The 228,008-nt window shown below is 45.6% G+C and overlaps 2 protein-coding genes and 1 long non-coding RNA gene across 6 annotated transcripts; 2 read left to right on the top strand and 1 right to left on the bottom strand.

Annotated features, from left to right (window-relative positions):
- Positions 1 to 5,255: 5,255 nt before the first annotated feature.
- Positions 5,256 to 172,219, bottom strand: NRG2 (neuregulin 2). Of its 4 annotated transcripts, XM_088522682.1 has the most exons (12): positions 171,767 to 172,219; positions 68,992 to 69,163; positions 57,059 to 57,177; positions 52,934 to 52,999; positions 41,547 to 41,667; positions 29,999 to 30,057; positions 18,407 to 18,430; positions 13,240 to 13,342; positions 12,271 to 12,394; positions 10,645 to 10,772; positions 8,371 to 8,595; positions 5,256 to 6,751 (listed from the first exon to the last, which is right to left on the bottom strand). In XM_088522682.1, exons 1-12 carry the CDS (start codon positions 172,194 to 172,196, stop codon positions 6,094 to 6,096), a joined length of 2,229 nt encoding a protein of 742 aa, XP_088378808.1. In that variant the 5' UTR covers positions 172,197 to 172,219; the 3' UTR covers positions 5,256 to 6,093. The 4 variants fall into 4 exon arrangements, with proteins under 4 accessions (XP_088378808.1, XP_088378810.1, XP_088378811.1 ...); XM_088522684.1 differs by lacking the exon at positions 52,934 to 52,999; XM_088522685.1 differs by lacking the exons at positions 18,407 to 18,430; positions 29,999 to 30,057; positions 52,934 to 52,999 and adding an exon at positions 30,310 to 30,386.
- A 253-nt stretch (positions 172,220 to 172,472) lies between these two features.
- Positions 172,473 to 173,573, top strand: LOC148595087 (uncharacterized). Its single transcript, XR_015913264.1, has 2 exons — positions 172,473 to 172,556; positions 173,329 to 173,573. It is a non-coding gene; the product is annotated as an uncharacterized LOC148595087 (long non-coding RNA).
- Positions 173,574 to 199,790: 26,217 nt separating this feature from the next.
- Positions 199,791 to 200,820, top strand: PURA (purine rich element binding protein A). Its single transcript, XM_010220257.2, has one exon. It carries the CDS (start codon positions 199,791 to 199,793, stop codon positions 200,736 to 200,738), a length of 948 nt encoding a protein of 315 aa, XP_010218559.2. The 3' UTR covers positions 200,739 to 200,820.
- The last annotated feature ends 27,188 nt before the right edge of the window (positions 200,821 to 228,008 follow it).

The following is a 228,008-nucleotide window of genomic DNA, read 5'->3' as shown; positions in this document are numbered from 1 at the left end:
AAACATTGCTCTCCTGTTCCTGCTGATTCAACAAACTGGCCAGCCTGCTGCTTATTTAGCATCCATGGCTTCTTCCATTTTGGGTTCAAGATGCATTTGGAGACGTGCTTGAGATTCAACCTCACCTGTGTGTGCAGGAGTAATTCTAACTGTCCATGGATGAACTTCCTCCATTCTGCGATTCACATACTGTACTCTTAAATGGGGAGCTGTGTTGGTCTTCCTTTCTGTTTTCAGTGATCTGATGATTTACTGTTGTACCAGAAGTGATTCCATTGCATTTCAATGCCATGACCGTCCTCCTGCACTTTATTTATTTATTTCATTGTTTGGCTTGGTTCTTTATCTTTGATTGCTTTTCTTTCTCCTAGGTATGTTCACAGTGATCAAGTTCCAGTTTTAAGGGATCTTGTAGCTGCTAATTACACTGTCATTTGCTTTTTATATTTTTGCAGCATTTTTTAAACAAGCAAAACAGATTCTCTTTGGACTATCAAGATTTGAGAGCCTATGGACTACTGTTTTCCATGACAGTTCATGCCACTAAAAAACTCCACCCAACTTTGTCACCTCTTCTTTTGATCTCCCTGTTTCTTTGTACAGTTTGATAGTTTATTTGAAATGATGCACTAAGAACCGTGTAAAAAGAATAACAATAAAGCTGAATCTGTTGGTAAAGAGAACTGGTCTCAGATACGGTTCCACCAAGGCCTGTTGGCTGGAGTGTTCACAGATTTTACAGCAAGAGATGGTTGTGCTCAAACTGGTGCCCAGAACTCCTCCTGAGTTGCCTGTTGACAATCCCAGAAATCTCTCGTTGCTCTCCTGTGAGTGGGGTGCCAGCGTGCCCGTCCTCCTGGGTGCTGCTGGTCTGATGTGCCGTGGACCTGATGTACAGGTGCAGACAAACTGGAATGTATTCAGGTAGCTCATTCGCCATCCAGCACATGCTAGTCCTACCTTTCCACCTTCAGCCTTGAGGTGTGTGAGCGGATAAGGATACCAATGTCTGCACTGTTGGTTGGAGGTGTCCTGGGAACGTGCATTAGGTGTTGCGGCTACTTCTGTAGCACATGTGGTGCTTCCCTGTGGCAGGTGCTGTACAGACAGCCCTTGCACGGAGAACCTTGCAGATGCTACTGCTCACAGGAAACATCAGGTGTCTGAAAAGGTACTGGCTCACACCGTGGAAGGCATGGGGAAAGTCAGGCCTGACTCTCTGAACTCTCAGGTATCTCATATATCAGCCTGTCTCTTGTTTCCATCCCTTCCAGTAGGCAGCAACATCTCCAATGTGTTTGTAGAAGCAACCAAGAGCATCTCAGTCCCGGATGTCCAGGGTGCTACTCTGCCGCCCTCCACCAAGAGGGAAGTGCAAGGAAAGCAAGTGTCTTGCAAAGTCTTCTCTGAGCACCAGGAAGCTCCTTAGAGCGGAGGACTCTCTGCATAATGGATGCAGAAAGGGGCAGCAGTCTGTGCTGAACTCCTTGGTAAGGCAGCTGAGAGAGTTAAACTTAACACCAACCAGCAGAGTTGTTCCTGATGCACAAGGGCTGATCAGGACGGTTATGCATGCAGAGGCCTGGTGGGTCACCTTGCTTAAAAGACGACATTAAGAACACCTCAAAATGTCTTGTTTGACCTCGAGTCAGAAGTGAGAATGGAGACTGTGTAACATGTCCCGTTGCTCCCATCAGCACCTATTAGCAACATATAGAACATAAGTACTGCAGTGCAGGCAGTATCCATTTGACAGACTGCAGGCATAAAAAAGAGGGGGGCTTTGCATTCCCAAAGCCTGGATCCGCTGCTGCTTTTCTGCTTGCATCATTCAGCCCACGTCTGCAAAGCAGTTCCCTCCCCTCCAGAAGGGCAACCAAGGCTCTCTGTACACACAGAGCAGAGTGAGCAGGAGGCTTCAGTGGCTTCCCCCAACCTGTGAAAACTGCTGTCAAATATTTATGCCCAAACCCTAGCAATACACATGGCTGGAGATGAGGGCTCTAAAAATAAACCAGTGATGGGAAGAGGAGACCCAGGCTTCCTTCAGAGGCAATTGCAAAGGGAATTAAAGTAATATAATTGCCTCCAAATATAGAACACAATTATGGGAAACAGGGGACACGTTAAACAAGAAATCACTATGAGAATTCATGAGGCTGGCATGGCTCAGAGTTAGAAATGTCTCAGAAGCTGCAGCACATTGTAGATTCCTGTGACTCTTGGGGCAATAAAACATCTTTCTGCCCAGGGGAGCACAGAAGCAGCAAACCCTCAACTCCCTCATGAAGGAAGCCAAACAGCAAACAGCAACAGCAGCGTTCGGAACCGAGCAGGCACCCTGGGCAGCCCTGAGATTGTGCTGTGCTGCAGCTTTGTACCTCCAGGCTGGAGCACAGCTGCAGAAGGCCTGAGGGCTGCAGCGTGCCGCTAACATGGATGTGGCTGTGGTGCCAACCCTAGGTGGGATATCTCTGAGAACAGAGCATTGGAGAAGGGGCTACCCCACTTCTCCCTTCTAAATGATGAATCTTCAAAGCAAATCTTCACACTGGGTACCTCCCATGTATGTTTTTTCCCAGCAAATTGCATACACTGCTCATTCCTCTCCATCTTGCCATACCCCAAGAGGAACTGAGTTGGGAGAATCACCTCCATCCTCGGAAATGTAGTTGGACAACTCATCCTGGATGTCATCTCTAGCCATGCGGAGGGCAAGAAAGTGATCAGGAGTAGTCAGCATGAATTCACCAAGGGAAAATAATGCTAAACGAATCTGAGAGCCTTCTATGAGAGAATGACTTGTTGGGTAGATGAGGGGAGACCAGAGGGTGTTATCTACCTTGACATCCGCAAGGCTTTTGATGCTCTCTCCCATAGCATCTGCATAGGCAAGCTCAGGAACTGTGCATTAGATGGGTGAACAGTGAGACGGATTGACAACTAAACCTCAGAGGGTTGTGATAAATCTAGGCCTGTGGCTAGTGATGTCTCCCAGTGGTCAGTATTGGGTCCAATCTTGTTCAACTTATTTATTAATGATCTGGATGAAGGTACAGAGGGCACCCTCAGCAGGGTTGCTGATGATACACAACTGGGAGGAGTGGCTGATAGCCCAGAGGTGTTGGGCTTCCAGTGGACAGGCTGCAGACATCAGCAGAAAGCAACCTCAGGAAGCTCAACAAAGGCAAGTGCAGGTCCTGCACCTGGCGAGGAATCACCCCATGTACTAATACAGGCTGGGGTGACCTGCTGAAGAGCGGTTCTGCAGAGAAGGACCTGGGCATCCTGGTGGACAAGTTGACCATGAGCCAGCAATGTGCCGTTGTGGCCAAGGAGGCCAATGGTCTCCAGCGGGTACATTGGGAAGAGTGTTGCCAGCAGGTTGAGGGATGTGATTCTTCCTCTCTACTCAGCTCTGGTGAGGCCACACCTGGAGTGCTGTGTCCAGTTCTGGGCTTCCCACCACAACAGGGACTACTGGAGAGAGCCCAGTGCAGAACTGCGAAGACGATGAGGGGACCCGAGCATCTATTCTATGAAGGGAGGCTGAGAGAGCTGGGCCTGTTTAGCCCAGAGAAGATTGAGATGGGATCTTATCAGTGCATGCAAATATCTGAAGGGAGACCCCCACAGTATGTGTGATGAAGGTTCAGGGTGACAGAAAGGCTAGCTTTGAGGTGGCAGCATTCTGGATGTATCAAGGCCGGCAGCTCAGCTATCAGTATGGCCATCAACTCGCTGTGGCTTTCAGTCTCACTGTGTTCCAAGACTGGAGGGACCAACTTCAGCTTAGAGGCACAGAGAGAATGATGTGTCACAGAGATGGCACAGCCCTGATGAACTCTTTCCTGTGTTCTTGCTTTGCAGCCTGGTGACTGTTGCTTGGTGCCACAGGACATGCAGAATTGAACCCTATGTGCCTTCACTGCTGCGAACATTGCTGAAATCAGTGCCAGCATGTGGCCATGCATCTCCAGCTTTTCTGGGCACAACAGAAAGCTTCTGTAAGCGGGGCTCTCCCTTTTCTGCAAGTGGAGCATCCATGGCTTTCCCATGGGAGACATGGGGTGACATCCACTCACCTCACCTCATCACTCAGTGCACCTCAACTCTCAGGCCCTGCAGTGAAGTGACCATGCCAAGCAAAATACATGCCACTCTGGGAAGTTTTCCTCCCTTCAGCAAGGTAGTAAATGCCTGTAGGACTGCATCTACAGTATATGCCACAGCTCCCCCTTTGCGCCCAACTTGCCTATGAGATTAATGCTGGCCACAGTTTGTTATTCTTATTTTATTTATAATATAAAAAATGTTCAAGTGTTAAACAGTCAAGAGTTCTGACATTCAGACAATCCAGAGCAAACTTTGACAATCATCTTATGACAAATTAGCAGAGTTTTCTATCTGACCCCATCATGGGTGAGGAAGAGGGGTTTTAGTTACTTTATTGCTAAAAGTTAAATGAAATACACTGTCAATTGTTGTATTATCTTCTCAGTCACAGCTTCACCATGCATCCAATCTACAGTATCTGAAATGCAAAGGACATGCAGAAGTAAAAATATAAAAAGAAAAAAGTCAGGCTACAATGTAAACAGGTTTGCTGCAGAAAACTGAGGAGAGAGGGGCGCTTCCACGGGGGATGCTCTGCTACCTGGACACGCAGGACTGTCTCTGCACCACGGACCCAGTGGCTAGAGATGTCTGAGCTCAGAAACACGACGTCCATCACCGATGGAAAGTTTTTACGGGACACAGGGACATTACAATAACAACTGTCTTTACAATATACAGCACAGTGATACAGAAGAATCCACTCACTGGGTTCCCTCGTGTAGGCTCTGCTGCCCTTCCTGCCCAATGCAGTGACTTCTAGGGGCCAAAAGTTCTCATGCCAAAAGCCAAGGAGCAGCAGTGCTTGGGGTGGCTGGGCAACTGCATCCCCAGCTGCCTGAGCCCCACAGAGCCTGCTGTCCTGGTGCCCTCCCAAGACACGTGGTCCTGTGGTGCACACCAACACAGCACCAGGGCACCGGGGACACGAGAGCCCCACAGTCCCCCCAGCACCACGGCCATGAGGACAGCACAGCCCGTGTGGCACCACGGCCCGTGTGGCGATGCAGCCCACATGATACCGCAGACGTCTGAGAACACCTTGCCAGGAGGCCACCGCGCGGCGCCGTCTCCTCCATCTAGCAATGTTGGCTTCAATGAACTGGATTCAGCCATACGTAACCAGATAGTATTTCACAACATTCATTTAAATGTTTTATTTATTTGACTACAAACCCGTGCCAAACTGAACCACCCCAACTTCAGTCCCGGGAGTGAAATGGCTGAAGGTTGAGAGCTATATTGTAAGGGCTGCTGCTACTGTATGTTTTTATTTTCTGCTCCTACCTGTGTGGCAAAAGAAACAATATTTCTGCATTCCAGTATGACGCGGTTGTGTTTCTTTTTCTCCTGATATAAGCATATATGCAAGTATATTACAGGAAAAGACAGACCCCCATCAGAGATGATAATGGAAACGCTCCCACTCATGTCCTCAGTGTGTGCTTAAATGATACCATAAAGAATAAGATCATTAAGAGCAAGGTACGGGGCAAAGTGGAGAGGCTGTTTTCTTTGAATGGAAAAGCGCCTTTATGACAGGTCATCTCCTCCAAAAAATCTATGATCTTAAAAATGCTACTGAAACAGAATCCTCAGCATGAATCCCAGCACTAGCATACAGCAAAAGGCACCACGATAGTTTTATTTTCTATTTTTAAGTAGTCAAAAATTGGCCCACTTTTTTAATTTTATTGTTCGTTTTCGTTCCTTTTTTTTTTTTTTTTTTTTTTTACTTTTTTTTTCTCGGAAGCTGTAAATCAAGACATTACATATAAATAGAGATTCCCTATAAAAAAGTCTTTGCCAGTAGCTATTATAAGACAACTTTGCTAAAATGAAAATAAAACATTTTATTTGTTATATTTTTTCCTCTTTTATATAAAATAAAAATATTTATTTATTTGTTTTGTTTTGACTCCCTCCTCCGCCTTTTCCATACAGGTGTGTTTGTGGGTGTGTGAGTTTGTGAGACTTCTAGAGAGGATCCGGGTCTTGTTTGGGTGTCGTGTGTGTCAAGCTGCTCTGCCCGCTTTCCCCGTGAGTGCTGTGTCTGCTGTAGGAATAGTAAGTCCGGCTGTCGCCCGGCCGATAGAGCGGGGGTGAATCTGTGTTCATTGCATCATTGTTCTGAATGCTTAGGAAGGGGGTGCTCTCGGCCACAAGCTCCTCGTCAGACTCGCTGTAAGAGGCGCTGCTCAAGGAGAACGAGTCCCGGACCGCTCTGGCTCTGTGAGAGACGTGCCCGTTCAGTTTGGATTTTTTCCACCGCCTGTTGCTGCTGGCTGTTTTCTTTGGCTGCTCTAGCGCTGTGACGTACTCCTGCGTTGTCTCGTACTCGTCATCCTCTGTGATGCGGAAGGGGCTGGAAGGCAGGCTCCCCATGCTGTCATTTAGGTAGGTCTTCCTTTGGTAGTAGCTGTCGTATCTCTGCATGTCCTGGAAGGGAACCTGGTACCGCCGCAGGAGGGGCTGTTGTTCCTCCACGCGGAAGCTGATGGGGGCTGCGGGCGGCAGGGACACGGCATGTGCGGAGTTGGGGGAGGTGATCTCAAAAGTGGGCACCTGTGAAGCCACCGAGTACTGGAAGTCAACGGGCGAAAGGCGTGCTGGTGTGGTCAAGGCCGACACATACCTGAAAGAAGCAACACCTCCGTTTGGACCTCAGACAGCCAAAACTCCCTCCACCTACAGCTCCGCTCTGCTGGATATGCAGTATCAGGGCGCATGGGGCCTCCACTACACCTTTGCTCTCAGAGCTTAGCATCATCCAGGGGAACCGCGAGGGACCTCTCATCTCAGCACCCAAGGGAGTTCACGACACCGGATATTTAGGGAGCTGTGCACAGTTCTCCCTAGGGATGGCCCTCCCACAGGATCCTCCCATTCCCACTGCTTCCCAGCTCCTTTGTGCTATAAGAAGCAGTGTGAACAGGGCTTTCTTATCTGAGCTCACTCTGGCACCCAGCACATCACAGCTTCCCAAAGCGATCACCGCCCGCCATCCACAGAAACAACAGCAAGGCAGTTCTCAAGGAACCTTCACCAGCTGAACTGGAGTGCACTTTCCTTGCTAGAGGACAAGGCTCAGGGCCCAGTCCTGCAGGACAATCAGCTCTTTCCCTCTCACCCTTTGGGGGCAGGTGCACCACCTTGCTGAATCAGACCCATATTCATGAGTGCGGGCAGATTCTTCATTTAGCCACAGTTTGATCCACTGTCTCCAGTATGACTTGAAATCACCTACTTCAAGAATGTTCTTGAAATCCTTGCAGGAGTCCCACAGATGTCCAGGGCCTTGTATTCTCCACCTTGCCTCCTATTTCCTACATGAGCTAGGGCAATTCTCAAACTGCATCTGTACAAATCCTGCAGCATCTCCCAGCTGCCCAAGTCAAAACTTCCTTGCCTTTTGCCTGCCTTCCAGGGGTTCTCTGGAAGCCCTCTAGAGCTGCCAGGCTTACCTGTGAAGAAGAGTCCCCAGATGTCCCCCTCTGCTCAGGCTGCAGCTGCGTATTGCTTCCTCTGACTTAGCAAAATTATTTTGTCTAAAAAGGCATCTACCAGCTTTCTTTTACTTTAGCAACTGCGGAAGTGTGGCATCTCAGACCTGGTGTAGCCCCTCTCCAAACAGCCTTTCCTTTGGTGCCACCTCTGACTAAGGAGTAGCTTTCAATTCTACTCAATACTGCTAATTTTCCTTTTTCCTGTTCATTTGAGGTGGGCCAGGTTCCCTGGCTGTTCAGATGTCCATGTCTCCCCATCTTCACTCAGTATCTCATGTTGTATGAGATGTCTGTGTGAGCAGGATCAGCAAGTCTGAATGGCCTAGGAACAAAAAGGAGCAGGATATGTCATCCTTCCCCTCTGTCCCAGCTGCAAGTCATACTGCCCTGAGGGGTTTCCACCTGAAAGCTGCCACATGGCCACGCATAGTGTGTGAAAGGCAGAAGCAAGTGTGGCGAGGGGCCTGCACCATCAAGAAGGAAGTAGACCTGAAAAACAGGCTGCCAGCTGCTGTCTCTCACTAGCTGAGGGAGTCACATCTCCACAGTGGTTTCCACATAGATCATAGTGGACTCTTGGGGCAGTGGTTTCTTGTGGGCAGTAGCAGAGCTGGAGTTCTGCCTGCGCTATCATGGGATGGCTGCTCTAGCGCCTGGCCTTCCTGGAGGCCAATACTTTTGTATTCAGAATAGACAGGCATTGTACAAATCTGCTGCACCTGGGCAGCACAAAGCAGTCAAACCTGACCTCTCGCTGTGTGGTGAGTCCCGCAGAGAATCCACGGAATCCCGATACTGCGTCATGGGCCTCCTCGAGTCCTCAATGCAGTACGCGGCCCCACGGCGGGCCCGAGCTTCCACACATGCAGGGCTGTTGCATTTACTGGTTCCCACTGAGGACAGCATTATCCCCGACTGCGAATCTGAAGTCAGGCTCTCTGTCCGCTCCAAGCTCCATGTGTGGCTTTCGTGTCTGTGGATCAAACCGTAGGTGGACAAACAATGAGTGAGGAATCCCTGCCAAGGTCTGCTACCTGTAGGCCACATGTAGGCACAGGTTGTACTCTGCTCTGCTTTCATGTTCCTTTTCTCTGTCTCACTGGACTATATCTGACTAGGAAAGCCTGATTTCCCAAATTGACCTGTCTTTGGAGTTTCTTGGAGGTATAATTAGAGAATACAGGAAAGCAAACAGGCGCAGATCATGTCTTTAACATCACCTCCTGATAGTCAGAGACAGAATGGAAGTCTGGAGGGAGCTCTGAGGAATTCTGCTTTGTGCTTGCAAAGCTCTTTAGGTGTGCAGTCTGCAAAGAATTCCAGGCGCGCCACCTGCACGCATTGCCAAGAGACAGCCTCCTTCAGAAACACTGCCCCAAAGCAGCCAGATGATAGAAGGACTCCTAACTCCTGCCTAACAAATGTGGAAAGCCACATCAAAGTTAGACCTATCTACCCACTTTTCATAGGCTTGTAAAATATTTTTAGGAGAAAACCACTTTCAGATAATTAGGCAAAGACTACAATATGTTGGATAGTCCTTACTTAGCCCTTGGAAATTCCCCTGTCCCAGGCGTGGCCTGAACAAGATATGTCACAAGCACACACCAGGGAAGCATGGGCTTCATGCACACAACACCAGTGGTTCACACACCACTGCCACCAAGCTGACCATTCTCCATAGCCCATATAGGTGATCCCTGAAAGCAACAGTTCTGCACTCTCAGTTTGCACTAAAAGCAGTTGTGCCAGTGGAGGATTTTGGGTGAGGGCTTGCAGGTCTTATTAAAGTTTCCTAAGAACTTGTTAATTATTGATGGCTCTAGGCACATGCTTGACTGCAACCACCACCTTCATTTATAACTTCAAACAGCATCCTCATTAGAGATGCTGATGAAGTAAAATGGAACCTGATTATGCCAGTAGTTTGCCTCTGGCATGACTTCAAGAAACACCTGCTTAGTGCACTTGGCTCAGAAAAATTAGGTGGCAGGTAGCCAGGACCGGAGGCTATGCAAGGTAGGAGCCTCCTCACAGATGTTATGCGGTAACACTGCCCTCCAGACACAACTTTGCATCTTTAGGAGGTGCCCAAAGATGGTCCTGGGGATCCGGGACTTTGAAGTGAGTGTGGAAGGCCAGAAAGGTGCAGCCCAGCAGGCGTGAGAGCCTCTGTGCCCCTGGCTTAAGCTTGCACAAACCTAGCCAGGGCTGGGCTGCAATACACAAGTTCAAAAGCAAACAAACAAACAAACAAAAATGGAAAAAATGCTGCCTAACTCACAGTGGCTGGACTGACTAAGGACAACCATTTCCACCCAAGCAAGCCATTCTCAGCTCCCTCCCTACTTAGTGGGGTTTAGTTCCCAGAGTCTTACCTGAAAAACCTATGTTTGATATCTGAAATTGGTCAAATACCTTCTACCCTGACAGTACTTGCTTCTTGGGGCACTAGCTCCATGCCACTGTCCCCCAGTGGTTTGGAAGCCTAACAAAATGTTTCAACACTGAAGAAAGATGCCAGGAGGCACTTCTGAGTTTTACCCGAAAGGCCTCATTGTATCTTGAATGAAAGCAGGTGAATAGCTCAAATTGATGAGGTAAATGAGACAGGACATCCTTTGATTTATAAAGTGAATGTATACAATCTACACATCATTAGCAGGATGTAAGTATGGCTCATCTATATCTCACAGTTAAATTTCAAAGGCAAATTGTCTCCTAAGGAAATATCTTCACTTACTGAAAGAAGCATGACAGTCACTTGGAGGCCCATTAAAAAGAAGAATCAGAACAACCAAACTCAGAACAGTGCAGGACTTTTGCTGCAGGTCAAGCATCACATCTTTCCACACCTAACATGTCTGTTGGGCAAGCAAACATCTCCACAATAAACAGGGCAGGTGTGACAGTGTACTGACAAACACGAAGCAAAACCAGAGAGGCGAACGGACAACTTTATACTGGCTTTGGGTCTTCTAATGTCCTAAATAAGAAGTGAGGGGAAAATGGTACACATCACCTCTGGCTGGAAGTTGGAGTGGCTGTGGAGCAGTGATGGGATGGGGAGCAGGAATGACTTCCTGAAAAAGTTGTCTCTGTTTCCCTTCGGATCACATGTTCAGTGGCAGGAACGTTCTTAGAAATGTACTGTAAAATACAGAGAATTGCAGAAGTCAGCCAGTAGGTTGCCACAGCCAAATTCTGCAGCCCAGATTATTTCTCATATATATATGAGAACTGAGTCAAATCCTATGAAATCATATCAATTCATATTCTGGTCAAATCACATGAAAACTGCAGCTCCACACGCTGAGAGAGGGAAGAGGGTTAGAAAACACAAGGCAGTGGCCCTGCTCTTCCTCTGTGCTTTGAACACTGGAAGGGACTATATCATGAACACTATGGAAGGGAATGAAGAGCTCAAGAGACTCCCATGGACAGCAGTACCCTGCCCTCACATGTATCTGATGCTATGGACTGGAAATGCAACTCTGCTTGCAGGTTAAACCCTCCAAAGCACTGTCAGAAGGGTGACCACATGAGATTTTTAAGGGACACAAGGCTTACAGGAACATTAGGTACAACCTCAAAACTAATACTGAGCTACTCCATCTAAAAATGAAGCAAATCTCTTTTCAGGGTCAGCCCTACTTTTTAAAGACACTAGTCTTTGTGCAGGAGTTAGTTTTTCAGGGTTTGGAGCTGTAATTCTTACAAATTTCTTTTGCCTCTGCTTTTGTGGCTGTCTCTCCATCTAGGTAGGCTTAATTCAAAGGGTGACCCATCAGAGCTTGTAACCAATCCATTGTACTCAGTTCCATCAGTAATGGCACACCTGTGCATAGCACACTAACTATTGAGGAGAGAAAATTCTAAGATAATGAAAAAAGGAAATTTCCAAGGCAAATGTTCAGAAGTTGGGAAAGGGCCAACCTTTTGGGCCAGAGTGGGAGTTCATTTTGGTGTGAGTCTGGCTCTCATCCCTCCCTTTTTCTGATTCCTTTTAAGACCTTGGTGCATCAAGGCACTTAAGCATGTTCACAGTCCTATAGAGTTTGCAGAGTTCAGTGGGAGTCACACAACTAAAGTTAAGAGTCACTGAGCTGCTTTTATGAATCGGGTGCTAAATCATTGGATGGTTCCTGTTGGTGTGACACTGGCAGCCCATGGAGATAACCTAGTTTGTAAAAGAAGCTGCTGGTAGTAAGACAGATGGGTGAATGCAATGTTGTCCAGATCACCACAACATCCTTCAGCACTTTATAGTCACCACAGCAGCTCCAGCCCCCAGTGCTTCTGCTCATATTTGTCATACTGCAAAGTAAGGCTTGATGAGTTAGCTTAATAAACAGGAAACATCAAGAATTTCTCACAGGAAGGAAAACAGAATCATACTTGATTCATCAAAATAAGTCTGTCTTGAATGCCTAAAGTCATCCTCAGTTCTTCAGACTAAAATTACATTTCTCTTCATATTTTGACTTGAAAATGTACCTGTATCTCATCTTTCCACTTTCTTCTTGTGTTATTTCTGTAGCAAAGCCTGTGTATATGCAACAGAGGTGTACATATACACATGCATCCCATCCTGGTGGAAAAATGAGCACTCAGCAAGCTTCATTGAAATTGAAATAAAAAGTCTTACATCAGCCATTTGAATTTCCTCAGGATCCAAGCGTGGGTGACTTGGCCCATTTGCAAGACTTCGGTTCTGATGGGCAGGACACATGTTCTGTCGTAAATGATTATGCATTTGCTTTCGCTGTTTCCTTTAGAACAGAGGAAAAACAAATCTATTGTGAAAATTTATTTCATGGAGTACTCAGAGAGATTTGGGGAAAGCTGATCATAAAGGAGACAACAATCATGTTTTCATTTGTGTCTTGACCACACGATTGCTGAAAGCTTCGCATAGAAAGAAATAGAGCATTCAACACAAGTCATCTTCTACTGCTTTTTATAAATAAATAAACAAATAAATAGTGAGTGCTTGTCATCACAGGGAGCTTGGTAAGCTGGGTCCAGGGTCCAAAAGGCCCATCACAATGTCCATCACTAAGAAGAGTGGTGAGATGGGAACAGGAAACAGGCTTTGCCACGGCATCAAGGCAACATCCTTGAATTCATTCATTAAGGATAAAATGAAGAAGTCTCCTCATGCCCCAAGGAGGTGATAGACACGCTGAACCCAGACAAGGCACAGGCTAAGTGGGGAAAAGATACTTGTCAGGCAGGGAGCACTAGCCATACAAGGTCCTTGAGCCTCGTGCTCAATTTTAATTGCTCAGCTGAGCCCAGCTGAGCAGAGGAGCTCCTGGGTCACAGCCCAGAGTGCTTCTGTTGTCAGGAGACAGGCTGTTGGCTTTTTAGCTGACTTTTTCCTGTCATATGATATTGCCTAGCTTGGAGAAGAAATGTTGATTCAAAGTATAGACAAGAAAATGTTCCATCCATGTTTAGCCTGGGAGGTAGCTTCAGTGCCCATGTTCATGAGACTTGATGGGAATAACACAGTGCAGCATCTCCTTGAAATATCGTCTTGGATGAACAACATGAAAGTGTGTGGCACTACCACCCAGAGCCTCTAACTTGCCTGTAAACCACCCATACTCACTTGGTTTTACAGTAAGCTACCACACAGACGATGCCCACAACAAGCAAGGCAACACAGATTCCAGTGATGGTTAAAACTCTCTTCTGGTAAAGCTCTTCAGCTTCTGCAAATGGAGAGAGAAAAAACAGTTATAAATGGGCTCCAATGCCAAGGATGCATGTGGCTCCACAGGAACCAGCACCATGTGAGGGTCAGACACAAAACAGGACACTATCCAATCTCTAACAAATTCACTGACCATGTCTAATAGCTGCCCCAAACCTGAGATCAGCTGGCCTAACCTTACTCACTCCTCAAGAGAATTTTTGCTCCTTTTCTCTTTCTGTACCTCTTTCATCCAGCAGCTTTTCCCTTCCAAGCTCAACAGTACTTTTTGCCTTCCTTTTCCCCTAGAAAAATTCTGCCACTAATCCCAAAAGGCTTTTATTGTCCTTCCAGTAGATCCCTCCCTTCTCAGCAACTCAGTAATCTAACAGGGAAGTACCCATGTACTCCCACACTCACCAGATACATGCACTGCCCCATGATGTTCTCATCACAGGCTCTAGTCTATTGCTGTCTGCTTTGATGGAGCCAGAATACCTTTTTCTTTGCAGCAGCTGCATGCTCTGGAGCTTACAGGTGTTATAGTAACTGCCAAATAACCGGCTCCGAAACATGTAGGTGCTGAAAGGGACATCCTAAAACAGTCAAAAGCAGAATGAGGATGGAGAAGCGATAGGATATTAGACAAAGAGAAGGGAGTGGGGTAATTAAAATACAGTAACGAATTATGTATTTTCAACAAAACTCCAGGAAGCAATTAATTCCTTGTCAAGTCAAACATTCACTATAGTTAATCCCCTGACAAATGCATCCTCAACATTTGTGCTATCTGAGAGACAGGACCATCCCAATTGCACCAGCTAACTCAGATGCACAGAATTCAAACTGCATGCTACTGCTTCTGCCAAACATCACTGTTTATCATGGACTACTTTTCAAACCAGAAAAATCAGTAAGTTGCATCAAAATCCAGACCGTGCTGGAAGGGAGGTAATTCCTCCAAATTCATTAAAATTCCAAAGAAATGCTACGATGTCACTTGCATCCAATCTGCACAAGAAAAAGTGTGCAAAGGCACTTCGATTCTCCAACTGGGAGACTGAGAGAAGGAATGAGTCCTTAAGGACCATGAGCATTTCAGTTCGGTGGCTATGACCAATATCCTTGCACTCCAAAACTTAGTGTTCATCCTAAACTCATTGGGTTTTGTGCTTTCTTTAGCATTCACTGAAACACTTTTTTCCTGCAGATTAGGCAATAAACTTCATGCCATGGTTGCTGTGCTGGGTATGTTTCACCAGGCCACAATAAATACTTCCAATGGACTATCTGATATTCCCTAGTGCTATCAAACAGGAGTAGGCAAAAACAGAAGAGAAATACATCTGTCCTTATGTACCTACATCACACCCAAGGTCTAGACTTAATGAAAAAAAATAAAAAGAGGGGAACATAATAAAACATTTCAGATAACTGAGTGCCTTGGCCAACCTCGGCTGGCCATTTCAGGAAGGTAAATAAGGTGCTAGGAAAAAGTGTATCTCTTTCTCAGTTCTCAAAAAGGAAGTGAAGAAAGGTATGCCAAGCAAGAAGTTAACAAAGACAGCCCTGGCATGAAGATACAAAACACAGTCCCTAGTACTTTGCTTCACAGTGTGCCCCAAAGCTACAGTATAAATACAGTTTGCACACTAGCCCTTAGCTTCATGGGGTTCTTGAAGGGTGGGAGGAGTTGCTTCAAAGCCCACAGTGTTCCCCTCCACTGATCTAAAGGGAGCATTAGAGCACCTGGAGGACAGCCCAACTCATCTTACTTACTCTGTCCTTTCTGTATCTCACTCACTTAACATCAACAGGAAAAAAAAGGCACCTCTTCCTTCCTCTCGAGAGTCAGGTAACTGAGAATCTCCCATCTCCAGCTTCCATGGCCAAAGTGGGCCAGTTCTCCAAGGAAGACAGGTCGCACCTTTTGTTTTGCTGCAAATTATCGCACTGAGCAGTTTTGTCACTAGGCTGCATCTCCTCAACAGCCACAGCACAGAGATAAGTACCTGGGACCTGGTTGTGCAGCGAAGCTGAGCCTCTGCCCTTTGGCTTTTACTCCAAGGAACCAGATGAGGCTACTGTGTGGAAAGAACACATCCTGAGGTGGGAATACCTGCTTCAACTACTTATTTCCCTAGCAGGGATGCCCTAGTCCAGCAACCATGGCAGAGAAGTGTGCTTGCTCCTGCATGCCTTTGGGATCTTGCTTTCAGCTGTGCAGCCCTTTCCTTCAGACAACTCTCACAAGCCTTCTAGTTTATCAGTTTATCTGGTTCTCACTACGGCAACTGCCCAGCCCAGTTTAGGAAGCCATCAAACTGGAGAAATGAGAGAGGGGACATGAGCCTAAGGCCCCCAAGGTTATAAGAGTTTCATTGGGCACTGATGCCCAGGGTGAAGAAAGAGCCAGTGCAACCCTGTCTACCAGGTACACGCAGCAGCAGGCAATTGGGGCTCTATTTTGGCTGATGTGAGCAGAACTCTTCAGGCATTCAGACTCCCTTCTTGGTATTACCAAGGAACGCCTCCTCCTTGAGTTGCTGGGATTAGCTGCTCCATCCTGGCCAGCTCAAAGTGCACATGCATTGGGTGCGTTTTTCCACAAGCTCGTGCTAATCAGTATGAACACATTCGTAAAGAAGCATAATGTAATTCTGGGGGAAAAAAGACCTTTCTTTTGCAGTATGTGTCATATGTTAATTTGGGTTTTAAAGGGAAGGAAAGTTTATCCAGATCATTCTTCAGACCTCACTCTGAAGCCAACCATAATCTGCAGAGTTTTGAGGAGTTCACAGATTTTAATAATGCTACATAGGAGCCCAGAAATCTGCTTCCCATGTAATCACCACCCTGCGCTGGTGTATTTGCAGAGCAGAAGGGTGAGCAGGATTATGCATTCTCATGAAACCCCTTCTGAATTACGCAGGCCAAGGATTTTAAGGCGTTTTTATCTGTTTTGAGAAAATCAGGTAGGATTATTTCCTTGTTATAGATGGCAATGGGCAGAATTTTGCTGCTATCCATCTATACTTGTTTATGGTTTACCAAAAAAAAAGGCTAGGAGATCAATTTTTCACAATGGATTCATCCACGAGACCATTTTTTTTCAAAGATTTTTTCAGAAGTTGCATTCTTTTGTTACAAATTTTTTTGTCCAAGTATAAATTCCCTTCCTTTTGAAACACAGTCAAGGTGGTGTGGGGAAGGGAGCAATGAGGAAGAAAACAAAGCCATCAAAACCATGACTGTTTTTTTCTTTAAACCATTACCTATACGGCAAAATTTTTCACACAAAGCTCAAATCTCAGCCTCAGTTCTGGTGAGCATGTCAGGATGAGACCCTGTTTCTGGCATATCTGGCTATCCTGAACCTCCCACCTGTATTGTATGAGGAATACTGGTAGTATCAGAAACATGGAATCAGGTTCTTCAAACTGACAGCTTTGCTATATGAAGTAATAAAATGTGAGGTTTTGCATCATTGGTGTAAAAATTAAAAATGAAGATAATTTAGTTTGGTTCCTAACATCTTTAAAGTTAAAAAAGTTGATGCTTGATAACACAGTTGCACAAAAACATCTGGACAATGACAAACAGAAAATAAGGGAATGCACACTACAGTGCTGTGCTGGAGAAGGCAGGATTCTGGAGCTGGACGTGTCTATTTGCGCCTGTATGCTCTATAAACACCGCATCTTCATCAGCAGCATTGTCATGCTACAGCAACGAATACTATGAACAAAACATGTTGTGCCACATAATGCAGACAGAACCACAGTCCAGCCACGGGTGTCTCAGCAACACATGGGAGTGAGAGACAGATGGCAGAGAAGAGATGAAGGCAGACTGGGAACAGGATGTGCACAGGTCTGTGATGACATTGAGAATGGATGAGGAAGAGGACAAAGGTCAACCAAAAGGGATGTCAAAAATCCTTAATTTTAGAAGTTATATAAGTGTATTAGTATTAGCAGCACCACTTTCTCTGAAACTCTTGGCATTGAATTCACACACTTTTGGCAGCAGGGAATGATCTGCTGGAAGGATACATATCAGTCCCAGAGGGTCAGGCATGAAAAACTGTCTGGGACAAATTTCTCCAGATTCAGCTAGTGTGTGTCCCTCCACCCCAGGGACCCAGGAAGATAATTTAGCCTACAGAAATGAAAGCTTTCTGCTCTGGCTGGCAATGTTGGACTAATATTTTTAATTTAAATGATAAATAATTTTCTCTGCTTTCATCTGACCATCCTTTTACACTTAGCATGCACTCAGAGCAAAGCCAGGCTCAAGACTTTGATTTCCCAAGTGCTTATTCCAGAGACACTATCTAAAAACTGACAGAGAAGAAGGAAGGAAAAATAATCTGAGAAACGTTACAGAGAAGGTAATGGTCTAGAGAGGACACTTTCCAAAGCATGTCGCAGCATTTCTCCAAACCTCAATTTGCCACCAAGGCGTGAAGCCTTCCATGCTGCTGACTTGCCCAGGTTCACTATTTTCAGGACTGACTTCACTCATTTCACCGTCCGTCAAGTAAACTCTGCCTTGTCCAAAACTTAGAAGAATTAACTAGCTTTGGGAATGAGGAATGGCAACCCCACCCTGACTTTTCCTAGAATCCAGAGGAAATCTGTAGATCCAGAATGGCAATGTTATAAAAGCTTTAATCTACTTCCTAAAACTTGCCTTCCCATTCTTGAAACATGGGCTCATTCCTGCGTTGTGCCTGCTGGCAACTTTTTAGATTGACACAAATTCCTGCCTTGCAGTTAAATACACAAAAACATATTAAATGAGGAAATGTATGGCAGTTGGATCATCCCAGTCACGCCACATACACCAGGCTGCTGCTTGAAACAAAGAAAAAAGTGCTGCTAAAAATACACGTGCATTTGTATAAGTTTACATTTAGATTTTGTGTTTTGCTTTGTTTGTTTTTTCAATCCAAATATCTATCTTGGTGCCAACAAAAACAGCAGAACAGCTGATTTTTTAATCATCCCATTAAAGCCATAAATATAATGTGGGCAGCTCTTAATGGCTTCTGATTAACAAATGAATGGTTGTTCCATACCCTTTAATTCAAATCCAAGATGCTCTGCCAATGCAGAAGAAGACAAGGAAGAGAAAGAGAAAAAGAAAAACAGGTCTGTCAGCGATCTCTATATACAGACACATACACTGTGCAGTTAAAGCAGTTTAGCTTTTCTGTAGGTTCAGCAGCAGTAACACAGAACACAGTGTATGCTTCAGAGCATGCCAAATTACCACCAGAGGTTAACTTATATGTAGAGAAAGATCCAAACAAATTTCAGTGGAAGTTAATTATGAGTTCTTTTAGTTAATTATGATTTTTTTTTTGAGATGAGCCATGTTTGTTAGTACCTGATATGGAATTCAGAGTTTAGGCAGGAAAAAAAAAAAAAAAGGACACACTTGTTCTGCAACAACTCTCGACTCCTGCCAGGACAAAACAGTGTCTGCATGAACCTTGTAAACCATCCACTCACTTTCTACAGGCAGAATATGCCCTGCATGGTTTCACATGACCCTCTGCCTGAGGTTCTGTGCACTGAAGAAGAATATCTGGCAAGCAAATGCACTGTTATTTGTGCAAATACTTGCACGGCTCTTAGGATTACAAGCGCAATTCTTCTCTGCCCATGATCTCAAGTCTGGTCTCAGATGCACAACATCTGGCAGCATGGCCTGTAAATCACCTGATAGCATGTAAATTATGTGGGTTCTCCTCTTAATAGGCCTGCAATTTTATCATTGTTATTGCAAGAAATTAGTTGCCTGGGCAAGGCAATGAATCCCTTGCAGATCTAAGAGTACAAATTGCTCTGAAAGCTTCCCTCGAGTCTGTCATCTTCCAAATTTCACTTCTGCTGTGGTTCTGTTGTCTTTACAGAGAAAAAGCACGCTGAAAAAAGCACAGATTGGAGCATCTGCATTCAGAATCCAGTTCATTAAAATAAGATTGCAATTCATCTCACAGAGACAGTGCTAAGCAAAATGCAGTTTAGCTAATGAATCTATACTTTCACTTTAGAAAAGGTCATTCTCATTCCTGAATCTCAGTAATTTTCCAGGTCCAAGTCTCAGCTAAAAACAATTTTCCCACATAAACATTCAAGGTCTTCACAGTTACCATTGTACAAAACAGTGACCTCTACTATTTCAAGTCCCTATACACAGAAGATTTATTTGTAACCTGGAGATTTATTTGCTATATTTTACACAGGAACTGCTTTTGCTGCACAGAAATACTGGTTTCTCCTGCAATGCTGTTCAAAATCTGGAGATGGGAGGGGGTGTGGGTGGACATTGCCACTAATCTTTATGGGACATGTACAAACATTTCAGCTAAAGCAGGTTCTTCTCTTCAAATCCATGTGTTTTGTGGAGGGAGTCTTTTTTTATCCTTTTTTTTTTTTTAAATCATTTAAAGACTACAAAGCCTGACTGATCTCTGCTGTCTTCTGACATCTGCGCAAAAGGAATTGCAAGCCCTACCATGCATTTCCCAGTCATTTCGTGCAAGTAGCAATGATGTGGACATAATACAGTGGGCAGCAGAGAACTGGACAGAATACATTCTTCCTGAACTTTCTGGTTGTCACATCTGGCATTGCCCTCTTCCTAGGAAAGGCCTGCTCCATTGGCACAACCCGTTTCTCATCATGCTGTGACAAATACATGTAGAGGTGCATTAAATCTCGTCCATAGATTTACGCTATAGATTCTTTTGATATGTACATATTGCCCATACAAGGACATTTGCTCCCCAATCTATGATTTATTGTAACATCTAGACAGCTACAAATGGATGCAATTTAAAACATTTTCACAGTTTTTGCAAACTCAAAAATGTCTATGCAAACAGACATGATGGTCAGGACCTGAGGAACCTTCACCTTCCTTTCGCCCTGCTCACATCAATCCTACAATTTCTTCTTGGCTCCTCAACCCCACAGAATAGACATATCCAGCTGATCCACTAGATCTTAGCTATGGCCTCCAGCAGGAGAAGAAAAAGCACACAACTGTCCAGCAGCCACGATGCATGTGCCTTTCTCTGCCTGCAAGTCCACCTGTGGCTTTGAAGACACAGGGAGCCCTACTCCTGCCTATACTCCTGTGTCTCACATCCATGATTGTTCACTCCTTCCAACATTTCTTTATCATTGTTTCGGGCGATCTCAAACTCCTCATCCTTTCTCTCTCATTGTCAGCTTTGATGTCTCATTTGAGGCACACAGCAAGATTTTAAAAAATCAATCTCTCTTTCGATTTGTAGATTGACAAGCTGTACTTCAAGGCTTCTGGCAGAAAATTCCCCCAGATGACAAGTCTGTTTCCTCCAAACAGCAAAGGAATTATTGGAGCCACACTGGAAGCCACTGTAATTTCCACCATAACCTTTCTTTCTAAGCTGCTCTTCTATTACGAATGATGACCATAAGAGCAAAACAATTACTTAACGGCAAGCAGAAAATTATTCCAGAAAAAAAAGTCTTTGAAAATAAGGCTTGTCATTCAGTCACAGCTACAGGTCTTGTTTTTATAATCACTCATATATGAATGCATGTCCTGGGAAACACGTCCTTTCCTTACTCAGGAATTTCTCTTGGGCATCAGGCAGCTATTGGCTTCCATATTGGGAGAGCCAAGGAGGAAATATTCCAAATGCAGTCTGGGATTTCAAAGTTTTGTCTTTTCTGCAAAGAAACTGCAATATTATTGAATATGTTACAATCCAGCTCTGCAAGAGGGTTTAACAGACAGAGCCTAACCAAGACGACCCCAGCTCTCAAACTGCAATTGCTCCAAAATGTCATTGTGGTTCTGCCATTCAGCAGAGGGGTATCTCCTTAATGGCTATGGTTTACCCATATTGAGCATGACTTTTTAAAACCACAAGACGTCACTTGGTAAAAAACATGGAAGCTCAGGAGAACAAGTTTCACTGGAATCAATATATCCAGATGCTGGCATGCATATCAATTACAGTGAAACAGCACTGAGACCTGATCTTCAGGCTGAAGAAATTGGCATATTACTGTTATTACAGTATCAACCATTTGTCTCAGTTACACACACATGCTCTCTGGTCATGATGAGGAGCTGGGGCTGACAACCCTCTACTGCAGTGGGATTTCCAAGACTGTTCAAATTCTGTTACTTCCACAGAGTCAGCTCTGTCTGGATATAACAAGGATACAATTTTTAGAAAATTTGATTGCATGTGTACCTTCTGAACCTTTCAGAAAATGCTGGACTTAAAGAAGAAGGGATTCTTCTTAGTGCAGGGGTCAGTGCAAAATAAACAGTTTCTACTGACCTCTTAAATGCACTACTGTAGTATTTATGTTATTCTTTGTACATAAAAGCTAGTTCAGACTCTGTTCTGTGCTGATCCAAAAGAAGACTGGGCCAGTAGTTTGGAAATGTTTAAACAGATCTACATATGAGAGAAGGCTATCCAACAGAGAAAAGTTGTGAGCATGGGAGAGGGAGAAAAAGGAAAATATTTTGAAAGATGACAAAAAAACCCCTGAGTACCACTCAGTTATTCAAAGCAGGGCTTGAAGAACAGCCAAGAGGTATTTGCTCTGGATCCCTTCAAGGAATGACCTATGCATCCATTGTCTATTGCTAAATCCCAAACTATAATTTTTTTATGAATGGAAAGGATATTGAAGAGGAGGATATATGATTATGTAAACCACAGTGACTTTGTGACTGTGTTTTGCTCTGTAATGTGTTTCACCAGTTTTAAAATACGAACTGATGAAAACATCTTTCAACTAAAACACTGTTACAGGAGTAAAAACTCAGAATGACTGTCACAGACTGTAGATTTATAGGGTGATTTAGAAGGATGTCGCCTTAATAAATGACTGAGAAGACTGAGTTTGTGCTCATACGGACTTTAGGTTGCCTAAGATCCCGGTTAAGACATGCAGCTATCCCATAAGCTATTCTCCTCAAAACTGCTTGGGTCACTCAGATGGCTACATGAGTCACACAGCATGCTCTAAGGCACACACACACACACACAAAAAGTGAAGACAGAAGCACCCAAGGACCAACAAAATAAATTATGTTCAGGTTTTCCCAGAAAGCATGAAGAGCAATCCAAGATAATGCCATGATGCCTGGGGACAAAGGACACTGAGCAGCAATGAAGGTTTGGGCACTACATGGACTGCCTGGGACACAAACTCTCTGATCTTTTCTTTAACTGGACAGCCATTTAGCTCATCCAGTACCATATCAGTAAAAACAACTGAGCAAGCCTTAGGGATCCAGATATATGACAATATAGCAAGCTCCTGTAGATTGGCATGTAATTAACTTTAGTAGATCCCAATGTGTAACCTCTATTGCAGATCAGGAGACAGCAACCCTGTTATGAAAAACCACAAACCCTTTGTAATTATCCAGCTCAACATGTCATAGTCATTACCCTGTAATTAAGTGGTCAGTAGTCATCATGTCATTAAAAGGAAGTTGCAGAATGTTTGTGGAATTTAAATTGCTATTTAATATTATTTTAAAGTTCAGATGGGTAAGCAATTGAGAAAGAATCAGAAAGGTAAGTGAAAAAGAGAGAAGTAGAAGTTCTTCTGTTTGTCATTTGCATGGTATCACAATCAATAAGTAAGAAATTACTGCTGAATAAATGAAGTGAACATAGAAGCTGTGATTTGGATCTACACCTTCCCTTGGTCCCAGCAAAGCTTAAACTAATGCATATATCTGCTCAAGGGGACATATCACCTCAACATGATAAGGTAATACGAGGAGCAAGTATCCAAAAGACATCTGACAAAAGGCTTATTTATATGATTGGGTAAGCACCAACATCTCTCTAGTTAAATCCTGATGACTTCAAAATCCATAAGAAGAACAAGGAACATGTCATACGATAGAAACCTCCATGGCTCTACTGTCACACATAGTTAGGTGAAAGCTTTGGACCAAGTCTGTGTGCTACCAAGGGAACATGGGATTCCATTTCTCTTCCAGCAATGGTAGTCTATGCTTCCGGGCAACTGCCCAAATCTGAGAAATGTATAAAATAGAAGGTAACATGGATCAAAGAGCCCAAGACAGAAATTGCAAGTAAAAATAGTTCCTGGTTGGACCGGTTCTATGAAAGCAATTTCCTTAAAAAGGAATGACGTTTGGGAAAACCAAGATGTCTGATCAACAAGAAATCCTATGACAGTACAGGAGTTTTACTGTTGAGGTCATTATACAGTCACACCTAGTGACAGGATGGTGGAAGATAAATAACAGATGTTGGTTCTCATCTCAGAAATACCCATTCCTGTCCTTTACTGTTGGAAAGAATCTATAATGCCTACAAAAGGGAAATGACCTGTACACACACTGAGTACCATACAATAAGCATAGCTGTCTCTCTCCATGTAAAAAAGTGTTTTAATGCCTGAATAATGGGTTCTTAGGGGAGTCCAAAGTTCAAGAGAAAGAGCTACCCTGAGATTCCAAAGCAGACTAATGGGAAGTCTTTAACTATGAATTAAAACTAAATTTGTAAGAGGAAAGAATGAAATATAGAGTAGAAATGGAGAATGTGCTAGGTTCCGTTCGATCTGAATATGCCAACTCTATTTCAAGATGTTTACAGACAGCCTACAGACTTCAACTTTAATTAGGTCATAAAGCAGAAAACGAAAATATTTCATTAAAAGCGAAGATTAATGCAATGTCATTTCTCCTCCAGCTCAGTGACATTTATTTTGGAGTTAAATAAATAGAAAAGTTAAGATGAAATTTCATATCCAACAGACAATCTCAAGCAGATAGAATCCAACTGTGGAGACTTAAGCAAGGTACAAATATTGCTATTGGGAATAGCAGTGTTTACATCAGTCTTATTTTCAGTATTGCAGCCCTACCAGGAGTGAAGTAGATGTCCACATGTTTTACAGAATCTTTTCTACTAGAGAACCTGACCTCTGGCAATTCATCAGTGGACTTATGTAGGGTTGTAGAAAGACCTACAGGTATCTTGGAGAAGAGAGAAGAGAGACCTACAGTTCTAGATCTTGACCAGATCTAGAACAGAAAACTCTGCAACATGTAAGACTTCTTGATTTTTTTTAAAAATGAATTAACTAACTGCAAGATCCTCTCACCCAGTTTTCTTAAGGATGGAGAAACTGTGAAATGTACATCAGCTTAAACTGATGGAACCACAGCAGGTTGACAATAATGACTCAGGTGCCTCTGACCAGTTTTCCTTTAGATGTATGTATGAGAGGTCTCTGAGCAGAAGAAAACCTGCCAGTTATCTTGGAGAGGTAAGTTGGTGCTTAAGTCCCTAGCTTCAACCTTCAGAAGATTTTTGGTGTGTCAAAGATGTGTCTTTTCCTTCACCGACATAAGATGAGGTCTAATTTTCACTCCTTTTCTGTGGTATGCCTCACCAGCGTGGCTCCCTGATTCTCAAAGTAAGCTTCTCTTTTCACATAGATGCACAAGCAGAGATGCAGACTTCACAGCAAAGGAAAAGACCACAACCCTAAGAGATTCTCTGGGAAATGACACTGAAGAAAACCAAAAAACAGAAAATCTAAGCAGGGCAAGAAGTTTTGTTAAGTATGGATACTGCAAGCGTGAGAATTCCAAAATATTGTTTAAGATTGGTCTTCAGGGAAGATGTATCCCAAAAGATATAGACAAGAAATAAATGAAAAATATCTGCTTCCAGTTGCTTAAAAAAATGAATCAGGGGCTGATACCACAGACAACATTCTACTACTGGCTGAGACAATTCGCAGTTCACCAGAATTAAAGCCAAGGCTGGAGAAGAGTATACTTAAAGACTGTGTTATTCTTTAAAAAGCCATTTTTACTGGATTTCCCTGTGCAAGGAAATCAGACTTTGGTGTAAATCCAACTACTGCCCACAGGAAGAATCCCCTGACACTAAAAGCCCATTGGCTGCAGGCATTGTTCTGGTGTCTTTAGAAGCCAAATAATCATACCTAAGAGAGCAATTTGGGCTTGAAGGTTAGAGCTTTTAATTTCAGAGCAGAAACTTTAGCCACTTAGGTTGCAAAAGAGTCCCTAGATAGCAGTGCTCTGTTTTCATTCAGACTGTGGGTCAACAGGTCAGTGTATCCAACTTCTGTTCCCATTAGTGGACAGCCTGAGAGAGATACCTGTGACCTGACTCTGTGTGTACCTCCACTGAGGGGCTGAGGGATCTTCAGCAGCTCTAGGAGAGATATCTGATGTCTAAACCTTCAAATCCATTCTCATCGCCCTCAGCATCTCTGAATAGTGAGAAATCTCATCCCGATGCAGCCCTGGAGAAGGATTAGCTGAATTCTCTTGTTGAGGTGCCAGTCCCTACACAGTGACTATGAAGTATGTTCTCAGTAGGCAGAAGGCGGCACAGTAGCTTGAGCCAGGGGACATTCCTGCTTTAAGACCATGTTTCGGAGCTATGATCACACAGCCTTCTGGTTACATTGGCGTTGCAAGATCTAAGCCCTGTAAACTAGCAGAGGATATGACTGTAGCTGCATACATCCCCTTCTCAATGGCCATGTACCATCATATATATACTCTGCTAATAATTAACTACACCTGTGTCGAGACAGAGAAGCGTACTGTGCTTGATATGAAAAAATATATATTTTAGCAAGATGATTTAATGCTTCACAACTCATAGAGATAGTTTCCTATATATTCATCTACCAGTAGAGTCCCTGTTTTATGCAGTATTTGCAGGCAACCACTGTTTTATTCACAGACATTAATTCTCCTTCAGTCTAAATTAAAACTGCTTTAAATGTTTCTTAAATGTTTCTCAGTTATATTTTACAGCCTCTACAGAGTAACCCTTTCATCTCACAGGTTATTTAAAGCCCAGACAACTTTATTTTCCAGTCTTAATCAGACAGGTCTTCTTGGGTGGATAGTGGAATGTACAGAGACTCAGTGTGGTCAGTGGCATTTCATACAGATACAGGGGACCAAGTGAGGCTTAACAGAGTGTCAGGATGGGTTTTACTTTCAGTTAATTTAATCTCAATGGATATGAAGTTCTTTTTCTTTTGGCATCTCTCTCTCCTCCTTCTTTTGGGTTTTCTATTTTTATGAATGTGGGGAAGCCTTCTATCATATGCTAGTAAAACAGACCAGTGATAAACCAAACACCCTTAAGTTCTTCTGTAAGACTCTGCCCATTCTCACTGGACATGTGATTAGCATGGGTCAGTAGCTCAAAGGTTTGTAACTGCATTGCTGCAGCTTAGCATGTTACTGTCTACCAGATGACCAGGGGTAGCCAACTGTGTACGCACAGAGCCACTACAGCAGAAAACAGAACGTGTCCCTAAGACGTCCCTATGCTATGAGTCTTGCTGGGAAACAGACCATCATAGTGGCATAAAGTATTGCAGACTTAGCATTAAAGCAGACTTAAAGAGCTGACACAGTCAGGCATCACAGCTCTAATCAGAAGTTGTACCTTGCTAGGCCAGAGCGATGTTGTCTGTTTGCAGTGTGCATCCATTTCCTCACATAAGTAGGTGTTTTAGCATGCTTCACATTTTTGCTCCAGTATCTCAACACATTTCACATTATATATGCATTATAATACAAGCAAAGTAAAATGTAAACTCTGTATATTCACATAAGAATGAACTACTGAGATTCTTGCTTGAATTTTGCTCATGCAAATTCCTGCCAAAGTGAAGTGCTGTTCATCCAAATAAGGGCTGAGTTGGGACAGACTGCGAGGTCTCCAAGCCAGCACAATAACACAGTTCCCAGTGAGTTCCTCTGTACCAATCTGGGAGAAAATGAAGCAGTAAAAACACAGCTGGAAAAAAAATCCTCTTTAACATTTTGTTTTCTTTTTCAAGCAGTAGGGTATATACCTAAAATATCTGACAGTAGATACCAGCCATATGATTGTAACAGCAACAAAGAGAAAGTTGACAAAAACAATCTAAGCACATCTACTTTTTTGTCCTCATAATCATAGTAGTCTAGCAGGCATCTCTGGCAATAAGAGAAAAACACTTCCCGTGCTCCCTGCCAGATAGACAGCGACATCCTGAACACCCAGAGTTTTAACTGAACAAGATCTGCACAGACTGAGTATCAATTTAAACTATGGAGATATGAGGTTGCTGCTAGAAGGCATACAACATGTGGCACGATGCTGGGAGGAATGCAACTATCTCTGCCACTGGCCAGTGTTCTGCAAAACATCTGCCATATTCTATCAGAACCACATCTTAAATTTAGTTCTCTTTGAAGAGACTCACCATCGGCCCCCGGATATACCTGCTGACAGCCATGATGTGATATTTAACATTTATGTTCCACAACCAAAAAGTGCCAATTTAGGCCCGAACACATAAACTCCCCCAAATGTATTTAATACAACAGCAGGGCACTGTCACTATTCACTTTTCAGGTATTTGTTAGACTGACATTGTTCTTGAAACATGAATCAGGACAGAGCTATTATATTTGCCATAGAACTAACTGATTTAATCTGTTTCAGCTTTTGATTGGTCAGAACCCATATGGGATGAAGCAGACAGAGAATCGCAGAGACAGCACCAACTTCTAATCATCAATTAAAGACACAAACCAGACTCAAGGGAAGTGCCTTTCCTATTTAGAAGACAAGGAAGCCCTGTGCATGTTTTTTCTGCAATGTTGCTGTTACAAATGTTACCCAACTGTGATTTGAAAGTGAAAACAGCTATAAACAGATATGAATCATCTTAAATTATTTTTATCCAAGTTCAGGCAGGTAACCTGGATTGTTAAGATGTGTTACCTTACTATCCTTTGGTTAAAGCAGTAATTGAGGTAAGAAGACACACATACATTTGTTTTAAAGCTGACATTGTTCCACTAACATATGAATATAATTTAAACAAACCTCATTCCACAGAAAGCTGAATTCTGCAGGCTGGAGAAAAAAAAAAAACACATACTATTTATTCTTACCATTAAAGATCTGATAAGCACTCCCTTGACAAAAAAAAAAAATCATTCTTCTTTTGGTTTTGTGGCATGATAGTGATAATGTTTGAGCCTTTTGGAGACTACCTTACAAGACACGCCAAAGTCAACTTCAACTGAGCAGTGCAGTGCATGGTGAGCCTCCCAAAGCTGTGTGGCAGTTGACCTCCTGGGGTACAGAATGGAAAGGAAACCCTTTAGATTAGGCTAAGGGATCAAAACCTACTATATTGTATTGTCACTTTAAAAAGAAGCTCATTTGGAAGTTTTAGTCTGTAAAAACAAATCAATTGAGATTTCGACTTTGGAAGATAATTTGGAACAAAAGCCAACATAAAAACATCCAGCTTTCTCAACGGGCTCACAAAGCCCACTTGCATCTTGTTTGTATATACTGCAGAAGTGGATTTAACAACCCTTGCAACTCATTAGCCCATGATAACAGGACTCCTGCTATTGCCAGTTCTGGATGAGGTACTGTAGGATTTAAAGAGGGGTAGGAGAAGGGGGGCTGGCATCCACATAGATCTCATGGGGTAGGACAGGGGGGGCTTTCTCCTCAGGTTCCCACTAATTAAAGGCTCTTTATGCATTACTGGTGGTAATTCAAGTGACCAGCATAGAGATAGTGTGCACACAGATGATCACTGTGGCTGATCGCCTCTGTTGTAACTGCAGACAGATGGCTGTGCCTTGTTTTGGCTTAGTCCTTACCTGCACAAGGATGTCCCTGATGCTGGGACCCTGCCTGAATATTGACCTGGCAAAAAATATCTCCCTTGGAGGAAGCACCTCCTACAAGCAAAACATCTCTGAAGACCTAAGGCTCCTGGAAACTGAGGACTAGATGCCAGAGAGCACTAAATGCAGGGGCTCTGCATTTACCAAGTCAGGTGTAACCCCATATGGATGACTGTTCTACCTCCCCAGGAGACACAGGAACACTTCTATGCCTGGGAGGGATGCAATCTGAGATGCCCATCCAGGAAATTTTGCCAGTACAGTCCAGGGCAGAGGAGAGGGAGACCGATGCACTGGCAGCCTCCTGAAGCATCTCTGGGACTCTGTACATCTCAGCCCCTAGATGTGCTCCAGGATTTGACTCCAGGCAAACTTTCAAAAACTTCACTTGTACAAAGTGGTTTAGATTCTGCAAGTGGGAACACAATCACACCTCAGAGGAGATTTCAGGACAGCCCTAGCTGCAATTCCGCAGTTGGTACAGAGACACTCACTCATCCCCTGTGCAAGAATCAGAGGAAACTGCAAATCTCTTGCATGGCATAACATTGTCCATCTTGAGACAGCAAAACTAGCAGATACAGCTTATTACACAGGCTGTTCTCACATAGCCCACCACTTAACCTTGTGCCTTATATGTATTTTGCATGAAAAGAGCAAGAAACATTGTGTTCAACTGCAAATGAAAGCAGAACCCATTCTAACAGATGGGGCAATAACAAGAGCCCTAATTCTCATCTTGGCAACTGTCAAAGCTCCCCTTAAGGCCAAGCAGAGCTGAGAGCACACAAGACAGAAACAGGGCTCTTGGAGAACAGAAGAACCTGCTTTAAGGACATCACACAGAGCTACAACAACCAGGGAAAGAGAGAAGTAGAAAGAGACATACTGGAGAAGCTGACCATTGCGAAATGCTGACACCGGTCTCCTGTGAATTCGATCGGACACCTACCGGAAGAAAGAAAACCAGAAAGAGAGAAACAAGATAGCAAAATGACATCCAAACAGACTGAATCGAGGCCCCTTCTGATCCCTTCCATGACGCCTATCCATCTGCTTTCAGCCTATGCCCTTACCTGCGTCCCTAAGCCCTAGCCCAAGGCTGATATCAAAAACCATCCCTGACTAGACCACTCTACATCCAACGTTGTGCCCAGGAGGTTTTAAGTAGTGTGGTGCATTTTTTGTCTTCAAACATACTTTGCTTAGGATCTGGCATGTACAATCGCAAAGGCAGTTTCTCCAAACATCTCTGTCCGAAGAATCCATTTGGACATCTGGAGGGGGAAAAGGGGAGAAATCACAGAACAAGTCTGGCACCATTCTTGAGGCTAAGGTCAGAAATTAAAAGTGCATTGTGATGAATGGAAAAAAAAAGTTAAAGGCTTCACACATATATTTACTCTGTGCTTCGTTTTAACCAGGCACCTGCAATGTTATCATTCTGGCTCTATTTTTTTGTCTGGGTCTTCAAGCAGCCAGTCAAACTCCTTTCCTCCTCTGCCTATTTCCTTCCTTCTCACCTGCTAGAAGCACCAGACAGAAAAGGTTGAGATGGGCTGGCTGCTACTAGCAGAGACTCTCCTAAGAGTCACTATGTAGACAGAATGGCAAGAAGCATTGCAGGGTGGTGAGCAGCTGCTGAGGCGACAGTGAGCAGTTGTGTATGGCAAGCTTCTTAAAGTTATTATCCCTACAATGATCCGCAGGATGTTCCAGGGAAAACTGCTGTACTGTTGTTAGAGGGAAGCATGTGCAGAGAGTGTCAGTGTTGACAGAGAGGGACAGAGAAGAAAGCTGAAATTAAACAAGTCTCCCACACAACACAGCTGCTAGGCTCTCACGGCCTATCCCAATTGAGTTATTTTGGAATTTGGGATGTGCCAGCTCATTGCGTACCAGTTATGCATGAGTGTCATGCTGTTGTGACAGGGACTGTGTCTTGGGGATCAGGACCACAAAGTATTTATTTGTGAGTCTCTCATGAGTGAGAATCACAGACCAGCTCCCAAACTATGCCTGACTCATGGAGCTCAGGGACATAGATAAAAGTACACAGGGCAGATGCTGAATCCCCCAAACCTGTCTCACTGATGCAGCACTAGTCCAGAAGGAGTGTATGGCTTCATCCACATGCTATATATTCTGATTCGTTGCAGAAGCAGATGAACTTCAAAAAGTTTGAGATGGGCATTCAGTTGTAAATGGAGAAATCTTTCTCCACAGAATATTGATGTTTTTCTCTCCCTTTCCATTCTTTCTCCTGGTTTCTCTAGGCAATTCCTCAAAATTATTCCTATCTCTCTTCAAGTCCTGGCTCTACCTGCCTTTCCTGCAATTGAATACCTTACAACAGAGTTTTATCACAACAACCAGAGTTGTGGCTGCCTTCCAGCTTCCCAGGGCAAGCTGGGCTGCAAGCTCTGTACTTCATGTCATGCATGTCACATCTTCCTGGCACCAAAGAGTCAGAGCAGTTTCGGGACAGTGTCACACAACTAATGCCAACCAGCACGTGCAGTTGAGTGATGCAGGGCATGTCCTGGTCCTATGTCTCACTATCAACCTTGTGTGGACAGCCCTTGTGCTATACTCACAGCAGGAAGAGCATGCTGAGGCTAGGGATTTAAGCAGTGGAGCAGCTACCTCCTGAGATAACTTCCCTGACATCTGTTCAAACCCACCAAAAACAACTTCTCTCTTACCCATCAATGGTCCTGTTGCCTTTTAGAGATACTGCATGAATTCTGTGCACTTTAATACCTCCTTCATATGTATTTTTATTTGCTGCATTAGTGCCTGCATTCTTAGTACCAATCTGACACATTCCTGTCTCCCAAAGTGTTTGCTAATGCCTGCTCTCAGTCTATGGACATACGTATAGGAAAAAGAAAGTGATGGTTTTGAACTCAGCAATGTTTAATATGATCAAAGCTATATAGTTCAAAAGCATGCTGGCAGATTAATTCTGTACTGCTGCCCAAGGACTAAGGCAGCATTTGTTGCTCTTGTCAGGTTTATGTTAAGATGGCATTTTATGGATATGCTAGTTCCATGGCAGTATAAGTGGAGAGATGAATTTCTACTTCTATACCTGTAAAAGGGAACACTGGCAGGGTTTCCAGCAACTGGTTAGTGGCTTTGGAGAGGAGAGATAGAAATCAGAGTAGAAATCGTCCCAACTCATTATGGCTGAAACATAAACTGATCTGGGCTACAGATGCACCTCCAAATCTGGCACAATCCCAGAAGAAGTATAGGTATTCAAATAAAGGCTGCAAGATCTCCCTATCCCATCTGCTATACTCTCTCCCTCTACAGCTTCAACACTGTCTCTGTCCATGTTCATCTTTTCCTTAAGGAACACATTTTCCAGCTCTTCAACACAGAGTGCCTCATGTCCAGGGACTTTACCTGGACATGCTCATTGTCACAGGAAAAAGTTTTGAAAAACATGCATGGCAAGCAGTTTTAGCATTAATTTCCTGCTGCTTTGAACTGAGATTTTGGTAGATCTGCACTGAGCAAAGAAGCTGGTGCACAAACACCATCGCTGCATAAAACCAGTCTTGCCTTTTGTGCTAAACTGTTTACTGGCATCTACACTGACCCCTCAATGCGGGAATATGCTGTGTTATTTTCACACCGCAACCAAGCTCAGAGAGAGCTCGATGGCATGGCTCTGCACAATGCTTCACTGCACTTTCTAATATTTCAATTAGGCTCCTCAAGGTCTGAGTCACTTTGAAACTAGAAATTTGACACCCTGATTATGCAAACAGCTTTGAAGAAAAAAATCACTGTCTTTTCTAACTCCTGGATATTCATTCTGGGGCACAACAAACAGACACATACCAGTAATGTCATTTCAGTCCCCAGCCATCCACCAAAGAAAGCCCAACAAAAGGTTTACCATTAGACATGTGGTCTGCAGACCTTCTCTGTGACTAAGCAGAGAAATCTAGGCTTGGAAATGAAGAAAAATGCCTCTGTTGGCAATCAAAGGGAACAAGGTTGAGGCAGCTGGGACAGCCCTGGGGAAGCACAACTTAAAAAAAAAACAAACAAATAAAAGGATTTCACTGATATTTGAACAATTTGAGCAAAACACCCAAAGCAAAAGGTGTCGTTCTAGTCCATTTTGAAGTTCATCTATCACCACCTTTAGAGTTATGACTACTTATAAAGTTATTAATAGCATCTTTAAGGGCATCCAGCTTAGCTTGCAATATGCAGTCCATTTGTCTGGGATTTGGGATTTGAGTTCACATGTGTTTTGTGAGCATACCAAAGGAACTCAAGGGTCTTGCTGGATGAAGCAAACATCCTACCCACCTAAGGAAAGGGATGCTCTGTCTGAAAGGAGATAAATCTGTCACAGGCACACATCTGCAAGATGTGGGCCAAAGCTGGAATGCAAATGCAGCTGCATGCCGTTAAGGAAAGACTGAAAACTTTGAGGTGGTGAAGAGAAACAGAAGTCAGAAAAAGAAATTTTTCAGAAATGAAAAACAAAAACAGAAAAGTGTCAGAAGAAGCTTTGATGCTGTGACAGCTACCATATAGCCCATGCTTAGATCTCTGCAGTCAGCCTAGTGTGTGAAGGAAGAAGAGCTTTCTAGACTGAAGGCAGCAGGTAACAGTCTTTCATGTGTTTAGGACAGCTCAGGCTTTTCATCTTTAGTTACTAGTGAATCAGCCAAACTAGCGTTCCTAGTTACTAGTAACTCAGACTAGTGAATCAGGGAAAAGTGACAATAAAGACCATGAGCACCTTCTGTGACCAACCAAGCAAGCACACAAGCTGACAAGACACCCTTGTTAAGCACTTACATGCAGAAGGTTTGGTTTGTGAGTCCACTGAGAAGCCATATATGCCATCCTGGTCTCCTTAGGCTCTGATTCCTAGCAAGCAAGGCTGCCGGCAGCAATAGCAACCAAGAGGCCTTTGAAAGCATGCAGGGCTCATGGTCATTTTTTAGGGCTCTCATAGCCTTACACTGTTGAAGCTGAAGAGCAGGTGTTATTGCTATGTCTCCAGATGTGACTTCTGGAAAATACATTACCAACATGCTCACCACATAAGTCTCCCATTTTGGACAGGAGGAGTAGAGGAAAAGCCATCCTTCTACACTCAGAATCTGCCACCTGTGGTAAGGGCTTGTGGGCAAGCCTTTTTCAATGGGCAAGCATGTGGCCTGAGAGACACACCTGACATTTAACGCTTGCTAAAGCTATCACCAGTCAGGATGTGGTCTTTGATCATGATGTCCATTTTACTGTAAACCTGATCCTTGCTCAAAAGGCTTTGACTAACTGTCCCAGCCAGAGTCCCTCCCTTTGAAAGCTCTTGTAGGGTCTGCATGGAAGATAGAGTCTTCCCGCAAATATCATCTATTGATTCCCAAGCGCATTTGCTGGTCTCATGGAGGTCCAACATAGTTCTCTTCAAAGACTAAGGGAAGTGGCCAAAGTTGTGTCTGCATGGACAGTCCTATGGAAGCTCCTGACAGCACCAAGCTTATGAAAATTGAACCTTGTCCATTCCCTAGACTGTGAGAAGAATGGCCAAACCTGTCCTTGTTTGACTCCATCTCTCTGTGCCTAACAAGCTAATTGCAAAACTGATCAGTAATTTTTCTATCAATCAAACGTTGTTATTGGAAAACATTCGATTCCTTCACTTTTGACCTTGAGCCCTTTTTCCCACAATTTCAAAAATGCTCTTAGGCTCAGGATGAATTGCAGTTAAATATTATCATGGAAAAATTAAAAAAAATAGCAGTAATATGATAAGCTGAATAAGGCATCTCAAAAACTACTCAAAAACTAAAATGATTTGAATGTCCTATTTCTATGCTGTTTGCAGAGCACCTATTTATAAAAATAGAGAAATTTATAAACTTTGGCTTCTTGCCCTGAACCAGGGCAGAGTAATAATAATTATTAATTATTCTTTGCTACCATTTGATAATAGCATGATTATTGAAGGAAATAATATGAAAAAAATGAAGCTGGAAGGAAAAATTTTCTGTCCAACTCTTGATCTTAATCTTACAAGGGCTGGCAAATTTCCTTTGCTCCCCCACGTCTAAATTAAATTATGCCAAATTTGGTAGCTCTTGTAATGTAATTCATGTTAAAGAAGAACATAGAAAAGCAAGTGCTTCAATATAGCAGGATAAGAACCTTTAGCAGAAAGACACAATGCACTGGAAGAAGCAAATGAAGAAATGTTTGAAGCATGTTGCTTTTTTGTGCAAAGGCTTGAAAAAGAAGACTGTTCTGTCATTGTCCCCTGGCCAGTCCCAGATGTTCAGGCACTGGAGAGCCACAACAGGTTGAACTCCACAAAACTGCTAATGGGAAGAAAAGAAAGTAACTAGAATAAATGCAGAAGCCTTATTCAGGGCAGGTAATCAAGGAACATTTGCTGTATGGTGGAGTCCAAACTGCAGGGAGAACCACTTCTAGCTTCAAATAAGACAACAGCACAGCTCCAACTGAGCTTAACTGTTGCAGGATTATTTTCCACATTCATACAGTTCTCAATGGTCTTCAATACTGATATGCACATTAAACAGGATTTATTGAACAGGATGCATAGAAGGGCCACTTGAACCGCAAAAGGTAGCTGAGCTCATCATCCAAGATAAATGACATGCAAAACCCAATGAACTAGTCCTTGCTGGTTCAGGAGATATGGAAGAGGATGTGGAGATTTTCACCTCTGATTCAACAGTAGCTCTTTAGCCCAGAGTGTCTGCAGATCATCTGAATACCACTAGCAGCTCATTGTAACCAACATCTCCTAAAAGGATCAGTTTGTAAAACTGCTCCCTTGCCTTCCACAATTATATGCCATGGGATACAACAAGTATTGGAGAGCTCTTTGCAAACAGACCTGTGTTCAGGGATGGATCCATGAGGATTTCAAGCCAGGGAAGAAAAAGATACAGAGCTCCACACTATTTTGCTGGAAAGCCTGAGGGAGAGGGCATTTAGTGGTATTATTTCCTGAAGTGTCTAGAAATCTAATGTCAATGGAATCATGTACGTTGGGAGCGTGTATTTGAGGCCCAAGTATTAAATATCTGAGAGCAGAACTCAAGTTGGGAGTGCTGGCAAAATGTCAGCATCAGTCCCATATTCAGCTTAATCTCATGTTCTGAGTATCATGGAATTCAAAACTTGATTGAATATTTTGTCATACTACTGCTTCTATCCAGAAAACTCATTATTACCTTTTTCTGACTTTAGAATATAATTCCTCTGTCTGAATTTCAGCCATATGAAAACTTAGGATACCCAAATGAAATTAAGACATCTCCAGAAAATGTTTCATCTCATATTAAGATGGCCTAAATTGTCATTTAGAAATGTCAGTCTTTCTCTACTGATGATACGTTGACCCTGTACACTTCATTCAGACTAGACCCCTAACTTTCATGTTTCTACATTTTAGGAAAGAGGAATCTACTGTAAGTAATTTTAACCATCAATTCAGGTACTCAGAACTAGGTATTGCAGCTCTCAGGGAGGGTTCTAATTTTCAGAGAATTTTCAACTCCCCTTAACAAAACTACTAATACATCCATGCCAAAGGGACATTTCTGTGGCTGTGCAATGTATGCCTTGTGCTGGTCACACCAGAAAAGTCAGTGAGGATGGCACAGATTCTAGTACCATAGGAGATCTGAGCCATGGGCATGAGCAACTTGTGATGCCATGGGCATGAGCAACTTGTGATGCAGGGAAGATCATGGCTGACATTATCTTGATGCTCACCCTTCAGATAGTACTCTGAGAAAGCACAGGGGAGCTGGAAATGTGACTGGCTCCTCTTTCCTCTTTTCTGTGGAAAATTGAGGGAAATTATATATATTGGGGAAAAAAGTAAGTGGGCTGCTAGGCGTTTTTTGTTTATTTGTTTGTTTATTAATCTTTTCTTGCTTTTCACTTTTTGTCTGAGAGCCTCCAGGCCTCTGGAGACAAAATCCAGGAATCTGGTTTACCTGTTAGCACTTATAAATACTTTAAGAACAACTTATCCTAAATGCTGGGGAACTTGCTCTATAAACCTCTTTGGGTATTCTGAGCCAGTTCAATTAGCAAGATCCTGGCCAGTCCATTAGCTATTTTTGACTATACATCAAGCATCCAAAAGTGTCACAAAGAACTTTTATGTTGACAGAGAAGGACTGCAACAATGACACTTGGCTTTGTTTTTATATTTGGCTAAGAAGATCCCAATCATGGATGATGCTTGCCAGCACCTAACTGGCAAAAAGAGCATTATTGCTGTGACACGCACATTAGCACAACTGTGTGGGGCCTGACATCAGGCAATAACAGATTAGAGCACTTCTCTAAGTGCCGAGAACTCAACAGGATCTAGGATCAAGGACAGGCTCAGATAGAAATCAGATGCTACTAACTATCCTAAGCAGTAGATGCAGCTGGACACAATTCAGTCATATCTCTTCTGCATCCCAGTCCAGTTCAAAGACCTTGCAACTTGGTTGTGTGTGTTCCTCCTGCAAACTTGGAAATTCACCCTACCCAAACTCACAGTTTCCCCATTTGTAAGGCCTCTCTGAGTAAAATGGTCTGGAGAAAGGTCGAGAAAATCTTCCTGTCAAGAGAGCTCTTTAATTTACTAATGCTGTCAATTCTGTATGTGTGTGGTTCATTAGTTTTCCAGATTTCCTGGGTTTATGCTGCAAGTGTGCAATATATCTGAGCAGATCACACTTCTCCCATCAAATTTCCAGGTGGTCTGTTTGTAAAGTCAGGATGACAGGAGAGATTGTATCATATCCAAGTTTCCTTTGCAACTAGCATGTATAAAATTTACTTCAAATTAAAACCAAAATTATGCAAGCACACTCCAAAACAGGACACGCCTTCTGGAACAGTTCCAAGTCTATTTTGAACTCTTCCCTGGTGATGAAACTGCATTGTCCAAAGTCTAGATGAACTGTATTGAGCAGGAATTGAGACAGTGGTTTGCAGGCAAAAGTTAAGCTGTTGTTTATTCTTCAGAATTTAAAAGATCAGAAGGAACAAATTGCTGGGGTATAATAATAAAAGGCCAGCTGCCAATTTAAGCAATATGCTTAGCAAATCAAGTGTGAGCCACTTCAGGAAAACAAATCATCTGAGAGTACAGCTGCCCTTTTTACTCCACAGTGTCAGGGATAACATGCACAGAAAGAACCTCCTATGCTTGTGACAGCTGAAAACAATGAAATACAGTTCAGGAAGGTGATTACAGGATGACAGCAGGTAGGGAATAAGAATCAAGGCCTAAAACTTTGTTTTTCTGATGATTGGTACTCGGAAGAATATAGAAAACACTGGTAGCACCACACTGGTGCCCAGAATGCTAGAATGTGTTTGTACACAGTGAAGGAAGATTGCAAGATGGGAAGCAATGGAAACAGGCCTTCAAGTTTCTGCTGACCCTAACCAGGAATAGTAAAGTAGGAACAATGTGTGGTTTTACACATTGTTCAAGATGTTCTTGTGGCTCTTGTTCATTCTCTGGCTCCAAAGCACTTGAACAGTCTGTGTGCAGAAAGACCTCCCAATGTCCTTCATGATCCGTGTCTCAAAGCCAGGGGTTGCTGGTGGGAGAAGTCTGGCTCCCATGTTATGGGTTTGTGAAATACAAGTCAAACCCTGCACTTCTGCATCCTCTTCTAGATGCTCCTCTGAATTTGTATCATTGCCTTGCACAGACTGCAGCAGCAGATCTCCTGTCTTGGCGAAGTCATGAAGCACTTCAGTATGTTTCTAGTTTGCAGAGACAAATCTAAGGACAGCTTAGCCTTTGTCAGCCTTCACTCCAAGTCTTCCATTTTATTGGGAAACTCATTTTATGGAAAGCGTGATATTCGTATTATCAGCTCATCTTCTTCTACTTTTCTCAACTACTGCCTTCTGAAATCCAGAAACTCTAAAATACACCAATTTAAAATCCAGCACTTCAGTCTTTGATACAGAATCAGGAACAAAAACGATTGCACTTTGTGGAAGTAACTTGTGTCCACTTGGGTTCCTGTTAACATAACCTGTCTATTCTGGGAGATGAATAGTGACAGCATGGATTTTCAAAATACCTTTTTTTTTTTTTTTTAGCACTTTGCTGACTACTCATACACACCTTTGTCTTTGTCATACACACCTTTTTTAATGCTGGTATCTTGAAGCTCAACAGACAAATAATTCATTTTACCATCTGCAAGTGAGGAATTACCACTTTCAAATTGAAACATTTATGTCTGTTTTGCATGGCACATAAAATCTTGAAGGAATTGATCTTTGAGCTGTCCTGCTGTTCATAAGTTATAAGAACAGTCTGGTTTGAAGGTAGACTTTTTCCTAGCAAGATTATCATCGCTCTGGTTTGATCAGTTTATCTGCTAAAGACACTTCATGCACTACCATGTGCATCATTAGGAATAATCATGCCTAACCTTCACACCTCTGTATGGCAGAAGTGTAGGTAATCCTTTTTTAAATTAGAAAACAGTCTGATTTGAAATGTCTTGATCTGGATTCAAGTTTTCCCCAGAAAAAAACAATAGGCTGCAGCACCTAGATCCATACATTGATCCATGTTCTCCATGTACTCCAAGGGCACATAGATGGATGGCTAAGCATTCCCCATGGAGGGAGTAGAACTACTGGTGCTTCATGCATTTGCATTATCCCCAAAACAGTGGCTGTGTGACTGATCAGCTAGAGCTTCCACTATATATCCAATGGATAACACTGGAAGGATATAACAAGATGAAATCACAGTCAGACATCATTATTTTAAAACACAAGTCTCCGGTGTTCTGGGCTGCTCTCACTAGTGATACATGGGAAGTGTGGAGGACAACAGAATCTGGTTTCTTTCCTATTTTATATTTTTCATGTTTGAAGGGGCAAGCCTGGGACCATTGGACCCGGGACCTGTTCATCCCATCCTTGCCACCACATCCGATCCTGCACTGGTAAGTGAGAGTGTGGGAGCTTACCAGAATTCATTCACATTTGACCCTTTTATAGCCAGGTAGTGCTATGAAGGAAACAGCTATTTAGGAGAGTTGCTGCAGTTTGTTTCTGCTCCCTGCTAGAACAAGGAGTGCAAAGTGCAAACAAGGTATTGGGAGAAAGTTGCTAGGCATAACCCAGTCCTCGACCCTCCCAGGAGGGGTGGTGTTTCAGTTCAGCTACATCCTATGAGGCCTGAGGAACCGAAATGTCCAGTGAACATCACACCACACAGCAGCAGTGGGATTAGTTGATATCCATGGCAGTATATCCCTTTGGCAGTACCTCTCCACAGAGATGTTTTTGGGCCAGACAGGAAGCAAACATTCAACTCTAGGCTTACATATTATCAGCATAATGATGCTTGGATCCCTAGGTGACCTCAGGTGACCTAGGTATGAACTGCATTCACTCAGTGACACTTCTGAGCTCACTAGCCTGGCTGGGGACTTCTCACATGGCTTCAGTGACTGGGTTCAAACAGGCCCTTCCATGGGCCAGGGCAGCATCTCGCACGGCTCCAGTGGCTCACTCGGCACAAGCTCAGAGACTGGAACAGATATGTGGGCCTGGGTATGCATGGCTCCAACACTAGCATTCAGACCATGCTTTTCATCCATATCCCACAACAAGTATGGAGAGAGAGCCATGAGAGGCTACTGGACTTTTAGGTTGTGACAGGTTTGAACCAAAGGTGAAAGGTTCTCACATCCTGGCCCACATTCCCCAGACTATGCAGTTCCACTTTAAAATCTCCAAGAAACTGCATTTTAGGGATGACTTAACATGTCTCCATCCTCTTTTTTTTCTTCCCCCCTGGGTTCTAACATTTGAAAGGGGCATTGAACAAACCATTGCCTGCCATGAAGGCAAGCATGGAGTGATGAGCAGCTGTATTCTAAATCCAGTCCTGGGCCTGTGAAGTGGAGAAAGGAGAGGTAAGAAGCGAGTCTCAGCAAAGAACTCCTCAGGGTTATAGAGGATATAGAGGTGGATGTGCACCACAGAAAGCCCCTCTGCTCTGAGGGGATACACGTCCTCTCGAAACACGGAGCTTTGAACCAGCTTGAGGAGAGCAAGAGGAAAATGCAGGTTCACAATCTCCCCTGACACTGCAGAGGAGAAAGAAAAGTGAGGGAAAGGAAACAGCAAGGACAAACATGTTCTCAGAGGAAAGTCAGGAAAAGTCAACTGTGGCATTCACACACAAAAAAAGAAACTACGAATCCTCCCCCTCCTCCACCCCTCTAGATTCCTTCTCTAAACCTGCACAGCTAAAACTGCAAATGCCAAGAGAATTTCAGAGCCACCCTCCTCCTGCAATTGCACAGAGGTATCCTCTCGCCCAGTCAAGCAATTTGCATGCTAATACAAGAACTACACTCACTTACTTGCAAGACAGCTGATTAATCCCTTCGATGTAGTAGCATACCCCACCATTGACACAATAGGACTTGGCTGTTTCGTTGCATTTTCTAGCATGCCCAGACCAGGAGGAGAGAGTTGTAGTTACTGCAGAAAAAAAAAATACACACACATATATACAAAACAGATATATCATTACTTCCTTTGTTGGGTAATTCTGGGTTTTTAGACAAAAAAGTTCATTACCAAAGTAAAAGCCCTCAAGCTACAAATCTCAACCTGTGCTTTTAGATGAGCCTTCAGCTCTTCAGGTCCTGGAAATGGACCTATCTGTGCCCAGCAAAGGTAGATAAGCAAGACAAGAGTTCAGATCGCACTCTCCTCCAAGTAATCAACATGTCAAGTCAAATTTGTCATTTTCGTGTCTGTGTTTGGAGTACCCCTTTCCCTGATCCCCTTGTCCTCCCCTTAGACATCACGCAAACTTTCATTGTCACGCAGGAGATTAGAAAGCCCAGAAGATGTGCTGCAGAATCATGGAGTCACTGTGGCATGCAGCTAAGTGCATCACACTATTACATCATGATCCAGGACATTGAAGGGGACATTTTACTGCTGGGAAGATACTCCATGTCTCTGGAAGAAAAGAGTTTTTCAGAAGCAAATGCCCTCAATTTGTTCCAAGAAAGGTCCAACACAATCAGGAATGGCACCATCTCTCCCTACCATATTTCTGAGTATTTCTCTGTCCTGCTCTAATGGGGTTGCCTGAAAAGACCAAAGAGAAACTCAGCATTAGAAGACAGTCAGCTCTGACCAATACTAAGAAGAACTCAGTCAACATTATTGATGCTTCCTGGGACTCAGATGCTTTTTCAATTTCAGATTTTCTTCCGGAGAAGAACTTTCCAAGTATGTAAAGTAGAAATGAAACTGACAGCACTCTGCAGGATTTCACTGCAATATCTGTCTCTAAGTGACCCAGTCAAACCTACAGCCTGAAACAAAGAGTTTCCATAGGCAAGACTAAGGCTTCTAGGAAGAGAAACATCTTTTGCCAGAGTAATTAATACAGGTTAGAAAAATGGGCCAACTTTCAGGATTGCAAGCCCTTCCGCGCATCACCAAAAGAAGAGATGGGTGCTCTAAAGCACCTGCTTTATTCGTGCTGAATGCTTTATCTCATTGAATATATTCCCCCTTCATGATCTACCCATATTGCTTATATCCTGACACTGACAACATTTACATCACCAACAGTGTTACTGATACATATTTCCAGCACCTTAATTGCTTTACTAGAGGTTTCCAAAGAGGAGATCTTAAATTTCTGTATCATTTTCAAGAAGATGAACAAAGCTCAAGAGAAGTTAGTGACTTCAAACAAGTTCTTGAACATTTGCCAAGCAGTAACAGACCTAGCAGGTCTATCAGACCACGCAGGGAAGGGTGAAGGGCTCCACAGGGACAACCATCATACCCACTGATTAGAACACTAGGAGTAAAACAGGGACCACCTTGGCACAGGTGTCAAGGTAAATAGCCAAGCCAGAATTGACTAGGATACACTCGGAACCATGAAGGAAGAAATGAGGCATGGGGGAGCCTGCTCTGGAGGCAGTTGGGCTGCTCTCCATACCTCAGGCAGCCCCTGTGCCCATCCTGGCACTGCAGCAGTCTTGAAGGCTGTGGCAAATACCTGCTCAGGGCACCCACAGTTTCCCAACAACAGGCACATCCCAGTACCTCGTAAAGCCCCTCATATTAATGAGATGCTTGGCACATGAACAACCAAAAGAGGTGGTTCTGGCTCTCTTCCTTTCAGGACTTGCTCTAACTGCATCAGATCTGTCTCTCTCTGAATAGGCCATTTCTTCATCCTGTGCACAGCAGGAGTAACCCCTGCTTACACACAGTTCAGGGCAGAATCAAGTTTGCTGTTTACTTTACTTGAGCTGATGCATTTTCCAGTCCCAGAAGGAAAACAATGACTTCCCCTGGCCAAGACAAAGCCTAGGTTATATGCTTAGCAGAGCACAGTCTTCAGCACAGACTTAAATACAGACAGTGCTACAATGAAAAATGGCAGCTCTCCTCATAAGGCACATAACACCAGGTAGCTGAGAGCAGTATGTGCAGAGCAGTGCACACCTGCTATAATGAATGCTGCTTTTTAGGATGGGAAGATGTTTTGATTGCACCACCAAAAGAGATCCTTGTGAAAAAAAAAAAAAAGCTCAAAATGAAAAATCCCAAATTTCTGTAGGGAATTTCAGGTTCCCCTTCCAATTAAGATTAAAGGGAAATAGAAGTCAAACCATTATAACCCATCAGCAAGCAGTCTGTACCATTTATACCTCTGCAGCACAGAGACACATTGCCCTTCAGGCTAGCGGAGGGAGGTTGGTTCAGGACAAGAGAGCTGTAAGTGTGTGGTAGCACCTGAGTTTCCCTGCAAGGGGGAAACCTCTCCTATTGCTTGATCCATCCACTTAAACCAAGTCTTAATGACAACTGGCATTTAAAAACAGGGCATGAAAGTAAAATCCAGCTTGATAGCATGCATCTCTAGTCCAGAACTCAGTCAGAGCCAGTGCATGGGCTTAAGGGTGTACTTGAGTGGGAAGCTACAGGTCATGGAGGCTGCCAGGTTAGTACAGGCTGACTGCTTTGCTCTTCAGTTCATTTTGGGCTACGGGGGCAAGTCTGTGGGAAAAGTGCAAAAGGAAAGGTACATGGAAAAAGCAGAATCACAGCCTGCAAACAGGCAATTTATCAGCTGCTAGCAAGCAATGACCTGTGGCTTCCATCTGGAAAATTCTCATGTAAATCATAAATCCTACAGGAAGGGAATGTACTCTGGAGTGAGTCTTCCACAAAAATGGAAGAGGGTGAAGGACGGTGAGAGAGAAATGCAAACAGAGCCAGGAACCTTCCAGCAGAAAGCACCTCACATAAAATTGCATAAAATGCCTGAAAAGATGGGCAAGAAGATGAACTGCTGCATGATGATATGACACCAGACTGGATTACACTGTTGACCAGCCACAGATTCCATGGGATTCTCATCTAATTTAAATGACACTGTTTCATTTAACTAAATAAAAAAAAATGGCTTGAATAAGACTTGGAATGTGAATGTTGTATACTTCTAAAAAGAGATCTGTCAGCAGATCTATTTCTGACAGAAGAAAAAAATGCATGGTTGATCTGTTCTCCTGGAAGCTCATTGTTATATTATATAGTTATATTTTAAATCCTGTTTTCTCCAAGGATAGTGTCTTTTCTTGAATTCCAATGTCTCCTAAAACTGAATCAATATACCTACAGCAACTTGTTAGTATCAGATATGGAGCAAAAGCTGAGAAAAAAGAAAGAGGCAGTTAGCCCAAATCCCTGTTGAGAAAAAGAAATACAAGCCATTATATAAGAACAAAAGCCAAGCTGAACTGGTCAAAGCAAAGTCCTGTCTTCCCTCTGAGAGTGGCCCACAGCGGATGTCCAAGGAAGGATAAATGATCAGGGTGAGCATACAGCGATCATATTCTTACAGCCATCCGGGATGAGCAATTCAGAGACAGCCGTAGTCAGCCGTAGTGTCTTTATATTTAATAACTTCTAATGGATTGCTCTGCCATGGATGTATCTAATTGCTGCATGAATTAACGTAAATCTTCCAACATCCATATCTCTGACAAGAGTTCCAGTGTTATGTACACAGTGTGCAGACATGTTTCCTTTTTGCTTTTTTTAGACCTGTCCTTTCCTAGACCTTACATCATAAAATAAAATAAAATAAAATAAAATAAAATAAAATAAAATAAAATAAATAAAAGCGATCATTCCCCTCTGTGCTTCTTTTTTTGTTTTGCTTTGGTTTGTGTTTTTTTTCTATTGTGGAATTACAGATACCACCTCTCATCTTTTTCCAGGATGGGGAGTGCTGATCTATTTAATAATCTATCATACAGAGACTGATCACTGCTGCAATCTTGCTTGATGCTATCTTTGAGTCTATTTTTAACTCTTGGAGATGGTGAGACAGAACTGTGGGAAGATCTCAACTTCCCACAGGGATCAGGGATGCACACGGTGTCTTTATGTCTCTATTATATCCATAATCATTCCTAAGGTGCAGTTCCTGAGTTTTGACTCTTATTGAAGACAAACCTTCGTCTACTATAACCCTAAGATCTCATTTCTGTGTAGTAACAGTTCAGAGCCTACCAAAATGCCTGGGATGTTCTTACAGCTGGGATTTCATGTTTACAAGGGGCATAGCTGCAACTTTTTGGGGAACAAGGAGGCAGAATGCTACTAGGCTGGAGAGCAGCTGGGAAAGCCCACATGTCTTGCTCTAAGCTTGATAGATTCAGTATACCCACCTCAGAAAATGTAACTATGCTAGGGATGAAAGTTTGACCATATGTGACCATATGTCACAGAGAAACACCGAAAGGAGTGAAGCCTCAGAGGCCAAGGATGATTTCAAGGTGTTTCCGCCATACTGGTAGAAAAATTCAAATCCAATTCAAATTTAAATCCAGTTCAAATTCAAACTGGGCACAAAACTCCTGCAACGTAGAACAAGACCTGGAGCAGCTTGCTCATCAGCAACTCAGATGTCCAGCAGGTCTGAGCGAAGAGCAAAGTAGAAGGAAATGAGGGGACAAGGGCTGGAGGAAGAGGGCTGTCACAGATGGATATAGTTGCAAAAGAGGCTGAAGCCAGGTTCTCTTAATGCTGTTACTCATCTATTCAATAAGGACAGTGTTGAATACACACATGAAAGATTTAGAGCACAGTGATCATTAGGAGCATCTACTCGCCACAGAGCACCTGGATTTCCAGGGGTTAATGGCATTGGTGAGGCATTAGAGAGTAGAGCCACAACTACCAACACTGCTATATTGACTTCCCTTCACTTAATCCATCTACTCAGAAAGGTCATTAATGATCAACAGGAAATTCTCTGCAATTTCTTTCTCACACATCATTTAAGCTTTGCAGAAAACTCACCAGTTTACTCATAGAAAGCTCCCTCTTCAGTTTCCAAAGAGTTAATTAATGCAGCTTGGACTATAAATTATGCTTAATTTTTCACAAACTACAGCTACTGTCGAGCAAAGCATGGAGACAGTGATGGTTTAGAGCTGATTTTTGCTGATCTTTTTTTTTTTCTCCTTTTTTTAATAGAGTTGACTGGTGGGTTCATTGAGTACAGACACTTTGCTCTTTCAATATTTAGACATTCAGTTAGATAAATGAGCTCAGCTACTCAGAGAGTGTATACAAATTGCCTGCTCTGTATATACCTCATGTACTTACTGATAAAACACAGAATTGCTGAGGTTCCTCTCAACCTAGTTATTCCTATCCCTTGTCGGAATGTATGAGAAGGTGTCTGGTCAAGCTTTTCCAAAAGTTGTAATCCTGGAGCAATTCACACTAAATCCGTGATTTACACTGATTAATATACTGAGGACTTGTTGATCCTAACCATTCTCTTCATGGGACATTTTTGTACATCTGGGATGGCACTTTCTTCTCTCAATAAACCCAAATGGAGCCCTGATGCTCGTCATCAGATGCTATCTAAAAGATTGAAAATGCTTTACATAAAATCAGAAATCCTGTCCAGATTGGGGCTCACCTGACAGATGATGGGGACAATCCAGTGTTAAGCATCCTGCTCCTGTATGTTTATTCATTTGGAAATTCCCCAGTATTCACCTCTCCATTCTACTGATAAAGTTCCTGCTGGCTGAGGAGACGTGATCAGCACCTTCCCACTTCCTGAGTGCATCAATAGCTTCAATAGCTGCAATACAAATGCCGTACTGCAGGACACTCAGCTCAGAGCAACATATTGCTGGTCAAAATGATATTCATCTGTCATCTTCACTGGTTGGATGCCTCACAGAGAAGCAAGTTTAAAGGGGACTACTTGTTCCTGTAGAATGTATAGCTTTTGCATGGGTAAATTCCCATTTTAACATAAAGCTTCCAGTCTCATCTCCACGTTGATCTCTCCAGTTGTATGAAGTTGACCTTCCTAACCTTTTTTGCTCCCACCAGGCTGCCAGAAAACATCCAATAGCACTGCAGTATTTTATTTCTTGAATTCTCATAATCATTGTAATAGCAGCAATATGATACTTCAATGAAAGGATTTGTTCAACAATGTAAAAAGCCTTCAGCAGGGCCAGTGCCAGCATGAATGCTTTGCAGGTGGGACAGTCGAAGTCCAAGAAGTGAAACACCATGCCAGAATCAAACAACGGAGGCAGAAAGGCAAATCAGATAAACTGGTAGTTTACAGCCTCTTCTTCAAGAGGATGGTTCCAGCTCCCTCCTACACTATATGCCACACTTATATCTTCTACTTTACACTGCACTGCGAGTGGTAGGAAAATATAACCTTGCTGCAGTGGTTATTTCAAAAATAAGCCATGTGAAAACTAAGTAATGAACTTCACATGACACTAAACAGGCCTGCCACAACTCTCTCTGAAGATGGACAGCAAGATCTACAACACGTCCATCTCGAGGTACCATGCTTGTGTGCAAGCAGACCTCACCCAGTCATCAACCACACCTCCAGCTGTGGATCCTAAATTTAAAGTTTAAAACTACCTGAACAAAGGCCACACCAGGACTTATTTTTAGCCTAACATTAAAAACTAGTCTGTCTGCATATCCCTTGGCAGATTGCCCTGAGTCTGTTCTACCTTTACTCTGGGCAGGCTAGACTCTCTTTAGCTCCAAACCAACAGCACCATGTTCATGTAATATTGTTAGCTCTAGGAGAGCATAGCGCCTTTGGACTGGAGAGACCTGGAGTGTGCAGAGATTGACCTGCAAAATAACATGTTTATCTACCATGGTCAATATAAAAGAGCTTCTGGTAAAGGTACCGTGTGGACTTGAGGGGGATGAAAGGAATTGATTGAACCTTATTCACACAGCACATTTTGCTGTGGTATGTACCAAGACTTTGGTTTGACTACGTGTGACCACTTATAGACCATATCATAGTACAGCCATTGTAACCACAGCCCACCAGGCTCTCATGTGTGAGAGAGAAAGTCCCATGGTGGAGAACATAAATAAAGCATCCCCATCATCAATCATGCTTAACACTGGGGAAGACAGTAAAATGGGAGAGAGAGAGCATAAATGAATCCAAAATGAAAGGTCATGCATGCAGTCCAAGAACAGCACGAAAATAACAGTCAGTAAAGCTGTGGAACCAAACTGGAGGGCTGCACTTATCTGGAGAAAGATGGATTTTCTCATTCACCATCACAGCAATTTTTTAATGTCACTTCAGAGAGGGCTTAGGATCCCCAGTGGTTGGAGTAAAGGCCCAAAATATCAACAAACCAGAGAGCCTAGCTTCCATTCAGGTGCTTCATAAAATATCCCCAAGTCCTCATGTTCCCAGTACGATTCAGCACTCTCTCTCTCTCTCTCCTGTCCTTTCTCTTTCTTTGGTCTTCTCGCTTAATCCCAAACCTAGCTATTCTCCAGAGCACCAGTGGACAGAGATGAGATGGCCCTGCAAGAATTGCCCAATCTATATAGGCTGGTAAAGCAAGAAGACCTGACCAGACTGGCTATATGATGTCCCAGACATAGAACATGAACAGAGTCCAGGTAATCAAATGCAGTGATCTACATGTTGCTTCAGAGTATCTGTCTATGACCGACAATATTTTGTATCTTGACAGTATCAAAAAAACTACTTCCTCCACACAGCTTATATTTTCCTTTATCCTTAAGAATATACACATTTGTCAAAGATGAGGAAATGGACTAGAGGACAACTCACAATTCAAAAACAAGGAAGGAATTACCTGATCTTTTCAGAAATTTCAAGCATTGTTTTACCTTTTAGAAATGAAACGTCAATGAGGTTTCAGTATGTTTGTCCTGCATAAGCTTTCCTTTTTCAAAATGTTCTACAGATTGCTCTGATTCGTCTTACATTTTTGTCTCCATCAAGACATTTATAATCTTGGACACTAAGTTTCCTATTCTGTTTACCAAGTAGATATGTAGGCACAAACTTCTGAACCTTAACTGCTTCAGGCTGCACAGTGACAGGTTCACATTACCATTTTGAGAACTCTGGAGTAATTTCTGATGTTGAAATGTACATAAAGGACCTTTTTCTCTACATCAGGGCACCTGATCAAGTTACCTGCAAGTTCCTGCCTGTGAGCTGAGCTGCTGTAATCACCCAGCTACAGAGTCTTATCCTGTGACATATGTATAGTATGACTTATTTTTAACACTTTTCCACTATGGACCCAACTAACACATTTATCTCACATTTACTGGGCTGAATAGGTGGACCCTTTGCTAAAAGTAGTAGCACAGCTGCTCTTTCAATCCCCAGTGCTTTCTGAGGAGCACGTAGGATCCCCTCTACTCTGGCAATGCTCTGTAGCAAACATATATGTATAAGAATGTAGTACCATTCCAAAATATGCAATATCATGGAAGGATTTGCTCAGACACCAGAGATTTCTTTTCTGAATCTGGCCATCAAAGTCCAGAGATCTATATAGGATATAGATCTGTAAGATCTATACCACATTTCTGTGGCCAGGCTAGCACCCGTCCCCTGCCATGGCCCAGTTTGGTACACCTGCTAGATGGCCTTATCTTATCTGAAGGTACCCACACTACCAAATGAAGTTGAGTGGGATCCCAAGACCATGCACATGCCTTATAGTGGAGGCACCAAGAACCCCAACTCTTTCTCTGGCAGATCCCAAGTTGCATCCACATATATAAAGCAAGGATGAAAGGCAAATTTTGGTCCATGTAGCTCCCAGAATGCTGCACAAACAGATCCCATATCTTCTGAACGTTTTGTCTTTCTTGCAGGTCCAAACTGGTATGGAGACTGTCTCTACCTAGAAATAGAATGGGAGTTTGGGTTTCTTCATACTGTCATGAGGGCTGCCAGAACCATATGAAGCAGGGTCTCCATCAAAAGGAACCTACTTCAGACAACATGTGGGCAGGAGGAGCAGCACTTGCTGAAGAGAACCCCTGAACAGCAGTATGTGTGTGGTATGGCAGTATAGATGCTCACAACAAGCTGTGGTGGAACTCTGCCTCCTCGTCCTTTGGTTACAGATGTCAGGTGCCAGGCAGGCATTCAAAGAGGCTGAGATGGAAAGCAGTGTAACAAAAAATGTTTCCAAAGAGCAGGGAAAAGCCCTTTGGAGACCTGGGTCACATTTTGAGTAGCATCTGGTGTCCAAACTGGATGCATGTTAAAGTCCAGCAAGCCAAAATGAGCAGTGCCTAGATGTCTGTAACTCCTGGAGAAGAGGAGGAAAGCAGGATGTAGTAGCATTTGCTGGAAGCTTCATTTAGAGGTGCTAAAAAGGCTTTAATTGCACTCCAAGAGGGAGATATATCTAATATCCCACTCCTGTTCCCAAGGCAGACATAGAGAGGAAGGCTAGACTATCAAGGAAGGAACTAGGATCTTCAGGGAAAGTGATAGTTAAAACCTCATACGCCAAGCGAGCAACAAGGAAATGGGAAGAGGAGGCACAGGGCAATCCAGAGAGAGAGGGTCCCCCGCTAAAGAGCCAGCTGAGCTGCGAGAGATCACAGCGAGCTTCGTGCCTGCTTCGCACCAGAGCCATGGACCAAACATGAGCGCAGACGAAGTTCCATCAGCAAGCAGCCCTCCTTTCCTGAGCAGCTCCAGCTCTAGTTCCGAACAAGTGTCAGCTCACATAGTGCTTTCTCTACACGATGTTTAAAACCCAGTAGATCATTTAAAGTCTTTCACTGAAACGAGAAGACAGCCTACAGGTGCCAGGCAAACTTTAAAGTATAGGTATTTAAAAGAAGTGCAAGAACTTTAAAAAAAGAAAAAAAAAAAAAAGATACTTGTAGCTTTCCAGATCATCACATCCCACAACAGTTTCTTCAGCTCCTCCATATTTTATACGCATGTGCAATTGATAGCAGTGACTGCATGTAAAAATTAAGGGGGAGCATGATCTATTCAGGTAACATTTGAGAGATATTAGGAAAAAAAAAGGAATATAAAAGAAAAAGACAGCTACAACTCTAACTCTGGAGATTTTACTATCCTTTACATCAGTAAGAAAGAGAAGCACACAATCAAGGACGACAGTCCCACAAAGCAGATGCGAAAGTTTCTCCAAAGGAGAAATTTTCATGCAGGCCACATGGCATTTTTGAAAGTTTCTTCTGTACTGTTAAAATTCTGCTTTCAATGAAATCAGCATGTATCTAAAGCAATAAATACATAGCATGAATCTATGCTAGCGAACACTGTGGTCATTGCATTAACGCTGCTACATCTCAATATATTGTCAGCAGTAGAGTGGATGGCTAAGAAGAACATGAGTAAATTAAGTGCAGCTTTATAATCAGGAAAGCTGCTAAAGGATATCTGGCCAATGCCTTGCTGTGGCTGAAATTAAAGATTTCCTTTAAAATCAGAAAAGATTCAGTCTTCCAAGCAGAAAACATCTGCATTAAATCTCAAAGGCAGAATTGTCAACACACAAGCACAGCCAACTATGTTGTCAATTCTGGGCAGGAGCAACTGGAATGGAAATATAGCACAGATTTTAAAATAACTGCCTTGTCCAAGACTCTCTGGGTGTACGCTCGTTTGGACGGGATCCTGACAGGCTGTCCAGAGTGCTGACTGTGTCTGGGTTGGGAGATGACACTGAAAGTGGGGACACACTCCACTGCAGAAATAATTCCTCTACCAGAAAGAGATGAACACAGGGCCAGATACGTGACTTCTAGATTTGCATTCATATATATCACTCTCTGCTTTGGCTTTTATATTTGTGCATTTTCTATCGTGCACAGGACAATCCAATAGAAAGCAATGCTAAAGCATTTCCACCAAATGCAATCAAATTAATGTTTCAGGAAATCTGTTCCTGACTTCTTTAGGCTTAGGAGAAAATGCGATGGCATGGTTCAGCCATATTTTCTGCATTTTTTTTCTTATGACATACACTCAGAAGACTCATGTCTCTTTCCTTGTCTTTCTTCCTTTGTTTTTCATATCTATATCTTACCAGTATCAAACCCAGGTATTAAAAGATCTGTTAGTGCTTAAAATCTAGCCGCTGTTTCAAGTAGCATGTTCTTCATATAACCACTGCATTAGTTATCATCTTTCTCTCTAGATTAGACACCAGCAACATAAATTGCATTTTTGAAGGATTTAGTGAAAGATCAATGGCTTTGGGAAAAATCAAAGTGAAATAGAAATTAAAGAAGATTCCAGAAGGCAATAAAACATTCACACAAAATGTTTTGTAAGAATAAAACAAATAAAGGGAAAGAAACTATTGGAAGGGAAAGGGAGAGGAGAGGTACTTACACTCTTCTTCCATAACAACTATTTTAGTTTCTGAGGCTGGTAAGACTTGTGGTGCTTTCGTTGTTCCTAGGGAAATTAAGGTAAGAAAGTAGTGAACAAAATATCTAGCTTGACCACAGAAGGGTGGGCTTAGTTATTGCGGGGAGGAGGATGAGAGCAGATACTGCTTGGTGGCACAGGCTGGAGAAGCTGTGGACATGTTAGTACTGGTTAGAGTATATTTATTTGGATAATCAGGTAAAAGAGGCAAATAAATAAGTGCCCCTGTAGAGGATGGCACAGTGCAGGTCAGTTCCCTGCTATAAAAAGATTCATGCCATTAGGATCTCTGTCAGGATAAAAAGGCATAAATGGTTCAAGATACGTAGCTCAGAATTCACCAGGTAAGATGGGGAGTGAAATGGTGGGAAGTTCTCTTAGCCTTCATGGCCATGAGTATGCGAAGATGAGATCATGGAGGATAACGAGTAAAACATGAAGTTGTGTTAAGAAAGATAGGATCATACGATGAACCTCCATCCTGTTCAAATGTCTGCAGTTCTTCAACATAAACTAATGCTTTCATAAGAGATGGAGGAATGTATACTAGATGAAGGTCATGGCCCAAGGTCCGAGGCAACACAGGAGCTAGAACAATAGTTCTTTCCTCCTTATAAGCCACGTTACTAGGAAAATCCAGCATTCACCAGCTCTGTGCAAACTGGCTGGATCAAAGCCTCTCCTATCAAAAGGTAAAAAATTGTCCAAGGAGAGAGCACCAGCAACCCATGCAACAGGGCCATAATTTACCCTTTCAAAGACAAGGAAAAGAGCACCAAGAAATAGTAAATTATAAGACAAGAGAAGAACTTTTTTTAAAAAAAAAAAAAGCTCACACAAAATATTGATTTTTCTTGAGGTGCTTAGCAAAGACAAGGAAAAGGGGGAGGAGAGGTGGGGTTCAACCAAGGGAATGTGTAGAAATTTAAGGAAAAGAGAGGCTAAAGCAAACACATTTCAGATGCTTCCTCATCCCACTTCCAATGACAATACTAGACTGTTCAATAAAAAGAACTAGGATTTTTTCTTTTTTTTCTTAAGAATGCATTTGACTTGCCAAAAAAAAAAAAAGAAAAAACCCTCTGATAATAGCACCAAAGTACAATATGCTTTGGCCAAAACCAGAAGCATGTCCTCATAAAAGTGACACTCTCCCAAAGCTTTTCTAAGCGGAAACTTTTATTTCTGTGCTCAGTACTTTGTGAAAATACCAGAATTACAGAAGAGAGATGAGCTGCCGGGTTTGGAAGATGGGCATTTTTCTGAGTGACAAACAGTTGCTGTATTGTCACCACTCCTTTTTAAAGAAAATCTCTTTTCACTGTAGTGTTCTCATTGATTTGCAACAGATTTGCAGGAGTGAAATAGTCCTCCTTTGAAATAGATATAAACCAAAAACTAATAGTGGAATAAAGCTAAAGCAAAAAGTACTTTGCAAAGGTAATTCTGCCTCACAAGGCTGAAAAATTATTACCAACAGACTGAACCTCAGATAGTAATCACCATGTGCCTGAGTATCTCATGTGTGAACTTTTCCTCTGCTAGCTGGGACTCAAGTGGGCTCAGGAGCCTCCATCTCTGGCCTTTGTACCCCCCCTGAAGGGGAAGAGCACATTAGGCTAAACGGGCTCCTCACTTTCCTCAATGCTCAACTCAATCTTCAAGAGCTTAGGCAGCTTGGACCACTTTTTGCAATGCCATGTTCCTGCAGAGGCATCCAGAGGTTTCCCCAAACTTTGAGTCTCCAAATCACAAGATGTGCTGTTAACTCAGAACCTTTTCCCGGGCCTGGATTCAACCATCTGTAAGTATCAGAGCAAAATTATAGTGTTTCCAATAGTACTGCTAAGTGTCAGGTCACTACATGCATTTACAGCAGAAGGCCCCAGAGCATCAGTCTCAGGCAGTCTGCCCAGTAGAAGCAGATACACCATGTCCAGGGACAGGGCAGTAAGAAGCAGCAGGAGCTGCTCAGGGAAAAGTGGGAAGCCTCCAAAGTGAGGCTAGATCTTGCTACGACTCATCATCACTCTTATGGACTTCTAGTTCTTTACAGAACAATATGTGGGGACTTAGTTCCAATAGGATCAGTGCTATGGAGCCAAGAGAACAATGCAGGCAGGGACAGCAGGATGCATGTTTGTGGATGCAAAGAGAAGTAGGTAGGAGGTTTCTGTTGGAAATATAGAAGAAGTAGGCTTGCAAAACTGAAGTGAGGAAAACTATCTGGCTCACAAGAAGGCCTAGCAGCAAGGATGGCTTGGAAGGAAACAAAGAGGGAGACTCCAGGGGAAGAAGCGCAGAGAGACAGATGAAAGATGCTTGGCTCTGGGAAACTCCAAAAGGAAGCAGTGCAAAGTGAGACAGAGTGGCAGAAACTTACAGAATCACCATCATCTTCCCTTTGCATAGCACTGCAAACAGTATTCAGTTGCAAATGCTTGCTGTGCTGTTAGGTGCCCCTCAAACAGCAGCAAAGGTGTGCATGCAGCTGAGAACCACAAGCCAAAGGCAGATTTATAAGGCAGCTGAGAGAATGGATTAATCAATAGTAGGACAAACCATGTAATCTTCTGTCTATTGCATCTGCAAAGCTTTGCAGCCTGCAGCTCCTTATAGGCAAAAGGGCAGGCCAGATGTTTGGGTCTCTTCATTGATTTACTAGTCTCAACATATTGGTGGGCAGCCCAAACGCTTCCTTGCACTCTGCAAGACCTGAGCGGGAGCAAGCCGCTGCTCCTGTCTTTGCTATCAAACCTCCATGTAGTGGAAGACTTGTACACTGCCAAATGCCGCTGTTACTTGTACATGCAGGAAGATGTAGTACAAAGTTGCAGTGGCCTGACTTGCATTTTCCTGGTACAAAAAGTAGAATGCAAGGTCGAAGCACCGTTCAATCAGATATGCCTCCTCTAGTGAAAAAGTATCGCTAATGACAGGGAAGGGCAAGAGGACGTAGACAGAGTTCTGTTTGCAGAACGTGTACTGCTCATGCATGCTCCATGGGGGATTTTGCACAAGCAGCTCTCCATTGAAACGGGGATAGTGTGCACTGGTGTTGGACAGACAAGAGCATGAGACAGTGAAGAGGAGCAGCATGGCCTCACTTAGCTAACTCTGGACATCTTTTCTATTACAACTGAAAAAAAAATCACAGCAGAGTTTTAGGGCTAGCCTCATAGAAGATTCGACATGGATTCATAGACAGAAGATTCAACATGGATTGCCTTTTACCTCTGGAGTCCTTTGGAACAGGCATGGCACTCGCATTCTACTGGGCAACTAACTGAAGGGGAGGCTATGTGACAATCCAGCCTTACAAAATAAAGATTTGGGACTGCAAACACTGCTGAGGCAGAGGTTAATAGAGAAATAAGATAGCAGGACAAAGCTACCTTCCTTCACATGTGACTAATGCTAAAAAGAGCACAACAGCATAGAAGCTGGGTGGCATCGAAGGGCTGATAACACAGAGCCCAGGCTCCCTCAGTGGCTTGTGAATGGCAGGAGAAAGAGCTTAGAAAATGAGATTTGTACAAAGTCATCCCTCCCTAAGTTGTACCCTTCAAGCTTCTGGTAATCATTTTAGGGACTTTCAGAGCTGAAGGGTACACCCAAACCATCATGTTAAGCAATGCAATTGTAATGCCCAAGATAATAAAACCACCTAACCTCAGGCTCCATCCACTGAGCTCTAAGAGATGGAGCACACACTCTAGGATGAAAAACAGAAGCAACTTCACTCATTACAAAGCTATGGTTTATTTTTTTGTCTTATGGTGAATTTTGCTTCTCAGAAATTCTTTTAAAAAAAGAAAACATCAAGCCCACCAGCTTTCTATCCTCCTTCCCCCCTTTAAAAAACCCATAGTCTGCAAGTTTATTTAAAATGTAAATCAACACATTGCCAGTGACAGATAACAAAGACAAACATTTATGCTAAGTTGCATTTTTCTTATCTCCCAAGATTAATTTACTTGATATACTTAAAGTATGAAACAAAATTCAAGATGAAGCATGTGCAGAACCTCCTGTTATCTGCTTGAATGGCAGACAGCTTGAGACATTTGCTAATTTCTAACTTACCACTTTTCACATTCAGGCTGCCTTTTGCGGTGTCTTTCCCTAAAACGTTCTCTGCTTCGCAGCTGTACTCCCCAGCATCTTCCAGCTTCACCTTGTTGAACTGCAGTCTGGAAATCTTTCTGTTGAAAAGTACAGCAGACATTTCTTATTCAATTGCTAACCATCTTCATGAACTGATAACCATTCCTGACCCTGATAAGTTGCCTAATAGGTCAACCCATCTTGAGCAGATGGATGGTCTGACTTTGCAAGCTGGATAGGCTCAAGCCTAGTCAGGTTCTGGATGAGACCCTTCCCAAAAATGCTACAGTTTGGTCTGATACCTAATCTCATTCTCCAACAGGTCACATGCAGGAAGTCAGAAAGTCTTAGAAGGGTTTTGAAGTTCCAGCACTCCAGCACACAGACTTTCTGCTCTGCACAAAGGTAATTTTAGTGATGAATGGCAGGCTTTACCTGCAAGAAGATGTGGAAATAAGCCACATAAAGCACCATTTTGCAGTACAGAGCACTTGAATGCAAACACATATTATGGCCATGACAGGGATGGGGAACTCATTATTTCCCTGTGTGCAAATCAAAGTCCCATGACTTGACCTAGACAGTGAGCTTGTAGCTTTATCCAGGCCAGTGATTAGGGCACACTGTTTCCCCCAAATACGGAGACTCCAGGGCAGTGCAAACATGTGGGGGCTGAAATCCGCACAGTTATCTTATTAATATTGACCAGAAGTACGTGGAAAAAGCAGAAGACATTGACTGCCCGTGTCACCTTACAACCTATGCTGCATGTTTAATGAGAACAGAGGCTGCTCTGTGACAGAAGAGTACAAGTGCTACAAGGAAAAAGAGCATTGCCTTTCCCACAGGGTAGAATTGATGTCTTATTCTCTGGGATGTCTCTCTGATTAATAGGCAAAAATATTTTGTTAACTAATTCAACAGAGATGCATTGGGAGCCTTCAGCACATAGCAGCAGTCACTCATGAGACCATAGTGAGACTGCTATCTTGTATTCTCTTCTGGGGAGAACATCCTTCTCCACTTTCTACCCCAAGCTGTTTTCTCAGGTCTGTGTCATACAGTCACTGTATTTAGAGTCTTGAGAACACTGACAACTTTAGCAAGAAGTCCCAGGGGCCTACATCACCGAAGGCAAATAAAGTTCCTTTTATGTGGAAAATAATCACTAGCTTTGGAAATATTTCCAGTGCTACATTTGTCATCTTAAAAAGATTTTTCTCTGGGCTGTACAAAGCATCATCCACCAATCCATAGGAAGTCCTTCACAGAGACACACTGACATTTTTTAACATCCTATCATGCTGCCTCTAACGAGAGCCAAGGCGCAAGGACACAGCATGAACATCTCACTAGTCATATTAGTAAATTAAAAGCACTTGGAGAGGACTTGGTACAGCTCCCAGGACACAGGCACTGCCCTGTTTTACAGGATGCGGTCAAGTGCTCAATTGCACGAGTTTAGGCCCCATGTGGAGCAATTTTTAAATGAATGTTGACAGTGTGTGGAGATTTCTTGAATCCTTCTAATCCTAGGTTTCCACTATTCTGCTGTGCAAAACCAGTTATTTTGGCCAACATTTTCAAATGTGGCTGCCTATATAAGCAGGCTGATTCACAGAGGTACAAAGCTTCCTTGATTGCGAACACTCTAAACGTCCCTGCATTTTCTCAAGTTTCAGAGGGTCACCTGCAACGTGGTCCTTGCTGTTGTGATGCCTACAAGTCTAGCAGCACCCAAGAGAATGCAAAGCACCTAAGAGCCTCCGGGGCCTCTTGCTGTCTGGTGACAGTTGGGTGCTGCATCTCAACAGGGAGATGTTAGAGGTACCTGATGAAGGGATTTTGCACTGTTAGTCTACAGCAGTCCTGAACCATGTTCTCCTCTCCTACCGCAAAGATGGGTGTAGTAACACCTGGCAGATGGGCAAGGCAGGCTCCTAGTACTACTGCATATAACCCCAACAAGACTGATCCCAGCAAGGCTTTAGTTTCTCCGAACTATCTTAAACCTTGGTAACAGTATACGCCATTTGGTTTCCAAACCACTAGCTAGTAGCTAAAGCTGTAGCTGCAAAGTGAGTAAGGCAATATGTACAGAAGGCAGCAAGACATGAGTTCCTGGGAAGCTTTGAAAAGTGAGGCTATAACTCAGTCTCCCAGAAAACATCAGTCACCCTTGCATATTGTCATGCTTGGATATCTCTTAGTGCAGAACTGAAAACATTAATGAACATGCTGCTTTCAGCTTTCAGAGGATAGATATTGTAATGATTATTGGCTGCATCACAATCTCATATGCAGGGCACGTTTTGCCATGTGCAGTATCTGGAAAAATCCACTACAGCATTAAAATATCACCTCTGTACATGATCTTTTACAGACAAAGGCTTTTAAGACCCAAAGATACAAATTAGCAAGTTATTACTAACACAAAAGGCTAATGAAGGGGATCACGCTTGACAGTTTCATCTCCAACAACAGAAAAAACATTTGGTCTTTTACCTGGCATTGGAGGAGAATATAACCAGAAAAAAAATGCAATGTTCTTATTTATAGAACATCAATGTCAAGGTGAAACCAAAGAGGCTTATTTTCTTTTAATGCACAAGACTGTCACACTGTCAAAACAGCTTGTTTTTTATCTTCTATCACAGTTTGTGAAAATCCTTTTTTTTTTCTTTTTTAGTAAGAATTCCTTGAAAAATCAAGAGTTTTTTTTCTTACTTTTCATACATCATTCCGAGATCAAGGTAGTCCCTCCTGGTCTCAATACTGTGATGTATAATGTCAGGCCAGAGACTTGGAGAAGGGAGATGAAAGATACAGAGGAAGACAGGTTTTGTTGCAGAGTATAGCCACAGTAATGAGAATCTTCCTGTTCCAGATAGCACTGAAACAGTGAGGCAAATAGCTTGTTATACTACATTCGTTGTACACCTTTTAATTCACAGAGACAATGCCTGTGCACTAAAAGAACTGTGGACAAATCTAACAGAGATCAATCTTTGCCTAATCCATGTATTGTAAAGAGAAAGATGACCGGTCTACCTTCAGTCTTAGCCTAAAGAAGAGAAGACAGAGAGGATCTTATCAGTGTGTGCAAATACCTTAAGGGCTAGGTTCAGGAGGACAGGGCCAGGCTATTTTCAGTGGTGGCAATCAACAGGAAAAAAAGGCAATGGCCACAAACTGAAACAAAGGGAAGTGCATCTGAACATGAGGAAAAACTTCTTGTATGTGAGGGTAAGAGAGTGCTAGAGCAGGTTGCCCAGAGAGGCTGTGAAGTCTCCTTCTCTGGACACATTCAAAGCCCACCTGATGTGATCCTAAGCAATGTGCTCTAGGTGACCCTGCTTGAGCAAGGAAGCTGGACTAAATGATCTCTGGAAATCCCTTGAAACCCCAACCATTTCATATGATTCTGTGAAGTGCATCTGAAATACTTCAGAACTGCTTAGAAAACTGATATTTCAATTTACTCCTCCTGCTGTCCCCAAGGGCAGATGCTATGATCATTGAAGGGTTGAAGTATGCTTTTAAAGTAATATCAAGCATTATGGGGAATTATGCTGAGCACAAGAGTTTGGTATCAGATCCCCTGCCGCTCTTCTGGGCAGCATGTTTCTTTGGGGACACCAAGCTCTGGGAAAGCCCTGCCTGGTGTGTTCGCAAGGGTGCCTGGCTCTCAGACAATGCCATTCTTCTGGGGGAAGGCACTGCCCTAGGCTGTTTGTTCAGTGAAAGGGCCAGGGTCACTGACAGATCCCATCATTTCACTGTAGTGCAACTCTGCTGACATTTCTTTACTCCAGGGGAAAATCTGCCTCATTGTATTTTCTGACCCTCAGCCCATATGATCTAGCCACGCACTAATTATCTCCTGTGGTGTCCGTGGAGAAGTAAGCCATGGCAAATATACTGTCTGCACACTCTGGGGGATAGGACTCACAAGGAGACTGTTGGCCTGGCCAGAAGAGGCTCCCCCAAAATACCTTTCAAGCCAAGAGGAAGAGTTTCTCAGAGGACAATTTGCAGTGGTGAGTCAATAACCCCCTGGAGTGCCAGTCTCTGGACTACAATGGGAAAAGAGGGACAAGACCTACAAAAAGATCCTAGTATATTCTAGCCCAGAAGGGTGGCCTTGACTGCAAAAATTTAGACATCTCAAAGTTAGATATCTAAACATAAGCTCAAGCCCTGAGACCTCCTGTATAGCGAGGGGAAAGAATCAGGCACTTCATCTCAGCCTGGGAGGAACTTTTCATGACAGGAATTATGTTCTCATCAGCACTTTGGTCAAGTCTGAGTCATTTTTCTCCTCTTCCTACTTCCAAATGGAAATGGGACCTTCTGCACAGATCATCTCCTCTCAAAGCCATTCGTCTCAGAGTGGGTGAGCAGAAAAGCAGCTGCCACTTGCTGCCTCACACATAGCTCCATTTCACTTAGTTGTCAGTGATTCCCATACAAGTTCAGGCATCTTTCAAGACAAAAATAACTCTAGGAATATTACTACTGCAATATTTTACTAGTCTTCTAAAAATAGGGTAGCTAACACATAAAGAATAAAAGAATTAAGGTATTAGCTAAAGAAAGGAATTTGAAGACTAGACATATTCCCCCCTTAAAATGGCTATGAAGATCACTGTATGTATTAAACACACCTGAGATCCTAGGAAAAGGAAATTCCCAAACATGACCCTTGCAAAGGACACAATGAATAAACTGCTGTGGTTACATATTAACTCCATTCCTCTGTGACTGAACAGAGAACCAGCACCAGAACTGCAGAGAGCAGAAAGGCCAGCACTGCAGTGTGTAATTTTTACACTTCAATCAGAGATTTAATTGGTGCCTATGTGTTGTTCTGTCACACTGCATGATGAGGAGTCTGTCCTGAGAGGGCAGGTTAAAGATGAAGCTTCAGAACACCTGGTTCTTTAGTTTGCAGTCAAGTATTGTCTGACAACTGCCTGAGATCAAGCAGCTCTGTAACTTGGAGCAGGGGGTCTCAGTGCCTGAGCCTTGGCAAACACATTCCCTTTCCTCAGCAGGCAGCCGGATAAATCAAGCAGAAGAGATCACTGCAATGGGAAGCACAGAGTGGTGATGGCCATGTGAAAGCACCTTTGCTAGGAAGGGGGAAAGTGGCAGTCAGAAGCATCCTCTCCCTGCACAGCGAGACAGGAACGACCTCGGGCTCTTCCCTACTCTTCTGCTACAGAGCAACACAACAGAACTGGGAGAGGTGGCGGTGCCTTGCACTGCTAAAGGACAACACACAGCTGCATGGCCCTGCTTTGGCTTCTACAACCTCTAGGGCATGAGCTAGCTAGCCCTCCATTAGCTACATAAACAGCAAATGGGTAAGAAAGAGAGAGAGAGAGAGAGAGAAAAGGAGAGAGAGAAAGGAGAGAGAGAGAGAGAAAGAAAGAAAGAGAGAAAGAGAAAGAAAGAGAGAAAGAGAGAAAGAGAGAAAGAGAGAAAGAGAGAAAGAGAGAAAGAAAGAGAGAAAGAGAGAAAGAGAGAAAGAGAGAAAGAAAGAGAGAAAGAAAGAAAGAAAGAGAGAAAGAAAGAAAGAAAGAAAGAAAGAAAGAGAGAAAGAAAGAAAGAAAGAAAGAAAGAAAGAAAGAAAGAAAGAAAGAAAGAAAGAAAGAAAGAAAGAAAGAAAGAAAGAAAGACTCTCTACCAAAGTAATCAAATAGCATATGAAAAAAAAATAGAGAAAATAAAAGGTACAAGTATTTCAGCTCAGCCAACATCCCTGCTGCATGGGCAACGTCCGCATTTCTCCTACCCTTACACCACCATCTGCACCACTCAGTGTTTGACCTGCTGGGACACCAGGAGAAGCAGGCATGGGAGAGAGCTAACGTCCTCTGGGTGCCCATGAAAGGATCAAATATCCCCTGACCTCCCTCTGCCTGCTGTCTCCTACCCCTGTCCCCCCACATTAAAGTACTGTTCTAACCTGAAAAGCAGATTTGCTCAGCAGTGCTCTTCTCTCTCTGTGCCCAGTCTTGGGACAGGTTGATTTTAGAAGGAAGACTCGACCAGTCCTCACTCTGTAGAGCTGACACTGGCGCTGGTCTGGGAGCAAGAGCTAGAATCCTGGGTCACACAGCGTCAACAAAAGGGGAAAAGATCGATAAGTACGTTCCAAAGAACAGGGTCACTTGTGCAACCCCCTTCATCCTCAAAGTCTGTCCTTGGCTGCATCTCGGAATTGCCATGGATATTCCTGCGATGAGAAGGTGTGGAGAGACAGAAGCAGTGTCAGGCAACCACACACCATTCCCCAGGGTGGACTTTGTGGACTCTCTGTAGAGAGGCAAACCTTCATGTGCTGCTGACCTCTGTGCTTGAGAAGTCTGTGGCAGCTGCCAGAGTGCAAAATCAATAAATGTGCAACGGCTGAGGTTTGGGTTTCAGGCTGATACACAGACCTGTTATCCGAGCAAGTTCCCTTGTGTTACTTCTGGAATTCAAGGTAATTGATCCACCCCACAAATATTTTGAAAGATTTTGCTCAAATATCAATGTCGGGATTTTAGTACCCCTGGAAAGAAATGAAGATTTTGGAGCAGTTTTCTGCTCCACACAGATTCTGTCCCTGTATATTATATTTCACAGAAACATGTTAGGATCCTTCCCAGACCCAGGGCCTCACAGTACGCAGCATGGAAAGGCTACGTCTCTGTTCCAAAAAGTACAAGATCTAAATATGGATTGAAGGTCTATCATGATATACTCCATACCACATGGCAGCTGATAGGATGGACAAATCACAAGTAGGAACAAAACTTGAGCTGTTGACAGAAGGAGTAAAGAAGGCTGAGGAAGACCTTGAAAGCAAAACAAGTATTTTAAAAAGAATTGGGAAGAATAAAGGGAGATATAATGCTAAAAGCAGTGGGCTGTGTGGAACAGCACTGGAATGCTGAGATGAGCAGAGCCAGGCTGCAAATAAGAATTACCAGATTAGGAAAAAATATTTTTGTGAAAAGATAGATAAGGTCAAAGGCTTGACACCCTCAGGAGGTCAGAGAATTATCCCTCCAAAACTTCTGCAAAAGAGGTCCTCTTACACAGTATTTTGCAAGTGATGCGGTTATAGTTGTGAGGGTCTTTTGTATGTGTGAAGTCTTTGGGATGCAATTCAAGTCACTCTTTTTTCCTGCACCTTTTCTTCTGCAATTAATGAGTGTATGTTACAGATCGTTGCTTGTGCCTGGTCTGTGAAATGCAGGAATACTTGCTAAATACTTGACTGTAGGTATGCAAGGCCCTGTCCCATATGAAGCGTCTGCAAATCTCAGACCTGGTCCCAGCCCTCTTCCCTTAAGTGCTAGGTAAAGCATTTTGAGTTAAACTGTAATGAATGTGATTTTAGTTCATATCTCAACAAGCGTGCTTCAAGCTAATCTGTGACATTTTGCAACTGCAGTGGCCTAAGGTCTATAGAGGGAGGAAATATCTTTTATTTGACCAGCTAACATCACTGAAAAAAACCAGACAACATTTTAAGCATATAAACCTCCCTTCACGGTTAAATTCGCATGCACCATTAGTTAAAGTGGCTTAGTATCTGGCCATAACTTGTTAGCCACTGTAACTTAATTGTGTTTGATCAAATGCCCATTCCCTGAACCTCTAAGCAGCCCCAATTTGCAAGCTTTGTGGGTTGCTCTAGCTCAAGACCCAACTGGTTGCGCTTTCAGTTCTCAAGTTCCCTGGTTCAGTCCCAGATGAGCTGGCCAAACTGATGTCCATCATCTTCTTAAAAACAAACAGACAAACAAAGGAGATGTTGTCTTCCACACACCCCCTCCAAAAAAAACTGCCTTCAGCAGCTAAAACAAACCCCAAATATCGGAGACTTATAATAACATCGTGAGAGTTAGCAAGACAGAAGCTCCCCTGGTGATTATAACAACACCGGTGCTTGAGAAGAGTCTTAGCTTCAAGGCATTTGGAATTGGTCTTGCAAGATCCATTGTCAAATGAGCTTTTTCCTTTGTTTAAAAATGTCAGCCAGAAGACCCCTGTCAGAGTGGTGGTATAGCCTGCTTGGGTTCACTCTGGCTCCCACAAGGCTTCAACAGTTCTCTGCCCCTCCTTGTCTCCAGGCTTAATTAGGAAATCATTTATCTTTATTGGCACTCTCTTTCCCCTGCTGCTTTGGCATTATTATTTTTTGCCTTCATTCCAAAGCAGTGAGCTGTACAAGGAAGACCACAGCCCCATTCATTGTGGGTGGGGTATAATCTACAGCAGGGAGCTCTGCAAGGAAGACCCCAGCAATGAATCTGCCCCAACTGGCATTGCCTAAGGGACTACTGTACAGTAACAGGAGCGGAGGGCATCCCTTGACTCCACTTACAGGCTAACAATAGGGATTCTTGGTGATACTGAAAGTAGGGCAGTACTCTCAAGGGAGATTATATGGTCAGCCTGTCCCAAACTGAACTACCAACCCTCTCCAATCTAATGATACGCCTACTTCATCATCCCAGTGATCTCCCATGGTTAGAAAACATACAAAGAGAAGTGGCTGTAAAGGCAGAACAGCAAGGACACCACCAAGCCTTCAGACCCCCTCTAACTTCAATTGACAACCTACATGACTAAGGGCTGAGCACTGCACAAGTAGTTGCAACTATGTCAGGGTAGGTAACCTACTCTTCAGCAAATGGAAACTCCCTGAATCTCTCCACAGTTGTCATTCAACTATTTGCCAGGACAGTCAGAGATTCAAAATTCAGCTTTGACTTCTTGGGATTCAGCAGCCCAGATCAGGTCTCAGATGCACTCAGCAGAAAATAGTATCTCTCCAGCAGCTGAGAAGGATAGTTGCTTCACTTTGCTTTCACTAAGGTGTATATTTCTTTTTGGGTAATGTCTCCAGGCCTCTAACTGTGTTTTATTTAAATTGAACATGAGATAAAACTCCAGCCAATAATTTCTTCCACTTTAAAGAGAAGTTTCCTTTCTGCGCAAGCCAGGCTTGCCCCAGCCTGTTCCTAATTACAAAGGAGGAATCTGATTTTTTCCCCTCCCTCCAGAAAATGCTTATTGAAAAATTGACTGCCTTGTCTGGTAGAAGAAGCTGTGCAGGTAAGTTTGAAAAAAAGAAGAAATATGACCGATGGAAAAGCTGAAGAGCTGATAAGTACTTAACTGATTCTCTCTTCCTTACAACATACACTTCCCTTATTTTCAAAAGATCTTCAGTTCTAGGAAGACCATGGGATCGGATAAAAATATTGGTCATATCAGGGCGAAAGAGGGCTTCATTCACCCTTTTTAGCCAGAGGTTGTTTTTTTGTTTGTTTGTTTGTTTTAATATACAGGGCAGTATCCATTATTCAAGAAAGAAACTGAGGCACAGAGCATTAGAGTCACAGATGGTAGCTACATGCTTCTTGTCACCCATCCCAATCCTCTGCATTTTGCCTAGGGATTGCAGGGCAGCAAATGAAGAGTTGGACTCAGACCTATGCCCAGTTATTTTGAGGACTGACAGGGCCAAGAGAAACACTATGGACACCTCTACAACCTGGCAGTGCTCATGCTGCCTAGCTCCAGCAAGTAAGTCTAATATGTCTTTGGATCGAACTTTTAAAGAAATGATTGTGTGTACCTAAGCAGGTGCTGTAGAGACTGTGATGTCTTTTTTTCCCAGGGGTGCTTTGCAGTGAGTGTCCCTTGCCAATACTCTGCATTCTAGCCCTTTGGGAAACATCACTATATTCAGAGCAGAGGATTATCTGGAGATCAATGTTATCTCTAAGTGAAGTCAGGTACATAAACCTTGTTATTCTTGAATTAATTATCATTTACTAAGATCTTCTTTCTAAACTTACTAGTTGAGAATTCCTCTCCTTTGCTGGAATCCTCTCCTAACGTGCTGGAGTTCCTCCAGTAACAGACCTGCTAGCTGCTTAACAGAGATGCACAAAGTTGCTCCCTCGACCCTCAGCCTGCATTAGCACAGAGCAATTTTTAACCTGTCTTTGCTTGTGTACAAGAGTCCAGAATGAGCCAGTTCAGATCACAGCAAGCACTCTTCACTCATGGTATTTTCAAGCACTGAAATCTGGCGAACTCTGTGGAGACCCTAAAGTGAAGAATATGGACAGGGTCCATATAGACCAACCAGACCTGCCTGGAGAAGTGGTCCTGCACTACATTCTGCTCAACAGTGGGCAAAGACTCTATCATCTCAAGGCTAGGGGCTGGCCGGAGAACCACATGAGCCCAGCTCCAGTGGTCAAGCATCTGCTCTGTGCAGGAAACCTGCCTGTTTAATGGTATGGTTTACCAGAAGTAGGGAGCACAGGCAAGGATGGGAAGTGATTCTGGAGGGCAGACCAACAGGGGACACTTAGGGGCTAGGCCTTTGCTGCTGGGAGGGCCTCAGACCATGGAGGAAGCAGGTGCTCAGATTTCTTTAAGATGTTTATCCTTGGGCTTATTTTGCCAGCAGGAAGCACTTCTAGCACACAACATGTTTTCGGTCTGTCCCTAGTGGGCCGTGAGCCAACATGTTGCCATAGAAACTAGTAAATGCAAAATTAGGACTTGACAGCAGTGTCCTGAGGAAAGAGGATCAACCTTCTTCCATATGTTTGTGTCCCTGCTCCAGGGATTGTGTGTCCCCTCTCCATCCCAGCCACGCTGTGGGTGGGATGCCATACTGTTACAGCTTAATATTGGACAGGAGGTGCCCCAGAGGCAAGGAAGATCCTGTGAACTCAGAGGAGCTGCTGGCAAGAGTCAGGATCCCAACGCAAAGAGGTAGACACATTTCTGCTCTCCCTCCACTGTCTGTGTCCTGAGCAGACATCATCCACTAGGTACGATTCAGTCACGATGACTGCTGATGCTATTAGCCTAAACTTTCTACTGACAGCTTCTCTGTCTTGTCCCAAAACTGTCACTAATCTTTCTGCACTAATTACAAAGGAGGATAACCATTATGAGGGTATCATTGAAATGAAAACTAACTCCATTCTCCATAAAAAGAGAGTTTTTTTTTTCACACACTCAGCCATAACATATGTTAGCAAAGAATTACTTTTAAGATTGCCAAGGTAACAGACAGTTGCAAGCTGTTTTTTTACTGGCTAGGTGAAGTATACGAATTTAAGCATGGTCACAATTGTGTACTAATTTTAGAAGATAACATATGCAAGTATTTGGTCTTGAAAAATATCAGCATGGATCTATTTAAACAAATTTCCAGTGAGACCCTCTCTTCTCTGGTTCCTGTCTCTGGTAAGATCTCTGCAGCTACACCCCGTTTCCTAGTTGTTTGATTTTACAGCATTATACATAAAGAAAACATAAAGAAAAATATTTTACACTGAATTCTTTTATTTACTAGCTATCTCAGATCAATTGCTATGGCCTGCTGCGGGGTCTAGTCATGGACCTTCCCAAACAGACAACAGTTATCGAAACACCTAACTTTCTCAAACATTTTTCTAAAGCAAACCATTTAATTAAAGAAGGCACAGAAGTTGCCTCTAAAGCACAGCGACTCAAGGGGCTCTCCAGGACATACCATAGCTTACAGGTACATCTAATGGTATCCATTAAATGAGTCCCATCCTACACAGTTGATGTCTGTCTGGGGCCATCCTTGCTCCTCTCTGTTCACCCACTGCAGGCGAAACTGGGTTTGGCAACTATGGAGAAAAAGCACCCAAATCTGTCTCCTGAGCACACTAAATAGCCTGCTTTGATGCTGTGACTGCAAGGAAGCACTTCAGGATAGTTCAGCAGTGACCCAGAAAGCACAGCATCACCTCTAGCAACATGGGAACTTTGGGGCGATGTCCCACAGCACCCAAGCACTCAGCATCAGTTAGCAGCTATCCATGCTCTCTATGTAGCATACTTACTTGCCGTTCCCATATTTGATGCGGATGTCTTTGCTCTTCTTCAGCTCCTTGCCATCTTTAAACCATTTGTAGGAGGGCTGAGGGTTGCCAGCTGTCGCCTCACATTTCAGTGAAATCTTCTCACCCACGTGAACATTTGGGCTCTTCAGTTTCTTCAGTTTTGGAGGGACAGCTACAAAGACAGAAATCAGACAAGGTGAAACCTGCCTCTTTCAGAAGCTGTATGCAGGTGATGTGAGCCCACTGAGCACCTTTCCTTGGAAAACACGTGTGTCTTGTCTCTACTGCCCAGCAAACTCTGGACAGCAGTGAGAAGGGCTCTGCTCAGTGACCCCAGGTCTTATTAGAACAGGCAGGGAAGGAAGGAGCACAGAGTTAGAAACATCTGGACAGGGAAGGGAGGGAGGCTGCAGAGTCTGGTTCACTCAATGGCTTCCCTTGCACAGACAGGCCCCATGCATCTCCTGCTAGAGCAGGGGCTTGCTCTGCCCTCTAGAGCACTCAAGACAGGCTGGAGCAAGGGCTGCTGGAGCTCAGCTTCTCTGGAGATTCATTTTCTCTCCATCTTGCCATTGCTGCCTCTGATTACCAGCATTTCCTTTACCTCTGTCACTGCTGACATGCTGCCAGTCCCAACAGCCCCCACACAGGCAACCGGAGTGTTTCGCTACAGCCAGAGAAGATGGCAATGGGAAGTCGTTCCCTCTCCTTCCAGCTATGCACGCTCTGGATGCTCCTGTGCTCACCTGTATGAGCCAGGCACTCACTCTATACAAGCTCATCTGCCAAGACGATGGAAACATCCCCAGGGAGGCAGAGCTGTTAAAAAGGGGCATTCAGAGTGACAGTGTCAACAGCAAAGCGATGGCTACCCAGAGAGGCTGAAATGAAAACCTACATGTGTAAAGGATGAGAATGGAGCGACAGCAGTTCTTCGAGTCACAATTAGAAATATGAAAGAATAAAGTCCTTAAAAAAGGTCCTAGGAACACCAACGACAGCCAGGTCATCAGTCATTCCAGTCTGAAACATGGTAGGTGACCTTTCCTGGATGTTTCAGGGAGATGATCTTACCATGCCCCTGGAACATCAGGTCGGAGAGAAGAAACTGCTTATCAATCCTTGCCAGGCTTTCTAATACATCAGACATGCAAAGATTATCAGGCTGGCAATTTTTCTTTCAAGTGACAGATATGTATTCCCCTTTTCATTCTCACATCTAACCTTAAAACAGACAATTGCAATTTCCAGGTTTTGCCTTAAGAACATTGGTAATAATGGTTTCTGCTTGTCTAAGATATGTTACAGATAAAGTATTTCCACTGCCTAATATGCACTGGTCGTCTTCTAATTGCTTAGTGCATTCTGATCTTGTGATATGGGACAGCAATAAACGGAGGAGGAACCGGATGGGTTTCATTAGCGCAATCACTACTTTATAGACCTTTGTATTTCTCCTCTCCTTCTTCCTGCCAAGCTAAATAATCACAGGTTGGTTTTATTTAAAGACTGTTTTTACTGAAGGTGATCTTACACAAACGAAGTAAAAAGCACAGCAATCATCAGGCGTATGCTCACTTGGCAAGAAACTCTAACTCCCTCATTCCTTTGTTTTATGTATGAAGAGATCGAAAGCTAGATTGCTCGTAATCGAAAAAGTCTCAACGTGGCCAGAAATGAATCAGTTTGAGGTAGTAGGAATTAGCTAGGCAAAGCTAGCAGTGGCAAACCCAGAGATTTCCGTGATCTTGCAATAGGAAGTACTCAGCAGTACATGAGAGGGTGACATGCCAAAATGAGTGCTCAGCACCCCATGTTCATCTGGCTCTACGCTATTGAGCTGCACTGGCATCAAGGCACAGAAGACAACAAGATCCAGAAGTGCAAAGGAAACATGCTTAGTGCCCTAAGGAAGAGAGAACAAATCACCCCAAATATTTTTCCCTGTCGTAATTTCTGCACACCTATGCCTGCTGCATGCTCACTAGAGACCTGTGTCACTGGTAACAGGATGTGGACACCTGGACATGTGGTAATGGGACCTGGACAGCATGAAAATTAGACACCTATAGACAAGTACTTCACGTTGTACACTGAAGGCTTGTACTGTTTCTCAGGTCACTGTGCCTTAGCATAGCAAGTGACTTCAGAAAAAAAAAATCTTCAGTTTTTCCTAAATTTTAGGAGGTTTGTTAAAATTCAAAGTCTTCGGGGTTTAGCAAAACCAGTATTCCTGATACTTGCTTGGCAATGGGTCAACCAAAAGAGCGGGAAGGCAATGAATGGAGGAGAGCTCGTCTCTTCTCAGAACACCGCGCAAAGAGAGCTTGGAAGGTAAACAGGACCTTGCTTTTATAGCGGTCATTTGGGGGAACAGAAAAATACACTTTGTCAAATATTTATTCTGTGTGAATGTGTGTGGCTTGGCTTCTATTGTACACTAAGGTCATTCTGTACCATTTGAACAGTATACATATCCCTTAAATACCAGGAAGGTCCCAACCTTGGCATTGGCGCATCTGCTTCATATTATTTCTAGGCTTGTGGTCTGTGGCAGTAAGAGGCAGGCCGCATGGCCTGGGAGAAATATCTGCCAATCCTGCCCCTCTCCACAGAAAATGCCGGGAAGAGCAGTCCAAAGCCCAGAAACACTCGGATCGCTGAAGGACAAGGCCAAGGACAAGCAAGAACTCTCCCAAGAGATCTCTCTTCCCCAGTCCCCCTGCCACCTCTGTGAACCATATTTCATCCAACCCCATGCAGGCTTCTCTTCCACTTTGGTGTGTCCTCAACCACCATAACTAATGCCATGTTAACACATAAGCACCCCCAGAGTGACTTACAGCAGGCTTGACAGAGATAGAGCTTAGACTGCTGTAAGAATCACACGGTGCAGAGGACTTCATCACATCCCTCTAGCAAAGAGAATCTCACCTGGAAAAAAGGGAGGAGAACATACTTCCTTCCCACATTGCCTATCTTGGGCTGGCCTACTGCAGCAAGGAAAGGAATCGAGAGTATGCATTCAATTAATGGACTGTAATTCCCCTGCTGAATCACACAAGCCAGTTGAAGGCAAATCCAGTCCAAATATTTTGGAATGTGTCTGCAAAAAGTGCTACCTGCACAGACACGCAGCTGAACTAAGTCCCAGCACATCTGTGTGTGGCTCAGTGTGGCTTGTGCTTGGACATCCACGCAGCAGCATGGGAAAAGGAAGAAGAGCGCTTAAGTCTGGGGATGCAGCCATGCAAGTGCCTCCAGAGCCTTGTACAGGTCACTCCATTCAAAAGAGAAGCAGTGCTGCCAGTATGGAAAGCCAGACATGGGCTTTTGGTGTCCTGGAAGACTTGCTCATGGTCGGAGGCTCTTTCAAAGTAATTTCTGCATCTTTAGGAAGATACTGAAATTCTCATTTAGAGTCATTTAAGTGATGATGTCTGCCACACAGCAGCTAAGGCATTCAGTGATCTTTTTATCCTTTTTCCTTAAACTGCACCCTTATTTCTAGCCTGAATTTCCTCAACTTTGGCTTCCAGCCAGCAGATCTCTGTTTTCTGCTGATAAATTTGAGTCCCATCTAGCAATCAGAAACCTCTTTCCTTTTTAGGTACTTGTAAGCTATGAATGAATCATCTCTCAACCTTTGCCACCAGTAAACTAAAGTAGCTTGAGAGACCAAAGCAGCACACTTAGTACTTCAACTGAAATATGTCAGTCAGTGTTCTACCTTTTGGTTCATTCCTACCTTTAACATCAACCTATTTCCTACCTTTTCCACAGCCAAACCATAGAGTCAATGCCCAGAGAGTCCCGAGCACAGTGCAAGAAGATGTGCAGATTTTAAACGTGCCCTCTTTTCTTAATATCTCAGACATCTGGGGTCATGTTATATCCTCCCAACCTTTTCAAGCACACTGGGAAAGTCCAGTCAATCAGTAGCTTTACATATATCAGAACAATATACTGTCGCTGCAAAAAGTCTCAGCTATCAGATATCTCAGATATCATGGAGGTCCAGATCCAATTGCCCCACCAACTCTTTCCTTTCCAGCCCTTTCCATGCAGTTAATGCTGTCCAAATGCTGTCAATGAAGCTTTTGTCAGGGCTAAAACACTGAACTTGACCCAGCCTCTAAGCCACATTAATAGTACTGCCTTCTTTCAGTCCAAATCACGTCATCCATCTGATCCAGGCACAAATTTCATTCTGACACCTCATTATTTGAGTTTCATGATTCTGGCCTGCCATCTCATGGTCTTCTCCAAATCTAGGTTAGCAACAGAGCCTGCTGAATCACTGCATCTGGGTTCATGAATATCAGGAAGGGTTTTTGACTCTGCCTGTGTGACTGTATCTACACATAGCTTCAGACAATTATTTGGGTCGCATATCTATGGTCATCTTTCAATCTTGGCAATCCCTCTTCTATCAGAATTCAAACCGCCTCTTCATAGGAGTGAAGTCCCACTAGCTTCACAAAGACAAGGTGTCAGAGAGGAGCAATCATGTACGGCGTCAGGCCATCAGCACTAATGCGAGGAGGCACTCCAAACAGTTTTTCTAGCAGTTGACTGCATGAAATGTAAGGAGTACTACAGAAAGCCAAGATCGGTTTTGGCAAAGATGAGAGGAGTTTCTACAGGCTTTGCTCACTCCAGATAACCCAAGCAACTATGACATCCCAGCCTAAGCTGATGTATAGGCCATAAGAATTAAGTCAACCCTCAAATGTACTGGGCCCCAGAACAGCTAATGGATATAATTCCCTTACTCATTTCAAATTTCATATTCCATGAAGAGGTGTTTGCTGTAGAGCAAAAAACAGAGCAAACTGCCTGTTAACAGCAGTCCTGGCATCTACTGCTAAGTTACCACCTTCTTACGGAGAGGAGCAGATTACCAAGTTCTAGAATCTGAGCCTTGAATTACTCCATGAGAGTTGGTTAAATAATCCACCTTACAAGGGCTTACATACACATACTGCTTTAATCAATTCACTCCTGACTACATTTGATATTACACTGAGGTACCTTGATGATAGCAACAGCTCTATTGTTTTCAGTACCTAAAGCATGCCTGAAAACGCCCCTGAGCCTGAACTCAAAACTTAATTTTTCATAAATGGACAGAGCATTCAAATAAAATCTAACAATGGAGCAGTAACAAAAACAGATAGTCACAAAGAACCACAGATAAACAACCCCTCAACAGCATAACACAGAAGCAAGTATTCCCAACAAATTTGCTCAATTAATTCTTTAACATCCAGTAGCACTAACTATAACCATTATTTTAAGAGACATACCTTGTTCACTGTGGGATACCTTAAAGAACAGGCAATCTACAGACATAACTTGGCTCTCTGGACAACAGACATCATGAATAGAAGTGACTGATCTTCCTGACCTCATTCAGAGGAAATAGTGGCAGTCACTGGAAGCCGCCTCCACTGCCTGGCACAAAGGAGGTGGCAGGAGGTTTAGGTAGGTGGATTACATGGGAAATGTTTGGCAGCCTTGATTTGCTCAAATTAAAACAGTGACTCTTTTTTGAAGATGGAATTCCCCCAAACAGAAAATTTTAATTTCTACCATCTCTGGCACAAGGTTAGGAGATATGTGCATGGTACGATGCATCATCATGCAGGTCTATAGACCAGAAGTGCCTTTGGTGGGTCATCATGCTCTCTACTGGGCTAAAGCTTCTTGGTTAACACAAACATATTGCTTCTGGTATGTTTGTTATCTCTGCTGTTCTTATTAGACATGTATTAGCCATGATGCTCCTTCGGCCTGTGTCTGCTTTGACTTTTATGTGTTAAGGAGACAAAACTGAGCCTCAGAAGCAACAACTCCTGCCCACCTTGATTCGTTGACTATTACAATATTGTTGAAAAAAGCTGACTTGTCAAATAGCGCCCAGCTTTAAAAAAAGCTCCTTCCAGCTAGAAGGAATAGAAACATGGGATACTATTCAGGGGGAAAAAAAAAAAAAAAAAAAGGGCAGCAGCAGCTTTGATTAGTACTTCTAATGCCACTAGTGTTCACCCTATGTTTTTTATGCATTTTTTCTTAAAAAGATTTCCTGCATTTTCTTAAAAATGCAGTTACCGTATCTAAGCAGAACATGAAATATAACATGATATATACAATATATCTCATGTGTTAGGCAACTTGTATTTCCAGTTTATGCAAAAATTATGACCGGATTTTCTCACAGCTGGTAATGTGCCTTTGGACACTGCAGCAGTTTACTCAGATCTTGCAGTCATGGGCAGCAGTAATTGCCAGGTAAACCACAATGTGCAATTTTAATTTCCTGGGGCAGCACTTCGTGCCTGTCAGATTGTTTGTGGCTACAATTAGACCTTTTGATTAACACAGAGCCGTGTCTCTCTGCACTAGATCTGTTACGATAAAGACTCCACTGCAGGACCAAGCACAAGATTATGTAGCTCACTTTGGGGACGCACATGTTGCCTCTGCTGTCCATGAGTTTATACGTGTGATCATGGCAAAGATGTGAGCTTCAGCAAGGACTAATAACAACAGCTGAAGTTCTCCAAGGACAGGAGATGTACTCTGCTCCCAGCATGCCCACTGATGCTCTGCCCTTGCCAGCACAAGGCATTCCAGGAAGAATCCCACTCCAGTAGCTGGAGTCCCGAGGTATGACAATGTATCAGTATTTCTTCCAGACCCTAGAGGCTTAGCTGAGGCTATCAGCACAGCTGGCTCTCAAAGTACAGTGATCTGTGATCACTAGAAGGAAAGTGGAAAGATGCTGAAATGACGCTGCAGGAACCCACTTGAGCTCTGAGGAGCTGAACCTGGACTCACACTTGGAGTCCTTGCTCAACCCAGAATGACTGCACTATCCCACCCTATATGTCCCATAGCATTCCTGTTATATAAGCTTTTTTCCTTAAGGAGATTCTTGCAGTCCTCATCATCTCAGGGAGCAGAGAGTTGACTACAGTTAGTTCACCACAGTATATATATTTAAGACTGTAAGTTTCAACAGACCATTGTCAACAGCCCAAAAAAACTGACTGTCAAGTCACAAGTGGGCCTGCTGATTTCTCTATAAATGATCCTTCTGGCCAAACTCAATCAACAGGAAAAAATATTAAGTGCCCAAGATGCTACAAAGCAATCAAGTTCACTTTCCTCTTACAAATGCTGCCTCCACTTACCTAAAAGTGCAACTGATGAATTCTTCCTCCTTCATCTTTTTCTCTCCTACACTCAGTATTTAGTTACTTTTCTTTCATGTGTAAGTTCTGAGACTGCTGTATGTTTTGGCACGGAGACATAAATTGAAATCTCCGCTCCACTGAAATCAATAGGAATTTGGCCACTGAATGTCTTCCCAATACCCAGCCTTTACACTCATATTTTTTAAGGGAGATAGTGAGTGCTCTTGTCAAGAATAGGCAGAATTGTTTGATGTGCCCATGTAAGTACCGACTTAGATGCTTACCTGAATAGTACAACAGCTACAAGAGATTTGTGTGCAAATATGCAATACTAAAAGACAGGGCTGAAGTGCTTGGATTTGCCAAACCTAGTACTCTATGAACACTAGCTGGTTTGGAAACAATGTAATTGGAGTAGAATTGCTATTGTGTTTGTTTGTTTTGAATATTTTTGGCCAGGAAGTTGTCCTGGAGGTATAGTTGAGCATAAGTGGTCTGATGGAAAAATGTCATTCATTCTGTTCTTATTAAAACCAAAAACAATAGCCACACAAAGACAGCAGCAACAATTTTTGCTCTTCATGCCTCTAACAATGTGTTTTCAACCCTAAAGGCAACATCTTGTTTGTACCCAATTGATTCTGGATCATACTTTATATAATCAAATATATCTTTGAACAAAGATATATTTTACGAACTGCTCAATTTCCAGATGACCTTGGACACAGCAATTCATACAATATAGCTTTATCTCTATCTTTGCAATCAACTGAAAAAATGGCCCACCCATATGCTACAGAACGCCAGTCAGGATCCAGTCGATAAATGAATTGCCAAGAGCATTCAAACCTTTAAAATACATTAATTCTTTGTTTCAGTCACTGCATATTAAGCACAAATCATTTGCCTTAGTTCACTGGAAAGTACACTGGAAAGGACCTGGGTGGAATCCATTGTCTTTGAATCACCAGCGTAAAACACAGCACTCAACTAACTCAGGCAACAAAATAATCTAAAACTGAAAATGAAAAATAAAATGAAAAAAATCCCTGTTTTTCATTAAATGGTTATTGTGACATCTGTACCTGAAAGCATACATAGAAGGATTTGCTTATGTAAAAATACTCTCAGTGAAATTACATCAGTATTAAAAACAGATGAAAGAACTATTTGATATTTCACAGCATTATCAGCTGCAGGAGTGTTTATTTAAAAGATGTGAGAGACAGAAAAGTCCTAGTTAAAGGGAAGATGAAATCCTTGTAACACAGCCTATACCGCCTATGCTCTACCGATGACAAGAGGACAGAAAATACAAAGGTAAGGAGCATTATGTGTAAATTTGCAAAAATAAAGGGTAGCTACAGTCCCACAGGTACAAAACACCTCCAAAAGACAGTCACCAAATCCTTCCAATATATCAACAAGGAAGACTATTGCAAATAGACAAATACAATTGAGTCTCTGAGTGAGACACATTGTTTACCAAGAAACTGCATGTTTGTCTCCCTCTCTTTGCCCAACCCTGTCCAGTGCCCATTGAAGTTAAATGTGAAAGTGAGGGACTAAGCTTAGGATCAAGTATGCATTTTTAGTACAGCACTTCCAGATTTTTTTTCCTCCTCGGTCCCTGTTTTACATTAAAATGGAGAGAGCACCTTAGTCTGGAAGTGTTAAACTACTGGGATGTGAGGTCTGAGGTCAGGAAGACCACAAAGCACAGAGCACAATCTGCAGCACCTCACTGTGGAGGAACTGCTGAAATTCAACCTACATAGACAAAATCCCTAAATCTTCCTCCTTTCCCACCCATCCAGACTTAGAGGTGAGAGTCAGCTTTAACAAGACCTTTGAAAGAGGCTTAACCTAGTAGGGCAAATATGCAAGAATTTGGGACCAATTACAGTGATATAATTCAGGTCTGGCAAAGGTCAAGTGAAAGTCATAGGGGACCTCCCAGCTTTTAATCTTTTTTCGATATTTCAAATTCCCACAGATGTTCTGGATCAGAGAATGTCCTGATGTTTCATACAAGGCCAGGTGGACACACTGCATGACACAGGCGTATTTCTGCCCTCTCTGAACAGAGCAAGTACTTTAAGGTCTGCAGATGTTAAATTCAACTAGCAGTTTCTAACATTTGCAGGGGAATTTTTTACTTTTAACCTATAAAATCATGGCAACTACTATTCCGTGACAAAAGTCAACCACTTGCAATCTTACTTACAAATATTTTTTTCCATGTCTCTGCTTACTTTGAAAGTTCACCATTGTCTCTGGTAGGGTTTTGACAAATCCACCAGAGGGTATTTCCAAAACAGAAAGCTGTGTTTTTATCAGGATCTCCCCACAAGAGACTCCAGGGCTTGCATTAAAGACTTGTTTGTTCTCTGTAATGTTATATTTGAAAGATGAAAAGTTTGTCTATTAGTTTAAGAAATGTTTTAAAGCACAAGTACCAAAAGAACCCTCAAACATTAACCGCAGGTCTGTTTTTCATCCAGACACAGGAAAAGGAAAGAAAATAAAGATCATCCATGGGATAGCTTTTTTAGGACAGCCCAAATCCTATCAAATGTAGATAGATTTACCACTCTATATTACTAATATTCCCATAATACTAAGGGCTTCCTGGATCTCAGCCACTCCTGCAACCTGTATCAGGCCAAACTCTACTTTCTTCCCATACATCAGTCATTCCATTGAAGTCAGCGTGACTATTTGCACAACAGAACTTGATCCGCACATAGGGGTCGGCTCCAGTCCATGCCTGCAGCATCCAGTGGGCTAGCTGAACTGAACGAGCAATTGAACCCTACAGAGTAGGAGCCACCCTCCTCAGTGGGTTATAGAGGAGAAGCAAGTTGTAAATTCCATTTGGGACACTGGGCACTGCCCAGCGGAGACACTAACACAGCGTGTCTCCTGCCTTGTCCAGAGTGTGGCTTCCCAGCATTGTTCTGAATAGCTCTGGACCCCCACTGAAGCACAGTGATGGGTGGCTTACACTGAAATGTCCCCCAAACAGGCTGATTTATGGCTGCCAGGAGTCTCAAGGATGTCAGCTCTTCCTGATTAATTTTTTTATCCTTATTTTCCCCCTTTTTATATTTGAATATTGCTTATTGCAATATTCTTCAGAACTATTCTCTGGAAAGCCATACTGGCTAATTTTTGGCTTGTAAATTGTTCATGAGCAGTTTGTGGCTTGTATTAAAAAAAAAAATCAAGCAACTCTGGTTCATTTTGGTTGGATAAAGAGATTTTGTGGCCTCCATCAATTCTAGTCCCTGACAGCAGTGACAGAGCTGTCATAATCACAAACATACAGTTGCAATTTTAAAATTTGTTTCCTGTGACTCTTCGTTAAAGTTTAATCAGCAGTTACTGTTTCCACAAATATTTCCGGCAGAAAGTTCACTTCATGGAATATTCGCAAGCAACAAATAGAATGAAGATAAAGCAAATCTGAGTTTTTGATGTAAGCAAATCTTTGCTAGTGGATCCACTACTTCATTTAAGGATCTGAGGAACAGAAGCAAAATAAGCGGTGACATAGCTCATTTTCTAAGGAGACACTGCAGAGCGTGATCAAGCAAAACCAAGCACCAACCACACAGCCACGAAACGTGAGTCTGCAGAAGATGACATGCAACAAAGTGATGACCTCAGCAGTAAGAGTACTGTATTCTGAATTCCAAGTGGATGGGGTTTATTAGACCTGCTTTTAGTCTAGATGCTGATCACAAAGTGGGATCTTCTGCTGAACTCACCAACAGATCCTGCACAACACAAACAACTTTAAGGTGAAAACAAGAATTCTGAACAAAGATAGTTGTTGAGCAAAGAGCTATTAATAGTGCTGGGTTTTATCCCAGAAATATTGCGTAAAGCAGGACAATTCTCAGCCCTTCACTGTGCTTCCATTCCCTCTCTCAAAGATCCTACTTAACACATTTGGGGCAAGGACTGTATCTTATGACTCTGTGCTGTGAATAGCACAAGGGGAACAATGCAGCTGTCAGGACCTCTGGATGCCACCACAAACACCAATTATAAGCAGCAGTGACAACAAATGGAAGGAGTTTGGGATCCAAAGAAAACCTGAGAAAAGATGGGACACAATGTGGGATTCATCTTGTGTTACAAGCATGGATAGCTCTCATCTCCATGCAAGAGTGACAGGGAAAAGCAAGGAAGCAGTTGAGAGAGCTAGACAAGCGTATAGAGGACTCTGCCACCTACTCCAAGACCAGCTAAAGTGAAATTCCACATTTGATCCTTTATTTCTGCACTGTGATTGCTCCTCCCCTTCACCATCTCTCCAGACAATCTTTGAATGACCATCCTAGCAGCCATGCAAATTAAGGTCACCCAGACACCCAAAAAGGAGATATTCAGGAGACTTTATGCAAAGTAGTATGAAAAACCTACCTGCTATAGAAGCAGTACAAAAAGAATGGTTGAAGGAGTGAGATGTCCTCTGCTGGGGAACATTTGCATAGGAAGCCATCAGTCTAATACCTTGTGCAAATGACATTCTGATCAGTATGTAGGAGGGAAGAGTCCTGGAATAGTGCTGAGGAGCTATCCTGAATAATCCTGACTAGACCTTTGCCATTTTCAGCATCTACAGAATCAATATAGAAAGACAGGGCAAAGACAGGGTTGAGCTGGACATCAAATCACAGAATTACAAAAGAATTTGGAAGATACCCTCATAATCTGAGTAGACCACATCGCTGCACAGGGTTGCATCAACCCATTCACCCATTCAACTCACTAGGATCCTGACAGAAAAACAGTGTGGTACTACACACCTACATTTCTCTGACACGGGGAACCCTGGGATCTAGTCAACCTCAGGGAAGCCCAAGTATCCCAATTCCAATCTCTCAACAACACTGCCTTAGAGATCTGGAGTCGCTGCAAGAAAGGTTGTCAGTACAAAGGCAAAGCAGCTAGCAGGAGGCTGGAGACATATCCACACAGATAGTTATTGCGGTCTGTGAGTTGTTCAAACAGGTTGGTGCTTTGGCCCCCAATTGCACAGACATGTGCACTCCCATGGATACAGACCATTTGTTCTTTGTCCTTTACATTACTCCATCTTTCCGTTTTCTTCTCCTTGCCCATGACAGGTTGCCCCCCAATTGTTTGCAGTATAACCCAAACCACTCATCTTTGTCCTTCCCATCTCACTTCACCTTGGCTGCAAGATGCATACTTTTTTCTTTCCTTTACAAGACAGTGACCTTGAAAACCTTAATCAGTTCTCTAAGCCCCAGCTTCACCTTCCTTTCATTTCAGGAAATGATGATCACCTCTCACATTCAACTGGAGGCAGCCATTTCTTTGTAAACCTGAAAGGGTCTGAATCATCTCTCTAACCTCCCAGCAACCCGAACATTGGTGCTTCTTTGTTCTTCCATCAGTTCAGGGTGGTGCACCAAAAACTCCAGTAATATACACAGCTCTGAAATACTTCATTGATTCTTCAAGGTTCTGTGGTGCTCTCTGATCTTCACTCTCACCCGGTCCAAGGATGTAGAAGCTGAGTTCAGTGAAAGGTGGCTATTCTTTATCCTTAGACAACATGCCCTGTCTGTCCCTGCAGTGAATAGCTCCTCTATCTGATTGCCAAGTCTGAAACACCAAGAGAAGAAAGCCTTACTGCTAACCTAGGTGCTACAGTTTGCAGTTAGAGGACCCTCATGCTCATATAGAGGAAGACTGACAACAACCTCAAACAAGTCCAAATGCCCACCTCCTTGTCCATGGGCACCAGTCTGTGTTCCCTGATGCCATGCCTCCCACTGCCACATCCTTGCTGTGCTGAGCCACAAGCAGAGGAGCATCCTGCATTCAGAAAGGCAGGGGAAATGCTAGTGGTCTTGGTGCAGTTTCAGGGCTTGTGCCCAGCTCAACTGAAAATCACACTTGGTCTAATTTCCTAAGGACAGGCAGGGGACATGAGAAGGGATCACAGCTGGGAGGAATAGGTTAAAAGATACAGGGAACACTAAGAAGGAGATTGGATGAATCTGTAGCACCTAGAGGAAGGAAAAAAGTTTGTTATTCTTTTTTACCTTTTTGCCATAATTATTTTTGGTTCCCCCTTCAGCAGCACTGCCCTAGGTAACGGAGGGCAGCACTGGCCTTGTGCACTGGACACCAGCACAGCGAGAAAAGCACAGCCAAGAGTCACTCATCTCCTTGATATTTTTGTTACAGACCCCCTCCCTCTGAAAACAACTTAAGGTAGCAAGTTGTCATTAAACCACTCCTCCCATTCTGCCTCTCCCATGAAAGTCAAGACAAGGAGGGAAATGAAGACCCTGTGAATAAGCAGGATCCTGTTCTGACACAGCCTCCTAACAGGCTGTTGAGCAAGCAAGTGTAGAGAACAGGACATGAGCCTCAAGTCTGTGGCACATGGGATGAAAGAGAAAGTTTACTGGATTATGGTCTTTACCAAAAGCCTCACAGACTCCTTATGTCTACAACCAGTCAGAACAGTTGACTGTAGGATGTGCACATAACTTTCCTCCAGTCCTCAAAGATGTCACCATATTTAACATCATTCCTTAGAGTCAGCTCAATGGACTCTACTGTTACTATCCAGTGCCAGATACAAGAACACAATGAACACCAACTTTCATGCAACTTCCTCCAGCAAAAGAGGATTCAGTCTCCATCAAGGACCAGCTTTTATGATGGTGTTTCTGGCCAAGGATCCAAGCCTGTGGTTACTTGGATCTGACCTGTAGATGGAGAAGAAAGAACCAGTAAGGCACAGCTTACCCTCTTATGTTTTTCACCTCAAATTTTCCAACCTGCTTCTCTTCCTCTGTAGCATGCTGGTAAATATATTTCTCGTCAAAATATCAGATAATTAACTGGGAGCATCTTTGTCAATGTGAACAAAAGTTGAACACGCATAAGATCCCACATCAGCCTTGCAATATGAAAATGTTCTGCAAAACCTCCCCAGCTAACTAAATATTAACAGATTTAGCCTCTTAAGAACCCCCATACAGTTCTTTTAATTGCTGCAGGAGCAACAACAGAGTTTAACTGCATGCGGCTCACCATGAAGTGCAGCAACTGGCAAGACTTTAACTCCCAACACTGTGCTCTCCTTCAGTCCCCTGATAATTTGACACACTGTTTATCCTAACCCATTGTTCATAGTCCTCCACCCAGTTTTCAGCCCATGTGATACTCTCCTGTCCCTACCAAATGGAATTAATTTGGAGTGCTGGGATTTTATGAACTGCTCTATCAGGAGGTTTTACTACTGTTTAAATACTGGCAAAGTGTTACCTGCTTTCATGTAGATATTTTGACATTTTATCAGATATGCATGCTAAACAAGCACGCCATCATATCTTTTTGTGGGGCGGTTGTCTTGTAATTCCTGAAACCACAGTGATCCTCTGAATAATCATATGTCTTTGCAAGGAAGATGTTCATCAGTTAGGACTGTTTATCAGTACAGACCTTATTGCATATTTTCCCTCTACCTCTAACTTTTTATGTAAAACTGATGCTGCTAAAAAAATTAGCTGAACTTAGGTCAAGAGAAGACAGCTTTTGAAAGACTTCCAATGGTTCATTTGCAATAAACAGCTGAGGAATAAATCATTTCAGCCCTGGTGACTCTCTAAGCAGCCAACTCTGTTAGTAGGGAAGGCTCTGGGCAACTCCAGCAGCGAAGAACAGGAGAAGGCTTCGGTGACGCATGGGAACTCGTGACAGCCACAGAAAGAAGCCAGAAAAGACCACCATGCTGCAGAGAGGACAACTGCCATGTTGGGTTAGACCACGCTCCTCGCTAGACAGGGACCTCCACTTTATGGTAACAAGTATCACTTACTCCTCTTGAATAACTTCCCAGTAGGGAGGTTTTCTGCATTATATCCAGGACAGAGCTGTTGTTTCTGCTCTGATGCCCAGAGGCTTAAAACCCCCTATGTATTTTCACCCTAATTAATCCAGCTGACAGCATGCCTATTTTTCATATAAATCTTGCCTTTTCTGCCAGTCCTTCTATGCTATTGCCCTCAATGACAGCAGTGACAATTTCTGCAGGCTACTAATGCACTGAGTGAAAATGAGCTAACAGTTAGGGATGTCTGGGTTTTCACCTTTAGCCTCAGAAGAGATAGGAAGTAGGAATGCCTCATATATGTGACATTCTGTGCTCATTGTGTCTCTTTTCTTTTCAGGGGTCTTTGTTTTCCATCCTGTGGGGCACAAATTATTCTCAGTGTCTCTTTCCCCAGTCTCCAATACAAAGGACCTTCCCCACCAAAATTGTCCTTGGAAGAGCCATGATAATGCTTGGCATGGAAAAAATAGCACTGTGCCAGTAACAGAGGACATAAGATCTCTGTTCACCAGGGCCATCCCTGGGGATTACCAGCATGGCTCCAACTGCACTTCAGGAGACACAATCTACCCACATATCTCCTTTTCTGGGCTTGCAGTCAGATCTCCTCAGGCTCATTTGACCCCAGCCCTTCTGAGGCCTGACACAGTAGGGCTCAGCCAGTGTTCATAGTGCATGCTTAAACCTCCAGGAGGCTGCAGAGAACAGTCAGGGACAGAAGACTTCTTATTCTTCTATGTGAAGGCCATGGATGTTAGCTAGGATGGCCAACTGATAGCTTAACATTTGTGGTGTAAAACAAAATACCCATATGCTGTCTCTGTAGTATGCTGCTTCCCCATAAGGCAGTAAGCTCTCATGGGCTAAAAGTAACATAGAAAGACTCTTGACTTGGAGTAATTCATTAAGCTTAGTCCCAGGCTGCTCTAACAGGAGTGGACCTAAGCAATGAGTCCATATCCCAACACAAGGAAGGGGGATTTATAAATTGTCGGTTGGCAACCTCTGTGTTCAGGATAGCTTCTCCAGAGAGCATGAAGAAACCCAAAATTAGGCCTGAACTCTTTTCTGGTACATAGGGAGTCTGAGGACACCAGCATCCTCCCTGTTACCCCATCACCTCCTCTATGCAATTAATCAAAGTCACCACAGTGCAGCGTTGAGAGCCCAAAGACAGCTTGGAATGGAGCTGCCACTGAAGTCTTTGGCTTCTCAATTTAAATTTAGCTGTTTAACAAAGTCCAACTGTCAGCACAGTAAACATACTGGTCCTTTTTCTGCAGAGGGTTTAGGGCAGGAACCTGGTACAGAATAATTCTTTCCCTTTAAATTCACACCCTAGGCCCGTCATATTTTGAAAGAGCTTCCATGCGCAGACAAGCCCTGAGGCTTCAATGCAGAAAAACGCCCCTGCTGGGGGAAGCACCCAAGTAATTTTCAGGCCAAGGTTCCTGACTATTACAAGTCAGTGGCTAAGACTGCGCATGGTAGAAAAGAAGGGGCAGAGTCAGAAACATGTGGCAAGAAGGGAAGATTCTCCATTAGGGTGAGAAGTGACCAAATGTATAATAAAGGCACTTAGCATCTCCTCTGACCTACAGAAATGGCCATGAGACCCTAGGAGAAAAGGAAGGAAGGCAGGAGAAGGATGAAAAGTTGGACAGATGTCACGCACTCAGCTGAGCTCACTAGGATCTCTGAAATGATGAGTTTGAAATAAAGATCATGGTCTATGCATCTACAGGTATGTTCAGGGCTTATTACCTTTGATGTTTTCAACGTTTATGTCTCAGAAAAGACCCACTGTCTGGCTTTTCCCTACAATCACAAAGGTTAAGAGAATTTGGAAATTCCCAGAAAATAAGGCAAGTACAACACCCGGGGCTTTACGGGAAATACCAGATTATCACGGTTCTGGCAATAAAACCAAAATTGTTGGCAGCGCTTCAGATTACTACTGCTTTTCTTTTCCTTTCTAACCCCCAAATGAACAAGACACCTACCTAACCCTGCAAGAAAACCCAACCTCTGACTCATGTCTTCTCTCTCAAATAGTGCCTGACTCAAGGTATTGCCAGCATAAAATGTTACAACACATAAAATAAGCAATGGTCCTTCTAACATAAGCCTTGTTCTTAAAACTGTATGTCCTGCCCACATTTTCTAAATATAGAGTAGACAAGGAAATCTTTCCAGAATCACTAATAATTAAAAGAATCAAACAAATATATACTATGGGGATGGGGTTTTGAAAGCTGCTATCAACATATTTCTATTCTACCTTTCTTTGTGACTCCTGCTTTCTCTTCTGCTCATCAACAGCAGGGAGAATGTGTAAGCTCAGCCACAGAAAGAGCGATTCCCTGAAATAAACTTAGGAAAGTCCTAAACAACAACAGAGGCATTGAAGCTGCTTGTTTGCAGATTCAGGAGGACAGTCTTACATCTGTAAGTTTGAGCCAACTAGTTACAACAACTAAAAGCATCATTAAAACAAATAAAGCCTGGGGAGGCTGCAGAAGCTGAGGTCACTTGCCCTGAGGACAGTGTGCAGCACTGCCACCAGCAGTACGGATCAGCAACTGTGAGCAGGCCTTGACATACTGGTTGAGAGGGAAGAGCACTAGTAGCAGCATGCTAGTTGAGAGACAAAAGCATGCACTGTAATCAGCACACAGGGTTAGGCAGTCATGTACATCCAAGACCTGTAGCTGGCCTTTACTGCAGCTTTACCAATGTTCCCAAGCATGTGACAGAAAAATCTATCTCAGGGTGTGTTCATGCAGTGATATCCTTTCCTGACTTCAATGCAGAGATCACGCTGGCTGAGCAAAGACCGTTTGCCCATGGCAATCTCTTTACTTGACAGTTCTTCCTTGGTCATTCAACAAATCCCTCCATTCTCATGCCTGAAAGTGCACAACTAAGAATAAGAAAAGTCAAGTCAGATTCTCAGTTTTGCCATCAAGTTACAGGCTGCTGCAGCCCTACACAGGCATCCACATGCCACCACAGCAGCACAGGATGGGCACTGTCCTTCACTTTCCTTCTCCTGCAGGAAACACAGATTTTTTTTAACTACTACCCAGATCCATTTCTCTAGATTTTGACCTTTTCCTCACGTATTTGTGAGTGTTATTTGTCATGATGTGCCCCTTGCAATCCATTTACTAACTTTTATTTGGGAGGTTCTAAAACAAAACCTAGTAGTTTATGAGGTCCCTCCCTAGAGCTAAATCTGTCCATTTCAGATGGCAGAAAGATCCCCTCATTCCCAAATGGTTTCTCTATCCCTGTTATGCAGAGGGAGGTTATCTGGCACTCAGCAGACTGGGCTGTGGGAAGGATGCCTGGAAAGAGATAAATGGTGCTGTATCACATCTGCCTGAAATCACTTTTTTTGAGGGGAAAGGTTTTGGGGCAAAGAATATTCTGGAGAAAGTAACACCTAAGCCTAAGTGTGAAATAGAAATTCATTTTAGTAGGGCAAAATATTACCATATACACATTGTTTTTGATAGTGAGTCATCATTTTATGTTAGATCCAGGATAAATCTTGTTTTGGGATGAATCTTTTCCTTTTGATCATGTAACTGTCATCTCTGCAATGTTAGAGCTTCTTTTGTGATGCATGTTTTAGCTGTGTTTGTTATCCAACAGCTAGCCAGAGTTTATTTTAGCATTCATTAAAAAATGATTCTCATACAGACTCTCAGCTCAAGTAGAGAAATCTCAACTTACTTATTGACAAATGTGAAGCAAAATACACTTCAGCGCCAGAGTGAAGTTCATCACATTCCTCATCCTTGCCCTTCAGGCAAAAGCTGCAATGAGCAGATGAGACATGCATGATCTCTGGAAGGAAAACAAACTGCTTTTTGGGAACCTATGAGAGAAGCAATCAGGCAGATTCTTGACCTTTGAAGGATAGCTTGCCCACCTCCAGCACCCAGTCCTATGGGTCCAGCAAGACCTTCTGGATCTGAATCAGTCTAACAACACATCAGTCATTTCTTAGGCAGGGGGAATCCAAAAGATTTAGGATTTCACAGAACAAGATCGGCAATTCACTCTGCTTGTGGCAGAAGTAAGTCAAAGCAGCACATGGATGTTGTATGATCTAGAACGGATGCAGCTATATAAGCAGGTGTGTCTGTGTGTTCCCTGGTGACCACATCACAAAGCAGACATAGCAGAGGTACAAGTTAACGCTAAAAAAATTGCAAGCTTAGAAAGCCCTCTTTTGCACTGCCAGCTCTGTAGCCAATAGGGAGCAATGCACAAGCAGCAGTAGCTGCTGGAGCATCTCCCAAGCCTCTCTCTCATCAGTATTCCTCTCATTTGCAAACCCCCGAAGTTAAGTCAGGCACATGATTTTTGTAACTTCATAGTGTGGCTGAGGCTTGGTGCCTGTGGAGAGCAGAGAGTTGGTGTGGGCATGGCTGAAGGTGGGCCACTTGCCACGCTGAACAGCCACGCTAGCAGCTAAAAGATGCTTTCTCCACATGCCCATGTCCAGACTTGGCCCTGCTTCCTGGAACTTGGACAGGGGCAAAGGAGGACATGGGGACTGCTGTCTGAACACCGGCATGGTGCAATCAAGAGGGAGCACAGCTAGTTACAAGGGAACAGACAGAGCCTGTTGACTCAACTCCATGTCCAGATTTCTCCCAAGATCATCACTATCCAGGTCTCCACTGGGAGGTGAGCTCATTTGCTGATCTGACTTCCCATATCACAAAAGAAGGAGCACTGTCAATAAACCGGCCAATATGAAAAGCACTGAGCAGACTCCTAGAGCTCCTGAGCTCCACTCCTAGAGTAAGAGTAGTTTGCCCCCAGAATGAGCACCTGTTTGAGCAGCATGCAAGACAGAAGTGGAACCCCTTTCCCTAAGTGAAAGCTGATCACTTTGTACCTTGGAGCAAACAGAGCCCTTCCTACAGGCATGACAAATGCTACGGAGCCACAAAGCGCTGAATTGTGAAACTCACAGACGATCTGGAAGACTAGTATCCAGGTAAAAACAGAGAGCTTAATTAAGTCGAGACAGTAACACCCAGAAGTACTACCAGCATGGAGCTGCTCTTTGCAATGCAGTCCAAGGGAGGCTTTGGCTTTCATAGCATGCAATTTTGCAGAGTTTGTCATAAGCAGAAGGCAGCACTTTTTGTTCACTGTTTTCTCCTTTTTTTTTTTTTATTGCTGATGGAGTACCTGCTTTGCACTTAGCAAGAAGTGCCCATATAGAGAAAAAGGGCTGGAACCTTAATGGTGAACCCCATGCAAAGCAGCACACTTCAGGGTCTGTACCCGAGACACCTACTTAGGCAGTAGTGAAGCACTCTCCAGAAGGAAAGAGCTTTACCAGGGAGGAAGTGGTGGAGCAGTGGTGAACCAGCTGAGGTGCCATCACCCCAGTATCACTTAGGTCTAGTCAATAGGTGGGAAAAACAGCTGAAATACAAGGGGCTTTTTTTCTGTGTTTTGAACAAGAGAGGCATAGTTGTTGAACCTGGGAGCCTTGTCAATATTTCATGGGGAAAGACATGTGCAAGAGCCAGACAAGAAGCAACAGGATCAGAGAGTTTTCCAGAGCAGGCTGCTAGCAAAGACTGCATTTTGCACTCTCTCCAGGTGCTAGCGCTTACCAGGAACCACAGGATGCTTGCAAACTGCCCTCAACTTCAAAGTGGAATGAAAACTCCATGTGAACACAGACATATGTACCCATGTACACATGTCCAAATGGAAAATGTTGTAGGAAGCAGGGAGTGGGTTCTGAGCAGGTATATACCACAGGTGCACTGCCGAAGTCACAGGAGCTTAGGTTGGAGAAACATCTGTGGAGAACCTCACCAGTATGTTTTTAAACTGATTTTATCCCCAAATTAAGCAAATATGGAAATTCTGACACCAAAAAGAGGTTTCTCTGAAGGGCTTCCAAAGATCAATGAATTATGTAAGAAATCCGCTTGGAGGGTTTGTTTGTTTGTTTTTAACAAAACACCAAATCACCTGATTTTAGTGCAGTTTTTAGCAGAGTTTAACTGCTCTCCTGTAGAACATTTCTCTGTCCATGGCACATATTTGTGTCTGTGTTTCTTTTTCTGAGCTGTCAGCCACTAGGTTTCAAGCTTGGAAGGCAAATGCACCCCCTTTTCCCTCCCACTCACAACCATGGATGAGAATTAAGTAAGTTGGTCTCTGGCTTCCATGTGAAGACAAACATTCAAGGGTATTATGAGGATAAGCCAGGCAGAAGAATTGCTTCAGGATCATTGGCTTCTTTTCATCATTACTGCGTGGAGATAAACTATGCATGGCTTGTTGCTTTTCTCTGCAAAGTAGCCTTCCCTTGTATTGAGAAGCTGTTACTTGCCATATATAACTGAACTAAAATCCTTTATAAGGGCTGATGACTGAGTCTGCAAGCCTAATTACCTGAGTTATTAATTATCTAAATGTTTAATTTTTACTGTTATTATGCATTTGTTGTTACTACTTTTGCACAGTTCAAAAATACAGCAAAAAAACACTGCCCTTGTTGGAGGGGACACCATCCCAGATCGTCTCAGTTCAAACCACAGCTTTGCTCACTGCTAGTCTCCTTTATTCTTTTTCTTTTTTTTTTCTCTGACAGAATATCTGTTTTTCTCTCTTTGAGCAACACACAGGAGGAAGAATCTGTGTCCTAGCTAGTGGGCAAGTAATCTTGCACTGCTGAGAATGTTTTGGGGAGATATTGAGGGAACACAGAGGTTTGCGCTAACCAGTCTCTTGGTTGTTTGGAGAGCTTCCCTCTTAGATAGAGCCTGGCCGGAGAGAAGGTCAGTGTAACAGGTGCCAAATGAGGGAGCTCAAGCCCCAGGGGAAGTCTTCACCCTCCCAAATCATCTCTCTTGCCAACACCTGCCTCCTCTCGCCAAGGCAAATAGATCTGTGGTGGGTGACCTGCTTGAGATGGGACAACATACGCTGACAAAAGCCACGGCAGGCAACTTGATGTGACACCAAGCAAGTTTTTGGTGACCTAGGAGCAGCTTTTTTCCTAGCTTTTCACTTCCCCTGAGCATCATTCTCAGTGACACAAGCTGTAGCCTTCCCAGACAAAAGTTCCAGATTATTTCACAGCTTAACATCCCCTCCAGCACAGAAAGGACATCCAGCCCTTGCTAACACTTAACAATCCTGCAACTTCTCAGCCAAAAGAACACCCTGTGTTTTTAGTTCCAGTCAAAATGTTTAATAGCAACTGAAGTTTTCAGTGGGTCTAAAGGGAAATGAAGAGGGATCAGAGGAACAAGAGGTTCATGTCCCATCTTTCTGCTGCCTCCAGAGTTATGCAACAGAAGTGGGATGTAGGTCCCCAGACCCACTCTGCCCTTGTCTCATCCCATCATCTTCAGACAGTTCTGAGTTCAAGCACATCACAGTTCTATTGCGGCTCTGTGCTGAGCCAAGATTGGAGATGCAGGAGGCTGGCATTCCAGTGCAGGGAGAAGGATAACAGAGACATGCTTTTCACAGCATTATCACTTGCCTTTAGTCTCTCTGCAGCTGCAACCTGTCACTTTAATAAGGGCAGAAGAATAAGCTGGGGGCATGACCTCAAAGGTCTGCAGCCAGGCTGTGTTAGGCCCTACTCCAGATGTTCCTGTTCCAGCCAGAGACTGTCTTTCCTAGGTTAGTTAAATCCACCTCCAAAAAGGAATTGAAAATAGAACACTCAATGCTCCGATTCCCAGCTTTTAGATTCTTAGTGGGGTTACTTAATAATGTACCATTCTGCTCCATCCTGCTCCTCTGCCAGGAGATCCCAGACTTCTAGTCCATCTGAATGGAGAGAAGGTTCACTCCTCAGCCCAGCCTTGTCTCTCTCCCATAACCCTTCTGTTTATTTTAACACTTGGACCATAGGCAGTGGAGATAGAGAACTGCTTGCTCATTTATCAATCCCTTCTGCAGGGCTGACTGCCTCCAGCAAAGAGAACGGAAAGCAGCTGGGAGAAATAACCTCTTCCTTTACCCCAGCATGAATCACGGGTGCCTGTGACTCAGACCCCCTCCGCTCCCAAAGCGCAGCAAGTTACTGCATGTTTGCTGATCCAAAGGAACTGGCCACATGCGTGCTCTCAACCGAGTGGCAATGGGAGCAGCAGTCCATTACTTTAGGCATTGGAAATACTGTTGGTGAAAGCATGCATGCCAGAGCACAGCCAACATATGGTACCTCCTGTGTCTGAATGTTTACAGAAAATAAAATTGCTACTGTAGGATATCCGCTGTGGGTGATCCCTCTTGTAAACAAAGCTTTTGGTTAATCTTTCTGAGTTCCTTTTGAACTGATGTCTTTCCTACAAGCACAAGACTCTCAGAGCAAGTCAAGAGCATGTTCACCCTGCAATGTGGATACAGCTTATATAGAAACTTAATCACTAGTAATATAACTATTGCCTGAGAGCAAGGGCTTCCACCAAAAAGCCTTCACCTTTAAGTCCCCTGCAAGCACCTTCACAGAACCCTGTGTTAACATACCAGCACTCTACAGCACCCCAGGTCGGTAGACCTGGCTTTTGTACATCTGCTTGTGCTGCAAGCAAATCACCAGCTCGTGCCTGGGTATATTCTTCCTCTTTAAGAAACTTGGTGTTTCAGTCATCATACCCTTCTGCAAATCCTGACTCATCAGAGAACTGAGGCAGGCTGATCCTTATTAAACATGAGATGTTCTCTGTAAAGGCTTTTCACCTGCTTTCTGAGTGGTTTTCCAGCATTAACATTTGCCATGGGAAGTTCAAAAGAATGGCGCAAGTCCTGTATCACCTGCACTATTAGCATTGACAAATAACAAAAATCCTAAGCACACCCAGTGTTTTCCTCGCTGCCACATAAAAATAAGAGAGAATGCCTGGAATTGCTGGGGAATTTAACCAACCAAATGCTTTACATTTCTTTATTTTTTTCTTACCATGTGACCTCACAGAAAAACTGATGAAACAGTCTTACAGCCCTTCTTTTTGCAAATTTGCTCTGTGCTTGCAATATTGTCAAGACTTCCTCCAGCTCTTTTCCTTTTCTTCCCGCTCTTCTCCTCAGTGGGGCTGGTGCATTAGCCTCTTACTCCCTCAGGTTTGTATCCCCTTTTCTATTCTGACACTTTTCATTGGTACTGCTCAATTTGGCTCCGTTCTCCTCAGGCTGCCCAAGATCTTTCAGAGTGAGAAATGCCAGCTTCTTTCCCACACATTGTCTTGCTTCACTATCAAGCCCCAAGCCATCCAGTGCCTGATAGAGTACCAATTTCTCTTGTGAGAAGGAAGTTTTTTCTCAAAACATGAATTTAGATAGCAGTGCCCGAGAACTACCTTTGCTGAATTATTGCTATATTCTGGGACTCATGTAGTTCCTTCAGGGTGAGCCCTTCAAATGTCTTGGGTGGAACACTGCCTACCCTTGCATGTAAGTTGAAAACATCTGCTAAAGGAGGGATCTTGATGGTCTTTTTTCATAGGTGGACACTATCTCCTTCTGGAGGCCTCCAAAGTCTATTCTACTGATCAAGATCAAGAGCTAAGGTGCACTCATGTTAGGACAAATGCATCAGTAGAGACTTGTGAGTTTGGGTTAAACATGATCTCCCTCCTCAGGACAAAGCTAGCGCTTCCTTTAATGTCAGGTATCCTCCTGTACTTGTTCACAGAAGTCACCCCTCCCTCAAAAGACGAGAAAGATTTAAAAAACAGTGAACTAATCCTCTCCTATAAAATGCTTGAGATACCCCAAGTGAAGTCTATCACCGCCACCCTCGCTATGGAGCCCCATAGATCATACCCTTATGCTCTTTCCTGAAACTGCTGTTTCAGCTCTCATGCTCTTCCTAGTTTTTCCTGCTGCTGTGTTTCACTGGCAATGCATCTCTCCGTCACATGGGGCAACCTCACCTTGCTACACCTCAGGGCTGAGGGTATCACCTCTGTAACTCCCAGTGAGTGGTTTTCTATGACCAAGCTGTCCTGGGGCTCTTTACAGAGATTACTATCAAGGGTGTAAATAGTGGTAATTTCCTATGAAGACTAATGTGAACACGAAGTTTAGATCAAGACTGTCAGAACATCATAGGCAACAACTCAGTCCCCAGCAACCAGACACTGACACAGAGTAGCAGCATGAAGAAGGAAGGGTTTCCATCCTATTATGATCCCTCCGAGTCCCTCCTACACTGACAATGTTGTAAGTATATTCTAGCTGGCCTCTTCTGAGAATCTATTTAAAATTTTTGGAGGTTCCTCCTCTGCCTCCTGGTTCCAGAGTAGTCAACACACTCCATTTTCATGGAAACACTACACCTGAGGAAGAAATGGAAGACACGCATTCCCCTTCCAGTGCACTGCCAGTTACCTGGGTTAGTGCCAAATCTGGATTTTTACTTCAGCCTACTGAAGAGGTAGATTGATGTCCAGCCACAACCTGAAATAATAGAATTCATGGGATACTCATGGACTCGGAGTGAAGGTCTACATTTTACTGGCTGTCTGCTCAGAAGTTCATTGCGAGAGAAACTTGTCTCTTCTAAAAGTATTTTTTGGTACCATGTGCCAAAGTTGCCCAATGATGAGAAAAAGATGTTCACAGTTTCCACTGAACCAAATCAGCCCTCTGCCAAAGGGATATTTGGGTTTGTTTTTTTTTTCAGAAAGTATCTTCTGATGGGACCACTGTGCAAACAATAGGCAACCTAAGGGTGTTTTCGCACTATCTGAAGTGCCCGGTAGTACGATTTATATGTGAAAAAATCCCCTTGCAGTGTGCTTCAGAAGATGACTAGATCAGTGGCATTGGTAAGTATGGGTAAATAGTCTTTACAGGTTCCTACTGCAGCACTGGGTCACCCGTGGGCTTTTGGTGCAGCACTGGAGAACAGCAAGTGTCTGACCACTCAGCCTGTATCTGGTCCTTTCCCCTGCCATGGCCCAGGTGGCTCAAGGCAAGCAGTTCTTCCCTTGGCAGTGCTCTGTGGCGCCCCAGCTGTGCCCATCCCAATAGATCTTCCCTCTTAGTCCCACCAAACTCAGAGCAGGCCCTCTATTCCGCTCCCCAATAACCCAGATGCCCGTGACAAAGGCATTGTCCTGTCTCACCTGAGGACTTAAGGGGCAAGATCTTCCTTAGAGGATGCCCTCTACATCTCCAAACACCCCAGAGCCCCTTGGACATATCCAGCGTCCTTTGAATCGACTTCTTTCATTGCCTGATGATTCCGAGCCCCCTGTCCTGAGAGTTCTCCTTAAAGTCTCCACTCCAAGCTCACAGCAACAGATGTCTCTCTCTAATGTCATAAGCAGGAGACCAAGCACAAGGACAGACAGCCATGGAATCAGCACCCTTTCCTGTGGTTACGCTGCAGAGCGGGTGAAGAAACCCATGAGGTGGACACAGCAGGGCAACAGAGGAAACTGGATCTTTGCCCTTAAACTGATGAAAAAAGGTAGTGGCATATTCTGCTGGCAGGACACTAGTGTGAAGCCAAAGTAATTCTATCCAGGTCAAGAACATTCACTAACTTCACAGCAGCAGGACCAAAATCTAAATTCAATCTAGACAAGGTTAGATAAACTGTCTGACAGATGTCTCCAGGACGAGGGTCCAGTTTATAACCTCTGTTATCACTGATAAAAAACAAAGTAAGGACAGAGTTGCTGCTCTGTCCAAGTGCATTGACAGATAAACCACAGATAAGAGACAGACAGGGATTATGTCACCCCAATATCATGACAGAGAAAGCAATTCCACTGTGCCATATTATCACCAAACCTTCTGTATCTCTCCAAGACAATTCTCACATTTCCCCAGCTCACATTCTATTTACTCAGGAATCAAACTCGATCACTGAAAGACAACCTAAACATTTTCTTAACTGTTGCCTCATTCATTCAGCAGAGAACAGCAACATCTCTAAGTAACAATACACTTCTCCAAATCAGCACAGCAGCAGAGAGTGAAGGTTTATAGTCCACATGGGTTTAACTGTGAACAGTGATACTCTGACTTAAATCTAAGAAAGCTGGTCAGTCCCAAAGAAAAGTCCTGTGGATCTGGCACATCAGTGGCTTTTGAAATTTACTTCAAGAAGAAGAAAGACGACAACCAAACAGCAAAATATGAAACACCAACCCCACCCCCCCAAGAATTAGCACAAACCCCCTTAATTACTATGTCAGTCAATTACTATACCTCCTCAATTACTATAGCATTATGATGGGAACTGAGTGCTGCTCTTTGAAGAAAGTACATTGCCCTGAATTCCTGGGGCTTTGGGTAGAAAAAAAAAGAAATAAATAGAAAGGATACCTCAAACAGTCAGAAATATGAATGAGATGCAGATATTTGCACACTTGCCTGGCAAATGCTCCCTACCATTTACATTAATTCATGCAACCCACAAGACTTTCCCAATGACTTTCTGGCTTCTTTCTTCTTGCTTTAAGTAAAATTTGTTAAAAAATGGGAAGTACCTTTTCCTGGGTCAGGTTCTTTTTCCCCTTTTTTCCCTTCTTTGTTCTTTTTGCTCTTTCCTTTCCCTTTTTTCTTGCTCTCGGACATTCTGCACAAATGTTTACAGTCTCAGGAAAAGACAGTCCACGCCAGATCTATATGCCCCACGACTGCTACTCCAAATGTTACTTGCCAGCTGCAACTTCCGACTGTTCTTATATTGTTTCTGACACGGACAACACCCACCACTGGGTGGAGAAGCAGAAGTTTAACTGTTTGCTCACTGCTCCCAGTTTACTGAAAAGATGCACTGGGTCACAGTGGGAGGGCCAATGGGACAGTGCAACAGGATGACAGCAGCTCTCCCAGCTCTCCTGAAAGTGTCTCCCACATGTTAAGCTCACAGGCTTGACTTTTCCCACTGCTGATTCTGTTGCTGGCTGCAAATAAGTTGTGAATGGTTCTGCAGCATCACAGAAATAAGTGTTTTGGAGATCTCAGTTTAGATCTCAGTGATAAGTGAGAGCCTATGACGTCTAGTGAAAAAGCGGCCTCTTTGTATCATAGCTCCCACCATAATTCAGAGCAGCTTCGCCTGGCTTTGTACCCATCAGCTCTTTGCTGTCCCAAGAGGTCTTTTCAAAAGCTAGGTATAGCTGAAGAGCCCCTTCCCTTCTTGCATCTTTCCTCCCTCTCTGGGAGTTGCAGGTGGTCAGATAAGCCCACGTATTGTCAGCTGGGGGTTACCAGGGTCATCTTCCCCAAGTCCAATGTGCAATGAGTTACTCAGCCCAATTCCCTTCTGCAGGACAGGCCATCCTGATAGTGCCTCACCTTTCCAAAGCCCTTCAGCATCCCAATCTAGAAAGCCCCAGAGTACTGCCAAACCATTCCGAGATGCATTCAAAGGCCCCAAAGGGCCATTAGCCACAAGGCACAGGGGAGAATATTGGATCCAGGTATCTTTGAATTAAATCCAATTCCCTTGTCCTCCATGCATGTCTTCCAGAGAAGCATTCCCTTCTGATGTAAGGACATGAAATAATGAACAAACCATCAGCCCCCTTGGGATCTTCTCTCAGTAGTTAATAACCTTCATTGTTAAAAATGTCTGCCTGCTCTGAAGTGGAATATCTGGCTTCAGTGTCCAGCCATTGTTTCTTGCTCTGTTTTCTCTGCTAGATTAAAAAGCCCTTCAGCAACTGGTATTTTCTCCCATAGAAGTACTTACATACTGTAATCAAGTTATCCTTAGGTCTTCTTTTTGATAAACTAAATTGATCAAGCCTTTTTTTTTCCCCATTGCTTGCTCTATGGCATTTTCTCCAGCTCAGGCTGGAGAAAACAGCCATATCTGTGGCTATCCCATTTTGCAACATCCTACTTCAGCTAAGAACACAAGAACCAGACACTAATCCTTTGTCTCTTGTGTACAGCGGCAAACGCAAAGGCAGAATTGCTACTGCCCCCCCTTCCAAGGCATTTTAACCTTCAAGAGTCACAGTCATGCACAGGGCTTCACAAGCAAAAATTGTTTTTTTCTCTGTGGCTCCCACTAAGTCCCTGCTCTGCAGGACACAACCCCCTCCTCTGTAACTAGGATGAATTTCTTGTTCCTCCAGCTTCTCTGTTTGTGGTAAAAGTTCTTTTTGTTTGAAAAAGAGCCAGTTTACCAACCCACTCAGAACACTCTCTCTAGCTTCTTTATTCTCACCACTGCTTAAAATTCCATGAGTTTCTGTATCATCTTTCTAATGTTAGTAGTAATTTCATGTTAGTAATGTTAGTAATGTTAGTAGTAATTTCATGTTCACTTCCAGATTACTGATGACAATCTCTGCAGAATCGTAACTAGAAACAATGCACACAGCAATAACTGCTTCCCTGCAATTGCTCTTTGATATCCATTAGTCGATTATTTCTTCACCTATGTGCAGTGTCCATTACAATATTTATAATGCTTATTTTCCAATTCTAATGGAGGACACCATCATATAGAACACCTTATATTCTTTCTTGTGAAAACCTGAGAGCTATATGCCAGAGGACATCTGAACAACTTGCTTTGAACCCTTTGATAAAAGTTACCAAGTCTTCTAATTTGGAGTTTGAGCCTAATACACACCTTGTAACATTCTCCCTGGTTACTTGGTCACAGGACAGGAGCACATCTTACTGCTTTTTTCCAAATGCACAATGATAGCAATTACTGACCATTTAGTGTCTTCTCAATCATTATGAATGGAAAACTCCATATGGTTATTTTACTCTTGATTCATAACCACGTTCCTTGTTGCTAATGTATTTCTAGTGTCTGTTAAATTTCTGTAGGTGTACCTACCAGATTTTCCTCTAGGTATTGCTAGCTCAACTCCAGATGCACATGGATTGCTACCTACTTTTCTCCTTTCAGAATTTGTTAATGTTATTATCACTTCCAGTTGTTTTTTTCATTAGGTAGCAAGCTAGGATGGCTATTCAATATGGTCCTCTCTTATGACTCTGAAATCTCAACTTAGTCTCTGCTCAAAGTATTCCCAGTTTTCATGCACGTTACATATATTTGGCACACACCATTACATATATGGCAGTCTCCTCCTTTGACAGCCCATATGAATGAAAACCCATGATCTTCCCTGGCCCCATGTCAATCCAGTGATTAATTCAGCCATTCAAATCAATAAGCCAGCACTTATGAACATGTTCAGTACTAAACAAGTTCCTTCGCTTGGGTATGATAATTTAGAGCTAGAGTTGAGAGAGGCTTTTCTGTTTTACTGAGAGTTATAGCTATCTTGCCAGCATGTGTCTCTAGAATGGATGTCTCTAATAAAAAACATGTGTTTTTTTGCTCTCCACCATGCACCATTTCTAAGCAATAGCTCTTGTACACCTCCAGCAAATCACTACCTTAATTACCATTAAAGGTATAGAGTCTTTGCAGTCCCTCTTTTTCAGGGTAGTCTTTTCAAAGTGCTTGAGTTTGGACAAGACTTGTTAAAGCTAATAAGTGCAGCAAATTTTCCTTACCCTTCCCCCCCTCCCTTTTTCAAATTAATCAATAATTACAGATTTTCCATCACTGAAGACTGCTCAGAGGATGAAGTCATACACAACAAGGCACAGCACAGCCTCAGTATCAGAAGATGAAAGGGACTGAGTCTAGGAAGCAAAAATGGTACTGTCTGCCTTGGCTTCACTGCCCTAAACAGCCTGGGAATGTGTGATGGGCACTAAGAGCACCAGCACCTGCCCGAATGGATATTTTTGTACCTTGACTGTGATCATAGAATCACAGATGGTTGAGGTTGGAAAGGACCTCTACAGATCATCTAGTCCAACCCTCTGCTCCAGCAGGGACACCCAGAGCACAGGGCACCCAGTCGCATACAGGCGGATTTGGAAGATCTCCAGAGAAGGAGACTCCACAGCCTCTCTGGGCAGCCTGTGCCAGGGCTCTGGCACCATCACGGGAAAGAAGTTCTTCCTCACATGGAGATGGAACTACCTGTATTTCAATTTGTACCCCTTACCCCTTGTCCTGTCACTGGCCACCACCAAGAAGAGTTTGGCCACATCCTCCCTAAATTCTCCCCTCAGGTCCTTACACATGTTGATCAGGTCCCTCTCGGTCTTCTCTTCTCGAGGCTAAACAGGCCCAGCTCGCTTAGTCTTTCCTCATACGATAGATGCTCCAGTCCCTTCATCATCTTTGTTGTTTTACGCTGGACCCTCTCTAGCAGCTCAATGTCCCTCTTGTCCTGGAGAGCCCGGAACTGCCCCCAATACTCCAGGTACCTCCCCAGAGCTGAGCAGAGGGGCAGGATCCCCTCCCGTGCCCTACTGGCAACACTCCTCCTGATGCAGCCAGGAGCCCATTGGCCTTCTTGGTCACAAGGGCACATTGCTGCCTCATGGGTAACTTAGCGTCAACCAGGACTCCCAGATTCCTCTCTGCAGAGCTGCTTTCCAGCAGGTCAACCCCTAATCTGTCCTGGTGCCTGGGGTTATCCCGCCCCAAGTGCAGCACCCTGCACTTGTCCTTGTTGAACCTCATGAGATTCCTCTCTGCCCAACTCTCCATCCTGTCCAGGTCTCTCTGAATGTCAGCACAGCCCTCAGGAGTGTCAGCCACTCCTCCCAGTTTTGTTTCATCTGCAAACTTGCTCAGGGTGCCCTCTGTCCCTCATCCAAGTCACTGATGAACAAATTGAAGAGCACCAGGCCCAGTACTGACCCTTATGGGACACCACTGGCCACAGGCCTCCAGCTAGACTTGGCCCGATTTATCACCACCCTCTCCTCCCTGCCATCCACCCAATCCTCAATCCACTTCACTGTCCACTCATCCAGTCCACACTTCCAGAGCTTTCCTATGAGGATGTTATGGGAGACTGTGTCAAAACCCTTGGTCATAGTCTCACCTGTAAAAGATAAAGAATTTTATGCAGACTAACTTTTTACCGTGGCAGGAGGGATGATGCTGTGGCAGTCGTGTTATCTTACCCAACTTACTTGCCCCTAGTGCAGGGCAGGGCCCTGGGAAGAGGGACCCCCGGCCGTTAGATCCAGTTTCAGCATCATAGGTGCATAAAGCACTTCCTCTCCTGAACAATCCCAATACACACATACATGGGGCTAAATCGAGGAAGCAAATTCATGCTAATAAGGCTATGCTGATATAATAACACATATCAATGAGAAGGGCAATACAATGTTTATACCTCGTCTGACAGGATACATGTACTGTAATGGTTGCGCTCTTACAAGTTATTCAGAATTGCTTTTCAAAACAGCATATATTTATTTAAACAGCCTCATGGACAATTATAACCTGTAACACTATTAGAATGCATTTTTGTAGTCCCTACAATTCATGTAATAACTTTCAGCTTAACAAACAGGAGGTAGGTAATTGTAAAAGACACAGAGCTATACCTAAAATGCAGCCAACTCTTGCAAGAATTCCACCATAGTGGTTTTATAATACACTATTACAATGTAAGCAGGAGGGTGAGTTTACCAGGCAGAATGTCATTGCCCTCGTTAGAATTTGTCTATATGCCAGTCTGGGCAACATAACCATGCAGTTCAGGGCCCTAGGAGGACAGAAGCAAGATCATTTGAAAGATAACCTCCCTACCTCTTCACTCATACAGCATCCACTGTAGTCACTGCCTGTAAAATGATTTCCTCAAACAAAAATTTCAGATCATCTCATAGTGAACAACCAAATCCATGGCTAAGAGTCAACCTGCTGTATTGCCTTCTAGCTTCTCTTCTGAGAGAAAACAAGGCACCATTCCCATGCGGAATAGCAGTATGCTCTCCAGAGGAGAGCAGCCTAGCTTGCAATAGCAAGGTCTGCATTTGGAAGAAAAATAATTAAGATATCCTCTCTACCCCTACCAGATTAAAAAAAAAGGAAGAAGAAAGAAAAAAAAAGAAAAGAAAAATGAAAGTGACGACCCATCACTGTGCTGCTTGGTAGTTGCTGAAACCCAGACAGCAAGCCCAGTACAACTCCTCTGGTCTGCAGGCAAACACAGGCGTACATGCTCCACAAGCTTCTGAGCCTGTATTTATCTTAGGAGCTCAGTATCCCATTTTAAACTGCGGTGTTTTCAAAAACTCTCAATATTGCCTTTGCTCTGCTCTCACTGGCCTCACCAGGCTATCAAATTCACTGGAACCTCCACATCACATGACCCTTCCTAGAGCTCTCAGTTCCCATTTAACCATTGGGATGATCCAAAATTGGTAGTTAGCTATAAGTCCTTACATGACACTTCTAGAGAAGCAGAATAAAAGAAGGTACAGAAAGACTGTACCTGTCAGCATCTCTTTGCCTTATCAGGGCATTCTACCTGGACACCATTTCTCCACCACCCTGCTCCTGCAAGACAGACTTTGCAGAAAGAATACAGCATTTTGAAAGTAACATTTGAAAACTCAGGGATCCTGACCCACCTTGAGCCAGGGGGACAGCAAACTGGAGCCACACGGAATCCTACCAGCAAGATCTCAGAAGCAAAAATACTGAAAAGCAGACCAACCTCCTTGTCACTGCTCTTTGGACAGCATCTGCAGAACCAGGATCAAAACAGACTCCAGTGTTTGTTTCCTCATAACAGTCCCAGGCATCTTATGCTAGAAGGATGTCTGGATCATTAGCTCAATAAAAGCTGTGGTATAGCTTTGTCTGCTGGAACCAACAAGCTGGAAAAGCTATTTTTAAATAAAACATGCCATCTTTGTGTGTGTATGAATCTTTTGCTGTCACATCTTTTGTTGCCATACAAGAAAAAAGAAAAAACACACAACAAGCATGTCTATTTATTTGTTCAATAAGCGCCCGGATAAATTGCTTTGGACCAGCACCTGATGTCTCTCTGTTCAATAATGGTATTTTGCCATGCTCATGTTTCACATCTGCATACTTCCAAGTCCAGCGCTACTCTCTACTGTGCCTGCAAGCACAGCTCTGAACCAGCACAGGTCTTGTGAAGGACTGCTAGAGACTTGACCCCATCAGTCCAAGTGGGATATTTCACATTACATATTCTTTTCCTTTTCATCCTTTCAGAATGAAATCCTCATCTTGACATGACTTATCATAGTAGTTATATATATATATAACCACATAGACTTTTGCTTATAGAATATGTTATCAACTCTTAATAAAACACAGCTGTATTTTTTTTTTCTGAAAGTGGACAGGGTGAAGAGAAAGCCAAGGTGAAAAGAAGCCTTCTGAAAATGGTTCCCCCCAATCCAAACACATTCAACAAATGTGCCTTTTGGAGGCTAATGATAGTAGTCATTGCTAGCTTAGATAAATCCCAGCTCCTTCTTTGGGCTCCTCTGTTTGGAACAGCTCCAAGAGAGTCCTAAGCAGGACTAGACACCATTCCACTGCTGGAGAAGACAGCTTCGGTGTGCCATCTGTGCAGGACGTATTGCACAGGTTATCTTTGAATGCCTCCACAAAACAGCAAGCAATGCCGTCACTTTATTTTACCATGCTGACACTCCTTCTGACTGTGGATGCTGTTGGTCCACTGTAAGCACAACAGATGATCAGTGCTGAACTTGGTTACAGGCTTGTATTTGCTTTGGAAGAAGGAGCACAGAGGGCTTGTATGTGATAGGTAACCAGGCCTCAGATGATGGGTTTAAAAATCACAGGCCTTAAATCACACAGATTTACCCTTTTCTTCCTGCAGATTGAAACTCCAAGACTGCTCAGAGCAACCCCTTTGTGAACAGTGTACAAATTCACTAATAAGTTTGGAGCTAGTCATCATATCCTTTCATATGAGCCAGTCCTGCCATCTTAAAGTACAAATCACTCCTTATCAAGCCAGCCCTCCCAGCCCTCGGAGTCGTAGAATCATAGAATCATTGAATCATTACGGCTGGAAAAGACCTTCAAGACCATCAAGTACACTCGTGGATTTGTGTCAGGTGTCAATGTGATTTCCAGTGCAAACTCACAATAACCACAGCAATGTAACAAAGTACAGATCTGTAAACTGTGTGGTCAGGGTTCCAGCAGGTTCTCTGCTTGGGGGAAGGAGTTGCATATTTTCCCTTTTCTATCCATCCACCAATCCATACATCCATTCCAGGATGCTCCTTTGCTGCTCCCTACAAGAAGTTGACTATTTCACAGGGTTATTCAAGACCTTTTACTTAGGGTAGGTTGACAAGTGAGGGCAAAATCTCATTAAAGATGGAACATGAGTTTCTGGTATTACCATTTTCTTCTCTCATTCCTCATAGTGCCATTCCAAAATCCTTCCAGTCATTTTTCACCCCAATTAGGGAGATCTGCCACATTCTTTAAAACATCCTTTGTGTTTCCACTAAGACTCCTGCTACCACTGCAGTCAACAGCAGTTTCCATGTGAAACCAATAGGCAGAGCCTCCTCCATTCACCTTCCAGCCTTCAGCTTTTCTAAATCTGACCCCAAAATGCCAGGAGGTTTAGGAGAAGGAAATAAATTCCACGCATTCTTATGATCACTTTTTTATCTAGATGCAACTCTGCTGGAGTCCCAGCATGTTATAGCCTCCTACAAAAAATCAGAAAGTTGCTTTTAGGAGTGTTTATATTTAAGTGATAGCAAGAAGCCTCTCCCCCATGCCTGGCCCTTCGCCTGCTCACAGTGTCATTCTGGAATTGGAGGAATGGAAGTAATGGAAGAAGCCTTGCATGGGTAGATACTGCAATGAGAGGCACTGTAAGATCTCAGTCACTTACCTGAAAGGATATAAGAGCGATCCTGCACCAAACTTTGTGTCATGCACAACTTACAAAAGTCTATGGTACATTCTGCTTGCATGCTATCATTCTAGCTTGTGCATCCTTGGCCCCTCAATACCCCAGCCAACTTGATCACAATATCCATATGCCCATTAGTTCTTTAGACCTATATTCAAAGGGCTGCTGCTCAAACCCAGAGGATACTCTGCTAAGGGAAAGCATGTCCAAAGCTTCAGTAACATGGACAAGGACAGAGAATGCACATTTGGTGTGTTAGCTCTCCTCTTCCCAAAGCATTCATTCAAAAGAGGACTTGGAAAGAAGAAAAGTTGGACAGAATAGACTGAGACCGCCTACAGCAAGAATAGGCTACAGGAGGGGACTCTTGTGGCTTGTAGAGTCCTCATCCTGGACAGCATCTGGCAGAGCTTGAAAGAGGCTGCATGCAGAACCTCAGAAGTGCTCACAGGGCTTCAGGAAGCAAGGGGATTTCCAGGCTTAGATTGCCAGGGTCCCACTTACCTCTGGTTCTATGTCAACATCAGGAACTGCAGGTGCAAAGTCCTGCCTGTGACACACTCACCTGCAAGCTCATATGAAGAGGAATTTAGCTTGGTGCAAACAAACATAATGAGACAAAAATATTTCATTGCAGAAAGGCTCTGCAAGGACATTGAAACACCTGAAGTCTGCTTTAAGAACATTGTTAGAAAAAAGCATTTGGAGATTACATCTCTAGCTAAATGAAAGCATTCTTCCTCAGGAACCTCTCCCGGCACCTTATAAGCCCATAAGAAGCAGATATAGATAGCATCACTGACTGCACTGCTGTAGGTAAGGAGCATGATGAGATGGACAAGGACATTACTCAGGGCAGGATACTGTTTTGTGTTATATTTGCCTGATTAAAGTGTGCTTGAAGGGACAAAATAATTGGATCTGCCACATTTGATTCAATGGAGGAGGGAAAAGCAAACCATAAATCAAAAAGTCCATTTACAGAGGGCAATCCTGTTTACATCACCCTCACTCATCTGCAATGCTAGGGAACACTCTCCCCTGTGCTGGGTCTCCTAGCGCTGACATCATGGCCATCTGGGCCATTAAACACATAGGACAGCTAGGGGACAATAACTGAGCAGGACCACAGCTGCCAGCTCTGCTCCTCCTTCTGCAGGGGAGAGCTGGGCGTTTAAAATGTTCAAATGTTCTGTCTGGACAGGGACCTGAGAAACAAGGTGATAGCATACAGAAGAAAAAAAAAAGGGAGGGGGCTGCAAAGAATGCAAAGATCCCTCTAGGATGAGCAAAGGACAGTGTGGAGTTCCTGGTGAGCCCCAGAGGAAAAAAAAAACAGTATGAAAACAGTATGAAAACAGTATGAAAAAACAGTATGAAAAGTCTTGTATTGACTGTACTTCTCTAATCTGGAGTGGGAAGAACCTGGGGAACGGTTTGTGAGTTCGCAGCAGGGAATGAGTGGGCACAAATCCACATTAATTTTCTCCTTCCCAGTAGGCCAGCTCTGGTGCAGGTATGAAGGCTGTAGCACAACGCACAGCAGAAGCCTCCTCCAGCTTCTCCAGCAGAAGCCTGGTTCACTCCCTCATCTTACAGCTGCTCAAGGGTAATGGGCTTCTCCAGGCCACAGTTGTCATCCAGATGCGTCCTGAACACTGAACACAACTCTCAGCCTCCTGGGTTTGACTCTTACGAGTCTGACAACTGCCTTTTTGGATCACCTCCAATTCACCTCTATCTTGTTGGCTAAAATACCCAGTCCAGACTATAGTTGGAGATATTATCTATTGCTTCCTCTAGCAGTAGATGACTGGGAGCAGAGATCTCAGCACCACTTCGTGTTACAGTCCACTATCTAACCTGTTATCTGCTGGCACACCCAACTCTCATAGCATTACTATTTTCAAAACAGTTCCTTCTCATTACATAATTCTATCTATTCTTGCCCAGAGGTAATAACTGTTTCTTGTAGATTTAAAACTGAGCTTATTCTTTTCTGTTCATTGTGAAAACTCCTAGTCTCACTTTTTTTTTTTTTTTTTCCTCCAGTGTCCCTTTCGAGAACCCAAAGTGAGGGTTTTCCATGCCGGTCTCTCCACGTTACTGCCAACACGTTATGTAGTGAGGGGAATGACCAGACGTCTGGGCAGAGTCTGCCAAACAAGCATTCAGCAAGGCTGTTCCTCCCTTCACCATTCCTACCCGGGTACTGCAAGCTATCCCAGCTAATTGGCACTCCAGTCTTCAACAAGGTCTGTGCTGCACCACAGCACACTGCGAAGGGTTATCCACTGCCTTCCCCAGTCCACTAATTGTGTAATTATGCAGAAACAGCCTGTCTGGTACAATCTATTTCTCATACTCCCCTGTGGTGCTTGTTGCTTACAATGCTCATTATTCCTCTAAGTATTTGCAGACCTTCACCCTCCATCATATTTCCACAAATTGCAGTTCTATTAACAAGGGAACAATTCCTGAAGTCCTTTGCAAACACTGTATTCATTTTCTCAACAGCTCCCTCCTCTCTGGTCAGGAGCAGATCTAGCACTGTCTCCAGCCTGGCTCGGACTCCCTTGCTGTCTTTGCTCAGCAAAATTGCCTGCACTCCTGGGTCTCTCCCATGCAATTGGGTTATCTACCAGATTCGGGAGGCTGAGCTGCACATGTGGAGCATGTATACGTGGAGGAAAGGGCGGCCCATGTGGACTGCCCACAGTGTCTGTGCACCTCACCCTCTGTGATGGGTATGTACTGAGAGCTTTTTGCAGCTCAGTCCAGCCCATAAGGAGGAGACAAGAAGGCACTTTGCTCCATTCAGGATTTCTGCTTGGTGCCAGGCTGATCTCTCTGTGCAATCAATTACAGACCAACTAAGGCCCGACTCAGCTCTGTGCCACAGGCATGCACTAGGCCTGAACCTGGAGCATGCCCTGCCAATGAAAAGGAACCTACAAACATTTGGATGCTAACACCATCTCCCGCTTTCACCAAGGCAGCACAGGTTGTAGCAGGCTAGGCCCAGCCATACACTCAATCTCCTCCAGCTAGATCTTCTTACCCACTCAGAGCTAGAGCAAGGCTAACAGGCAGAAACCTGTCAGGAGATCCTGATGTGCTTCAGGGGCGCACAGCAAGGACAAGTGATCCACTGCACTTTGGAGATGGGGCACAGAAACCAGGCTGGGAAGTCTCTGCATTAAGACATTCTTCTGGGGCTCTGCAGTCAGTGTGGAAGAGCCACAGGAGGCCAGGCCAGGCCGATGTAAGCTAACACTGGGGCTGGAGGGAGCTCAGCACAGAGGCTGGCCCATTGCCCCAGCCTCAACGTGTTAGGAGGCCTCTACACATTAAGAAGTGGGATTTTAAGGAATTTCTCTCCTACAAGCAAGAGGAATCAGGAGAACAAGGAAGCAGCCGCCAACTGACTCTAGGCTGTGCCCTTAAAATTTAAGGGACTTATCTTGCACTAACTCCACAACAGGCAGCAGTGGTAGTGAGAGCTCAAGACCCAGCAGCTATTCCCATTTTCTTGACAAGAGCCACTAACAGTAAGGTCCAGAGCGGAGGTCCATGCGTGTCAGCATATCATTCATGTGAGACTTCCTCCCTCAAGCGAGAACACAAGTAAGCCCATGTGGGACCACCAGGAGTGAAGGATAATGGTGGTCTGAACTAATACAGCAGTGCTTAGTGCCAAATACTGCATCGCTCTGGACAGACACGCCAACAAAATTTTCTTCCCAGTAGCAAATGTTTCCACAAGGAGCTATCTCCTTCTCGCTGCAGAAAATGCAAATGCTCCCTCAGTATCACAGGGAGTTGAGGGAGCATTTAGCATGGGCAAGAGGATGCTCCAGCTTGTGGTAAGAGCAGTATGAGTTCTGGTCTTTAGCTTTGGTCCATTTGCTTCATTCAAAATCTGTTGTGGTTTATTCCCACCGTGTTATTCACCCTACCCTTTCCCAGCAACAGATCCCCAGCCCCTTTTCAATTTGCTGGTATTTCTCCCACGTGTTTTCTTTCTCAGCTGCAAGCAGCCATCTTAGTGTTGTAATACCCATGTTCTACATAAGCGCTAAGGCTAAAAGCACAGAGCGGCTCATGTGGCTGAGACATCCCTGTGGCTAGGAATTGATATATCCTTTCAGGAGGGCTGGACAGGAATGGTCAACAGCAGGACTAAACCATGACAGTCAGAAGCATATCCAGACTCTCAGAAGAACTCACAGTGCAAAAGTTGCCTCAGCCTCCGAGTGCTTTAGGTCCCACAACAGCTCAAAAGAAAGCCATGGACAACCAGAGGGGGCCAAGTGACCCCAGACATAGAGATGAAATCCCGTTGCACACATCCTGTGATATGAGCCCTGCAACAGCTCTTCTCCTTCATTTCATGCCCTTCTCCCATCCCACCCCACCTACCACCTTTCATTCCGCACCCTCCCTTCCCACAGAGACCCTGGGAGCAGCCCTGCAGGCACAGTGCTTGCACCTTTTGTGCCACATCTTATGAGTGGGTTACACCTTGTGCATCACACCTTGCAAGCATGTTGGCAGGGCAGAGCACAGCAGTGATGGGCATGCAATGAACAGGCTTGAATCAGGCTAAGGGGTCAATCAGTGTATAATACATCTTTGATCTCTTCTCCTCCACCAGCCACAATGCCTGGACTACTTGCTCACCAACAAAGCGATGCAACAGCCCTTGCAATCCAGAGTCCATGGCAATAGTCTAAAGTTGATCATCTGCCTCTATCAGTAGCTATACAGGGAAGGAGTTGAGAAGGACTTAAGGGACCCTTCTGAAAGAATAAATTGCAGTCACTGCTGCCCTGGCAGATGCCCTGGGCAGTCTGGCTACTGGTGATATTCACAGTAAACATGCTGGGCTTAAGATCTGCTTTGAATTTCCAGTAGAGCTTACAGCTTTTATCTTATTTACCTTGTGCCACAGTCACAGTGCAATATGAGAAGAACTGTTACAATTGTTGATCATGATCATAGACTGATTGTGCAAGCTTCACACAGGGATGACAGCTTCAGCATAGCATTTCAGAAGCAAATTTAAATGTTCCTATAAAATTTAATTCCAATCATGTTTCCCCTGGATATTTCTGAAAGGGGTCTCCCATGAGAGGCCTAGTACTCTTCTCTTTCATTAAGTTTAGAGACTTCATAAACAGTTTCTCCTTTCGCTTTTCTGTCTTCCTCATTGTAAGCCAATGTAGGTAAAATTTCACAAACAGAACAGGAAAAGACACTGAAAAGGACACTTTGAACACTTTGGTTGGCTCAGTTGCAGATCTCCGCAGAGAGTTAATGGAACAGAATGAACATGCTATTCAGTCAGACAAGACTCCTCCATCCTCCTCTAATGACAGACCAACTGCTCTTGCAAATACCCCCTGCAGATATTAGAGCTGAGAGAAATCCTGCTCACAACAAACCACAAAAGGAGTTTCTCTGGAATGCCATGCCAATTAACAGAATGAACTTCTTCAAATCAGTCTGAAAGCTGCCATATCTTCGGGTTCTTGGGATAAAAGAACAGATACACCTGGATGAATACGTTGCAAACAAATTCACTAAAGAACTAGATATTTCTTCCTGTTTGTAAAATGTTTCTTAGCTGATCTTAGTAGCTAAAGATTACAAATACATTTATAAACATCTGCCGAATAGTTTACAGGAAGAAATGTCAAGCTCTGACGCAGATCATGTGTTACTCTCTCCATTATGTCCACACGGCAATCAGATATACAGTTGTTGCAATCACGCAAATAACCCTGTTGACTTTTATCTGACTAGCAGAAGTAAGAGTAACAGTGGAGAGACAGCACAGGAAAGCCAGAAGGTAGCAAAGAGGCCAGCTGGCCCTGTTTAACCTTTGCCTGATAATCTAACATAGATCAAACCTTTGACAGCATGAAGAAGAATGAGCTAGTTGACAAGGCCAGCAGATATCCAGCGGCCTTGCACAGCCCTAAGAGAAGTCCAATTACAGACACCCTTGCCAATACACCTTCCTCAGAACAAGTCAGCTTTGCAGAGAGGGACTTGAGAGGCCAAGGTCTCAAGAGAAAGCCTGCAATGCACTACAGGTGCCGTCCTAGTCTTCAAGAAATGCACAAGCAATGCATGAGGACTGGCAGGGGTCTTACACGGTTGCACTGGAGATTGAGAGGATATCAGCTTATATGATTCCTCTTAAGATAATGCTTACTCCACCCCTTCCTACAGTATTAAGTTTTACTTGTCCTGATGACAGAATCCTTCCTCTGTCCTAGAGATTTCTGATAAACCAGTTCAATGTAGACAGAAATTAATGTTTTCCACTATAAATAAAAAATAAAATAGTAAAATAAAACAAACACAGCAAAATAGAAGTTTTTAATCCCATACATTCCCCATCTCTCATAAATGGGATAAAATACTTTTTCTTTCCATCTCTCCTAATCAAAGTTTCTGTTATAGGCTCTTGTCTGTAATTCTTTGGTCTAGCATAATGAAGTGTTTTTAATGTGTTCTGTGCCATAATGAAATAATAATGACCTCTCTGGCAGTCATTTGACCCCGAATAATTTGATCCATAAGCAATAGAAACACTTTTTCCATCTGCCTCTACTTAGAGCACAGCAAAGATGTTCTGCTTCTCTTTTCAGCTACGGCATAAAGTTTAGTGACTCCAGGGTTCAGTCCTGCCTTTTGAGCTCCCCAAAAGTAAGCTGGTGATTTTAAAAGCAAATTCAATGCAGACAACTAATTTAGTAATACCCATAAATAACCCAAAGTCCCATTCTGCCCTGAGAAATCACACATCGCACACAAAAGAGTGCAGTCCTGTATGTTCCTTCAGTGCCCCAAATAGAACAAAAGATTCCCACAGTTCAGAGGCATAGGGTGACAGATCACAACTCAAAGCAGTCCTCATCTCTCTAGGCTCTTTCACATGCATCAAGGTAGAAGCAATGGAGCCAGACGGACAATTGCCAAAAGGCCTCCCCAAACAAGCTCTACTCATGCCAGCCCTTCAGCATTGTCCCTCAGAACTCCTGGGTTCAGCAATATGTCTCTTGCTTGCTTCGGAGACATCACCAGCTGTTCCCGGCTGTCGTGGCCTGTGCCCCAGCCTCTGCTTCTGCTATTTTTAGGACAGAGTGGCTGGACCTCATGGACTGCCCCCTCCTAGGGTACTGCCCCTCCTAGGTACTATGTCCAGAACTTGTGCTTACCAGGTCAGTTTTGCTCACAGAGGGTCTTTTATGGGAGTGGTTTACACTGCTGCTTCTACACCTTGAATCATTTCAGTCTTTGCCATACATGGCAGTATGACATACCACATCATAGCTGGAGAGAATCAGTGGGAAAAATAAAGGAAAAAGAACCTCCCCAGGATTACACTGGCTCCGAGTCACCCCACCTGACCAAGGTGGTAAGCACAGTCACTGCAACGTCCATCTAGGCTACTGTGGAGGACCAGTCAACCCAGTTAAGATCCAAGTCATCCTATGAATATCCCTGACTCTTTTGTCTGTAGGAAGGGCTTAGGACATTTTTAGACTTTTAGCTGACATGGAAGAAAAAAAAAATGGAAACAGAAAAGGAAAAGCTGTGTGACAGTTGGGGTTAGATATAAACCAGGTCCATGAGCACTGCAGGTGTGAGGAACACAAATTGCCTCGTATTCAGAATGGCTGACTCAAACACATGGACTGGAAATGATAGAAGGAGTAGGAGGGACTCTTGGGCTGGGGAAAGACTCAGGGGTTAATATGTTTGTGATGCAAAGATTAAAGCCATGAGCATGTTGACCCAGATGGAAGTTTTATGCTTGACATGTATGTCTCTGATTAGTATAGTTAATAATATTTAAAAATAATATTTAATAACATTTTAAAAATATTTAAATAATATTTAAATAATATAATATTTAAAAAGCAGGCACCAATTCTGGGCGCCCACAGGTAGGCACCTGATATCCTGCCACCACTGCTGTGTTTTGACACTCAACCAGTGATAGTCCTACGTGAGGATGTACTGGATAATTGTGAAGGATGAATGGGCTTGCATTTAAAAGCCTTTCTGGCCTATCACCCTTCTGCAGTTCCTAGAAGAAGGGCACTAAGAAAAAGCAGAAGAGTATGGATAGCTTTTTCCATTATTTGTTTGCATGCCCAGTGCTCCACTGGGAACTCTCAGGCTCTCTCACACATCCACAAAAAACAGCCACTTGCCAGCCCTTAGTGTGCTTTTCTATCCGTTTCTATAGGATAAGGCAGAGCAGTGAAACTACAGAGTGATTTTTTTGACCTAGTCAATTTCCTTGGTTGCTTGGAAAGAGGGTACTATAATAGGTTAAATTCATGATGAAAAGCCACATTTTTTCAAGAGCTGATAATAACTTCCACCCATGCCCACTCTCCAAGGGTTAGCCGTAAATGATTAAGACCGAGGCTGTATTATTCTTCCAGCTTCTTTCTGAAAAAGCATCTATATTTGATTTCTGAACTGTTGCAGATTGCCCCGAAAGCCAAACTTCATGGCTGAAGAGCTAAGCTAAGGAAAGCAGTCTAATAACCTGCAAGAAACAAAAAAAAGAAAAATAGAGCTCCATAATTGAAAACCACTCTTTCAGGCTCTTATTCTGCTAACAACACTTTCTTCTCTGTAGGTCTTCCCCATATGCTTGGGTGGTGGCACAAGTTAGGCAGAAGAAACAGAGAATCAAACGTTTAAAGGAAGTGAGATGCTCTTGGCAGAGATGAGAGAAGAACGTAGGACTGGCATCCTCAAGCTTTTACCACACAGTTGTGTTTCCTGGATCTTTCCAGAAGAACTAGTAAACTCATGCCCTGGAGAAGGTCTGACAGAAACCATGATCTAGACCTTGGTCTTTGGAGCTTACCAGTATAGGGTGGCCCAGTTTCACCTGGACCACCAGTGCCATTCAGATGGACCATGACTGTTAAATACCATCTGACTGCAGCCTTGCTGTCAGTTTGGAACCTCCTTCTCAAGGACATTACCATGGAGAACCCTCAACACTCCCAGCACTGACTCTGCATGCAAAGCTACCAACAGGGTCCCAGGCATGCCTGTGTGTTCCTCCCTGGTCTAAGTGGTAAAGAAAGAGAAGAAACCTTGGCAATGGCCCAGAGACATCTGAGCTTAGTAGCAGCATTTGACGACAGATGCGTGTCTTGCGACATCGTTACTGAAGTGTCTTTTCCTTTCAAAGGAGAAATCATTTTCCTTCACGTAATAGTCCAGGCAAATATAATCCTATTAACAAGACTATTAAACTAAACAATACTTGGCATGCCATGACCCAAAGAAACAATCCAGCAATGCCAGCAGCTTGTAAACAGCCTGACCCCTAAGGCAAAATGGGCATTTCCTATGTCCAAGTGCCCTTCTAGCCAATACCCTCCCACCCTGCTGCGGCACCCAGCTCTGCAGGACACCAATCCTTGAACATGTGTCAGGGCAATCAAGAAAAAAAGATGATGTCTTCATCACAATTCCCTTCCCTGAGAAAAATAGGGTAGTCTCCATCCTGCTCTTCTACCCTCTAAACCAACTTTGCTTCTAGCCCAATAAGCATTCATCCAAGTCTACACTAAGACAAAAGCTAGATCTTTGCGGGCATCTCTTCAATGTCACTAATGCTTGGGTTTAGCTCTTTTGCTCTCAGCCAGACCAGAGTCGCCAGTCTAGCCATTCCTGACCATAAAGGCCTGGGCCCACATCGCTTTCTGTTAGGGCTGCCAATAAATATTCCTCCAGAACCACCATCATCATCATCTAGTCTCTCTTTGAATAGAGTCTGCATCCACACCCCTAAGGATGTAGCTGGTCATTTGCAGCTGCATCAGAGAGTTAATTCTTGACATCGCTGCCTCAGGAGACAGGATCAGCTAGATCAGCTAGACAGGATCAGCCACTCGATGTGCAGCCTTTATCTTTATGTACTGCCCTTATCTGTGTGAGCCTGAAAAAAAAAAAAAGGTGTTATCTTTTCCCCAGTGCTGCGGCAAGCAGAAAAGCTTGGGCTCATGAGCTATATTGGACTGCATGCTTGTTATAGCAACAGGGAATGATGTGCTTGTCTACAGATGCCACCCATGGGTATTAATCTGCAATCAGTAAAGGAGGAAACTACAAAAAAAAATTGAGCTGTCCACACAATAGGACCTCAGTGCTGCTGTGACCTGTATAAACACCTTGTCTCTGGCCTCCCAACAATGCTGGACTGCCCAAACTATTCCAGGCAGCCTGAACACACCTGTCTACCAAAGCAGTGTTTATCTCCAATAAACTGAAATCAAGGCTGGAGCAATCACCTTTCTTTGCCATTCCAGTGCAGGAGGATCTCATCTGTGTCCTCTTCAGTGCAGCTCATTCCTCTACAGCTCCCATAAGAAGCTGTTCTTTCCATGTGCTGAGCTCAATTGCAGGCAGTTCACTGGCACAGACTATTTACCAAAGGGGTCAGGGATGTTTTATCATCATCCTACCACTTCTGCCAGTCCCATGAAGTGAAGGCATTCATCCAAATGGTATCGTAAGCCATGTTATGTGTTAGGGTTAAGAATCCAAAGAGACCAGCAGCCATTGGATGAGCTACCCTACCACCCCATTTCAGAAAGACATCAGCTCCAGCCTCCTCCCCTTCTGGAAATCAATAACTTCTTTAAATTGCATAAAAATCTCTCAGAGTCACTAATCATTTTTCAAATCTTTTGTTATTGTAAGTATACTACCTTACAAACATTTGCGTAACAAGCAATGTGAACAAACGAGTTCTCAATGAAGTGCATGTACTTCCACAGGATCTCAGCCAGCAAATCTGTTCTAAAGAAAATGATGTATAAAACAGCATGGTTAAAATAGCACATTGTCACTTCACTCTTGCACAGTCCGTTTACTTCTCTTTTTTTTCCTAATAAGTTCGGCTTTCTTTGTTGCTTGGCTTTAATGGGAAGATTTCGATTATTAATATCTCTCTCATCTACTTTTATGAGGAAAATATACTGGAAAACCCCTCTCGCAAAACTGCTCGGAGAGAAACAATGACAAATGGATCTCAACAGATTTCTTGATCAGCTTCTTTCTTGAGGCTCTTGTCTGGTCAGAGTCTGAGATAAGAACTAACAGTCCAGCACTGAAACACTTTAAAGGATTCAATAGGATGAGGGCCTACAAACCCACTCCTATCAGAAAGTGCAATCAAATTACAGGAATTCTTTCAGGTAAACAATCCCAAAACATGCCCAGATATGCATAGAGTGATTCAGTCCAATGACAAATAGACCAGATATGACTCCAGCCACTTAAACTGACCACGGTACTTTTTACCCCCCTCTCCCAAATTCCCGGAATAACAGACATTCTGTGTTGTTCAAATGAACAATATTTATTTTATTCTTACGTAAAATTGTGCAGGCTCTACAGATATAAACATAAGTAAACATTACCTTCTTTCCCCAGCACTACAATGCACGAAAATATCACAGAGAGGGAATGAAGACCGCAGCTCCTGCAATCCCCCAGTTCTCTTGGGCCCTCCCATGCAACCTTGCAGCAGTCAAGCATCTTGAGTTTTGGCCTCCAGATCAGGCACATAAAGCCAATTTCACTTAAGCATTTATCAACACATCCCAGTTTTCAGAGTTGTTGAACTCCAATGGCTGCAAGCAATATTTTCAGCATTTTACAGCCAGGCCACTTCTACTTAGGTAACCAACAACTTTAAAACACTGACAACAAACATTCTGTGTTTAGTCATCTAGAAAGGCCACAAGATGATCTCCCTAATCAAAGTGTGTGGTAGGCACCTGGTGACAGATTTCTGAGAACAGAGGACAGATTGTAAAAGCCCGTCCTTAAATGAAGAGCAGCAAGTGCATCTAATGGATTCAAGAGTTTCTCTTTTGGCAAAAGCATCCAAAACTTACATTCTTGTAAGTTTTTACAGATGATGGTAAAACAGCTTGTCCTCTGGAACCATTATTGAGAGCTCTGCATTCATCCATTAACCTCCATGAGAAAGAATGGGTATTTCTGGAAGACTAGTGCAAGACAAGCTCCAGTGAGGCTCATTTCAAGGCAATAAAGCCAAATAACACCTGTGGTCAAAGTTACTAAAAAGCCCTAGACAGATTTCTGACAGGAAACCTCAAATAACCTGGCTTGACCTTTCAGCCAGCACTTCGGAAAATTCTGAGATTCACTGGGGAGGAGGATCCAACAGGCAACCTCCCACTAACTCATCAACCCAAGGAAAAGCGAAAAGACACAAGAAAAAAGAATAGTTGCAAGTCATACCACATTGCTTTACAGCAACATGAATTTTAGGATGCAAAAGGGACAAGATCGGTGATCTCAGAGAAGGTAATGAGAAAAAGACCAATAGGACCAACAAAGAGCACGTGTGATTGCTCCTCCATGCGGATCAACCCTTAAAGGTAGGGATCTTTTCTAAAGCATTTACCTGGCGGTTATGCTTTTGTACACTTGTTCTCTGTGAATAAGATTGCTTGGGCAGAGGGTTGGAAATGCCCAAGAAGAGCTTGGATATATTAAATAAGCTCCTATTAGAATACTGAGTCCAAGAAGGGAAGGGTCTTTCTGCCATCCTTTCACCACACAGCATGAAGCCAAAGGCTGCAGAGCCCACAGAGCACTCAGCACTAGTAGACAAAGTACAGAAGGAATTTAATGGATGTTTTTTGCCTGGGAATGTGTCCTGCTCAAGCCTGGCTGCAGTCCTTCAGGGTTTGCAGACTGCCAAAAGCTCTGAGAATCAAAGATCCTAGTTTGTCTCACAAGCTTTCAGCATTTTGTCTCTTCTGAAGCACCTAGATCCCAAGGTAATAAGAACAGGAGAGCTCCTAATGCATTTCAGATGCAACCAATCATGACAAAGTTTCCCCTCATCAGCCTTTTCATTATGGCAGAGTGAGCTAATTGTCAGAGATAATTTTAACAATATATTCTGGAAGATACAATAGCATTAGGAAGAGAGAACTATGAACAAATTATGGAAAGCCTGATTTTTTTTTTTTTTTTGCATTTCTATGCAACAAAAACAAGAACAGCAGTCATAGCAAAATGAAATACTGCCACATCGGGTCAGATTTTGAGGGTTGTATCCACTGATAGCAAGACATCTGAAAACACCCTCTTACCTGATCTTGATTTCAGTTCATAGTATGCTTAAATAGCTGCTTAGATCTTAAAGCAACATACATGCCTAACCATTGCATGGGAAAAGTACCTTGCTTGAATCTCTATTTTACTAGATCAAAAGATAAATTACAAACTTGGATTTAAAAAGATTTAAAGTCAGAGCTGATCGCTGGAATTACAGATACATATGCTGAAAAGAGCTTTGACACAGAGCAATAACTTCTGGAGAAAACTGTATCATTCATTACTGGAATACTGTTTGACCATGAGACACTCTGATCTCAGGTGCTATGTGGACCAAAAGTGCTTACAGTATAAACAGAGAAGGCAAACAAAAGGAGGACTTGATCTGTGCTTTGAAGTGGAGGAATGGAAGCAGAGTTTTCCTAGTCCCAGTTCCTCGACGGTATCTCAAGCTCTTCACATCTTCCAGCTTGACTATCCAAGTACTTTTTGGATCTGGTGAGACTAAGCATTCAAATCCTACTTGGGACTGCATGACTACTACATGGTAGAGGATGTACAAGAGCACAGTCAAAGAAGGGGTGACCATTTGGATTACAGAGACTATGTTTAACACACGGGAGTTTAAATACATTTCCAGTCCTCAGCAGCTTAGTCCTCAGAACCAGTCTGGAAGTTTTTATAAATCAACTCAAGCTCAATCAAATCAAGAAGCACTGTCAGTACATCTAGTCCAGCACCTTCTCCTGGGAAGCCTACAAAGAAACACCAAAGAGAAGTCTGTCCAAAACAGTCAAATCTCTAGCACACAGGAGAGATGGCCACACAAGCTCTATCTAGGAGCTGCAGCACAGGACATCCATGCCAGTACCCCCAGTTCTTTACTGCCCAAAGCTATCCAGGCACCTGTGGCATAGATATAATCTTTCTCTAAACTGAGAAGCTCATGGTCCATCCATCAGGTGATACTGACGCAGCTGGTCCAGCAGGCTTGTTTCTCTAGAGCCTGAAGGGGCTTGGATGCTCATTTGAAACACTCGTATTTGTGCAGTGAGTTGGAAATACATTTAGGTATCTCTCAGGTCCATTTGGGAATTGCTATAAATTGCTTCTCAGGACATGTGTCATATGTGGCCTTATTTTCCAATGCACTCTGGGGAGGTGCAGGGGCCGTGTTAGTGACACAGAGGAAGGAGGGGCTGGACATAATTTGTAGATGATACCCCTTTCAGAAACCTCAATCCTGCACGCTATAGGCTATTTCAGATGACTGAATGTAAAACTGCTGCTTGATCAGTCAAATCAGGTCACAATTTTTCTGTGTAACTGGTAATCGAATTACTGGACACTGCAGCAAGAGGTCCAAGTGACCTGTAGGGGCAGAGGGTGGTCCAGAAAGATGCATGGGTTGCGACTTGTGAATCAAGACAAAAGTCGTCCCCTTTCATTAAAGCAAATGGAGTCATGTCCAAATGAGAAGTTCCTGGAGCTGTCAAATGTCCCATATCCCTCCCATCAAGTTGCTGAAGCTCCAAATCAGTTTGGCAGGCAACCATGACAGCATTCCCTCTCCCATCCTCAGCGGACCAGGACTTGCGTCTCCACTCTGTATTTAGGCTCTTCTTAGAGCTTGGGCTTATGTTGCTGGATAGTCCCTGGTCATAAGAGGTTCCCCGATGTCTCATCCAATAAGATGACATTTACCCTGTGCGAAGGGCAATGCTAGGCCCAATCCACCATCCTCCTGCACAGTCCTCTACCTTAGCACATCTTCCTTCCTTCTCCTCCACCTTTCACCCAAATTTCCTCCATTCTTACACTGTCTACAGCCCTCTTGGTCTCTCTTCTTACCCTGTTCCCATGGCAGTCAAGCCATGCTTAACACACCAATCTGATGACTTATTCAGCTACAGAAAGTAGCTGATGAACAACCTTCCTCAAGGGGACTTAATTTTAAAATAAATAGTTCACAGGACCTTGGTTTATGGCCTCATTCTATCTAGATGCTAATCACCTGCATGCTAGGGATGGGACAGTCCCAGATTGCACTCCAGGTAGAGTGCAGAGTTCCCTCCCAGTACTGCCCAGGACTTGCTGCATGACAGGGGGCAAATCGGCTTTCCCTTTCCGAGCCTTTTTTTCCCATTCCACCGTTTATATGACCAAATCATCTGCAAGGCAAGGACTCTAATACCTACCTTCCAGAGGCTAAGCTGAGCCTCCAGCAGGCCCCTTGCCCATGTTAACCCTATGGGTAGAGTTCGCTTCATTCTTGTTAACAAACAGCTTTCAGACCACAGAGGATAAAAATGGAGTTAGATTTCTTATTTTGATCTGTTTTAAACCCTAACAAAATCAGTCCTGTTAACTGCAAGGTGCAGGAACATTTCTACAGAGTGTTGCTGAGTTCATTTTATGAGGATCATGCTGCAATTTACACACTCTTGTGGAATTTCATTTGTCTTTCGTTGAACTTTCCCATCTGCCTAAACATGCCCAGCCAGAGCTGAAGATGCCCACACAATTCTTGTAACATTACACTTGAGTGACAATACCCACAGCTCTGCCCAGTCACCTCCCCATTCTGCTTCTGTTTGACTGGAAACTTTCAATGGGCCCAGGCGCCTGGGTTCCTGTGGGCACATGTGCTCCCACATCCTGAGTCTTACTAGAACAAAAAGTTCACCCGGCTTTCTTCTAATGGGTACCACACTCCTCTAACCTTCCCCTGACATAGCCCATGCAGTAGAACTGGCACTTTCAGCACAGGCTGCTAAACAGAAATTTCTTTGTTATGGACCAAAACACACACCCTTCCAATAGCTTTACTCAGAAGAACTATGTTTCAGTGAGAAAGGTGGACCTATAGACTCAGATACCCATATTTTGACCTCATTTGTATTTTTCCAGGCCTGGCTTCCATGGGAGTACCTTTGCAGGTGCAGAACTTGCTGCAGAGCATGCCCAACACTACTGCTCTCCACTGGAAGCAGTTTGTCTCTCCAATGGAGAGACACAACAGTCACACTTCTCTGGTTCAAAACTTTTCCTTTCAGAGAAAAGCAGTAGTGATCTCAAACCTGTACACACTTGAGTCACAGCAATAGTAGCTCCCTAAGAGCATTTAAGGAGAGATACCTTTCCAGCTAGTAGGACAAAAATGACAGACCACTGGAACAGGCTGCCCAGAGAGGTTGTGGAGTCTTCAAAACCCGCTTGGACACGGTCCTGTGCCACGTGCTCTGGGTGATCCTGTGTGTGCAGGGGTCTTGAACTAGATGACCTCTAGAGGTCCCTTCCATCCTTAAGCATTCTGTGATTCTATGATATATGTGTGCATGCTTGCACAGCTCACAGATGGGTGAGAGCATTGAAGTCTTGCCACATTTTAACACCAGTTCTTAGAAAGGAAGAAAAACATTTTTTCAATATTCAAATATATCTGAGTCATCCCCTTCTTTGCATGAAAATCAGTTCTAATCCTGAAATCAACACAGCCTGGGCAGGCTCTGATTCACACACAGTCCCTTTACAGTCACTGAAGCTCTGAACACTGCAACTCTTCACCCCAGTCTTGCTAAAGGAGCCAAGTTACATTTTGCTCATATTTCTTTTCCTCCTTCCTCTCCCAGTGTGAAATTACCCAGAAGGGAAGCTGAGCTGCTGCACACACCAAAAGGCAGAAATTGCTTTGGGTAATCTGGGCTGAAATTAGCCACCAAGAGACAGCTGCACTCAGTTGACCACAGGCTGTCAAGACACCCAGGACAAACAGATTTCTTATCACAGCATCACCTAGCTATGGAACATGAGCCATGTTGGAAATCTCCAAGGCTTCTACTTCATTTCTGCTTCTACTTCTCAGTGACACAATGAACAGTACGAAGGGCACGTGCACACACACACACACACACACAGAGCACTGACTGGCCCCACTTGAATCAATGGGACTTCCAAGGGTGCTTCTTCTATTTCTTATTGGAGCAGGTTTCCTTTTCTTTCATTCACACAAAGTCAGTGGCTCTCTGGGCACTCTTTACCTGGAAAATGTGCCATTAAGAAACCACAGAGAATTTCCTGCTGCCTTTTAAGGCAGCTGAGCGGATAGAAGCAAGCAGGAGTCAGCAAGAGTGAGCAGACAAGCATGTAAGAATCACCATTTTAAAGAAATTTGTAGAGACTGTGATGTTATCTCACGCAAATAGAAACTAAGTGCTTTCCAGCACAGTGATCACTAGAGCAACATGGGCCCAATGACACACCATCACAAAGACCAGTGGCTTGTAGCAAAGCGTTAGACGATGGCGCTTGGCAGGCAGATACAATGCAGTTATTTTGGAATTAATGCAGTTGTTCTTTGTGTCCCCATTAAAAAAAAAAAAGTATGAATAAGTCTGAAAACAGAGAACACTGCATCCACTGAGGGATCACAATAGCTATAGTGGCTTGCAACAAAAATACCCTTTTCCCCAAGTACAGAAGCAAAGAGCCCTTTCCTGGATGCCAGGTGCCAGACTTCACTGTCACAGCCCTGAGGACTTAGTAGTGATGGCCTTCTGGACAGAAAACATGTTCATTCAAGGCCTTCTTGTGGCATGGGTGGGTGTCCTTGCTTCACCCAGGAAGGTATGAAGACACGCCATTGACAGTCTTTCCACATGTATGTTGAGCTCTCATTTGCTCCATGCCAGACTGAATCGCTCTCAGTAAGTTATTGATGTCACATTGATCTCTGGGAGTTGGTTCAGTTCTGTACAAGGCAATGAACTGATTACTGGGAGTCACAGCGGTGTAGAGACGTACTGGCTGCTCTACATATGGCCCCACAAGTGGGACTCCACTGAGGTGGAAGCCAAGGATGCTTATTTTTGTTTACACTAACAGATGTCTACTCAAGAAGAACAAGTAGAGAATGAGCTAGGCAGGGGGTCCAGAACGTGGGGTCAGAACCCAGCTATCCTCTTTCATTACAAGCATTCAAAAAGGGTGTGCTTTAATCGGAAGCAAGGGGAAATGCTGATGCCAAATCCGTACAGGTGAGAGAAGCATCAGGAGTGTTGACACCACCAGAGAATTGTCCCCATGGAAGTCTGTACTGCATGTAGCCAGGTCACCACATGGATCTAGTCATCTCCCAAACAGCCAAAATAATTTCCAGAGGTATACAACACCATACAAAGCTGTTGCACTGCCAAATTCCTGCCCGGAGCTGCTATGCAGGGTCCATCCCCTACAGGGTCAACATCAGTCCCAGGACATTCTCCCAAGCTCCCAGCGCCAGCCCAACCCCATCCCTGGCGTGCATAACCTGGCCTGTGTCAGGCGGTCTCATCCTGTGCAGCACACACAGCTGCGTGTGTTTAGTTTACCCAGAGTGGTACTGGGGGTGGAACAGTGACCTTTCTCATGAAACTGTATGGGAAACGAAATTCCCTCTTTCAAAACTTCGTCATGTCTCAACTAGCTGCTCTGCTAATTTTTACAAAAGGAGGAGGGAGCTGTCAGCTGAGACCTGTCAGTGACCGAGAGCACAAATCACACTACCTCCCCAAGCCATGGAGACAAAAGCAAAGCTCTTGGCATGGCAACGGCTAACTCGCTGCCTTGCTGCCAAGCTACACGGGCTGCCTCCTCCAGCAGACCCCATGGAGCAACGGAGGAGCTGGCAGCCATCGTGACAGGCAGCAGGGGAGGGCTGGGAAATCAAAGGGCCATTTCCACACAGAAGAACATTCCCATGCCTTGAAGCAAGCAGGAGCTTGTGCCTAGAAGCGCATGTCCCATCCAGCCTGCCTTGTTAAAGTAGCAGAGCATGTGCACCTGGCTGCTCCCATACACGCCACTCAAGCAACACGGAGTTGGTGCCACTGCAGGAATTGCTTCTCCTGTCTTGGGGAGGAAAGCCACTCAGCAGCTAAACCTGGAGGAGGTCTGACTCCTTCCTCCCACCAGCCAGGGCGATTGGACTAAAAATCTCTGCCTTCATTTGTCTGCACCCTGATCACAGAAACTGTAAGCTTGCAAAGAAGATGACTTGTAACTGCAAGCAGCACTATTAGGAGATACTAGAAGACAGAAAAAGCCTTTTGCACTGGGGATTTAAAAATAAAGGAAAGAGACTATAACCAGCAGAGGATAAGCTTGTCTAAGGAAAAGATTTTCCAAAGCTACATGTTCAACCTCTTCATTTCGTATGTTGACCAGAGGAACAAAAGATCCCTGCAGTCAGAAAAATACACGACAAGAAAATCACCACCTCCAGCTTCATCAGAGCCCTGGCAACAAGGCTCCTGCTCATGGCAGGCTGATGCTTTCATGTCTTGGAGGAACCTGTCACTTCAAAGTCACAGCAACATGAGGAGTGAAAATCAGGAGCAGCCTGACGCTGCTGCAGCAAATAGAGCAAGTTGCCAGGATACATTTACTTCCCTCAAAGTATACATTGCTGAACATGATTCAGGTGTGCCTAGACATTAGGCACAGCCATTCATCCCATGAAGCATTGATTATTCACACACTGAGACCTCTCTTCCCTTGTCATTCTTCCTGGATTTTCATCACCTATTTTTATCCCAGTTACCTGCATTCAGGATGCAGAAATTAGCATCATTTCAAAGCCCTCAAAAGGCTTCAGCCTGTATTTTCGATCTCTTCTAATGCACATACATCTTCTTGCTCACCTCAGATCAATGTTTTTGTGCACAGGGAATAAGTAGCTTTGCTGCAGTCTGTAAGTCAGTCTTGCAGAGCTCTGGGAATCTTGCACTAGACTTTTAGGGGTGGTTGGCACAGGATTCTGGTATATCAATAGGAGAAAACATACTTTAGCCTGGATATTACTTTCTTTACAACTTTGAGTGCATTCAGTTCATCAATGTTAAATACATGTTTGTAGTTTTGTTTTTTTTTTCTTTTTTTTTTCTTTTTTTTTGTAATGGCCTCTTTTAGAAGAGGATGGCAAATAAAAGCAATCCCAGAAGAGTTTGAGTTAGTTCCTCTTTAACAGATGCCTTGAAAAGCCATGCTAGTGTTCAATGAGAACAGATACTGGTACCAGAAAACCCTTATCCGTCCAGTAATACAGCTGATGTCAACAACAGTGGTGACAAGGTAATGCTCATGAGAGTGAGGTTTTCTAGATCTTCTTCTTACCCTTACTTCTTGTGGCACCTCAACATTAAGGTTCATGTGATGCCCTAGCAATATGCTGAGTCAGTGCAGTTCTGCATTAGATCTCAGCTCTACACCAGTATCCTATGATGAGAACACAAAAATCTGCTTTCAGTCTCTCTGTTTGGATCCCAGAGTCTCATACAATGAGTCTGCTCTGGGGAGAAAACCATCTACATAGTTAAGCTTTTTAATGGCTACACATCAATGGCTGATGTGTTCCACCTGATGGAATAAGGTTCTTTGGCAAAACTGATTTTTAAGTCATTTGGGTCACATTTTCAGGACTATGGCAGCAGCCCAGGGAAGGGATCCATACAGCTAAAATGGCACAAAAAAAAAAAAAAAAGACTGCAACAGAACTTCTTAGAGCCATTTGTAAAATCCAGCTTGGTCCCTTATTCCTCCCTTTGAGGGAGGGGATCCTCCTTCTCTGCTCAGCTCTGATGAGGCTGCACCTGGAGTATTGGGGGCAGTTCTGGGCTCCCCAGGACAAGAGGGACATTGAGCTTCTAGAGAGGGTCCAGTGCAGAGAGACAAAGATGATGAAGGGACTGGAGCATCTGTCGTATGAGGAAAGACTAAGCGAGCTGGGTCTGTTTGGCCTGAGAAGACTGAGAGGAGATCTGATCAAGACATATAAGTACCTTAGGGGAGAATATAGGGAGGATGGGGCCAAACTCTTCTTGGTGGTGGCCAGTGATAGGACAAGGGGTAATGGGTGCAAGTTGAAACACAGGAAGTTCCACCTCCATGTGAGGAAGAACTTCTTTACTGTGAGGGTGACAGAGCCCAGAGAGGTTGTGGAGGCTCCTTCTCTGGAGATCTTCCAAACCTGCCTGGATGCCACCCTGTGCCACATGCTCTGGCTGTCCCTGCTGGAGCAGGAGGGTTGGACTAGGTGATCTCTAGACATCACTTCCAACCTCAACCCTTCTGTGATTATCAGAACTCAGTGGGTTTTGCCAGGTATGACTGGAGGTCTTCCTTTCAATGCCCAGGTCAGATTTCCAATCCCTGGGAATAAAATATGAAGAATTTCTAGCTCCATTAGGAATCTCCAAGAGTAGACTTGGGGAAGAGACTTTTTCAGTCACTTCAGAGACAAAATTCCCAATCAGGTTCTTCTCTTATATCTGTGGTTTTGTATATCTGCTGGATCAAAGCTTGTATAATAGAAGGAAACTTTAGTGAACACAAATCAGACATTGGTGACAAAGGACCTGGACATCCAAGGCCTGGACATTTGAATATAGAATTTCAAATTGAAATTAGGGAAATTTGAGAAGAAAAAAATATGAAAAGGGAAACAAGCTGAACATCTCTCTAAACTTTGGATTCTTCACCACTGTAAGGTTTTCTCCTTCTTACAGCATAGTTCCTTCCCAGACTCTTTCACCAACCTTCTCTGCATCCTGTTAAGTCAAGCTCCAAGCCTGCCCCCTTCAGCTTACTGCTTTTACTGTCCAGAAACTGGAAAAAAGGTTCAGTGATATCACTTTCTACACATGAAATTTACTATAGTCCAGTTAAGCTTCCTTTTGCCCCATAGGCCAACTTACTTTGGTGTCTCTTCCATCATCTCTCCTACTTTTTTTCCTCTCCACTCATTTCCTTCCCAAAGCTCCTGGAGGTTCCCCACAGGGGTCTCTAACATCTCCATGCGTCAAATTTGGAGAACCAGTCTGCACTCCCACTATTTGTTTCAGCTTCTTGACATGTTCTCCACACAGCCAGTGTGCTCTGCAAGGCAGGGAATTTAGCAGGTGAACCTACGTGTACTTGGTGCACACAGGGCAATATACCCTCAAGAGACATGTCATGGCATTAGCCCATGACAGATAGCCAGGAAAAGCACACAGGTTTCCTTCCTGGGAGGCAGTCAGTATCCCAGCCAAAAGCCTGTCATCTTTCATCTTCTAAACCAGTGCAGGAAGCCAAGGAATGGTGTTTTGTTTTCACTGTACTTTCTGTAACTGAGATCTCCCAAAATGTATCAATTGCTCTCTATGGGTAGGAAGTGATTATGGGAGAGACAAAAGTGAATAAAATCCTCTAATTCCTAGGAGTTTCCACAGGCTCACTATTGCTATTACTTATTACTATTAGTAGCTTATTCCTTCATCTGGAGAACCCACAGGATAAGATGTCCTGTTTTGCCAGAGAAGTGTCAAGGGAAATGAAGGGTCAGACTTCCCTAGAAACAGTCCTTGTACATCTGCATGTCTCCTCACTGCCTTCCCCCAGCCTGCTTCAGGATGATCATACCTCTGCAGATCACGTGGACTCCTTTAAACACCACATTGGCTGGATTTCTCACAGCAGGGACAACCTGACCCCAGCAAACACTAACCAACAAACAGAAGATTTGTACTCAGCTGAGTCACAGGCAGGGTCAACATCCCCTGACAGAAACCTGGCAGATCCCTTACCCCACCTTGCTTTCCCAGTTTCTGTTTTATAGTAGAGCTGGTGTCAGTGCCTGGAGTAGCTGCAAAGATGGTCCAAACTAGTCAAGTCAATGTGGCTCTATAACAGATCCCTACAGCTAGAAAGCAAGGATTGATATGACTACAGTACCCATGAGTGAGCAAAGATCAAGAGACACTGACAGAGAGAGACATTCCCCAGAGAAAGAGGTCATCAAAGAGGATTTCCTAGGAATATAAATCCTTACTTTGGATTGTTGCCAAAGACATTTGGACATGAATCAGGGAGCCTCAAAAATCAAACAATTGAAACACTTTGATGCCTGGCCTCAGAGGTTGAAAGATGCAGTCAGTGTCTAAGCAGCATTTCCCTTAGGTTAGAGATGACCTTGTGCAATCTGGGCAGACACAACCAATGTGGAAGATCCCATGGGGACAAGGATCCATGAAACATGTCTTCCAGTAGTAGGGTTGCTGCTATTAGACCACGCAGACCAATAGCAGACTCTGCTTCACCTATGGTAAGGGCACATTTGAAGATCTCTTCAAATTCCTCCCTGCCTCACTTAAGCTCTGTTCAATCCTTTCTCTCTGTCTGGTAGAGCTGTTCTGCATCGGTAAACAGCAGCTTTGGTTGTTGGTCCCACACTACACATGAGGAAGAGCTTTGTATTTCTAGAAGCCAGAAATCCCATTTCAGCCTTTTTTTTTTTTTTCTCTCGCCCTTTGAAACAGCACGGATTAAACTGCTTAATCTGTAGGCAAATCTCTATTTCCTCTCCCAGTAATTTGGTAGGGAAAGCATCAGAGTCACAAACTTTCATGTGTCCTGAGAGCTCCTACATGCTGGAGTGAAGTGCAGATCCCTGCAGGATGTTCCAAGAGAGATGAAGCCGTCACAAGGCACATATGTTGTTCCAAAGGACACTGTCACTACAGGTCCAGAGACTTGCCCTCAGGCCTTGTGAGAGTGCCTTTCCTCCAAAAATTATCCACCTAATGTCAAGAAATGATGTATGATAATGAGAGAATAACAATTTAAAAACAAGAAAGAAAGAACAGATGGAGGAAGAGTGAGAAAGACAACACTAAAGCCTGAGATTTTCCTGGAGAAGAGAAAGAGACAGCAGAGAGATGAAAGATGCTACAGCTGTTGACCGTGAAGCTGCTGTCCAATGAAGCCTTTACAACCTGAAAGGTTTGTCACAGACCTTCCCAAAGCAAGTCAGGCTCTACTGGCCCCAAACTCATCAACAGAACATTTTCTAGGGCTAATTTCTAGGTAACTTTCTTCCCACGCCTGCCACCTACACAACACACCAAAGTCAACAGAACTACAGAAGGAGGGGCTTGGGCCCAACCCTACAGAGCAATTTTTCAGTATCTCAATTCCTCCCATAACTATTGCAGACCCACACAGCCAGCTGGAATGCATGCCTAGACCAGTGAGGTAGTCCCCCAGCAGTCAAAATGAGATGGCTGACTCTGCTAGTCCTCATGGAAGCTCACAACTTCACTGATTTCTTCAGTGCTGATCCAGGCCTTAGCTGGCCTTTCCCCAGCCTACAGTTCTACAGGCTCTTATTCTCTCCCCAAAAAAGCTGAGGAATTGGAGGCTGGCACCATACACTGTCAAAGTGGGAATCTATTTACAGTATCTCTCCATGTCTGCCTCCAGAGATTCTTCAGTTAGATAACAGCATTTCCTCTCTCAGAGGAGCTGGAGAACTGCATTCCCCCATTGCCTAGAGGAAAAAAACCCCTTCTCCCAAAGTGTCTTCTGCTGTTTTCTAGTTCCACGCTCAATGAGAGAATCTTTGATGATGCATGCATTTCTAACCAGCTGAGGTAACACTTTTCAGAGCCAGGCACCTGTATACAAGTGCTTGCTAGCCAGCTAGCTCTGTGCAGAAGACAGTTTTTTAGACCTAACAACTGCAAAAGCAAGTCCAGGAAATTATCGGCACCACTGAGAAAACAGGCTAGAAAGCAACCACTCAATAACTCCTGACCAATATGCTGGGAGTTGTCAAATCTGTTGAATTTAGCTCAGTGTTATCATCTTCAGAAATGAACAGCATTCCCTTGCTTATCCTCCTCCATTTGTTTATTCAGTCTTTCCTGCGCTGCTCACATCAACTCCCCCACTGAGATTTCTCACTGGGACAACAGGACCAGAGACTTTTCAAATCTGCTTGATCTCTTCTGCTAGGAAACTTCTGATGCTGAAGCATTTTATCCTATTTGTACCCAGTTAATTTTTTTTTTTTTGACAGGATTATATATGCCACACTGAGTGTCTTCTACTTTTGTAATGTATTTGATTACACCCCCTCGGGAAAACAGTCCTGCATGAACAAGTAACAATACAAGGAGAAAATGTAAGTAGGGCAAACTAGGTACAGCTGATAATTACCAATATATAAAATTATATTGTCAGATACACTTAAATAATTTCACATAAAGTGGCAGTTCTGGATTAGCAATTCCTTTACCATGATATCATCTTTGTGCTCATAGACAAACATAAAGCAGCTAAAAAAAAGAAAATAATCTCAAGATCAAATGGCCTGAGAAGTAAATGAAAATAAGTCTATGTTCCTTTTCCTGTCACCTTCTCACTGGCACTGAATTTGGCTATGGAAGGCTACTACTAGTAGTTTTCCGTGTACCTTCTCTTCCTGGTAAACCAATCCTCAATTCATCTTGTCTCAACACACTCCAGACAGTAGATATTCCCTCTCCAGAACAGTAGATATTGCCTCTCTAGGGCTGATGACTTGTGATTCGTCTTGGTATAGGAGCCTGCCCAAAGTCTTTGTTTTCATAGGAAACAATACCTTCTTTTGATGTGGGCAAAGGTCTCCCAAACTGAGATAATGCAGAAAAAAGTGTAACACCACAGTTATACTCATTCCTTGGACAACATACATATGCATGAGAAACATTAATCCAAATTTTCTTAATCTATACATTCCCACTTCTTTCTAATGACTACGTGTAATAATCCAAACCAAACTCTTCTGCCAGTGCATAGTATCATTTCTTAACAGGCTTAGCCTGTTCCCAAAGGGTTACTGACTCTATTTGGAAACTTCTGCTTACACTGAAGTATCCTAAAATCCAACAACACTTTCAGCAAGTCAAGTCCAGCTCTCCGAGATGAGATGGACACAACTTCCTGCTCTTGCATAACGGCACAGGGATAGTTCTTACAATCCTTTCAAGAGCTCTCACACCCTGAGAGGAAGGGGAACAAAAACCATCTTTCCTGACAGAGAAAAGGAGATGGAACAAGAAAACACTTCCCAGGTGCCTTGCGACAGACAAGCACAATCGCGTTCAGACAGGAAGCTGCTTTTGCAACCATTTAGCTTTGGTGGCTGAATGGTGTTTTGTTTTTTAATAGGACACATTGCCTGTTTCCAGATTGGTTTGTTTTGGCTTCCTGTGCCAATCAGAGCGGGGGGAGGAGAGAAGGAGAGAAAAAGAAAAAAAAAGCTTATCAAATATATGATCTTCTTTTCCCCCTAGTTTCCTTTTTAAAGCTGCTTAAATGAGACAGAACAGCAATTACCACCCAGTTCTTAATCCCTGTTCTGGCTATAAGAAGAGAAACTGAGCACTCTGGGAGCATACAGCTTAACAAACCATCTGAAGTGAGTACATACAGAATTTTTAAAAGACTAGAAATCTAAAGGGGTTGATCATGCATTTCTTATCCAGAGAAGATTACTGTGACCGTCAGCAAACACATGTTAATCCAAGAGCCCAAAGAGTCCATTTAAGTAGATAAGGTTGTTCTAGCCAAACCTAAATCACTGCTCTTCTAATTTCATATTCCCTGTCACTGAAGTGGTACCTCCAGTGTGCGTTGCACAGCTCCCACAGGATACAAAGCACACTTGAGAGTCCTCAGCACGAGTTGCAGCAACGTATTAAGAAGCATGTTAAAGCTAAAGGTTAAGGCTAAAAACTCCACAAAGCAACTAAAGCAGATAGGAAAACAAACAGGGGAATTTATTGTGAATGTGAGTGAACACCTGAGGGAAAGCACACATGAGAGGGGACAGGACGGATATCCAGTAACAGAAGATGTTTTCTATGGGAAATACAGAACTCCAGAAGTGCTGTTTGGACAGGCTCTCTGGAAGTCTGTAGTTCTGCTCTGAGTAGGAGGCTGAGCCATGACCATCTCTGCATCAGTTCAGCTGTTGCTCTGTCTGGCCCAGTCTTGAAAAACTCCAAGGATGACAATCAACTGCCACCCTGAAGACTTCTGACCGCTCCAGGGCTGCACCACCCTTCCGGAGAAAGAGATATTGGAGCCAGACTGAGCCTGCAGGCTGGAGGGGCACAGCTGCTGGTGTCCCTGCCGCTAGCACTGAAACGCCCTCTGGACAGCATAGGAACTAACAACCATCATGCTTTATTTCTGGATGGAGTGAGCCAGACAGCCCTTCCTCCCATAACTGCAACCCTCACTGCTCCTCAGAAACAACTGCAGTTTGGGGTGTTTTTTGACTTTTTTTTTCCCCCTTTTACCATGTGATCCTGCAGGCACTGGCATGCTGCCAAACCCTTGCATTGATAGAGGGAAAACAAGTATGCTGTACTGTTTACAGAGATGGAGAGAGGATTAAAGCTTTTTGCGAGCAGCTGGTAAACCAAGCCAGAGGTGCAGGACAGAAATTGTGTGTAATGGCACCTGGAGCACAGAGCAGGATATTAAAGACAGATTAGGACAATTTCATATTCCAGACACCAAGAGAGACCTTGCAGTCCAAACATGCTTGAACTTGCTGATAAACCTTCTGCTTTCCGTGGATAACCACCAAAGCAGGCTAAAAAGCTGGGGCGCCAAAGCAGACCCCAGGCCTGATAACAGGCATTTAATATTTATTAGTGCAGGGTTATTAGCCCATTTCTCTATACTTCTACCTTCACTAAAGGCATCAGTCCTTCTACAGTCCCACCAGGAGAGAAGCCTTTCCCTGGTCAAATGGTTTGTGTCAGGCTGACACCAGACGCCTCTGTGTCTCACTGAAAGGAGCAGTTTTATGGCTAACTGCCAAAATTAGTTTATAACCTGTGACTGGTACCAGCAATCACTGTGTTTGACTGAAGAGAAGGTGCCCTGATCACAGGTCTATGATTTTATATGTCAGGAGAAGAGCTAACTGTATTATCATGCATACTGCCTCAGGGTAATTCATATTATCCTATGAACCCCCCAATTTCAGGAAGCATGAGCATGTACCCTGAAATACAAAGTCAGGGAAGCTGTAACACAAAGGGGAAGTGGCTTTTCTACTGCTATCCAAAACTGAGCCATACAGACAGACCATGGTCTGTTCTCATGAGAAATAGTCTCTTCTACAACTACAGCTGTTAGCTGGTCCCCAAGTAGTTATTTCTGTAGACTCCTATGGCTCACAAAGGAATAGTGCTTTACATATCTTCCCTGACAGCATTAAGAGCAGAAGAAGAGTTAATTGCTTACATAAACACCAAAATACTAGCCCTATTTTGGAATCTGTTGACACCTGTAAATGATCTGCCTGAAGCTAAAATGGCACTGGAAGCAACTGAAGCCATTACAGGAAGGGCAGGTAATAAAAGGACAGGAATTCTTTTTATACCAAAGTAAGATAAAGATCAGATTTGCTGTATTGAAAGCAAGGCGATCATCCTTATGGATCGAAAGGAAAACACCTTCAAAGGGAACAGGACACCACCCAACAGTCAAGCAAATGAAGGATTGAAGCCTAAAGCAGAGCTAAGAAGCCTTCAACACGGATATGAGAAATCATGCAAGAAGTGCAAAGAGGAAGGAAAAAATGGTCCAGTGTGATAGGAAAAAAAATCTACTGTATTGATTCATCCTTGCAAGCAAAATAGGCATATGTCAAAACTTGCTACAAGTACTGGGGAGTAGAATGCGATTTAATGATACAGAATCAGAGGAAGTTCATGGCAAGTAGGCAAGGTCTTTGGAGGTCCCTCTAGAGGGGAGGAAAGGTCTTTTTGCAGAAAACAGGTAGTGGCAGAAAGTCAGACATCTTTGGGACAGACAGCTCCTGTTCCTTCTGTGTCCTTTCTTATACTAATAGAGATTGGACTTCAAAGTTGAGTTGCTGGCATGCAAAACCTGCATGTAGCAGCATCCTGGTAGTCCAAGGGTTCCTATTACTTTTTCAGACTTAGCAGTGCCCAGGATAATTACTAGTCTGTAGAATCACCACTGAATCTAGGATGCTAGCCTGGATGTCACCCCAAATGCCTTCTGTCCTGACCCAGCCAACATCACGCTTTAAAAGAAAACTAGACAGGAAAGAAGAGATGACCATTTTGCCCAGCCCTTTGAAAGAATAGCTCTACCTATTCCACATACATCATTTCTGATCCACTGACATTAGCAGCAAAGCTGGTGTCTTTGCTAATTCCATAAATCTACCCCACCATTTTATTCCATTCTGATAGCCATTAGATTGACCGGCAAATCAGAGCATCAGTGAAGAAAATGGCCTACAGTTTGCCTAAGAAGGACCTCCTGGTTTAAGGGCTCAACCATATCATTCCCAAGCCAGGCCGGGGTAACAGTTAATTGTGCTACATGATCTAGACATTTCCACAAACATCCTGCAATCCTCCAGTTGAGGAAGCCTTGAAAAGCGTGCAGTTCGAAAGCCACATCCTCTTGAGCTACAGGGAGATACATAGAAAAAGCCTAAGGGTTGTATAGCGAAGACAGCTGAAAGACCTCAGTTTGGCTGAGTTTAGCCATTCTTCTATAAGATTTGGTAACACCACAGTAAAGAACACTTTCAACGCCATCTTTGTTCTGCGCTGAATATGTGTTAGATAGCTAGAGACTACATAGCACAACGTAAACACTGAAGGAGCAAACTTTCACACAGAATCACAGAATGGCTGAGGTTGGAAGGGACCTCTAGGGATCATCTAGTCCAACCTCCTGTTCAAGCAGAGGCACCCAGAGCAGGGGCATAGGGTGGCATCCAGGTGGGTTTGAAGATCCCCAGAGAAGGAGCCTCCACAGCCTCTCTGGGCAGCCTGTCCCAGGGCTCTGGCACCCTCACAGGAAAGAAGTTCTTCCTCATATGGAAGTCTCCTAAGTTAGCAAGGATGGCTAAATTGAAGGATAGCAAAAACACAACAGGTCCAGACTACAAACAGTATCAATGCAGAGTACCATAGACGCTAGCAAAGGAGTCACAGTTAGAGGAGCAAAAGGAATCTAGCATCAGTTTGCCAAATGCCCTTGGAGTTGCTAACTTAAAATAAAAAGGAAGGCTTCATATATAACAAGAACTCTGATTTGATAGTGGAATAGATATGCTAGGAGAACTCAAATTGAACTTAGAGAGGTGCATCAGCCTGTTCTGGAAGTAGCACTATATACTCCCATCAGAAGTGGAAATGTTTGGGAAAGTGTTTCAAAGACACACACACTGGCCACAAGGGCCATGGAGAACAGAAAAATCAGATCTCCAGATGTCCGAGTTGTCCAAAGAAGCAGCTCTTGGGCGACCAGGACAATCTGGAGTGTACTAAGGACAACTCACTGAGTCAGGGACAGAAAATGCAACCAGCAAGCTTGCTCTCAGGAGTAGCTCAGCGTGAAGTGCAGGAAATATGAAAGCAAGATGTAACACAGCTGAGGGTGACTGACCCAAAAGGCTTGAGGACCTTTCAGAGGAGTATCAGGAGAGCAGGAATAATGATTTCAGAAAGGCAAACCAAAAAGTGTTAGACAGGGAGAGAAGGGACAGAGAAAGATCTATAAGGTATCATGGATCACAGCCTGAAAAGGAGTCCATGACTACTGATGGGTGACCACACTGGGATGCACAGATATGGACAAGGACAGTGGCACTAGCCCAGACTTTACCACAGAAACAGGCCCAGCTTCAGAGGTGATACTTCAGCAGAGATCAGCAAGTTGTTTTCTACTCCCTGGAGTCCATGCCCCACTCCCACTTTCAGTTCACCTCACAGATCCATCCAGGGATCTCCTCCTACTCAAGGAGTACTACTTGCTAACAGAACTGAGAAGCTGTTAGGACCAGTTTTGCTCCCCCATACCTAGATCAGGGAATTGCCTTTCTAATTAACTGACAGCAGAAACAATTTCTACTAACAACCTTTCAGATAAGTCCTCACACCAGCTAAGTGAGCAAGCAGGGCTTGGTAGAGGTTAATGAATGTCTGTCTTCAGACATGGTTCCTGTACAGTCCAGAGCTACATACAATGGCTTTTTTAATTAAGCCCATGACTGATAGAGAGATGGGCACATGTTATTGGCACCTATGCCAGAAAATAGGTAGCAGTGGTGAAAATGTCCCAAACCAATTCACATCTCATTCAGGACTGCCTAATCCTAGTTATTAGAAGCACTTTCAGGCCCTGAAAACTCCTGACTCCTGTTCCATCTCTTCCTTTGACACAGTACGGGCAAAACCAACAGAAAACTCCACCATGCCTTTCTAGCTTTAGACCCAGCTGTTTTTCTTCCACCTCATTTCTATCCCTCCAACTTAGGCCTCATGCATGTTCATCTGCCTCTTCTTCAGATCCTCACCTCAGTCGCTGGTGGGGCTTAAGTATTGTTACTCCAAACCACGTTGTTTAAAACCAGCCTCCAGCCCACCCATCAGGTACTTTTTTTGGTACCATACCATTACTCAGTTCTGCATCTAAAGAAGTCTTCTATGATCTGAACATGACGTGCCTGCATTCACTATGTAAGTGGAGGAGATGAAATAACCACAAAGAAAGTAACAGTAGCTAAGTCTTCTTCCCTCTTACCCTATTCACCCGTTTAAAGCCTTGCTGCACAACATGATATGTTTCAACACCTGCAGTGATAAATTATAGCAAAACCCAGGAACAAGCACTTGGTCATGTTTATCCTCAAGTGTTCCTTGGTCATGCTGCAATCCACAATAGTGTTCGTTAACAAGTGTTAGAACATAGTTACAAATTGCAGTGAACACAAATGCTCCGTCAGTGTTATTGCAGCCCTCATTAATGATGATCCTTCACATTTCAGCAACAGCCATTCAAGGATCTGAAAACATTTATATGCCTCTGCGAGCCAAGTGTCACGCTCCATGTGTGAGCCAGATGTTCACAGCATCATTTCACAAATGAGAGAACGAAGTTCACAGGACTAGCTCCAGACCCCTTTCCTCCCACCGAGTAATCCACTGCCCACCAACTAGTCATAGGGGAATTATCCAGTTCAACACAAGGCAGGATACCATTACAGTCTTTTTGTTTCTTTGCATTGTGCCCAGTCCCCTGTTCCTCATCTTCTATTTAGATTTTAGGCCTGGAGGGGCACCTCTGAATGTGTCCATTGCAGCACAGCATTGCACAGAGATACATCTTAGCATTGCTCAGCGCAGCAATGCAAGTGAGTACCAGTACCAGAAACTGGTTCAGTACCAGAATCTGGTTCATATTGAGGTCTCAGGGGAGATCTCCAGCAGATCTCAGCATGACTCAGGCACCTCATAGACAGAGCAAGTCTGGTTAATTTACCGTCGCGGCAAAACCAACTAAAGACATCATCTCTACCATTCCAGCCATCTCCTTTTCTGTCCTGAGCATACACTATCTGCATGGGGCAAGGGCATGTGTTCTTCCAAGAGTCAAAAAGACAATCTAGGAAAGGATTCCCGCTCAGCCAACTGAGCTTTTATTTTTTTTTTTTTTTTGGCACTCAACATTTCCCTCTCCCCCCCCAGCCCTTCCTGCCTGAGCTGGACAGGAGAATCCCTTGCAGTTTGAGAAACACCTGTGTTTACAAAGCAAAAGAGACAGCAGAATCTCCCCCACCTCCCTACGGCCAAATGGCCCCACCAGCTGAATCACTGCATTATGTCATTATTATAAGATTAGGGAAAAATCACATGCTGCTCCCTCTAGTGACAACCTGAGCACACTTAAGCAATCTGCCCCCCCACTCAGGCCACCACTGTAACCACTATTTTTAGGTTCAGCAGGCAACATTTTTACACAGGATGCAGTGAAACTCTCTCTCTCTACCAGCTCTGACCTTCCTCCCATGCCCATACCTGAACCTACCTTAACAGCTCTCTCTGAGACTGCTGCTCTGCATGCACAGGTCTCATCAGCCTCAAGAAGCTCCTAACAGGATTTACAGAGCTTCACCAGTCCTCAGTTCAAACCTAGTCTGAGCTGAGAGTGACCTCGAGGTAAGAGCACTAGGCAATTGCGATCACCTGAGCAGGGATGTCACGTGTCCATTCTGCAACTGGCACTAGTTGATCAAATAAAAGCAAGCAGGGAAATTAAGAGGAGCTACATACCAGAGAACTGCTATAGCATTGCTCAGATAAGCAGTACCTGAAGGATGTCATTACTTTCTAGAACTTTCCTAGTTTCATGGTTTAGCCGTTTCTCCCATTACAAGAAAATAACCACCAGAGGTGCTGAAGTCCTCTGGACCAGGCACCCTGCCATGTGTGGAGAAACAAAGTTTGGCAGCTCTTTGCAGGGCTGGCTGGCACAGAAGCAAACACCCAACTGCCAGCACATTTCACCAGCCCCTTCAGCCAATTTCAGGTCTTATCCTGCAAATACAGACCTGAAGCACTTGACTGACTTTCCCCAGCATGGGAAACAGTGACCTGTTGCCCACCATTTCCACTGACACGTGGACTCTTGCAGAAAAGGGTCAGACACAGAATTATGGTGGCAGAGCAGCTTGCTGGCAATGTGGAGGAACACATGGGCAGGCATGCATGGAGCTGGAGGTCCCCAGTCCTTTCTCAGCTGAAGGCAAATGTCTAACCCTAGATGGCTCAGTGCTCCGGGACTAGCATCTCTGTCGCTTTGTGTGTCCATATGGCATATACACGTTCTTGTACCTTATCAGAGAAGCTTGCTAGGACCACAGAGCGCACCAAGGGTCCCCTCCTGCACATGTGTGCTGTCACACATTGCACCCAACTTCAGTCCAACCACAATCACTACTAGGACAAAAAAAGTTTTCTCTCTTCCTGCAGTTATAGAAAGCCAGAAAAGGATTCCAAAGCCCTGTCACCTCTGCTTGAGTTTGCAGGGAGCCTGAGAGAAGCTGTTCTGAAAGGGGAGAGTGTATACGTGGGGCTTGAGCCACAGTCACAACTACCATCTGGTTGCCAAGGCTGAGAGGCAAAGGAGAGAAATATAAATGCAAAACATAAATGTAAAAGAAAAAAATAGAAAAGAAATGTAAAAAATATATAAAAAGCAATTGCCACTCTCTCTTACAGCAGTGCCTAGGCTGTGGCTTCATCTCTCAGCTCTCCAAAGCAACAACCAGCAGCTTTGAGCCAAGCCTTGCTACATGGATGGATATCCACCACTGCAGCCTCCATGGGCAGGATGCTTGGAGCAGCAGCAGGAGGCAATGAGCCTGCAAGTAGGGATCATGCCCAGCCAGGGATGCTCCAACGCCACAGGACACAGTAGGCAAAACTAAGCCAACAGAGCAGTTGGGATAGTGGGCAAGAGACAGCCCAGTATGCTGTCACTGAGACAGGGACAGAGAGAAATCTGTCACCTGCTACTGCACCTGGGAAGAGCAGTGGAGCAAGACTGGGGCACTGGATGTGCCTATTTAACATCATTTTAAAAAATAAATAACTAAAAATAATTATTTAAAATAATCTCAGCGCCATGGCATCTCTATGCCCACCGCAGATAGGAGGGCTTCAGCAGAGCAAGCTGTGGCCAGATGTCCTTGTTCCTTGTCTAGGACCTAATGGAAGAGGACAGACTGGACAACTAGGCGGTGAAAAACCTTACAAAATTCAACAAAACCAAGTGCAAGGTCCTGCACCTGGGGAGAAATAACCCCAGACACTAGTACAGGCTGGGGACCGACCTTCTGGAGAACAGCTCTGCAGAGAGGGACCTGGGTGTCATGGTGGAAGACAAGTTGACCATGAGGCAGCAGTGTGCCCTCGTGGCCAAGAAGGCCAATGGGATCCTGGGGTGCGTTAAGAAGAGCATCTCCAGCAGGTCGAGGGAGGTGATCCTGCCCCTCTACTCAGCCCTGGTGAGGCCACATCTGCAGTATTGTGTCCAGTTCTGGGCTCCACAGGACAAGAGGGATGTGGAGCTGCTGGAGAGAGTCCAGCGCAGGGCTACAAGGATGATCAGGGGCCTGGAACATCTGCCCTATGAGGAGAGGCTGAGGGAGCTGGGCCTGCTCAGCTGGAGAAGAGAAGGCTGAGAGGGGATCAGTGTCTATAAGTACCTTGTATTCTATAAGGGAGTAAGGAGGATGGGGCCAGCCTCTTTTCAGTGTTGGCTAGCGATAGGACAAGAGGAAACAGCCACAAATTGAAGCGCTGAAAGTTCCACAGGAACTTAGGGAAAAATTTCTTAACACTGAGGGTGACGGAGCACTGGAACAGGCTGCCCAGAGAGGTTGTGGAGTCTCTTTCTCTGGAGATCTTCAAAATCCGCTTGGACGCAGTCCTGTGCCACGTGCTCTAGGTGACAGGTGACCCTGCATGTGCAGGGGATGGGACTAGATGATCTCTAGAGGTCCCTTCCAACATAAGGATTCTATGACTGACGTGTGATGTGCAGACCTCCAGGGCAGGAGGACAACACACTGAGTCCTAACACAACATACCTGAGGTACCAGCTCCCCACTAGAGACAGGCAATGCACCCACCTGCAGCGAGGAAGGGTCAGCATGCATTGCTCCAGCAGGACATATGTGATGCTCTGGCTCCCAGGGGGACACAGGCAGTGCAGTGGCTCCCAGCAGCACATGCGCGATGCAGTACCTGCCGGCAGAACATGTGTGATGAACCAGCTCCCAGTGAGACACCTGCAGTGGCACATGTGTGATGATACTCATTCCCTGGTGGCACTCCGGTGATGCAGTGATTCCCAGCAGGACACGTGCAGTGCACCAGCTCCCAGCGGGACACACGCAATGCAATGACTCCCAGAAGCGCAGCATCAGCATGCAAGGCATGGACTTCTACCATAACACGTGTGCTGCGCCAGCTCCTAGGAGGACAGGCTCTGTATGTGATACACCAACTCAAGGCGATGTATTAACCTCCAGGGGCACAAGAGCCAGCTTGCCATGTCCAGGCCCCTCTGTGTTGTGCTCCTGGTCCAGCAAAGCCATGAGTGCTGCCCTGAGAGCAGAGAGCGGGTGCTGGGACAGGACGGGCTGTGTGTCTAGGGGGACAGAGATGCCATAGAAGGGCTCCCAGTGCCACCTAGTGGGAGACAGGAAACGCTTAGGGGCCACCCATCCCTGAGACCTGGGTGCTGGTGAGCACAGCGGACCTTCCTGGCCAGAGCAGCCTCTCCCTTCACCCTGTCAGACCTTGCTGCCCCAGCAGTGCCACAGTCCTGAATGCTGCCCTGCAGCCTGCCCAGTGGGCCCTGCCAGCCCTCCTTTAGTGCTGGCTCATCCTGGGCCCTCGAGGTTGTATAAGGCATCATCGTGGGAAGGACAGAGGAACTTATTCTGGGTACAGATTCTGGGTACAAATCATATTGTGTACAGTCCTGTCAAGTCACAGGGTCTCCGTACTGCACTTGGTCAGATATCCATAGCTCTGCCTATAAACTGCAGCATCTGAGAAGCAATAAAGCCGCTGTCACAAGGCAATAGTTCAAGAAAGCTACCCAAACGAGTACTGCATCTTCAGGACACACACTGATGGTCATGCATTTTTTATTTGCATGGTCACTGCAACTTTACCCTCATCTCTGTATATTAACTCTGAAACACACAATCATGCATATACAGAAATGCACCACAGACACATCAGACACACCAGCCGAAGAAAAGCCCGGCACAGCAAACAGCTTGGGTGACTGGACAAGTTTTATTTTATAGGCTTTCTCCCTCAAAAAACATACCAGAGGTTTGGGGAGGTGAGAATAGAAGATGGGGCCATAAGGATGTAATACAGAGCTGTGTGGAAGTTTACACAAAGAAGGGCTCCAAAGGAGTAACAAAAGCCATTTAACTTATGCAGGGAAGGGAGGTATATGATTCTGGTGCACAGAAGTGCCATCTTTCATTCAGTTTTTCTACACAGCACGCAACAGTCAATCTTTTAAGCAGCATGTCCACTTGTCTACAGCCTCTTTGACTTTTCTTCCATTCCATCTGCCTCTTCAGACTCTTTCTTCCTCACATGTCCTCAGCCTGAAAACAAGCCCTAGGATATTAAAGAGAAAACCATGACACCTTGTGGAACAGATGGGGCCTTCCACAGATAAAGGCACTCTCATAAATATCAGTATTTTCCCCTGCAGGTCAAAATGCAGGTGAAAACAGCCCAAATAGGCCCCAAATAACTGCAAATTCCCAGTAGACACCCCAACTAATGAGCAAATACAGCCCCTCTTTGCGCAGAAGATCAGCGACCAGATTTTTGCTGACCTTAATCGTGATTAAACTGAGCATCTCTCCGGGGAGTTTTTTCCAGGGAACTAAAATCCTATCAAAAATTAAAGAAGCTGCAAGATGCTGTATTATCCTCATGATCCACCTCCCGATCAAGGCAAGGGGGAAGACTAGAAAATGAAAGTACTCAATCTGAGACTAATTCTGGTGATGATCTCAGCTACTGCAGATCCCAAACAGCCCTGCAGTAATACATGAGATCAGTCTAGAAATGGGGAGAGAGGAATTGCCACAGAGAGGTGGCTACAGAGTTCAAGGCAACAAGAGGAAAAGAGGTAACAAAAAACCCTGTCTGTGATTAAGAAGGCTATTGGTATAAGCAAGGGCCTAGGCAAACTAATGGAATGGGCACATCTCTCCAGTAAATATCCAGCACAGACCCAGGACACCAAATGAACAGTTCAGATTTGTCTACAAAGGCAAAATGCCATCCCCACAGGGTTACATTCTCCCAACGCCCTCATCCCTAGGACAGCCCATTCTCACCTAGAGCAGAAATCCTTCAGGTTCCCAACGAAATGCCATCTGGTGCCTGAACACTGGAGCTGAGGGCTGTCCTCTTCCCATGGACCCACCTCTTCTGCTCTCACATGTCCCACCTGCCAGCCCTCTGCCTATATTAAAAGCAGCAGAGCCTGAGGTTGGAAAGCTCAAGCAGGCTGAGGTAGTCTACTGTACTTCCTCAGGACTAATGTCCTTCAGAGCTGCCCTTTCCTTCTGGAGCAGCATGGTCTGAAAGAAAGGAGAGAGATGGGAGTACACATCAGTCTCAGAGATGAACTTCTCTAACCACTTAGGATCTGATTATTAGTTTGAGAGCACTTACATGAGAGAAAGCATAGCTGGGGAACTGTTAAAGAGAGATTTGACTAGATCCCTTCCAGGTCACCAAGCACAGACAGGGTGGCAGAAGCAGCTTCGGGCTCTTGGCTCTGTCAAATTTTGGTGGCAAAACTGAAAACTGTTGTAGAAGACATTTTCATTTGGCAATTTTTGCCAAGCTGTCAGGACACGCTGGTGATGACTGCTGGTGCTGCAGAGAGACCTGGGCTGGCAATAAGGGGAGCTGGGCTTAGGGCAGGTGGGGATGGTCAGTACATAGGAGGGAGAGCTAAAAAAAAATTGAGGTGCATGAACACGGTGGATCCTGTTACTAGGGAAGGGAAGAAGATCATTGGTGAAAGGTGTTGGGGGAATTATCGGATCCTAGGAGAGTCCAGGGAGAATCAGACCCATCAGAGGCTCAACAGCTCAAACAGATCACAGCAATCAAGCTCCTGCTGGTGCATGACCCAGTCCCAAGAATGAGAATGTTACAAGATGAGGCCAAGCAGACTTTCCGGTGCCTCCAGACCAGGAGGACTTCTGCTGGCCTGCAGTACTGCACATCCAGGCATATCCTGCTTTCTTCAGCAAGAAGCCCTGAGGGCTGAGGCATACCATGCTTCTATGTGACAGCTGGCATCTGCATAGGAAATCATCCTTCAGAGAGATAGGTCATTATGTGAACTCCAAGAAAGGTGTTAACATCTGCCATCTGGTTCCAGAGAGACTTTTAAGGGTCCTGGGAATTAATCAGATAGAAATGGAGTTTTCTCCCTGCTGGACAGTTGCTCATCTTTCAGGAGGGCCTTGGTTTTCCTGGGTTCCACACCCAAATAAGATTCAGGTCTCAGAATAGAGCTCTCCATAGACCAATCCCAGAACTCTTTGCCCAAGCAACCCAGGGCAATACTCAGAAGGGAAGTAAGAGGTACAGGGCGCTGCCATGCACCCAGCGAGCTCCTTCTGGGTATGCCTACAAGGCCACACAACTCCATTCCCTGGTTTCCTTTGAGGCTACAAATATGATTAAGAGCCTGGAGCATCTCTCATGAGGAGAAGCTGAGAGAGTTGGGCCTGTTTAGCCTGGAGAAGAGAAGGCTAAGGAGATATCTTATCAGTGTGTACAAATATCTGAGGAAAGAGTGTCAAAAGGATGGGGGCCAGACTAATTTCAATGGTGTCCAGCGGTAGGACAAGAGGCAACGGGCCTGAAACACAGGGAGTTCCATCTGAATACAAGGAAAAACTTCTTGACTGTGAGGGAGTTGGAACAGGTTGCCCAGAGAGGCTGTGGAGTCTTCTTCTCTGGAGATGTTCAAAACCCACCTGGACACAATCCTCTGCAACGTGCCCTATGCAGCCTTGCTTGAGCAGAGGTGTGGGACTAGGCGATCTCCGGAGGTCCTTTCCAAACTCAACCCTTCTGTGATTCTATGATTCAAGGAGACCCTACTCTAGATCCTAGTCCTTGACTCTTCATCCACACTATAGGAACAGCTTTTTGCAGGTAGATTCTAGTTTGGAGGGCATCAGTTCAGCTTGTCCTAGGTGATACATCACTGCATATGCATGAGACAGGTCACATCCTGGCTGTCACATGTCTTCAAGATCACAGCAATTTCTCCTACTAAACCCCCAGCAATTACTGATGATGTCTTACAGCCAGCAGGCACCAGAGGAAACCTGATCCAAAGACTATGCAGTGTGGAAGTGGTCAGTCCTAAGCACTGCTGACCTAAGCCACCCTACATCATATGGCATGGAAGCCAGGGACTGCTCATAGACTCAAATGTCGTTGGTAGTATATGCTAAAGCTCTGATACTATCATTAGAGACAGCTCAAGCCTCCGGGCCCACAGAAGTTGTACTATGTGAGAATAACAGTAGTACCCTTCCTCAGCAGTGGCAGGAGGGTTAGAAAGGACCACAAAAAACAAGGTAAGTGGAGTGATCCCATCACCAATGGTGCCTTCCCAGGTACTAGCAAACTGCTCCTCAGGGCACTTCCCAAGCTGGAGATTGTAGTTGCCATGGGACTTTTAACAGTGTTGAGCAAGAAGTTACAGCTGGCTCTGATTGCTGCCTCTCAGCAGGGAGTGAGCAATCCCTATATATCTCATCTGCAAAGTGTGACAGGGTCTCCTTGAATTTTTTTTTCAGACGTGCATATAAAAAATAGGTAAGTATATATCATATATATAAATATATATATAACGTGTGTATATATACTTCTAACCAGCATGCTGAAAGCACACAGTGTGCAAAGCAATCCCACTCTTCTCTCTGTGGATCTGGGAATCTGCCGACAAGGAACAGGCCACCTGCAGACTGGCAGCAGCCATAAATCCTGAGGCTCATGTCCTCCGAACCAGCATGCTGCTTACTCCCAACTGTCCATAGGATCACAGCAGACAGCTCTAAGTTATGCCTTCCACATAGCAACCACCAGCAAAAACAGATAAATTCTGGCCTTTATTCTGTCTCCGTGCCTCTCTGCTCCAGCAGTCAGAGAAGCATCAATGTTTACCTATATATTAGCATAATCACACCATCTCAGATAACCTAAAGCACACATGAATATTGAGGTCCTGCAATCAAGCCAGGCCCTAGATTACTGTTTTCTGGGAATCAAAGACAAGAAACATGAAGGCAGTCACAATTCTGCTTGAACTGCATTTTGCTGACCATCAGTCACTCTCTGTAATTAATTACATCCTTAAAAAGCATAAGAAACTAAGACAAAGAAGATCCACAAGCTAAGATGACTGCACTGTATCCAAAGTGCATTTATCTCTAGACAGTGAATAAATAACTCTGATGTAACTACTTACAGCAATTTTTCATGAGATGTTTGAAAATCAAACCCTCCTTCCAGACTTATCACTGATACAGCTCTGGGCAAATGTGCTGATGGAAAACCACCAGCCATATTTACAAATGAGTCCAAAATCCTGCACATAAATCCAGGAGAAACTACTCCAAGGGCTGCAACACCACCTCCTCTTTCTATAGCTATGCAGCAGTGCAAGCATTTCTCTGTGCAGTTCATGGGTATTTTAGCCCATATCATTATTGTGGAGAGCACAAATACTCCATTCTCAAGGACAGACAAGAAGTCAAAAGCCGAGTGGATATTCCCAAAATCCCTCGAACATCTTGAGACCCAGAGCATTCAGACTTGCTTTTCCCATGTGTACGGCAAATGGACACGGTTTGTACCCAAAGCAATGTCAGTAGTTGATGGATGCTATTCATTTTCAGATTTCTGCTCAACTGGAGTCATAATCTAGTGATTTCATTCACTACCAGCCTCTGACTGCAGGAAAATGCAAACATTTAAATGGGCTATTTCTGCACTTGACTAACAATCAGCCCTTTTCAGGGAAGGAAGCTTGCTCTTTCATCTCAGGCAGCCCATATTGCCACTGCTTAATCAGGACGAGATTTAAGGAAGCCTGCTGTGAGATGACACAGATTGCTTCCTCCCCTGGGAGCTGACAAAAACTACGGTCAGTGTGTGACCAGAAACCTCTGCAAAAAGAGTCCCCATTATACACAACAGCTGCGTCCTTCTCTCCTTTCTCTGCTGGCATTTGGTCCCCACACACCTGGACTAGAATCCAGGAGCTCCATGTGTCCAACCACACCATATATCAACCCCTGTCTTTATTCCTTGGAAGGACCAAGTAACTCTTAACTGGCCACCGCACAGTAATGGGAAAGCAGGCAACTAAAGGGAGAATAAGGAGCTGTTCACGCATCTTTTTTGCTTCCCAAGTCAGCCCTGTAGACAGAGTCTTGTCTGGGTGTAGATGAAGCCATCTGCTCTGTGTCTGGCAACTCTAGACAGGCAAAGGGCATGGACAGCTGCTGTATCCCGTCACTTACTACCCAGGGAATTCCCAGCTGTGCTGGGAGAGGGGCAGAGCTGGGAGAAGAGGCTCTGGGCAAGGGACACACAAGGCAGAGATGCCAGCATGCAAGGCAGAGGTGGGCAAAGCCAAATCCACAGGACAAAACTGGGCATCTGAGATTCAGTACACACAGGTTCAGTACAAATGGCTCCAGACAGTAGAGATTTTTTTTTTTTGATTCTCTTCCTCTCAGACCACTGTGAAAGAGCTGGCAGTTGCCCTACAAGAAGAACAGGTGAAGGGTTGTGTCTTCAGCCTCAGCAGGCCCCTCAGGGCTCTGAATTTACCATCCTGTCAGGGCGCTGGAGCTAAGCAGTGCAACTGCTTCATTGCACTCAACTAAGTAGTGCAACTTTTTCTTGGATAGGGATTCAGCATCCTTATTCCAGCTTCAGGGCTAAAGCTGCTGCTGAAGGGCAAAAAACAAGCATGTGGGACCCTCAGCCACACATATTCCCTAAACCTCTTCATCCTAGCATGGCAGATAGGATGTTGTAGGTTTTGTTATCCTGCAACAGAACTACACATGTTCTGGCAACCTGCTGTAGATGCCCTACTCCAAGCAGGGGGGGGTTGGACCAGACGGTCTCCCAAGGTCTCTTTTAACCCCAACTATTCTATGATTCTGTTTGACTAGATCCGTCCAGAACCCTTTCCACACAAAGCTTCTATGGCCTGTAAGGACTATCCATGTTAGTAAACTTGCAGATGTTCACCTCCTTGAATATGAGTTTAGAGAGCAACTGCAGGGAGATCTCACTAGAATGACATCTGAAAATACCAACACCCCTCATAGGACTGTTTTCAAGGAGGTTTGGGGCAGTCCCTTGTAAGATGTGTTACCTTTTCATGTCCCCTCCTGCCCTTCCTCACTACATGTCCCTGTCCTGAGGCACAACTCCTCACATATGCCTGAAACTTGGCTTCTGCCAGCAGGGCATTCTGAATCCCCCAGAGTCCTCTGCAATTCCTAGGACTAGGATTCATGTGGGAGCATTCAGGTAACTTTTCACAGTGATCCTCATCCTTCAGTGGCTTATAGCATAAGAAGCCTTCATGTATTTGCCTGAAAGTTGGCATAAGTAGGACTGTAGAACAGGTCTGCAAAATGTGATAGAAATTACTATGCCAAGCCTCAAGGCCTGAGTGCAAGCCATACTGTTGTTAAGACTAATTTGAGCTGGATTTTATCAAGCAGCTCATTGGCATCCCTCCATGACATGTCTTTGTAGCTTGGAGATCAAGACAAGCAAAGACCACTTCGTAAAGCACTTTTATACCAAGTAATCAACTGAAAGTCTCACAGCCAACTGTAATTGTGCTGTGTCCCCAGCCCAACATCCTTCAAAATCCTGCACAGAAATAGCCACCCTTCCTCTACCTCCCTGACCAACAGCAAAACAGTCCCACCAGATTTTTTTTTTTTTGAAAGCAATCAAAGAGCATAAAAGTTTTATAGTGGAAAGTGTCTGCAATTTTCTATGCGGACATTGCTTATGACTTTGAAAACATATATATTTATGGCTGCATACAGGCATGGCCACAAAAAGGAGAGAGATGTGTCCAGTCATTTCCTGCAATAAAGTAGAAAGAAACAGGATTTCTTAGCATCTGCTCTATCAAAGTAGAGTCAGGCTAGAAGTCATGGAATGAACAGTACTGTACACAGACACACCATCAAGGCTGCAAAAAGTCAGGAGATTCTGCATCAGCATGCCCAGCCAAGCAGCTTTGTGCAAGCAAGGCAGCTCTGACAGGGATGCAGGGGCCAGCAGGTAAACTTACAGGGCAAGCACCAAAACTGACAGCTTCTCCTTCTGCTTCAGTCTGGAAAGATAGACAGTAACATGGAAGGGAATAAAACCAAGGACAAGTGCATTTAATTTCCAAAAGTCCCCTGACTTCACTCATCAGTTCAGCTATTAGAAACAAATGCAAGAGAACATATTATTATTTGCAGGTATATGATTTTAATCAGAGTACCCCTTTCAGCATAAAGAGATAGCTGTGTTACAACTAAATATCTCATGTCAGGTAGATCTCTGCACAACGCCGTGGCAAGAGCAAACTGCACCTGTAGCAGGTTAGAGCTGATGGGGATCATTTCAGAAGAGCATCATGCCCTGCCATTAACAACAGGTGCTGCCTATTAACCTTAATTAAGTCACAGGTGACACTAATCACTTAATGGGTCCTTAATTAGGACCCGAGAAATTTTTAGGCACTGAAAAGAAAAAAAAAAAAAAAATGGCCCAGCTTGAGATGCCAACCTTCTTCCTGCCTACATTTGTTTCCTCTTTTCACTTTTTCCAGGTGCCTCAGGAAAAGTTGTGCCAGATTCAAATCAACAACTGCAACATCTTGCAAGCACCTTGTTTCCTTCCCCAGCTGAGCTAGTAGGGAGTCTGAGCTTCCATCAGGTCTCTCCTGCCCCCCTTGCCCGTGACTGGATATTGCTACACGGAGCAAGGGCCTCAGAGACTTTGGGACTAACGCGCACATTTTTCTAGGACAACATGTTCCAGTTGTAAGCTCCGAAGACCATGTTAAGTGTGATGGAGAGCCAGATCCTGCCTTGGGGTAGTTCCTAGCACTACTGGAATCTGCTTTAAGCTCCTAATCTGTCTCAGCCACAGAACCACTCTTTCTGCAGAGCCCATTAGCAGAGCTTGGTCACCTCCCAGGGATGCTCTCCTTCCTTCAGAGTTCCAGGAAGGAGCCGTGGTACAAGATCTACCATGGAGGAGTGAGTCATGTGAAAACTTTTCCATGAACCATGTGTGGCCTCTTGAGGTCCCTGTGCTGAGAAGAACGGAGAATGGACAAGACCTGAGGTTTCAACAATCTTCCCACACTTCTCCCAAGAAGCCTTCTGCTGGGACCTGCTGTTGGTTTCATTCTTTTCAGTCTCTCTGGAGTACCTTGGAAGAAAGGTTTCTGTTTCAATTTGGACAGGTCCTTCCCACCACCCATCCGCTAGAAGGGGATCAGAAGAAGGGCACAGTTTGATGAACACTTCTGAGACAGCTGCCCCAGCATGGGTTGCCCTGGCCTTCCATAAACCTTTGGGTTTGCGGATTTTTTGCAGAGTTACATATACCACGGGACAGCAAAAAGTAACCACTAAAGAAATTTTAATCCAATACCTAAGGTTTGATATCTGCACTGCTGAGCAGTACAGGAATTTTGCTGCTGCTATCAGCTGTTATCTCTTGAAAACCAGACACTAAGATATAGTGATATAAGTAAATTAAACCACACAAGGGCAATGCAAGTGTCTGTACTTTCACACTATTGGAGAGTCCCTGACATTGTTTAATCTAGATGAAACAACTCCTGAACCAAACAATTCCTGGTCATGGTTCAAGAGTTAGCATGACCAAGAATCCTTTCTTGTAAGTAATTACCCTACTTTAGAGGTTATGTTTAATAACATGGACATTGCCCATCTCTGTAACAGAGAAAAAAAAAAAAAAAACTCATATCAGTGTAGCCTCAGAGATGTAGAGGGGAACGAGGGCCGGAGAACACCCAATACCCAGCAGGACAAGACAGCCAGGTTTTCCACATTCACTCTGTATTACTGTAAACCATATGCCCTATGGACACACAACAGGCCTGTTTGTGTGAGAGAAACAAAAGCTATCTATTTGAGCAGCCCAAATTCCTGCCTTGGTTTGTTTAATCTTCGTCAAACAAAGCCTTAAAAAATTAAGTAGATCGGATAAAATGCAGATTTCACTCCATTGCTCTCCCTCTCCTTCAACAGCTGGTTGGAGTTGTCATCCAAGGGGGTATCTGAATGCATGTTGCAGCCCAAAATCCTTACTCAGTGGAACAAGGCCTCAGTGTCTGACAAGGCTATTGACAAATTGCTCTGTCACTCTTGAGTTTATTCTAATCAGGGGCTGTCTGTGCTGAACACAAGACTTTGTTGGGGCCTACATAGGAAAGCAATGGCCTGTCTGCACTAGGCTAGGCAAAAGATGCCAGGAGGACACGAGGAGTGCAGAGGCTCCTGCCCTTCCTCCCAAGGAAGCTATTGCTTGGCTGATCTTAAGGCAAGCCACCCCAAGACTCAACCGGCCTGGCAACCCTTCTGCAAAATAATCAGCTAGAAAGCAAAACGGTTCCTCGTGCGTCTCTGCATACCCAGGGCCTCACATTCTTCATCAGTCAGAAGACAAGCATGAAACAAATGCAGGACCTGTGGGATGCCCTGGGCTCACCTGGAGCCAGGGATATCTCAATCCTGTGCCAATCATAGTCTCAGGCCAGATGGGATCCCTCTTTGAGGCTCCCCTCCCAGGATTGCTCTCCGTCCTCCAGACCTGTCTCTTGACAGCACTTCAAGGGCTTTCCTAAAAGCGCCATAGGCAGGGCACAGCCAGGCTGGAGGGCTCTGCTGTTCCACAGGCTTGCGATGGCTCTGCAGTGGCAAGCAGCAGTGGCAGGGTAGTCAGGCTCCCAGCAGGCAGTGCCTAGCACATGTATGTCCACAGATGAGGGGGAAGTTCTCACACACAACGACTGCCTGAAGAACTGCTCAGCTGGCCTGCAGTCTGGTCCCTGACCATGACAATTTTGAGGTTCATGTGCCTTTTCCCCACTATGTTTCCACCTCTCCTACACCGTTCTGTCGGCCTCCTCCTCACAAGTACTGCACCCGTCCTCCTCCCTCCTGTCTTGTGATTTCCTCCGAAATTTGCCTCCCAGAAAGCAGTAGAAAGCAAAGCAAAATCGTCCCCAGGATTGCATTCAGACAAAGCTCTGACAAGGACCTTTCCCAGGTCTTCCCTGCAGATGCCACTGGGAATGTCAGCAGGGCGACATTTTTGCACCCGATGGCAGTTTTCTAGCCTTGCTCACTCCGTGCACAAAGGAAACTAAGCCAGTGTACCACTGCTCGGCAGCTGGGACATCCGCTTCCTTGTTTCTGCCTGTTCATTATGCAGCTGGGTTTAAAACCCTCCAGTACAGTCCAGCAGCATCCCAAATCCCTGCCTGCCAAGACCAGCAAGTCCTATGATTTCTGAGTGGGTGACTCCTGCCAGATACCACCTCAGCTCAGAAACATCGTGCTGACAGGCTGGGAGTTAGTTTCCCCTGGGAGGTGAGAGGGCTCTTTGTGGCAGAGTAAGGGCAGCTGGCTGCTACAAAGAGAAGCTGTCACCCTCCTGCCTGCCTGCTAGGTCACCGTCTCCATCAGGGGAGCCTGCGTTGCATTTTACCAGACACCACCATGTCCTGGAATCCTCAGAGCTGTGAAATGAAGCTGCTCTGACAACTCCCCCCTGCAGAGAAACAGCAAGCACCAAAGGCCATGGGCCTCCCCAGGCCAGCAGAATGATTTCCAGAAGCCTTCAAATGCCAGAGTGGTCAGGACTGGCATTGCGTCCATCAGTCAACCTTGGCCCTCTGTCCAGGAAAGCCCTCTGTCCTCTTCAAGAGGAAGAGATGATAGGTACGACACCTTGGAGGTCTCTCAGTGTGGTGGATAAGAACACGTTCGTCTTGCACACTGCCTCAGTGCACTTCGCCAGCCCTGCAAGGACCTGGCCAGCCGGCTGACAATGACAAAAGCCTTGGGACAACAGATCCTGGACACCAGTCCCCAGTGATACCAGGACATAACAACTGGAAACAGGCCTTACCTGGGAGAAACTTTGGGCCAGACCTGCAAACAGGATATTTCTTTGGGTTTTCCTTGTCACTAAAGAGCCTGACACCCCCAAGCTTGGGGATGGATTTCAAGCATAGATACAAAATAAATAATGGCCTCCTGGCAGACTGAGCTTGGTGGGTTTTGTTCCCAGGCTTGTCTCTGTCACCGCACATCTTTTACAAAGTGGAGACTTGCATGCAGTTGTATGACTCCAGGAACCTGGGCTTTAAAAGAAAACCTTGTAAGAAGTCCCATCGCCCTTGTAACAATTTTATGAGTCCCTGCCCAGGCAGCAATCCCCTCCGCATGGCCCAAGGTCTCTGAGCCAGGACAGGCCAGCTATGCTTACTGTGTTTTCCTCTGCCATCATAAATCCGTTCTAATTCCTTCTAAATCGTTCCTTGTCTCCATCAAAGCACAGTTCCCTCCCCACTTCGCCCAGCAGGGATTAGTGCAGCTCTGTGGAGCAGGCAGAGTGAAGGCAAAGCCATGCCGAGCACTGCCTGTGGGCAGGAGTTTCCCTCATTCTTGTACCCCCTACTCTTGCTGGGGACTTCTTCAACATGGCCTTCAGGAGCCCTTCACAAGCCCTTCACAAACCAGGAGCAGGGCTGCTTCAGAGCTTGCTTTATCACAGAATCGCAGAATGGTTGAGGTTGGAAGCAACCTCTAGAGATCATCTAGTCTAACCCCCCTGTTCAAGCAGGGACTTTCAGCCTCCTCTGCTGTCTCCCAACAGCATGACCTCTTTTCCCCTTCTCTGGCTTATTTCCCACTTCATTCCAGGCTCCAGGCTGCCCTGCTTTGGAAGTTGACAAAGACTCCTTGGTGTCTTCCAGACCCACATGCTGCCACCTCTCTGTTCCTGGCCCCCCACCTCTGTGTCTTGCAGGAGGCCAGGACTTGCAGGAGGAACACAACAGTTTCAAGGCTTTCATGTATTGGCTCCAGTTCGCACCCAGCTCTGGGGGCTCACCCCTTCTGCCAGGGAACACTCCCCAGCAGAGGAAGCTGCTCCATTGAGGAGACCTTGTATTGCTAATACAGGAGACAGAGACCACTCCATCCTCCTGTGATCAAGGCATTCAAAACCTGCTGTTTCCTGTTTTCCCATCTCCAGACTAGGCTGCTGATGTAGTCTAACCCATCTCTACTTCCAGCTGGCCAACAGCAGAGCAACCTTCTCCACTGAAGGGGGGACAGCATCAAACATCATCCCTAAATACACAATTGTACATTAGTGCAGACCCTTGATACCAAGAGTTGAAGTCTTAAGAGGCACTGCAAGACTCACAGACACAACCCAAACTCTCTTGACTGCAAAAACAACTTGATGGAAGAGGAAAAGAAGCAGCAGGATGCCAGACTAGCTCACTTTCTTACTCACAGGTGCAAGAAAGATCGGGATAAAGCCAGGATGAGCCCTGTCGGGACTCTGTGGGGAACTGTAGGTAGCAGGTGAGTACAGCATCACACCTATCTGTGTTCTAAGGGAACCTGAAGCGCTCAACTGCACCAAAGGGAGTGATTGGGGGTATTTGCAGGAAGACACCCCTCATTTCAGGACTGCTCCACCATTTCATCTACTAACCAGTGAGAGGTAACAGATATCTGGGCAAGCACAAGCAGCATTCACAAGGCTTGGGGTCTATAGGGCCAATGTTTGATGGCATTGTAATTACAGAAGTGCCATACAGGACAGTGGGTGGGGGGAATAAGATGTTGCGGTGCACCCTGAAAGGACCAGGGCAGCCATGGGAGGTTAGGCTGCCTTTTATAGGCTGCCAGACCTATAAGGGTCAGGCAACCAGCACTTGCCACTGTGCACAAAACATTCACGCCTTTGCGCTGCTCTCCTTGCGCTGGCATGCCTGCTCCAGACACAGGCCTCACTGCAAGGCCCAGCCAGGCCAGCGTTGTGCTTAGTAACACTCGTCCCCAGAGGTTGTTAGCTGGCCCCTGGACATGGAGATTCTGGGGTTTCTTTTTTCTTTTTTTTTTTTCTTTTTTTTTTCCCCCCTCAGCATCTATCAGTGATCACTTCTGGCTCCAAAGGAATGCTGTGGCACAGTCACATCTGCACCCACTTCCCCAAGCCCCCTGCTCCAAGAAAAGAGCTTCCCAGGGCCCCGTGGTATCATCTTCTGTTGCAGCTCTACCATAGCATGGCATGTCCCTAAGGCATGTCCCAGGCGAGAAGTGAGACATGGGGAATTAGAGAGGAGGGGAATAGCTGCATTAATCCACATATCCCACACAAAGCCTCGAGGTTGTTATATCTTGCCTACAGACCGCTGCTGGGACCTCACCACCTTGCTCTGTGAATTAAGGATGTGCATTAGTAACACAAGCCAATACCTCACAGGGTGCAGGCTACCAGGGGCTTTCCTTTTTCCCTGTGCAAAAAACATGGCTGCAAAAGTCCCAACCAAGCGTTTCCTCCCTGCCACTGAAAACATGGGAAAATGAAGCAACTGCCCCTTCTTTTTGGTGGAAACTGCAGAGGAGAGGAGTGTCTGGCAGAAACCCATGGCAAGGAACCCAGGGAAAGAAATATCTTCAGACCCTCGCCTCTTCATAAGGTGCTGCACCACTGGTCCTAACTTGGACTGAGAGCTGAACTTACACTGGAAGGAGATTTTGAGGCCTAACTTAGTTTAAAATCCTTCCTGCTGCCTGGCAAGTGGTTCATGTGCTGAGCACACCAGGACTAACCTTGTGCACAAGATGATACAAGCTAGCAGGAGAGAGATGGGAATGAACTGATGTTCCTCTAAACCCCTGGTTAAACTTCAATCCTTTTCAATGCCAGAAAGAGTCAAAATTCATTAAAACCCCCAAAGGAGCCCATCAGGAGACAGCAAATAGGGCCTGAGCATTGTCTCACCAGCAGGTTTGTAGCTCTGTCACCAGAAACCCTTCTCTTTTCGGTGACTCTCCTGAAAGGAACCAGTAGAAGTCGCTCCAATGCAGCCCTCAAGTTGGCTCAAAATCGGGCTGAAGGTTCCCCAAGATGAACCAGGACAGGGTTCTGGCCGAATACATGCCAGGATGATTGCCAGTGAGCAGTATTTTCCAGCTACCGTGGGCCTCAGATCGGCTTTCAATTTGTCAGACTATTAGGGGGAAGGTGTTTAGCAGCAATCAGAGCTAAACTGACGCTCCCGTCCCTTCCTTTTCCCACCATGGCAGTGTGGGAATGGGGTTCTCGCTAGGGCATTTGCTGTAATGAGTTCAGCTCTGGCAGTTAAAGTTAGAGCTCACCTCAGCCATCTAGCTAATTCTCCTGTAATTTAGTCCGACAATTCATGGTAACTTTTTAAGGACCTTGTGCCTGAGCATGTTACTGCTCTCAGATCTCAAGAACCACGACCGCCCTGCTGACAGGCCTCCCAGGCTCCCTGAAGCGTCTGTCGTCTTATTAGCAGAGCCTCCACTTGGGATTTATTTTCCATCCAGAATTTAAGCAGAATTTATGTATTAACTAAAGACTATTAGTGCCAAAAATAAGTGGAATGCCACTTGCTCAGCAACACAGGCCTTACGAGAGCTCACGTGGCACAACCAGCCCACCCAATCGCAACCTCAGAGAAGCTTTTTATAGACACCCACGTCTGATGGAGTGCAAGTGATGCTCTGCTTGTCTCAAGCTTTGCTCTGCAAGCATCTGATTGCAGAAAGAGGGGGAGGGAAATATCCCTGCATCCATAGCATGAGGTTCAGTTCCCGTCTGGAGCTGTTTGCCTCCTCCCTTCTGCTGATCAGGGAAGCAGCCAGGTGGAACTAGTTTGGGTAACGCATAGTGGCAGAGCTGCTTCATTTCTCTGCCATAAGCACATGCACATGCAGCATGCAGCTTCTGACATAGAGCCCAAGCACTGCTGAATTACTCAGTGCAATATTTTACCATGCAGCATCCCCTGCTTCTACCAGTAGGACAAGATTGCTGGATTGAGTCAAAATAAAAAAAAGGTCATCCAGCATTTTGCTTCTCTAGTTAATGGTGGCTTCTCTGTTTCCCATGTTCTTCCCAAGGACTTTCTTTCTTTTGAGTACATCCCCCACCACTGAGTTGGCTCCATTACCAGGAGAGTGACACTGATGTGACTCTGAAGGCTTCTCAAAGGACTGTGACTGAGCTCAGCTGCAGGCAGGCAAAGCCAGAGCAGCAACAGAAGCACTGTCACTGCCAGCAGGCTCAGGAAGGCCACACGGCACGAGCTGAGGCACACAGAAGACTCAGCAGCAGGTGGAAGGGACTCTCGCGCACTGAAACAAACACAGCCATCTGCCTGGCATGGCCTGTACACTTTCATTGCTCCCTATTTCACTCTCTTCCTTACCAGCCATACCACAGCCCGCCACCAAGTCACACTCAGCTGCTGAGTGCAGGAAGAGCAAGGACTGGGGCAGAGTTGTTCTTCTCTACAGGACACGCACAGTGCTGGACGGGACAGCGGCTGCCTGAATTACGCTGCAGTGTGGGGCAGGACGCAGACCCTGCCTATGCACCCTCCCAGCCTTGGGCCTCGGACCAAAGGAGAAGCTGTGTTTCCTGCATAAACAGGCCACAAACTCATAGCAAGGACAGCAGGGCTGGGGCACACACTGCTCATTAGCACAAAGCCCTCTGTGGTCCCATGTCTTCTTACAGAGGTTTGAGCAATGCCTTTAGCCAGGCCAGTGGACCAGATGCCTCCAGGCAAACTGCTGAGTTTCACTCTACCATCAGACCCACCTGACTCAGATTGTGGTCTGCAGAGCACAAGCTCGCAGTCTCTGCTGCAAGTGGAACATTTGTTCCCACCCAGAAGTCTTCTCTGCAAGCTGTGAGGAGGAAAGGCAAAACCCCCACCCAACAGTCTTCCTGGCAGTCATCTCTGTTGCCCCATTCCTTGCCCTCTTGTTTGTGCATCACTGATCTACCCAGCAGAGAGCAGGGAATGCTGTCTGTGAGCGGCAGAGGATCAGCAGGTCTACCAACATCACCAAGCCCAGCAGCAGGTCTCTTTGCAAAGGGGTTGTGAGGCGCAGTCCCATTTCCCGTTTAAAGATGGTAAAGAGTTGCTCTTCAGACCTCAGACCCTGCTCCCCTTTTGCCCACGAGTGAACCCTGACCAAGCTAAGCCAAATGACCTCTCCAGGCACAATTCCCAGCCACGCTGCTCCCAGCCAGTCCCCACCTCCAAACATGACCCCAGCCTCATCCCAGGAGTGCAATGAGCAGCTGATAGAAGCAAGCCAAGACCAGATGGATCATGTGCAAGAGGAGGATGGGGACAAAGAGGGTTGGGGCAGGATGCCTGGGCCCTGGGTGGTATGGCAGTGCCTCCCCAAGAGAGGTACCGTCAGGCTTCAGACATCTCCCAGGCGAATTTGCTCCTCGATCCTTGGGTAGCAGTGGGCTGAGGCTCCTCTGGGAAGGCCTGTCACGGTCATGGCAGGAGGACGATGCACAGTGCTTTTAGACTCCTCTCTAACATATTTGTGGCCTTTGGTGAAGGAAAGCCAGGGCCTCATGGGACTCTGAATGAGCCCTATGGGAAGGGGCGAAGAGACAGAAAGTGGCGAATATACTTTTTGAACTTGATCCAGAGCAGCGAAGGTGATAAAACCCAGAGGACTCAATGCCGTGGCTGCACAAAAGCCCAAATATCTGTCCTTCCACATCATGGAGAGGGATTCCGCATCATGGCAGTGGAGAGACCTCTGTGCCTTGAAGCTGTACAGAGGAGACGCTTCTCTTCCACAGTCCTCACTCTGAAGGGAATGTCAAAATGGTATCCAGGGATGGAGGAGCCAGTGGCTGTGCATGGGGACAGCTCTGGAGCCACACTCTGCAGACAGACACTGGGCTGCAGGCACATATAAGGTCACTCCGCTTTTATGGGAAATCTCTGAGGAATTCAACAGGAGGGAGCCAGGGAGACACTGAATGGGTATGCTACCTCTAGCTGCCTTCTTGGCCAAGGGTCCGGGGTACCTTGTAATGCAAACACCAGTTCAGGCTAGCAGTCCTACACGCACTAAGCCTCTAACAGTCTGCAGGACTTCAGCTACAGGAAAGTGATAACCATATGAACAAGAACTCCTGGCCAGGGTGTCCTGAACATTTAGTGGCACTGGACAACTTGGTGTTTCCACCTCTCATCCAGAAATTAAATTTCAAGGGAATTGCCTCCAAAAATATGCCTAAATGGAAAAAAAGATGTCATCAAAACTCCTTTGAGTTTTCAAACAGGGTAGAGCAAGGGAGAACAGTGCAGAAAAAAAGGACTTGAAGCCATCTTTAAAAACATGTTAGGGTTTTCTTGGCTCAGCTGCAATTATCGCTCTAAAAGCTGAGGATGTAAGATAGGGAAGAACGTGTGTGTGGGAGGGAGAAGAGAGGAGAGGAGGGGAAAAGAGAAAGGCAACAGCAGCATGGAAGGAAATTCAACACTGCTAAGTGAAAGCCACAGTGACAAGCAGAATTTATTTCCATGAAGAAGGGTTTTCCATGTTATCCATTACACAGAGAAGAAGAAAAGATACTATTTTGAAGAACATGGACCATAAAAGTAAGTATCCTGGGAGGGTTTTACCTTGCATGCTGTGTCCAGGAAATTACACTTATGTATACCATTCCCGCCACACACACAACAGATGAGCTTAGACCAGCATAAAACTTTTCCAAATAAAATCCTATTACTAGCCTCACTTGCTGAAAGGTATGTGTCTATTATAGCAAAGACCTACAAATCTCCAAGCCCTGGTGCTGGACAGATTTCTAGCCTAGGGACAAGGATGGTTTCTACCGGCTCTGCATTCACCCATTCCCACTGCACCTGATCTTCTCCCTAGGAATGTCATTCACCTGCGATGTTGCAGGCCTCATTTCTCAATACAAGGATCCCAAAGCATGGGCTTCCCAAGCAGGAACTGCCTATCGCTGCAACCCCTATTCCCTCCTCAAATCTACCCGAAGTTGTGTAGTAGTCAAGAAGGTTTCACCTCTATCAACAGCACGTGGCAGAGCTGGGAGGGCTGTTGTAATCTGCACCATAGAGACATGCCACAAGTATGACTGTTAACTCATACCCTGTCTTAGCTGTTCTTATCGCTTCTCACTTTCATCCAGCCTCATTACCAGGCACCCAGAGAAGCCCTCTGCCCTGTGGCCCAAGCAAAGAATAGACAGTTTTGGTGGGATGGAAGTGCCTAAACCCCAGATGACAGCCTGGATATCTCCTGGTTCAGCCCAGTTTAGCCAAAGAGGTATCCATTTCTTGATACCTCATTCTTAATCAAGAAAAGGTTTAAACCCACGTCCTCTTCCCACTCTTATAGTTGTCTCAGGCCAGTCAGAAAGTCTTGTTAAGTTTTACCCTGACTCTCTGGTGATGGAAGTACCAAGCTTCCATCCCAACAGGAGCCATTCCCCATGGGACATTTTTGACTCCACTCTTAGTACCTCGGCCCAAGGGAGACTTGGGCTCTCTGTTACTAGTTGTGACTGCACTGGCAGGACCTCTGGAAAAGAGACTGGACTAATCAACTTACTCACGTTAGACAACTTGGAGTCTAAGACCTCATTGGGCCAGATTCTGACACTTGAGAAAGCTTGTCTGTACTCTCCTTCAGATCAGATTTACCTTGGTAATCCATGGACTCAGGAGGTGCAGCACGAAGGACTTCATTGCCTACACAAAGAAGGAAATGGCCAGTGCTTCTCTCCCAGCTCCTTGACACAACCCAACCACCAGACAGGAGTGGTGGAAAATTCCCCAATGGCAGAGGAATGTGAAAGGACATGTAATCAGGAAAGGAAATGCTGCAATAGATACCCTTCTGTTGGGTTCACGTGATGCTTCCTGAAGTTTCAGTAAACCTTTCACAACATAAGGAAGTACCCAAGACAGAGATCAGCCCTGTCAGTGACAAAACCTCAGAGTTCCTCATCCCAAATATGCATCCTCCGGAGAGCTGTGTGGGGACAGAGACTAAACGGCTTTTCTCAGAGCCTGTCCTACACCAACACATATATGGCCAGGCATTTCCTTTGTGCCAAAAGCAAAGGACAGGACAAGACCTCTCTCTAAATGCATAATGGCATAAAACTGACTGGGGAACCCACCTCTGGTCCCAGGAGCTCTTGATGACCTAGAGCATATTTCTTCCCCTAGCTCTAAGAACTACACTGATCACATCAATAGCCCTTTGCAGACACAGCTCTCCAGAACGGCCCCATATTCGTCATGGAGATAAATCCTCCTTTTGCAAACAGAGAAACAGGAACAAAAGTGCTGCTACAGATCACACAGAGTGATGGAGCATATGGGAGCAGGTCAGGTCCCATGGTAGTGAAGCCATGCTGCCTCCAAATAGGGAAGTGAGGATCACTCAGCAACTGCCTCTGGAGAACAGGCAGTTGCACTTTATCCAGGCTGTGCCAGGACAGACAGACACCATCAGCACCGTACACCATGAAAGCACAAGTTATTTTCTCCCTGCTGTTGCTGTATCCGGTTATGACCATTCCACTGGACAGTCACAAATGACACCAGTTTAGTGCTAGTACTGTCCTGATGCTCCGAGTTATGATCACAGCTCAGGAGTGTATTTATTTCCTGTGTCCTCCTCACAAACTGCAGCGAATCTTCCTGGTTGAGAAATCTGCAACACAGCAACACACCACTGCCACGAAACCATCGCCTTCCTGCAACAGCTGTAGTTTTATTCCTGATTACCAGTCTAGTTACAGAGACAGCACATGCTTTCTTGGCAATTTCAACTGGTTTTCCTACAAGTATTTCAACACCACGGGCAGGATTTCTTCCCCTTCCTTGCACCTGTGTTGTCCTGATGACAGAGAGAGCAGGAGGCAATTCAGCTGACAGCACTTGGGAAGGAGAGGCTGTGACCTGATACAGGAGGGCTCCCAGCTTCGCTGTCTCAGCATAGATGGAGAGTGCAATTGTTTTTCTCTCACCAGGCAGAGTCTGGAGAAGTAAATCTGCACACAAAACCCTGACTGTCTCAGTTTGGATCACCTTCCAATAATATTTACTGACACAGAACATCCCAGAGGGCTGGGGCACAGGCCCTGATAATAAGTTTCAGGATCATTTCAAGGCACAAAACACGATCCTCATCCCTCAGCCGCAGGCAGTAGCTCAATGTTGGCAAGCATCAAGTAGGCCAACCACCCAAACTTCATCATCCAAACATTCTTCCATCATAACATGCACCAAAAACCCCCTCTAATAGCTTGGAAAATCTTCTCTCCACACCATCCTGCAGCCCTTAAGGATCCGTGCTTGCTGCCAGTACACCAGGCTAGTTATGAGGAAAACCAGCCTAGGTCTCAGGAGCCTGCTTGTTACCACACGATGGACTGACACACTGTCAGGAACCATCTCTGCTTGTCACAGCTCCCCCATGCAGACAGCATGCTGCTATGGATCATGGAGGAGGTTTGAGCACTGCAAATCTGTGTCCTTGTGAATGAAACACCTTTGCTGTGAGCTGAGCTTGGCTTTAGAGCTAGACAGCCACCCAAGCAAGTCCTACATGCCACTGGCCACTACCTGAAGGTTCCCTTGCACGACAACGCCAGAGGTGGAAACTGAACCCAAATCTCTAAGCACACCAGTGCCTTGATGGCGCTGGTTCTTCTGGAGAATGAAGTCGCACATACAAACGATCTATGGTATGTGCACCCAGCATAGCTACAGCACATACACAGGTCTGAAATGGACCCTTATGACTGTAGCTGTTTTATTTCACACTCACACAGACTTACATGGGAAAAATGGGGTAGCTACTCTATAAAGCTCCTACTCTGGAGCGTAGTCATCTCTACCCCTTGCCCAGGTCCTTTCTATCTCCGTAGCTCTGCAGATATGAGGACCTAGGCTCCCCAGGGCCATTGCAAGGATCCCACATCTCCTTGAAGTCAACAGGTAACACCTCACCAAGCCAATGCACATCAAAAGTCAAGGGATCTCCATTTCCTCTCGGTGTAGTACATAACTGCTGTTCCCCAGGCAGGGAAGGAACATGCTCCCCTTGTCAGTAAAAACAGGCCCTGATGTTTCCTAGGTCATGGCAGCTTCTCCGGCCACCCCGTGGTGCTGAGGGTCAGCAGCACAAGAACCGAAATGTGGCAGCCAGAATGAGAAGACACCTCCTCTCCCTGCCAGACAGCGCAATACCAGATGGCCCAGCAAGAGCTCAAGAGCACAGCACCCCTCCAGAGCCCCACACCATGGGCTGGAGGAGTGTCCTCATGCAGACAGGGCAGCCCTTGCCTCCCCATGGGGATCCAGACCAGGATGCTGGTGATGGGCTCAGACCTCACTGGGCACGGGAGGTGTTTCCAGGGATCTTGGTGGCTTCAGCTCAGCTCCCAGCAGTGAATATTTGTCTGGCTTTACAGTGAAAATGTAGGCCTAGGGAAGACTCGGCAGCTTCACTCGCTGCTCTTCTTCCACATGAAGCCATGCAGGAGGCAGCCGAGGTAGAAGGGAAGCAAGGAGGCAGGAAGGAGGGAATGGTAACAGAGCAATGAGTCCAGACAATGGCTGGAGGCACTTGTTCCCTTCAACAACACTACTACCATCCCACTCCCCCATAGGGAAAATCTAAACCCAAGCCCAAGATACCCTCACAGTTCATTCCATGCAATGCTCTCAAGGCAAATGAATTTAGTGCTAACTGTCTCACTCTGCACACTCGGTTCCTGGGAGAAAAAAAAAAAAAAGAAGGTAAAAAAAATACTACGCTTGGTAGACACCTACAGCATAGGTCATGCCTGATCTGGACCTCCCATTGGCTTGACCAAAATGCAGCCCACCTTGAACTAGTATGGATGGTGTGGCAGCAGGAGAGCTTGGATCTGGCGGTGCCGGGCTCCCATGAACACAGCAGCCAGGCTGCTGCCATCTGTGAGACAGCCCAGAAAGCAGGGCTGGTTCCAGCCCCCACCCTCCTGACAAGCCATCTGCCTGCCCTGAGACCACCAGGAGGATCCTGAACAGCATTTTATCATTGCTGAGCCATTGTGAAAACGGGATGAGCAGTGATTGATTATAATGAATTGCAAATATCTCCCCTCTGTCCCTAAATTGGCAGGACCTGACTACCTCTCCCGTGAAGTACAGCACATCCTTCTACAGGCTCTGCAGAGCCTTCCTGCCCTCCTCAGCTTTTCCACAAGCACTGCCCTTCCAGACCTGCCCTGGAAAGCTACCGCCTTCAAGATCTGATTGCCCTCAGCCCTGGGGCTCTGCTCCCTCTAGCAGATCACACAGGTTTCCTTCCAGCACCCAAACTGGAGTCCTCACCTTCATCAGGAGGGCATGTCATAGGTTCCTCATACCACAGCATCTCTGAGCATTTCTAGTCCTTATGCCAGCCTACAAGGTCACCGGTGCCAGGGTCAGTCCCAACAAATGTCTGTCCAACTTGCTGCCAGAAATCTCTGCCGCCAGATCCCACCCAGCTACCACTGACCCTTCACAATGGGGTGGACATCTCTGGCCTGTAGTTCCCATAGCTCTGCCAGAACTGCTACCATCTCCATCCATTCATCTCCACCCACCTCCAGTGCATACCCTCAAGGTGCTACCGCTCTGCTGTGCACACCTCATGCTCCCACCACAAGGCCTAGCACAGTTCATCCCCTTAATTCACACCAGTGATCATTTCTAGGAGGTCGCCCTTCAGTCATGGTTGGGTTTGCAAAGATACCCTAAGGAGAGCAATTGCTTGATACCCAAACTAGAAGCATTGCAGGGGGGTTGGACAAGATGACCTCTAGAGGTCCCTTCCAACCTTAAGCATTCTATGATTCTATGATTCTATGATTGTGCCTGCTCCTTTCTAATTGCTTGGGTTGCCACAAACCAAGCACAGCATGAGATGGCAGCATGGGACAGGAGAATGAAAGAGGGATCTGAAAACAAGGAATCAGCCAGGAATTCATTGCCAGACCAGGCAATGAATTCAGCAAGAGGTAGTCAAACCCAACACACCAAACAGCACAAAACGCCCATTCGGCTGAACACTGCGGCAGCATCCTCCAGCTTCCAGCAACCCACTGAATCATTTGTTTTCTTCTTTCCTTTTTCTTCCCCTGATCTGAACTCTCCTTTTTTCCTAGAAAGCTTCATGGTGCCCAAATCATTCCCAGCTAACATTCATGCAAACCTTTTATTTATTTCCCTCTAGCAGACCACCAGGTTTCCTGCCTAGAGTTAAACACTTTATCAAGCGGAAAAATCATCTCCTCTCCCCCATGCTCTGTAGTACCCCATGCTCTGGGGAATCTCACATTTTCATCCCCTCTATGTAGCCACTGTGTTACCCAGCATGGAGCTGGGCCAAGGGAATTTCAGAAAAGCCGTTTTCCCTGACCCTTTCAGCCAATCTTTGCACCACTCAGCCCAGCATCAGAGGCTGCAGCAGCCAAGCACTGGGAGTCTGGTCATTCAGCAGGAGAAGAGCAGAACAGTGATTCATCTTTCTTCTGATCTTTTGTCCACTCTTGCCAGCTCGATACACTGACCCCCAAATTTCTGGCAGCTGGCAGACCTCTCTGCCTCCCCCATGGAATGGGGAAGTACTGAGAGGGACTGGGACCCTCCTGGTGTTCAAGCGCTGTGCATTCAATTTGATGGATGAGCAAATGCCCAGATGCCAGTGGGATGAGCTTCCTCTTGGACTGCCCCTGGTCCTACCTGTCACCCTGGGCTCCCACTGAGGAGAGGAGTCACTGCACCAAGAGCATTGCACAGCGCGGGGAATAGCTGTCCACAGAGAGCAGGGCAGAAACCTCTTGTTTAAACAGTGCCATTTGGAGACAGGAGAGAAGTCCAGGAGTTACAGGGGCTGCATGCTCCCGTCCTGGCAGCATCCTCCACCCAGCAGGGATTGCACAGAGGGATACAGGAGTTGCTGATGTCTTTCAGGGCCCCTTGCTGTCCCCGGCCATCTCTCAGCAGTGCAACCAGCACCAACCACGGCACTGCAGCTGGCACTACGCAGGCCCAGTCCAACTGACAGAAGCTGCCAGACAGTCCCAAGGCCGCTTGGCTCAGCTGGAGCCAGAGCGTGGGGGCAGGCTGGAGAAATGCCTTTCCAGCATGTTACCACTCAGGCTTCTCTGCAGTGAGAATTTTTCAGGCTACCAGAGTCGCCCACAGACTCCCCAGGCACATCCCAAAGGATATAGGTCCCTTGGAAACCTGCTCCCCACCACTGATCAATCCTCTAATGCTCATCCCAGGCAAGTGTTTTGCTCACTTCTTCCCATTTCACAGTGTCTGTGCTCACCCCTGCCAGGCACTGCTTGCTGGGAGGAAGCCTTTGCTGTACACTCAGCAGTGTCACACAGTGACTCAGGATGGGAAGCGGTTATGGAGCAAACTCCAGCAGCAGGAGCTGCGATCCCAAACCCATCCAAGCAACAGCTGTTCCTTGTAGGATCCCCACCGTGCTGCCCATGTGAACTGGCAGCCCCAGCTGATCCCTCTGCAAGAGGCATCCTCACTCCAAGAGACCATTTCCCAAACTGAGGGTGGCCTTTGTGGCACCTTTGTGGCAAGGCCCAGGTTCTCTAAAAGACTCTGCTGTAGATTTGGGGATGTGCTGAATGCTTTAAGGCTCATGGCCCTGGTGGTTATGATGCATTTTTCATGATAACCTCAAAACACCTCAGAACAAGCGGGGAGTTCAGCTGCTGCAGAACACGGCTCCCCTTTTGCCTGGTGATGGAGTTTATGGCCTTGGTGCTCCCAAGCATACAACATTTTCTGATTTAGATCCAAACTCAAGTCAAGGTGCTGCCTATGATTTAGAAAGACCGTTCTGCTTCAGGGCCCATCTCTCAGGGTGTTAGCTAGCAGGGCATGAAGAGAGTCACCGAAGAGCAGCTAGTGACCAGGGGCTCTGCGTGGCAAAACCCTTGCTATGTAACTATGCACTGCTGGCATCACAAAGAAGGGTTATTTGTCTCCCATTACCCATAGGGACCCATGAGGAGATGCTTTATTTAGTCAAACATTTCTGAAAGGCAGGAGATGAGGATTGAGCCGAGCTTTGCTCCATGCATGGCACATGCCTGGGAGCGAGCGGCCTTTGCTCTTCCAGGTACAGTGAAGTCATTTGAACGAGCAACACTGCCCGAGCAAAATTTTAGTTACCAGATCCCCTTCATGGCTGGCTCAGCTGAGAGACAAGGAGCAGATCTGGGGGACCCATGGGGACCCAGCTACCCTGGATCCGTTTCTGTGACAGCTAAGCCAGGAGTTCAGGGCACGTAAAAACGTGTCATCCTTGCGAGGGGCAAAAGTGCTCTGCAGCAAAGTGATCGTCCTCCATCTGCAAGAGCTCAAAGCAAGAAGGAAGCAGGTTTTCGCTCTTCTGTGAACCCAAAGAAGTGCCATTTTCTGAAGGTGGTGAGAAGCAGCTTCACAGCTTCAGACAACTCTAATTAGCAGTGCAGTGGATGAAAAAAAAATAAAATAAAAAGCTGATTCTGTTCCTTTCTGCTCTGCAGCTGTCCTGGGTCAGGGGGACAGCACTAGCATTGGTGACTGGCAGTCCACTGCCTTCCCTGTGTCTGCCCAACTTGGAGCTCGATGGATGATTTGCAGGTTACCAGAGAGGAGTATTTTTGCATGAGCTGCAGAGGCAATGTTGCCAGTGCTATTTCAGGCAGCAACACCTACGTTGCAATCCAAAAGGCGGTATTTTCCCGCGGGTGCTTCAAAATTGGGCCTCCCACCTCTCCTCATGGGCCAGGTATAAGTAACCAGGCTCAGAGAACTGACAGACACAATTCCCAGCAATGCATGGCCACTGAGTCTACCACCACAGGTCCAGCACATTCCTGCTTCCCACCGAGACCAACGCACTTTCTTACTGGGAAGCAAAACCAAAAAACAAACCAACCCCCTCCCCAAAACCAAATGTTCAGGGACCTCCTCATCTCACAAGACGTACCTGCTGCCAGGACAGATCCTGTGCCTGAAAAACCTCCCAGGGGATCTGCCACCACCACATTACTCATTCAGACTATGATAATCCTACAGGCAAGTCCTATATTCAGTCCTGGACATTTGTTGCTTTTTCAGTAAGGTGTTTCACAGGATATCCAAACTCTAATTAAATCCATTTTGCGGCTTCCTGTGTATGGAGGTGGCAACACATTCACTCCCCTGTAAAAGCAGAAATCAGGCAGGTTTCTTCCCTTTAGCAAGAGTCCCTCTTGGATACAAGTTACTTGCCAAAATATATTTGGCATGGGATGCCATTTACAGCGGGAAGCGAACAGTGATTTGAGAGGCCCTCAAAGGCCAGAAAGGTCGGGACCCCGACCCCTAGTCCAGCTTCATTCTGAGAGCAGTCCAGGCAGGGACACCTACACAGCTGTCATGCTGCTGGTGAAAGCCAGCGCTGCCTCTTGCCCCTTTTTTTTCCTCCTTGATCTGTCCATGTGGACACAGGGAAAATAAGAAACTATCCAAAACTAAGTGCTGAAAGTTTCAAAGGAAAGAGACAAGAGGAGAAGCAGTGAGAGGAATCACTCTATACATTATGGAAAACAACAGTACTGCCCATGCTTCTGCTTCTCAAATGGGCAGGTGGGTGGTGAGCCCCATAGCACCCTGTGATCCAGGGAGCAGTGACCCTTGGAGAATTCCACCTGCTCATGGAGCCCATGGCTGCTCAGAGAGACGGGCCCTGGAAATATCCAGATTTTTCAGGTAGGGAAATTTCAGCCTCACAGCTCAGTGAGCAGCAGCTTTGGCCAAGGCGGGAGAGAGGGGACCTGATCAGTGTCTATAAATATCTCAAGGAGGGAGTGAGGAGGATGGGGACGGCCTCTTTTCAGTGGTGGCCAGCAATAGGACAAGAGGAAACAGCCACAAACTGAAGCGCCAAAAGTTCCACAGGAACTTAGGGAAAAATTTCTTGACAGTGAGGGTGACAGAGCATGGGCACAGGCTGCCCAGAGAGGTTGTGGAGTCTCCTTCTCTGGAGATCTTCAAAACCCGCTTGGACGCAGTCCTGTGCCACGTGCTCTAGGCGACCCTGCGTGTGCAGGGGGCTGGACTAGATGATCTCTAGAGGTCTCTTCCAACCTTAAGGATTCTATGATTCTATGAAGGTCAGAGGCCCCCTTCCAAGATCTCAGCCCAGGGAAGGCAGGCACGAAGGCTGAGACCCCTCAGGTATGGCCCAGCTCCAGAGGCCTTATTTCATCATTTCTGAAACACTCCACATACCAGCTGTGCAGCCTAGTTTGCCTGTTTTGTCTCCAGCATGCCAAGTTATACCTCCCTTTTAGCCTTCCCAGCTGTGCCGGGCCAAGATTTGGGCCCCATGTTGTGCCTCAACACCCTGAACCGAGCAGCATTTCCCCTTCTCCAAGCAATCTGTGCGAGAGACATACACACTCCTGCCTAACGCCTAGTCCTGCAGCACAGCCTGGGCCTCAGCAACCATCTCCTGGAGTCACCAAGAGCAGAGGACATGGAGCATCTCAGTTTCTGAGACAGGTGTTCATGAATCACTAGAAAAGAGACTCAAGAGCAGGGAGAAGACGGTTCTGAGGCCCCTGATGTCAGGAGCAACTGGAGGAATAAGAGGGCTCACAGACATGCAGCCCCCTCTGACAGTGCAGAAGAGGCCCTCGTGTTGAGCCGATCTGCTCCATAAAGTCTTGCTACGACTCGGGTTTTCTCTCTGGGAGCACTTGGTGCCTGAGCCCCTCACCCCCTGCTAACTCTGGGATTCTCCACAGCCCCCTTTTGCAGCAAGAATGGGAATCAACCTCCTCACAGAGCAAGAAGGCGACATGGACTGGTCTCCCAGTCCAGGCACCTTTTCAGCAGCTCAGCTGCCACAAATCAGAAGATCCTGCTAGGAATGTCACCTTCAAAATCACCCTCCTGGAGCTCCAGCTGAACCTGAGAGCATGAAGTGCTGGGGGGGCCACAACTTCAGTAGGCCGAGGCTCGCATTTAATCTTCATCACTTAACAAAAACACAGATACAACAGTTCCTAAACACTGTTGTTTTTTCTTTCTTTCCTTCTTTCTTTCTTTCTTTCTTTCTTTCTTTCTTTCTTTCTTTCTTTCTTTCTTTCTTTCTTTCTTTCTTTCTTTCTTTCTTTCTTTCTTTCTTTCTTTCTTTCTTTCTTTCTTTCTTTCTTTCTCTCTTTCTCTCTTTCTCTCTTTCTCTCTTTCTTTCTCTCTTTCTTTCTCTCTTTCTTTCTTTCTTTCTTTTTTTTTTTTCCCACAGCATGCAATATAACTCTGCCGAGGCAACAATCCCAACAACCTGCAGAGTCCCTTAGCCAGGAGGCCTGTTCAGGTGGTCAAAAATACAGAAACAAAATTTTCAGATCCAAGAAGGTGTCATGGGCAGAATGACATCCCTTCAGTTGTTGTTACATCAGCCTACACATAAACACTTTGGGCCTGATCCAGGAAACAACTGAGCAGCCTCCCTTCTTCTTAAAGCCATATCTGGCTGCTCAGAGATGTGCAAGTTTGGAATTCCTCTTGTCTAACAAGAGAAAAAAGCAGCCTGTTTTTTTTTTTATTCTCCTACCTGACTGTGAGATCACAGTCCCAAGGAATTCCCCCATTTACCTTTCTTTCTCCGCAACAGCTATTTTAGTTAATCCTCTACGTCCACGATGGCCCACATACAGATATTCATGAAATTAGTGTCTCCCAAATTAGTTTTCTCATACGCAGTCCTAGCCCATTTTCCTCAACAACATGTTATGATGTGCAAGGTTCCTCCTTTCTCCCAGGTAATGCGATCTTCTAAATTTATCTTTTGGGTAGCTAAAAAAAGAGGCGGATCTGCGTTCACAATCTGCTATCAACGTCCTGAACGGCAAAGTATTTACCCCAGAAACATCCAGTTAACAACAGCAACAACAACAACAAGGATCAAACATATGTTCATTATAGAGCTAAGTATAACTAGCACCGCACCTTGCCTTTAATGAGGCAAAAGGCCAATTAACATGACGAGCAAGGACTTACATACAGATTGTTGTCCTCAAATGGAGAACCTGAATTCCCTGGAGACATGTCCTGCATATACTTTAAACCACCAAACAGGAGAGATTCACATTCATTTCTCATGGCACAGCATGGCTCTTGGAGCTCCAGGTATTACTGTCTTTCTCGGGATTTTGTGACACAGTATCTGAGCATTAAAGCCGAACCAAGGGCCAGCCGTGCATTTTTGTAAGCTCAGATCTGAACGCGGGGAAAATGCAGTCATTGTCTTTGCTTGTGCTCCCCCCTCCCAGCCGATCACCACAGGAAATGTAAAGACCAGGTAAAAAAGGAGCAATGCTCCAGCAGGCACTTCCCTGCTGAAATCATTTCATAACCGTGCTTTAAAAAAAAAAAAAAAAAAAAAAAAAAAAAAAAAGGAGTGATGAAGGACTAGTGCACAGCACATACACGAGAACAAGTGCACAGAGCTGCTTAAAGGAAAAAAGCTAAATGCATTAAACAGAAGGAAACCAACTTCAGAAAGCAGGACCATCTTTTCAAAAGAGGAAAAACTTCCTGGTAGTTGTGGCTCCCCTGGAAAGCCAATATCTATTCCACACACCTGGGGAAGGAGCCCATCTCCGCATTAGTAAACATGCCCGGGAAGAGCAATGCATCAGGCAGCATCAGTGCGCACAGAGTTAACGGAGCCGCTACCGCATGCCGGTAAAGGCTCTCCCAGCCGGGGGCTCGCTGCGATTACCGAGGAAAATCGCGGGGAGAGACATTCAACGAGCTGGCGGGGGCTGGAGAAGCCACAAAGCTCCAAGCCCGACTGCTGAACTGAAAGGCGCGGCTAAAGACAACGCGGCCGGGCTGGGAGCGGCCCCGGGCTCCGCGACGCCGCCGCTGCGGGCCCTCCCGCGCGCTCGGCCGGGCCCCCCGGGGGCTCGCGGCCGCAGGGCGACCGAGGGAGGCCGGGAGCCGCGCGGGGCCCTCGGCTCAGGCCGGGAGCTGCGGCGCCCGAGGGGACAGAACCGCCCGCCCCCGCTGCGAGGCGCGGCCCGCGGTGCCAACCCGCGGAGGGGGCCCGTGGGCCGGGCAGCCCCCGGCCGCCGCGGGGGACACGGCGCGGCCGGGGCACCGCCGCTCGGGGCCGTGACAGGCGCCCCCCCCTCCGCAGCCGCCGTTGCCCATCCCCGCCGGGCCCCCCCCCGCCGCCGCGGCGCGGCCCGTACCGCAGTCGGCGCAGAGGATCCGCGCCACGTCCCGCTTGAGGTTCTTGCCGCTGGTGTCGAGCGGGGCGAAGGCGGTGCGGAAGACGAGCGGCTCCTCGGTGGGCTCCAGGAAGAAGATGTAGCGGTGGTTGCGCTTCACTTTGAAGCAGGGCGCCTTGGAGCCCACGCTGATGAGCTGCTCCCGCTGCAGCCCCCCGCTGTTGAGGGGCCACAAGTCGAGCACCTTGACCAGGACCCCCCCGGCGGGGCCGGCCGCGCCGCGGCTGTCATTGCCGCCGCCGGCGGCGGGGGCCACGGACTGCACCTTGCCCTCCAGCACCACGGCCGCCGTGTACGCCTGGTCCTGCACCGACTTGAGGCTGGGCGAGTAGCAGGCGAGCGAGACGCCGAAGAGCAGCATGGAGAAGCCGGGCGCCGGGTCGCGCCTCATGCCGCCGGCTGCCGCTCGCTCCCGCCGGCCCTGCGGCGGCGGCGGCGGCGGCGGCGGCCCGGGCTGCGGGGCTGCGGCGCGGCGGGCGGGCGCGGCGGGGCGGAGCGGAGCGGAGCGGGCGCCCGGCGCGGACCCTCCTCCCGGCGCGGCGCGGCGCGGGGCCGAGCCGAGCGGAGCCGCAGCCGCAGCCCCGCAGCCCCGCGGCCGCGCAGAGCAGCCGAGCCGGGGCCCGCGGAGAGGCAGAAGCGCCCCCCGCCCACCCGCTTCGCTCGGCGCCCCCTTCCCTCCGCCCCCGCCGCGGGAAGGACGGCGCGGGGATCCCGTGCGGCGGGGTGGGGACCTCCCCGGGATGCGGCAGAGGTAACCCCTTTCCTCGCCCCCCAGGATGCTCCTGCACCCGGAACCCCCTCCCCCCGGGATGCCGCTGCAACCGGCCTTCCTCCCCCGCCCCGGGGTGCTCTTACAGCTGGATTTCCCCTCGGGAGGCTCCCGCAGCGCCCCTCCCCTCCCCTCGGGATGTTCCTGCAGCCTCCTCGGGATGCACCTGCGCCCTCCGGGATGCTCCTGCAGTCGGTCCTCGGCTGTCCCCCCGTCCTCCCTTCCCCTCCCAATGCTTCGGCAGCCTCCCCTCCCCTCCAGGGATGTCCCTACAGCCCCACCGCCCCGCTCCGGGATGCCCCCGCAGTCAGGGCCCTCCCCGCACCGCGCTCCATGCAGCCCCCAGGGACACCCCCCTCATCTCCCTCCTTCCCTCTCCCCGCCATCCCTGCCGCAGTTTTCCCCCACCCACCGGGGAGTTTGGGGACCGCAGGGACAGGGACCCGCCCGAGTCGTGCCAGGAATTCCCTGCGCTGAAGGGTTGGGGGAGACTCCCTCGAGGGATGCCCTCTGCAGCAGAGGGGGATTCCTGCCTCTGGAGGGGGGAGGTTGGGGGGTGCTAGGGCAGCCCTTCCTCAATGTCACCCAGATGTGCTCTGCTCTTCACAGGGCCAGAGAGGGACCCCGGGGAGGGAGAAGGAATCACGTCCTCTCCAGTTTGGACATGGATCAAGCCCTTCCCCAAATCACCATGCACTCCCAGTCCTGGATCCCAGTGTCGTCAGGGATGTGCTCATTTTGGGAGCTGCTGCAGGTGGTGCAGGCACTGTTGACATGCAGGAGCCAGGAGTGGGGGCCGTGTTTTTGGAGCTGGGAGATTCTGACTAAGATTCCCTGCACACCTAAAAACCGGGCTTTAAAATACAGACAAATGGAGTAAGATAATAGCGGAGGAGACAAAGCCGCCTTTCATGCCCTGACCCCTGCTGTCTCTTTTTAATAAACAAGAGCTCTTCCCCTGCAGTGGTTTCCAAGAGGAGACAATTTAATCTCTGAAAAGTGGCTTATTTGGGTTTATTTTCAAAGCTGATCCTAAAGCATCTCTACTCCTGAAGCCTTGCTGCCCACATACTATAGGGTGGAAGGGATTTGAGATGCTTAATTAGCAGCAGAGGATTTCATATTTGTTGTTACACTGGATCCTGCCCTGAACAAGAGCTGCCTGATCACAGCGGCGGTGGGGACATGTCAGAGGTGTCCCTGGCGCTTCCCATGCTCCTGCACAGGCTCCAGCAGGGATGCACATCCATGTCTGCGTTTGAATGGAGCCACCAGGAAAGACGGCATCCCAACCCTAGCGGTTTTGCAACCTCAAGGAAATCCCCAGCAGGCCACGGAGGATGACAAGGAGCCAGGTTTTCCACTGTGTTTGTGTAAGCAGTGGAGCCTGGATAAAAAGATTCTGGTTTGTTCTTATGTTTAACCCAGCGCAGGCAAAATAAGGGGTGAAAAAATGGGAAGGGGGTGGGAGCTGCTGTAGCCAGCTGCAGTCACCAAGTACTCCCTTGCCTTGTGCTGCTCAGGGGCTGCAGCAGGTGCCTTGTCCCACCCCTGGCACATGAAGGCAGAGCCCTGGTGTGCCTGGGAAGCCCTGGTCACCAGCCGGGACAGCTGCTTTTCGCTCTCCGCTGGGAGGCTAATGGGTTCCCCTAATGCCTGGAAACGCAGAATGTGATGCCCTGGAGGTTAACAGTGGGGTTTGGGGGCATTTTTTGTGCGTGCTGTTTCTTTTGGTAATTGTGATTCTCTGTGACTTTTTTTTTTTTTTTTTCTCCCAATATTTTCTGAACCCCTCTTTCCCCCCTCCCCTTTTTCCTCCCGTTTGGGTCTCTATGAAGGGTTTAAGATTCAGAAGGAAGTTACATAAAGCCACAAAGCTGGTGAAGGGGCTGGAGCACAGACCTTATGAGGAGCTGGGGTTATTTACTCTGGAGAAGTGGAGGCTCAGGGGAGACCTTATCACTCTCTACAACTACCTGAAAGGAGGTTGCAGTGAGGTGGAGGTCAATCTCTTCTCCAGAATAACTACCAATAGGACAAGAAGAAATGACCTCAAGTTGCTCCAGGGGAGGTTCAAGTTAGGAAAAATTAGGAAAAAATCCTAAATGTGGAAAGAGGTCAAGCATTGGAACAGGCTGCCCAGGGAAGTGGTGGAGTTACTGTCCCTGGCAGTGTTCAAGAAACGTGTGGATGAGGCGGTTAAGGACATGGTTTCACAGGCATGGTGGTGATGGGTTTACAGTTGGACTTGGTGATCTCAAAGGTCTTTTCCAACAATAATGATTCTATGATTCTATAGGGGCCTCAGATTTGGTCGCCCTAAGCAGGGCAACCTGCAGTTTTGGTGAGTGGCAAAATGAGTGGCAGTGCATCACTTGCCCTGGAGAGCGCTGGGCTGCCCTGCTGCCCGCTATGAGTCAGTTGCCCATCAGAGCAGAGGTTGGCCAACACCACAACTGTGCTCTGTGTTCTGTGTGAGGCAACACAGAGACCAAGGAGCCCTGCTGCGACCTCCTGCAGCCTCCCGACTCCTCTGCTTCAGGTGATGACTTTGAAATTTCATCAGGACTTCAAGCGTGCGGAAGACAGACACAGAAAAAAGCTCTCCTGCTCCTGCAGACCCCTGAGGAGCAAGAAGCGGTTCTTTTGCAAATAATTGAGCTGGATGGCTGGTGTTTTCAGAAGACATGCGAAAAGAAAGAAAAAAAATAGTCAAACAAACAGATGAGCCACCTAAGAGCAAGAGATGCTTAATGGAGAGAAGAGGGGATGCAATAGGCAGCTTGGGAAATATCAACTTGCTGTCAGGGGCTGGATCTGCTCCCAGAATGCCCAACTCCGGGTCCTCCATGGGAGGAATTTGCACATAGCAATCCTGTGACAAGAGGAGGAAAAGAGCACAGATCCACGGGGCCTGGGGAATAGCACCCTGCCATGTAGCTAGCGAGAAACTGCGCAAAGTCATAGAGAAATGCAGGCAGAGGCACAAAAAACAGGATGGGGCAGAGAAAATGAGAATATTCTGGATTAGGGAAACTACTTGGATGAATAGGGAAATTACCTGGCTTCTCTTTGCTTTGGACACAAATCTCCGTGCAAACACCCTTTCCCCTAATGTTTTGTTCAGACAGCAGCACAAATACTGCCAGGGATGAGAAAGAGATATCCAGTGGCATAATTTGATCTGGAGCAATTCTGCACTGCTGGCACCAAATGAGAAAACGTAGTTTAATTCCCCGGCATTTGGGTTTCTAATTCCCATCTTCTCCCTGCCTGCAGGGCGAAATCCCGGTGGAATCACAGCAGTTCTCCTGCTGGGATAATTCAGCACAAGCTGCCTGTGAGGTCTTTGGGAGCAACCGTGGAGAGCGAGGTTCTTCTGTGTCTGCAGGGCATTTTAGAGTGCAGAACACCTGGTATTAAAGTGCACTGGTCACGTCTCTTTTCAGCATTGTTTTTCCTGCTCTTCACCCTAAGTCTAACCCTAACCTAGTTGTGAGGACAACAAGTCTTCACCTCTGCCTGCACTTTTTGTTATCATTTGGAAAATGATTTAGGATAAAATCCTTTCCCCCCTTCCCTACTATAGAGAAAGCATTTTCTACATAGGTGCTTGGTCATTTGTATATATGAAGTGACTAAAGCAGAGCCCTGGAGATAGTCCCTAACCCAGTCTGAATTCTGGTTTTGAGAGATTGAAGCCTAAATAATACTTTTAAAAAATCTCACTCATTCTAGTGTTGAAGTGCCCCAAAGAGAACCCAGTATCCAGCTGGGATCTCCCAATGCCAAACAGAGGGAAAGGATTCCTTCCCTCACCTGTCTGTAGCACTCTGGCCAGTTCCATACAGTGTTTGGTATGTTTTTAGCATGAAAATCAGCAAGGAACCCAAGGTCTTCTTCGATTTGCTGTTGTCAGATGGGTGATCCTTATGTGCATGTCACGCTGAAGCTTGTGGTAGTGGCTTCAAAAATGACAGCAAGAAGGAGAAGGTCCTAATTCTTCCATCACAGACGGAGTGGATGCTATCTCCTGAGGGCATGGATGTGTAAGGAGACAGCCCAAAGAGTGCAGGGATAGAGCTGATACCAGGAAGGAGGCAGTGTGGTATAGGTGATAGCTGTACCCTGTAACACTTCCTGGCCACGATGCTCTGTATGTCTTCTTAAAGCTTTCTAGAAAATAGTGAAAAGAGCATGCTAGGATCAAGGTCTGTGCCTCAGTGCAAGTCAGAGACTTGCATTCATTTTATCTGCACTGAAGGATGGGCAAAAACTCCTAGGGTCAAAGCCAGTTTGAAAAAAAAATAGTATTTTTTCCTCACTCTTTGCTTGTAAACACATTTTAGCAACTCCTACACCTGTTCCTCGGGGTAGGGACACTCACCGCCAGTTCACTGTGCAGCAGCAATCCTATCTTTGTGGCCTCTCCTGCTACTCATTTTATCTCTAAACAGTTTTCTTGAGCCTCATCACCATGGTTGTTAGCTGACATCATCGCTGCTTCGTTTCAAGGCTGACACATATTTTTAGCTTTTCACCCTGTTTAAAAATGGCAAAAACTGTGGCTAATTTAAAATACTTGCCAGCTTCCTCCTGCAAAATGCACTGCATCTCTGAGTAAAGAGGCTCAGCGTCACCAAGCAGACGCCAGACCTTTGGTCATCAAGACATCTCCATGCAACTGCTCTTGAGAGTTATCCTTTCAGTTAAGAGCTGTTTGCTGGTTTTAGTTCCTTGTGGGAAGACAGCCTTGTATTTGCACCAAATGGAATTCTGCATCTAGGTGCAAGCTGGGATCCCTCATGAAGGACCATAATTTCAGAGGACAGGTCTTCTATCTCCAGGCCACTTCCATTGCACCAAAGCTCATCTCTCCCTCACCTCCCTGAAGCAAAGACCCACCACATTTGCAGCCCTGAAAGGGAGATGGAGCATTTGAACTCAGCCCCGATTCCAGCTTTTGCTGGTAGATAAAATCATCCCAGAGGCTTACACATTTGTTTGCTAGTATTAGAGCTTCTAATTGCTGTTCATTAATTTTGCAAAAATAGTGGAGAAGAACATTTTTTGTTGCGTGTAACTGTGGGCTGAGGTCAAGGACTTTCTCTTTTTAATTCAAAAATTAAAATGACTACAGTTAAACATGTTTTGAAATATGATAGTGGCCGAGCAAGGCTACTACTTGCCTGCATGACAATCAAAACTGGCTGTGAAATATGACTTTGCATATAACCAAAAACCCACTAAATCATTAACATCCCTTCCTCTCTCCTCCCATCCTCCAAAAGGCTCCTTGCAAGCAGGTTTTTACGTAGCTGGTGGAAGTGCCTTGTAGAGCCCTTAGGGAACAGGGCACCAGGTTCACGAGCCATTGACTGCAAGGGACTACAGAAGAGAGGAAAATGACTTTCGTGATATTATTTCTTCTTGTGAACTGGAAGCAGTCAGCTTCTCATCTGTCCCTGCAAGAGCTACAGACACCAGAGGCTTCAGACACGTCTAGAGGAAACTCCTCTGTTTTAATTTTGCTGCCACAGTTTCCCAGCTATGCCTGCAAAACAAGGTGCTGCTCTGGGATCTGCTTCATTCCACAAAGGGAGCTCCTGGCATGGATGGCTTCCCCCTCCAGGAACCACTCAGCTCAGGTGAGTCCAAAAAGAGAGAATTAGTAGCCCATAGAGGGTGCCAGTAGCTGCCACATAGGGCAGGACTCAGCCTTCTGGCACAATGTACTGAGCTCCTGGCGCTGTGGAGACACTGACATAGTCTTAGCTGAAATGAAAAAGGCACATCATAAATGATGAACTCAGAAATCCTTTGGAAAAGGCAGGAAGGCATGAAGGCAGGAAGGGAGGAAGGAACCTTCAAGATCATCAAGTTCAACCATAAGCCCCTCAACACCATTCCTGCTAAACCATGTCCCTAAGTGCCTCTTCTACACATTTCTTGAACACTGCCAGGGACAGTGACTCCACCACTTCCCTGGACAGATTGTTCCAATGCTTGACTGCTCTTTCCATGTAGAAAACTTTCCTAATATCTAACCTGAATCTCCCCTGGTGCAACTTGAGGCCATTTCCTCTTGTCCTATTGGTAGTTATTTTGGAGAAGAGATCGACCCCAGCCTCACTACAACCTCCTTTTAGGAGGCCTCCCCTGAGCCTTCTCCTCTCCAGACCAAATAACCCCATCTCCCTCAGCCGTTCCTCATGAGGTCTGTGCTCCAGACCCTGCACTAGCTCCATTGCCCTTCTTTGGACACACTCCAGCACCTCAATGTCCTTCTTGTAACAAGGGGCCCAAAACTGAACACAGCATTTGAGGGGCAGCCTCAACAGCACCGAGCACAGGGGGACGATCACTTCCCTGCTCCTGCTGGCTACACAGGTCCTGATACCAGCCAGGAGGCCCTTGACCTTCTTGGGCACCCGGGCACACTGCTGGCTCCTGTTCAGCCGCTCTTGGCCAGCACCCCCAGGTCCTTTTCTGCCCTCAGCTCTCCAGTCGCTCTGCCCCCAGCCTGTAGCGCTGCATGGGCTGGTTGTGACCCAGGACCTGCCACTTGGCCTTGTTGAACCTCATGCAGTTGCCCTCAGCCCATCGATCCAGGCTGTCCAGATCCCTCTGCACAGCCTTCCTACCCTCACGCAGATCAACTCTTCCTACCAGTTTGATGTTGTCTATAGATTTGCTGAGGGTGCACTCAATGCCTTCATCCAGATCATTGATAAAGGTATTAAAGACAACCAGCCCATCTCCTCTGCAGAGAGACTTCCTGAAGCTTTGACAATATTGTCCTACTGTCTTTCTACCAGATGTTCAACATCCCAAGGAAAAAGAAGTAAATTTAATGTCTGAGGACAATCTGGGACCACTACTAGAAGGATGAAACCCTTCCTGGAAAAAAACAACCCTCTTATCTTTTGGCTCCCACATGGCAATCAAAGGGAGGAAGGCCCCAGAAACATCAAGAGCTAAACAGTTTCTCACACATGGCAGAAAACCTCCTTCCACCCTGTTTACGGTGTATTAATTCAGGGGCAAGAAGAAAAAAAGCCACTCATCTTTGTAGGAAATACGTGTTTCATTAGCTATCCTCTCCGAGAAACTCATTCTGCTTTTCCACCCACACAGGCAGCAATGATGAATGGAAACAAAATGTAAACCACTTAGTCTTTCTTCTTGCCTCCTAACATGCCAATCAGATGTTTTGGTCCCTGCCTGAGTTACCAAAGGCTGTACACCGATCTTTCTGATCGCATCCCTACATAGCCCTGGCTCATAGTACCTTTCACATGCTCTAATTATTAGATACATACATCTATATCCAAAACATTTATTAACAGTACCACCTTTAGGAGGGTTTTGCACGTTCTAGGTGGAGAAGACAGAGGGGAGCCTGGCACCAAAAACCCATAGCGCTATCAATACTTCTTACCCTGCCTGGGAGGCTTGGAAGGGTGAGACCATGACGTCTGGGACTGGCAGAGATGGGTGTCAGATGAAAGCTAGTGATTAGCAGAGTAATATTTACCTATCCCCAAAAGGGTGTTGTTGATCAGGCACCTTGATGTATCACCATCAAGATGACACTGGCGACCACGGGCTTTGCATGGGGCATCAGGGCTCTGCCCGTGCCCTCACCTTACCACAGGCAGACTGGGGATGGAAACTGGGCCAGAGGGGGAGAGGAGGACTGTGGCTTGCTGAACAAATACACGCTCCCTGGATTTCTTTCCTATAAAAGAGCACAAAAATACCCACTCACAGGGGTTAGCAGACACAATTGTGCTGCTGCTCCAGGCAAACCACATGACTTCTCCAGTTCCCTTAACGCAGGGAACCCCCCACAACTTTTCCCTTTCCCTATAGACAAACCATATGCACAAAGTATTCTAGTTTTAAATAGCGAAGCACACCTGAACAGGGGCTCTGGCTTCAAAAAGATCCTTCCAAACTCTCTTGTATTGGGAGCAGCTTCCATACCAACCCAGCTGTACCCACAGCAATGCTCCCCATGTGTGTTTTTGGCTCCTCCAACCAGGACATCAGTTTTGGCTCCTGGACATCAGTCATCAGGCTCTTGGCAAGAGATCGCTCCATCCCACAGGCTGCCTCTGGGAATAGATTTGTGTGATTTTTCTGTCTCTCTTTTCTCTTCTCTTCTCTTCTCTTCTCTTCTCTTCTCTTCTCTTCTCTTCTCTTCTCTTCTCTTCTCTTCTCTTCTCTTCTCTTCTCTTCTCTTCTCTTTACATTCATTCATTAAAACACTGACTGAATTAAATAACTCTATTATAGGGAGGAGGGTGCATCAAACATGTCTGTGCACCTGAGGCCTCTGGCAGAGCAGCAGCAGAACTGTGAGTTTTGGCTCCCCTGGCCTGGGAGTGCTGGTCTGTAAGATGTAAGAAGGTTAAACCATTGCCAGTCCCAAACCAGTCCCCCGGTTTGGAAAAGCATTTGGAAAATGCATCACAGTTAGGACTGAAAGTAATGCTTCTCAGGTAAAGTCTGTATCAGTTATGTGTTCCTACATTTGCATCCTGAGTAGAGTCAGCCCCTGCTTAAAAGAAATATAAGAAAGTATCATGAAGGAGAAAAATGAAGAGAAAAAAAATCAGATTACCATGAAAAGTACAATTAAAGCAGTCAGCATTGTAAAACAAACCCATGACATCATATATCATTGCAAAGGTACAGAACATGCAGGACATAAGAGACTCAACAGATTTTTGCCTTTCAGAAAGATGATGCACGGCCAGAAAATGAATGCTGCATCTCCAGAGGACATAGATACGGCACTCCGCAACGTGCACTGTCACAAGGACAGTCTTCTCTAAGCTTTAGCGCTTTAGTGCATGGCAAGTGCTCTCCAGGTCATCGATTGTAAGACTCTTTCTGGTAGACTTGAAGCCCATTCAGTCCTTTGGGGGTGGTATTCAAATAACACTTGTTCAGATTTTTGCTGTGAAAGCAAATTAAACAAAGTGGAGAATTGTGTAACAGCGGGGAATCCTCTCTGCAAAACAGCACCTTATGTTGGCAAGAGAAGCTCTTCATTTAAAGCCTCACCAGCTCAGTTTGGAGCATCTCCATCTCCATCCCATCTTTTCATAAAAAGGCACAACATCAGTTAGGGGTGAGTTCATGCAGATTTTGTGTCACCTGGAACCATCATTTCTGGACCAAGAAGCAGGTGTATCACAACCCTAGTGAAAGACCTTTCCCAGCAAGCTCTTGTCAGGGATAATACTGGGCGCCAGCAAAAAAAACAGTGACACAAGGGCAGCCATCACATCCAAATTGTAGCACCCATCATGGGTGGTACCCTAATATTGCACTTGAAGCTCATAATGACACCCCAAATTCTCCATGGCAACTGCATCTCACAACACAGTACAAGATCTTTGCTACCATAGCATCAACCAGGAACAATGAGGGAGGCTTCTAATCAATTCAGGGTGGCAGTTAATAATCCAGTTAGTGCAATGGCTTCATGCTATTAATTTCCATATTCCCCTCATATGGTGCTCCTCTCCTTTTCAGCATGCTCCAAAGCTTTGCATTGGTGGTGCACTGCAGAGAACAGCACCCTGGCAAAGGGATACAGCAGTTGAGCTTGGTGGCCATGAGGCAGTGCGGGCAAGTTTAAAACTGAAGGGGGTAGATTCATTTACTTTATGCCTGACCAAAGCATTTCCACTTAAAATGACAGCTTTCTGCACTGCAAAACACATATGTCATTAAGGTGAACCAGGCTGCTTAGACCCTCTGAATGCTGCAAGCTGTATGCAGACTTGGGAAATGTTTCTCCCTCCCACTTTTGCCTGTTTCATGGTTTTTTGACATCAGAAACAAAAACAAAAACTAATAATAAAACACACTGAGTGGGTGTATGAAGGACCTAAAGAGAAGGAGAACTTGAGATGCCACCCAGCAAATAGAAATGGACAAGTCTCCTTCCTTATGTTTGCCCTTGATCTCATAGATAAATGTTCACGGCTATCATTTAGACAACAGACCTTTTCTGAATATCTTCTGAGATCAAGAGGCTTGTATCTGCAGAAATAAACTAAAGCTTATAGGCACTCCATGGCTAAAAAATGCCACCAATATCACAAAATGGTCATTTGTCTCATTGCTTCAAATAAAAACGAAAGCAGAGACCCAGGAGCTGTGGTGGCAGCATCTAAACCTGACCCAGAGAAGTGCAGAGAGCTTACACTGAGATTACATGTAGGTAACCAGAACAACAGATATTTTCCTGAGAAGATAATCAAGCCATGGAGGAATTATATGATGTGAAGCTTAGATTTAAAATAAATGTGAAATGGGCTAGTGGATTTAGAAGCAGTCCCTCGTGGAAAAGTTTCTCATTATGAAAATCACTTGATGAAGCTGGCCTTTTTATTAGCGATTTCGACAGAAAGTCACAAGGACCAGGGGGCTGGTGGAGCCTGACCTCTCAGCTTGCTGTCTTGCCCTCTGTGGTGAGGGACAGAAGGCTGGTGAAGGACTGGGATCAGGGTGGGCTGTGTGCTGCCTGCTTCATGAAAGGGGCTGAAATTCTGGGGTGTGGGACCTGGATTCTTCTTCTCAACACTTGTTTTCCCATGAAGATCTACACCTCCAGAGTGTACCCCAGACCAGCAAGTGCTGAATCCATATACAAAAATAGCAGTTTACATGGCTTTGCGAAAGGAGCAGAGCCATCCAGGAGAAGGGTTGTTGGCTGTCTTCAGTCTTCACAGCACTTCACATCCAAATGCTGCTCTTGCAACTTGGCTCTCAGTTCAGATGATGAAGTGTCAAGGCAGGAGATGTGAGGGTGAAGGCTCTGTCTCTAGATAGCTGGTGCAAGTCTGTTGGCCGTGGCTTAATTATCCATTGCCTGTGCTCAACTTTGTTTTTTAGTAGGCTGTTTCACCAAGGATCACCTTGGGTTTTTTTTCGTATCAGTGGATGCATTTAAGTGAGACCATCTCCTTTGTCATGGACAGGTCCTAGGATTTCTCCCCCATCTCTGTAAACTCTAACTTGGCATCCCTGTTAACTCCCCAATTGCACCTTATCCCTGCAGGACGAGTTTTGGTGGAAGCCCAGGGTTACTTGCACATCCAGAATGTTGCTGTGTTGCTGTCCCTCCAGATGCAGTCTGCAGCCAGCTAGGACTAGCTGACCCAATGGCATGAGGCTTTTGGGTACTCAGGTCTCACTACCCCTGCTGTGATCTGCTAACGGTGGAGCTACAAAGGCTGGATGCTGACCATAGCGCTGTGCACCGCCGCACTGCCATTGTGCTCACCCAGCACTCCTCGAACCACTTAAAGATACCAATTAAAAAGTAAAAACACTCTTGTTTTTCCTTCTCCTCCTTCTTTCCTTCCCTATTGCTACTGCTGTACTCTGTAGTTTAGTCACTCCCTTCGCCCAAGGAGGTGATGCAAATTATTTGGTTCCAAGATGGAGCGTTAAAATCTCACTCTATGCCAAGCTGGAGAGCTAAGGGCCCAGGGGGCATCTGTGCTCCTGTTTCCCTGGGGAGCAACAGGTTGAACTGGACTGCTAAACCCCTCTGATCATCTAAGCCTCGATGACTTCAAATTTCGGCTCAGTTTTCATCTCTGTCTCCCACAAAGTCAGCACCAATGATTTGTATTTCCTCAACTGAAATCCTTCATCTGGCTGGTTTTGACATGATGAAAGTTCTGGTGCAAGCCTCTGCTCTGTTCAGAAGCAACAGGGCACAGACATCACCACAGGACACCTGGCATATTGGATCTTGTCACTACCTGCTCTGTCTCCTCGTGAAATCTTGGTCAGAAAAGACTGTTGGCCCTCTAAGGAGAGAGGAAGGGAGGTGGTCACACTTAGTCTGGCCAAAAGGAGAAGCGAGGGGCCCAGGACACATCCGCCTGCCAGGAGGCCACTGCTGGACCCCCAGGCACACTGTGCCATGCGTGCCAGGGACAACTGTCCTCCTGTCCCCACGAGATGGCAGCAGCTGCCGTGCTGCTGGCAGCTCCGGCTCGCTCCAGACAAATCCCTGTTATCATGCAGCATTTGCAGAAGCTTGGAGATGCCCAGCAAGGCCGGTGTAAAGTGCCTTTGAGACTGGCTTTACAAGGACGGTGTCCTGCTGCATTATCTCAAGAGTCAGCAGAGGCTGGCTCTTATTCTGTCCCTCCCAACACACACAAGGGATTGCCTCATTAAAGTGAAGCTATTTCCTAGCTGGTGCTATGCCAGAGTGGACCCTGCAACCTGCATTTTACAATATAGGAAAACAGAATATGAAGAGACTCAGTACCTCTACCGGGCTCTTCTCGTAGTACCTTGCAAAGAAACATAAAGCAGTGTTGCCTGCATGGTATGGGTCTGCTTTAGGCTCTGAGAGGTTTTAAGCTTTGAACCCCTTTAGTAGAAATCCCGAGACACCTACACCTAGACCTGCTATGGGGCAACATCCCTAAGCAGCTGGTCTGCAGCTATGCCATGGAGAGCATCGCGGGTTTTCAAACCCTAGCCAGGTCCCACGAAGACAGGATGTTATTTTGCAGGCTCCCAGGACCAAGATGATTCCCCAGTCAACAATCCAAAAGCAGCTCCAAAGGAGATGATGGCAAACATGAAATAATCAATAAAATGAATTATTAAAAAAAAAAAAGAGAGAGAGAACTGGTTGTCATTTTCCTCCTTTTTCATGGGAAGTAACTAGCAAACCATGATGGCACCGTTCCCCCCAGTTAGCATCTGGCTCTCCCATTTCACAACACACACAGACACACGATAGTTCTGTAGTAAGCGCATGAACTGGGCCTCTATATCTTCTCTGGGCTGGTAGGTATCAAGCCCATCATCTTCTGAACAACATGCAAGTGAAATCTTAGACAATCCCCTTGTCACAGCCCCTTTTCTTCTGGGTGAAGCTCTAAGGGAGAAGCCCAGTTGCGACTTCTCACACTTTGTGCCTAGAAACACACTTTGAACAGTGGTATTACATCTACCGCCTGTCCCCGTGGCCTCCTCTCATCTCTTGCGAAAGGATGGCAGAGCTGAAGGTTGGCCCATGCCTCCCTCTGTCAGCAAGGTCACTGCATGCTTCAGGTTTTCCTTCTCTTGAAGGACAGCTGTGGCTTCTGCCTGATGAAGGCACTGGATGAGGGGTTGAAGAGGAGCTTTATTGCCCCTGCAAAGATGGGCACTGGGGCCCACAGGGCCTCCACCCAGTAACGAAGCAGTGGCCAATCCGCTGGAGGACCAGGTGCAGTACTTGAGGGACAGCTTCAAACTCTCATTTTGGTATCCTTGGCTCCTGCAGGTCATACTTAGGGCCCATCTCTTCTAATATCCTCCAAAAGGGCTTTGCTTACTGTGAATAGTCTACAAAACAACGTATTTCTTGTTCTCATGTATTAACAAGGGGTTTAGAAGCTACAACCTATAAACTTTTCTGGACTGAAGCTCCCACATTCTTTAAACTGTCTGTCAGGCAGAGGGGCATCTGTTTAAATAGGTTTGTTTACAGTTGACCAAGTGTTTATGCCTTGCCAGATCCAACCAGCAGATCCAACCATCAAATTCCTCTCAGCAAATTTTCCATCCTCTGACAAAGTCAGAGGCCTCAGTGACAAGACCTGAGAAAGGTGGAAGGTTCCACCCTAACTTGAGGAAATTTGTCCATCCCTAGCCATTTATTTTTCTCCCATAGGCCTGCAGATGCCTACACAAGGTAAAGGAAGAGACATGAGATGAAAGGAAAGCAACAGGCTTTGTAGAAACTGCTAGCTGCTCCTGCCCATTCCTCTCCAGACACTACCCTAACCCAGGAAAGCCCCTTCCCAGTCTCCCTGGGATTCAGATTGAAAGTGGCAAGGCAGCTTCACAACTGAGGTGAGATATTCATCTCACTTGTAATCTCTGTGTTGGAAGAACACGGTCAACTTTCAGAAGAGTACTTGGAGAGGGCAATTCCCTCTTCCCTGAAGACGTGCACAGCAGCTTCCATTCACCCCATGGGAGAAAGGACCTGCTTTCAGGGCAATTCCCACTCAGCATCCATCCTCCCACTCAGCACCGCTGCAGCACTACAAAAATCCAGGGATGCGGCATTTCAAAACCAGCTTGGACAACAGCCACTGCACCAGCACTGAGCTAGTGCTGAGGCTGTTTCTGCCAGCGCCTGCTGCCAATCCATCCCTGGGCATTGCTCAGTGTTCCAGTGCTACTGCCCCAGCATGGGACCTCCTGCCTCCCTCCATGCAGCTCTGCTCAGGAATGGCTGGAGCTGGTGACACTCCTGCTCTTGATGGCACTGCCTGGGAGCAAGGAAAGTGCAGTGTCTCCTCCCTGCCACAGTCAGAGCTGCTCAGCACCCTAGACCCTCTGCAGCAGCTCCCGGCCATTCACAGCACTAGTCCTGTGGTGGCCAAAAAGCATTGGGTTTCCTGGCCAGAAGGTGTGCTGGCTCCTCTGCACCACCAATCTCACCTCCTATCTGTCCAGGATTTGCAGATGGACTGTCTCTCACCAGCCAGAAATGAAGTTCCCAGAGCTGAATAGGTAACTCAAGAGTGTCTGCACTGGGATCATACGGCCTCCATCCCCTCCTCCTTCTGACCACTGCCACACTGCTTGTCCCACACACACAACCATCCTGAGCAGTCTTCTACCCTGGCTCTCGCTGTGCTGCAGTGGCAGGAACAAACTCTGCCCTGGTGCCCTGGTTTAGGGATGCCACAGGCATCCTGTGAGCCAGAGAGCCATCAGAGCACTATGAATAGCACAGGTATTTGAAACATGTACTCAAGGTCCTCACACACTTTTGCATCCTTTCTGCTCTTCTCTGACTGGGCATCACTGAAAGCTTCCAGGACAATTATTTTCTTGCTTACCTTGGAATTGGGAGGGAGGGGATATGGCAGTGTTTAAAGTCATGATGTGTGCACAGCGCTAATGACTCTGTCCTCTTCCAGGTGTGGGAGTGAGACCACAGTGTTCTTCTAAACTACAGCTGTGGATACCAGATATATCTATAGAGCTGCATTCACTAGCACATTTATATGATCTAAAAGGCAGGTCCTGAGCTTCCACACTAAGCAGATTAGATCACCAAAAGAAGCCCTTGCTGTTTTGAACACAGGGAGACCCATTAGCCAGTGGTGAGTGTAGGGGCTGATGATGCAAGGGCTGAGGATGCCAAACCACTGTCAGTAACATCAGAGCATTTATCTGCTCTATATATGCTGATCTGCACTATTAGGGTTTGTTGTGTGTTCTTTCGTGTATTGGCCATTTCCTTTTAGGGCCACATAAAAGAAATCCCAGAATTAAGGCTTAAGCCTCAGGAGTCCCTAACACATCACACTGGCAGCAGCCTGGCCAGTGAAGAGTGCAGGACTTGCCACGTCCTGTCAGGGTGGGGACAGCCAGGTTAGCATCCTGTCTTGAGATCCTGGCATTTGCTGCCATGTCAATACATCCACAAATGCTTTATTCTAAACAGAACAGCAATGATTTCATCGTCTCTGCAAGGGATTAATTGTTATTTTTCAGGCCCACTTAGCTGATTCGTGGTATTTGGCTGCAAGCACATGCCATGGGGTTATAATGATGCTTCGTTGTATTTTTTAAGGGTGGGGAGGCTTTTAGGCCCTTGTGGTGTGTTGCCTTTTGTTTCTCATAGCGCCCCACCCCGCATTCCCAAAGCAATGATGCCTCCTCCAAGGTGACAAGAAATTGGTCCGTCTTTGTCCTCTGGCACAAAGAATTGGGCTCCCAGCTCAGCATCATAACTCTTTCCCATTGAGAATGTCCCCAGGAAATCTCCAGGTTGATCTGATGCCTCAGATGCTTGCTGGTGCTGGAGGCCAGACCATGACCACGTTAGGGAAAAACTTCTGAATGTCTGGCTCAGTCCAGATTATGGCCGAAACAAGGATATTCCCTGCAGCCATTCCCAAGAAAAGACCAGGAAATTATGTTCCATCTTCTTTCTATAAAGAGAGACTTAACAGGAAAAGAATTAATACACATGAAATGTAATCATGAAATTATCACTTACTCCCATGTCCAAGGGACAACCAACTATCCAACATTTTGGAGAGGAACTGTGGCCTGAAGCTCACCAACAACCCCAGGCTGTGGGGGAACCAACGGGTCCATTTTACAGTCTGATTTTGATTCCATAGCAAGTACTCTGAAAACCAGATAATTCCTTGTGGATACCAAAAAAAAAAAAAAAAAGCCAGTGGTTACTCTTGAAAGAAAAATATATACTAAATGTTAGAATATTAAAAGGAAAAAGAAAGGCTTTGAGGCTGCAGTCTTGTCTCACAGCATCTTTAGTTTTGCCTCTGCAAGGAACATTGTGAAGCTGTGGATCCAGATGCTCCTGAACATCATTTCTGGCTGAATACAGGAGTTCATTTAAACACACACACAAAAAAATACTTTTGAAAAAAAAAAGTCAAAATATCATTTTTTTGATAAATGAAAATACACAAAAGTTTTTTGATTTTTCATTTCAAAACAGCATTTTGTTTTAAAACTTCCTTCCCATCCTCTCAAGTCCTTGAGGTTTCTTTGGCCCTAGATGAGAGGTAATCACACAACTCCACCAGCCCCGTCTTTGCCTCCGCCTGTTCTACAGGGACCTAAGGACACATGCAGAGAAGAACAGGGTAGACAGGGCTCTCCTTATAGTCACATCCCAGCTCTATTTTCCTGCAGTCTTCTAATAATCCCTGATTGCTCTAAGGGAATATTTTGGCTGGTAGTGGTAAAACAAAACCTACTGTATGAGGGATAAACAGGCCGCTGAGAAGGTAAGCCTCTAGCAGCCTTTTTTGGATGGTGACACCAACACTGAGGCCCCAGATGATGGTCTTTATTCACAGTTCTTTTCTGCATTGGAGGACATTGCAGTAAAGAGATTTTGCTTTGAAACTTCAAGGGCTTTCACCTTTATTTCTTTACCAGCTCCACTGATGCATCAAGTTGGAAATACATCTTCTAGAAGCTTGGAGAAGCAGTTTTTCAGTGTGCCAATGAGAAGCAGTGTGTAGAGAGCTCCCCAGTTTTGACTGGAAGGACTGAATATTGAACGGGAAACATTCCACAGATCCCGCAGCTTGGGAGAAGGTGATATGGCTGGAGAGTTCTAACAAAGAAAACCACAAACCATCACTACAGTGACACTATCTGGAATATTTATTAGAAGAGCCACAAGGGGTCAACAGGAAAAACTTGGCAATATTTCAATGTTCTTAATGGATGTGGCAGAGCAGAGTAGGGAGGTTGGCTGAAGCAGGGGGCAAAGGTGCTAACATTGTGCTTCCCTGGCCAGGATGAATCACAGCTGCTCAGAACAGGGGCTGCAGCAGACCCATGTCAGCCCTACTACTGCAAGCTGTGTCAAAGCCTCCAGCAAGGGCAGATGTGAAGAGCCCTAAGAAGTGATTTTAGCAATGAAAGCTATGGGTTGCCTTACCAGAACCAGGCACATGGGGCAAATAAAGGAAAGGATTCAAATAGTTCGTCTGATGGCCTGGCAAAAAAACTGTAGAAGAGTGATGAAGACAATGCACATCAACAGCAGATCATGGTTAAACCAGGGAGATGTTTCCACAGGGCAGTTCTGCAACAAATTCACCTCACCCAGGTGGGAAGCTGAAAGACAAGCTCACTTGCAAGCTGTCTGCATGAAACAAAGTATATAACCTTAACAGCCCTAGTTGCCCTGGTCTTATAACAGAACAGCGACTTGAGGACATGCATTGACTTCAGAAAACTTCTACATACAGTTCAGCTTAATTATCTAAGTTCTTACCTAACTGACACTGCAGAGAGAAAAATAGGAGGAAAGAAACCCCAAAAAGCAAGCAGCTTTGAGCTAGCATCTGGATAGCATCTGTTTAAAGCAGTAAGAAATTTTCCGATTGAGATGAAGGATTTGGGAAGCTCTCAGCAGGTTGTCTGAACACTGCAGAATGCCATTTGGACCTAGGAATGTGCCAAGAACATTTTGAATAACCCAGTCCATGCCTCAGGAACTCCTAACATAGAATCATAGAATCATTATGGTTGGAAAAGACCTTTGAGATCATTGAGCCCAGCTATAAGCCTCTCAACACTCCGCGTGCTAAACTGTCCCCTGCCTCATCTACACGTCCTTGAGCACTGCCAGGTGACTCCACGACTCCCTTGGGCAGACTATTCCAATGCTTCACCCAGTCTCTCTGTATAGAAATTCTTCCTAATACCTAACCTGAACCTCTCCTGGTGCAACTTGAGGCCATTTCCTCTTGTTCTGTCAGTAACTATTCTGGAGAAGAGATGGACACTTGCTTCGCTACGACCTCCTTTCAGGTAGTTGTAGAGAGCAATAAGGTCTCTCCTGAGTCTCCTCCTCTCCAGACCAAACAACCCCAGCTCCCGCAGCTGCTCCTCGTGAGGTCTGTGCTCCAGACCCCGCACCAGCTCTGTTGCCTCCTTTGGACACACTCCAGCGCCTCAACGTCCTTGTAGCGAGGGGCCCAAAACTGAATACAGGATTCGAGGGGCAGCCTGAACAGCACGGAGCACAGGGGGACGATCACTTCCCTGCTCCTGCTGGCTACACTGGTCCTGACACCAGCCAGGAGGCCCTTGGCCTTCTTGGGCACTCGGGCACACTGCTGGCTCCTGTTCAGCTGTGCTCGGCCAGCACTCCCAGGTCCTTTTCTGCCCTCAGCTCTCCAGTTGCTCTGCCCCCAGCCTGTAGCGCTGCATGGGCTGGTTGTGACCCAGGACCCACCACTTGGCCTTGTTGAACCTCATGCAGTTGCCCTCAGCCCATCAACCCAGGCTGTCCAGATCCCTCTGCAGAGCCTTTCCACCCTCATGCTCTTCCTCCCAGCTTGGTGTTGTCTATAGACTTACTGAGGGTGCCCTCAATGCCTTCATCAAGATCATCATTAAAGGGGACTGGCCCCAACACTGGGGACACCATTCACAACCAGTCGCCAGCCAGATTTAACTCCATTCCCCATCACTCTCTGCACCCGGCCATCCAGCCAGTTTTTCACCCACAAAGAGTCCACTTGTCTAAGCCCTGGGCTGCTAGTTTCTCCAGGAGAAGGCAGTGGGAGACTGTGTCAAAGGCCTCACTGCAGTCTATGTAGACCATGTCCACAGCCTTTCCCTCATCCACTAGGTAGGTCAGCTAGCTGTAGAAGGAGCTCAGGTCAGGCAGGACCTGCCTTTCATGACCCCATGTTGGCTGGGCCTGATCTGGTTATCACTCACATGCTGTGTGATCGTCCTCAAGATGATCTGCTCCATAACTTTCCCCAATACCAAGAGCAGTCTGTCAGGCCTGTAGTTCCTCGGATCATCCATCCAACTCTTCTTGTAGATGGGCGTCATATTGGCAAGTCTCCAGTCATCTTGGACCTCTCTTGTTGACATCCTCACATTCTTGTTAAGGGAACAAAGTTTAAAATAGGGACAAAGAGTCACCAGCCTGCAGGAGGTTGCAAAGAGTCTACAGTGAGAGGCTGGAGACTAACCTCAGAAACTAGATCTTACAGAAGAGCAGAAACTTCCTCCTTGTCTGGAGGAAGCACAGCAGTTTGCCTGGACTGAGGTACACTCAAACAAGTAGAGATCTCTAAAGCAAAGTCCATACTCCTTGTGTTACAAGGAGTGCCTGGATTGCTCTTCAACACATTAGTGAAACCATTAGGCGTCATCCAGCAGCTTTCAGAGACTGCAGATTAATGGTAGGATAAATAGGGTGTCCTTCTACAGCAACATGGTGCATTCCTACTGCGTGGGCCCAATTGCCTGGGCTGGGAAAGAGCTGCAGTCAATATCTGGAAGCATTTTTTTTCACAGTGCATTCTCCAAAAGCTGCCTGAGGAGATAGAGCTCACCAACCCCAACATGTCCACTGCTCACCATAAACCCGGCTGGACTTGATCAGCACAGTTCTGCACACCTCGACAAGGCAGAATGAGAACAACAGGAGTCTTAGAGAGGAAAGTACAGGAATGCTTCATCCTAACAAAAGCATTGGCCACTTGGGACATCAACAGACAGAGACAGGGGTCCAACAGCCTTTCTTCCTGGGCCCACGTGGGGACTGAGCACCTTCCCAGCAAATGTTTGCTTCTGTTAAACAGCAGCACAATCGCACTGGAGAGTTGCACAACCTTTGCTAACAATTGTATGTGATACATGGGTCTTACTTTTTCCTCCTCCTTAGGAGGCAAGGAACAGTGAGCACTGGTTTCATAAATCTAAGTCACCAAAAAACAGGAAGACTGGAATTTGATGTCCATTTGTTGTTAGTTCTCAACAGAACAGCAGCCAGCTCTTTGATCTTCACGACTGCATTATCTGAGACTCTGGGGACCCATGCTTCCCTCTAACTTATTTTTGAACCAAGAACTGGCAAAGGTCCTGCATCTCCACAGGTGATGACACCATAGAGTCCTCCAAGGTCAGAAGAGAAAGAGTCGATGAGCTAGAAGATAGCTTGCTGAGAAAATGGTAACAGGGACTTATGTGCCAGTTGAGGGAGAAGAAAAAGCATGCTGCATAATTGGAACAAGCCATCATGAAAACAATCCCAAACTTAATTCACTTGGATAAGACTTCATGTGGTTCTTAAAAGAAACAGCACTTTATCTTTGCAAAAACAAGAAGCAAGAATGCACTCTGGCACTGTGCAGTCACCAATTCACTTTTTTTTTCACCCTCTTCTTGACGAATGAGCAACAGAGAGAATTCTATAACTCGCCATGGGAACTGCAGTTGTGGTCAAGGAATCACTGACACAGCCTCAGGATTTCAGTACCTCAATCTTGCTAGATAGACACAAACATTGTACCCAGGGATCGCCCGTGATCCAGAGGTGTCCGGTAACCCACACTGGACTGCCTGGAAGTCACTATCCCTCGCAGGGTGTCACAGAGGGCAGAGTGTCCCCACAACACACACACACAACAAATGCTGCCTTCCAACAGGACCCACCAGCACAGCGTTCACCTGAACCGGATCATCACGGGTACCCTAGGGACTTTTGAGAGAAGCGGTTACAACTGGAGGGCTGTAGTTAAATGCGGCCAAACTTTTCCATTGTTATTTCTCAGTCGCTTGATGTTCTGAAAGATATTTAGAAAAATGACTTTAGCAGTCCAGTGCCAAACTGGGTGAGGGGAAAAAAAGAGAAAAAAAAAGAAAATTGGCAGACACGTCCTTCATTCAGTGTGCAGTTTGGATGACATCCAATGACCAACACAGGAGTTTTGACTGCTCTGGGAGACTAAAGACCATTCACAAATAATTTGATTTAGGGTCATTGGGATTTCATTTTATAAATAATTTTCATTGATAAGTATTCTTTTTAATTAGGATTGACAGACCTAATAGCAACTGTATTGTGTGCACAGTTCATCGTTCCTGTCTTCATAAATGACTTACATATGTGGTGTGCTAGTTTCTTGTTCACTGTACACGATGGAGTTTGTTCGTGAAGCAATAAATGTCTTGCAGACAGTGAAAAGCGATGCTGAGGTCTTCTTTCAAAAGACAAGTTCTGAAGAAGATCCACAGAGAAAGCAAAGGAAGTTTTCACCATTTTATGACACACTACAGTTTTGGGGACTCTGAGGCCTTGCAAGACTTCATTCATCCCCATATTGGTATAATTGTCTTCTAATTGCTCTGGCTTAAAGAGAAATACTCTGGTCCCTGTGTAAACCAGAACATGCTCCTTTCTCCATTGTGGGAGTGCTGAACAAGCTTTGTACCAAGGCATAACTTTGCAAGAGCAATGGGATGCCCATGAAAGCATCAATTGCCTCCTAATCCAGTGGATAGTCCAAATACACCTGGAAAGACTGGAGAAGAATGCAGACAACGGATGGAGGAAGAACGGCTCCACGGTTCAAAATGCACATTTCTCAGCAACATCCTTGTCAAACAGTCTCTTCTTTGACTTGCACAGTAATAACTGCATCTCAACTACTTTTGTTATTCATCTTATTTCCTGCTGGAACGGCTCTTAAGATTCCTTCTTGTAATGATAAATGTTGGTACAAGTTCTTGGAACCAGCAGACTTGTTGTTTTGCAGTTGAATAACAGACTCCAATGTGAAGATGCTCAATGCAATAATTACATATGCTCTTAAAAGCTCTCTGATTGGGAATTTGAAACAAAAGTGCAATTGATCTTAAATCTCAAATCATAACTATGACTCTGAAAAGCCTAGTTGCTGTCTTTCAGAAGAACTGAAAATGATGCAATAAAGGACTAGTACAATAGTCAAAAACGGGAGAACGTCCTTAGCAGTGTTCAAGAAACGTGTAGATGAGGCACTTAGGGACATGTAGATGAGGCACTTAGGGACATGGCAGGCATGTTGGTGATGGGTTTACAGTTGTACTTGAAGATCTTGAAGGTCTTTTACAACCCTAGTGGTTCTATGATTATGGGATGAAACTACCAACAGTTCCTCTTACTTAGACTACCAAAGCAGAGAGGAATACAATTGCTACTCACAGACAAGTAGAGGGAAGAAATGTGAAAAAGTCACGAAAGCTCGAAGATGAAAGCTGCACAGGAATGAACAGCTGTAAGAAGTTGTTGATATATTCTGGGTGAAGACGAAAAGATTCACGTGCTTCAGAGCAAGGAGGTCTGTAAAGGTTTTCAGTAAAACCAAGAGAACAAGCTTCAAGTGATGCTTGATAAGCACATGGAACATACGGATAGGATTTCAAAAACAAGGAACTCCAGTGTGTAACCCAGGAGGTCTCCACGGGACCCCTATCCAGTCTTTGGCCATGCTCTTTTAAATATCTGCACAAGGCACTAAAAGATTCCCTTGGCTTCTGCCATTTATCTGTCATCCACCATTTATGCCTCGCTCCATGCAGACAGCCCAGGTTTGTGCATTGCACTGCTTTGCATTCTTATTTCAGTGCTGTGAGGCCCAATGCAAACCTCCCAAACGCAGCCACAACTGGCTGCCCATGAGGCTCAGGAGTGAGACACTATCAAGTCAGAGAACCTATTGAAAAAGGGGAGGTAGCAGGGAGAATAAATGTGGTTTTGCTTTGCTCTTTTGGTTCATATAAACACACAAGTGCCCGCGTCCAAGACAATTTCAAGCTCAAAACCAGAGCATTTGGATGGTTGCTGTGACTAGCAACAAGATGATGCTGAGCAAATAGTCAGGGTCACCAACACCACTCCGCCAGACAGGAGAAATCAGCAAGTCCTGTCACCGGGATCAAGAGGACACTGAGAATGTACCTACTCCAAAACGAATAAAGGTGGTCTGTGTTTGAGAGGGAATCTCTCAAACCCTGTTTTAACATGCATTAGTGATGCATTAGTGATGCATTTTAACAGCATCACTAATACAAGCAGTTCCTCGGGTGCTTCCTGCATGCTAGCAGTTTTATATTCACCATTTTTCCTGCATGAATAAACTAGCTTTCAAAACATCGTAAGGATACCTGGTGGCATTAGCAAGAGATCCTTGTGGTTAGGCCTCATAATGTAATTCATTTTAAGGGGCAAAAAAAGCAAAAAGAACTAATGAGGAGAGAGGGATAGCCACAGTCCCAACCTTCAGTCCACCACAGAGGGAGCAGCATGGGATGAAGGCTTCTCCATGGTGCTCCTTGCTCGGCTTCCTCTCTCGGGATCCCCTAGGAAAGACCTCATGGTGAGGCTGGTGGCTCCGGAGGCTACCTGGAGCATCCTCAGAAGGAAGCAAGCTTTCACCCAGCACCCAAGGTGGTGTTACTGCTTGGGGAACCTGCGTAGCACCTGGGTAACATCACAAGTCTACTGCAGTCAAGGTTATTTCTGTAAACCTGCAAGCAGCTCCCGGCAGTTTGCAAACTGCACCTCACAGCAGCTGAATATCATTGTTCCTGTATTAAGAGGATTTTATTTATTAATTTATTTATTTGGCTATTACTCTTCATAACTAATACCAGTGCTAATAACTAAGTTCTATTAGCTAATAACTTCAATATAGCATATTGCACCTATAAAGCAAATAACTTCATAACAGCATCAGTACACTCCCAACTGTTGTCCAGGAAGCCGTAGGCAGCCAGGGACTGGAATTTTAGCCAAATGCTGCCTGCCGGGTTGCTTCCAGGCCCACATGGAGCAGGACTGGGAAAGAAAACATCCAGATTTGCATTTATGCTTGCTTCCGACTCAGGCTTTGGTTCTGCCAGTGGTAGTAACGACTGGAAATGACGGGATCTCCAGAAGAAAAAAAAAAGGGGGGGGGGGAATCGGAAGGCAGAATGTTTAGGAAGGAGCAGACCCGGCACCTGCGCGGGCTGCTCGCAGCAGCGCTCGGCCGCCCCCCGCGCGCCGCCGGGGCCCGGCGCGGGATCCGCCGGCTGCGCCCTCCCCCGGGCCCGCCCCGGCGGCCGCCGCCCCCGGGACGCGCCCCGCGGCGGCCCCCGACGGCAGCCGGCGCCGCTCCCCGCCGCCCGCGGCCCCAGGGCCCCGCCGCCCGGCCCGGCCGCCCCTACCTGCGCCCTCCCGGGGGGCCGGCGCTGCAGGCCCCGCCGAGGCCCCGCGGGCGACGGCGCAGCGGCAGGAGCCGCTCGGCCCGGCCCGGCCCGGCCCCGCTCCGTTCCGCTCCGGCGGGGGCGGGAAGGGGGCGGAGGCGCCGTGACGGCGGCGGGGCCGAGCGCGGAGCGCCGCGTACGTCCCCACGCCCGCTGCCACGACGCGCCGCCGCCGCCAGCGGAGCGGCGGGGCCCTGCCGGCCTCCCCCGTCGCCGTTACCCGCCGCCACCCCCGTCCCGCACAGAGAGCAGGGCCGGGAGCCGCCGCCGGGGCAGCCCGCACCGCCCCCGGCCCGATCCCCCTCGGGGCCCTGCAGCGGCGGCCTCGCTCCCCCCAGCGCCCCTCCATCCATCCATCCATCTCTTTATTTATTTACTTATGTATATATTCAGCAGCCCTAAATAAATGTATATTGCCTCCCGCAGGGCGTCCCGAGTGCCTCGCGCTCGGGAAGCCGAGGGGGTTCCGCGGCTGCTCCCCAGCCTGGTGCCCGGTGCCGGCCCCGCGGAGCGCCTCGCAGCGCGGCCCCCTCGGCTGCCGCTCGCCGCAGCGCGGCGAGGAGCGGGGCGGCACGGGCAGACGCCGCTCCCCTCCGCTCCGGTCGCCTGCAGGGCTTCCTCCCTGGGGCTGGCGCCCGCCGGGCCGGGCGGCTCCCCGCGAATCCCCTGCGGAGCCCGGCGGCTCTGCCCAGCCTGGCCGGGAGCCCGGAGCTCCGAGGCCGGGCCGGCCGGCGGGGCGACACCGAGCCCCTCCGCCGGGCGGCTGTGCGCAGCCCCCAAGTGGGGGCCCGCCCCGTCGGGTCGGGCTCCGCGAGGAGCGGCTGATGAGAAGTAGCGGCTCAGCAGCAAAGCGGCCCCGTTCTCCGGCGTTCCCGGTCGCCGGGCCCGGGTTGGGCTGGAAAAGGGGAGCCGTGGTGCTGAAGTCCCCGGCTGGTGCGGCTGGGTCGCCCGGTTCTGGGTCAGCGCCGAGATTTTGTTTTCGCCGTTTTCCGTGCCCGGCACGGCCGGTCCCCAGCGTCCTAGCGGCTCCCCGACCGCCGGAGCTATTGCCCCGGGCTCCTGCCGGGCCAAGGCGGGCGCTGCCCCCCGACTTACCGCCCCGAAGGCTCAGCCTTGGCTCGCCAAAAGCGGCTCTCGGCCCCCGGAGCCACGGCAAAGCTCGGCCTTGCCGGGCCAGCGTCGGGTCCGGCGGGCCGCATACAGCCGTGCCACGCCGGTAACGGAGCTGCCGGCACCGCGCCTGCCCTCCGCGGTGCGGGGAGCCGCGGGACCCTGCTCGACAGCCCGGCCTCGGCGGCTGCACCGGCTTTGCCACTCGTGCAAGTGTGGGGTGGAGGCACCGCGGCGGGAGGGGAGGTTTAAGCGCCGCCGGGGCAAGAAAACGAATTCCCGTGGGTAAAGCACGGAGCAGCTCGCGCGGCGCCGACAGGAGCTGGGAGGCGGGGAGGGCGACCTGCCCCGCTGGGGCGCAGCGCGGCGGCCCGGGAGCCCGCAGGGAAGGCGGCCCCGACGGGCTCGGGGTCCTGCAGGGACCCTCTCGGTCGTCCGCTCCCGGGGAGGGGTGGCCGGAGCGAGTCCCTCCATCCGGGTCGGTCCTTTCGATGGCGTTCAGAAAAGCTCCCTGGAGCTGCGCAAAGCCCCGAAAACAGCGGGGATAATTTTGTCTATTTTTTCTTTCTTTTTTTTTTTCCTTTTTTTTTTTTCGTTGGAAAAGAAAAGCGGGAGGGAGCGCCGGGGCCGGGAGCGGGCCATCCCGAGGAAGCCGCGGGGAGCGCCCGGTCGCGCCGTCCTGCTGCCCTGCGGCGGGGACCGAATCCGGCGAGCGGCGAAGCCCGACGTCCCGCCGGGGCCGCGGGGCCTCGCGCCGCGCGGCCGGGAGGCGCCGCTGCCGCCGCCGGGCGCCGGTGCGGGCGGCCGCGGCGCCGAGGCCCGCACGGCGGCCGCAAGGCCCGTTCCCCGCCGCCAGCGCCGTTCCGCGCGGCTGCGGGCGCTCGCGGGCGGCCGCCGGCAGGCGCCGCGCAGGGTCCCGCGGCTGCTTGCGACGGGGCGGCGCGCGCCGTCGGGGCCGCCGCGGCGGCCGGCCAGGCCCCTCGGCGGCGGCGGGCCGGGTCGTGCCGCGCCGGGGCGGGCCGAGGCAGGCCGGGCCGGGCCGGGCCGTGCCGGGGGGCGGGCCTCCCCGCGGGGCCGCAGCGGAGCCGTGCGGCGGGGGCGGGCAGCCCCTCGCCCCGGGGCCGCCCCCCCGCGGGGCCGCGCCGCGCCGGGCCGGGCCGGGCCGGGCCGGGCGCGCTGCGTCCGCCCGTCGTCGCGGCGCTGCTGCCCGCGCGGCGGGGCGGCCCCGCGCCGGTGCGCCTCTCGCTGCCGCTTCCCGCGCCCTCTCCTCGCTGCGGCGCAGATCTCGCGAGAGCGGCCGGCTGGTGGCCGCGGGGGTTGTTGCAGCAGCGGCGGCGGCGGCGGCGGCAGGAGGAGCGGCGGCGGCGGCGGGCGGCGGCCGGGGGCGGCCGGCGGCGGCGAGCGGCGGGCGGCGGCGGCGGCAAGCGGCGCCCGGGGCGAGCGAGCGGGCGGGCGGCGGCCGGAGGCGGCGGCCGGCGGCGGCGGCCGGGCGCAGGGGCGGGCAGCATCATGGCGGACAGAGACAGTGGCAGCGAGCAGGGCGGCGGCGGCGGCGGGGGCGCGCCGGGCTCCGGGGGGCCGGGCTCGGGCGGCGGCGGCGGCGGCGGCGGGGGCCCGGGGGGCGGCCTGCAGCACGAGACGCAGGAGCTGGCCTCCAAGCGGGTGGACATCCAGAACAAGCGCTTCTACCTGGACGTGAAGCAGAACGCCAAGGGCCGCTTCCTCAAGATCGCCGAGGTGGGCGCCGGCGGCAACAAGAGCCGCCTCACGCTCTCCATGTCGGTGGCCGTGGAGTTCCGTGACTACCTGGGCGACTTCATCGAGCACTACGCGCAGCTGGGGCCCAGCCAGCCGCCCGAGCTGGCGCAGGCGGCCGACGAGCCGCGCCGGGCGCTCAAGAGCGAGTTCCTGGTGCGGGAGAACCGCAAGTACTACATGGATCTGAAGGAGAACCAGCGCGGACGCTTCCTCCGCATCCGCCAGACCGTGAACCGCGGCCCGGGGCTGGGCTCCACGCAGGGCCAGACCATCGCGCTGCCCGCACAGGGGCTTATCGAGTTCCGCGATGCCCTGGCCAAGCTCATCGACGACTACGGCGTGGAGGAGGAGCCGGCCGAGCTGCCCGAGGGCACCTCCTTGACTGTGGACAACAAGCGCTTCTTCTTCGACGTGGGCTCCAACAAGTACGGCGTGTTCATGCGGGTGAGCGAGGTGAAGCCCACCTACCGCAACTCCATCACCGTCCCCTACAAGGTGTGGGCCAAGTTCGGCCACACCTTCTGCAAGTACTCGGACGAGATGAAGAAGATCCAGGAGAAGCAGCGGGACAAGCGTGCTGCCGCCGCCGCCTCCTCCTCGGCGGGCGCCGAGCAGCAGCCCGAGGCGGAGAGCAGCGCCGCCGCCGCCGCCGGGCCGCCCGGCGCCCTGCTGCAGGCCGACGAGCCCGAGGAGGATTGATCGCCCGCCGGGCTGCCCTCGCTGCCTCCCTGCCTGCTGCACAGAGACACACACCCCCACAGAGACTGAGCCTGTCCCGGCAGAACCGAGAGACCGCGGCACGCCACCCGAGAGAGAAGGAACGCGAAGCGTACAGAAAAAAAACAAAAACACAAAAACCACAAAAGAAACAAAAAGCGAAAAAAAAAAGGAAAAAAAACAGACAGAGACAAAAAAGAGAAAATCGACAAAAAAAAGAAAAATAACGTACCTGTTCATAACTCCAAGGGAGCACCCACCCACCCGACAGCCTCCACAAACTGACAGCCGAGCAACTCCTCCGACCTGCCACCCATCGCTGGATGTTCCTCCACTTTACCCACCGTATCAAACAGTAAGCAGCTGCTAAAAAACAAAACAAACAAAAAAATTCAAAAAAAAGTAATAACATTATATATGAACTGTGTTTCCTACTTGATTAAAAATATAAAGAACTGAGTGTTTATTTCCCTAATTAACCAAGAACTTTTGTACACGTTTAAGCTATTATTATTAAAAGTGTTTGCAAAATGGTCAAGATTATAATATTGCTGAATTATATAAAAAAAGAAGTCCTTTTCATGTTGAGCTAACATTTGACTTTAGCACAAAAAAAAGAGATATTTTAGAACACGTAAAATAATATTTTTAGTTTTTTCTTCTCATTTTGTTACCAAATTTCAAACCTTACATGGAGGTTATTATAGTATATTTGACACCCTATATACCTGTGATTAGAGATGTGTATATATATATGAGGGCTAGGCATGCTGTGTGTCTGAGCTTTGTCTAAATGTTATGCAGAAGTTTGTAGAGTTAAAAGGTACGTAGGTTTAATTCATGCAAGGTAAACAATAAGTGCTCTCTTTTATACAATATGCATTGCATCTGGACCTTAAACATATAAAAATGGTCAGTGAAACTTCTGTGAACATGAAGAAAAATTATTAAAAAAGGCATTTAAATGAAATTTGCTAACTTGTGATTTTTACGTTTGAACCAAAGTTATTCAAATAGTAAAAAAAAAAAAAGAGAAAAGGAAAAAAAAAAGGACAAAAAAGTAAAGATTTCCTCCCATATTTTTCTGCACCTGTTTGGTTTACAACTAAGTAGGCGTATTGTCATTATTGTGTATATGAGATGTACTTGTATTGTTCATAATATATTTTTTTTATTATGTGTACTTAAAGTACTTACCTAACGTGCAGCAATTTCCAGTAAACCTGTTTTTGGACAACAGGTAGTGAGTCTTTCTGTGTCGTCACTGGCACTAGCACTATCTCCTAAACTTGTAAGAGGTCTGAACCTGTATTTTGATTTGTGCCAGTGCTGTTAACTTCTGTAGGCCTGTTAGAAATCAGTGCAACGCAAGTATAGAGTAATCCTACTGAGCCATGGGATTTTGAGTTTCATTTAAAAGTGAAAGCCAAGTTGGTGTCTGTAAAGGATTTCCATGTAGCTGTGGTGCTAGTTATTACTGGCTACATACATTTTAAGTGTAGTTGTGACCCCCTTCCTTTGCCCCCGAGTGTACAAGCCTTCTCTCAAAAGTATGTACTTGTGAGCTCGAGCTAAAAGCGTAGGGTATGAAAGTGCAGAACGGATCAGAACACTGCTTTGTCAAACGGTGTTCTCCCAATTGACATTATTTGTAATAATAGACTTTTAAAGTTTTTTTTTCTTTAGAGGAAAAAAGAAAAAGAGTTTGTGTGCTTTTAATTGACTAACTTCTTGCTGCTGTATAGTAAAATATTAATATATTTTTATCATTAAACTGCTGCATGACTATCATCATTATGAGTGAAGAGAAAATGTTATAAAAAAGATGCCTTAAACAGTAAAAACAAACCTTTTTTTTTTCTTGGCTGGAATTGAGTAGAAAGTGTTTAAGAGATACTAGGATCTTGTTCCACTCAAAAAGTTATGTTTTTTTTTGGATGCAATCATTTTTCTTAACGTTCTTGGCAGAGTTAACCATGTAGTAGACCTAGCTGCTGTGTATAGAAGGTACCACCTGTAGGAGCGGGAAGTTGTCTGTGCTCTTTATGGATTGTTAAGGATGGAGTTTTGGAAGGGTGGGGAAAAAAAAAAAGCTTGTTTTCAGTAATTTTATTTTCTGCTCTCTTTTTATTTCCATTTGAAATGATAATTCCCTTTTTATTTCTTTTTTTTCTTTTTTTTTTGAGATGTACTGTAAGTGTCAAAACAAGTTGTTTGCATTGTAACATGCATTTCCCTTGAAAGTTTGTTGTTAGTGTTCACAGAAAGTTAAATATGAGATGACAGTACAGTAGTTAGGTGTTTCTGTTTCTTTAACAATCACTGGAAATGTTTAAAAATTGCTTTATCATGCACTTTCCTATTTCCGAGTAGTAAAATAAGCTTTCCGAGTGCATAATGTGACATTTGAAATGGTTCTCAATTGCATGTAAACATTGTCTAATAACCTGCTTTTTTTTTTTTTTTGCCTTTTTTTTTTTAATTGGAGGGTTTTGATGAGCAGTTTTCATTTATTGTACTTCAACTGTGATGTGTAAAGGACTGCATTCTCCATGCTGCTAGATGTAGTGAGGACATGAATTGCTTTGGTTTTGCTACTTGATTGTCTCGGTTCTACTGTTCGCTGCCGCGCGCAAAGTTGTGATGTTGCCGCTTGCCCCGCGTTGCGCGTGGTTGCAAACTGTTCCCTGTGGCCAGCAACAAGCGGCGCGCGTCAACCGCAGCCAAGCGCCCTCCGCTACCTGGGGGTCCTCGCCAACATTGTCAAACAGGCAGCGCTTCCCCCGCGCGCGGCCGAGCGCCGGGAACGTCCCTTCCCGAGCCGGGCTCGGCCGCTCGCGCCCGCCGGCAGGTTTTGTGAGCAGTGGCGAGAATTTGTGGTCAGTTGCTTTGGTTTGGGGTTTGGTTTTGTTTTCTTCCATTTTTTTTGTTTGTTCGTTTCTCCTAATGCACGTTATATATGTTCTAGGACTTTATGAATGATGATAATGAAAGACTAAATGACTGTAAAGTTGCTATTTTTTTGCTTTCTTTTTTTTTTTTTTTTCCCAGAGGTGCTCGGTACTTTACCAAGGCTCTAATATCTCAGTATTTAAAACAAAGTACAGAAAACCCTGTTTAATGTTAGAAGAAGAAAGGTATATTTGACCATATGTGTTGTTTTTTCTTAAAAAAAAACAAAAGACAGTATGCTCAAATGTGCCAAGATATCTAATTCCTGAGAAGTATGCCTTATATTTTCCTCGATGATATGCTTTTAAATGTCTTGTAGAATAGGTCCAAGAGCATGATAAAACTACTTTATAATGACTACGTGCAAGAAAACTTGAAATTCATTGCAATACTGACATTATTTTATTTTTAAGCTAAAGGGACACTGTCAAGTAATTTACTCTTAAAAGATGACCTTCCTTGAAAACGGTTCTACTCTAACGGAGAAATGTCCTCCAAATTCAAAGTTTTTTTTTTTGTTAAAAAAAAATGCTCTGTCTCTTGAGAAATTAAATAATAAAAAGAAAAAAAAAAAGAAAGAAAAGAAAAAAAAAACAAAAGCAGTAGCCGCTGTTGACTCGTGCCTCTTCTTTGTGGTTCTGCCTGCGACGCGGCCGGGGCGGCGGCGGCCCCGGCGCCCTGTCCCAGCGGGCCGGGAGGCCGCGGAGGCCGCGGGGGCGGCGGCGGAGGAGGCGGAAAAGAGCCGGTTGCGGGGTGAGGACGGGGGGTTCTCCCCGAGCTTCCGAGCAGGCATCCTCGAATGCGATGGAGAGGTGATTTCCAAAAAAAAAAATACTTGACAGTGTCGCTTTCTTGCGTATCCCTTGCAGGGGTTGAAATTTTCTCAGTGTAGCGTTCTCCGAGAAGCAGAAAACCCAAAACTTTGCTCTTGTAAAGGGCAGAAAGGCTGTCCCGATGCGGGCACCTGGCTAGCGAGACAGATGCAGTCCTCACGTAAGGCACAAAGCTGCTGATAATTTTAACCCCTGCTCCGAGCCGACTGAGAACTTCTTTTTTGGGGGGGTGGGAGGGGAGCAATTACTTTGTTGCCTTTAAAAATAGCACTGTAACCACCTTTTTATGATTAGCTGTAGTATAACCTTTGTCCCTTCAAACTATGCAAGCTATTAAATGTAAAATAGGGAACAGTTAAAGATAGTTGATTATATTCAATCAGATGGCATTCATGCACTAACTGGAGTATATACAGATAAAGCTATTAGAGTGACTTGTATGCTAACAGCAAAATATAACATACCTACCTATTCTAAAAATGACTATTAATATTGTATAACAGGACTGTGGGTCTGGGAGGGAATGTTATCTCTTACCTTCTTAAAAGGGGATTTAAGATTTTTATAACTGTTTTTTCCATCAAACTTTAATATTTTTGTCAAATTTTTTAGGTATTTAATTTGTAAAATAGATTTTACTTTGTACTGGCGTACAGAAAATAGGGAATGATTTAAACTTTTTGAAGCCAAGTGATCAAGTACGTTTGTAATAAAAAGTCAATGGATCTATATCAGTCGTACTCACTGTTTTCATTTCTTGTACGTTCTAATGCAGTGGCGCTGTATGTCTCCCAAGGAAAAAAAAAAAAAGAAAAAATTGGGGAGGTGGGTGGAAGGAGAAGGCAAAAAACCAAGCATTGATATTGCCAACCGATGCAACTTCTCGTATGCAAAGTGGCCTTTTGGTAGTCAGTGGAGATTTGGTAGATATGCATTTTTACTAAAAGCACGTGCACCTTTTCGATGGCAGTTTGTGAAAACCCGAAGTTTTTGCCATGACTTTGCTTCATGCTTCCACCTTGATGTAGTTTAGCACCTGTAAACTCAAACTGACCTTTGAGAAGTATTTTTTCCCGAACATTTAAGGCAAACAACGAGACGCTCTGATTTCTTATAAGGTGGTGAACAGTGGCATGTTTTATTTTTGCACTTGCACACTCTCCCTTCCTCAAAGGTCGCCACTTCTTATTTTCTCTAAGCTGGACAACCGCAACCTTTTTTTTTTCTTCCCTAAGTACAATTATTAAGTGTTCGGGGATTGAAGACTGCAGCGGATCCGAGCGAGTTTGGATCCAACACTTTGCAGAGCACCGACCTTATTTTCGCTTGCTTAAAACCTAGGCCTTCCCTTTCTTCTTTCAGGGCATATACCAAATCTGATTGACTTTGTTTCAAAAGCTATGGGAGCTCGAAGTGGAAATCCTGACATTAATGTACAAGAATGCTAAAACAGGTTTATATTTTGGAGGACTCTCGCGAAACATGAACATTTCAAAGTATGACTAAATCCAACAAATTTCCTGGCCTTTGCTTGTGCAGTGTGCAGGCGAATGAGCCTCCATAGGCGACTTGGTAAAACATAGCAGAAACAAATTATTCCACAACCCAGCAATCTGCCCGTTCAAAATGCTTCTTTATTGGCTTGGAGCGTGTTTCAGGAGATAGGATTCTGCCTAAAATCCTGCAGAGCTGCTCTGTTAAAAGGACACTGTCAAGAATTTTTTTTTTTAATTGCAACTTTAGAATCCTGTTTTGAACTTGATTTTTTTTTCCTTTGCTTATTATCAGGCCATTCCAACTTTTCCTTTGACTCCGTTACCCTCCTTTGCCGTCTGCCCACTCGTGTGGTTGAAGGGTCACTGTTAGCGCTGAGGCTGGGACTGTTTGAGAGAGGAGTCGAGGGCCGTTCTGAGCTCTCACGCCAGGCTTGGTGTTTTGCGTGCATGTCTCTCCCGACAAATTTCGCTCTCACGGTTTTATCTCGTGGTGTGTAAAGACAGGCTGAAGGAGCTGAGTTTTTTTGGTAGCAGAGCAGAGGAGCTGACTGCATGCACAGAGTTGTCAAAATGTTTTGACCCAAGTGACAAGGTAAACAAGCTAGTTCCATTTTTCTTCTTCATTCCTTGAGCTGCTGCAAACTCCTGTGTGGCTTGTAACAATGAAATAATTTCAGCCCAGAGCTTTTTTGCTTTTTTTTTTTTTTTTTTTTTTTTGCTTTTTTTTTTGTTCCAGGCCTGTGTTTCCTTTTACGCTGGTTACTATCCCATGATTTAATTCTCTGCTGCTGCAGAATGTTGTGTGTGTGGGCTGCAAATGTGGCAGTGAGATACATAAATATAGTTTCAAGTGAGTTAAGGACAATCTCATGAACTTTCAAAATGCTAACGGGTTTTCAAAGCCTGTTGGAACCAGAACCGAATGTTTGGGCACTTTCTTGCCTCCGGGTTGGATCTCTTGGGCTGAAATCACTGAGCACAGTGAGTTGGTAGCACTGAGCTGGCATGTGGGAGTGATGCCGTCCCCTTGCTCACGTCCCCTTTGGGCGGGTGGTTTCTCGCGTCTGACTTTGGAGTTTTTGCCTGGCTGTCCCTTCTTTCCTGTCTTCTATCCTTCCGAAAAGGTTCAGCTCTCGATGGCTCTGGGTCTTAGGGCATCTGCAAGTGTGTCCTGCAGTCCGTCCCCCTTGCAGTTTTCAAAGCCTCGTTGCTTGTGAGGTACGGGTGGCCTGCGGAGGGTTTCCTGGGTTGTGTTCATAGCTGATGCAGCTCCGACTGTACACAGCGCGGTGAAGGAAATAGCAAATTGTCGATGGTTTGGTGCTCGTGGGGTCACTCTCGCCATGGTAAGCTCAGTATTTCCTTGCAACTCGGTTCCTGTGGAAGTGTTACGAAACACAGGTCATTCTGGACGGGGACAGACGGGCAGGTTTGTTCCCCGAGGTGCTCACCTGCGAGAAGGTGAGATGCTGCTGCTGCCAGGGGGCAGTTGCTGTAACCGGTGAGGAGCTTGAGCCTGGAGCAGCTCCCGCGGCACATGAAGAGAGGAAGGCGGGAAAGATCCTACCACCACAGGCAAGGGGGATCTTGTCCTTGGAAAAGCTGGTTGGAGGATGAGAAAAAAAAAAGAGTTGGGCAGACTTTGGTAGCTTTCAGAGAGCATGTAGTGAGATGGGAGGGCTAGGCAGGCAGGACTGGACGCTTAAGATACATCTGGCCACGTTTGGAAGGTTTTGGCGTATGAAGTGGTGCTGAAGGCAGAGGATATGTGGGGTCGTTTGCAGAGGAATGTATCAGCAGCCGGATTATTGCAGCTCTGGGAAACATTCCCGACTATCCCTGCCCCCAGGGCAGCTGGACAGCACAGGGAGCCTGCAGGGGAGCGGGGAGCACTGTGGAGCCCTCGGCCCCAGGGTGCGGCGGGAACCGGGAAGGGGAGTTTGCAGGTCGCGAGAGAGCGCGTAGACATCGGGAACACGCATGTAGCTCGTGTGAGGCAAAACAGCACGGAAGAGGCTTGGATTTGTGTAGTGAGAAATGAGGCATATTTTCATGGAAGAGTCAACTGGGTATTAAGTGAGGAAAGACAAAAGTAAAGGATTTCTGGCCTACTGTCTGTTTTAGAGGGTTGACTGAATTAAGACAGAATGAACGGCTGGATATTTCTAAATAATGCTTCAAAATCTTTGTTCAGATCAATATTACTTGTACTCCGTTGTTTGAAAAGAGAATTTGGTTTCCAAGTGTTTTGCAAGGGCCTAAGCGAGGCAACCTGCTTAGAGGAAGGTCCTGCTTAGAGCGGGTTTAGAAAGCCTGTGGATGTTGTTTCTTTTCGAATGACTTGGAATCTCACCATGAACACGCCAGGGTGCTCCTAGGCTGTGTCTGCAGGAGCTTCCTAGCTCGGGAGCGTGCCGGGGAGGCGGCTCTGTTCTCCCTATGCACGGGACGTTGGGATTTATCTGGAGGAGTTGCAGAGCACAAACTGAATTCAAAACACAAGCTCCAGAAGGGCCCGCCGTGTGCTAACCCTAACAGGCATGAGGGCCCCTGGGCCGAGCTGGAGGCTTCGGAGAGTAAAACCTCTGAGTCACTGAGAAGGTGACTGTTTTAAATGTCTGTCTTCCGTTTCTTTGTCAGCAAAGAGCTCCCTAGGTTAACTCCGGTTATTTCCTAGCTTTGCTGGTCATTAATCGGTTTTCTGTCCATCTTCCCAGCTTTAGCTTTGTGAAAATATCTTAGTCTCTTCTTTGGCCTAGGACATGGAGGAAACTGAGGCAGAAAGAGGCTCTAATGCTGGCAATGGAAGTTTGTTCTGAGTCTTCCTGTTGTAATGCAGGTTTTCTGTTTTTTTGGATTTTTTTTCTTTTTTTGAAACACTACCCTGAAATATGCAGGAGGCAAAGAAAAGCTTCATTCTTTCTGTTGCAGTTGAGAGAGGTGTGGGGTTACAACTTGCAGGGTAGAAAGATGCGTCCCTCTTGGCTAGTGAAAACTTGGAGAGTAGCTGCCAGGGGAGATGATGAACAGTGTGTCCTAGCGAAGGCAAGTGGAGCCTTAGGAGATTTAGAGCACTGTTAGGGGAAAGCCTCTGCAGCCTGAAATGTCGTAATGTCATCTCATTTGGCCTGTTATGGAGCACTGTTTGTAAAGCTGGCTGGCAAACTGTATCGGAATCCCCTTGATCCCGCCGACCTGCCCGAGTTTGGGTTTCGTCCTGGACACGGTGCAGGGGTGGTGCTTCCCATTCACGTTGGTGGCTGTCTGGGTGCGGGGGTGCCTGGGCCGCGGGCGGCTCGCGCGCTCTCGCCATGCAGCGGCACTGTTGCGCCGGCCTGCCCGGCTGCGGCGAGGCCTGGCCGCGGGGCCTGCCCGGCTCGCCGGCTCCCGGAGGGATCCCGCACGATCCTGCTGGCTCATTGCCTAAATGCTCTAGAGCGGATCCACGTTGATATACGGGGCTCCGGCGTTGATATATGGGGCTTTAGGGCCGGTGTGCAAGGAAATACGAGCTGTGGAGTCTGTGCTGCAGTGTTGAATTCTACGTGTTTTCAACTCTGCGCTTTAAGCCGGGTTAGTACACCAAGTGTTGGGATGAAGCTGCAAGGTGGCTGCAGGAGGCTGAGCATATATTGTGTGTGTGCCTGGGAGAGTTACGCTGCTGGGAGCAGACAGTGGAGCACGTGAGCAGTGGCTGCTTTTCATTTTTTTCCACTGATAGGGGGTATCTCTTGATGTGTGACACAGATTGAGATCACTGCACCTCTCAGGGCTTCAGATAGCTCCGCTCAAAGATTGGGGGGAAGGAGAGGAAGGGTTCTTTCTTTATTTTATTTTTGTTTGTTTCTTTTTCTTTTCTAACATTGCCTGGATAGGAAGATTTGTTATCATATGCCTGAGTATAAGAGAGCATGTGCACATCTGGAGTAGGCCCTGTCTGGTTAGGACATCTCAGAGCGTTGCTGCAAATCCTAAGGTTAGCTCCATTGCTTCATGTGTCTTTCTAACCTCCAGGTTGAGGTTGTTACAGCATTTTACTAGGGACTGTATTTTATTTCTCCAAAATCTGTGCTGGCTGCTTAGTACTTTGTGAATGCAGAGTAACCTGTTGACTTTATCGTTTGCAGCCCCCACCATTGGGACTTCTTACACTTGTCTTTTATTCTGGTTTAATATAGACATAGTCTAAAACCAGCAGTTCTTTGGAAATATGGGAGTTCTCCTGGCTCTGCGCCAGTGGATTCAGATTCCTCTAGACTTACATGTTCACCTGGGTGTCTGCAGGCAGGCGGCAGGTTCTCAGAGAACTGCTCTTCTCTTAAGACTCCTTCTGCATTAGTCCAGCAAAGGAAGGACCTGCTTTCTCATTCCTAAGCAGGTTGTGAGGCTTACTGATCTGTCAAGCCTTGAAGAAATGCCTGGGCTGAGGAGGGTGGATAAAGGATTGGTAAAATGTGGTGTTTAAATCTCCTACTCAAGTGATGATGAGGAGAGCTGGCAATGTAATATTGGCTTATCAGGAGCTGTGTGGGTAGGTCAACTTAAGGAAATTTTTATGTTTATAACACCGGAGGCAAGGAAGAGAAGCCAGTGTCTTGTCAGATGCAGGGTAATAAGCTAGGTCTAAATTTCTTTTTCTTGGAAAGACTCTATTGCTGAAGTGCCAGAGTTTTCGTGATGGTTACGGTGACTGCTGTAGGGAGCTGGTGAAGGGCTACCAGGCAGACCAAGAAGATCTCTGAGCAAAGCAGGCACTAGATGCTTTGAAATATTTTCTAGCTTTAATAATTGTGAACTAAGGACTGCAAATTAGTGTAATAGTCTTCTTTGCTTTCATGAATGCAAGCCATTTGGTTTGTGGATAGGTCTTTTGATCGTGCCATGTCCAGAGGCTCATTTAATTCAAAAAAAGGTTGGCTTCCAAACTGCGTCTGTCAATAGAAATCCTGGTAAATGAGTCCTTGCAGGTTTCTGCAAGGCCATATGTAACTTATTTTGTGCAATCAAACTCTCTAATTGGTGGATTAAAGTAATAAAAAAAATAGTTTTCATTCAAGTTCTGTTTTAGTTTAAAGGTGGACTTGATACGGTCAGAAACATCCTTGTTTAATTACGGAAATTGAGGAACATCAGCTTGATTGGACGAGGAACCACACAGGTAGTGCAGTACCAGCTTGTGATGACATATCATGCAGTGCAACAAGGGGCAGTGCTCAGAGCTCCAGTGAGCATCCCGAGGCCATGGAGAAGAAGAGATGGAATTAGCACCTACAGGTGGTCATGGTTTATCCTCACCTGTAGGTGTCTCTGTAGGTGACACTGGTAGCCTCATTATTTAATCTGAGGAGACTTCACTTGGAATTGGATGGCACTAGGGGGGTAATTTGTAATTTTGTTTATACCTTGGTCAAGGAAATCAGCTGTTTTCTGCATGTTGGAGAGGTCCCCGGAAATTGGGGAGGTATCTTTGAGAGGCTTGGATGGCAGAGGGCTTGTTCATGGGACCTACAGGCTCAGTTCATGGCTATTAGGAGCAACGTCTGAGGAGTTGCTTGATGGGTGCGAAACTAAATCTCAGAAGATACTGGAGTGCTTGGAACAATCCTGGGCTGTGATCTTTGTGTATGAAATAGTTCAAATATTTGGGAAGCAAAATTTGGATGGTTGGGAAGAAGGCAGTGCTTAGGACATGGTGGTACCTTTTTCCTAAAGTCTCAGTATGTGATAGGGAAAGTGATAGAAAGAGTGTTATAAAAATTGAATTTAAGAACTTACTGCTTTGCAGTGTGAGCTTAGCTGCACTTCAGTGAAGTGGAGCTTGGTGGCACGGAAAGAGGGCAAAGGTTTTGGAGAACCATTCAAACACGGTGCTAGTGGAAGGCTCGTGTTCCCAGGGGTTGAATGAAGACACAGAATGGGAATATCCGTAACAAAAATGTATGCCCATTTCTATCAGAGGACAAGCAGTAAATTTTCATTCATGCAGAGAAAGAGCAGGCTGAGAACAGAGACAGAAGCGTAATGGGATGTTGGACTATAGAGATGAGTAAGAAATAGGCATATGGCCAAATCAAACAAATGAAAAGATATTTATACCAGTGTATAAACATTAAACAAAACTAGGTGAGTAGAAAGCCCAGGAATGTAAAAAGTCCTTGACATAGCTGACCTTAGTGAAACATGGAGGAGGGGAGAGAGTGAAAATCAGTGAGCTGCAGTACTAGCTGGCATTAAACTGCACCGGGCAGACGTGGCAGGTCCTAAGGGCGTGAAGGAGCCCTAGTTCTACAAAGGCTGCCATAAAATCTGAGAGGAAAATGGAGTGGTGATGACCATGCAGTCACATCTATGTGGATATAAATCCTAAATTGTAACGACACGGATGTATTAGAAAATGTTCTACTCCAGGCCAAAAAAAAAAAAAAAAAAAGAATTTCATTGGGCATCTGGGTCTTCATAAACCTTTAAGAAAGAATAACTTCAATTCTGACCATACTTTTTGGAGAGATTGTTTTGGAAGGAACTGTCTAACATTTTGGTGAACAAAAAGCTTGATTTACTTAAAGATTCATTTCTTTTAACAGCCTGTTCTAGAGCTAGCCTTGATTTAGGACTAAAGCATAAGAATTGGTTCAAGATATAATTACAGTTGAGTCATTAAATAATAGTGACCACAGTACAATTACAGGTTTTGCATACTCAGGGGTGGAAGAAGCTGGACTAAAATTGAGTCTTGTGTTACAAAACTTCAGAGAGGAGAATAACAGAAACTTAAAATCCTTAGACTTGGCATTGCAACTCCATAGATATCTTGAAAGGTTACAGAGAGCCAAGCTAGGCAGAACTGTTTGGCATGGAAAAGCTTGAGAGTTGATGTGCGAATCAGCACAGTAAAAGAGCTAGGAAGGAAGTGTCCAGCAATACTGTTTCAAAAGACCAAAGTCCAACTCTTGTGAAGTAGATTGAAAGCCATAGCAGCTAATCTGTGATCTGAAAATTAAATATATTTGGAGGGGCTTTGAAGAGCCAGAGGCCTCAGAGAACAATTGTTATTTTCAGTACACCGGTGAGAAAGGAGGAATCTGAGTCTGTAGACATGAAAGAACAGTTAATTTTCTGTACTTTTTCATTGTACTTGACTAACTTCTAGGTTTCATTCTGGAGCAAATTGTGTGCTTGAGAGTGCACCTGTGTGTGATCTAGTCCTTTGAGATGATAAAGATGAGGAGCCTCTCCCTGAAACTCAAGAGTCTAAGGCAGAAATGCTAGAGCAAAACAATAAATTTGAGTGGATGAGCCAAAGCTGTATCTACAAGTTTTGAAGTAGATTGAGACTGAAGCACTAACTTACTAGCGAAAATAAGATCTTGTTAAAAATAGTTTTGTATTGTCCATGACTAGATAACATCCTAATAATGGGAACTGCAGATCAGTGATCCTGAGCTCTGGTCTGAGAAGGATTAACTGAAGTGCTTGTGTATGTGATGGGTGAAGAGCAGCATACTTTCTACAAAGATAGATCTTGTTTTCCGGGTAATCTACCAGAATCTTCGGACATATTGACAAACAGCAGGAGGTGGAGAGTCAGCTCGTCTTTATTTGAATATTTTAAAATATTTTGTTAAAGTCCTCCCGAGAAAATATTTAGAAAATATTTAGAAATTATTCTTGTAATGAGAAGAGTAATTTCATGGTTCCTTCTTCTGTTCCAGACAATGTTCATCTCAGGTAGCGCAAAAGTCAAAAGACAGACAAAAGTCAAGTTTGAGATGGTGATCCAAGACTTCCTGAGCATGTTGGGGAAGGTCTTGAGTAGGTCTACAGTCTCTGAACAAGCGAGTTTCATCTGGAAAACACCAATTCACTAAAACCAAAGTTATGTGGCAGGGAATGGCTGATCATGAAATTTTTATTGTGAATGCGTTTAGGTCCAGGCTGCAAAGCCTGGCTGTCTGAAGGAAAAAAGTACCCCAGAATAGTTGGTCAGATGAAATCTTGACTTCTCCTGTGATGTGGCAGCCCTAGTTGAGATCCCTACCCTGAGCTCGAGCTGCAGGGCTGCCACATCCCAGAATGTGCCTCAGCAACCACGTCTGGGTGAATTCAGTTTTCTTTTGTTTTTACCGACAAATCTGAAAGGTTTTGGTCTTGACATTGAGCAAAAAGGAAAGGAGTGTGGGGAAAGGCCTGTCCAATATTTTGCAGGCCAAGAAAGCTGTTCTCGTCCAGCTCTGGCCTCCAGCGAGTGTTGTCCGTGTTTGTACATGTGTGTTCATGGGTGCCTCTGTTACATCTCCTTGCAGGAGGCATGTAAGGAACCATAGGTAACTGGTGTAAGCTCGAGCAACCCTACGCTCCTCTAGTTTAGGTCATCCTAAACCTCCAGAAGTCCTAGCAAATCCCCTTGCTTTCCCTGTTGTCCTTGCCTTCAGGAGATGCTGATGGAAAGTAGTAAACGTTAAGCTCAACCACCCAATTTAGTGATAGGGATGGATCAGTAGCATGTTTGTCTCAAGTCTTTCTATTAATCTTAAATACATGGGGGCTTAAAAATATTAATTGGCAATTAGGGGCCCACAGAGGGGTCATTTTGTATTAGCGATATCTCTTCAACCTGGCAGAGACTGAGGGCCTAGCCAAGCTTGGTGCTGCGGGTGCCCAGAGGTTAGGTCTGAGCTTGTGAAATGCACGGCAGTATACAAAGAAAAATATATTTTCATACTCTAACAATATTATTATTATTAGGCTTTAAATGATTTGCTTGTTCAGAAGGAAGAGTATCTTTCCCTCAGCACCTGGTTTTGGGTAGCAGAAGTAAATAAACCAGAGCTGTATAATGACTGCCCTAAGAAATATCTGAATATTACGCATTTAGATGCTAGGGTCTTGGAAGCTGTTGCGTTTGAGCTCATATTAAATAGAGTTCATTAGCACTCCAAGGTGTTCCTATGCTGTTTTTCCCTTGGTATACTGGTGATTGACACTGACAGAACCTATGTCCCCTTTCCATAGGAATACCAATTCCATTAGATTGCTCAATTCTAGTTAAATTACGTCTTCTGACTTTAAAGTATGTTATACTTCTGACTTTAAAGTACGTTATATATATATATACACATATATTTAAAAAGTTGTGATATGCTTGCATGTTAGTTATTTGATGTAAGACAATGAAAAATCTCTTGTGCTCGCTCCGTAGGAATTTGGGCTTTGGGTTTCATTTGGGAGTGTTGTACGTACCCAGCTGCATGGGATCAGGCCCATCCTTTCTTAATATATACTCCACATCTGAGATTAGAGATATTCCAGAACACAAATCAGAAAAACAAAAATTGTTACAGACTCAGATGATAATGGTGACTTGTACTAAAAGCTGTCTGTCCACATAGAAAACTGCACGGTTGTTTCCATTTAACTGCTGTTAAAGGTCTGACGTTTTGGTAATAATATATTTTTTTAAATGTACTGAATATACTTGCCTTTAAATCTGTATAGGTACAGATAATTACTCTTGGTGTTCTCTAAGTTAGTTCTGTACTAGCATCCACATTGGACGGGGCCTAATATTGAATGTCAAATATGACTTGAAAAAGAAAAAATGAATTTATACCCTTTTGGTGTAGTTCTGCCCCACATAAGGCTTGATTTGCTTGTCTTTCTGTAGACATACCAAGAGTGCCAAAATTTTCTTTCCTATTTTACTTGTTGCGGTGCTCTGCAAAAGAACCCAAACATGGTGATTGGAAGCGCACTTTGCTCTTATTCGAAAAAATTTAATTGAAAGACACACATTGCAAACTATTCTTTCCATCCTATGGAGACACTGAGATATTGTTAGGATGAGAATGAGGATGTGTTACAAGGTCGTAACACAGGGATAATGCATCTTTTTGCACTTATTTTTCCTTCAGCTGTCATCAGATTGACATTTTTAATGTAAAAAAAAATAGTAGTTTTAAGTAGTTTGAGATTTTTTAAAAAATCACTCAGCAGTCACATATTGCTTCTGCTAATACTATAAGTCTCTTCAGGCTTGATGATTTGCAGTCTTCCAAGAAAGGTAGACAGGGCCTCCATTCTCAATGCCCAAAGTTGCCCGTGGTGAGAGAGGGAATCCCTTCTTTGAAAGACAACCCCATTAGGACGTTCCTCAGCTACCCCACAGCCACAAGAAGGGTATAAAATCCAACGTATTTTTTCTTTTCCAGGTGATGTTTAACAGCACAGCAGTCTGCTGGGCTGGGGCTAGAGGACATGAGCAGGACCAGCAGGTCCGGGGGTGTGGAAGGAGACCCGGCCTGGTGAATTTGCCCCGCTTTAGTGTAAAACTGAAAGTTCATAGATTTGGGACGTTTGTTTTGGCTTTGGCTTCGCTTTGTGCAACTGGGCACCATGCAGCAGTCCTGTGCTCCTTGGCCTAGTCCTGTAGCATCTCTGTCCAGGAGGGTGTCGCAAATCTTTGGCCCAGACACAGCAGAAGGCCGTCGGCAGGGCCCGTGGTGGCCCATGCGCGCGCTGCAGTGTGAACAGGACCTCTGAGCTGATGTTCACACCAAACACAGCCAGTTCCTGCGTGGGTTTCCTGCAGGAGTTCTGCAGTATTTTATATTTCGGCCACATACATTCTGGTATCTTCCAAGGTACAATTAAATAAAGAATTTGCTCTTTGTGATGCTGTTCATACAGTTAGTGGACTGGTTTACTGTCACTGTTTGTGTTTAGGAAGTCAAATGTAGTTGGCTTTCACCATGTCAAACGTGAATTCAGAATTTTGATGCCCCGCAATGACAAATTAGGACTTTTTTTTTTCAGCACAAGGGAAAACAAAATGAAAACGAAACAACTCTGGAGAGTTGTGTTCTCCCTTGGTGGTTAAGGTAATTTAAAACCTGCTTCTTTGCAGTCATGATCTATAATCTGTTCTATTGGTTTTTTGGGGTTTTTTTTAGCCATCTTGACCTCATGTTTGCAAATATTATTGGTAATATGATGCTATATGTACAAATGTCTTTGTGGCTCGTGTATGTTTCTGTGGTTTAATCAGCCACAGAATTCTGGAATTTCATTGTACTTTGGTTAAATGTTGGAGTTTTAACTCTTCTACTGTATGGCTTCTTGATTTCTCTTGTCCAATGTGGACCAACTCTATATTTTTGGAAATAAATAAGCATGTAAATAAAACAAATGGGTTTATGCCACTTATAAGAAAATCCTTTATTGAAAATATACCCTCAGTCTTGTATATTTTATGGTGTCTCATAGCATGGACAGCAGTCCAAAGCTAGAGGCTCAGGTACAAGCAGTCTGCATGATGAGATACCATAGTATATACAAATTCATTTCCAAGTAGTTTCAAATGAAAACTTGCCATCTCCTGGGCTGTCAGCCAAAAACACCTTTCAGGACCGCTCGGTTAACTGCAGTCTTTTGGGAAAAGGGGGAAAATCCAGAAAGAGGCACAGAAAAGAAATCTGACTTTCCTTGAAACACAAGGCTTCTGGTTTGAGGTGTTCATTTGCCAAAAATTCAGCTGAGTGTAGGGAGGCCCTAGATGAGCGCTCGGCTCCCGTTCTCGTCCCAGCGTAACATCCCTCAGGACTGCAGAAATGGAACCTATGGAGAGCAGGAACAAAATGACTTTTTGATTTTTCTTTTTTTCTTCTTTTTTTTTTTCTTTTTGTCTTCTCCAGATAAACCAATATTTACCAGTAATCCTGTGTTTCTGTTTTTGTTTTTTGGCAGACTTTTACCAGTAAATATCGGTTTATTCCTGAAACCAGAAGCCCTAAACATACCTTTGTTTATAAGGTCAGTTGTCATTTCGTCTCTCTCGTTACCCACTACCCCCAGTACAAACCGGCAGGTAAATGAAAGGTTCCAAGTTTTCTTCCTAGTTTTCCTGATCTGCATCTCTGGAAAAGGAGCCCGCAGGACCTAGACCCTTCTGTTGGTAATGTAGACCTGAGTTTACCAATTGCTGCTTAACATTTTTAAAGTAAGTCGACTGTTAAGGATACAGGTGTTCCCGGCAGCCTGGCACGGGAACTGCTAGGAACCCCTCCTAAGTTGGGTCACCTTTTGGAAGCCCAGGGGTAGGTCTCTCACCAGTGTCTTCAAGCTTGGCCTGAGAAAATATTGATTCAACAGTTTACACTCGGAAATGCCATTTCTGTTTTACAGCAAACAGGACTGGGGGAAGGGAGGGGAGGATCAGGATTTGGAAATGATTTCCCGCTTCTTCATATTTTTTTTTTTATTTATTCTGCTAGAAAGCAAAATTTCTCTTTTGTAAAAAAAAAAAAAAAAAAAAGCATGAAATGGGGAGGAGGGAGAGAATTTGGACATTACCCTTTCTAAGCTCCTGGCAAACTCTTGCTCCGAAGCAGAGAGGAAAGGCAGGTAAAAAGTTTGAGCCTTAAAAGGACATTGTTAGGCAGGTGAGATTCCAAAACCGGGCTGGCTTTTCGTCCTGACTGGAAAGGATCTGTGCGATTTGCAGCATTTGGGGGTTATACCAAGCCAAAGAAGCTTGGGAAGTGCCGGAGCTTCCTTTTCCGCGAGTGTTTGCAACCCAAACACAAGCACGTTTTGCTAATACTCGAGAAACAGAGGAGCTGGCGAGGAATAGAAAACGAGCTGGCTGCTCAGCCCCAGCCGAATTTTCCTCTTCCAACCAAACAAAATCCAAAAAATAGAAATTAAAAAAAAAAAACACACAGTTAAAAAAAGCACACACACATCCTGCCCCGCAAAACGAAAATGTGATTTCAGATATTTTAACCTGTAGATGATGGTCGGCGAGAGCATTTTGAGTGTAACTGCAGCCTGACTATGTCCCTTTAAGGAGCTCAATGGACGGGTTCCATCCCAGTGCAAACAAAAGCTAAAGTTATCTTCCCTCTCGTGCAAAGCAAAGCTCCTGCAACCTTAGCTGGAGTCCATAGTGCCGGGAGCCTCCCAGCTGTGCACTTTGAGCTGAAAACTGCCTTTCCTCCCCTTTTGCAGCTGTGTGGTTCTGATTGCTGGCAGTTCTATAGCACAACTGTCATCTGAGCAGTTGAGCCGGGTCCTACATTCTCCTCAGACGCCTTGCGGACGACTCCTGTTACCAGTTTGGTACTCAAAAGCTACACCCCACCATGAGAAGTCACTTATTTCTTAAAAGCCAGCGCTAGCTTACCCTCTGTAGCTCTAATGGGAAAAAAAATGATAGTGCAATGCAACTTTATGGTAAATTGTTCATAGCGTCACAATTCCATTGCAAGCCCAGATGTGTTAAAGATATATATTAGCCTCAATTTTTTTCTTATTGTAAATACTGTAATTTTATAATACTGTCAATATTTTATTAACTTAGAAATATTTAACAGAGTTTAATCTATGTTAGTTTGGATTTATTTATAGGTTTATGTTGCAGCCAATATTGCATTACATTCTAATGTAAGATTAACTTTCAGCATGTAAACACTGATTTAGTATATCACTGGAAGAACTAGGAAGAGAGAAAAATCTCACTCTTAGGCTGTAATCTATGTCCCCCCAGTTCCCGGTTCAGAATCATTTAATGAACCATTATGAGATTTCAAAAGGTCCTGAAACTGCTCTTGGATCGTGTCTTTTGGAAACTTGAATTTAGAAATGTACCTGGCTTTTTCACCCTGTCTGTAGTGAATGAAATCGCTTCAATATCTAATCTATATAGTATGGAAGTCTTTATTTTGAGCAAAGGGACACTGTCAGATCAATTTTAGATTCTTGTTAAAAAAAAAAAAGAAACAGAGGAAAGCAAAACGCACCCACAGTTCACGTGTGCGAATCCCTTTTTAATTGCAAGGGGAAATTTGGTTTTTACTTTTCTTTTTTGGTTTGTTCATTTGGCTCGAAGCGTTCCTGGGGCAGTTTGCATCTCGGGGCTGTGCAGCTCCGGGTGCCGGGTGGAAGGCAGGACTTGGAGTCTCTCCCGGTCCAAAAGAAAGGCCTGATCCATGCAAAACACGTGGCACCGCGGCCTCTGCTTCGGAGGCAGCCAGGAGCAGGGCCCAGGCACTGAGCTGGATCAGAGCTCAGCAAGAGGATTACAAGTTTTTGGCTGTCTAAAACTTGCAATTTTCTTGATCCACGTTTCTCTCCAAAATTTTGCTTTTTTTATATATACATATATATAAAAATATAGCCTGATAGTGTCCCTTTAAAAGTATATAGATATTCCCATTCTCTGCAAAATGACTGGAAGTGATTTCCTTTTTAACATGGAGGAGAATTCAAATGTAACATGTTTGGAACATAATTTGCCTAAAAATACCAAAAATACAGGCTTTCATGGGAGTTAGTATTTTCTGAGTGTAAAAGTTAATCTTTGTTAGAGATGTGCCAATCTATACTGCTTTATTGTAGTGTTGTTATATTTAGGCATTTCAGTTAACGATATATACTGTAACAGTATACTTTGTACAGATTTATTTAAAATTTATTTGAAAACTGAAATAAAGTAGGCAGAAAATAAAGATATTTATTTTTCATTTGACTATGTAAGAAGCTATCGTTCTTTTGGTTTCAGTGTACTGGTGTGCCCAGCCTCAGAACCACTGCGCTTTAGTTTGTAGGATGCTTGTCATAAACTGTGGATACGTGTATATGTACTGTTATGTTGATAAGTAAATGCAAACAATGGAGTTCATTGCTTTTATACATCCCAAGGAGATGTTCTTCATGATTTATTTTCTGTTTTCTGACCGAAATAGGCATTTTTTTTTGTTTCTTTTTTGTTTTTCTGTTTTGAACAGTGTTCATTCGAGTTCTGCCATCCCACTTTCACATCAACATTCACCAATTCCAAGATGGGAGAATTTTCCTGCGTACCTTCCCCTGTGCACCAAAGTCAGCAGTGGCGTCGTAAGGGAGCAGTTCAAATGCGTGTCCATGGGGCTGTATGTAAAACAGATGCAAACCAAGAAAAATCATGATGTTCAATTCAATAGAAAACCAATTCCATGTTGTACAGTAGTACAGAGCTCTCTAGTAAACCTGCCATTAACAATAGATTCTTATTTTTTGAATGATCTATTTAAAAGAAGAGCAAGCCTTGTATTTACTAGTAAATTTAAAGTGTTTACATGGAATTATTAAATAAATTATTTGATTTAAGACGACTGTCATCAGTGCTGATTTTTAATGTGTTTTTTTCTTTTTCTATTTATTTATTTATTTAAGACTGTGCTGTTCTTTCAAGTCTTCCAAAGCATATTTTGGACTATCCCCTTTTGTTTTCAGTTAGACTCCGAGGAAGACCCACAGGATTTGTTTCCCCACGGATTGTGATGGGAGTGCTAGCTACCATTTTCCAGCATGATCCACATCTTGATACTGTACTTCCATGCGCAAAACCAAATGATTTTAGTGCTGGAATAGAGCAGCATGCTATTATTAGGAAGTCCTCCAGCAAGTGGTTGTGCATAGCTACAGTATTCGCTGCATTGCATCCTGGTGTGTATATATATTTATGTATATATATACATACACATTTTTTTTCAGCAGAAAGTGGCTGGATAGAAGGAAGAAAATTACACTTCAAGGTACGAAGCTGTAAAGCTCAGTGTGAGGCAGACTCGAAGCACAGCACGTGCTTTGGTCTGTTTTTCTTGGCTAAGAGCTTGCAGGGAAGTCCCGTGCTGGTGGCCAAATGAAGTTGCTAAAGGCACTTGGATCCGTAGGCAGTCATGGGAACCCCCAAGGGATGTATGTTTGGGGTAGCCAGCGAGGCTGAAGCCAGATTTAGGGGGCTCCTACCCAGTTTTGCTTTGCCTAGACCCCAAGTTACTCAGGAGTATGGGTGCCCGGGATTTGGTGTGCGGACTGTGCTGGTCCCTGATGGGATGGGGGGACACTGCGGAGCGCCGGCGGGACAGCCGTGACAGCCAGGGCGTCCCAAGAAGGAAAACAGGTGACGGGACCCCCGCGTGGAGGTCTCAGGCCTGTGCTGGCACGAAGCTGGTGTCAGCATCAACCTGCTTGCGGGCCCAGACTCGCGCCATGCATGGGCTGGCCGCGTTGCTGGACTCAGCTCTGGAGCAGCATGAGTTGAATTTCTGGGATTAAGAAATCCAGGTAAAAGCAGAAAAGGAAACTATGTATAATACAATCTATTATTTCGTTTCTTATTTTCCAGGCTGTTTCTTGCACAACATGCTAAGCCTGTGATGCTTAATTTAATGCTGTCAACACTAGATCACTGTTTACAAAATCCATCTAATATCATTCACTCTTTCAAATTTGTCAGAAATAGACGTTTTTCCTCATATTCCCGATGGGATTCCCACCCATCCTCCCAGATGGTGGTGGGACAGGTGCTGCCCTCCTTCCTGCCTCAGCCGTGCAGGCGACTCGTGCGATTCACAGGTCGGCAGTAGTGAACTACTGGCACTACTAGTGCTACCAGTAAAGCAGCAGAGCCTGCACATAGCCAGAGCCACCGCTGTGCACAACCAGCCCTTGCCTTTCAGAAGGGAATCGAGATTTCCAGCCACTCTTCCTAGAATTTGATCTCACATCTCTAAACTCCTTCTATGATTTAATACAGGGTGCCCATAAGAGGCCCACACGGATCACCAGACCCATTTCTGCAATAGTCTCAGAGTTAAAGAAGTATCAACTCAGTTTCCACACCCTCTAGTGGCTACTGTTCTCATTTTCCTTTCTTTTTTTTTTTAACATGCAAAGTGAAAGATGAAACAGAAACAATGATCATAAACTTGTTTTTTTATTATTGCTTGCATTCATTTGTGACTGGTGTAGCAAGACACTTGAGTCACTCCAGAATCTCCTGCTAAGGAGAACTTTTTATGTTTTGAAACCCATTAGTTTGAAATATGAGCTGTTTTTCCCTGAATAACTCCCAAAAGATAATTTCCTGGAAAATAAGTATTACAGAATGACTTTTTTCTGATATGGGAAACCAAGCAGGTACTTTTGCACCACCATTTCCACTGGTCACGTGGAAAGATGACTTGCAATCCAGCTATTCAACATTGCCATTTGGACATTTGGAAGAGAGCCTGTTCTTGATTTCAAGAAATGCATAAAAGCTGAGAAAGAGAAGAGTTTAAACAGGAGAAGAAACGCTAATGATAACAGCAAATAGCTGTTCAGATGAGGCAGCTAGTCTGTAGTGATCCTCAGAAGGTGCAGCAGAAACTTGTCTCCTGATGCGTTTCGTTATCCATCTCATCCAGAGTGTGTCAAAAGCGGATAGCGACTTTTGCCATCAAGCAATGAGAAAGGGGCAGAGAGGGGCAGAATGACCCTGGAGTTTGTAACAAGGATGATCAGTGGCCTAATGTGGTGGCTGTGCTTTTTGTAAAAAGGAGAGCACCATTTAACAGGATGCATTAAAAGAAGTCTTTAGATCTCTGAAGCTTTCTCGAGGGAGGTCAAGTTTATCTTCACTGCTTAGTGATGCTCACCTGCCCCTTTGCTTTCCTGATCAGTAAACCTAACTCAATAAAACAGTTCAACTAGAAGAAAATTAGCTCCCTCCTTCACAAAAATCACCTTCAGCAGCAAAACCAACTTTCCTCCTGCACAGAGGTCTCTCTTTCTCCCCGCTAGTTCTCAAGCCATTCCCATAGGAAAGGGACTTGCCTGGGAGCTGACGTGCTCAGTCTCGATGCTGGAGCTGGGGACAGCTTGCAGAGCCGAGCCGAGCTGAGCACCCTTAGGAGACTCCCAAATGGCAGCCAGAGCCACAGCACATTTCTGTATGGGCTGCTGGGACTCCGGCTGCATTCCTGTCTGCTGCCACACAGCCTGGAGAAGCTGCTTCATTTCCCGAGGGTTGGAGATGTTCCTTTAAATGCTGAACTCTAGAGGAAAATGACAATTTAAAAGATATCTAAAGGCTGCCCTATGTTTGCTCTGGCTCATAATATATCCTGATGTCCCCAAAGACTTTGTGATGTATAGGTTTGACCAGCAGCTGCAAGAAGGACATTCGTGCGTTTAATGGCAGATGAGGTCAGCAGTACTGCAAACAGATTTGCCTTCCTTTGCCTGCCCTGCAAGCCTGAACTGCTCATATGGAGATAAAACCATTTATGATGGTTTTATCCATGCCCAGCAAGCCTAGCCGAGCCCAGGGGTGCACAGTGCGAGGTCGGGGCAGATCCATCCCCCAAGGGGCATTCCCACCTGAAGAACACGAGGGTTAGCATCCATATACATTCAAGTACAGTACCTTCCCCCTTAACTGCCCTTCCTTTGTATGGAAAACCCCTGAGATGCAGCCTTCAGTTCAAAGGAGATGTGAAAACATGAGTAGATTACCAAAAACTATGGCTAAACTTTTTGAAAGTAGCACTGTATGTGGAATAATCTCAGCATGAGCTACAGATCCCATCTGAGACAGAAGCAGGGACAAGCGATTAGGGAAAAGGGAGAAAATGCTGGTCAGCCAGGGAATGTAACCTCGGGTCCAAGCCATCCCGCTCCCAGCAGCTGGGACTGCAGGGACCCACCTAAGTTGGGGTGGTGACGAGCTCTGGTGCCCTCTAGCCCCTTGGCATTACGTGCCCCTAATCCCAGCATCTTCTGCCATGGGCTTCCTGCTGTTGTTTTTTAGCCAGCAGCCCAAAAAATGAGTAACAGTGGATATAGAAAGAGCAAATAATCATTAAATAAAGATGAATTACTAAAATAAATGTCAGTTTAATTTGTTTTATGTAGAAAATGATTATTATACTTTCGGCACAGCAAAAAGAAATTTCTTGAGTTTTGGGGTTTTGTTTTGTTTGGTTATTTTTTTCTGTTAGTTTAATAAAGGCTTGCAGTCTCGGGTCCTTTCATAAATGCTGTTCAAGGTTTGGGACATATGATATATTGGGAAACCTAAGAAGCTTGATGTCTTTAATGCAGAGGGACTAACTGACCTGAGCATCTCTAGATATTGCATAGAAAAGATTTCTGGTAGCAACTATGTCTTGCAGAAAACAGTGCAGAGACAGTGGCCTGAAAATGACAGAGCCTGGGACACATCTGAGATTTTACTGAGTGAGAAGTGTTGGACTGACAGGTGCTTGAGGCTTTGAAATTCAAGCAAGAGCCCAGTGACGAGAGAGCTATGGAAGCACATGCACGGTATGGGGTGAATGTTTCTGACTTTAAAAATCTGTGGTTCTCCCAAGGGCTAAACACTCATGAATCTAAAGATGCATCCAAAACACCATCATCTGGGCAATAGCACCTGGGAAATACAAGATTAAAGAAACGAGCAGCACGATGAGCTCTCTCAGCTGGTGACAGGGTGATGGCTGGGTACCTGCTGAGCCTGGAGGAGGAGGCAATACCCTTATTTGGAGCTAGGACATGAAGTCTGGAGTCCTGCTGGTGTCACCGCCAGTGAATGAGCACATGCCAGCTTGGATAGGGGTGTCCAAGCAGGGACAGTGCTAGAACAGAAGGACCCCTGGCATGGCCTTCACAGTCCCCAGCTGGGATAGTGGCCCAGCTATGGCTTTTCCAGGAATGACAGGGATTACCCATTCTGTCCTCCTTAGATGTCTGTGGACACACAGCCATTAAACATGGAATGCACCAAGGCTCTGGCAGCATCCCCAGCCTGGCACTGCTGCCAGCAACATTTGACAACAACGAATCCCCATCTGCAGCACTACAAATCACCTTCTTTATCAGTCTTAAGCCAACAAACTTTATTGCCAATGTGTTCACAAAAAAAAACAGCAGCCCTCTTGGCCATGACAGGAGATGGCAAGAAGAGAGTAAAACACAAGAAGAGATTTTCCCTGCTCCAACAGCAGCTTGGTCTGAGAGCAGTCACCTCTCAGTGCCCTTCAGCTGGGATCACATTGGACAAGGTCTGCTGAGCTCTGATGTTCTTCATGCAGACTCATTCCCTTTGAGTAGCATTGCCATCTACCCTAATTTAGCTTTTTTTCCTGTTAATTGGATGCCAGATGCGGGTGGCTTGGATAGCCAACAGCAGTGAGGCTCCAGGGAGAGCCTGGATGCTACCTGAGCAACCTTGCAAGAGGCAGAGATGAGCCTGGGATTGCTCAGCTAAGGCCTATGTCTCTCAGTTACCCAGCCCAGGTTTCTGGTGATGAAGTAAGAAGCAACATGAAAGAGAAATCTCCAGCTGTTTTCACTTTGCATCATAGCAGTGTCCAGTGAGGCATCCCCTGGACTGCTTGGAGCTCCTGGACTTCCAGGGGTCCCTGGCCAGCACACTGGCTCATTTATAAGCCAAACACCTCAATCTGGCAGCAGTCTGGTCCTGGAAAGAACACACATAATTCAGGTCATTTGTCTAATAAATGACCAGGATCACCAGGGCCAGGACACAGAGGAGGATGAAACGTTGCCCCATGTTCACCTCAGAGTTGAGTTCTCCAATATGGGAAGAAGTAGATGTTGCCAAACAACAATGTCAAATGCCAAACTTCAGTCTGTTCCATGTGTACACTACTCACCAAGAGCAGAATCAGCCACGATCTGGGTGACCTGGCCCCCGTGCTCACCTCCCACCCAAGCTTTCACTTGCGGGTTGTTGGAGAAGCTGCAACCTGAGCTCTGGCAGTGGGCAGCTAGAGAGCATGCAAGATTCTGATACCGAGACAGTAAAAAAGACCCCCATTTGTAACCCATCATGACAAGGATGAAATAGCCTTGCCTGCAATCCCTCCATAGCCTTGTGATCTTCCCTAGAGAACAACTGCAAGTTTCAGGAAGCTTCCTGAAAATGCAGGAAGTTTCTCAGACATCTCGTTTTCACCCCAGCCAGCAGTCTTACTGTGAAGGGAACAGAGGGCCCTGATCACACCAAAACACCTAATGTCACAGGATGACACATAATCCAGAGTATAATTCTAGGCTCTCTGTACAAACCAGGGTGGGGAGCAGGGTCTGGGCCAGACTCCCAGGTCTTCTGCTGGTGCCACATTTCGGTGCCACCATCACATCTCTATAAAATGCCCTTAGAGCCAGGGCACCACACCTAAAAGAATGCATCCAACTTGTCATTATTTGCTGAAGTTAGACATGGCAAGGAAGCTGTCAGTGTCTCGGGAAAGTCATGCCCAAGGAACAGGAGGATGGTGAAGGTGATGCTGGTTTTATGCCACTAGGCTCATGGTTCCTTACCTGAGCAGGTTTGTGCAGTTGTCTGTCATGGCCATTGAGCTCCCTGCCCCAAAGCGAGGTCTGTCCTCATCTCTGTAGGACAGGCAGATACTTCTTGATTAGGCTTCTGCAATTGCTGCTGTGGTGTCTTGTCCCAGATCATCGGCCCAAGGGGTCAGACCCTGCAGAGTTCCAAGGCCAACTGGGATGGGCACCCTCTTGGTACGGCCACTCCCGGTGTGCGAAAAAAAGTCCTTCCAGAAAGTCCTTCCTGGCAACACATCCATCTTGCCGCACTGGAGAATTTGACTCTGAGGTGAACAGTGCTTCATGCTCCTCCATGTCCTAGCCATGGTAATCCAGGCTCATGGTCTACCTTGTTACAGTAGCCTGTCTACAACAGCATGCAGGTAGAAACTTCTGGTGTGGCATTTTTGGACCTCACTCACATTACCTGGAGACGGCCAGTGACCCGGGGATGACCATAGTCGTGGGGATAGCAGTGGCTTTGCAGATGGAATCACAAGCCTGCCAGTGCAGACAGCAGCCCTGAGATCTCTCCAGGAGTGGGGAGCAGCTGGTCTGCAGGAGCAGCAAGGCAAGTGCTCAGGCGGTCTGCAGGGGAATGAGACTCCTGGTCAGTGTTGATAGGCGAGACATCTCAGGCTCCATCTTCAAGTGACTTTGTGTGAATTCCTGCTCCATGACATGGCCAGCATGACCAGAGAAATGGATCCTACCTGCCCTTTGAAGGAGCCTCCCTGGACACGTCTGCCTTGAGCGCTTACCATCCCCGCAGGCCAAGGAGTTTTGGCTGTGAGAGCCCAATGGCAGAGCGCTGC

Source organism: Tinamus guttatus, unplaced genomic scaffold, assembly GCF_059628265.1.
Source record: "Tinamus guttatus ecotype Peru unplaced genomic scaffold, ASM5962826v1 Tinamus_guttatus_pri_ptg000155l, whole genome shotgun sequence".
NCBI lineage: Eukaryota > Metazoa > Chordata > Aves > Tinamiformes > Tinamidae > Tinamus > Tinamus guttatus.
The sequence above is the reverse complement of the archived record's forward strand: the minus strand, read 5'-3'. Positions and strand labels throughout refer to the sequence as shown.

Coding starts and splice junctions, on each gene's coding strand:
- PURA (XM_010220257.2), top strand. CDS start 199,791: ATGGCGGACAGAGACAGTGGCAGCGAGCAGGGCGGCGGCGGCGGCGGG.
- NRG2 (XM_088522682.1), bottom strand. CDS start 172,196: ATGAGGCGCGACCCGGCGCCCGGCTTCTCCATGCTGCTCTTCGGCGTC. Junction 53,000..57,058: donor CAGCCTGAATGTGAAAAGTG/GTAAGTTAGAAA, acceptor TAATTTCCCTAG/GAACAACGAAAGCACCACAA. Junction 6,752..8,370: donor GACTCACCACACAGCGAGAG/GTCAGGTTTGAC, acceptor TGCTTCTTTCAG/GTATGTGTCGGCCTTGACCA.